The following is a 208,411-nucleotide window of genomic DNA, read 5'->3' on the forward strand; positions in this document are numbered from 1 at the left end:
GATATATCTGAAAGGTTGTGAGTTTTAGTAGCTCTGGGTTTAGCCCTAGATAGCTGTACTTTAATTGTCAGTGCTAAATCTGGCCTTCAGGCTTAAAATACACTTGTAAACAAGCTTACCACATATTACAAACACAAGTTACCTTTCTTAACTATAGCTTAAACATAACAAAATAATGTTTCTCAAAACAGAAGTCAATTAAGAAAATAATATATTATGTTGTGTGTAACAATGAAATAGAAATGTAATGATTTACATAACAATGATATTTGTCTTTGGTGAACAATTAAAACAGTTGCTCGTAGCTCCATGGTTTGCCTATGAGGCCTATTATTAAATGTTTTAATAATGGGATGCTTGCATTTTAAACAATAATTAAAATGATAATTGTGTAATATATACTCACCTGTGTCCTCCTGTCAGACAAAAATCCTTCAGTGAACACTGGTACCTCAACAGGATTTTGCAGCAGATATCACATCCGAAACTATAATCCCCAAAAAACAAATCTGTTAAATTCACCTCTTTACGCTGTGTCTGTGCATGTACTGTGTATATGTGTGTGTGGAATGTTGTATACAGTACATGCACTGTAATGCTGTCTGACAGCTCGAGTCATTAGACTGACTAATGCCTTTGGGATCAGAAAGGACCATACGTTGGTACTTGTAAGTAAAATCCCCTTTCACAGATACACTCACAAGCTCACATTTTCTAACATACAACAATCATAGTCAAGCAACACATTTGCTTATTAATATATATAAATATTAATATCTCATATAATAAACAATGGCCATGTTACAGGACACACATTCGATTTTTGTATTAAACGTGAACAATAAGTTATGAGGGGATATGCATTACTGTGAATAAATCACGCCTGAAGAGCATTGTTAGTGGCCGTTTATGTTTCACTGAATGATATATATATTTTTTTTCATTGCTGGATGAAAAATGTCACGCAGTAAATGAGTTCCCATGTGGCAAACGTTTTGCCTAGTACTTTAGTATTTACTGTAGTAAACAGTGGTAAAATCCTGGACGTAAAGTACACAACACTATTTACATCAGTTTATCTGTTCACTAGTTATTCCTACAAAAAACTTAAGTGCAGTGTTGTTATCGCAGAAATAAGCCCCGACAGTGTGATCAGGACCTGATGCGCAGCACAAGGGTCTTGTATCTCACCGAAGAGGCTTATTTCGCGATAACAGCCGGCTGCTGGTACATTATCGCGCTTATTATACGGCTACTTGCCACATGAGAAAAAAACTGGACATGAAATGTCATTTTGAAATATTTTATTCGCTGCTTTTTACCAAATGACGACCTTCCATGAGGAAAAGCTGTTTAAGAAATGACATACAAATGTCACAAACAGGCAATTAGGTTGAATCATTTGTAAATATTGTATCAGATATGTTATTAAAATACATATTTATATTTTGTTTTGTGTAATATTAAATTGTACCTGTCAAAAGAATTTGCAGCATCCGGGTTACTGTGTGTTATTTGATTTGAGCAGTTGTTATCTGGGAAAACCAACTTGCAAATGTCGTGAGTGGCCAATCAGAATCAAGCATTCAAATGAGCCATGTTATAAATAAGTGTAGTAATACTGTAAGTATAGCAGAGTAGTAGTAGTAGAAGAACAATGTACTACAATGTACTACAGTTCTAGTATTACAGTAGTTTACTATAGTAAATACAAAAATGTATTCTACAGTAAAGTATTTTTTCACGTGGCGTATTTCATGCCAGTTGTATGATTGGTCCAGAGTTGTATTTATTCTCTTTAACGAAGTATAAAAATTTGGACGGTTTTCATCTAGATCTGTGAATTTAGGAAATTTTGGTTTATTTTGTAGAAATGAATTATGAATCCCCAAAACATTGCACAGTATTGTGATCATAAGCCTGTAAAACACTAGGCTTGATTTCGTTTTTGCTTTTACCAAAAATTACAAATATTGAAGTAAAATCAATGCAACTTTCATGATCACAATCACTTAAGCCTTCCTTCCACTAAAAAGAATGGTCCCTAATCAAATGTGGAAAGTTGTTTACGTTGCTAAGGGTGCTGTACAGTGATATACATAATCGTTACACTGTCATATATTCGCAATAAACCAATCGGATTTAAGGATTGGAACTAAGCGTTTTCTGAAAGATGTGGTTTCAGCGGACGCACGCACCTGGCCCGAATTTAACTTCCTGTCTGTGTTTATTTTAATACAATTTATTCTATATGTAATTTGTATTAAAATTCATTTATAGGATTATTCAGAGGATGAAACTGTATGTAATGGAATGTGCACAGAGGTTAATTACAAGCTGTTTTTGATGAGATTTCAAGTGTGACGTGTGTTGCTGACAAAAATGTCCCCAAATGCCTTGAAATCTCATCCAGACATTGATTGTGTAATGTGCTACAGATTATCTGTAGGTGTAAAATGCATGTAAATGTCATTGGACATATGTCAAGTTCCCATGTTCATGTCCTCATAAGTAACAAGTGTTATGAACATATTTCATGCCCCCATGTTCTTAATAAGTCTAATAAATAAGACAAACTTGCAAACCATCACATAAAAGGCAGGTTTTTTTAAATCAAGAGATCACTAGGCTTTAAACTTTACAGCTCTAAATTTAGATGATATTACTTTATTGACATTCACTTCTTTATACAGTAGGTCCTTCTGTATACCTTTTACTTATATAAGGCAGTGACTGAATATTACTACAGAAGGAAGAAATGATTTGTAGTCTTTTAAATTATATGTGTGGAGCCCTTTCCTCTTGTTTCCTCATGTTGCTCTCTCTTCCTCATGAACTCTTTGGCTCAGGGGGGGGGGGGCGACATGGAGCAAGAGGGTGTTGGAGAACAGGGTGGGAACGGGGGAGGTGGATAGCCGAAATGAGAAAAGATAAGAATGTGTGTCAATGAATAAGTGAAAGCTAAGAGGGGATGAACTCTTTACTTGTAAGCTGGACAGCACTGACCGGTCAAGAAGATACAACAAAACAAACATTTTGTTCATCCACCTAGCAAAAAAAAAACAATTTGAAAATGAAGAGTTTGGGCAAACTTCACAGCAACACAGACCAGCTGCTAACATCTTTATCAAACACTCTTCCATCCCTCACTCTGAGTAAGCAACAATGGGTAAGTAGTCACACACAGACACTTCCACACACACATATTTTTGTTTAATCTGGAAAGATTGTTGACAATTTACTATGTTTTCCATTTCCATCTGTGTAATACAGTATACTGGTGGAAATTGATATTATTTTTATATATAAAAGTATTTATTTCATGTATATATACTCACATATATGGCATAAATCCCATGCAAAATAAAGTGCAGCGAATAAGTCAAAATAGGTGTCATTTGTAGATTTTTTGAAAATTTAGTTGTTCTTTTACTGTATTATTCAGTTCATAACACTTCTTAGTGTTCACAAATTAGTGGATCTGTTATGCTGTGCAAGTAGCTTGAATGCTTTGGCAACATTGTAATAGTTTACAATTATGCCAACAATTATTTTTGTTTACTTGAAAAGACAGACAGACACCCACAAACAACTTTGAATGTCTGTCAAAACTGGGGTGATTGAAAGCAGATCTGTCTTAACTCATGCCTTAGGGATGCTTATTCTCTAGCTCTGTTGTCAAAACACCAAAACGCCTTAAAAAACGACAAGGACATGAAAGAAACAAAAATGTCTACTAATGTTTTAAAGCAACTCATTTCAGTTACTGAAGGCTGACATGACATATGGTCTTCTTTTTGTTTATTCTAAACAGAAGATTAGAGCAGTATTAGACATTTGCTAGACTTGTCACAACAAGGAGTTACTATCTAGGGATGCCTCCAACTACACCGACTTGACAAATGTTGTAAATAAAGTAAGAATTTTTATGTCATACCACAATTAAAACAAGACAGTAAATAATGGTGAAAAAACTTGGTGGTCAGGCAAAAAGCATCTTTTAAAGCAACTCATTTCAGTTGGTGACTTTTCAAAAGGCTGACATGACACCTGGCCTTCTTTTTCCTTATTCTAAACAAAAGACTAAAGCAGTAGACATTTGCTAGACTTGTCACAACAAGTAGTTAGTATCTTGGGATGCCTCCAACTGCACCGACTTGACAATTGTTGTAAATATGTCTTTTTAAGTCATTTTAAGGTTTTTGTCCGTATTTCAAAAACATCTGTAAAACAAATAACAGAAAAACTTTGTAAAATTACAGTGTTCAATGTGATGCAAATAAAATCTTTCGGTTACACTTTACATTAAGGATCCCTTTATAAAGCATTCCTTAATGTGTTCATTGACGAATAATACGTTGTTTACAAATGCATTATGCAGTTATAGCTGCATTAATAAAAAGGGGGGTTCAGCGAAATACCTGCCAAATGGTGAGCCATTTTTAACTCACATGTTATTAATGCTTTATAAATGTATTTATTCATTATTTGTTTGACTCGAAGGCAGATTAATTATTATCTTGATGTTGTTTTCAAAATAAGCTGTCAGAAATGAGACTGTAGGGTGTCATGATGTTTTTTTTGTTTATTGTATATTTCATATCTTATGTCACTTTTCAAACCATGTTGCTTACCTCATCCGATTTCGAATGTCTTTTAGTGCCCTCCAGAATGCCTTCAGATCATGATTTTTATCCAAAGCATAGTGACATAAGATATGAAATATACAATAATAAGAAAAACCATCATAACAGCCTACAGTTTCTAGTCTGACAGCCTATTTTGCAAATAAATAGTGAATAAATAAATGTATTAAACATCTATAACGTGTGAGTTGAAAATGGCTCACTTTTTGTCAGATATTTCTTTAGAATCTTTATTTACGCAGTTATAATGGCTTTATAATGCATTTTTTATTGACTTATTAATCATTAATGAACAGATTTACAAATAAAGGGAACCTTAATGTAAAGTGTTACCAATCTTTCTGTAGGCCTGTGCCCTTTCCTTGTGTCAAATACCTTAATTTATAATGTCCACAGAATTTTATGTATGACCTGTGTATTTCCAATAATTTTCTGACAAAACTTCATATAACGTTCTCAATGATTGAAATGACCCATTCCTTTGTGCATCGTTGCTGCTGCACACACCATGAACAAACCGATTTAAATGCTTGAATTTGATCAAAATGACATCATTTGGAAGTCAAACCTTTAATCACTTACAGCTCATTATGACATGAAACGTTAAAATAACTGCGCACCAGAAGAGAAGCGACTGGGCGCTGTAGAATGGAAACACAAGCGTGCGCAGACACGCGGTGCGTTCCAAACAAAATATATCTCCCTCTCAAGGGCCCTTCGGGAAGAGGATACCATACAAAATGTCCCTACAAATAAAGAGAAAATAATGTTGTTTTTATTGCTCCTTTTGCCAAGTGAATACGAAAAATTACTTTTTTCCCTATAGAGCTTACACATCAATAGCTTTACTCTTCGAAGCGTGTAGGGCATAAGGATCACTTCAGAATGGAACGCAAGGGATGATTTCTGCATGCGGGCGGTTAATGTGCGACTGCGAGTTGGGTTAATTTGCAAAAAGATCCGTTTTCAGCTATTTTCAATGTAAGTGTATACACTGACAAAAAAGGTCAATTGTTACTTAAACTTGAGATTTAAACTGGGTGAAATATCCCTTTAATGTGCATCTTATGTAAACAAAGCACTTAAGCAAGGTTTGAGAGGCTCTGCTATAGGCCATTGTGAAAATCATTTATTCACAGAACTTCTGAATAAACAGAGTAACGGATTCTCACAAGTGCTTTGTTTGGTGTAGTTTGAGGTGAACTTGATTTTAGGCAATGGTGTTACTTTGTTTTGAAAAGTGGTGGGGACTCGTTTGGAAAATTGATCATATTTAGTAGGCGGTCAATTGACTACTCAGCTTTTTCAACCCCAGCTCTCACAGTATGTGGTTCACTGTCATTTGGGCAAAGTCACTTGGCTGTTGCGGTGCACTACACTTAAAAACAGTTTATTATGAATAAAAATGTCACTTGTTCATTGGTTTATGTTAATGGCCCCTACACAATATACACCTTACGCAAGCATTTCTTAATCTCTTCCAAAAAGTGGTGGGGACGTGTCTCATCATAGAAATTGCTCCAGGTATGGATTTGTATTTCATTGCAGGTGTGATAGTAAAGTTAGTTACAGCTTCCTGCTCTAACCCCGGGGAAACTAACTTTTATGGCCTGTTTCAGATTGAAGAGAGCAGTGAAGGGCATCGTTTACTGGAAGAAAAACAGACTTGTTCAAAGAAGGGTGAAGAACGGGAGAATGGAGAACAAAGGAGAAGCCCAAGAGCCAAATACATACCTGAGGGCAAAGGTGAGGGCTCAAACAACATTCTCTCTCATAATGTTCAGGCACCTCTGTGTGTTTACACTGAACACAGGAATTATGTGACACAAGCATTTAAGAGCTCTCTGCGGACAGTGTTCGTTGACAACAGATCAGAAATATTTTTTAAAAGTGTACTGGATTTGAATTGCTGACAAGTTACTCTTTAGCACATCAGGACACTTATGTTCTCATTTTTGTACATCTGTGTATAAACGTTATTTATAAAATGAGTGTCAGTTCCCTAACCCACACAATTTGGTCTTGGAATATTTTGATAAAACATGTTCATATTGAGTTTTGTGACTCTTTCTTGCAGTGTGTGTAACTCCTATTGGCAGCATGTAGTTGAACTACTGTATATCAGACCATCTTTAGATGAGTCCTTATAAGTGTAGGCCTTTTAAAAAAAAGGAGGAAATTATTTCAATAAAATTAATTAAATATTAATTAATTAATGTGTTCGTTGTTATGTCATTGAATTATTTTAATGTCTTATATAGCCATTGTAGTTTGAGACACATGCTTTCTGTTTTATTACAGAGAGGGAAAACACAAAAACCCAAAGACATTATAACCACACCCCATTTCTCACTGCTTGCCCCACACATGCTTTGACAGTCCAGACAGAACGACTTGAAATTAATAAAAGTAGGATCACATTTTTTTACTTTATATACCCTTTCCTTTTTTTTTCACTCCCTCAGCAGTTCCTCCTGTAGGAGAAGAGACTGTTGAAAGATGATCACTATGAATTCTGGGTATTGGTGATGTGTGCAATATGTGTATAACATCTAGAGGATTATACAGATGTGCTTGAATTCAGAGCTCAGGGATTACATCCAAACTCAGAGCTTTAGCGTATTTGTCTGCCGGTAAATGTGATCGAAGTGCCATGCTGCAGGTTGGTATGGCAGTGTTTCAGCTGGTATGATGGGGGCCGCAGGGGGGTATGGCTGTGCACACCTCTGTCAGAAGGTTTTGACCAGGTGTGAGTGTTGTGTAATCAGAGAGCAAGGTAAGAGATTGATCTACACTAAATTCTCAATGTCAGATTAGTGTTTCTGTATGTTTGCATGTGTTGTATGTCACTAGATGTTGGGATGACATTTTTGAACGTCAGCAAAGGTGATAAAAAATGAATCAAATCAAAATAATTTAAAATGGGAGTTTATAAGGTCTTAGTCCAGATATTATATTTAAAATATTTAAATTCACATTAGTATAAGCAAATATGTGTTGCATGGGTGTTTTTTACCATTTTGCTCAAAAGTTTTTATACTACATTAAATTTTCATACAAATATGAATTTTATATGGGAAATCAAAAACAAGGGCTAGTGTTTCAAGCCACCATGCTCTTCCAGGATGCCGACATATACGGCAAATATATATTTTTTTACCATTCTGTAAGAAAGATGCAAAATGTAATCTTTGTCAATATCATATTATTGTCATTTCTTATTTTTTATATAGGTGATTATAAATATAAATGTTTGGTTGCTGGTACAGTGTGTGCATGTGTGAGAGAATAATTGTTTTGTAGGTTACTACTGGATTATGGTTGCATGTTCTTTAGAAACAGCTAATCCATATCCTGTGCAGAAAATGTGTCCCTCAATTTTTAGTCTGTATCATCTGCTTGTAAGGCAGAATCTCTTCTATGTGCTTCCTTTTCCTCCACCTTTCATGGCTGCGTGGACAATTTGGTAATAAATAACTCCAAGATGAATAATTGTGGTACAAATGGAATGTTTTTTAAATTCTCTTGAGAAGTTTCTGCCTTTTTACTTCCAACCTCTGGTACTGGTAGGCAACATATGAATGTGCAATATATGCAATATGAAATCATTTGAAACATATAAATAATAATACACATCATATTTATATATACTTTTTAGCTATACTTTTAGCTATACTTTAGCAATGCCAAATAGAAATATATTTAAATGAAATTAAATAGTAAAATCAATTTGAACAATTTTTGCATTTAAGCGTACAGGGTCACTTGAGTATGGTTACCTCACAGTAACAAAAATTCTACAGTTAATCTCATTAACAACATTCGACTGCATTATTGCTAAAAGCAGTAACTGATTTATTTTTTATTGATTGAATGTTGAATAAATGTTAAATTCATTATTCTTAACATTGAATTGGTTTTACTTTGTAAAACTTAAATGTGACTTAGCTACACTGTAAAAAGTAATGTATTTTTAAAATTCTGTAAAAACCAATATTCAAGTTTAGTGTAATTAAAAAAAAACATGTAACTTTACTTTGAATAAAAAGTATTTTACGATTTTCTTCTGCCACCCAGCTCCCAGAATATTACAGTTTTTACATTGTATAGTAGCTGAGAGAGGGCGATTCTAATGAACAAAACATGACAGCATTACTGCTGTTGTTTACAATTCGTCGTCTTGGAATAATAAGGTTCTATCTGCATTCTGAGTATACTAGTTTTGAGTCATTGAGCTTCAAAGTTTTGCATTTCATATAGCAAAAATGATATGAGGAACAAATCTCTTTCATACATGAAAAGACATAGACCCTAAACTTATTTTTACGTATGTTTGCTTTCAACTGTTCCTATCTTTTCTCTTATAGCCTATTTAGAATAAATTTATGTACAAAAGTTTTTGTGAATCATGATTTATTCGTGAAAGCGTTCGTAAGCAGATTTCACGCACAAATTTGTGCGTACGTATGCTTAGTGAATTAGACCCACTGTTTTACAAGCCATAAAAAAGAATAAAATAACAAATCAGTAACAAATGAAAAATACAACACCAGACCAAGGCTTATATACAGTTGAAAGAAAAAGTATGTGAACCCTTTGGGCTTACTTGGATTTCTTCATAAATTGGTCATAAAATGTGTTCTGATCTTCATCTAAGTCACAACAATAGAGAAACACAATCTGCTTAAACTAATACCGCACAAACATTATACGTTTTCATGTTTTTATTGAACACAACATGTAAACATTCATAGTGCAGGGTGGGAAAAGTATGTGAACCTTTGGGTTTAATAACTGGTTGACCCTCCTTTGGCAGCAATAACCTCAAACAAACGTTTCCTATAGTTGCAGAATCAATATTCTTGGGATGTCTGGTGTGAATCACTCTCTTGAGGTCATGCCACAGCATCTCAATCGGGTTGAGGTCAGGACTCTGACTGGGCCACTCCAGAAGGCGTATTTTCTTCTGTTGAAGCCATTCTGTTGTTGATTTACTTCTATGCTTTGGGTCGTTGTCCTGTTGCATCGTCCATCCTCTGTTAAGCTTCAGTTGGCGGACAGATGGTCTTAAATTTTCCTGCAAAATGTCTTGATAAACTTTGTTGAAAAATTCATTTTCCATTGATGACAGTAATCCATCCAGGGCCTGAGGCAGCAAAGCAGCCCCAAACCATGATGCCCCCTCCACCATATTTCACAGTTGGGATGAGGTTTTCATGTTGGTGTGCTGTGCCTTTTGTTCTCCACACATAGCGTTGCGTGTTCTTTCCAAACAACTCAATTTTGGTTTCATCTGTCCACAGAATGTTTTGCCAGTAGTGCTGTGGAACATCCAGGTGCTCTTTTGCAAACTTCAAACGTGCTGCAATGTTTTTTTTTGGACAGCAGTGGCTTCCTCCGTGGGGTCCTCCCATGAAGTCCATTCTTGTTTAATGTTTTCCTTATTGTAGATTTGTCAACAAAAATGTTAGCATGTGCCAGAGATTTCTGTAAGTGTTTAGCTGACACTCTAGGATTCTTCTTCACCTCATTGAGCATTCTGTGCTGTGCTCTTGCAGTCATCTTTACAGGACGACCACACCTAGGGAGTGTAGCAACAGTGCTGAACTTTCTCCATTTGTAGACAATCTGTCTTACCGTGGACACATGGACATCAAGGCTTTTAGATATAATTTTGTAGCCCTTGGCCACACGGAGCGCCAGGTCAGTGGCAGTGAGTAACTCGCTCCTGCGAGTTGGGTCGGGCTTCCCATCATCAACGTCCTTCAGGGCTTTAGCCTGAAAGACCTGGAGGATTACCATAGCGTGGAGGGAGGAAACGGCCTGTCCAGCTGCATTGTAAGCCTTCGACACGAGTGTCGAAGAGAGCTTACAAGACCTGGACGGGAGTCTAAGTCGACCCCTCCAGGTGGCCACTGTCTGCGGGCACAGCTGCACCGCAACAGCACGCTCCACCTGGGGGATGTCGACATAGCCTCGGGTCACCCCGCCATCCAGAGAAGTCACGGCTACAGAGCCTGCTAGCCTGGATAGTACCGAGAAGGGTGCATTCCACGACTTTCCACGTGAGCTCCACATGCACCTCTGGGAAAAATGGCACTGGGGTGGTGCGGGGCTTTTGACCACACTCCAAACCCAGAAACCTCGAGTCCAGCTGGAGCCTTTTGGGGAGGCTGCCTGGGTGAGCATGGACGACATCTCAGCATCAGTCTATCTTGAGCTCGACCGCCCGTAGGCAGGAGCTCAGAGAGATCTTCAGCATCTGATGCCAGAAGGTAGCTGTCTGATGTGATGAAAGAGATTTCGTCCTCATCCCTCTTATGAGTCTAGCCGCTATGGGAACTCAACCACTTGATCGCCATGTTCTCGCAGAAGAGATTTGCTCTTTTGAAAAGGTCCTTAGCTCTCTGCCAAGACACCCAGGGGAAGTCCGCTGTCGGCTGGGAGAAGTCCGCTCTCCAAAGGGAAGTCCGCCGTCCGAAGGGAGAAGTCTACTGCTCCACGTCGTAGATCCAGCAGAAGTATTTATTGAAGAGATAAAGCTTGACAATCATATGCCACGCAGGTTCCGAAGCAGAAAAGGATGATTGAATGACCGTCGCCATCTTCCTGTTATACCTGAATGCACGGGGCGGAAACTGGCGTGCGTGTGCCATTTGGAGATGGTGGTCAAGTGGGCTTAACCACTGAACTGGTAAATCAAAGGTTGCTGGTTCGATCCCAGCAGCCACCACCAGTGTGTCCTTGAGCAAGACACTTTACTCCATGTTGCTCCAGGGGGATTGTCCCTGTAATAAGTGAACTGTAAGTCGCTTTGGAGAAAAGCGTCTGCCAAATGACTAAATGTAAATTTGCCAAGCCCATTGGCGTTTCAAATTCCTCTCTGAGATTATAGGTTCTCAAGATCAAACCCCAGTCTGTCGAGAATGGGAATTGAATTGCATTATGAGGGTTCATGTAAACATAGGTATTAGGAAGCTAGCCCTGCTGGCTAGCGTTGAACTTGTGAATAACTCAATTTTGACCATCATTTTAGAGTTGGAATCTTATAACTCTAAGGCGACGAATTGTTGAAATAATTTCTCTCTGCTTCTTGCTCTTTTTAGAGTCATACACATTAACTGAGCTCAGTGATGTCTCCTTACCACCTGATACACCTTCAACGGCCATTTCCATTGATGACCTCTCTCCAAACTCGCCCAGAAACCACCAGCCCCTCTCCTCAGAACGGCCCTCCAAGGCTTCCCAGCGCTCTATTAAAGCCCTCAAGAGATGGCTGAGCAGCCCAGTTCGACGGCTGAGTCTAGGAGGAAAAGGCAAAGGTAACACCTCAAAGTCGATTCAGAGCCCAGAAGGATCAGCCTACATGTTCGTCCCTCTCTCGCCTACCCAAAGTCCAGTGACTCCAGGAGAGAGGTCTGAAAAATTACCCCACACCTACAGATCTCTGGTATGGATACAATACACTGCATATGGAACTATTGCTGACATATCAGTTAATAGCGTTACTTGCTTTGTTATATGTAATATCCATGTGAAATCATTGACCATACACAGTGTCTTTCACTGTAAACAGGACTGTGATGAGCTTTCAGTACTAGTCTCTCCAGACAGCCCCTATTACCCCAGAAACCTAAATAATCTACTGCAGGTAGTACAAGATGCATATCATACATCATCTCATGTGTCTTTCAACAGTGTCCACTATGTAGAAACATTTGTTTTCACAGGGACTATAAAATATGAGTGTTTGTTACCATTATTGTGGCTCTTAGAGCAAACTGTTAAACAGGTGTAGGCAGTACTTCAACCTACTTTGTTTAGTGTCAACCAATCACTGCATGGCACTGAATTAGTTAAAACATGATCATGTGTAATATAAACACAATATCAATAATCATGGTTATTCATATTTCATAAATTAAAAAAAGTGCATAAAAATATTTTTTATATTTATTGTAAATCCTGTATTCCATGTTTGTTTGAATACTCGATTCTGATTGGCTGGAAGGGTTGCATTAAAATGTCATTTTCACCTGTTTGATTTAAAATTACACTGTTAACCTCAATGCTCTAACTTGGCAAATTACCATGGTATAAACGGGATAATCCACAGCTAGCCTTGTGTTAAATCATTTTAATATGCTTTGCGGTGGCCTCCAGGTTGTGCATAAAAACCTTTTAAAGCACGGCTAGCTGTGGATTATCCCTTATGTAACACATAGCCTATGTAATTACCATGCTATTATTGCTGATTTCTGGTTTCTCATCATGCTTTTTATTTTTTATACAATATTTGGGTATTTAAACCTGATATGTGTGCAGTTTCAGAGTCATCACAACTTGCTCCATGGGGACAATGCTCCGTTCAGGACTGCTGAGGAACATTCACGATCACAGGGTTCAGAGAGTGATGAAGAAGCTAGAAACACTGCCTTGGAGAAAAACATGTAGGTATATTAAGTGAATTTTCAACTTTACCATGGAAGTTTAAATATTAAACATTTACCTCCCACCACCATAAATGAATGCTATCTGGCATAAAATATTGGAAATCCACTCAAAATCTGAAATACAGTATCGCATTATGATGTATCTCTCAACTAGATATGTTTTGAATGAGCTGATTGAGACAGAGAAGCTGTATGTGGAAGATCTGGGACTTGTAGTGGAGGTGACGTATGAATAAATTACAGAAATCCTTACAAAAATGAATGTATTTCAATTTTTTTACTTTTAAGTGTTGGGAGAATATATTTTATGTAGTTACAATACTAATATAAAAAAGTGAAAAAAAATATGTCAAGTACAGTTAAGTGTACATAAAAAGTAGACTGAAAGTCTACTTTCTTATTTATAGTTTGAAAGAAGTATACTAATATACTATAGTAATAGCATAGTATACTAGTATACATACTTTTTTTGTAAGCGTAATGGGCATGACTAAATAGTTTTTTTAATCAATTTACACAGTATATACATAAATTAAGTAAATACATAAAATTGTAAATAATAAAAACATACATAAATTGCTGCGCCTACATAAATTGTCTATAAACTGCATACCTTTAAGTATACCTTTAATGTATTGAAAGTCACTTAAAAGCATTGGTCAAATTAAAAAATGTAATTGTTAATCTATTAGTTTTTCTCTGACTCCTCCAGGGTTATATGGCCACAATGAACACTGTTGGGGTACCTGAGTATCTAGAGGGAAAGGATAAAATTGTATTCGGGAATATTCATCAGATCTATGAATGGCACAAGGAGTAGGTCTCTTAAACGATCAGTCATTTGACATTGGTCTGTGTTTGTTTTCAATTTAATACATTGTATTTCTGAGCCTTTGCTGTTTTTGTGGCATTGAGCAGCTATTTCCTTGGTGAGTTGGAGAAATGTGTTTGTCAACCTGATTTGCTGGCTCAACTTTTTATCAAACATGTAAGTACAGTTAAGAGTATTTGTTTTCATCAGGAAGAACTGCTGTAAAATTACAGCAAATTTCTAGTTTGCCAAATTAGCAAATAGCATAAAACAAGCAATGTGTGTTTCACAGGAGCGGAGGCTTAACATGTATGTGATCTACTGTCAAAACAAGCCAAAGTCTGAGCACATTGTTTCAGAGTACATTGAGACCTATTTTGAGGTAATTTTTGCTACAGATTACTAACTAGTATATGAGTTAAGGGTGTATGACTGTCCTGTTCTAATTTTTTGCAGGAAATGAGACAACAGCTGGGTCATAGGCTGCAGTTAAATGACCTGCTTATCAAACCAGTTCAGAGAATCATGAAATATCAGCTTTTGCTTAAGGTGTGCTTATTAACGATCTATATATATATGTCGAAAGTTACAATTTTCAATTTATCTTCAAAGAGAAATTATTCAAAAGTAATTCAACTTTTGAACAAAATACCACCTGGTATTGCTAGACCACGCTTGTGAGTTATGGAGCACAGCAAAAGCACATCTCTTTCTGAGAAATTATCTTTCAAAATTAAAATTTTCAGAAAAATTGTACTTTCGTCCCAACTCTCCCCTACTGTAAATCCAGAGATATAGTTTTAAATCTAATTGTATCAATGGGATATTTGTGTATGTGTGTGTTTGTTTGCAGGACTTTTTGAAGTATTACACTAAAGCAGGCAGGAGGACAGAGGAACTTGAGGTAATTGCAGTTCTTTTTACAGTAGCTTTCGAATTCATACTTGTATTCAATGTGTCTCATGTACAGCTGCTTTGTAACAATGAAAATTGTAAAAAGCGCTATATAAATAAAGATGAGTTGAGTTGAGTTGAGTAGCTACAGGTTTACTACAGGTAACTACAAGAAAAGTAAGTAGGGGATAGAAACACAAATTATCAGGTGATATATCTAATTATTTTTTTCTAATCACAGAGGGCAGTGGAGGTGATGTGTTTTGTTCCAAAGAGATGTAACGACATGATGAATGTTGGAAGACTTCAAGGCTTTGAGGTACAATAGCAAGATCACATAGACTGTTTCACAATGGGATCTCTTCTGTCTTTACGATCAAAACATCTTTAATGACTGTATGTTTATTAATATACTAACAAAGTTTCTTTGTTTAACATTTAGTTACATTATGCCTCTATTATGTATTATCTCTGTCTAAACATTCCTCTGTTGTCTGGTATTGGTCACAAAATCAGACTCAACAAAATCATAACAAAACAGTTTTGAAGAAATGTAAATTCAATAAATCACCACTAATAGTCTGTCCCTGTTAATCATAAACATTTACTCAGAAACTATTAGGCCTCAAAAGTCACTGACTGCACCTGTAATGGGACTTCTGATTATGGGCCCTCTTATCACGATCCAAACGTATGGATTAAAGAGCAGGGCATAAGTGCACTCAGGGCGTGTCTGAATCCACATTTTCAAATAAACGACGGGAAAACGGTTTGCGCGGCTGGCCGCATGGTCTAAACGGGTGATCCTGATTCTGACATGAGTAATTGCTGTTTTATTGTCGTAACATGCAATAAACCAATCAGTGTCTCATCTCTCATTCCCTTTAACCATTAAGAATATTTACCATGGTTTTACTCCACTTAAAACCAAAAAAACATGCTTACTGTAGTAAAACCATGGTTTCTGTAGTAAAACGTCTTGGTTACGTATGTAACCTCAGTTCCCTGATGGAGGGAACGAGACGTTGTGTCGAGAACGACAGATGGGGTTCGCCCTTGAGAACCAATCAACTCTGACTACTATAGAAAAGGCCAATGAAATTTGGCGAATGAAATTTGCATGCCGGGCTCCGCCCCCGGATATCCGGTATAAAAGGAAGCCGGCGTGCAGCATTCATTTACCTCTTGTTCTGAAGAGCCTGAGATCCTCTCACGACTGCAGCAGAATACGATACGTGTTTGTGGCATAAGGGACACAACGTCTCGTTCCCTCCATCAGGGAACTGAGGTTACATACGTAACCAAGACGTTCCCTTTCTGTCGGTCTCTCGACGTTGTGTCGAGAACGACAGATGGGGTTATCTATGGAAAACGCCACAAACGCTGTATCGCGTCACAATCTCAGCGAAGCGACGGTAACAAGCCTGGGCGTGTCAGCTCGAAGCTTTCGTGAAACTTGTAACCTTCCAGTGTGGTGGTCGGGGGGTTCCAGAGCTTTCTAGGAGAAAGATGGGTACAGCCCTGACCGGTAACCTTTCACGGACGGGGCCTTAGCTCTCTACAGGCGAGAGGCCGTCCGGCTCGGGTTTACACCGGGAAAAGCGCAACTCTTACTCAGAGAAGCGCTGCAGAGGCCACCTCCTACCCGTGGGGAGGAATATGGTGGAGATATGATATGGTCTCGTCCTTGGAGGAGAACGCATGGAACGGGCGGACTGGGTAGTGCCGCGAGGTGGAGGTCCACCTGGGGAAGCTCATGGGTTACCATGTGTGGGAACCATTGTCATGAGGGTATAACAGACGGAACAGCCCACGGTGGGGGTGTTACTGTGTCCGATAGCACAGGTCCGGTTAGAACTATCTGTGATAGGTCATAAGGTTTCCCGGCCTTAGGGGGAAGGCTGCTCTGCCCAGCCAACCCCCAGGAGGTGCTTGCTTAGTGATGGATGGAGTGCCTGTTCTTAACCAGAGTCTGGGTAAGAAGGAAGGTTGGTGAGGTACCAATTTTCTTAGCCATGTGTTTGGGTAAGAAGAAAAGGGTAAATAGCACACTGACCCAACCTCTTGGAGGGTGGGAAGGTGCTTTCGCAGGCATACGCCCCCCCGGATGCCAGTCCTACATGTCGCCACGCAGGACGTGGGCTGACACCGGGTTTACGCGAAGGTTGTTAACCCTTGCGAAGGTGTTTGGGCGTAGCCCAACCCGTAGCTCTACAGATGTCTGCTAGAGAGGTGCTTCTGCCAGTGCCCAGGAGGTGGCTAAACTCCGGTGGAGTGAGCCCACACTGCCAATGGGCATGGGAGATTCTGAGATCGAAATGCCGTCGTAACGGCATTCACGACCCAGTGCGCCAGACTCTGCTTGGAGACAGCCTTCCCCTTCTGCTGTCCTCCAACACAAACAAGGAGCTGGTCAGAGCTACTGAAGCTCTGCGTGCGGTCCAGGACACAACACGGATGGGGTTGGGTCTTCCTCCCCAGTGGGGAGCGCCTGCAAGTCCACCACTTGGTCCCCGAAGGGAGAAGTGGGAACTTTGGGCACGTATCCGGGCCTGGGTCTCAAGATAACGTGAGAGTTACCAGGGCCGAATTTAAGGCAATCCGGGGACACAGAGAATGCTTGGAGGTCCCCTACCCTCTTGACGGAAGCGAGCACCAACAGGAGGGCCGTCTTACTCAGGTGAGGAAGATCGGAACCTCTGAGGGGCTCTCAAGAGGGTATGGAGCGGAGATGAGGCGGATTCCGCCCTCTCGCGCCCATTAGGAACCTGGTGACCAGGTCGAGTTGCCCTAGAAACTTTCCATCAACTGAGTCGTGATGAGTAGCGATAGCGACTACATACACTTTCAGTTTGGAGGGGAGATCTTAGTCTCCAGTCTCGTGAGAAGGGGAACACAATCCTGATCAAGCACCTCAGTGGGTCTTTTCTCGTTGAGAGAGAGAGACACCAGGACGAGAAGAGGCGCCGTCTAGAGGCGTGTGACCGCCTAGTAGATGGGGCCCTAGCCTGGGTGATGGTCTCAGCCATAGAGGGGGAGTAGCCATCTCAGGATTTTCTCGTCCCGTCTAGAGACCAGACATGGGTGTTCCAGAGGTCTGATCTGGGATGCCAGAACGTGTCCTTCCCCTGAGAGAGCAGGTCCTCTGTCAGGGGAATGGTTCAGGGGGAGTCGCTGTTCAGAGCATCAACTCTGAAGCCAAGTGCGGTTAGACCAGTGTGGTGTAACCAATACACTTGGTGCTCCTCTTCCCTGACCTTGCACAGTGTTTGTGCAAGGAGGCTCCTGGGGGGGAAGGTGTGCTTCCGCCCTTCCCGTGGTCAGCTGTGCGCCAGGGCATCCGTGCCGAGGGGGGCCTCGGACAGGGAGTACCAAAGCAGACAATGGGTGGTGTCATGGGAGGCAAAGAGGTCTATCTGTGCCTGACCGAACAACACCCAAAATGAGCTGGACCGGGGGTGGAGTCGCCACTCTCCGCAAGGCGTATACTGACGAGAGAGCGTGTCGGCTGTCTGGTTCAGTTTGCCTGGGATGTGTGTGGCCCGCAGGGAGCGGATCACCTGCTAACTCCACAGGAGGAGGCGTCGGGCAAGTTGTGTTAGTTACCGTGAGCGTACACCACTCTAGGCAATTGCACAGCGCAGACGGGGGCCCGTCCAGCGCCCCGCTTCTGCGTGCCCGTTGCACACTGCACCCCACCCCTGCAGCGAGGTGTCCGTCGTCACCACGACGTGCCTCGTAACCTGCCCGAGGGGAACCCCCGCCCGGAGGAAGGTCATGGAAGACCAAGGGGTTAGGGTGCGTCGGCAGCAGGGCGTCATCACCATGCGCCTGCTGCCGGTGTGCCACGCTGTCCTCGGAACTTGACTCTGTGGCCAGTGTTGAAGTGATCTCATGTGCATCAGCCCGAGGGGTATTACCCCCGCGGAGGATGCCATGTGTCCCAGGAGCCTCCAGTTCCAACACTGACTGGGCGCGCGCTGCGGACAGCTGCGCCGACATGGTGACAGAGTTTGGTTCCATACCGAGAAAGAGGATGCTCTGCACTGGGGAGAGTTTGCTCTTTTCTCGGTTGACCTGAAATCCCAATCGATCTAGATGCCGGAGCACCAGGTCCCTCTGTGTACAGAACAGATCTCACGAGTGCTTGCCAGTCGTCGAGATAGTTCAGGGACAGACCGAAAGGGAGGACTCTGTACTGATATGCCCACCCCTCGAACTCGAACCATGGGAACGGGGCAGTGTCGAGGGGATCGAGACATTACAGTAAGCGTCCTTCAGGTCGATTGCCACAAACCAATCCTGACACCTGATAGATGTCAGGATGCGCCTCTGCGTGAGCATCTGAACGGCAACTCGTGAAGGTGCTTGTTCAGGGTACGCAGACCTATGGCAACCCGCCGTCTTTCTAGGGAATGATGAAGTGCAGGTTGTGACCCACTGAACGTCTTGATTTTGGACGAACTCGATGCCTGTTTTGCCAGAAGTCTCTGGGAAACTGGATCGAGTAACCAAGACGGACCACCCGCATTAGCCAGCGAGACAGTGTGGGCAGCTCTTGAGCTCCCAGGGACTGTACAGGGTGACCAAGGGGGCAGTCTGCTTCATCATTTCCACGGGGGGTGGTTCGTCGGCTGGCGGAGCTAACCATCTGTCGCGGGGGGTCCCCGGAGGGAAGGATGGCTCCGCCTTTTTACCTGCCTGGCGGGACAATGGCACGCACTGTCGGTTTGAGAGTGGTGACAACTGTCGTATGTGTACGACCTCACGCCTCGCCAGGGCGTGAGGTCGGTTCGCCGAGCACAGTCCAGTGGAGTGTGGGATCGGCTGCAAGTACACCCGGGGAGACCGAAAAACTCTGTGAGTAAGTGGGCGCCAGGCCCTGAAAAGGGCCCGGCTTTGGTGACGAGGCAGGAGTCGTCACGTGCCGACCGATCAGAGCCGTGGCTGTGATGGTTCGGGCCCGATGTTGTTCTCCCTGGAGTCTTCCCGTCAGTGTCCCTTCTCGTGAGAAGTTTGCTGACGGGGTGGAGGTTTCCCCCTCGACCTCTGCTTCCGGGGTGCCGCCTGTGGGGGCACAGGAACCGGAATCGATGTCGAAGGGGTCCTGGGTTGCAGGGAAGCAGACGTCACGCGGGATCTCGGAGGCCTTCAGGCGGCCGAGTCGCGGTGAGAAAAATGTGGTTAATTGCCACTGTCTGCTTCACCGTCAAAAACTGCTGAGCGCAGTACTCGACGGTCTTTACCAACAACCCACCTTGCGAGATGAGTGTATCAAGAAAGCGGACTTCCTTGGTATCACTCTTCTGCACAAGGTATAGCCGGGGGTGTCTCTCCTGGACCACTACCGTGGACATCGTCCGACCCAGGGCCCGTGCCGCCGCCTTAGTCACCCGTAGAGCGCTGTCAGCGGCGGCACGGAGATCCTGCATTATACCCAGGTCGGTCTTACCCTCGTGGGGCTCTCTCAACGCCTTGGCCTGGCGGACCTGCAGGATGGCCATGGCGAAGAGAGAGGAGGCAGCCTTGTCCGCGGCATCGCAAGCCCTCGACACCAGTGATGCCGAAGTCTTACGTGCTTTGGACCGTAGGCGTGGCCGATTCCCCCCAGGTGGTAGCCGTCCGCGGCACAGGTGCACCGCGGGCGGACGTTCCACTCGGGGGATCTCGACGCAGTCCTTGGCTGCCCCTCCATCGAGGGAAGTAAGGGAGGTGGAGCTGGTTTTCACTGGAGCGGTACGAGAGTGGAGCGCTCCAAGTTTTACACAGCTCCTCATGCACCTCCGGAACCCCGGGTTAGCATGAATGACATTTCTGCTTCCTCCTAACTCGACCGCTGGGGGTGGAGCTCGGATTCGTCAGAGTCGGATGTCAGTCTCCCTCCGATGCTGCGAGCGACATCTCATCTACGTCACACATCGTTCCCGATGTGTGTGCGTGAGAATCCGGACGGTATGCCACCGCCGTTTGGGGAACGTTCAGAAGAGCGTATCGGGGTGCGATCGGCCCGTGAGCACTTAGCTGGCGGGTTTACGTTCGCAGAGTTCCCCATATCACTAACGCTGCTAACGTGGGTGGTCATCGGGGCCGTAGCCACAGATGTCACCGCTCGGGTAGCAGACGAAATGGTGGCTGGTTCCCGTAGGAAGACAGCCACCCGTGACCGCAACTTCTGAATGACAATCTGCCCGCAGTGCGCGCAGATGTGTCAACGAACGCTGCTTCAGTGTGCTGGACGCCCACACACCTAATGCAGCGATCGTGTCAGTCCCCTGCCGCACCCAAGAGAACAGCGGGACATGTCGTTCTCGATGTGTGTGCGTGAGAATCCGGACGGTATGCCACCGCCGGTTGGGGAACGTTCAGAAAAGCGAATCGGGGTGCGATCGGCCCGTGAGCACTTAGCTGGCGGGTTTACGTTCGCAGAGTTCCCCATATCACTAACGCTGCTAACATGGGTGGTCATCAGGGCCGTAGCCACAGATGTCACAGCCCTGGTAGCAAACGAAATGGTGGCTGGTTCCCGTAGGAAGACAGCCACCCGTGACCGCAACTTCTGAATGACAATCTACCCGCAGTGCGGGCAGATGTGTCAACGAACGCTGCTTCAGTGTGCTGGACGCCCACACACCTAATGCAGCGATCGTATCCATTCCTTTCCGCACCAAAGAGAACAGCCGCGCTGGAGAATGCTCAGTCAGTCCTGAAAAGGACTTTTAGATAAATCTCACACCCTCGGAACTGCCGAGACGCCCAGGGGAAGGTCGCTGCAGGTAGGGACGATCCGCTGCTACACGTCGTAGATCCGGCAGTAGAAGAAGACGAAGAATTCATTGAATTCGTTCAGTTCGTAGTCATGAGCGAAGGCTCTGAAGAACAAAAGGTAAATGAATGCTGCACGCCGGCTTCCTTTTATACCGGATATCCGGGGGCGGAGCCCGGCATGCAAATTTCATTCGCCAAATTTCATTGGCCTTTTCTATAGTAGTCAGAGTTGATTGGTTCTCAAGGGCGAACCCCATCTGTCGTTCTCGACACAACGTCGAGAGACCGACAGAAAGGGAACAATGGTTATCACAAAATAACCATGGTTTTTAAAACCACACTGTAAAATGTTTGACTGTAACTTCACAGTAAATTTCTAGCTTCTGGTTGCATGTCTTTCACAGTATGCTGCAGTATGTAACTTCACAGTAAATTACCGGCTTCTGGTTACTTTAACAGTAAGTCACTGTGTCATGTCTGCAGTAAAGAGTTGTAAACTAACTGTTGTGTACTGTGCCCTCACAGTATGTATGCCATCGTATTACTGTGATTTCATAGAATGCTCCAGTGAAACTAGTTTAATTAACTGTGAAGATAAAGTTCCCGTCTGTCACACTACTGTTACTAGCAGTACACTAGCAGTTCAGTGTTGTACGATTATTATATTAAACTGTGAGTAAATGTCTGTCAGTTTATTGTGATGTTGCAGTTGGCTGCTGTGAAAGTTCATTTTTTAAATGAACAGTAAGATAAGCTTCAGATTACTCTGATTTACCAGTTGACTGTGGTAAAATTACTTGCACTTAACTGTGAAGCTACAGCTTAAATCTTAAAATTAAATATATGTGATTCACCAGCTGGCCAGCTGCAGAATTACAATGTTAAGTGAACTAATTACACACTCATGACTATAGACGTATTGGCTATACCTGAGCGGCCAATAATCTGCTGTTAATTTACTCTTAAAAATATGATTTTTATCTGATAGCCCATCAATACAGAATTACACTGAGAAGAACCTGAATCAAAGTAAACAAGCAGAGTAGTTTGACATATTATTTATTTTAATAGAGTTTCTCTAAATAAACTATGACACTCAGATCGTGACTCTTTATGAAACCAAGACAGGCTGAACCAAGAATATGTTCAGCTTTGATCTAACTGAAAAACCAAACAACATAACTTAACAAAAGCTTGACCATGCCGGTATTAGGTTGGTTTAGACTGCTTACTCGGTCATTCATTCAAATCAATGAGTTTTCTTAGTTACAAACGTACAAACTTGCTGGTTTATTTGTCCTATATGCCTCTTTGACTTTGTGCCAGCCTCTGGACATATGCCCAGAAAGCACCTATAAACAAAAAAGCAGAGAGAAAAGCCGTTAGTTTCATCCAAATGGGATGAATAAGGTTGCAGTCCTCAGTCACCACCTTCAGTGGTATAATGACTGTGCAAAATTAGACACACAATAATTAGTTACTTTTCTTTCAATATAATTGTAAAAATATTTTGGGATACTGAGCTGTAAATTGTAACCATCAGAAATAAAACAAAAAACTCTTGAAATATTTCACTATTTGTGTAATAAATTTTAAATAAAATTGCCTTTTTTTGGAATAAAAATACAAAATATAAAGAACTTGTCCATGGCAACATAATTTGTGAGATGCACCTGTATGTTTGTGATTGTTTGTTGAACACTGTGTACAGTGTTTAGTGTAGTAAATAGAGTTGATAATATCACACATGATGATATTTGTAGTCCATGCTTATAATTCAGAGTCTCTTATTCTGTTGAGAGCAAAACTGAAGTTATCTCAGTTTTAGCAAGGTGACATTACTGTGGTTATGTTAAACTGCAACCTTTTAACTGCATCATTGTAACTGTTTGGCTGCTGTCGTTCTGCACAACACATCCAAACTTTCCTGGTTTAACCCACCAAATAAAAACAAGCACTCAATAACAATATTATTGTAGACACTACCTTTGGATAAATTCCAGAGTGCAATCAGCATCTTCATCATACTCTACATTGAAATTGTAGTAGCTGGCAAAAATAGCACACAGACCAGTTGTGAAGTCTGGGAGGAGGTCCCATAACTACTTCACCATCCAAAGACAACATCCATGCCCTTGGCCTTGTTGTGTTACCTGAAAGAAAACCATAGTCATCATGTCTGACAAATCTTGAATATCAGGATATTTCACACAGTACTGTATAAAAAGGTTAATGTATAAATAGGTTAATGTTTATAACAAACTGTTTCAAAATTTCCCAGCATTTGTTCTGTCCAATATTTACCCAGTGCTCGTTTGCCAAATAAATCAGAAATAGTTTCTTTTTAAGTTTAGGAACTCTTAGAAGAGAACAACAGTTTCTAAAAGAAACTACTCATTTAGACATCAACATTACCTTGGACAATCAAGCGAGGAGTACTTGTTAGGGTGATAGTACTTTTAATGTCAGTGACACAAGTCTGCAAAATAATAAATCAATAGATTAGGTATAGAATTGAATAAGTTAATAATACTTACAACATATGGTACCAAAGAGTCAAAATATGTGCACATTTTAATTTTTTAAATAGACTTCATACACTTACCAACTTTATGAACATTTTCATTGAAAAACAATACGTAATAGAATCTGCAGACTGGCGCAGACTCTCTGTAACAACTCGGGACTGAAAATCGGGGCAAAAATCTGAGCAAATGTCAGAGAGTAAGAGAGTGATAACAGAATTCCTGACCTGAAGATATATATTATAATCAACGTTTTGTGCAGTTACAGACATTGTATATTGTGATGTCAGTCAATTAAAAAGTTTATATTTTGTTGTGGCATTAATGTGTGTAAGTTGTTAAGCACTTTAGTGTGATATTTAAACAGTGTTATGGCTGATGTCATATTAATACCACGTGCAAAAGTGATATTGATTCAATGCAATAAACATTGACAGATCAACCATTTTTAACATTGAATCTATGGTTTGGACCCGTTAGCCTGCTGTCTGGGTATCTTTGTACCTATCACACTTACTGTCATCTTTATGTACAGTACCACGTTGCCAAACAAAGCTATGTTTTCCTGCTTATTAAAATAGAAAATTGTGTAACATCATAATCCTTTACTTGATACACAGTTAAAAGAAAAAGTATGTGAACCCTTTGGGCTTACTTGGATTTCTTCATAAATTGGTCATAAAATGTGTTCTGATCTTCATCTAAGTCACTACAATAGAGAAACACAGTCTGCTTAAACTAATACCGCACAAACATTATACGTTTTTATTGAACACAACATGTAAACATTCATGGTGCAGGGTGGAAAAAGTATGTGAAACCCTAGGCTAATGACTTCTCCAAGAGCTAATTGGAGCCAGGAGTCAGCCAACCTGGGGTCCAATCAATGTGATGAGATTAGATGTGTTGATTAAAGCTGGCCTGTCCAATAAAAAACACACACCAGTTTTGAGTTTGCTGTTCTGAAGAAGCGTTGTCTGATGTGAACCATGCCTCGCACAAAAGAGCTCTCAGAAGACCTACGATCAAGAATTGTTGACTTACATAAAGCTGGAAAGGGCTACAAAAGTATATCTAAAAGCCTTGATGTCCATGTGTCCACGGTAAAACAGATTGTCTACAAATGGAGAAAGTTCAGCACTGTTGCTACACTCCCTAGGCGTGGTCGTCCTGTAAAGATGACTGCAAGAGCACAGCGCAGAATGCTCAATGAGGTGAAGAAGAATCCGAGAGTGTCAGCTAAACACTTACAGAAATCTCTGGCACATGCTAACATTTTTGTTGACAAATCTACACTAAGGAAAACATTAAACAAGAATGGACTTCATGGGAGGACACCACGGAGGAAGCCACTGCTGTCCAAAAAAAACATTGAAGCAAGTTTGAAGTTTGCAAAAGAGCACCTGGATGTTCCACAGCACTACTGGCAAAACATGCTGTGGACAGATGAAACCAAAATTGAGTTGTTTGGAAAGAACACGCAACGCTGTGTGTGGAGAACAAAAGGCACAGCACACCAACATGAAAACCTCATCCCAACTGTGAAATATGGTGGAGGGGGCATCATGGTTTGGGGCTGCTTTGCTGCCTCAGGCCCTGGACGGATTACTGTCATCGATGGAAAAATTAATTCCAAAGTTTATCAAGACATTTTGCAGGAAAACTTAAGACCATCTGTCCGCCAACTGAAGCTTAACAGAGGATGGACGATTCAACAGGACAACGACCCAAAGCATAGAAGTAAATCAACAACAGAATGGCTTCAACAGAAGAAAATACGCCTTCTGGAGTGGCCCAGTCAGAGTCCTGACCTCAACCCGATTGAGATGCTGTGGCATGACCTCAAGAGAGCGATTCACACCAGACATCCCAAGAATATTGCTGAGCTGAAACACTTTTGTAAAGAGGAATGGTCCAAAATTTCTCCTGACCGTTGTGCAGGTCTGATCTGCAACTATAGGAAACGTTTGGTTGAGGTTATTGCTGCCTAAGGAGGGTCAACCAGTTATTAAACCCAAAGGTTCACATACTTTTTCCACCCTGCACTATGAATGTTTACATGTTGTGTTGAATAAAAACATGAAAACGTATAATGTTTGTGCGGTATTAGTTTAAGCAGACTGTGTTTCTCTATTGTTGTGACTTAGATGAAGATCAGAACACATTTTATGACCAATTTATGAAGAAATCCAAGTAAGCCCAAAGAGTTCACATACTTTTTCTTTCAACTGTATAACGTTTCGGTTACCTCTGTAACCTCAGTTCCCTGAAGGAGGAAACGGACGTTGTGTCGAGCCGGCAGATGGGCTCGACACAAACAGTAAAGCTGTTTTGAAAAAAAAAGCGCTATAACCTACATATAACCTTGAATTGAATTTACCTAAATACTGTATGTGGTATATTTGATTATATACTTTAACATATCGAAGTTGGTAATAGGGTAAAAGTTTGAAATTTCTGAATCTTCATCACCACCTTTAATTTACCCATTCTTAACAATATAATACATTTTTATTTTATGAAGAATACATTTTTTATGCATTTTCACACTTGAATATCCAATGTTTCATTGCGTCACCAGGGCCAACTGAATGGACAAGGAAAGCTGTTGCAGCAGGACACCTTCAGCTTAATTGAAAATGAGAACAGCCTACTCTCCCGTCCCAAAGAGAGACGAGTCTTCCTCTTCGAGCAGCTTGTCATCCTTAGTGAACCAATCGACCGCAAGAAAGGCTTTTCCTTGCCAGGATACATCTATAAAAATAGCATCAAAGTGAGACACGGCGTGAAGTGACATACCTAAGTAAACTAGACTACATGTTTGATACATACAAACTGTAAATTTTCCAATTATATCTCTTATAGGTCAGTTGTTTAGGCATTGAGGACCGTTGCACTGACGACCCATCTCGGTTGGTGTTGACATCTCGTAGTGTTGATGGAAGCACGCACCAATTTATCCTGTATGCATTGTCCCCAGAAATCAGATTATGTTGGGAAAATGACATCAAACAGATTTTGGAATCACAACGCAATTTCTTAAATGGTATGTCATTATCATCATACCTCTCCTGACACTTTACTGACCTTGGTATTGAACATTCTACCTTCACTCCACTCTGAATTACCTTTTTTTCAGCCCTGCAGTCTCCTATTGAATATCAGAGGCAAACAATTAAATCTCTTAGTTTGGGAGAGAACATGACAGAAGCACAGTCGCTGGATTACGGCCTACAACCCTACAGCTCTGCCTCCATTGACCGCCAGTGTCTGCCCTGTCTGCACTCCTGGAATTCTTCACATCCCTCACTGCCTCATTAAATGGTTAATGTTTTTATGATTGTAATAACCACATGATGAATGACATGATGTGAACCTTGTAACATTGGAAGAAGATTTGATTTGATTGCTTTCAGATTTGTGTTTACCTTCTCATCTTCCTCTGCTGACATGAACAATATCCTGTCACATGTCACATTCCTTTCCTGCTGACAAAAGCAGATAGAATTTTTTGAATTATTAATTATGGTTAAATTATTCTTGAGCCTGTTTAATTTTCATATGAAGATTCAATATTTTAGTATGAAAGTACACCACCATTATCAAGTATCAAAACCTTTAGTTTCATTTAATTTCTCGTTCACATTTTTGACATGACGTTGTTATAAAACATAGAAACTTAGACGACTTTGCAAAATGTAAACACTGATCCAGAGGCACTTTCATTTTTATTTATTTTATATGAAATTCTTACATGCATAACTAAACTATTTTATTTGTATTTTGTTCAAACATTTGTGTAATGTTAAAAACTGAAACATGAAGTTCCTCTGGATTAATGTTAGATCAGCGCCTTTTACGTCATCTGAAGTGGTCTATTGAGTATTTTGAACCTTTAAGACTTTACACTTTTCCTTTTTTAATTTGGATATATTGGGTTTTAGTGGCTTTATTTCAGTGTAATTGTTTTATCATGTGAAAAAAAGGGAGTTATGGGTATTTGACATGTAAGGAAATGTAACGTTGAGGTGTATTGTATTCTCTTTTAAAATAAAATGTTTTAATGTGTAACTTGAACCTTTTAGTATGGTTATTTTCAAAGGTATATTGAATCATTTGGTATTATGATCAATGCAAAATCTGTAAATGAAAATAATCTCAAACTATGACTAATGTGTGATGTATTAAATATATATTTTTTAACAACTAATCATAGCAAATAATTTTTTAGTCATGAGGAGCACAGAAGGTATGCCAGAAGAAGTTATGATCAGCGCTTAAATCTAATTCCATACCACAACAAATGTTTAAACAAATCCGTACTACATTAGGTTTATAAAATGATCAATAGACAGGCATACTTGTAGTTTCTCTCATTTTTGGGACAGAGTATTAGCGACCTATTGACAGAGAAACAAAACAGAAACTCTGATTTTCTTTTCTTTTCATGCACATTGAGAAACCCAGAGATGAGATAGAAAAGTACAATGGACTGAGAGGAAGAGAGTACAATATGTCAATCTTGTTGTTTTAATATATACACAACAAGATTTAACCTCTCTTTTTATCCCCGTAAGCAAAATTTAAACATAATGATTTATTAAGTATCTTTGCTTCAGTGATTACTCTATATACATCCCTGGATATGCAGGTAATGTAAGCATGCTAATAACAGAAAGGGAGGGAGCCACAAGGCATTCAAGACACCTTGTTTGGGTGGATATTTTCTTGTAAAACATGTTAATACCTTAAAAACATGTCTTTAACACCTTTTGGTGGTTTGGTACTTGAGTTGTTTCTTAGTTTAGTTATTTTCCACTTTATAAGTGTAAAATCAGTCCTCTTAGAATGCACTTTCACTGACTGGTGTGTTCGGCTGGTAGCTCATGGCATAGCTCATAGCATAACTTTTCTTAATAGGTGCGTTTCTTTTATACTAAACGGATGCTTTTCTATGGCATGTCTGTATTTTGGGAGAAGCATGGGCAATCTTGGGATCGGTACGCCGTCGTGAAGGCGTACCCTACTCTCTGTTTGGAGACAGCCCTCCCCTTCTGCTGACCTCCAAAACAGACAAAGAGCTGATCAGAGCTCCTGAAGCTCTGTGTGCCCTCCAAGTAGAGGTACAGTGTGCGTACTGGTCACAACACTGTTGGGGTTGGGTCTTCCTCCCCGGTGGGGAGCACCTGCGAGTTCACCACCTGGTCCCGAAAGGTAGTGGTGGGAACTTTGGGCACGTAGCCAGGCCGGGGTCTCAGGATAACTTGAGAATCATAGTGCCCGAATTCTAGGCAATCTGGGGACACGGAGAATGTTTGTAGGTCCCCTACCCTCTTGTTGGAACCGAGCGCCATCAGGAGAATGGTCTTCATCGTCATGACGCAATGTCGGGTTGCCGAACATCGTCGTGAAGTGGAGATGGTGGTCCAGTGGGTTAAACCACTGAACTGGTAAATCAAAGGTTGCTGGTTCGATCCCAGCATCCACCACCAGTGTGTCCTTGAGCAAGACACTTTACTCCATGTTGCTCCAGGGGGATTGTCCCTGTAATTAGTGAACTGTAAGTCGCTTTGGATAAGACCGGAGCCGGAGGGCGTCGAAGAGTCCAGGGTTGGTGGGAAGCAGACGGTGCACAGGGTCTCAACGGCCGGAGTGCAATTTGGAGATATTTGCTCTTTTAGAGAAAAATCTTGAACACTTCTGGAACTTCCGAGACGCCCAGGGGAAGTCACCACAGGAACGGACAGTCCCTGCATCACGTCATAAGAATCCAGCATTAATTCGGCGTAGAGTTTGAAGTCTTGAAGTCGATCCTGTGAGAATGCTCCGAAGAACAAAAGGTGAATGAATGCAGCTCGCCGTCTACCTTTTATACCAGGATATCCCGGGGCGGAGTACGGCATGTGAATTTCATTCGCCAATTTCATTGGCCTTTTCTAAGCTAGTCGAAGTTGATGGGCGAATCAGTCCTGTCACATGACAAAGAAAGCTGATCCTGATTGGTCCTCTTGTGTGCATTCAAAGTGCTGATTGGCTCTTGCAGATAGAACCCTTATACGCCAAATTATAATTCGATTTTGTAGATAGAATCTTTATGGTTTTTACATTGGTAGTGGATGTCACAGAACACTGCTAGCATTCTTACAAATATAATTATTTGTGTTTAACAGAACAAAGAAATTTAAACAGGTTTGAAACAACCTGAATGATCACAGAATGCCTTTAAAAATGTTTCGTAACTCTTTCACTATACATTTTATCATCCGTCTTTGGCAGTTGCCATTTTAAGCTTGGTTATATGTCATTATTTTTCTTGCATGCCCAAAGCTCTGAGGTGTCTCAAGGTAGGGGAAAACTCACGCTTTCCTTTTTTTATGTTAAGGATTCAGATGTAGATGAAGACTTCATTGGAATGATGTTGACCTGCTAACAACGGCTGCCTGAACGCCACATGTTCTCAATGTTAATGCATCAAGAGCAATCATTCGAGAGGGAAGAATTGTCGTGGATGATGTCCTAAACTTGCCACATGCTCTATGTCTCCTCTGCTTTAATCTATGCTCTAAATTTAGACTACACAAAGACAATGAGTAAAACATTTTTTTCCAGAGGGTACTTTTGTTGTTGGGAGGTAAGAAACTTAAACCTAAACTTCAAACCCTAGCTTAAAATCAGCCATTAAACTACACTTTGTCTTGAAAGCCTCCGGCTGTAAATTTATTGGCATATTGTGTAATTTCTCTTATTTCAAGTGTGGACAGATTTTATACTTGTGATAATGTATAAATTAGTTAATGTCTGTATTTTAGGCTTATTTTGTTATATTGCACTAATTTCAAGTGAGCACTAGCTTAGCTTCTGGTCACAGATGGCTCAGTTATGTTTTCATAGTTAAAACTGATGCTTTCTAAAGGTAAATGTCTACAATGTCTACATGTCAAAAGCCTATATTTTTCTGTACAGTGCTGTAAATTGTAATTTTTTACAGTGCTTCTTAAAGAGGCATAAGATATCTGTTTAGACAGAAGTAAACTGAACTAATATGAATTTACAGTGAAGTGCACAGGTTATAGTAATTTTTACACAAGTACAGCATTTTGTTATTATTCACCTGACTGCATACTCATTAAAGAATTTTTTTCCACTCTTGTTTTATTTTCTTCACTTTTAAGGCTTCTTGGACAGCCATGCAATTATCTACTTCTGTATGGCACCATTTTAGACCAGATATAACTGAAAAGGTGAAGAGGATGACCATGCACAAACAGACAGGGAAAATCTTTAACAATAATTGCCAATAATGTTCAACACTATTCAAAGAATATGCATGTCCTATCCGTAATGCAGCAAACAGTCATTTGGGCCTTCTGCAATTTGAGAGACAATGTGAAGCCCACTTTGTATACTGTAGGCTAGCTGAAAAACATCTGCTCATCTCTCTTTCTCTTTTACATGCACGCACACACACGCACACACACACACACAAACACACACACACACACACACACACACAAAAGCAAAAGCAATATGCAAATAAAACATGATACAAATAAAAGCATGCAAAAAATACAGTACATTGGAAAAGACAGTGATCAACCTGCACGGGACATGCTTTTACTGTTTAAATGGCAGCCGCTTTTGGTCTATCCAGATCTTTTTTATCATTCTTCTCTAAAAATCTCCATCACAGCTATCATATGCGGTACCAGTTGAATTTTGATCGTTTTGATCGACCATTTAAAGACTGATGCTTAAATTGCTTAGTTGTGTAAACAAATATATATTGAACATATGTTTACATTTCTTTACAAAATAATTATTGTAAGTATTGCTTCAATGAGCTTGACCAGCAAGTGAAAAATCAATCAAACAAGTGCCCGGTATTAAGATGTTGACTGAACATTACATGACTTTACTATTACTTTTAAAAGAGTACAACAGAAAGAATGTATAACAAAATTACTTAAGTGTCTAAACATTTGACTGGTAGTGTTGAATCATGAACATTACAGTTTATTTTTTGATTTGGCTGTAGTTTCTTTAATGTTTGCACAGCTGTTAGTGCCAGAGAGTAATAATGTTGATTTTGCTTTAAGTAAGGCCATTCTGCAACAAGATCCACTAACCGGAACTTTTTCCTTTTAAAAAACTAGCTTTAAACAAAAAACATAATATCCTTTAAGTTAAAGTAGAGAAACATCTGCTGACAACTGTACTGCAATTAAAATGAGGCTTCATGCTTTTGTGCTGTGGGTTGTAGGGACACCAGAAATTAGGAAAGAAAAACATACATACAAAACATTAAATAAGTCAAACTAGAACAGTAATTATAAGCCTTTGGCACAGTCACTCTTGAAATAAATAATTAATTTGTTTAACAACACACAATGACCCCACCATCTCTTGTTGAGAATTTTTTTGGAGTGTGTATGTGAAAGCTGAAGGATGAGAGACATAAAGTGGGGGAGAGATGTTGGATTTTCTGTGGTTTAAACTTGTTTGTGATATTCTGTAAATTCCTTCTTTTAGTGATGCTATGGGTCTGGTCTCTCCAATGTGAAATCCATTTGTTTTAGTGCAAACGTACAGAGAGATGACCCTCATTACAACTCGCACAGACACGCATAGATAGGTAAACACATAATTAATGCCAGGCAGGGAGCTGAAGTGACATTTCAGCCAAATGTCCAATGGGAAGGAGTGTCCCTTTACCGGATTTAAAAATTGCACTTCAACAGCCTTCTTGATTCTTCTGTACCAAAGGAAAAGTTCTTCATTCAGTTAAATGTGACACTAAAATATGATTGGCTGAGGAGAAAACTGATATGCATAATTTACGTAATGGTTTGATTTGTATGCAAAGAGTCTTCTCAACAAAAATCAATCTAAAGAAAGAAGACAAAACATGACATCACATCCTCAGTTATCAAAAAAATATGAATCAGCCAATCATTGCGCAAGTCATCATTTCAGTCAAGATGATCACGTGAGGATCCCTTCCGAAAGAAAAGGTCAATTTGAACTCTCCCACACATACATGGGACCATGTGTGGTATGTACTGTACCACAGTCTGTGAGTCTTCACGCGCCCCTTTAGCTACTCCGGAAGAGAAAGTCTGTTTGACGGAGAATAAGAGAAAAAGAAAATGGAGATGTCAAGGTGTGTTCAGTTGTGTGTTAAACACTGGAAGCGGTTTTTGAAGTACAAGAGGCCATTTTTGGTGTGTGTCGCATCAGATGAAGCAGGAGGATAACGGAACTTCGCATACTTTTTATCGCTCTCCGACTGGCCCCACGGAAGTTTGATCTTGGTGGCGTGGTTCACGATGACATCATCGCATGACCCAACATGCAGGGAGCCAAGACCATCTATAAAAAACTCTAAAAATACAAAAGAAAACAAAGACATAAGTTGTAATTGCAACACAAAAAAAATCAAGATACAATTTACTAAAATTATATTTATAAATTTCCAAAACATTTACAATTTTCAATAAACGATTTGCTGTATATACAAACATATTTTGACTGCATCTCGTTACTTGTGCTATTAGATCTTGGCACTGCTTTTGACACCATTAACCACAGCATACTTTTACATAGACTTAAAAATGATGTTGGCGTTAGTGGAATCGTGTTAAAATGGTTTCGTTCATACCTATCTAACCGATTTTAGTTTGAAGCAATATAGAATAAGGTGTCAAGCAAATCAATAGTCCAGAACGGCGTGCCACAGGGCTCAGTCTTAGGGATTCTGCTCTTCGTACTGTACATTCTACCTCTAGGAGGTATAATTAAGATACACAGATTTAGTTTTCACCGCTATGCTGATGATACTCAACTCTACATTTCCTCAAGGCCTCATGAAACACAGCAGTTTTGGAATGCATAGTTGATATAAAAAACTGGATGAGTAGAATCTTTTTATTGTTGGGGAAAACAGAAGTGTTAGTTATTGGACCGAAAAGTGCAATACGTAACTACTAAGAATGATTCTATTGACGGATGCTCAATAAAAACCCCTCATTGTCAGCAAGGAATCGTCTTGGTTACGTATGTAACCTCAGTTCCCTGATGGAGGGAACGAGACGTTGTGTCGAGAACGACAGATGGGGTTCGCCCTTGAGAACCAATCAACTCTGACTACTATAGAAAAGGCCAATGAAATTTGGCGAATGCAATTTGCATGCCGGGCTCCGCCCCCGGAAATCCGGTATAAAAGGAGGCCGGCGTGCAGCATTCACTTACCTTTGTTCTGAAGAGCCTGAGACCTCTCAAACTGCAGCAGAATACGATACGTGTTCGTGGCATAAGGGACACAACGTCTCGTTCCCTCCATCAGGGAACTGAGGTTACATACGTAACCAAGACGTTCCCTTTCTGTCGGTCTCTCGACGTTGTGTCGAGAACGACAGATGGGGTTGCCTATGGAAAACGCCACAACGCTGTATCGCGTCACAATCTCTAGCGAAGCGACGGTAACAAGCCTGGGCGTGTCATCTCGAAGCTTTCGTGAGACTGTAACCTTCCAGTGTGGTGGTCGGGGGGTTCCAGAGCTTTCTTGGAGAAAGATGGGTACAGCCCTGACCGGTAACTTTCACGGACGGGGCCTTAGCTCTCTATAGGCTAGAGGCCGTCCAGATCAGTTTACACCGGGTAAGCGCGACTCTTAATCAGAGAAGCGCTACAGAGGCCACCTCCTACCCGTGGGGAGGAATATGGTGGATATAGGTATGGTCTCGTCCTTGGAGGAGAACGCATGGAACGTGCGGACTGAGTAGTTAACCGCGAGGTGGAGGCCCACCTGGGGAAGCTCATGGGTTACCAGGAGTGGGAACCATTCTCATGAGGATACATCAGACGGAACAGCCCACGGAGGGGGTGTTACAGACGTCCGGTAGCACTAGGTCCGGTTAGAGCTATCTGTGATAGCTCACATGGTATCCCGGCCTAAGGGGGAAGGCTGCTCTGCCCAGCCAGCCCCCAGGGGGTGCTTGTTTGGTGATGGATGGAATGCCTATTCTTAACCAGTGTCTGGGTAAGAAGGGAGGCTGGTGAGGTACCAGTTTCTTAGCGATGTGTTCGGGTAAGAAGAAAAGGTAAATAGCACACTGACCCAACCTGTTAGAGGGTGGAAAGGTGCTTTCGCAGGCATACGCCCCCCCGGATGCAAGTCCTACATGTCGCCACGCAGGACGTGGGCTGACACCGGGTTTACGCGAAGGTTGTTAACCCTTGCGAAGGTGTTTGGGCATAGCCCAACCCGCAGCTCTACAGATGTCTGCTAGAGAGGCGCTTCTGCCAGTGTCCAGGAGGTGGCTAAACTCCGTGTGGAGTGAGTAACGGCGTCCACGACCCAGTGCGCCAGCCTCTGTTTGGAGACAGCCTTCCCCTTCTGCTGTCCTCCAACAGACACGGAGCTGGTCAGAGCTTCAGAGCTCTGCGTGCGGTCCAGTACGTACTGGACACAACACTAATCGGGTTGGGTCTTCCTCCCCTATGGGGAGCGCCTGCAAGTTCAACACTTGGCCCCGGAGGGAGTAGTGGGAACTTCTTGGGCACGCATCCGGGCCTGGGTCTCAAGATAACGTGAGAGTTTCCAGGGCCGAGTTTAAGGCAATCCAGGGACACGGAGGATGCTCGGTGGTCCCCTACCCTCTTGAAGGAAGTGAGCGCCGTCAGGAGGGCCGTCTTACTCTATGAGGAAGATCGGAACCTCCGAGGGGCTCTTTGGGGGGCCCTGAGGCTCCCCAGGACCACTTAGGGTCCCAAGAGGGTATGGAGCGGAGATGAGGCGGATTCCGCCCTCTCGCTGCTTAGGAACCTGGTGACCAGGTCGTGTTGCCCTAGAAACTTTCCACCGACTGAGTCGTGATGAGTGGCAATAGCGACTACATACACTTTCAGTGTGGAAGGGAGATGTTAGTCTCCAGTCTCGTGAGGAGGGGAACACAATCCTGATCAAGCACCTCAGTGGGTCTTTCTCGTTGAGAAAGACACCAGGACGAGAAGAGGCACCGTCTAGAGGCGTGTAACCGCCTAGTAGATGGGGCCCTAGCCTGGGTGATGGTCTCAGCCGTATAGGGGGAGTAGCCATCTTAGGATCTTCTCGTCCCGTCTAGAGACCAGACATGGGTGTTCCAGAGGTCTGATCTGGGATGCCAGAACGTGTCCTTCCCCTGAGAGAGCAGGTCCTCTGTCAGGGGAATGGTTCAGGGGGAGTCGCTGTCCAGAGCATCGGCTCTGAGGCCAAGTGCGGTTAGACCGGTGTGGTGTAACCAATAACACTTGGTGCTCCTGCTCCCTGACCTTGCACAGAGTCTGTACAAGAAGGCTCCTGGGGGGGGGAAGGTGTGCTTCCGCCCATCCCGCGGCCAGCTGTGCGCAAGGATATCCGTGCCGAGGGCAGGGACTATCAAGCGGGCAAATGGTGGTGTTACGGGAGGTGAACAGGTTTTACCTGGGCCTACCCGAACAGCCTCCAAATGAGCTGGACTGCACGGGGGTGGAGTCGCCACTCTCCACGAGGCATAAACTGGCGAGAAAGCACGTCGGCTGTCTAGTTCAGTTTGCCCGGGGTGTGTGGCCTGCAGGGAACGAGTCACCTGTTGACTCCACCGGAGGAGGCGTCGAGCAAGTTGTGTTTAGCTGCTGTGTGCGAACGCCACCCTGACGATCTGTATTCGCTACAGCTATAGTGCTGTCCTCGGAACAGCACGTGCATGTCTCGCACGAGAGGCCGTAGCCTGCTCAGTGCAAGTAGCATAGCCCACAACTCTTGGCAATTGATATGCCAGCGCAGGCGGGGGTTCGTCCAAGACCCCACCTGCGTGCCCGTTGCACACTACACCGCACCCCTGCAGGGAGACTTCAGTCGTCACCACGACCTGCCTCATAACCTGCTCAAAGGGACCTGAGTCCGTCGAAAAAGTCATAAAGACTAGGGGTTATGGTGCGTCGGCAGCAGGGCGGCATCACCATGCGCCTGCTGCCGGTGTGCCACGCTCTCCTCGGAACTCGACTCTGAAACCAGTGTTGGAGCGGTGTCATGTGCATCAACTCGAGGGGTATTAACCCGCGAGGACGCCATGTGTCCCAGGAGCCTCTGAATTGTTTCAGGGGGACCGCTGTCTGCCTAAAATGTTCATTTCAGACAGTTCAACACTGGTTGGGCACAACTGCGGACAGGTGTGCCGACATGGTGACAGAGCTGAGTTCCATACCGAGAAAGAGGATGCTCTGCACTGGGGAGAGCTTGCCCCTCTCTTGGTTGACCTGGAGTCCCAATCGACCTAGGTGCCGGAGCACCAGGTCCCTTTGTGTACATAACAGATCTCGCGAGTGTGCCAAGATAGGCCAGTCGCTGAGATAGTTTAGTACCCGCTCGCCTTCCTCCTCTCAGGGAGAAAGGGCGGTCAGGGACAGACCGAAAGGGAGGACTCTGTACTGATATGCCCGCCTCTCGCACGCGAACCGTGGGAACGGCCGGTGTCGAGGAGGATCGAGACATGAAAGTAAGCGTCCTTCAGGTCGATTGCCACGAACCAATCCTGACACCTCATAGATGTCAGGACGCGCCTCTGTGTGAGCACCCTGAATGGCAGCTTGTGAAGGTGCTCTGTTCAGGGTACGCAGCCTTTGGGGGCAACCCGCCGTCTTTCTTGGGAACGATGAAGTGCGGGTGGTGACCCACTGAACATCTTGGTTTTGAGGGACGAACTCGATGCCTGTTTTGCCAGAAGGGTGGTGACCTCTACCCGAAGTACGGAGGCGTCCCTGCCTCTGACAGAGGGAGAGATGATGCCCCGAAACTTGGGTGAGTCTCTGGCGAACTGGATCGAGTAACCAAGACGGACCGCCCTCATTAGCCAGCGAGACAGTGTGGGCAGCTCTCGAGCTCCCAGGGACTGTGACAGGGTGACCAAGGGGACGGTCTGCTTCATCATTCCCACGGGGGGTGGTTCGTCGGCTGGCGGAGCTAACCATGTCGCGGGGAGTCCCCGGAGGGAAGGTTTTTGCTCCGCCTGCTTACCTGCCTGGCGGGACAACGGCACGCACTGTCGGTTTGAGAGTGGTGACGGCTGTCGTATGTGTACGACCTCACGCCTCGACAGGGTGTGAGGTCGGTTCGCCGAGCACAGTCCAGTGGAGTGTGCGATCGGCTGCAAGTAAACCCGGGGAGAACAGAAAACTCAGTGAGTAAGTGGGCGCCAAGCCCTAACAAGGGCCCGGCTTTGGTGACGAGGCAGGAGTCGTCCCGTACCGACCGATCAGAGCCGTGGCTGTGAAGGTTCGGGCCCGATGTTGTTCTCCCTGGGGTCTTCCCGTCAGTGTCCCTTCTCGCGAGGAGGTTGCTGACGGGGTGGAGGTTTCCCCCTCGACCTCTGCTTCCGGGGTGCCGCCTGTGGGGGCACAGGAACCGGAGCCGATGTCGAAAGGGTCCTGGGTTGCAGGGAAGCAGACGTCACGTGAGATCTCGGAGGCCTGTAGGCGGCCGAGTCGCGGCGTGAAAAAAATGTGGTTAATTGCCACTGTCTGCTTCACCGTCAAAAAACTGCTGAGCGCAGTCCTCGACGGTGTTACCAACAACCCACCCTGCGAGATGAGTGCATCAAGAAAGCGGACTTCCTTGCTGTCACTCTTCTGCACAAGGTATAGCCGGGGGTGTCTCTCCTGGACCACTACCGTGGACATCGTCCGACCCAGGGCCCGTGCCGCCGCCTTAGTCGCCCGTAGAGCGCTGTCAGCGGTGGCACGGAGATCCTGCATTATACCCGGGTCGGCCTTACCCTCGTGGAGCCCTCTCAACGCCCTGGCCTGGCGGACCTGCAGGATGGCCAAGGCATAGAGAGAGGAGGCAGCCTGGCCCGCAACATCGCAAGCTTTCGACACCAGTGATGCCGAAGTCTTACGTGCTTTGGACGGTAGGAGTGGTCGATCCCCCCCCAGGTGGTAGCCGTCCGCGGCACAGGTGCACCGCAGGCGGACGTTCCACCCGGGGGATCTCGACGCAGTCCTTGGCTGCCTCACCATCGAGGGAAGTAAGGGAGCCGGAGCTGGTTTCACTGGAACGGTCCGTGAGTGGAGCGTTCCAAGTTTTACACAGCTCCTCATGCACCTCCGGGAAAAACATGGCACCCGGGGTGGGCGCGGTTTGCACCGCGCACCGACCTCGGGAACCACGCATCCCCGGGTTAGCACGGATGACATCACTTCTGCTTCCTCCTGAACTCGACCGCTGGGGGTGGAGTTTGGATTCGGCAGAGTCGGATGCCAGTCTCCCTCCGATGCTGCGAGCGACATCTCATCTACGTCACACATCGTTTCCGAGTGTGTGCGTGAGGATCCGGACGGTATGCCACCGCCGGTTGGGGAACGTTCAGAAGAGCGAATCGGGGTGCGATCGGCCCGTGAGCACTTGGCTGGCGGGTTTACGTTCGCAGAGTTCCCCGTATCACTAACGCTGCTAACGTGGGTGGTCATCGGGGCCGTAGCCACAGATGTCACAGCCCGTGTAGCAGACGAAATGGTGGCTGGTTCCCGTAGGAAGACAGCCACCCGTGACCGCAACTTCTGAATGACAATCTGCCCGCAGTGCAGGCAGATGTGTCAACGAACGCTGCTTCAGTGTGCTGGACGCCCAGACACCTAATGCAGCGATCGTGTCCATCCCCCTCCTCGATGAGGGTGCCGCACCCAAGAGAACAGCGGGACATGCCGCGCTGGAGAATGCTCAGTCAGTCCTGAAAAGGACTTTTAGAAAAAATCTCTAACACCTCCGGAACCGCCGAGACGCCCAGGGGAAGGTCGCTGCAGGAAGGGACGATCCGCTGTAACACGTCGTAGCACCAGCGTGTAGTTGTAGAGGATTGAATCCTGAGTTGTACTCATGAGCGATGGCTCTGAAGAACAAAAGGTAAGTGAATGCTGCACGCCGGCCTCCTTTTATACCGGATTTCCGGGGGCGGAGCCGGCATGCAATTTGCATTCGCCAAATTTCATTGGCCTTTTCTATAGTAGTCAGAGTTGATTGGTTCTCAAGGGCGAACCCCATCTGTCGTTCTCGACACAACGTCGAGAGACCGACAGAAAGGGAACTGGGCATTTAATTTGATAGTAATCTTGCAATGCTGTCACTATCAAATACAGAAAAGTGAATTCAAGCATTATTGATGTTGTGGCGAGGCGCCGACCGAGGATCAGCGTCGCCCTGGAAACGGCCCGGCAGCTAACGCTAATTGCGTCCAGCTGACGCTGATTAGCTGCCGGGCATAAAAGAAGCGTGCTCACACCACTAAGGGTCCTTGGTTAGTCGCACCCACCGCTGTCCTCGTTTGACCCCCAGCGCGAGAGAGTGAGAGGACAGCGAGGGAGACACGAGCGTGAACGACCTAACTGCACGAGCGCGGACTTTATGTTACGAGCACCCTGGGTGAAACCTTTTATTTTGTTTATTGTGGATTTGTGCAATAAATGCCCCAGTGGGGTTGTTGTTATCACCCCTCCTGTCTGTGTCGTGTCTCTCACCCCGTTACACTGGTGGAGAATGCGGGCGAAGAGAGACCGACTCGGCAGGCGTTCGTGTGGTACGTGTTTCCTGGGTCCATCGAGGGACGGACACGCTCTCCTCATCAGCGTCCAACCCGGAGGAAACCGAGGACGACGAAGAGAGAGTGACAAAGGTATCGATGGCGCCAAGCGGAGGGACAATCCCAGCCAGCAGAAGATGCTGTGGAGCCGACCGAGAGCGCGGTCCAGGTACCAGATAGTGCCGCCCAGCTGCCCGACAGAGCTACCCAGCCGCCAGAGACCGCTACTCAGCCGCCCGACCGAGCTACTCAGCCGACAGGAGATGCGGCCCAGCCGTCATGGAGCGCTGCACAGGTGGGAGTCCCGTTCGGATGCCAGCCGGCAAAGTGTACCAGGAGTGTGCCAGCCGGCGATCCAGTTCCGTCCTCCAGCCGGCCTTTCCAGTCCGTCTTCCAGTCGGTATGGGTCGGACTATAAGGCGATATTTTCCCTCCCACCCCTACTATCGTCCCGAGGTTCCTGTAGGAGCTGCCCGGTTACCAGGTCGACGCTTGGGGGGGGAAATGTGGCGAGGCGCCGACCGAGGATCAGCGTCGCCCTGGAAACGGCCCGGCAGCTAACGCTAATTGCGTCCAGCTGACGCTGATTAGCTGCCGGGCATAAAAGAAGCGTGCTCACACCACTAAGGGTCCTTGGTTAGTCGCACCCACCGCTGTCCTCGTTTGACCCCCAGCGCGAGAGAGTGAGAGGACAGCGAGGGAGACACGAGCGTGAACGACCTAACTGCACGAGCGCGGACTTTATGTTACGAGCACCCTGGGTGAAACCTTTTATTTTGTTTATTGTGGATTTGTGCAATAAATGCCCCAGTGGGGTTGTTGTTATCACCCCTCCTGTCTGTGTCGTGTCTCTCACCCCGTTACAGATGTCAAGACAAGATTATTGTTATGCACTGTTAGGCAGTTGCCCTGTAGGTATGCCCTGTGTGTGTGTGCGCACGAGATCCGCCTCCGAAATAGAAGACAGCACGAACGGCTTATGTTAATCACATTCGTTTTAATGTAAACAAACACGCATGTGTAAACGACAGTATGTATTTTAAAATATTACAATGGATACGTCATTCTGCTAGTTTGGTGCCAAGAATGTTTAAAATTATTAGTTTTAGAAATTACCTATTTATCATTTGTCTAAATCATACACTGGAGTTTAATATTTATTAATGTAGTTAATATGTATGTGCTTTATTTAAAAGTACAATACAGTTTAGGGGTTCAAGCAATGTGTTTATAAATGTTATACACTTATTTCTAATTTACTTTGTGTGTTTTTTCTAACTATCGGTAATTAATCCTGTAGGTACTGACCACCTTAGTTATAGTTATCGGTAAAATCCATATTGGTCGACCTCTAACTACTATACAGACCCTCACATTCACTGCGGTCTTTGGCCTCTGGACAGTTGATAATACCTTATAGTTTCAAATTCAAGTACATTTATAGATATAAATGCAGGTTGGAGATCCTTTTCCAACCTTTTCCAGAGCCCAAACTCTGGAAAAGTATTCCGAATAGTGTCTTCCGAATTATAAGACTGCATTATTTAGATCAACCGAAACCAGGAACAATTCCTATAAAACTGATGCACTTGTAAAATGGTATACTGCTCTCAGTTTTCTTTTCTCATTGTTCTGAGGTCTGGAACCAGTCAAGATGGGGGAGCTGAAAGAGTGAGGTGGCCTCCTGACATGTTCACACTACGCGTTACTCTAATCTGACCACATTTTCCAGTAACGAGTAATCTAACGCGTTACGTTTTCCAAACCATTAATCAGATTAAAGTTATTTATCAAAGTCACTGTGCGTTACTATTTTTATCATTTTCCTTAGTAAAAATATATATTTTTGCTTTCTTCTTGCGTCTCAGGGAGTGAAGTCACGTAGCATTATGCGACAAGTCACATTTTCAGCATGAGGAAAATTCACGTGTAATAGCCCCTACCACACAGCAAGACAAACGTAAACAGCAATGGAGGGAGGAGAGAGATACGCGTTTCTAGCTGGAAATACAGTCAAGAGTTTGTTTCCGCTAGATGACAATATTAAGGTTCGTTGTACTATCTGTGCTGGCGACAAAGTGCTATCTAGCTACAAAAACACTACGTCAAATTTGAAGAATCGATTGGAGTCGCAGCACTGCACAGTCCAATTTACAGAAACAACAAATGCTGGACTTTAATGCAAAACCAGTAAGTGGGGGAGAGTTGATGTAGGTGGTCGAGCAGTAGTGATGCGCGATGGCGGTCAAATTCGTGTAAAAAAAAAATACATTCAGATTAATTGCGGCTGGGTCGCGGGTGGATGATATCATATACAATATTAACAACATTTCTTTAAAAATATGAATGTGTTTTAAATGCATTTTTCATCAGGGGCTAATTTGCAGTAATTTTAAAGAAATCTGCGCGTGGCGGTGGAGGACGGTCTATTTCTTAAAGCAGAAATGAAGGCAAAACAGATCCGAGAGAAATGTAAAAAGGGAAAAAAAAGGTTGAAAAGAAAAGTACCATGTGGGAGCGTTTTAGCGTAGGATGAATCAAGTAATGGGTATGTAATATGCAACGACTGTGAGGCACTTTATGTATATGAAAGCCATCTAATATGGTACATCATGTGTGTGCTAAATCAAAATATTAGATTTAAATATTTATATAAGACAGTGCAGGAAAATTTACTGAGTAATTTAAATGACGATTGAGTCCGGGTCGGGTGCGGATATCTATATCAGAGAAAATGATACGTGCGGGTGGATAATTGATTTGAAACAAAACCCCTCCTTGCTGCTCAAATGCTGTGAACAACAGGTTCAATGTTCATAAAACATGTTAAAAAGAAATTAATAGTTACATTTATAAATAATGTAGATTATAAATAGTATGTTTTGCCATTATTAAAGTGTTAACAGTTAAATATGTTAGCTCTAGAAAGACTGATTTGACCATTAAGTGAAATCAAGAAAATCAGTCTTTATTTTATTTTTAATAAAAACCTGTTCTTTTTCAGGAAATAGTCTTTAATTCAACTAAAAATGTCAGGAGATACATTGACATTACTGTTAAAAATACACTTCCAATTAAGTGAGTGTTGGCAAAACCCACTGTCATTTTTATGTTGAGGCAGCAGGGGGTGTTGGCAGCAGCTGCTGAATGTAACGGATAAAGTAACGTAATCTAATTTGGTTACTTTTAAAAAACAGAAATCTGTACAGTAACTAAGTTACTTTTTAGAGGTATAATCAGTAATCGGATTACTTTTTCAAAGTAACTGTGGCAACACTGGTCGTGTGTTATCAAAAATTGTGTGCCCTCACAATTTTTTGTTAAAATCTGAAAATGCACTTCCTTCCTGTGATAACGATCAATGTCAAGTAAGATGCACCCGTTGAAGGAAAAGTTAATCTCAAAATTGTCTTTATATCAATTAGATTTTTTGAGACCTCCTGTTGTTTTCTGAACACAAAGATATTTTAGGTGAAGTCGATGAGATTTCCAGGCCTCCTCATGGACAGCATGGTTATAGTTGTTTTCAAGGTCCAGAAAAGTACTTGTCACGAACCGCTCCGAGACTTCAAGATCTAAATGCAGCTTTATTAAGATAAACAGGCAAAGGGTCAGGGCAGGCAGCAAACAAACATAAAAAAGGTCACAGGCAATGGTCGAGGCAGGCAGCACAGTTTCCCAAGATTAAAAGCAAGTCAAAAAATCAAATACAAGTTATTCAAAAGAAGAATGCTCAGAAAACCAATATTAACACTAAACAAGACTTTGCCATGACTGAAAGTAAAACCAGGGTTTAAATAGGCAGAAAGACAACACTTAAACTAGACACAGGTGATAGTGGTTAACATAATAAATCTGGCAATGGATTATGGGAAGTGTAATGTGTATATGAAATGGCAGTCCAGGTGATGAGATGAGTGCCCTCTGGTGGAGCACGAGTGCACTGCAGCTAACAGATGTTACAGTACTAAAGACATGGTCAAATTGGCCCATTCGCTCATTGTGGCTCAACTTAATTTTTTTGAAGCGACGACAAAACTTTATATGCGAAGGATAAACCAAAATAACAACTTTAATCAATATATCCTCCTCTGTCTTGTCAGTCTATGGTGCGTGTTGACGAGAGCACTTTGACTCATTATTTCATGTGTTAACGTAAAATCAACTGAAAAATGCAAAGAGCGCGAGCAGCACAGTCAGCCTTAGTCTAGCAAATCTGCATTTAACAGCGTGATTGCCACTGTGACAGTGGTGCATGTCCATTGAAAGGATAGGGAGATCAGTAACAGGAACGGATTAACGGACGGGGACAGGCCTACTGGGCATGTGCCGAGGGCACTAGACCAGCATAAGTGTGCATTTTTCATTTATTTAATTTTCTCAATAAAGAAGAGCTGAATGCTGTGGAATTAAGGGATAATTTTGCAATTGAAAAGTATAAACCGTCGCGAATAAATCAAATAAATAATCCTAATGCATTGCCACGCTGTTGAGAGGGACATTTAGGGCGAGTAAAAAAACACTGTGTAATATAAGTTTACAGAAGTCACTTGTAGAAGAAAGAAGAAAGCAAAAGACAAAATGCGTTTAAAACCACAGAAATGTGTCAAAGACATCTCAGTTCACTGTCTTTAATGGCCATTGAATGCAGTTTTGAGACAGCTGGATTTGGATTACATTGTGGAAGAGTTTTCTCTCTGGAAATCACGAAAGATACTTTTTTATTAAGATAACATTAAATCCTTTGGTGATTGATGCTTCATTTGTAATGCATTGACTGTTAAATGCTCGTATTCTTTATTCAGAAATGTAAATTATACAAGGCATAGGCTTAACCTATTCCAACGTAATATGAGTTGGAAAGGTCAGAAGCTTTTTTAGGTGTTAAGTACTGCGAAATATAAATTATTATTTTTTTTTGTGCTTTTTACAAAGAGAGAGGTTTTTCTATTCTGCAGAACTACTTTTATAAAGTTTTTCTATGTTTACACTCTCTAGAGTCTAGATGGACGTGTTTAACTGCTATGCCTGCATCTTGCGCCGTTTGTAGAATTTCTCACATAAGCGCCATGGTTTTAACAGCTGTGTCAATTTGAAATAAATAACAATTTTACCCACGCAGCTCAATGTCAGTTCCACATCAGTTGACCAATCAAAAGACCCCGAAGGTGGGACAAGTGTCATAAGCTTTTGTTTACAATAGCTGCAACTTGGCATTCGTCGATTTATGTTATCAAAAGAGTGCTTCGCTTTTTCAAACCATTCCTGAGCGCTGTGTCATGCGCTTTTAGATGCAAAGATGCGTTCTGTGCGAACCACTCTTAAGTCATGTGTATTTGGGCAATGGTGCAAAAATGTTCTCATGAAAAATTTGATGCCAGAGGGCCTTGGAAACGTCCAAGCCCAAGGAACATCAAAGTCATAATGCCGAAATGGTTCTGTGGTCCTGCTCCAGTAGGACAGTCCTTATAGTTGAGTTGACTGTACCTTGGGAAGAGGCCATTAACGAAGCATTTGAAACAAAAAATCTCCGGTATGCCAACTTTGCAGCAAAGGTTGAAGATCGGGGATGGACAGGGAAAGTGTTACCGGTGGAAGTGGGCTTAGAGAGTAAGACTCGTGACCAGGGGGTTGTCGGTTCGATTCCTTGGCTGAGGGTGTCTTGTGACTGAGGGTCTCTTGTGATTTGTAAGTCGCTTTGGATAAAAGCGTCTGCTAGATGTCTAAATGTAAATGTAAATGTCATGTGCAAATGCTCGCGTTACACTAACGCAAAATTGAGACGTTAATGTTTGCACTGATCACCCATCTAGTGAACTATTCATCATTCATTCCCTAGATTAGTTTGAGCGCACGTGCCAGACTGTTAGATTTGAATGGTTATATACTCTAAATGGGAATTTTGTCAGCGCATAGGAGCATATCAGCTTATTGACATCACTTAGGGTAGCTGTCAAAGTAACCAGCTGCAGTGCCCTCTCAAATCCACTAGAGGGCACTCCCCTCATCACCCGGTCTGCCAACACACACTACATTTCCCATTACCCTTTGCCCGGACTCATCAGAAATGATTGTATTTACCTGTGTCTTCATGTCTATTTATACCTGGTTCATTTTGTCATTTAGTGCAAAGTCTGCATTTCTGAGCAAGGCTTTATTGGATTACGTGTATTTCGATTTTTGGAGTTGCTTATTGTTTTGTGAACCTCTGCTGCCTTCCCGACCATCGCCTGGGAGCTCGTTCATGATTGATTGCTGCCTGCCCTGACCTACTGCCTGTTTCTTAAAAAAGCTGCATTTAGATCCTCAACCCCTTCATATCTCTGAGCACTTCGTAACACCAATTTATTTTTAATAAAAGGAAACACTTTCATTTTGATTTCACTGGGGCTTTAATTTTATAGCATATAAGGCAAAAAATCTGATTGCGTAAATTATATGATGGATTAAATTAGAAGAAGAAGATTATTTTTAGAATATTATTTAACATTATTAAATAAATTGTGAGTGAAATGGTTCCTTTAGTGAATGTCCAAATACTGTTTTTTCGTTCTAAAAATTTAAAATGTGGTAATAATTTCCATATTGTAACATGCACAAGAGAGTACCAGAACCTTTTTTCTCACTTCAAGCACTGATTGTGCCAAAATAAATAGTTGCACCTAGAAAATATTAAAATCACCACTCATTTCACACTCACCTAGATGTGCAACACGTGCCAGCCGAGGGTCAAAGCCAACCTGCTGCACCTTGTCTGTTCTAGCTAAAAAGAAATTAATGACTCCATCTGTGACAACACAACGAGGAAAACCCTGAATGATGTGGTGAAAGCCACGTCGCATGTGCAGACAGTCCCCGTCTTCCTCTCCGGCTTCAATTGATATCGTCTGTCTGTAGGTGGCAGTGTAGCCTGTAGCTTCACGTACTGCTCCTCCGACCTAAAGGCACACAAATCAGTAAAACACTAAAAACAAGCAAGGAGGGTAAATGGAAATGAAGAAAATTGTTTCGTGAATATTATTTCCTTCTTTGTGAGAATGACATAACAAACGTCTTCCATCTACAGTTTGTCTCTATCTATCAATATAATATCTCCATTTATTCAGGGTATGAATCAAACTCTGTTGGTTGTGCACAAAGAAGCCTCTTTAAATGGAAAGGTCACATAACTGACACACTATACAGCCATGATCTGTCCCAGAGCTGCTGGCAAAAAGAATGAACACAATCAGTTACCAGAGGAGACATTCTTTTGTTTGTTTCCGCCTGTCCTGACAACAACATATGCTCAGTTCATTTCTGTGGGATGAGAACAAGTGTATTAAGATGGCATCCACTCCTACAGTACATTCCCAGTTGCGACCATGTAAATATTAAAGGAGCCAGTCTTTTGCTGTTTTTGAGGCTTTGATTATGTTTTTAGGGTGTTTAACAATGGATGTCCATGTTTCTAATTTCAAAAAAAGTTAGTCTATTGTTCAACGCTGTTCCTCTTCTAACAAAACGACTGGATTGGTAAAACTGACCAGGTCTGTCGTGATTGGTTCCCCATTTATAGTGTGTGTGAAGATGGACTAGTGCGCTTCTCAGGCTGTTGTGATTGGTCGGTGCCCCTCGCAGTGCCCGTGTATTCATAAACTTTGTCTTTTAGCCCAAAAAAGTAACAATGGCGTCTACTTCACTTTATCAGTTCAAAACATTCAGATCGATTGAAGTGTAACGGAGGTCTGTTAGTGTATATGCAAATGTCAATCTTTGTTAGAGATCGCACATTTTTTTCCTACTATGGCAAGGGGAAATGACACAGGATCGAATGGAGACATTTGCAAGGAGGACTTCAAAGGACGTTTCATAGAACTGTTTAAGAGATAGGCTATGTGCACACACACACACACACACACACACACAATATCAGTGTAATACACAGAACAGCTTTCAAGGCGGATGTTAAAGTCATTGAAGCTGTTATTTGGCCTTTGGTTATTGGTTAATGTGTGTAGCTGAATTCTTATGACCAGCTGTAGGACTGTGATGAAAGTGAAAGTAGTTAAGCGGGTAGCTCAGTTAAATGTTTACAATCTCTGATAACCAAACACTACTCCAGAGGCTCTTCCTCCTCTATAAGGAAGGTCTTACCCATTTTTTGGTTTATTCCTTTGGGCGGAGGTTTTTAAAAGCACTCGGAATAGTGACATCATGTACCCGGGAAGTTGTGGGCTGTAGTCCGATTCCAAAAATCTTGTTTTAATGAATGAGTCCGTGAGCGAGCAGCGCGCCTTTACTACACTATTTTGCACAGTTTTTCGCTACCACCTGCAGCATGAATTGGGCTGTTTGAGATGGAGGGAGACAGGTTTATTTCTGAAGCGGGAGCTTTGGAAGATGGAACTTTCAGTCATTACTAACGGTCAACAGGTTAAATTAGCCTATTGCAACCAAATAATCATAGCTGTTTGTTAACAACATAAAATAAGACTGCAAAAACTCCTGTAATAAACGAATCAGACTTTACTGCACAATTACTTTTACATGCTGCTTATAATAAACTCAAAGCAAGTGTGCAGTGCGCCAAAAATTCCTTTGCACAGTATTTTGCTTCCATCATAGCATTTAGCATGCTTCTGAACATTCCTGTAGCTCAGTGGTAAGAGCATTGCGTTAACAACATAAGTTTGTGGGTTCGATCCCAGGGGATTGCACATACCTATTGCACATAGGATAATGCAATGTAAGTCGCTTTGGATAAAAGCGTCTGCAAAATGCATAAATGTAAATGTTCTCTGCTACAAACTAAAGCTGCTATGTGAGTGACGTTGCTTCCAGCCAATAGAAAAATACTGCAATGTGTGGAGGCCCTGATATCTGTTAATCTAAAACAAACACAATAATTTGGGTTATACCCTATTTTTAACCATGGCACACGCTGAGGCTGTTTTATATTAACCATCGTTAAAGAATAACAACATGTCAAGGGACATGATAGTTTTAATTAGCAGGACTGTTGCTGTGGATATTGTGAAGTGGTGCGATAGGCAGTCTCTGGATAAAAGTTTAATTGGGGACTGTGGTGAGTTGCAAAGGTTTAGGTTCCTCACCACAGGAGAGACTAAGAAAATATCCTTGTGGTTATTCCGACAATTTCTGTATACATGATTTACACACAGATACTTTTGAAAGTAAAATGCAACAGTACTGACGTTTATACACGGGGTGAAAATCACAAACATTTCTTATTTCATGACAGTGCCCCTGACCCTTTTTCTCTACAATTCACCCCAAAATGTATTCTTACTCAAACTATAATTGCTCTCGTTCTAACAAACATTAACAAACAGTTTGCTTAAGGCAGCACAGCATGATTTTAGAAGTGAAGAAAACTTTTGACTGGTAGTGTGTTTTTCAGTTATATGTTTTCCATGGAATTTCCCGGCAATGAGTTAAATGTGCAGGTAACATACAGTATCTGTAACACTATTACACTATTATTATCACTCACCAGATCAAGCGTGGTTTTTTCCAGCACGTTCACCAGCTTCTCCAGCTTTGTGTTGGCAGTGAATATAAAGTCATCATCCACCCACAGTACATACTTTGTCGTCACTTGTGACACGGCCAGGTTACGACCAGCAAACCAGCCCTGAGACATGAACATTCATAGACAGATCCCATCACAATGGTCATGAACACATGAGAAGCACTTTAGAAACAGGTGATAGAAACACCAAGACTTACCTTTCCAAAGGGCATAATGTAATGTTCAATATACGGACCAGACACCGTTTTGGGATGCTCACTGTCATCTGCTATGACTATTGTAACTGTTGGGTAGTGCCGTCGAATGCTGTCAATTAATTCCTGGAGCTTGTCATACCGCAGGAATGTTTTGGTTGCTATGGTCACAAGAGCACTGATGTTGTACTCTAAGAATAAACATATGGAATGATAAATGTGAGAGAAAACATATGGCAATAATTTACTCACTTGAAGCCCTAGATTGATACGGTTTGACAGAACTATGTGAAAACATCGGCGTATTTCTGTATAAGTGGAACACGTGTCATTCATATACTCATCCTTCACCCTTTGGTTCAAGAAATCTTTTTTTCAATACTCTCAGCTCTATTTTTCACTTTTTCCTAAGTTGAAAATCATTTCACTTGCATGTTTAACCAGAAAATCAGTGTGCAAAAATTACGAAAACAATTCTGTAGAATCCATATGAGCTTACTCATTTGTGTTAGTTATTTGCATGTATTCATGCAAATTACATGCATAAAACATTACATTTTTCTTTTAAACAATTTTAAATCAACTGATGCATAATGTAACAGCATTATTTCTGTATTGTACATGAGTGTTGGATATTGTTTACCTTGATCTGTATCAGAGCCTGTATTGTAGAGTTTGGGTGTCACTCCATGCCGGATCTTGATGGTGAAAAGGGCCTGATGTCCTTCTGTTTCTAACTGCACTGAATCACATGCACATAAAAACAACATATGAAATACAGGTTATGTAGTCCTGCAGTGTTTTTATGTTTATGTGGATTCAATAATGCTCTGTTCCTAAACCAAATTATTTTTTAAAGCAATTTTTCGGGTCTTGATTTTTCTGTAGAAATTACCCAGATGCTGCATACCTGTGTCAGCAGTGCTGGGGTGGAACAGAGTGTTGGTGTAGGTGATAAACTGAAGCTGTCGGTTTAGACTTAGCAAAAAGCTGCTGCTCAGGGTCATGTGCATCTCACCATCACCCCTGACTTTTACCCCCTCCACCTCTGCTGCCACATTAAATGTGCCCAAAGATGCTGAGAAGTTCACCTACAGTAAAACAGAAAGAGACACAATCAAATAATATGCAATTTAATTATAATCATTCATATTAAATATCTCTGTTTTTAGTGATTTGTAATGTCATTAATGTATGCCTGGTCTTAAAAATACAGTACAGTACAGTAAAATGCTCAAGACAAATGAAAAATAAATAAAAAAGACTTATTTGTCATTTCACTTACATTGAAGACATCTCTGGGCAGATCTTTTAAGGCCAAACCTACAACACATTACAGTCATGTACTGTTAATGTCCATTGCCTGTAACTAAATCAAACCATCCTCTATTACCACAATGGTCCATTACATAATCTAATAAAGAGCCCTTTCCAGATCTCACTTATGAACATCACATCATTGTGCTGTACAGTGAAACACATGCTGTCAGACTACATGATTTCATTTTCAAATTTTGATTCCTGAAGAGATGCGTGAAAGGAATCATTAAACAACACATTTTAAACTCATGCTGGTATTGGGACTGCATTGTCATTCTTGAATCACTGAACTATTATTGTAATTGAATAATGGTAAGTTAGTAAAAGTGTGAATAAGCAGGTTAGTTAAAAAGACTTAAAAAAATTGTTTGTTCACACACTGACATGGTGTTTAAGGGTATGATCAAACAGAATGCGGTTTTCATGTTCGAAAACGAGCCGCACTGCTCTTTTGGTGACTTTTTGAAAAGAGCAGCGCGCTGGGTTTTTTGTATGTTGCTAGGTAACCTGAAACTGTCACAACAAGTTTCTCCTGGTGTCTCCAGGTGTTCCGAGCATCTGTAAACTTCTGTTGCCACAAGGGAAGCCCCCGCCTCTCCACTCACTCGATTAATTTTTTTCAACTTCGGGCACTCAAAGCGCTCCCCCTAAAACATGAGGCGTGCCAGGCGGCAGAAACACGAGGCGCCCGGCGTGCATAAGCAGCAAAACGCTTCGTGCCAACTGAAAACAATTCAAAAGAGGCACGTCTCACAGCAAACGACGTGTTCTGTCTGATCAGTCTCTTATGGTGACTTTCCATTAACATAATGATTTTTATACTTAACAAACTGTACGTTCTAACCCCTAACTCTAAACCAACGCACACAATTAGTATTTTTTCATTAAAAACAATTTAGTACTGTATGATTTATAGTAGCAAATTACTGGAAAGAATTTCAAACGGATATTAAGAGCAATACCTGGTATAAGGATGGTCTTAAGTGGCCGAACCTCCACACCCTGTGTTGGGTACTGCAGGGGGCTGTTAGCTTCAGCTACAATCAGCAGATCAGTCGGGGACTGTGACCTTTACATAAAAATAAATATGCATATCTTACATGCTGTTTTCATATTTCATATGTCTATCCAGAAAAATGTAAGCATAGTCTAAAAATAACGAAATAAATGACTAAAATGCCTTGTGTGCATACATTAGCAAAATTATGCTTCGGAATAAAATGCCTAAACATATAATTTGAAAGTAATCTCCCGTCTATTAACTATGTGAAACATAAACCTCATTTTACTGGCATAACATGATGCAAAGCACCTCATTTGGAAGCTCTGGTACTCTTTGGCACGCCGTCTCTTCATCTCATGGAGCTGGGAGGGTTGGAAGGCAGTGTGCAGGGGGTGGGCAGACACTCTAGGGAACAATAGTTGTGCAAAGGGCAAGTTGACCCCCTTGCTCTCTCCTTCACACACACACCCGTTACGAGCCAGGAGCCTTGCAGAAGATGAGAGGGGTTATCACACAGGCAATCTGTCATAAAATTTTGACCTGAAGACAAAGTTGCTTATGTCTTTTCCTATTCTGCGCTAAGGAATAGTTTGTCCAACTCAATTAAAACTAACCAAATAAACTTTAGTCGTGGTTTTAATCACTCAATTATTATTTTTTCTGCACTTCACAAATGGAGCTGTAACGTTTTCGGAGGGTTGTTGTGTTGTACAAATCTTTTGTCATCTGGTAAAGACTAACTGACCTGGCAACACCCTCTCTCACATGGTACGGGATGGTGCTAGCGCTGGGATCCGGATCAGGAAGTCTCTCCTCCAGCAGCCGTTCAGCTCCAGGGCCTGGCCTGTACCGGACATCCACAGTGCTGTAGACCCGAGTGGGCCATGAATGTAGCACTGCCAATACCAGCACCACTGACGCAACCAGAGCTAACAGCACAGTTTTACGTAGGGAACGCATGCTACAAGCTAAAACACAGACACATTAAACGTAAATGTGTTAAAACCTAATTTAATGTAACTATCCAACAACATTAGACTTTGTATTTTGTTGTACACCATAATGAAGCATTTATAACTTTTTATTCTCCATGTTATTACTTTTAATTAAAAAACAATACATTTATTGTAAGACTTACTCTATCCAATCAGAGCGAGGGGTACTGTAAATTGCCATTACTGCTCCTAAAGGTCCATGGCACTGAATGGCTCAATCTTGATGTGGCTGATAGTAGTTAAAGAGGATGATTGAGAGCATTCTCCATATGCTAGTAAAAAAAACACATTATAAAAAAAATTGTAGTCGATTTAGAACACAATTGATTACTTATTTACTGTATTTCTACACTTTCTTACAGTAGCAAAAAAGTTTTTTGGGGTGCTTTTTGAACTAAAGATATATATTTTTAATATTTTTAAATAACTCAATGGATAATCAAAAAATCGCAATGTAAAAGTATGTAATAAGATGTAAATAATAAAAGCATGTGGATATCCAATCATCACACCCGTATGTGATTTGTGATTATTTCTATATAAAAAAAACATTATTAGGTAGTGGGTCCTTCCAATAACTGCTTGTCCATTAAAGCTTTCACTGTTCTGGGAAGGTTTACCACAAGATGCTAAAGCATGGATGCAGTCTCCAGGGATTTGTTCACATTCAGACACAAGCATATCAGTAATGGCATGCACTGATGCAGTGATGTTGGGCAATGGGTCTACCGAGAAAGCGGCTCTCCAATTTTTTGCAGACCAGTCAAGTTGTTCCATGCCAGAATTGGTAAGTCAAATTCCTTAGAAATAACACTGTTAAAAATCACAAAACTCCAGAAGAGTAGGTAAGGGTTTTTCTTACTGTACATGTACATGGCACCTAAACTTCCTAGAACTATTCAGGTCTCAGACACACTCTCCCAGCTTATATCTAAATTAGAGGGATAGTTCATCCAAGAATGAAAATTCTGTTATGAATTACTCACTCTCTGGTTGGTCCAAACCTGTATAACTTTCTATGTCTGGTTGAACGCAGAGAAAGATATTTGGACGAATGCTGCACTGTAAATTTTCTGGCAGCTGGGGCGCCAAAAATAAACTGTAAAAAATCTGTAAAAACTGTTAAAAAATCGTTTTTCATTAAACATGGAAAAACTGAACAATAATAACAGATACATTCTATAAAATGACAATAGTCAAAAGTGCCCCAGAATTGTTTGGTGTCCTACATTCCTCATAATATCTTCTTTTGTGTTTAACAGAACAAAAAAAAATGTTCCTACTTGTCAATGGGGTCTGTGGTGGCATTTTATTTTAGAGGTTAAGAGTTTAAAAAAATCATACAATAATCATACAATCACCTACAAATTGCATTGATTATTTATTTCAACAATTGTTTCAACAATTAAAGCATTTTCAAAGGCATCTTCTGGAGTCTGTCTGTAATTTGCTGTGCAGAAGTTTAATGTAGGCACTTAAGATCTTATTGTTTTTTTATATTTAAGTTATAGTGTTCTTGAAAAAGGGGAAAGAAGTTGTCTGACTCAGCAGAAGAGTATATTAGATTCTAGGAGGTCATCCGGTGTAGTGTTGAGTGGTAACCTCAGGTGAGGTCAATCCGCTAGGTAAGGTAACCTCAAAAATGTAACTAACAGGTCCAATTAGAGATGTAACGATATGAAAACTTCACATCATGGTTATAGTGACAAAATTACCACGGTTATCAATATCATCATGGTTTTGTTCAAATGAGCTAAAATTGTTAAAAAAGAACTGATAGACAAACTGAAAACATTTCAACAAGTTTTATATTAGAAAATCAACTAACAACAATTACATATGCAATGTTTTTCGAATCAAAATTAAAGAATTAAAGGAAGAGCTTTATTTCCTGAATTAAGGAATTTGTCTTTTTAATAAGACGCTTAAAATTTTAAGCATAAATATTAAATAAACATTAGTATAAAGCGCTGAGAGGATAAAGATTTTCTAGTACAGGTTTAAATGTACAGTACCTTGAATGGGAACACCAAATCCACACATAAAACAACACAAGCAATGTACACAAATGAACAGCAAATTAAATGTAAACAAATCAAATGAACAGCAATGATTGTATGTCTGTTACTGCATATGATGTATGACGTTCATGAAATGCGTTAATTAAAAGTGAGATAATGAAATATTTCATGTATAATCAATGTTTTTTGTCCAGTTAGTTTTGGTATTGAGTTAAAGGGTAAGGAAAACACAAACGTGTTACAACAAGTTCTTAAACGTGAAAAACATGTTGTTGAGACGATAGGTTACTCGCACTGCCGACCGGGCACCATAGGTACGTGTTAACAACATGTAAGCACACAGAGGAACGTGTTATATGATTTTCGTAAAAATATTTAACAATTTTGTTTTCGCCCATTGTTTGTATGGGGCTGAAATGCTGGGTATGAAATAAATAACTGTTAATCACACATTATTGCTCATTTGTCTGAGTTACCCACTTTTGTAGGGAAATAATAATCAGATTCAACTGTCTATAGGTTTAAATTTAAAATCAGTGACGGTTTCATAACATCCTTACCACTTTTGTTACTGATTTTTATCTTAACACCAATACACCATGTAATTTAGCAATTGTATTAAGCTTTATTCTATGTTGCTATTTCTCTTTAGTTCTTAATATCAAAGATCATAGTAAGATTTTACTTTGTATTTTTAAGCCATGTTTTTACTATAGTAAACATTTAGTAATATTTTTCATTGGTGGATTTATTACTTTTTAATAATTGACGCGATCTCTGCAGCTGAGTGGCGCTCGAGCTTTTGAACTATCCCGCCCTCTCTTAGTGCTAGCTTACTTTGAAAACTACTCACACTCCTTTACGTAAGTAACCTTCAAATGTCTATTGAGGTTGGTGGTGTAACATTTTTTGGGGTGCTTCCCGCCTCGTGGAATTCGTATAGTAAACACGTTTCAGGTTGCTAATGCATCGTCTTGTTCACACACCCTGTAGGATTACCAGACCGGTGAAGCCATTTTCATACCGTGTAAAAAAAATATCTCGCCAATTTTGTGTCATCTGATCGGGTTTTCTGGATCGGCCTTTATAGAGACCGCCGATCATATAACCCAAAGTGATAATCGGCCGATTACGATTGCCGACCAATGAATCGGAGCAACACTACTGTATACAGTTAAAAATCCAGTTAACCTTTAAGGCAGGGATAGGCAAAGTCAGTCCTGGAGTGCTGCTGCACAAAAGATTTAAGATCCGACCCCAATCAAACACACCCGAAAAAGATAATCTGTGTCTTCAGGATAACCAAAACCACAGGCAGGAGACTTCTTTCCCGGGTTGGAGCTAGAACTGTTGCTGTCTACCCTGCTATAAGGCTTTAACTTGAATAGCACCTCATTCAGAAACACTCAATCATTTTAAGTCTAGAATGCAATATCTCTTAATCCAAGCATATACCTATTTCACTGCCCAAACAATTTTATGCTGGGTTTTCACAACCAGGGTCACATTTTATAATGAACAACGTTTTAATTGGGACACTATTTAAGGATAGAAGTAGTTCTTGTATGAAAGTGAAAAGGTGAAAATGGCGTGGAAAAGCTAATTTATGAAGTAACATTGTTTTCTGTTTATGATTGTAATTGTTATATAGCATTTCAATTCTTAAATTACATTTGCTGTTTGCATGTTGTCAGTAGTTTTCTTATTTACAAATATTAATGATCAGACTTCTATTAGGACTGTATTCCCCTAATACATGCATATATCTAAATATAAAACAAATGGCCTGATAAAAGATCATATCTTTTATACACTCTATCCAACTGGGCTAAATTGATTAAAAATGAACATAATGTCCGGACCTCCGTTTGGAAGAAAATATAAAGGCCGGACCTCTTTAATTGAATACCCCTGGTATAGTCTATATAGCAGGCCAATGTGCGGTGATTCCTAGAGCAATGTAAAGTATATATACTCAGACAGGCCGCACAGCTTGCAAGGTGCACCGTCGGCTGTTCGAGGCTTTCAAAATCAAAACCACGGTAAATAATCGATAGCCATTAAAGGGTAAAGGAACTGGCGTACTCATCATTTCCACTGTTTCAAATCCAGTCTGTCGTATCTACCGAAAGCCATGGCCTGTTGTCACCATATGTCCCACCATCCACATCAAATACCATTAGGCTATGCAGAACCACAGTTTATCAGAAATGCTCCTCGTGTTTGAAAACCATTGCTTTAAGGGCAAACGGCAGGATCCGTTTGCTTATCAATTTATTTGGCACCGCTTGTATTAACCTAAATGTGCACTAAAAACAACCAATGCGCCGCAAATTAGAAGGTAAATCATATCAGCGCTAATCACACTAGAGTGGATAAGCGGCCATATCTGTTCAAATAAATCTTACCTGTAATGTCGGCACTGATAGGGATCTGCCGCCTCTAAAATAGTCCCGCCGCGTTTGTCACATGGAAGCAAACAGCTGATGAATGAAGAAATTAATTTTGCATGACATGCACCTCAGAATGGAGAACAGCAGAGATGAGTAGGGCTACCCTCTGTCGTAATGTGGGGGGATGCAGCGCAGTCAGCTGCGATCCTCTGAGTGGTGGAGAATAAAAGATGCAGCTTCACAACATGCGCTCAGGTCTGTCGCATGGCAAACGATGTTTCTTCTTTGCCGATAGCATATGTCTGTAAAATAATTCTGCTGGACTTAAAATAAGACAAACCTCTTGATTAAAAAAATCAGACGAAGTCTATTCTTTTTCGTCCACCACTTAAACTGTCTACTTTTATCAATTTTCTAAGATTTTTGCTCTACACCGTTAACCCAATTAACAACAAAAGTGTGAACAGACCTTTAATCTTATAACATTTCTTCATCATTCTCATGAAACACCACGTTTGCCATATTTAACAAATTGACACGGTAGTATCTATTTGTTGCATACTAGCTTTATGCCTATCATTTTCTCTACTTGTTAATTATCCGACTTTTGATTTGACTAATTCTCATAGAAATTGTTTAAAAGGGTTTGGGAGAAAAACAGCAATAATGATCGATGATTATTAGTCTGAATAAATATCTGTGAATTACTGTAATGTAGTCTAAAAAACATTTATCTGAGATAAACCGAGTTAGCTTGCACTGCAGTATGTAGGCTACTACACTCCTAATTGAATATTCCGTTTTAAATGTGCTTTTTATAAAATGTCTTAAATAAACTAGGCTTATTCACAATTACCATCACATGCGTTCCAAGGATGTAACTACCGTTGCATGGGTTGCTCTTAGAACGCAGTTCTTACTCAACAGTGCCTCCAAGAGGCAAAAGCACAACATTACTTTAACTCAAGCACAGCAGGTCCAATGAACGTCAATTTCGTGGCTGATGAGCGTCTGTTACGGCAAAATAGCCAATGAAAACACGCTCTCAACTTGAATGATGTTTCCGCTATCCAATCATATCTCAACTTTTCAAAACGTTGTCCAATCCACGTTGCATGGGGCACGTCTACATGCACCAAAATAAGTCATTTGACAAGGCTAGTTTGCGATATGAGAGAACTATGGCTCCCTCCTTGACTAAATGTTTAAGAGGACTGTATGTTTATTTCTTAACATTTCTTTTGTCCGTGTCTGCTTTTTTGAATTTGGAAGAACTAAATGAAATGAAATATGGAATACAGATTCTGCCCTATCCTGTTATTATGGGACAGGTAAGTTAGCACGAGATGTTTGTTTGCTAAAACAGCTGTTAGCTTTAATCACATTTTGACAGAATGTAGGCAGAATCAAACAGTAAACTACATATATATATGAGACCATGGTGACGTTTCCCATTAAATCCACGGTCTAAGTTACCGGTCTTACATGCTAGTAAAGCTGGTTAAGTAACATGTGGTGGAATTAACCTGCTAATATGACAGCAGGTTATTATCTGTCTAAACGGTTCTATTTATCTCTGCATGTTTATAACAGTCCTCTGCTGGCGATACTATATCGCATTACAGTGAACTAAATGTAACGTGTTATCTTTCTGCCTGGTTCTCATTTCCTTTTCTCTGTTTCTGTCATCTTCTTTCTGTTCCTGTTTTAGATGGAAGATGTGATGTTGGTTTCCAACAAATACAAGCAGCTGTATGAGTGTCGTCTACCAGCGCAGGCAGTTCGCTTCCATCAGGACCCGGTGTCAGAGCATGACGTGCAGGGTTACAATGGTCCTGGAGTCCCGGAGCTCCTCAAGCCCATGCAGACCGCAGACTGCCTGATTAAGGTTGAAATCTCGACCAAAACAATATAGCACAGTGACAGTTAAAGGGGTACTTCACACAGGATGAAAATTGTTTCATCATTTACTCAACGTCATGTCATTCCATACCTGTATGACTTTCTTCTGCAGAACACAATACAATATTTTCAATTACTGTGGTAACCAATCAAAGCAGTCCACCAGTGACTTTCACACTAAACTACTAGACATTTCTCAAAATATCTTTGTGCTTGACAGAAGAAAAGTCATACATGTTTTGAATGACATAAGGGTAAATAAATGATGACTTTGTACCCATGGTATAAATGAGCAAAGAAGGCTGTAAAAATAAATCTGCATTGTTTCTCAATTTGATTTTTTTTTTTTTAATTCAAAAATTTCATTGAAAGACAAGTGCAGGGATTATAGGGAATATCACATTATTTATTTTTTTGTTCCCATACTTGTTGGCCGCAAAAAGCCCCCCAATCCGGAAAATGCACTTTAACATGTTATTATAACATAAATTTGAATCACCAGTTTGTGTGCAGAACCACCCTGTTATTATACAAATCCAAACATGTGTCTCCGAAACAGTTAAGGTGTGCAGTTGTCGGATGTAAAAAATGAACATAGTCTTCATATACTCCCGACATCTGAGCCTCTGAAGACACTGTGAATTAGTTTTATTTCTCAACGGAATGCGCTGAAGACATAAGGTGAATTCACTTTACACCGGGATGCTTCACAAACGAATCTTAGTAAAATGCTTGATTCATGATGGGTAATGTTTTCGTTTTTAAAGATGCGTTTGTCCTGTGTATTGTCATGTAAAAAACAATTGGCAGGTTGTCAAGAAATGATGCATTTGTGAATTCACTCATAGAGAGCCTGTTTTCGTTTTTTATAGATATGATGCGTTTATGATGCAACCTCAATTTGTAAGAAAAGCAGCTTGCCATGATGTTCGAAAAGGGAATTTTTATTGTTTCAACCATTTCCTTTTAAATCCACCTTCTTTTTTGTGTTGCTCAACAATCTTTTGCTGCACACCAGGGGCCGGTTGCACCAGCTGTGCGTAAATTACAACTTATGCACTACTAAATATTTTTGAGTTGCACCGTTCAACTTTGTTGTAGCGTAACGTTACGTATAAACTATATATTTACGGAAGCCTCCCGTCAGGAGTAACTGTAGGAATAAAAAAGCAGACTCGCCAAACTAAATGTAAGCTCTAAACAACTTAGCTCTTGTTTCATTCAACAATCTTCAATGATTTACAGACATGACAAAGCTGACATTTACAGTCACTTACCTTTTAAAATAGAGAACATTATGTGATGACATTTAATAACAAGAACCGTTCTAGCACCTTTTATGGTAAAATAAATTTAAATCAAGAATGTTTTGAAATTCATAACATTTCAACCCATTTTTTTCTAACAAATTTAAAGGCTGCTATTGGACTATTTAAGGTAAACTTCATATAATGCGACTACGCATTACTTTACGGAGAGCTTACTAGGTTTTGCCTTAAGACCAAATGGTGCAACCAAATTACATATACAGATTTAGTTACAAACAACTAGCTAGTAGTTAGTAAGCCTCTAGTGTGGACATTAGGTTCACATTTTTTGGGGGTAACCTTGTGAATCACTTTTTTTCGTTGTTGTTTTTCATTTTACTTTAATTTTACTAAATCCATGTCTGCGTTTCCTTTCTGCATCACCCAGCCAAGCATTGCCTACGTTTAGTAGCCACAAAGTAAAAATATAGTGAAATCTGACCCATCAGGAGTAGTCTTTGAAGTTGAGCTTGCGCAAGCATAATGTATGCGTCTGGCGCGCGGTACTACATGGACATTAAGAAGTTTAAACCAAAGTCGCTAACTTGGATGCCAAGAAATCAGAAGCTTCATTTTTTAATCCATATTTATTTATTTTTGTCCGCTGCCCGGGTCCTTTGTATCGTTACTTCTTCGTTATGCAGATTTTCAATTGCAAGTCTCTTCACTTACACAGCTATTGCTATGTTAACTAATAAACCCATTCGCTTTACATGCACTGAATGATGGGTTAAGAAAGATAAAGTGACCTATTTGTCAGAGACCCGAAATGTGACCTCTACATTTAACCCATCCAGTGAGTAGTAAACATACGCACTGCAAGTCGTGAACTCACACCCACCTGGAGCAGTCTGCAGCTCCCGGGGAGCAAACGGGGGGAATTGTTTTAGATGTTTTTTAAAAAAGATCAAAACGAGAAACTATGCAGATTTATTTTTACAGCCTTATTTGCTCATATTTACCAAGGGTGCCAATATTAGTTGGAGGTCACTGTATCTTTTCTGTAAATACTGTATTTTCAATAGAAATTGTGAGGGGGGTCTTGTTTGTTTGTTTTGTGTCAGGTTTTGCTTGGGACCATGGTGGTTGAGATGCATTTGCTGAAAATACTTAATACAAACAATAAAATGCATGTCACAGTGACCTTCCATCTGTTTTTTTTGTCCTGTTTCTAGACCAAAGACTGGTGGACTTATGAGTTCTGCTACGGTCAGCATGTCAAGCAATACCATCTAGAAGGTATGTTAAATTGTTCATGTTATGATGGATAAATTCAGGTTGATTTAAACACTTTTTGTCATTCAGATGAACAACGGATTGGCCGATTCAGATATCCCTTGCTTACTGAACTTTTGTTGTTAAAATAGATGCGCATGCACATTGAATCTGGTTTGAATCTATTTAACATTTAACAGTCCAAAGTTATTTTACCCAAAGAAAAATGTATGATTACACAGATGTTATACAACTCAATGCCTTAATGAAGGTAATAAAAAAATGTTGATTAGTTAACCTTTTTCACGGACTTATTGGTCCATGGGCATTACGTAATAGTTGGATGTGTTATGTATCGCAACACAGTCTATGGGAAATAACGCATCATTTTATTTAACTGAGGTGATGTCAGATAAGGTATACATAAAAAAAAACTATAACATTTGAGCAGCATGAATTCTTTTGAATGTCCTGTTACAGAGATGGTACAGATGTACCCACACCTCTGCGATCAATCTCGCCACGTGCGTAGAGGCTATTTGCATAGGTCATGTAAACCCCGCCTCCAGAAACAAAGGGGTGTTGGATTGTTCGAAAACATTATACCATCTCTCAATGTTTTCGAGCTTCGTTTTACCTCACAACGAAAGTGCAATTCTCCTGGACTAGCCCAGCCCTTTATAGTTCAAACTAGTTTCTGAGGTAACACATTTGCAGACACCCAGAACACAAAGCATGGATGTAAATGTGTTAAGTTACCAACGCAAATAATTTTTTGTAGTTATATTTTCGGAAACACACTCGCGACCAGTCGTTGTGCTTTGTTTAATGGGTGCAATCAATAACTTGCACTCAACTCGCTATGGGAATAGTGCCTTTAGATACCGATAACATTAGTCTATGTGCATGAACTAAGGAATCAGCAACTTTTGATCGTAAAACATTAGTTTGGTTTGGTAGTCAATATTTACAAGCATAACACTAAATTCATGATGAGGCACGATCATGCTGCGTAAGCTTTTGAGAACTGCCTACGTTACATTATCTCTAGTCTACCTTATGGTTTAGGGATGAGTCACGAGTTTCGAATATTCGAATAGTATATTTAATTATCGAATTTCGAATAGTGTGTGCGATCTTAAGAAACTCGCCGTGTTTTCACGTGTAACGCGTTCATGTAACCAAAGGGTGGCGCTGCCAATAACGACGCACCTAAAGGCTGTCAATCAAGAGACAGTAAAGGAAAACATTTTCACACAAGAATTGGTAACGAAGTTACGCACACTGTATACCCGCGTGGCATAACGGAAACGGTAAATTGATATAAAAAATGTGTTCTTTGTGGGGGTCCTCTAATAAAATGAATGAGAATAAAGTGCAGTGCAAACTCTGCAATGCAAAGCTGACTTATCATGGATCAACAACTACGATGCACAGTCATCTGAGGGCGAAGCACCCAGCAGGTCCATCCACAGGTCAGCAGTCAGTTGCTAGATTTATGGTCAGCCCAACCAATTTGGATCCCAAACGGGCGGAGCAAATAACGGCTTTAATTACTAAGATGATCGCTATGGATATGCTTCCGATCGGCTTTGTCAAAGGAGAGGTTTTTAAAAATCTATGGAGTTTGTACAGACCGAGTTTACTGTTCGTCTAGAAAAACGATCACTGCCAGACTGGAGAAACTTTTTCATGATAATAGAAATAGAAGCCTTTTGAGCTGTTAATTCATGAAATCGTCCAGGACTGTTAATAAATGCCGTCATTCGGTTAATATGTTTTACGCGTGTTAAGTCTGGTCTAAAATCTTTATGGCTTTAATATATTTTCCTGATTAATCACCCTGCTGTTGGTATAAATGTGCATGCTCATATTTTACAAGGAAATGTTCTAGCATTATGAGGGGTCGATGCTGATCGACGTACTGTTAATAAGTGCAGTCATTCGGTTGTTAATATATTAATGTTTCAGCGCGTTATCTTAATGTATTGCTTAATGTTAGATTGCATATTCTATAATACATAAAGCAGTGTGCCGTCATACTGATTTTAAGCGTAAATGTTCTCTCTCTCTCTCCGTTTGTGTGTGTAATAGTGTAAATGCGTCCATGTGGGGGTGGGGTGCGAATTTCGAATAATTTTCGAATAGTTCTCATCGATCTTCGAATATTATTTTTGCTTTAAATGCCCATCCCTATTATGGTTATAAATTGTGAACAAGTAACTTTAGAGCGCCAAAAAACAACCTGAGCACAGCCAAATTACAAATAAGCTCAAAAGAACAGGACAGTAAAAAGAATGTACATATAAGACTTTCAAATCCAGTAGCAGGAAGGCTAATGTTAGGTCTCCATCCATTTTGCAACCCGTTGCCTCTTGCAGATTGTGTTGTTGATTGTAAATCCGTCAGATATTGATTTGTTTCCGATCACTCACTCTCTTTTCCCTTTTGTTTTTATTTGCTTGCTCTGCCATGGTGATGGTTTGGAGACGTGCGTTGAACTAGATCGTTTCGTCTTATTGTTAGCTGTCGGCTAACTTCTCCCAGGCTTCGAGTAAAACATGACGTATGCCGGAAAGCAGGGGATAGGCGCAGGGCTTGTACCGTCCCGAACACCAAAGTTACAAGTGCAATTTCAGCCCGATAGGAGGCTGCTTAGGTGGCAACGGCAGTGCAATTCGTCCAGTTAAAAGTTTTTTTTTACCACTAAAATAATTTTAGAGAAATAGATTTATGGACAATAAGTTGCTTGTTATCGCTTTAACATGCATTTACTGACATATAATTTGATATATGTAAGTCTTAAGTGATAAGTAAATGTTATTTGGAATTCTACTTGTACACAATGCACATCTCTTACTTGTACACACAGGGTCAATAACGCACGCGTTAATCACTGGCGATAAGCAGCTTTATGGCCTTTTCTCAATATGCGTTCTTCAGCAGTTTTGTGTCCAAAAGCGCAATCTCATTGGTCTGCTAAAAAAAGCAGAGCCCGAGGCGTTTTTAAACAATGACGCTTTAACACCTGGTGTTTTGCATGTTGGTGTGCACAATCACATTGGCGCCCTTTGTTTAGTCACGAGGCGTTAAACGTTGACCATAAACATGCACGATTATCGTCCCGGTGTGGAGAAGCCTTTAAAGCCTAAAGTGTGTTTTATTGTCACTTTTGATATGGATTGTATGATTTTTTTTTTAAATAATATCAGTCTTTTAATGCAAGATATTTAAAGTGTACCCGAAGTATACTTGCAGTAGTTCCACTTTAGCACAATCAAATACTATTAATGTACTAAGTATATCTTTAATTGTGCCTTAGCACAACTTATGCACAATTAAAATCCATTAAGTACAAAATTAGTTGTTCCAATGTAGCCTGCTTTAAGTATACCAATTTAGTGTACGAAAAAGAACAATCGCATTGTAGTTAATTAAATGCATAAAGCGTAAATGGATTTGCAAAATACTTTTAATAATTATAAAAAAAAAATGTTAATGTTGTATAATTTGTTTTAATATATGACTTTATGGAATTAATATTATGAGATGTAATATTATTTTTCTTGGTCTGGCTTTTAGCTAACAAGACAACTCTGTAAATGTGATATTAAATGTTATTTTGTTTATATTATGCACAATTCTTTTAAAAGCCATTTCATGTCTGTGGTTATAGATTCAGAGATCAAGGGAGATGTGCTCTTTTTGGGATATTATGATTCAGAGTTTGACTGGACTAATGAAACTGCCAAGGTAAAGCTTAAGATAAATGTGCTAAATTTCTTTATACAAATTCTCTTTTCTCTCAATTGTTCTTTAATTGACTTTTTCCTTGTTAAAAACGAAACTTAAGTCAAAAAGTACACATCTGTTTTGAAAAAAGCTTCTTGTGTTTAGGCATCCAAGCAGCACAAACTGAAAAGGTACCACAGTCAGTCTTATGTCAACGGCTCCAAATGTGACCTGAATGGGAATTCCAGAGAAACTGAAGTTAGGGTAAGAGAGTCCCCCCACATACACATCTACCCTTAGTCCCATCTGGCTTTTCCAGGCCATGTAGATTTTGTTACCAAAATGTTTCTATTCAGATCAACCTGCCATCATTAATGAAAATAGCAGGAAGATTTTAGAAGTGAGCTGTTGAGGGATAACATCCTATAAATGTAACTGCTTTTTCTCTTTAACAGTTTCTTTGCGAGGAGGGCACAAGTGAGTATATTGCACGGGTGGATGAACCTCAGTCCTGTCGCTACGTACTGACAGTGCACACAACTCGTACGTGCCAGCACCCCCTCCTGCGCCCTCCCTCAAATGCCAGGCCGCAAGGCATTGTGTGCCAACCTGCACTCAGTGCCCAGCAGTATATGGACTATGTCAAAGCTCAAGTCTGTAAGTTGGATCAGTTTTACTACATTTTAATGCTATAGAGAAGCTTTGTGCGGAATAGCTTTTATTCCCGTTTAAAGTAGACCTGCAAAGCTTTAATTAGACTTAAGAATGGTCTGATTTGGATGATAAATACATTGTTCTAGCCTTTGTCTACTTATTCTATTCATGGAAAATGTCTTTTCCACGGATGTGTTGCCCTCAGAGATGAGGTGTCCAGAGAAGCAATCTGCACACAATTAATCATACACTGTCCTCTAATTGAAGCATTATTTTTAGCACTTGGACATCTGTCTTTGCAGCTATCTCTCTCACTTACTCACTTTCTGTTCTCAGCCGACACCAAACGTAAAGTGGAGCAAATCTCAGAGGAGCTCAGGAACCTGGATGAAATTTTGTCAAAGGATGAAAAGAATGAGGTAGTTCAGGAAGACAAAACGGAGTCAGCGGCAGACCTTTCCAATGAGCCTTCAGTTTCAGATTCAGAGACCAAAGGTTAGCATCCAGACAGCGATAAAATGATTGCTAATGCTGTGTTCAGACCAAACGCAAATGGCTCAAATGAATCGCGCTATTGAATCGAGCTATTCGCGCAGTAAGAAAGCCTTTAACATTTTGAGTTTACTCGATTCATTCTCGCGTCAAATTCCCTTCATTCGCGCGTCAAGTTCACTTCATTGCAGACGTGAATTCGTTTCATGGGAGAGCTCCTGCCAGCCGGCTCCAGTCCCGTTTATATTGCTTCGATTGTGTAAAGATAGTTTTTGACCACTTGCCAGATTGTCCGACCTCCTCACTCACTTTCTTCCAAGCAAGATCCTTTTTATTTCTGTTTCGATAAAAGTAAGATGTATCGTACAGCTCCAGGTATCCACATACAGCAACAACGTTTTTTTCCTCCATTGTTGTTTGGGATCTATGCCTCCGCTCGCAACATCATAATCATCTCACTGCTAGCTCCTGATTGGTTAATGCGACGCAAATTTTCATCAAAGTTCAATTTGCACTCGCACAAATCACGCAAACGCTCAATTCGCTCCGCAAGTAGGTCTATCGCGTCTTTGCATTGACTTAACATGTAAATCACTCGCGCTTTACTCGTCATTTGCGTTTGGTCTGAAAACAACATAAGACAAGCAGCACTGTTGTTGATGATCATACTTGCAGTATTAAACGTCAACATGTCACACATTTTGTTTGTGTTATAGACACACATTTTTATTTTTTTTGAAGAAGTGTTTACTGTTACTGTAAAATGAAAACTCAGTATTTACAAAAAATCTTATGTTCTGTTAACCACTTGGAAGACAAGGGTGTTGACATTTTTTTATGTACATAGTGTGTTTTAATCTCTGCCTCATCAAACAACATTACATCTATTTTTGTGTTTTGTAGAAACTGAAGTAGCTGAGGGGGACTCGGCGAGTGAAGCGCCAGAAGACAAGGACTTCTGGGAGGGAGTTACTAATCCAGCCAGCACAGAGTCAGATACATTAAACTCAGAGGTACAGCCTCATACAACACTTCCTGTTGCCTTTACTCCTGTGTAGTAGTTTAATCTCTGTAAAACTGTAAATTCTCATGTTTATTTTTACAACGATCTTACAGACCCCTCAGGAGCCTCAGAAAAGCTCTTCGCATGATGACAGTAAGAAAACCTTTAGTGCATAAAATAATTAAATAATCTACCGAATAATAACAATAAAATAAATGTATCTATTCAATTTCAATAATTACAATTCAGGGCTCTAGACTGCGATCAAAATGCTCGCAAATGCAATCGTTTTTATAAGGCGGGAGGTAAAATTTCAAAGGGTAGCATTGGTGCTAGTGCGTAAAACGAATTTTTGCCCCTCCAAATATTTATTTGAACATTTAATGTGATTCATGAGTTGTGAATGATATGCTTGTGATAATTGCAGGAAAGAGTGAGCAGAGAGCTTGTCACTCCCTCTCTCCAAACTAAAGTGTGTGTTTGACTTCTTTCGGTTTTGTGCAGACCGAACAGCACAAAAGCACTACGGGGCAGACTGCTCTATATAAGCTTTAAAAACGCTCTCACATTGATGTCATATTCCGATCGTATTGCACAGCACTTAATGAAGTTGAACATGTCGGTTTCTGAACTGTCTCACAAATTGTAAGTTTGAACAATACTGAGAAAGTTGGTCGCACCAGTGCTTCCAATGGGGAAAATGAGTCTAGAGCCCTGACAATTCAATAAAAATAAAGAAGTGATTGTTAAATACAAATTATGCAGCTTCCCCTTTCTTATGTATTATTTCTCTTTTTGTTCAGTATTTGGGGAGGAAAAGTTTAATTTTAAAATCATCACAGACCCAGCAGACCTGATGAAGTTTGTGCAGCACCTCAGAGAGAGCAACCAAAAGGTGAATATTGCAGTTCTTGGAGTCACAGGGAGTATATGCTTCTGTCCACTAGAGGGAAGTGTGCACTGTGTAGTGTTTTGGATGTTTGGGTAGGCATCTGTTTTTAATCAGCATCAGAATTCACATTAATGGCCAAGTGTGTGCAAACACACAAGGAATTTGAGCATTTGGTACATGCATACATACGTGACATGAAAACTGGAAGAACAATTAGTAAGCATAAATAAGTTAAACTAGAGGTAATACTAGTAGTAATAATAATGTTGTATAAAATTTGGAACAGAGATTAAAACACATAAAGATTTTTGGACATTTAAAGTATTTAAAGTTGTTTAAATAAAATATGAAAAGCTAATGTATTTACATAATACTTAAAGAGTAGGTAGCATGAGATCATGGAAATGACATTTCATGCAGTCTGATATTTTGCTGTGTTTGAAAGTAAGCTTTCTGCCAAGTCAAGCCAAGTCCGAAGGTGAATAAATAACAAAGTTATTTGCTTGTAAAAATGGGAGTCGACTCTGAATCACACGAACGAGACGTGTAATAGTTCACCCGCATATCTACGTCACTATACATAGTCCCCGCCTACGTTATGCTGAGACTGACGCAAAAACTTATTTCTCTTCCCCCAAACACTGTCGCTCGTTCGTGATGCGTGTGCATCATGTCTAGAGCCTGTGTTCTACAGTGTGACACTAAGTCCGTCTTATTTCAACTACCAAAGGAAGAACGTCTGAGGGAAAAATGGTTACAATTCATTTTTCAAACGATACCAGAGGAGTATAACCCCAGGGTTGTACTGTGCGCGCGTCATTTCAACGAACATTGGTTTAATAATCTTGGCGCTATCACTGCAGGGTATGTGAAACGACTATCCTTAAAAGAGGGGCAATTCCAACTCTATTTGGACCTATTACCTCCACCACCGAATACAACCTGTAAGTGTGACTATTCATTCTTGTCTTAACTTCAAGAAATATTTTCGTACCTTATGTCTGTGTTTAGCTAATGCATATAACGCTAACATTAGCATGTACCGTTATTTCTGGGGTGTTACAGTTTATAGATATATTGGGGTGATACTACAATCATTTTCATAACGTCGATTTCTAAAATGCTCTATATACCATGACAACACACAGTTAAGACAAAATAATAGTATTACTAACGTATTAACAGTATTTTTAGAAAAAATATATTTCATTTCACTGATGAGCAAAAGCACAACATGCATGTTTTTATGACAAGAGTTGTCACCTGCCACTGACAAACATCCTGCTCCAGTCGTGGTGGAGTTTGTTGTAGATTAGCGTCGTCTTACTCGTCAGACTCGGGCTTAAATTGGTACGGTAAAAACGCCGCCATCTCTAGATACACATATAATATACATGACATCCAACCAAATGTAAACCGTAATACTGTAATGATGGTAGGGGGGTTCCATTTGCGACAAATGATTAACGCGTTTGACCAATAACAACAGACTACACCATCTGACCAATCACACGACACAAGGTTAGCGGGTAGGCGGGGCCTAGACTGATGAATCGCGGAACGAATCATTTGAGAGTCAGTCAAGAAGTAAGGTATGAATAACTGCCTATTATAACGACATTATAGTGTTTAAACACAATATGTACATAAACTTGGTGTTGGACACTACATAAACCAAAGCAGGGCCTAAAAAAACATATGCTAGGTACTCTTTAAGAGAGAGAGAGGTGGTAATTAGGAGAGGAGTAATAAATTACAGGAAAAATAAATGGGTAATAATTTCTGTGATGGTTGTTTAAGCTGGAGATGACATTGGGCGGGGAAAATGTATGCCTAGATGTTCTGATGGACAGAGATCTGTAATGTCTGCCCTAGGGGAGAATTGCAAACAGGTTGTGCCTGGGGTGAGAGGGGTCTGTGATGATGTTTCCTGCCCGTTAAGTTATACAAGTTACATATATTAGTGCTGGTTGGAAAACGCATGTCTTTGCAGACACTGATGTAGGATGTCACCGTTTAGTGACATCATCCAGATCAGTGGCTGCGGCCTCAAAAACACCCAAATCAGTGCAGTCGAAGCAGGCTTGTAAATCCCACGCTGCTTCATTAGTCCATCTCTTTATAGATCTTACTACAGGCTTAGCAGATTTAAGTTTCTGCTTGTAGGCGATGAACCTAACAGTGATCAGATAGTCCCAGGGCTGCATGCGTCCTTTAAAGCCGTTTAACAATGGTCCAATATGTTGCTGTCCCTGGTGGGGCATGTGATGTGTGCTGTCTGTATTTAGGCATTTTGCGAGGAACCATGGATGATCTTCATTAAATGAATGAGTAACCAACTAATATAGCTGTGTGTTTTTTTTCTTGGTTAATTGACTTCAAACACCTTTACAACCTTGTGATGGATTATGTTATGCATTCATACAATCTTATTCTGCAAACCTCATCTTTAATTCTCTTGTTTCCGCCACATACCTGTCATTTCAGTTTGTCTCTTCAGATGTTTCCTAGGTACATTATTTCTGTCATTGTCTACATGACTCGTGATATAGGCATGAGTCCACTAATGTTGATTTAATGTTTAGAACAGGAAAGCGGAGCTGGAGAAGGAGAGCCTGCAGTCATCCCAAAAGGGAGAGGAGAAGGAAAAAAGAAAGATGACAGAAAGTTATGTGGAGGTAGAGGAAGGAAATGAAGATGAAAGACTGCTGAAGGAGTTTGAAGAGGAGATGGCTGATGTGACCGTCCCCTCCTCTAAAATAGAAGAAATAAAAGAGGAGATGCAGAAAGAGTTTGACAACATAATAGAGGAAGTATGTGCTCTACAGCTCGCATACAGATAAGCCAATACACTTAGCCATGAATTTGCATTTAGTGAGTGTTTGTTTTCCAGGCCGAGCAGGAGTTGGAGAGTGAAGGTCTTAAAGGGGAGTTTGATCGGTCTCAGGCTACACAAACTCTGGAGAACACACTGGGGAAACTTTTGGACCGTCTTGACGACAAAAGCGAACATGAGAGTGAACGAGAAACAGAAAAAAACACAGACGTACTTGAAAACCTACATCCTCCACATACAAAAGAGGGAGGCAATTCAGCCGGCAGCCCAAACCTGGTTCCTAAAACACCAGGTACAGTAAATATAGAGCATGGATGCTGAGTGAACAGGTGCGGATGTGAGTACATGGATGGATGCTTCATTAAATTGCTTGTAACTTTCATCTTGGCAACCCAGGTATTTAGAGAGTTGCATGTGAGCAAACTACGCAATATTTGCATCATATAATGTCTATAAATGTGCACGTATGTTTTATACAGTGGGCCAAAAAAAATCAAACCAGCTGGCATCTGCAAACAAATGAGGCTAGATCTTTTTCAGTCTGTGTTAAGTAAACTTATAAAGTTGGTTCCCTTCATATTTACACTGGCGACAATATTTGACAACAACCATATTTGTTCCTATTCCTCAAACTTACCTAAACTTGTTTTTGTTTGAACATAATATTTTAAAGCAAAAGTCCCTTATTTTTGTTATTTGGCTATCCAATGGCTATATCTGTTATTTGGGGGCCACTATATTCTTTGTATGAAAAAGTATCATTATCACCTCTAACACTACACCCTGTCATACTGTAGTTCAATGCTGATTGGGCCATTACATTGATTGAGAGACTATAATATGTAAAATGGGGAGTGAGAATTTCCGCTGTATCCGCGGTAACCTCCCCTTCCCTCTGTCTCTCACCCAAGCCGAAGCAGGCAGCAGTGGTGAGGTTAAAGTCAGGGTGACTAAGTATAAGGTGGGCGGAGGTGTGGCTGCAGGAGCAGTTGCCGGGGGCAACGGTGATGATGAGGGTGGTGTGGAGGTGAAGGAACTGGGCGAGGGCGACCCCCAGTGGCAGCAGATTCAGGAAGTGGTCAAAGAACAGCTAGAAAGAGCCGGCATCAAGGCCGAAGGTAGGCCGGAAAACACACACCAGCACACACACTAAGTGTTCCTGTTTTTTCTTTGTGAGTGGGTCGAAGACCTAATTTTTCCTTCCGAGTCTTCTGAAAACTTTCTTCTACTTGAGCTTTGCTCCAAGTGTTCATTAGTCTTTTTTTAAATAAACATAACTTTAATTCTTTCTTTTTTTTTTCTCTTTGAATCTATTTCACACGTGTGGTCTTCGTAGGGCACTTTTAAACGTGGGTGCCTTAAAACTATATTGGAAAACTTTAATCGACAATTGTTTGGGTGTTTTCCCCTTGATGCTGGCTTTAACATGGCTATAGAAAACAGATCCTTGTCTGCCTTACCTAGGTTATTTAAAGAAGAAATAATGTTATTAAGGTGTTCACCCTTATTTGTCACAACAGGGTGTTACTCCAGTTTTTCTGGTTCTGAATTTGACGTAATGTTATGCCGATATAACATGGAGGTTATGAGCACGTCTTTATCACTTCCCGCAGCCTTCTTTAGCATCTCTGCATGCATCAGTCCTGTCTCTACATCTTTCGGCTGTGTGTATGTGTGTGTGGGAGAGAAAAATGTATCATCTGTGGTCTTCTGTTGGGAAACCATTGTGGCTACAGTTGTTTAAATGAATTTGTGTCAATGTTTAAGGATTTTGGGCATGTTTTTCAGGGAAGATTGAAGTGAAGATTTTAACCCGTAAAACAGTGGAGGAAGCAGGAGACCAGTGGCTTACAGAGGAGGATACGAAATCGTTTAGAGAACTTCTGATCAATCTTTTGGTATATTGATTAACATTAAAAGCAGTTTTACGTTTTAAGTCAAACCAATATACATTAATAAATACATTTATTGATTAGGTAAACAACTCCATGTGTTTATTGACAAATTTTTATATTTAAACTTGGCCTGTCTGGTATGTTTTCCTTTAAACAGGTCTACTATGCTGACTTCAGTTTACATGATGTTTTAACATACCCGTTTGTCTACTTTATGTTTGTTTACACAACCACCTTATATTGATAAAAAAAGACAACCTACTGGTTCGTAACGTGTTTCTTGTGTTTGCTCTATTTTCTTACAGACTGGAGGTACAGAGGAAGTAAATAAGGAACAGAAGAGGCAACAAGAGTTAGAAAATAACTACAGATTTGTGTGGGGGGAGAAACAGGATGAGAGCCAGTCGACAGGAAACAGTGATTCTGATGAAGCAGACTTCTAAGACATCTATTCTCAAACTCCGTGGACTAAAGGGACACACAGACAGACATTGTTCTTTGACCTGAAAATACAGCCGATCTGGTTTCACTTTCCAACAGTGTGCAATTGATTGTCCTTTAGTTATTATAATTGTGGTTCTTCTGGAACGTTTTGGTCATATGAACCCTGATGAGTTCAGCCCACTGCCATGAACTCTGATGATCTTCTATGAGCATTGCTGATCTGTTCATGTTGCTGCCTATTTTCTCTTAATTTATGTACAAATATACAAATCATTCATTCTGTGTACATTAACCTTCACATTTGATTTTAGATTGGAAAAACTTTTTTTGACGGTTACCAATGTTCTTTAAGTGTGTGATAGAATGTCGTCCTATCATACAAATACTTGCAATTTATCTGGTGTTTTGAAAATGTAGTGATTGCTTCAAGGCAATATAGACCACTCCGTTCTCATGACCAGACAAATACAGTCACAATAATATTGCTTTTGAGGGTCAAGAAAATCTTCATAAATCAGACATGCCATTATTTCCTGGTTGATTTAAGTTGTAAGAGTGTTGTATGGTGGTATAAATTATGATTTCTTGCACTTTATTGAGTGAAATTTAGTTCCTTTTTCTTACATGCATACATATTTCATACATAGTTTGCCCTTTGGACTGAAAATATTTTGGTAGATTTGTAAGCTTATGTCAGCAGCTAGTTTTTCAAACCAATATGAAGCCTAGCCCTGGGCTTTAAGCAGTTTTATTTCAGTGTAATGTATACGCTTGTTTTTCTTTTAAAGTGATAGTTCACCCAAAAGATAAAATTCTGTCATCATTTACTCACAGTTGGTCCAAACCTGTACACATTTCTCTGTGTCCAGCATAAAGAAAGAAATGTATACAGGATTGGAACAACTTGATGGTGAGTAATGTTAAATGATGACATAATTTTCATTTGTGGGTGCACTATCCCTTTAAGGTTCTCTGTGAAAAACGCTGTCAAACATTTAGAAATCTACTTTTAGGCACCATTTCTGCGTTCTTGGCACTTAAGGGCTGTTTTTTGTTGTACATTTTAATGGTTAATTTGGTATAATAAAAGTAATCAATGTTTCATTATTACGTGAATTGTTTAATAATTTCAGCATACCCTAATTTTCAAATCTAAGCACATTTGATCTATGAGGGAATGGAAGTTGTTAAAGCTGCTGTTTATCTACCCGTAAAATGTCACTGAAATAAGTGTCATCGGAAATCATACTTGTCTGTTACAATTCTTGTCAATATGAAAAGCAAAAACAAAATAAATAGAATAGAATAAATCAGAGACTTTCGCACCTGTTTACATGCACGAAAACGTTCTATTGTTTTCTGTCGAACAACGGCAGAGGTTTGTCAAGTTGGGAAAACATGTTTGGAAAGAAATCATTAAAGTCCCATTGAAATAAATAAAAAAATAAATATTGTAGCGTTTACATTAAATAGCAAATCAATGTTGGTCATTTTCTTTAACATGAAAAATTTCATGTTCCCTCATAATCTTCAAATAATATGTGAAGATGTTTTTGCACATTCTATCAATTCGCTGTGATAAACTCAAACCTTTTCATTCGGATATGTGTCAGAATACGGAAGTAAAAACGATCGTAGCTTCCGGTTCGCGGGAACTTTAACCAAAGCCCTTTAAAAATGAAAGCCTACAAAAAGTGTAATGGCTACTGCTAACGCCCTGGCTTCATCGGAATATTGAATATTAAGATGCGACACTGCCTTCACAATAAAAGGCAACGCTAAATATATCCGCCTTGCAGCAAAACGAGTCAATCTTCAATCAGTTAAGATTGACGTTACTGTGGGGCGTGGCTCTCGTTGAGGCGCTTGCCATCCTGAGAGGAGGCGCAGTTTTGTTGAGGCGCAGATGAGGCGACCTCGAAAAGGTGATTTTTCCGTAATTTAAGCTTAGATAACCAAAGGTATGGTACAGTTCATGTCATGTTTAATTATTGATAGGAAATATGCGGTTTAATTGTGATTTGTGCCAGCAATTTTTTAATGTAGGCCCCATTCAAGTGGGAGGACTGTGGACTTGCTATGACATAAATAGCTGCCCAGAGGCGTTGCAAACACGACCGCCGAGTGGCACGACTTCCGTAAACGGACTTTGGTTCTACTACAGCAGTGGTTCTCAACCAGGGGGGGTGCAGATGTACTGCAGGTGGGGCGTGACCGTACCCCGAAACCCCAACCTTTGGAACTCGATGCACGGAGGAACGCGATTGCAAATTGACGCACGGCAATGTTCCGTCTCGCGTGAGCATCATTGTAGGTCCGCACAGTGCAATTTTAGGCTGCGCACAAAAGCTTAATTTCTACGAAGTAGGCACACGTCCACTCAGGAAGCAGCAGTAATTACCTCTACATCATCTTAAGAAACAGTTAGATCATAAGTATGTTTGTCTTTCAGACTGTTATTTTTGAAAAAGCGCAAGTCTCCCCCGATGAGTTCTGAGTGCGAGTGAAGGGAGTGTAAATAAAGTGCCTTTTTCATTCATTTTTGAACTTGGACGGCTGTTTAAAGCTTTTGACAGTAATTACAGATATAAAACGCGATTTTTGACAGGCAAATGACACCACACCGCGTCTGTATTATAAACTGCGAATATGAATCGCGCACCGCTCTCGTGATCTGTCAGATTAATCCTTTTGGAATAATGCATAAAACACTTCAATTATGAAATGGTATTAATTCAAAAAGCTAATGGTTCACAATGGTAATGGAAACCATTCATTTCTGTGATGGTTTCTTTTGTTTTTATCGGCAGGGTTGTTGCATTTATAATCTGATCTCTTGAGATCAATCTGTCACATACAGGTATTTTTTGCTTATTTATATATAGTTTATATATAACATATTTTATACGTTATATTATCTATACTCAATGTAAAGTATGGGGGAGGCGCCCGTTCTTAAATTGGGTTTACGGGGGGCGCGCACATGAAAAGGTTGAGACCCACTGTACTAAAGGGTTATCCACTGAAAGGCATTCACCAGAAATGCAGTCTTAACAGTTCCCAAAACTGTCTTTTAATAAGTCTCTTGACTCGACATAAAATTGATCTAAAACCAAATTCACTGGGGTATGATCCTTCAGGCTAACTATCACCAGTATCGTGGATTTTGCAGGAATCTGATCTAGGCTACAATTGTGGTCCAATCACAGACCGCGTTTTATTAACGTGTCTCTGAAGTACAAGAGCGACATGCGCGTCATCCAATAAAAATCGCTTCGTGTGAGCGCAACTCGAAATGTGAAAACGTTGTGGGCGTGGCCTTAATTCGTTGTGAGTGACGTCAGCAGGTTCAGAGTTGACCGACCCTTGTCTCAAGTTCCGGAAACGATCGGAATTGTTTTAATAAAGCGACAGGACTTAGTGGGGCGTGTGTTTTTCAGTACCTGTTAAACATCAACCGACATACAGTACATCCTGAAGGGTTGGCTTTTAAATATGTTTTATATACGGAACTGAACCTCCCACGTCAACCACGCTTTACTTCGAGAACATCCAGTTAGCTGGTGGTTAGCTCGAAAACGATCCCGATTAACCTAATTTTCATGCGTTTAAAATAATGATTTTGCTGCTGCCATATCTTGTTTGGCAGTCGGAATCTTTTAATCTAGTGGGTTTGCTGTTATGTTTACTCTGACTTGAATTGAAGTGGGTTCGGAACAGAATCCTGCCATTCTTTTTCACACTTCTGTTATGGAGGAACCCGAGTAAGATCTGGTAAGATTGTGTCGTAAGCGTGTATAAAAAGAGCCTACATGTGTACTTAAGTCAACATCGCGTATACATGTCATACATTTCTAGGTCAATCATTTGTGCATTATATTGACTAAGCAAATATCTGGCTAGATCTGTCAGATGAAAGCTAACCAGGAAGTTAAATAGATTTGCCTTGTAGTTAAACTTTCAGTAGTTTTAGATGTTCTGGTGTGACGGTGTTACAACTTCAAGGGTTGTTTGTCGTTTAAATCTGTCATAATGATTACAGTGCTCACACAGATCTGATTCGAGTACATGAAACACTAGCTGCTATTATTTATTCTGACTGTCTGTGCTCTGTGAAGTTTCTCTGAGGTGGGAGTCTGGCTTTACGGCTCGTCATGAAAGCTCTAGGCGCGCGGTCCGCGTTCTACGTGGGCTTTGTGGTAGGCACGTGCAGTCTGTACCTGTTCCTGCGTCAGGTCGGGTTCACTCGGAACCTTGGGACTCATGGAACGGAGCCACACGGGAAAACCGTGGAGGAGATGATCGAAGAGGAAAGCAAGAACTGGAAGAAGGAGAGGTCAGCTCTCTTCAACCTCAACCACCCGCACCATACAGGTAATATAGTTGTAATAGTAGTAGTTTTTTGTACATGACATGTTATGTTGGTTTTCTCCGTTTCAGTTACGCACCATTAAACTGGTCTTGCATACAGCATAAAATCTTTTAGACTGCACTAACCCATTTTTTGAAGAAATACATTCGGACTATAATAAAAGTGGTTAATTCTAATGTTCGCTGTTAAGCACACATCTACTTGCCATGAACATTGTGACCGATCCCTTCATAGTTGTGACGGGCGTGAAAGTTCAGCAAACAAAAAAAAAACAAGTAAATCTGGAACCTGAAGAGGTGTGTTAGAAAGGCAGGGTCAAAAACAAAATACACAGTGGCTCGATGTATTACGGCTTCCTATTCTAAGGAATTGTGGAATTTGTACCTGATACCATCTGACAAAGAATGAACCTGTTGCTTCAGTTCTCTTATTTGCTTGCACAGCACTCTACATATGTTAAGACGACATTGTTTTTTTATATTACTTTATTTGACCATATGTTGTGTGACTTTATTGTTCTTTCCCTTTTTGCAAACGATTTTGTTGACCGAGTGTTCTAGAGATGGACTGTGGACTCTAGCCTTGCGTCGCAGGATGACCTTGCTTGGCTTAGATAGTTTATATGTCAGCTGTTTATCAATAAACTATCCCAAAGATGATCAATTCTATTAATGGACTTGTGCTGTAACTTGTGATTTCTGACATAAGGGGTAAATTAATGTATTTTTTGTCTGTCGTAATATTTCTCGGTTCTCTTTTAATTTATTTTAGGAGAGGATGGTTTATTAGCTGATGATCTCTACAAACGTGTGCGTGTTCTGTGTTGGGTTATGACCAGTCCCAGTAACCTTGAAAAGAAAGCTCGGCACGTGAAAGCCACATGGAGTCGCCATTGCAACATCGTAGTGTTCATAAGCTCAGTGGATGATCCAGATTTTCCCACAGTTGGCCTTAACACCAAGGAGGGTCGGGATCAGCTATACTGGAAAACCATACGCGCTTTCCACTACGTCATGGAGAAACACGGGGATGAGGCGGACTGGTTTCTGAAAGCAGACGATGATACTTATGTTATTGTAGACAACCTGCGCTGGATCCTGGCCAATCATTCACCCGAAGACCCTATATATTTTGGTCGTCGGTTCAAGCCGTATGTTAAACAGGGCTACATGAGCGGTGGGGCTGGATACGTCCTCAGTAGAGAGGCTCTGAGGAGGTTTGTGGAAGGATTTAGCAACAAAGTTTGCACACATACCTCCTCGGTGGAGGACTTGGCTATGGGACAGTGCATGGAGAAGGTTGGCGTTTTAGCGGGAGACTCCAGAGACACCATTCAGAGAGAGACTTTCCACCCATTTGTACCAGATTCCCATCTCACTGGCACATTTCCCAAGACCTTCTGGTATTGGAACTACTGTTATTACCCCATTGTGCAGGTGAGGGAAAATTCAGTATATACAATGTATAGACAATGTTGTCATAGCTCAAATCCAAGTGTGTTACATTAGTTATTTAATACCATACTGATATTACAGTGGGATTGAATGGATTTCAATTGACAGTAATTTTGAATAAGTTCTGGGTTCTCTTTTGACATTTTAAATGTAACGTATATGTTAAACACATATGAAAAGTCTATTAAAATGTGCCAATTCCCGTGTCTGTGACCCAAGGATGTGTGAGTGTTTCTCTGTGCTTCTCTCAGTAGTCGCGTGAACAATACTTGCATGCATATTTAACTAAATTGACTACATGGTTTGAACAGTGCCGTATATCACATGAATTATGGTTATTTAATGGTGGGTCCATTCAAATCTTGACAGCCCCTTGTTGTCATTTAATTTCATAGTGTTAAAAAAAGAGGAATGTGAAAATTCTGTGTAACTTCTGTGGTATACAAAAGATAGAAAGTCACATACATAACGGAATTTATTTGTAGGTGTACTGGGACACACACTTGGCTTCATGCTTTTTTTTTTATTTCTCTCTCTTAGGGACCCCAGTGTTGTTCAGATCTGGCTGTTTCTTTCCACTATGTGGATGCATCTAAAATGTACATGCTGGAATACTACACCTACCACTTGCGTGCCTTTGGCTACAAATACCGCTATCAACCCCCTGAACCCCATATACCAGAAGACACAGCTCCAGTCCCGGACAATGTGGAGGTCGTGGACGTGGTGCAAAATCAGGAGGTAGAAACAGAGGAAGAAAATAAATCCCCCGAAAAAAATGAAAAGCTATAGCAGCTTTATGGTTAAATTTTTTAAGAAATGACATTTAAAATCACTAAATAACTTTTTGGGATGGCTTTGGTTGTGATCTTTCTCCTTTGGTCTATTTGTTTTGAATGATGGCTTAAAAGTCCTCTTTTTACAGCACAGAGATGCGTGCATTTATTTGTGGTTTAATGAACCGGTACCGTTTGGAAGGGTGTTTCTCTAAATAATGCATTTCATGTGAATGTTTAGATTTATATATACACGTTTGACAGTACAGAATTGTATTAAATGAAGGTTTAAACATGTAGACCCAGAGTGTGCTGTCCATGGGATGTGATTTTGTTTCTGAGCCCGCCTTAACAGCATACAAGCAAGATTTGCACTCTGTGAATGCGTCTACATCCCGTGGCATTTATTTCTTATTATGGGCATTTTTTTACGCACAAAATCCGGCCGCCTATGATGTAACAGCAATGCCATGTTCTGTCTCCAAAAGAAAAGAAATTCTATCTTTTTTCTTTTGGTTTATTCCTATGAATCAGTGCCTCTGCTCTGATCCGGAGAAACAAAGCATTTCTAATGTGCATTCTGTCTCACGTATCATGTTTTTTATATCTTGCAGTCAAACGCACTCAAGATCCGGCAGTGTTTCACAATACCTGTATAATAGATTTGCCAAAGGTGTGGTGAAGTTTATTTTGATTGTTTTACTGATGTAATCCAAGGTAAACATCCTTTAGCCCACATGAAGATGCTAAATTTCCTTAATCTTAAAGTAAAAAGAACTGCTAGAATATGACTTAGCTGAACTTAAGGATTCGTTTGGGTGAGCTGGCAGTGAGCTTTTTTTTGTTTCGGATGCCTGATTGTGAAGTTTTGGGTGACCTTCAGTGTGGCAACTTGTGTTCCTGGTACAATAATTGTTTACTGATGTTAATATCATTGCTTTAATTTCTCAAATATCTGCATATCAATTAAACATGGACCGGTGTTGGTAACTTTCAAACAGAAGCATCATCATAATAATGCACTGTAGAAGTCTATTATTACTCTATCTGTCCATTTTACATCTAAATCACAATGTGAATGACACTTTTTTTTCCATTAAACCTCAAGCAGCAAGACAAGTATTGCTGTTGCCTTGTCATGAAAACTGTAATGAAGAACGTTGTTCTGTTTTCCCCCAGATACATTTATCTTTACCTGCCCTTGCTTTTTGGTCTGAGCCCTATTTAGTTTCGACACTTGGCAAAATTGTGAAGGGATTGAAATGAAGTGTATTTTAATAGTTGAACTATACAATGATCTTGAAATAAAGGAGTTTGAATAAATACCATTTAGACATTTTCATTTACATTTAGCTAAATAAATAAAGCGACTTACAGTGCACTTATTACAGGGATAATCCCCCTGGAGCAACGTGGAGTAAAGTGTCTTGCTCAAGGACACACTGGTGGTGGGTGCTGGGATCGAACCAGCAACCTTTGATTTACCAGTTCAGTGGTTTAGCCCACTAGACCACCATCTCCACCATCTACCCCTGTTGCCCTTTGACCACTTTCAGCACAATGTCACTTTTGCAGCAGTTATCAAGAAGAACCATGTTAAAGATCAAAAAAGCAATGGAACTGGGTTTGACACAAGTGTGAATGGGTTGAATTCCCTGCATATTATCTGATTAACCTCAGCAGGGTTTATTTACAGTAAAAAGTGTCAAGTAATGAAAATGTTAAGTTGTTGTTAGTTTTTGTTCTGCAATATACTGCTAAATAATGAACTGTCAGCTTAATAGGGCATGATCAAGTCGTTTAGACTTGTTTGCTATTTTTACTTTTCCAGAATACTCATGTTTGAGTGTGTTTTGTAGCCTGTGGAAATGCCATGTGTACACATTCCATAATTTTTCAAATTTGTTCAAATCAAAAATACAGTACAAAATACAAACACATGGGACACTTGCTTTCTTGTCAATTGTTGTGTTGTTTGAAAAGCAAGAACGTAGATTTTTATTAGTTTAGGACTTTAACTATCGGTAGTAATCTGGTTTAGATTGATTCGCTACCAGTAATTAAACGTATATGATTCATTAATTGACAATCAATTGAGTATGTTGAGATCATTTTAATCGTGGCAAAAAGATCTTTCTGAAAGACTTTTTATTTGATTTCATTTACCATTTCATCATTGTAAAATTTTTACAATATAACTATTGTCTTTTTTTTCTCTTGTCCATAGTGCGTTGTCTTAAGGAAATGTTTTATAAATCGTCCTTCGTCGAGTTTCATGTCCTTGTCTTTAATCCAAATGTATACTTGCTTATATATATTGTTCAGTAGTATCTTTTATGTAAAAAGGCAATCATGTACAGTACTTCCATAGCAATATTTTATTTATAAAAGGCTGAGACAAATGTTTGACTATAAGGAACTCTATCAATGAGGAACAATAACCAGCATATTAAATAAGTATTTCACATGAAATCATTTTTTTTCTGGTCTCTGTGGATGTTAGAAAATGTAATTTGTGTTCCTATACTAAAATAATATATTTCTTCAAATATTATTCATTCAGGTTGGGTATTTTTTATATATAATATGTTAAATTATATATATATATGGATGATGTATAAATAGCATATTTGCAATGCTTCAGAAGGTCTTGCTACAGCAATTCAAATTATTAAATTGGATCGTATCTCACAATACGATATCTCAATTGGATCCTTTTGGTATTTCTCAGAACTAAGTAAATCTATCCAAACCTCTTTTATCAATACAGGTGCATTCTGTACTAGGAAACATTATTGAGATGTAAGGACTCATATTCCACATAAAATACACTAAAATAAATGGCATCATATCAAAATGAAAATCGCACAATTCAATCATGGCACTGTGACAAAAAAAACTTTTCTTTCTTCTGAATGGTATAACTCCATGGTGGATGAGTTTTACACCAATGAGATAGGCTTCATACAGCACATCAAAACCTTCATGAGAAAAAGCACAGCAAGAAATTACACCGATACCACTAAAAATGAAACAGACAAACCGGTTTTGCCGATGTTATAATTATGGTCATTTACTTACTCTACAGGAACTTTCAACAATTTCATCCACATTAGAAATATTTCACAATGCTAAGAAACATTTATTATACATTAATGCATTTGTTAGACACTTTTATCCAAGGCAATGTTCGTCGCACAGCATTCCTTTTTTATATTCATAAAGCTCATGATACATTTTTATAATCATTTATATTTTGAATACTTGGTAAGAGCTATATGTATTTGCCACTATGAAAATGTTAAGTGCTCTAACAAATCACATTACAGCACTGATCCTATTGCTTGTAAAATCGTTCTATGATGATTATTTGGATTCCAAAAAAACTCACCTCAGCCTTCTGTCTTTTGAGAAGAAGTTACCTTTCCGTTCCCCTCTCCAAGCAGGAACAGCTGTTTGTTAAGACAGCAAACGATGCAAAATTATTATTTTAGCATTATATAGGCTACTAGAAGCAAGATTACTAAAACTCTCGATACGGACCACTAGATGTCAGTATACAAGTCTCTGTTTCAGAGTATGCACGTCAAAGCTGTTATAGTGCAGACTACTACTGGTGATTTATCTCCTACTACAAATGACATTAAACACCATCACACAGACTTACCGGACATAGTGTTTCTGCGTCCTAACAGTCCAACAAAAATATCATTCATATTATCTAAATGGGACACAGTGAAAAAGCTGTCATCTGGTTCATCTTAATTCACAGGCTAAATACATTCAAGCAAAATAACAATAGGCACTTACGTCTAAATGGTGAATTTGTGGAATGATTTGGACCTATGAAGAAAATAAGAATAAACCTGATGTACAAAATCCTTAAAATTCATATTTATTACCTTAGATAATAGGGTTACTTGTTTCATGTGACTTTTTATTTAGTAGAACGTCTAAATATATTTCTTGTCCTAGCATTTTATCTTAATATTATTGCAAGAAACAAAAACAAGAAATGTATTATAGCACACAGATATATAATGCGAAAAGCCTTACCTACAGTACACTCTTGAAAAAATAAAGGTGCTTAAAAGGTTCTTCACAGGGATGCTATAGAATAACCATTTTTCGTTCACAAAGAACAATTTAGTAAAACCATCTCTTTCTCAACTTTTCATCAATTCAGATGTTAACGGTTCTCTAACCAAAAGGTTCCTATGGCATTGAAGAACCTTTTGAAGCATCTTTTTTGAGAGTGGAGATCATTTGATGTTTAAAGAATTTAATGTGGAACGTTTACATTCCTTTTGATAACAGACGTTGGCCAACAACTTTCTTTTATAGAATTTTATATATTTTTCTTTGATATTTTCTCATTCTGTCTCACCTGTACTCCTCCTGCCCATCAGGCCGATAAAACTGTCATAATCAACATCATCGTAACGTTTCTCAAAGTGTTTATACTGAGCCTTGCTCCCATCCTGTACATAACACAAAAACAAGCTGTTTCAAGAACTCATGTCTGACTCATTAAGGTGAATGATTCAATACCACCAACACTGTGAAGATCATTAAACTCATATGGTAAAAGATCATTAAAACTGCCCACAAAGTTCCATTAAGAACTAATGTGAATAACCAAGTTGTGTGTGTATATGTACTGTATGTTATTTGTGTGTGATCTTGCAATAAAGAAGTTTCTTAGTAATGTGACACAAAGGCCAGAAGATACTGAGTAAACACATGACTGAACATCAGTGTGAGCCCATTTAACAGTCAGACACCACATTAATGGAATCATTAAGGATTTAAAGGAATCATCCTTCCCGCTTACCCACATAGAAACCTCAGAGAATAATGCTAAAATAATCTACATAGGCCTAATAAATATAAAAACAAGCAGATGTCTCTTTTTAATATATCCCATACATGCAATTAAATAAACAAAACATAGTCTAACTGGATTCTTTTGAAAAATGATACCAAGTTTTTTTTGCAGCTTGATTATCATTTGTATAACCACACGTGTATCTAGCCTACATAACTCCAAAGTTATGGTTAAACAATGATTAATGTAGCAAAACCGGTTAATTTATATAAATTCGCTAAAAAAACGCACTTTTTATCGCACACTTCTCAAACCCAGTGAAACAGGGATACTCACAGGCGGATAATCGAGTGCACAGCGCGAGTTTCCAGGACACAGGAGCAGCAAAAATACCTGGAAGACGAGCAGCAAAATCCAACCGCAAAACATCCTCGAACCCGCAGCTCTGCACACGCCTGTTGAATAAAACCTCCTTCAGGAACTTTAATTGCAGACCATACCATCAGAACGACGTCTAAATGTATATAAAATGCATATTTAAATATAACAAACACATATGAAGATACCTTATAAATAAATAGAATGAGATGGTATTCAGTTTGTCTTAGGAGAGAATGATGCGTTGCACTGCTTCTCTATTAACTTGCAGTACAGAGACTTTCAGGTGCGCGCGTTCCCTTATGTGCAGCGTTTGCGCGCTCCACCTCCACTGCTCGGGAAAGATGACTCTCCAATCGGACCAAATAATGATGATAACATATTCTAGTGACGCAAAGTCATTAACACTAGAGACTTGACGTATTTGTGCGGTTAACTACGCAAACTCACACCTCGACCTTGTCTCTTCAGCATCACATCACGGCTAAATCTGATTCAATCGGATCCTAATTAATTCTTGGCAAAAGTGTAATAAAGCAGAAGTCATGAAGCCAGAATGTAAAGAACCATTTACAATTTTCATTTAGATTTCACCTCTGGCGACATGGTCAAGGTTTTTTGGATTATTGTGGAAAGTCTATTAAGGGGTCTGTAAGGCTTAGCACCTTTCAGTTCAGTTGAACGTGTGGCTGCTGGGGTCAATGCTCATTACCCTGTGGGATTATGAGTCATATTGGTCCTTCTATTTACTTTATCTCATTATTGATATGTCTTTCATCAGGATGGAGCTGTCAGTAAGCTATAGAAATGGCAACACTATGAATTAAATCCAAGGAACCTGATTATGGTTTAGATTGAACATTTACAAGGTCTGAAATAAAAAAAATCACAAGATAAACTAATTTCTGTCTTTCCTTTCTTGTATGCTCTCCCATAATCTCTTTATCTCCTTCACACACAAACACGTTCTCATACCTTATTACCGAATTACACTTGATTTGATTGTCCTCCAGGTTTTTCCACTCTATGAAAGTCAACTAAACCAATTAACATAGCTTAGCCCCGAACATGTTAGAATTTAATTAGTTTTTTAAATGACTATAGTTTCTCTCTTTTGTTTCCACAGCATGCAGGAAAGCTTTAAGTGGTACATCAAAGCACCATTGGCCATACAAAAACCAAGTGAACTCCCCCTTCCTTTTGATGGATTTGCTGTAAACAAGAAGCATTGAGCTGAACAGAACAGAACAGAACAATATATGAAATGTGTGTCATAAATATAAATTGAAATTTGAGCGATTAAACCTGAATTGTATACAAAGTCCTAGTTATAAATACATAATTACGCCATCATCAGAAGAACTCACAAGCAGCATGACAGATATGTTAATGGCCATAAGAAGTCCTGAATAATGTGCTCTGACTTATTTGTTTTTGTTATTGTGGGAAACCCAGAAGAAAAATGTTTTGCTCATCGGATGGTTTTTCTAAGTTCATGAGACATGGTTGTGATTCTCCTATGTTTCTTGATTAAGTGTTAGCAGTTAATCAGATAAAGTACCTTAGTAGAAACAAAAATAGACGCAAATGAGAGATTGAGATTCAAAACTGAGATTGTGGTGATAGAAAGTTGGGAAATCGCTTTATTGTGTAATTTAGGTATCAGCTTTGTCTTCCCATGTTTCTCCCAAATTCCATTTGGAGAAATTAGAGTAGCCACAACTGAGACATGAGAAATATGTTAGACTTAGATTCTTATTTATATTTCATGGTAGAATCAACAGTGTTTTAGATGTTTCTCCTAAAACTGATGAAGATAAATAAAAGTAGACGTAATTGAGACATGTGAAAGTCATGAAAAGAAGAAAAACTGGAGAAGTTTTTACTGTATTTTTTTTAGGATGATGATGTTGATGATATAGTTTTTCACATTCATTGGACATGACTGTAGGATGAGGAAGGGAATTTACTGACATGACTTACTAATATAAAATCATAATTAAATGTTATTTGGATAACTATTTATACACAATGCACATTTCTTTATAAGCCATGTGTTTAAATTATTATGTGTTCTAATGTCAATTTTGTTTAATACAATCAATCTTTCGATGCAAGATATTTAAATTGTACATGAAGCATACTAGTAATAGTTGCACTTTATCACAATCAAATACACTTAAATGTATCTTTAGTTTGACTTCAGCACTATTTCTGCACAATTAAAGTATATTAAGTAAAAATGAGTTGTTCCAAGTTAGCAGGCTTTAAGTATACCATTTTAGGGTACCACAAATACAATCGCATTGTATTTTCATTAAGAAGATGTAAAGGGATTTGGAGTATACTTAGCATGAAATAAATGTATTTCAAATACTTTTTTGTATTTTTATTTTTCACTAGGGTAACCAAAGGGCAATCAGTATGCAGGCTTCAAAAAATAATGACTAATGATGACTTTTAAGACTAGTCTTAGAGGTTTTTGCAACCAGCCCCAGATATCTTAAATGTAATTTTAGGAGAAATGTGTTATTTTTTTTATTTTACTTATATTTTTAATATAAAAAACTATCACTTAAATAGCACTATCCATTTCTGAATATCAAGGCTGACTCATTAAAATGTATCTTCCATGCCCAGCAAAGAATTCAATCTGATTGAGTCAAACTGAATATTTACTGTCCAAGCTGCAAAAATGACCAAATACAAAAGATGCAAAGTGATATGAAGTTGTTCCCGTATCCCCTGTAGTAGGCTGATGCTCTTTTTGAGAAGCAGATACTGAAGCGTGAAATTCAAGGATAACACAACAAACATTCATGAAAAGTAGCCTAATGTAAAAAATATGAAGTATAACAAACAAACTAAATATAGTAAAGAACAATAAAAAATAAGATTCATAAGGATAAGGATACGAGATTAAATAGAAAACAAATTGCATCATCTTTAGAAAACACGCGCACAAGCACAAACATTGAGCTTTCTTTACCGATTGGCCGACCCTGTATGGTTGGAATGGCACAATAAATGGCTCATGACTCAATCCCCAACTAATTTGATTTTCACTACATACTCTCTTTAGAAACTTTAGAGGTGATACATCTGAGAAAGTTAGAGTTTGTAGCTAAGGAGAAAAATCTGAGCACAGTGTGAAATGTTACGGACATCTCTTATGAAACTTTGAGGAGATAATTGTGAGAATATTAGAGTCTTTAACAAAGTAGAAAAGTCTGAGCAATGTGTGAGATGTTATGGAGATCTCTTATGAAACTTTAGAGGAGACAAATGTGAGAATGTAAGTCTCTAGATAAGGGGAATAATCTAAGCACAGTGTGAGATGCTATGGAGATCTCTAATGGTACTTTAGAGGAGATAAATGTAAGAACGTTAGAGTCACTAGATAAGAGGAAAAGTCTGAACACAGTGTGAGATGTTATGGAGACATTTTATGAAACTTTAGAGGTGATAAATCTGAGAAAGTATGAGTTTTAATTGAAGTAGAATAATCTGAACACAGTGTGAGATGTTATGGAGAAGTCTTCTAATTTTCTTTGTCTCAGGAGAAAAATGTGAGAAGCAGGAAACTTACCTCATGTCTCTATTTGATGTTCATTTGATCTAATTTCTGTTTAGGAGAAAGATGTGAGATGATAAGGAGATCTCTTGTTTGATTTTCCTTACAATTACATTTAGTCATTTAGCAGACGCTTTTATCCAAACCGATTTACATAGAGTTTAGGGAGTAATAAGCGATATGTCATACAGGAGCAGTAACACAATAGGTGCCAATACAAAGTTACTGGTTTCAACAAAAGCTAGACCTCTACCTGTTGAGAGAAAGAGAGAGGGTTAGTGCTAGAAAGATTTTTTTTTATTCATTTGTCCGTCAAGTATTCACAGAAGAAACACTTTCCTCTGGGAAGTGTGCATGTGCCTGCTGAAGCGGATGTGAAATATTAGAACAGTACAGAATTACTCCCACGCTCAGTTCTGTCAGTGTTTCTCAATGGTGAATGGCACCTTGGATTTAACACTTACGTGAACAAACTTTCACAAACTCTCCACCCTCTCTCTCTCTCTCTCATTTTCTCTTTGTACATCGTTATGAATGATGTATTTGTTTTTAATGTAATTCATTTGAATTCAAATGGACATTGATCCCCACATATAGTATGTGTGTGTGAGTGTGTGTGTGTGCGTGAGTGCCTGTGTGTGTCAGTTACAGTATTTAGTGGTCAACTACATTCTTATAGAAGTTGCTACATTTCACCTACAGTACTGCCCCCCTCCATACAGAGACACAAATTTGAGTCTTTAGCCCTATAAAAAAATAAAATGTTAAATGCTTTTTGAAAAAAGGTTGATTATTCATGTGTCATGGGCAGCAGTTATTAAAAGTACTGTGGACTTCTAGCATCTGCAGCACATTTTTTATCCGAGGTCACTTTAGTGTCTGAAAACAGAATGTGTCACTTGAATGGTACATGGCATAAGTGACCAAATCTTTTTCATTTTTTTTAAAAGTTTAATTGATTTAGGAAAGCATTCAAAATGATTCAGTTTTGTGAGTCATACCTTTCTATCTACAAGGTCCCTCAAAGTCAATTATTTATTCAAATATTTTAAATGTTTTTATTTATTGTTTCATTCTTAACACCATTCTAGCATCTAAGTCTATCTGGACTCCATTCTCGATTTCATTGGCCAAGGACCAACTAAGAGGCCAACTCATTGAAATGATAGGCAACCAGTATCAGTTCAGCTTTATTTCGAGGTGGTCAGATAAAGAATGTGACACGCATGTTTCCCAGAAGTCTGTTCTGACTTCCGAAATCCTCCAGTGTTTTTTCTCCAGTTTTGTGTGCCTTTGCAGTAAGCATTCACCATTCAGCCAATGTTCATTATAGGCTTAGCATCTGAAAATCGACCTTCTTAAAAATAAATGATGTGCTTCACAATGTCATATTGAAGCTTTTTTGTTCAAAATGGATACATAAAGAATTTTTTAAATCCGAAGAACTTTTCTGTTTAGCAAAAAGTTCTTTTTGTCAAAAAAAGTTCTTCAAAAGGTAAGAAATAGATTGTTCTTTAAGGAACCTATAACTGAATGGTTCTTTCTGGAACCAAAAATGGTTCTCCTATGGCACTGGTGTGAACTTTTTAAGCACGTTTATTTTTGAGAGTGTACATGCATATTCCCCCTATCTTTCACATTGCTGTAGACAGGCATCTGACACTTTCAAATGGAGACAGTTTCACTATCCGTCCCTCAATTCAAAACATCTACTGAAAAAGTGTGAAAGAACACACACTGTTCTAAGGTCGCACTGACACAGATCAATCCAACTAAAAACCCACAAGAACACATGAAAGCTACTCTTGGCTGTTAAGTAAATTACAGTGTTCTGGAACAAAATTCAAATACTGAATCCAAGACACTGGTGACATAAAAGACACAACATTTCACAAATTAAATTTGTGAAATATGTGCGATAAATTTGCTCATCATTGTCTTGTGGATGCCCTATTAAGGCTATGGTGATTACAGCATGTATATTACTATCCAATTACAACTAAATCAAATTCCTTTCACTCTTCTATAATAAATGTTACGATTCTTGGGGGTCCATAATGCCATATGACATAATTTCCCATACACAAAATAACCTAAAGCTTCTTTTAATTAACACTTGACACGGTACTGTGTGTATGGTCATAGCATGTCTCACGTGTGACTCGAATGTGCACAAATCCCATTTGTGTTTTGGGCCAGTTATAATGTGAAAATGAGAATCACACTTGTCCATATTTCTGCTTGTATCTCACTCCTCCCACATGCTCCTCTCTCTCTCACTTAAATCAGAACTGATGGCATTGACGCTGGGGCTGTCAGTGGGATTTAGTAAGCACCATTTACCCAAACAAGACGGCATACTGTTGGTCAGTGGGATTGTGTTATGTTTTTGTTCATTTATTCAGCTCACTTTTAGACTCTCCTCTCGTGACTGTCCATTTGTCAAAAAATCCCAATAGATTACATTCAATGTCCTTCGGTCTCATAGGAATTGCTGTAGCACTAGATTTTCCAAATTCATTCAAACGTAAATGCTTTTTTGGGAAAAATTAACTTTTTAAATTGTAACCTTTTAAGAAATCAGGTGTAAGCTTAGACAAGTGTTGTGCAAAAGAGGGTTTTTGGATTCACAATATACGATTTTTATACCTCAATATGTGACCCTGATCACGAAACCAGTGAAAGCCAAAAATACATTGAGTCAAAATCATCGTTCTTTCTTTTATGCCAAAAAGCATTGGGATATTAAGTAAAAACATGTTCAATGCAGATATTTTGTAAATTTCATACCCTTTATATAAAAACTTTATATACTTTATAACTTTATAAAACTTTATATAAAAACTGTGCTTTTGATTAACTACTTCAAATGTAATATTTGCGCCTTCAGACTCCATAGTTTTAACGGTTGTATCTCAGCCAGACATTGTCCTGTCCTTTCAAACCATACATCAATATTGTTATTATTCAGCTTCAGGTGATGTAAAAATCTCAATTTCGAAAAATTGACCCATAAGAAGGGTTTTGTTGGACAGGGTCGCACAGGCTTTCAAATGAAATTGTTGGAGCTGTTCCTACATTCCAGGTTGTCAGGTCCCATTGATTTATGTCAGTTTCAATAGCCCATTTAATCAGGTTGATTTGGTTCTCAAACAACTGATGGCACATGTGCTTGGTCGTAATACATTATTACCTTGTGTTGTGTGTGTGTTATATTCGTTGCCTCCAGTTATTTATTGGCAGTAACATTAAGGGCACCCATGGTCACGAGTGAGTGATGAATAAAGGAGATAGTCTACGGTTTCTTTTTTTTGCAGAATATAGTTTCTTAAAAGCATCCAAGGTCATCCCAAAGATGAAACCCGATGGTTGAGCCTTTTATAATGAAGATCACAGATGATTTGTTATTTTTCTTGTTCTGACATCAATCTACTCGAGTCATTTGATTGAAAAGGGTTTGTCTGGCTAAACTTGCTGTGACACTTGCGTAATTTAAATCACTTTTTATGTTACCGACTGGTGATGACTCTACATTGAGTCATCAAAAAGCTTAAAGATTTTTTCCTTTTTGTTAAGACACTATTTTACCTTCTTTTTTTATTACTTCCAACCTTGTTACAGCGCCTGGTGGAAACATCAGAGAGAAATGTATGAAAAGCTACAATGCCCTCTAATGGCCAGTAGTGCACACTGAACAAAAACAACCCAGCAGAAACATTTATTGTTAAAATAACTTAAAAGCCATTAAATAATTGTTTTTTTCTTTATTGATGTCATTGTCAAAGTGATGATGGTGATTCTTAATGGAGAAAAAGGGCTAGATCTTTAAACAAGCAGAAATGACAAAAACTGTGTTGCTACTGTCCTTGAGTTTGCTCTTTAAAAATGTAAGACGTTTACTTGTGAATGATTACTTCTCAAATCATACTAAAATAATTCTACTTTGTGTGCAGACAAAACATATTATATAATAATTATAATATTCACACAAAATGATACGAGCCCACTTTTTTTATTAAAAAGATCCCTAAATTATAAAGTTTGTCAATTAAAGTACCTTAAAACTGATGAAAGTTTTATGATTTAAAAAAGGTCCTTCTTTTTGTCAACTGTGAATAGATGTGAGCTTCGAGCAGTGTGGTAATGTTTAACATGACTGATCTGACTGGGTCATTGTATGAAGTTATGTTGACCTGTAAACAAATGATTAAATACAAAAATTTTGTATCAATGAATACACATGCACGAAATGCACAATCCTGCCTCCCTTTCCTTCTTTCTCTCTCTCTCTCTGTCTGTCTGTCTTCCCAGGCATAAAACAAGTGTGCTGCAATGTATCTGGGTCAAACACAAAGCAGCCCCTACGGTCTTCAAGAGGGAAAGCGGAGATAGAATGAGGAAATCAGGGGGCTTGAGGATAAACAAACAAACCACCCATAGAACAAATCGACCCACTCCACGTGATGTCACATTTATCACTGCAGTCAGAAATGAGCTACTGATGAAAAGACAGTGAGAGAGAGAGAGAGTGTAAGGGGATGTATACATATTAGTGAACATTGGATTGTACCACTGGGGTATTATCTGGATTGTTAGAATTTAAGAGCATTATTTTTATCTTACAAATCTAAATACCGATATAAGGTAAGAGCATTATTATTATCTTACTAATCTAAATACAGATATTATAAAAGAAAATATGTTATTTAAATGAGCTGGTAAAGCATTCCTCCTGTAAACATTAACCACATCAGAGAAATTGCATGTTTGCTTATTTTATTGTGGGTTAAAATCTTGTTAGATCAAAACATTAAACTCAATTTAAAATTGTCACCTGTTAATAAACAATAATACAACTGACATTGAATATGTTACAGATATTTAAAGTACAATAAGAAAAACAGTGTATGCCGAAAAGCAATTGAGTGCATTATTCTTAAAGGAGCAGAAAAAGGATCTGTGCTAAATTAAAGCATTTGTAATCTCATTCTTGCATACTCTTACACACAAGCAAACGATAACACACTTTTAGGAGTCTCATGTACTTACCCCCTGTGGTATGGCTACAGCTGCAGATATTTATGTAGTTACTTGCATAAAACAGATCTGCAAGCACTACACACACACACACATTACTAATTTTTCTCCCTTCCTCCCTTCTTTGTTCAGAGCCTGTGCTCACGTGTGGGTATCCACAACTCAACATGGCTAAATGGAACTCAAAGCTCAAGTGGTTCCTTCTGGTCAACATATTAATGTCTGATGTGGTATTTTCTAGAGGTCCACTTCCACAGAGACCCCAAAGCAACCTGGGGCCAATCACTTCTTCCCAATCAAGTTTTCCAGAGTCTCAAATCCATTTAGAAGGTGGTGATGGCCATCCTGCTTATCAGCTGGTCTTAAACCTCTCTGCCTCTTTAAAAGGTCAACTGCATCTCCACAGCAATGTAAGCTGTGTGGAGCTCGCTAATGGAAGCTGGAGAGGAAACGGTTTCTCTCAGGAGCTTCTGGGGTTGGCAATGGTGCCTGTGTTGGTATCAGCGAGATGTTTGGTTGAAGCCCAAGAATTGGTAAGGAAGCTCTACACCGTGCTGGGCCAAGAGGATACGCATGAGCTTGTGCAGGACGTGGTGATTTTGATCAAAAGAGGCAAAGAGAGAGAATCGACAAATGCCGCTCATTATACCTTTAGTAACACCAGCCAAAGCACCGCCTCTTCCACAACAATACTAAGCCAAGTGTCTCAGAACCATCTGCAAGCTTTGATTTTTAACATTAACCAGCTGGCGGAACTGGGAAAAGGCGTAGATATTTATGAAGGTGAAGATGGAGCCAGGGGACAATGCAAGGGGTGTGTTAGGGTGAAGGGCACACAGTTATTGGGGGTGGCTGCAGAACAGATTGAACCATTGCGCCTTGACGGGGCGCAGAAAGCCTGTCGACGCTTGGGACTCCGCTGTGCAGGTGTGACCCAAGACGGTAGTTACAATCCTGAATATTATCGTGTTATCTTAAGGACTGGTAGTCGAGTAGTGCCTTCATCTTCCTCTGAGAGCTGGATTCAGAACTGCAAGATGGCGCCTGTACGCTGGCGTAGAAATACAGTTCCTCAGAATAACTGCATGAACAAAAAAGAGAAGCAAGTGTATACCGTGGTGGAGTGGATCCCTGCGGTCTCTACTCTTTATAATCTGGGAACAGCGGTTTACTATGCGTCTGTTAACTGCTATGACACCGCAAAAGAAAGAGCAATCCTCAGTACTGTGGATCTGGGCACAGACGCCCTCATGGTTGTGACTGGAGGAACCGCAGGGGTTGCCGGTTACACGTTTGGAGCAGGTCTGAAAACTGGGGTGAAGGCAGGGGTTAAATACCTGCTAAACAGCATGAAAGAAGAAGATGACCTGTTGATGAATCCGAATAGCTGGGAGGATGGAACCCTGAACGTCCAGTAAGAAGTGTACAGGGGAATGATGGCCATTGACAGAAAGATGAGACCAGAGGATGGCAGAACTGCTCCAGTAAACACCTGCAGTAAATCATGTTTAGGAAACTCTATTTGAAGACTTTGGTTCCAAAATGAGATAACGTTCAAAAATCCGAGATTTTGTCTTTTTTTATCGTGCATTCCAATTAATATCAATGAAACTGCATTTGTTCTGTTTTGATTTAAGACATAATAACTCAAAGAATACAGCTAACTTGCACAATAAAAACCGTGATAACATGACCTCTGAAAAATGATCTCATTTTGGAATCCAACTCTTCATTTGTTTATGGACATATTGTATAATATGCACAGTGACAATTTACAATGTCAGACATGTTATGTACAGTAAAAGCAATAATTGTATTATTTGCATACTGGTGACTAGTTTTTAGGTCATTGATATGATTGAACGTATTCTTAATCTCATGTTACATCATACATCAAAATGATCAATTTCTAATCAAATGGTAGAATGATAAACGGAAAACAAACAGTTAACGACCATATCATTTTAGTCATTAAAAATAAATTTGAGTTATTTGACCAAATATAATAGTAAATAGTATAACATTAACAGCGAGAATTTATTTGTCACTAATTCCCTTTTATATTTTACTCTCTTTCAAATCGTCATTTTAAATGCAAAGATAGAAATAAAGAATAAAGATTCCAAGGCAATATTACCTACTACATCTTGCTCCTGTTGATTTGAAATCGGAGTCCTCCACCATTTAAATTGGCGCTTTCCACAACACTCCCATCTTTCGCTTCGTCATTTCTTGGAAGGTTAACACAGACCAGCCATAAGTTTCGTTTCTACCGCTGTTCCATCAACACCCCTCTGCTGTGTGAGATATGACGGACGGCTGCTTTAACCAATTCAGTAGAGCAACTTCTCCGCTTGCACCAATGAACAAACGCGAACGCAATCCCTCGACAAATAGTTAGCCACTTCCTTAATTTACGTATATAAATGGGGTGGGACCAAGAGTTTAGTGGGCGTGCACGAGATCCTCGGTCAGAAGAGACAGCGGAGGGAGGTAGACTAAAAAGCGAAGGGTTTCCTGAGAAGTGTGTTTATATATTCGTTTGAAGGTTCTCGCACCGTGATAAGAGGAAGCGTGCGGTGTTTTTGTCAAGCCTGTATGCTTGCAGAAGTGCGTTGCGGCAGCTACGATTTGACGATCACTTCTGTAAACGTCTAGTCGATTGTAACAGGTAAGTCAGTAATGGATAGAATGTTTTGTGTTAGATGACAACAGCCATAAGTTTTAAGTGTTTACGTTTTGTGTGTTACGTTGTAAGAGATGAATAACACAGTACTTCTAATGTATATGACTGTCATGAGCAGTGTTTTATCTTTGTATGTAAATTAGTAGAGCAACGACGTATTTAAGATTGGGATTTTTCAACTGTTTTTGGGGGTGTGCTGTACGATGCGCATGAGGTTGTTAGCAAGGAGCGCATGGTGGTGCATGTTGTGGGTGTTTTGTCATTTTATTTAGTCTTGTGTGTTTTACAAAATAAACAGCAATGCTTTAAAAATATTCATCCAGTCATACATTGTTAATAATCGCCAAACTCCGTGAAATCCCCATAAAAGTTGTCAATCCAAACTCGTGCTCTATTATGAAGTCATATGATAACATACAAAATGTAATGTTGCTTTCCAGCAACACAGTGTCATTTGAACCTGTAAGACCAGTTGTCAATGGATGCATATGATGTCAATGGCTTCTCTAATTTTCGTCATTCTACATATTATACATGCATGTATTATTATGTTTTTAGTATGTCACAGTGGCAAAACTTGCGGGAGCTGGATACAGTGTATCAGCAGAGAGTGTCTGATCTGTACAACAGGGATGAATTCCCTATGGATGTGAGGCATTACCTGGCACACTGGATTGAAGGCCAGGACTGGTAAGCAGTTAACCTCCATGAGAAACTAGTAGAACCTGCAGAACTGCATTTAGAGTGCTTGTTTGTGCTAAGAATGTTACATCATCAGAATTGTCTATATTTAAACACACTCTATACCAATCATCGTGTGTTTGTGTTATAGGGAACGTGCGTCCCGGGAGCCCTCCCTCGCAGTGCTTTTGTTTCAGGTGCTTTTGGAGAATCTGGATAACCAGTTCAGCCGTTTCGCTCAAGACAGAGAGAGTTTCCTACTGCAGCGCAATTTCAGACGCTACAAACAAAATTTTCAGGTCTATTCACCTCGTAAATATTGTCTTTGTTAATGCTGATCGAGTTTAAGCAATCACAGATGTATGACAATGTTTGTGGGCCTCCAGATGTATCAAGAGGAGCCTTATAATCTTGCTGTTATTATTCACTGGTTCCTGACAAAGGAGAAGGAGATCTTGAATGATGCAGATCTTGCACAGAAAGTGAGTTATTAAAGCCTCTTTATCATCATCATCATTGTAATTGTCAACATCATTATCATCTGTTCTGTCATCTCAGGTGCAGACGTTGCAGGTTCAGCCAGCTCCGATGGAGATGGAGAGCCAGAGAAAAATAGAAAAAAAAGTAAAAGAGCTTAAACAAAAAGCAGAGGTGGGTGTCTGATTATATTCTTTGTGCATGTTTGTGTGTGTTTGTAACTGGTGATGATGATCATTTTTGGTAACAGGTGATGGAGCATTACATAAGATGTTTGGAGGAGCAGCAGGACGAGTTTGATTTTAAATATCAGACAAACAAAATGGACTGTGAGATCACACACTGTTTATTATTACACTTTCCCTTTTGTCAATCTTATTGCACTGTATATGGTTCTCCATATAAAAAGAGGGATTTGTGTGCTCATGTCTTTTTTTTTTCTAGCTGGCCCAGCAGAGGAAAAGAACGTGCAAGATCAAGTACTCCAAAAGATGCTCAACGCACTTGATAAATCCAGAAGGGTAACCGCATGTATTGTACATGTTCATGTATTATATACGGTGTATTTTATTTTATACACTGCCCGTCCTAAAAAAAGTCACACACACTCAAATATTTTGTTGGACTGCCTATAGCTTTGATCATTTGAGCTTTACATTGGTCATTCAGGTAGTCAGCTGACCTCATTATTGGGCACATAACGTTGATGAACCTAGACCTCCAATCCAAGGGGAGGCTCTTACCTATTTGCTTAGTTAAATCCAGTTGGTGATTTTGTTTTTTTTTGGACGGGTAGTGTATATTATATAGCTATATATATAGTGTGTAAGGGAATATAATAATAATAATAATAATTTATTTATGGGCGCCTTACGTGACACTCAAGGACACCTTACAAGCAATAAAACACATAAAACAATTTACATGCTGCAATTAAAAAAAACAATAAACACATAAAATGTCACCTGTATGCCTGCCTATAAAGATGTGTTTTCAAACGAGATTTGAAAGTAGAGCGAGAATCAATGTTGCGAATGTCCTGTGGAAGCAAGTTCCAGAGATAAGGAGCCGCATAACTAAAAGCTTGAGATCCCATAGAAGCCAAACGCATACGAGGAAGAATTTAGGAGAATATAGATGAGGATCTAAGAGTTCGACAGGGAGTATAAATTGAAAGTAGGTCCGCTAGGTATGATGGAGCCAAGTTATGTAGTTCTTTGTTAACAAGAAGCAAAATTTTGAATTCAATACGCAGAGTAACAGGAAGCCAGTGAAGTTGTTGAAGAACAGGAGATATGTGATCCATTTTAGGAGTTTTAGGGATTACTGGTGCAGCAGAGTTCTTCAACTTGTGTAAGAGTTTGAAGGGAAGATCGTAGAAAAGAGCATGATCCAAAGTGTTAGAGAAACTGAAACTGCTAGACAAATTTATTTTTTTACCTACAAGAAGTATCTTTGTTTTACTACTGTTAAGATAAACAATTTATTTTGAAAACCAAAATTTAACTTCAGACAAACAGTTAGCAAGAGAGGATGGAGGAAGTTCAGAAGTGGGTTTTGAGGATAAATAAGGCTGGGTGTCGTCTACGTAACAGTGAAAATGGATACCATATTAAATAAAAATGGTTCCAAGTGGCAATAAATAAATAATAAAGGACCCAGAACTGATCCCTGTGGGACACCTGTAGTAATATTTGATGATTTTAGATTTGAACTAGCCTAATTGAACAAATTGAGGATGGCTGGAGAGATATGATGCGAACCAAGCCAGAGGAGTAACAACAGTTCCAATGGACTGCTTTCTGTCTAAAAGGATTTCATGAGATAGTGTCAAATGCTGAAGTTAAACCTAGAAGAATTAATATAGATAAGAGTCCTGACTCGGCTGCTACTAACAAGTCATTAAAAATCTTGACAAGGGCAGTCTCAGTACTATGATAGGAACGAAAACCTGATTGAAATTGTTCGTAAAGGTTGTTCACTGAAAGATGCTAATTTACCTGAGCCGCAACAATCTTTTCCAATTTTTTTTATAGAAATGTCAAATTAGAGATTAGACGAAAATTCTCATAATTATTTGGGTATGTACTTGGCTTCTTGAGGACAGGAGATAGTATTGCAGTTTAAAAAAAAATAGAAACAGTTCCAGAAATGAGAGAAGAATGGATGATCTCAGTAATAAAAGGCAAAAGAACTGACTGATAGATTTTAACTTACTGAGTTGGAAGAGGTAGTTGGTTTAGATTTCCGAATAACTAAAGTTATCTCATCTACTGTTGGAAGTTGAAAAGTAGAGAGATATAATGCAAACAGTAAACTTGACATGTTTTACGAACTGTTTCCCAACATTTTAATTGTACATAGTACCACATTCCTGAAGTAATATATAATAAAACGTGTTTACATACTGTATATATATCTGAATGAAATAAATAGACTGTTTCATCGGACACGCGCCTGGCTCAGAGTTAACTTCCGGTCTGTGTTTGGTTATAATATAACAGTTTATTTTATATTTAATTTATGTGATTATTTCAGTGAATATTATAATATAGATTATTTGCCGAGACCTACCGGAAGTTAGGTTTGGGCCACATAACCTTTGTTTATGTTGTACCCACAGAAACCCACTATTGAATCTCTTTTGCATAACATTCTGTTCTAGTTTCCCTGATAATTGTCTGCACTGTTAACATCCTTGTCTTTTATTCTTGTCTCAGAAATTCCTGGCTGATGTTTCGACTATGATGAGCTCTGCAAATTGTCTGTGCTCGCTGCTTGTAGACGAGGAACTGGTGGACTGGAAGCGGAGGCAACAGATATCTTGCATTGGTGCTCCAGATGATACAAGTCTGGAACAATTAGAGAGATGGTAATCCAGAAATTCCATAGCAAAACAGCTATTTTTTACAGTTGTATGGGCAGTTTGAATCCGTTTCTAAACTCTTTGTGGTCTGTTTTTTTAAGGTTCACCCAGACAATAGAGTGTATGTTTCAGCTTCTGAAGTTCTTACAGAAGCTTGATGAGCTGGGGGGGAAGATGACCTACATAAATGACCCCATCTCTGCCCAAAAAACACCCTTAAAGGAAGAATCAGAAGGTCTCCTTACTCGTTTGCTAAAGAGGTACACTCCAACACATACAGGGCATATTCAGCTTTGATGCTTGTATGTTGCTTTATATATGTGTCATTTTTCAGCGCATTTGTGGTGGAGTCTCAGCCAACCATATCTCAAGGTCGAGGGCCACTGATGCTACGCACAAATTCCCAATTCTCAGTAAAAGTCAGGTAATTTTAACATTACACAACGCACTACACATTAAGTGTAAAAGAATACACATCAGTTTTGCCCATAACTACATATTAAAACACTTATGGTTAATTGTTGTCATAGGTTCAACAGCTTTTGTTAATATTAGCATGTTGTCCTGCATATGCCCCCTACTTATTTTAAAGTTTTTTTTTGGCAAATATCTAATCTTTGTTCATGTCAATCAGTCCTTGTTCTTGTTTAATTCCTGTCAATGTGCCCACTGCCTAGGGCAGGGGTCTTCAACTACTTTTCTTTGAGGGCCAGATACCAAAAGTATAAATCGTTTTTTTATATAGTTTTTTAACATCTCATTTCTTCTGTTATTTTGTATTTCTATTATTTACTGCTTTTTTCTTCCTTTTATAGTGTTTTTGTTGCTGTTACTTATAGGCCATATAAATTGCTAATAATTAACTCACCCACAGTCCTCCAGTACATCCAAGGTGTGGGTGGAATTGTTTTTTCAAGAAGATATTTATGAAGATATTTGGTTAAATGAATTAAAGTTAAATCAATAAAAGTCAAAAACACAAAAGTAATCTCTGCCCCTTGTGACGTTAAATTAGAGTCATATAAAGTGAGTCAATTGATCTGTGAAAGAAACTGACGGCATTTGAGCAGCCTGGTCACTAAAGATTTTCCCTTTTTTTCTGATAATTTTTTTTTCTAAACCAGACTAAAATATGGATCAATAATTAGGAATAATATTCCTAATCCTTACAATACAACTGCGAAAATGAAGACCCCCACCCCATGTATAAAATCCTGGACACGCCCCTTTATAAGACGTCAATCATTATGAGCTCCGGGAATTACATTCGTATTGAATATAGCAGCATTTTGAACTTTTAAAGATGTGGCGTCTCAGGAGGACGTGCATTTAAAGCACACCGTTCTAAAAGTGTTTCCATTTATTTATTTAGTTAAAGGTGATTGACGGGCCGCATTTGTGTGGACTGACTCAGTACTTAAGAATTCTGAGTGTGGCCATTGTTGATTTATATAACATTGTAAAAAAATGTTTGACCTTTTATATTCTGTGCAGATTCTTGTATAAAGTTCCAGAGCTCAACCATTTTATGAAAGTGAACGTCTTCATTGAGAAGTAAGATATCTGCTTGTTTTCCTTCTCATTTTGTTTATTCAAATGTGTCTTTTTCAGACCCTAGAGTCTAATACTCTGAGATTTAAATGTATGGGGTTTGCTTGTTAGATTTGAAGTTTCATGAGGAAGAAAGAATCTATGTTTACAATGACAACAAGTGGTATTTCATTACCTTGTTTAAACAGATTTGTGACTAACTAACAAGTAAGCTACTATAATCAAGCTTGTGCACTTAAGTTGTGCATCTTTTCAATACATTTCCCTTTAAATTCTAATACTTCCATTGTCTCTCGTGTTCTCTTCACCCTGTACTTTGATTTAGGGCGGCTGCAAAATTAAAAGGGTAAGTGTCTCCTTACTGAACACATACTTGTTCTTTGTCAACTTGCACCGTAACTAAAAACAGCAAGATTCATAGTCATATTCATTATCATCTTTAAATGGAAATCAACTGCGTAATGAGTCTATAATGGAAAATATTACAGCATGCATATAACCATAAAAATAGCTGCCTGGTGCAGTTGTGCAAACCATAAAATGTGAAGCTTGTTCTGGCACACCCTTGCAATCACAAACATTGAACATGCCACTTTGTCGTATGATCTCTCATTCCAGTAGCATGCCATGGTATTTGACAGCATATGATAAGCAAGCCAAAGAAAAAAGAAAAGACCGAAAAATACATTTTCTAATCACTTTGCCCTAATTTGTTTTATGAAATGACAACGATATAAGTAATAATGTAGAGTTTCAGAGCATGAAGAGATTTAGGACTGTAATAGTGATATCAGGCCTGACTATGTCTCCCTTCCATGTGTGTTTCTCATAGGTTTCGAAGGTTTAACGTTCTGGGAACTATAAGTAAAGCCCTTAACATGACTGAAAGTTTGAATGGGGGTATGGTGGCTGATTTCAGACATTTGGTAAGTGATTATAGTGAAATAAATAGATCCTTTTGCTGCATGATAGCCGTTGTAAAACCCGTAATATGGCTGTAAAGTGATGAAATCCTGTATCACCTTGAGTTACTCCTGCGGGTTTTGGATTTATTTAAATAACAAACACCAGTCCTGTTCAGCTCTGTAAACTGCTAATATTGTAGTCATACAATACTTTTGTAGTGTGCTTTTGTAAGTGTATAATACATTTAACATAGAATTAATATATGTTTGTGTTTGTTCTCAGACTTTGAAAGATCAGAAAGTTGGTAGTGGGGGAAAAGGAATCAGTGATGTAAGTTTACGGATGTCATTAAAAATATACCCCAAATAAAACACGTTACATAACAATTCTGAAAATAAAATCAAATAGGAATGTTTAGCTTTTAGTACAATTTATAGTTAGTTTGAATGCTAATATACAAAATATTGCTTTTAAGGGCTAATTGAAGTTAACTTAATGTAAAAATAACATAAATTAGATAAAAATCTATACAAGCTGTATAAGTTTAAAAATGAATGGAAAGGAAATAGCTGTTGTTCTGTATATATTTTGTATAATTTCTCTTTTTGTCTTTTCTAACAGCTCCTATTGAGTGTAACCGAGGAACTGCACAAAATACATTTTGAGACACAGTTTGACTACCAAGGCCTGTCCGTGTCCTTGGAGGTAAAACATCCTCATTCAAAGCATTCCTGTTTCAGAGACCTTGCACAAAAATGTTCTAATCGTATCTCCTTTCTGTCTCTTAGACCTCTTCTCTTCCTTTTGTGGTCATTTCTAACTCCAGTCAGCAGCAAAGCGCCTGGGCATCTGTTTTGTGGTTTAACATGCTGTGCTCGGATCCCAAGGTTAGAAGCAATAGTTATACACGGTTTATTGTTTGTTTGCATTATTTGCAAATGATCATAGTAATAATAAAGTAAAACATGTATTTCATATCCTAACTGGTCACTTTGTGTATGCGTCTAGAACTTAAATTTTTTTGAGAGCTCTCCTGTAGCCACGTGGGCACAGTTTGGGGAGATGTTGAGTTGGCAGTTTGTCTCATGTGGAAACCGTGGTCTGGACAGCGATCAGTTGGAGACCCTCGCCATCAAACTCTTCGGTAAGCTTGCAAAACATCTTTGATCAACAAAATGTAAAACTTTGCATATGGAGACCAGTATTCTTCTCTTTGATAATAATGTAATTTATGTATACATCAGATAAACAAAGCAGTTATGACAACTGTACGATATCCTGGGCAAGGTTCAGTAAGGTAAGAACAGATAAGCACAAGGTTTTTTTAATGTCTATTACCATGTATGTGTTTGTTTTACTCCTGTGTTTATTTTAGGAGAACATACCTGGTACAAACTTTAGCCTGTGGGTGTGGCTGGATGGTGTTCTCAACCTGGTTAAAACCTACCTATCTGATCTTTGGAGTGATGGGTACGGATACATTAGAATGACCCCAACTGGAGTTAGGATTCATAGGATTGTGTTTTTAATACCCGTATGCTTGTGCCCATAGGTCGATAATGGGTTTCGTGAGTAAGGGGAAGGAAAAAGTTTTGTTGAAGAAGAAACAGCATGGCACTTTCCTGCTGCGTTTTAGTGAGAGTATCAGAGATGGTGGAATCACATTCAGCTGGGTGGAGTATTCAAACAACGGTAAACCTTTAAACGTACTGTTTAACATTGAAATTCTTTCAAAGACAAATCTTTGTCAACAATACTTTTAAATGTTATTTTCTTTATCATTCAGGCACACCAAATGTGCGTGCAGTGCAGCCGTTCACAGGCACAGACCTGAAGCAGATTGCTTTACCCAACATCATTCGCAACTTTCAGATCATGCAAGCAGAAAACATTCCAGTTAACCCGCTCTGTTACCTATACCCCAATACTCATAAAGACCAGGCCTTCGGCAAGTATTACAGCGAAGAGACTGGAGGTGAGTGTTGTTCAACTACACACCGAAAGTCAAAGGTCTTTAGCTGAGTTCAGACCACCAGCGACTGTGTCGCCAGTCTCTCGCTACAAGGTTGTTAGAAGGCGTTTCTAGCTTTGGTTGTCCTTGAAAAATATATAAAACAAAAACTTCAGTAACAGACGAGAGACGGATGATGTGAGCTCCGCTGTGGTACTCCTATTGTTAGTCGCTCATCATATGCATAATGTTGAGCAAATCCCAACTTTGTCGAGTCACTAGACATGCCCACTTCCTGTCGCCAATGGTCACTGTCGCTGGATGTCACTTTGCTACCATTGAAATGAATGACATCGCCTCGCTTTTTCGCTGGTTGTCGTTGGCGGTCATAACGGGGCTTGACTCTGGTCTTCTGTCATATAAAGGCAGAGTATAAAGGGATAAATCACCCAAAAATGAAAAATCTGTCATTACTTGCCCTCTCCTCATGTCAAACCTGTAAGACATGGATTGGTTCTCTGTCCATGCGAGAGAAGTGAATGGGTACCCCAGTTATTTGGAAGAATGTTAGCCATTTTCAGTTCTGGGACATCATTCAATAAACAAAACAATTCCTTAATTCTTCAAAACCTCTAATTGTGTGTTCAATATATATTTTTTTCTACTTTGCTAGTCAATGATTTCTCAGAACTGAAACTTGCTAAAATTCTTCCAAATATATTTTATTGAGTTCAACAGACCAAAGAAATTTATACATGTTTAAAACAACCTGGGAGCGTCAAAATGATCAATGATGGGTAAATGATGACAGAAATTAAATTTTTGGGGTGAACTATCCCTTTATCCTTGACGGGCTTTCATAACATCTGATGAGAATATGATATGAGACCCCAACTAAAGTGGCAAAATAAGATATACATGACCTATATAATAAATACAACAAGACCTATTTGTCTTTGTTTACCTTCAATGTGGAGTCAATGAAAAGAGTTTTTGGTTTTATTTGAGTGTGAACAAATCGTGCAGCCTTAATGCAAAACAATGCAAATGTTTTGCCAGTCAATTTGTTAAGGGGGTAGCATCATCAATGTTTTTGGTGAACTGCTGTCAGTGTGATGTTTAGCAAGGATTACCAATAAATCTGTTTCACTACGTGCCCAATACTTAATTGATCAAATCTAACCTTAATCTTGATCCTGTTTCAGATGAGATTCCTTACCTGAAGTACCTCAGAACCAAACTGGTATTTGTCTCTGAAGAGTAAGTTTGTTTTATTTATTGTCTTTTTTTTGCTGTGGTATGTGCATTTCAGGAGCATGTGCTGTTTTGTTTCATGCGATGCATGGAAAGTGTTTGCATATTCACCCAGAATCTATTAGTAGTTGCATAATTAGATAAAAACAAAGATAACACAAACCTTGTGTACACAATTAACACACTTCTGGTACATGCATGTTAATATGTACTGTATTAGTGGCAGAGACGTGCGTTTTCCAAAGTTGGATATCACTTTTGGCCACTCGGTGTTGAAACAAGCACACACACACATTAAAATTTGTATTTATATACAAAAAAATACAGGTGTATAAATTAAGGCACTGCACAATACAAAAACTATTGATTTACATTGAAGCACATTGGAAATTACAATGGAACATCACAAGAAACATCAGAAAACAGAGCAGACAGTTCCCCCTAGAGGTTTTAAAGGTTCTGTGAAAGACAGTAGAGGACAGAGACTTGGGGAAGAAAACACACGCTTACAGTATAACATCACTATAATAATATTGCAATATTTTTTTGTTTACTGCTTAGATAAGGTTCAATGTGACATTGTTCAAAGTAAAGTGCAAATGAAAGGGTGTAAATGCAAATGTTCTATGTATAGAAACATGTGCACAGTAGAGTTGCAGTTGACAGGCAATGTAAATAGGAAAAGTGTGATGCACAATGATAATACAGTATAAATAACAGGTCTGCAATGACTGTATAAATGGAGAGGAAGATTGAGTTGAGAAATAGTTGTAGTTTATTGGTTTACTGATCTCCATAGTAAACTTAGTGCTCTTTGCTTGGTTGCTGCAGGAAAGGATGTACAAACTCCAGAGAGGAGCCAGTTTCTGACCCACAGCTAAGCGGTGAGTCCCACCTCCACAGCCCCTCAGCACATCCCTATCATGATTCTTACTCACTTTGCATGATCAATTGCTGGATTCTTCTCTGCAGTCTGTACCTTTCAAATGAATATAGAAATAAAGAGACCAAACTAAATTTCTTCAGATAGTCCTCTTGCATTTAACAACTTGTTTACAGTCCCCCTGATCTCATCCTACCCACCCAAGTGCATCTTATGTAGAGTGCATGAGGGAACCTTCAGATTGTTTAATGGGCTTTGACTGTTTTGTGTCCGTGGGCATTTATCCTTCTCTGCTTGGATACAACACACAAAATTATTCCATAACAAATTTAAGAGATTTTTGAGTGTGGATGCATGACTTAAGTTAACCCTTCAGGTTGAATGCCTTTTACATACACTGATTTTCTGATTAAAGCCCATTGGATGACGGCAGTTACTAATATCTACCAAAAAGGACATTGCCAGTCAAAATTTCGGACAGACCCTTTTGTAAGGGTCATTTAGTAGTCGCTATAGTTATTTTACTGGACTTATTTAAAACAACTCTTTCCCTCTTGTCTCTTTTTTTTTTCAGACTCTCCTTGTTCTGAGGTGGACAGTGATGACATGCCACCACCGTCCGAAAACTCACCAATGTTCTCCAGCTTCTCCAATAATGCCGATTTAGTCAACAGCATATTGGAAGACAACCTTAGCAGCGTTGCAGAGACAGTTAGCCACTTTTCATCCTCATTCCTCCAAGACCCTCCTCCACAAATAAATGTGGAAGACCTTTTTCCGGAAGCACTGTCACCAGACACAGATGATAATGATGCATTGCGAAATTTTCTAAATGGTCCAAACATGCTGAATGAAGTTAACAGTCGCTTTTTGCAGGATGAACAAGGATTTTTTTTAGATCATTTTGTGGAGGAAATTGGCTATTCTCTTAGCAATCCACTAACCCCCTGAATTTTTGCTTTTAATTCATAACCCATGACCAGCTTATTTTGATGTTCACATATAATTACACAAATATCTGACTCACTGAAACTATACACTTTATTGAAGCACTAGTCATGTGTTAACACCTGCTATGTTAATCGGGCACTGCGAATTGCGAGAATCTCATGAACTGCACAGATGTTTTTATCTGTCAGATCATTATTTGTTAATCACTTAACGTTGGGTCCTGATCACCCCGTCGTGGTATATTCTGTTATACGTCGCCAGCTTTACATGATTCCACATATTAATCGTGCATGTTTATTTTGAATTAATATGTAGTATTCAACTGACTCGCAGTCCCCGGATGACCCTTTGTTATTAGTTTTAAACACTTGTTATGTAAGGGATAGGAAATAAGCAGTCGGCCGTTAAAGCGAAATAAGTCCCGACAGTGTGATCAGGACCTGACCTGGACCTGGTTTTGTATCACACTGAAGGGCCTTATTTCATGATAACAGCCAGCTGCTTGAACATTATCCTGCTTATTTCATGGCTACTTACCACATGAGAAAAAACGGTGGATAAAATGGGAATTTTAAATATTTTGCCCGAATGCAGACCTTCCGCTATGAAAGCCGTTTAGTTGTGGTTTTAAAGTAAGAAACGACATTCAAACGTCACAAACAGGCAAATTGGTTTAATCATTTGTAAATATAATGTAATATATGATACTTAAAGATATATCTATAATTATTTTTTGTGAAATATTGAACTGCACCTCTCAAAATGATTTGCAGCATCCGGGTTTACAGGGTGTTATTAGTTTTTAAAAGTCACAACTGGCCAATCAGAATCAAGCATTCAAATGAGCCTTGTAATAACAAGGAATAACAGACCTTGGAATGTCACGACTAATCCGTCAGAATCAAGTATTCAAGAGCGCTGTAATAATATAGAATTAACTCACAAGTAGAATGATTTAATTGAAGAAATGAATGGTAAAAGACATTTGTCTCCATTTTTAACACTTAATTATTTGTGGGAATATGGTAATATCCTAAAACAGATGCTTGATTCTTTATTTCACAATGTTACTTTTGTAACATTATTAATATGTTTATGATGCTACTTTTGTAATCTTCTAATAGTAAGATGAGGCTTTATATATCTGCAAGTCATGATATTTTTCAATGAAAAACTATAGCAGTGATTTTTATTCTAGATTTACCTAAAATTACCTGTGATGTAAATTAATTGTAAATGTCTAGTGGCAAGCAAAGTTTTCTCTTGCGTTGTGTTAGAACATTAACCTCTACTTGTCCTTTTTTTGCATCACCATAGGCCCCCTTTCAGTTAGTTGTTAACATTGTGACAAGTTTTTGTGGGCGGAGCATAGGTGCAGAAAGATTCCGTAGCCGCATTACTAGCGGTTACAAGCATGTTTTGATAGCTTTTTTTTTTAATAACTGGAGAAAATACAATTTAATTCGAAACATGTACGGTCAGTAACTGCCTGGGACTGTTACTGTTGTTTAAAATGTGAACTTTAACAGAAGGAACCAGATTGGCCAACCTGTATACACTGACTCAATAGATGGATGAACTGTAAGGATTACCTTCCATACCAGTTAAGAGGTCTGACATCTACACATAACAGTTAAAGAAACCAAGAATGTTTAGTAAAGAAGAACTGAGAACGTATAACGTTGCATGTTAAGATGCTTATATACTCCATGGCAAACGGCAAAAAGTGCTACTTCTTTACACACTTGAGACATAAAATGAAATTACTCACTGTTTTCTCTCCCCACATCTACTAAAGCAAAAACAGTTTCCCATGTTTAGTTTCCCGTCGTTGGCTAACTGCTAAGAAAGTTAGCATATATATGCGCTAAAATGGGAGAATAACTTATCATGTTTGCACACCTAATCACAACAACGGGGGAACAAGTTACGTCTTTAGGCACATACCCAAATCATAATCCGTACCTATAAAAGATATGACTTTATTTAACTTCAAGCGATTTAAAGTGTATAGTGAAAACGGCAGCATGTTTGATGATCAAATTGTTTCTGTTGCCAGTCTTTTTGTTTGGCAATGTCAGCAGGTAACTTTATGTGTCAAAATATCAAATTGGAGACTATTCAGTCGATTGTGGTACCAAACTACAAAACAAGATGATATTTCAAACTCCTTTTGTAGCCGAATCTTTGGTGGTTTGTATTGACTGCCTCTAGTTTTGCCTCCAGCTAGCACCGTGGACATAATCTTGATGTCGGCCGTAAATGGGTCTATTGGGGCATATTGTTGGGAAGTATCTTAATGTGTTACTTGTAATATTGCACTTTTATTGCAACTCAACTGGATTCTTTTTATAATTTAAAAAAACATTCGATGGCTTTTACTAAATTGCACAAGCCCAAGAAAATAGAAAAGTACAATTTTCCTGTTTCCAGGACTGATGGCTGATTCAGCATTTACAAATCATGATTAGTCAAAAAAACTATTTATAGCTTTGGTAAAACAGGAAGTTGCGCTTTGCGATTTGGGACTTCATTTATTTGCACTTTTTAAAAAATTAAAAACTTAGTCAATGGTAAGTTTTTTTTTTCTTAGTTTTGTTAATCTGTTTATTTGTTTCCCATAATGAAAGACTTGATTTGGTCAAGGAATTTCTGAATGTATGACCTGGTATTGTACCTTTATCCCCTTATTGACTCATGCTGAAATTGTCAAGGTTAGTAATCCTTTACTATGGGAATTTTGAGTCAGAATGTATGCTTGATAAAACTGCCATTGGCAGAGAATGGCAAAGAAATGCACTTCAGTGGAATCCAGACGCATAGAATGCTTCTGATTTCTTGTTAAACTTAATGATTTTTACTCTCTTTTTTTCTTCATGGCTTTGTAGACATGTATTCATTTATATTGGTAGAGCATGTTTTTGTGTGTTTTTTGTTTGTTTATGTGATTACTGGATTAAATTCTATGCCATGTATATAGTCAGGTATATCTCTTTGTGTTGTCTCTCAACAGTTTGCTAGAATGTCATAATCATGATTTGTCATGATTGAACCAGTCAGTATCCATTCTAATACTTTTAGCCAAAATTCACATTCATTTTTTTGTTTGATTTGTCACATTTTCCACTATGATTTATGTTCAGTTTATATATTAATAATTTGCAAACTAATTATGCATTTGTAATCTGGAAACTCTTGTCTTTTTTTGAATTAATAAAATTTATGGAAATAAAGGTATCTTCAGTAATGGTGTTTTTCTGTTGACATCACAGTTGCTAATTTTCATCAAACCCTGTCTTTGCCTTCACTCATGTGCCTGTTCCTTTGTTGCAATGTGAGGAATTTTTGTATCGGTTACGCAGTCATATACATGTTTATACTTGTGAAATGCTTGGTTTACTGGCAGTACTGCACATTATCAGTTGTGTGTCTGTATGCGTCAAGCACAATATGGAAAGCAGATGAAACTGCTATTTCATATCTTATAGAACAGCTTTCAAACACAAGCCAAGCATTATAGCTAATGCCATATTGTGTTTAAGTTCACTTATTATAAGTTAAACCATTAACCGTTAATCATGCTACACAAATTATTGCTAGTAAAATGAGATTTTGCTGAAGAAAATGTTGGCAATTTGGGAAACATTTATTCGTACAATACACAAAGTACAGATTGACATTCACTAACATTTGTGCAAATATTATTTGAGACAAAAAAGGGCTTCATGGGCCCAGTACAAAACCTTATGCAAATGCTGTAATCAGAAAAGCTAAAGCAGGTAAAAAACTGTATTGGTGGTTTTGTGTGTGAGGTAATGAAGCTGTTATGCACATCAGTTTGTTCTTGATGTCTATATTGCAACACTTAACACTTCCGTGTTCATTTGTGGGTTGCAAATATCTTTGTCATAATGTTATTATGATTCATTGAGTTCCTCTGCCTTTTAATCAATGCAAAGAGGAACTGATTCGAAGAGGAACTCGTTGTAAAAGAAAGTTTTTGTGTGTGTGCAGTATAAAGCCCTTCACATATTTGGTAAAGCTGGAAATCCCACAGCTTGAAAAAGAAATGCTTACACTAAAAACATGGGATTGTTGAAACCCATGGTAGTTTAAATCTGTACAAATCCTTTCTAGAGACGTTATACAAAGGATATTCTTTACATTCATTTTACAGAACATTTTTAAAGAGTACCTAGCATATGTTTTTTTTAGGCCCTACATTGGTTTATGAAGTGTCCAACAACAAGTTTATGTACATACAATGTGTTTAAACACTATAATGTTGTTATATTAGGCAGTTATTCGTACCTTACTTCTTGACTGACTCTCAAATGATTCGTTCCGCGATTCATCCGTCTAGGCCCCGCCTACCCGCTAACCTTGTGTTGTGTGATTGGTCAGATGGTGTAATCTATTGTTATTGGTCAAACACGCTTTAACTATTAGTCGCAAATGGAACCCCCCTACCATCATTACAGGATTTAGGTTTACATGTGGTTGGATGTCATGTATATTATATGTGTATCTAGATGGCGGCGATTTTACCGTACCAATTTGAGCCCGAATCTGACGAGGAAGAAGAGGTAATAGGTCCAAATAGAGTTGGTATTGCCCCCTCTTTTAAGGATAGTCCATTCACATACCCTACAGTGAACACGCCAAGATTATTAAACCAATGTTCGTTGAAATGATGCGCGCACAGTATAACCCTGGGGTTGTACTCCTCTGGTATCGTTTGAAAAATGAATTGTAACCATTTTTCCCTCAGACGTAGTTTTTTTTTTACAAGCAAATAACTTTGCTATTTATTCACCTTCGGACTTACAACTTGGCAGAAAGCTTACTTTCAAACACGGCAACATAACAGACTGCATGAAATGTCATTTTCATGATCTCATGCTACCTACTCTTTAAGAGTCTTGATACTGTACTCTCTGTCAAATTAAAAATGTTTCCTTCTGAAACCTTGTATCACCATATTTCGTGATGTTTTTTGTTGTTGCAATAAATCATTATAATGAATCACCTTTCATGTTTGTCACTGGTGTTTGCAAATGTCTAACCAATAAAAAGTATTTCATAGTGTTTGTCAACTTTGACAACACAGTATGTAATCATTTAATAACCCAAGGATTCAGAAGGACGTTATACAAGTATTTTTACGAAAGCAAACCTATACTATTTGTCAATGTTAATAGAGACAATATCCTAGAGAATATACAATACATGTGTATATGACAAATAATAAGCTTGTAAATATGATTTAAGTTACTTCTAGATACTTTGGCTGTGCTTATATAAAACCTGCATATGTCAGATATTAACGGAAATTAGCTGTGATCTTGAACACAATGAATGAAAAATCACCATCTTCATACATCTTATATGATATATATATATTCATTTAGTAAAATACTGAAAGAAATGGCTTAATTGAAAGCCTTAAAAAATTGTTTGCCGTGGTTCCATTGTTCAGTAGTTTGAAATTACTTTTAGCCAATTTTTCACCCATCATCTGACTCCTGTTGTGTATCGTTGAGATCTCCAAATATTGGTCAGGGGTTGAATGGCTTTCTGTAGTAGGTCTTTATAAGCCTGATTGAACTGCCGGTTCATGGCTGCGTACAGCAAGGGGTTAATGCAACTGTTCAACCAGGTAAGGTTTGCGCAGAACATGTGAATTACCTGTGGAGCACGGTTTGCCTTATCAGCCACATTCAATAACAGAAATGGCGCAAAACAGCCAACAAAACACAAGAAGACTGTGAAACACATGCGTGTCACACGTTTGAATTCATTGTCCTCTCCTGTGGTAGACGCAGGGGTTGTTGTCTGAATTTGTACCGGAGATGGCTTCGAAGACACCTTAACCACATTTGAGACAATTGCCGACTCTTGTGTGGTTTTACTGATCTCAGGAACCTCAGAATTAGCTTCAAGTGCTTTGGTCTTGTGCTGTTCTGTTCCAACCGCATCATTGCTGATCTCACAGCTTTGAGTTTGTGAGGCGCTCACGCTGATCCCACTATCATCTGTGGTACCCTCAGCTTCTGCAGTCTTACGTTTTGATGATTGTCGACTTGGCCTGTACTTAAGAAACGCCTTGGAAGCTACTCGCACCTTGCGGTAGATCAGAAAGTAGAAAAGCCCCACGAAGCCCAAGCCCAAAAAGAAATATAGAAAAAGCAGCACGGTGGTGTAAGGTCGTCCCTTAGTGCGGTGGAAACTGCAAGTGCAGACCTGCGGTGCAAACACGTAGACTGGCCAAAGTGGACTGAAACTGGCCAAACCCAGTAACCAGGATGAGACAACGAGCGCAGCCACACCACGCTGAGACAGTAACAGACGGGCACAGCGTGATGTGCGATGAGCAACAACCAGGTAGCGACTCATAGCGATGAGACATAATGTTATAATTGACACGCTGTTTGAAAGGAACAGAAGGAGTCCAAACATCCGGCACCATGTAGCTCCGCCCCTCCATTGCAGGTGCAGGTATGAGTCGACGCTGACTGGCTGGAGCATAGTGCAGTAGAGGATGTCGGCAATGGCTAGGTTTACAATAAGAACGTTGAAACGCGTCCTCAGGTTGGTGTCAAAAGCAAAGGCTAGCACTGTCAGAATATTTCCAATCGTTCCGACTATGGTGACTGCTGATCCCAACAGGACACCAAAATAACGGTAGCCGTCCACAGATGGGGAGGCACAAGAGAACGAATCATTTCTCAGAAGATCCGTGTCGTTCCACATTCTGCAAATAAATTGAAAAAAATATGTTATAAGGCATTTTGAAAACTGGCCTACGTTTGTGGACCAGATCAACAAGTTGCAGGTTATTAGTGTGCCTATATTGAGGTCAGTGACCATTACATTATTGGGCAACATGAGGTTTTACCACCTCCTGTTTTTGAAATAACCTACTTCCTTTGGCCATTTCACAAATCGGATGAATTTAAATTAAAGTATAACATACTACATTTAAAATAAGAGCTTCTGTGCCTCTGTACTTAAAACAACACAGAGAGACGAATAACACCAGGATTTTTTTTACATTTATATCACAATATATGGTCTATAATACACTGTACATTTTGTAGTATAAGTCAACACTGCCAACATTTTAACTTATATATTCTTTCAGATGTCTGTTGGACAAACTGTTTAGGAACCGCAAACACTTGTGATGTTGTGAATACCTTTTTTTAATTAAAGGTGTCATATACAATTTTAAAATATAATACATTTTAATTAAGTGCTTCTGTGCCTCTGTACTAAAAACACAACAGAGAGATGAATAACAACAGGGTTTTTTATCATTTATATCACAATATATGACAAAAGGACAAAATAGTACAATCATTAGGTAAAAGGTTTTAGGTAAATGTCCTGTAACTGCAGGAAAACCTGAACATCTCACAATTTAAAATTCTTTAATTTTACCTTGCAGCCAAAAATCTCTGGTGTCCTCTCGCAGTGTTTCTTCTGCTATTCTGAGTTTTGGTTTGGTGTGTTTTTATATCATTCTTCTCTTCCCCTTTTCTCCTTTACCTGTGATCCTGCCCGTGTATGTTTCTTTTCTGTGCTTTAAGGAAGGGACTTTCTTGCCACGCCCCATTTCCCTCCTTCAGCCTCATTGGTTCTGATATTTTGTAAGTTTGCTCAGATGTGAAGTCACTGAGAGAGTTTCACAATCCAGGAAGAAATTTACACAGTGTGGGTATTTTGCCAATAGATATGAAAGCAAACAGGAAAAGTCAGTGAAGAAAGAAAGGCAACTTTTCTGATAGTTGATATTTAATGTTTGCTCTCAAAGATTTTTATAAATTTAAGATATGCTGGGAATCAGTCAGTAATTGTTCTGTATCATGTTTGTCTTTTGTCCAGCAGATTGTAAATGATAAGACTGTTCAAACTCTTTTTAACAGCTTTGTTGGTACATGACAGTCACTGTGGTTTTTTTAATTAAAGTTTACAGCATTTATGGCACCAGAACAATATCCGTGAACACAGAAAGTTAGATCACTGAACTATACTGTCAGATACAGAAAAAAGGTTCAGATTGAACAGCAGCTATTCAGTCTGTTACTTAAAATAAATTAGCGGCTGTTACAAATTGTATGCAACAGTTGCAATATGTTTCAGTTGCAATTTACTTAAAGTTCCAGTGTATGAAATTCAGAAGCATATAGCGGTGTTGTTGCGAATTTTAAGTAACGCTCACTTTTATAATTTTCGGAGCACTACGGTGGCTGACATAGGACTGTGAAGTGGTCCTGTTTTCGTTACTTTTCCGAAGGAGATAACGTATTTACGAAATTCGCTCTGTAGAGCACTTAGTCCATTAAAGACTATAGACACAATATGGTAAATTCCATGTAAGTGGACCCGCTGTGTATGTAGACAGAAATAGGTCATTCAAATACTTCATTGTGAGGTCTTTATACATCTCTGAAAACATAGTTATGTACAGTATATTATATTGCATTAGATCCTCCAAACCTTTAAAGAGTTTTCAGAAATTCTATATGACACCTTTAATTAAAAAAAGGTATTCACAACATCACAAGTGTTTGCAGTTCCTAAACAGTTTGTCCTACAGACATCTGATAGAATATATGTTATAGATGTTGACAGTGTTGACTTATACTACAAAATATACAGTGTATTATAGACCACTTCACAAGGTATAAACATGGGTCCAGATGCACTTCCGGTTTTAAATCTTACATATATAGTCAAATTCTATAAATATTAGTTTAACATTCTGATTCGGGTATAAATGTTCAGTTCGTTGTATTTTGTTTAAATGCTCATGTAACGTAAAAAATAAAAAAAGGAAGTTTGGAAGTGTTTGACCAGCTTTGTTTCCGTCTTCCAAAGTGATCTATATATATTTCAGATCAACCCAGAAAATACCACAAATTTAACAAAGTTAATTATTTTGAGGTTGATATAACAAAAGGTTAGGTTTCAGTAATCTTTTTTCTCTATCATGGAACATTGCTCAGTGGTCAACAGCTAATATATTTTTTTGCAGATCTCTTCTATGTCTTTAATGTATCTACAATATAATGTTTATCTAAATAACATTTTTCAGTAAATGTAAAACTCACTCTAGCTTAGCTTCAGTGCAAATGGCTGCATTCATGATACCGGAAGGGTCACACTTCAGTATCAGGGGCAATTCTCGCTATTAACAAACCATTAACCATGCCTTTTTCCTCAATAAACTCTTCATTTGTTGCTTAATAATAGTTAGTAAGGTAGTTGTTAGGTTTAGGTATTGAATAGGATTAGCGATGTAGAGTATCTCCATGCAAAATATGTGCCAATAAACAGCCAAAATGGCAATAACAGGCATGCTAATAGTGAGAATTGCCCCTGAAGTGTTACCGAAAGATTTTGTTGTTATAATTTACATTCATGAATACCTGCATACTATTGGCAGATTGATAATGTAACACTCAATTCAACTATTTAAAAACTCTTTTTGATTTTTTTCTGTATTACAAAGCAGCAGTAAATGAAACATATTGACTCTAAGAAAAGCATTCAAGTTACACACACCCGCACACAGTGGTTATCACAGAGAAGCACACATTTAGAGAAAGAAATAGAGGTTGAATATTATATGGACTACAAATTCCTATATCTACTACTAATTAATTATAAATAATGAGACGTTACATTTAAATTGATATTAATAAATACAAAAACTGAAAGCTTATGTCAGAGTCTGCCTTCCGGACAGTACAATGAAGACTGTTAGAAGTTTAGGGACTATAGGAAAAGGATCTACCACCTGCACATGATTTTTTCAACTCTTACCAACTGAGGAGCTAAACCATATAGGGCTTTATAAGTAATCAATACGATTTTAAAGTCAATGCGTCGCATCATAGGTAACCAGTGCAATGTTGATAGAAAACTTATAATAGTTAATGGGAATGAAAAGAGTATTATGGGCTTGATAAACTGACACCATAGTGTCAATAGAACTGTCTTTCCATGAATGTCAACAAAACCAAGGAGCTGAATGTTGACCTCAGAAAGAGGCAGCAGTGACTGTACCACACAGAGGAGATTCTGGATCTCCCCAGTGATCCTAAAACCTTCTATATCAGGATAGAGTATTTTGACTCAATGTTCCACAACGTGATTACGGAACTGCTCAACAGATATGTGTGACACAAAAACCTCAAACCTTATATTTACTTAGTGTGCCAATAGGCGCTTATCCAAAAGGAAAGTTGCTAGGGTGAAGCTGATATCCTGTGGCTTACTATGATTCAAAACTGGTTACTGTTGTGCTTTGGCAGTAACTGATGACTGATTTTAACAGTTTTCTATAAAGAATTATGCAAATATTCTATTCTATTCAGTAGAGGCTAACTTTTCTTGTCTATACAGTGTAAATGTGCATTTAGTTATAATAGATGAAGAATAATGTAGGGGTTACCTAACTTTTCCCCTATATATCAAATAGCTTAATTTAAAGGATTCAATGAAAATATTTTGATATGAAAGCAGAATTGTTGAGATGCTGCCGAAATGATGTATTCTGTGCATTACAAAACCCATTTCCCCAATTCATTTTATATTTGTACATACAAAAGAAAGAAGTCGTGAACAATGTGCTTGCAGTAATCATGCTAATCTTGAAGATCAGCTTGAATTCAGTGCAGCAGTTTTATAGAAGACTATTAATGTTACTGCTTACTTCCGTTTCCAACACCTGCAAGTTCCTTAGACTGTCGTGAAAGTTATCACATACCCCAAACTGCAGAGAAAGAAGAACAAAGCAATCCATAGCTTTGACAAGTTCAATATGATTTTAAAATGTGGCAATATACAGTATAGATTAAAAACTGTGTATGTGCTTGCGTTTATACTGACGTATTTTGTACCACCATATTCTGTCTTAAATCGTTGCAGCAGTTTGTCCGCCAATTGCATCAATTTTGCAATATCTCCCACAACAAGAGGTTGAGGCTACACCGAAAACACATTTCACAAGTTTTGCAGCAGCTAATGAACTGCGACGGATAGTATGCATGTTTGTGTCACAAAACGAGTGGAAGTAGAACCCAGATGCAGGAAGCAGTACTTTTATTACACACGAAAAACAAAAACCCACGAGGGGGTAAAACAAGCCAATAGAAATAATAAGAACAGGATATAACGAGACTAGACTGATTTGCAATGGCCTGTAGTGATATATGACACCGAAGACCCGATGCGCGTATCGAGCACGCAGCGCAATTTTCAAAGAAGCGCCGTTTCGAGGCGTGTTTTGTTTTCACTGAATCACGTGGTCCATGATAAGCGAAGCCTCACTTTCTGTCCATTCACGTGCGCGTTTCGGTTTGCGTGTCAAATACCTGCCTCACTTTAATAGTCGGATCTGGGACAGTCTGGTTTGTTGAACTGTAAGGAGAGTAGTGTAGTTTGAAAAGTAGACATAGATTATATTAAATAACTCAATATTCTATTTTTAGTTACTTTTTGGTTTTGATTGCTAGCTATAAGTGAAACATTTTTTTTACTTAAGTTGCATTGCTTTCTCTCTTTTTTTGTTTTGGTGGTGGTGGTAAGTTATGAGAAATGGAATCTGAAAGAAAAAAGAAAAATCCCCGGTCGGAAACATTTTGAAATTATATCTTCTAGTAAAGCATGGTTTGGTATATAATACAACTCACTAATATTTTCCTTGACATCTACATCTTTTTTTAATTGATGTAACAAGATATTTGGTGTGTGATAAGGAGCTTCCGTATTCAAATAATACTTCCTCTACGCTCAGACACTTTAGAGCTCCATCATCAACATGCAACAAGTCAACAGGCTGCAACCACTTCAAGTATACAGTTGTGTTCAAAATTAGACAACCCCCACTGAAATTGATTTTTTTGGTCGGTTTGACATTGATTATGATCATTCAGTCATTCTGCTTACAATTAAATCAAAGAGGCACGTGTAGGTCAGACAAATATAACATAACATTTATAATGAAATAACCACAAATGTCTTTTCTGAGCTCACATCATTATCAGTTTTATTTAACCCCCAAGTGACATTCAATCTTAGTACTTAGTACAACATCCTTTTACAGTTATAACAGCTTTTAAACGTGAAGCATAGCTTGACACAAGTGTCTTGCAGCGATCTACGGGTATCTTCGCCCATTCATCATGGGCAATAGCCTCCAGTTCAGTCACATTCTTAGGCTTGCACACTGCAACTGCTTTCTTTAAGTCCCACCAGAGGTTCTCAATCGGATTTAAGTCTGGTGACTGCGATGGCCACTTCAAAATGTTCCAGCCTTTAATCTGCAACCATGCTCTAGTGGACTTGGAGGTATGCTTGGGATCATTGTCCTGTTGAAAGGTCCAACGTCTTCCAAGCCTCAGGTTTGTGACGGACTGCATCACATTGTCATCCAATATCTCCTGGTACTGAAGAGAATTCATGGTACCTTGCACACGCTGAAGCTTCCCAGTACCTGCAGAAGCAAAACAGCCCCAAAGCATGATTGACCCCACGCTTCAGAGTAGGCAAGGTGTTCTTTCCTTGTTCTTCCTCCTCCAAACATAGCGTTGATCCATGGGCCCAAACAGTTCTAATTTTGTTTCATCAGTCCACAGAACACTATCCCAAAACTTCTGTGGTTTGTCCACATGACTTTTGGCATACTGCAGTCGACTCTTCTTATTCTTTGGGGACAGCAAGGGGGTGCGCCTGGGAGTTCTGGCATGGAGGCCTTCATTACGCAGGGTGCGCCGTATTGTCTGAGTAGAAACTTCAGTTCCCACATCTGACAAATCTTTTCTCAGTTCCTCAGCAGTCACACGGGGACTTTTCTCCACTCTACGCTTCAGGTAGCGCACAGCAGTCGAAGTCAGCATCTTCTTTCTGCCACGACCAGGTAGCGTTTCAACAGTGCCCTTTGCCTTGAATTCGCGAATGATGCTTCCTATGGTGTCTCTTGGTATGTTTAACATCTTTGCATCTTCTTATAGCCATCGCCCTTCCTGTTAAGAGTAATCACCTGTTCTCTTGTCTTCCTGGACCATTCTCTTTACCTCACCATGTTTGTAACCACACCAGTAAATGTCTGGAAGGAGCTGAGTATCACAGTCATTTTAAAGCTGCCTAATTGGTGCTTATTAGGCTTTATTGCTGCTCCCTGATATCCACAGGTGTTTTCAATACCTGATTGAAAGCACTTCATTGAACCTCTGTTCTTTAGAGTGGTAGTCTTTAAGGGGTTGAATAATTATGTCAATGAAGAATTCACAAAAGAAACATTTACTACTGTATTACAAAACTAATTGATGTCATTTTAGTTGCATATGGTTCTTTAAGAAGTCTTTGTAGGATTTCATTCAGAATACAATTACAAATGTACACTAAATTCCCTAAAACCATTTACAACATTGGGGGTTGAATAATTTTGAACACAACTGTATATCTTTATTATTTTGGAAAAAACTTTGAATAATTCATGACATAAATGTAATGATGAATTTACATTTCCTGTCATATTTACATTTTGTCCTTCAAATTACTTAGGTGGAAACCTATGCCACCCGCATGATGGTGCTGTGGACCAAAGTAAAAAAACCTGCAATGCCACAGGTGATGCAGTAATAGATGTTTATAGATACCTAAAGGAAACTAACATACCCAGAACCCATGATCCACATACTGGAAAGAACAAAAACATGCGTTTCCCCATATATATCTGATGGCACTGCAGTTCCTGTGTAGACCAGCCTCCTCTGTACCTTGTGAGAGAGTGTTTTCAAAGGCAGGAACAGGGTATTGTGCAAGAGGAGAAATAGGCTCGGTCCCTAACACTGTCAAAAAAATATTATTTCTCAATAAAAATCAGTAAAATAGTCTTTTATGGGCCCACATTCTTCACCCAGCTACACAAGCACATTTAATAACCACATAATCCATGAAAAAGGCTATCTGACATTAAGTTTATAAAGTCCCCTATACAAGATACAGGCAATGTTATTACACATTACAGATAGTAGTCAATTACATGTCATATACAAGTTTTTTAGTTAAAATAATTCAACATTTTCTCATTTACTCTGGGGACTCACAACACGCTAAACAATGTAACACACTGACTTTTATATTATCAGGAATCGCCATATGGTACATGAATATTATCAGCATACGATTTCAATTTGTACACTACAGAGTACAAATACATCAATGAGGTGGGTGTTCCATCCACTGAGGCTTCATCCCAGAATGTTCCCGGACAACTGTTGTACATTTTATGATCCACTAGATAGCACTGTAATCGATACTCTAACTGGATTGAGAAAAGATTTGAAGTGTTGGAGAAAAGCCTCATAGCTTCACGAGGATCATTTAGCCATCCCTAATGGACGGACATAACACTTAAAATAAGCTAGACTGAACACTTCCTAAACTGGATAACATCATGGACGACAGGAACCGCCATACGAGCTCGAGTAAGTGGCCCATTGAATACAATGACTGGAAAAATATACAATGACCGAACACAGGACAAAGAAACATGAGGACTCTTAAAGGGGTCAAAATCAACAGGGACAGGTGCAGGGTATGAATTAATGAACAATCAGTAACGAGACGAAAGGGCGGGAAACACACACGAGACTCAGACAGAGATTATGGTGACCAACGAGGCCCAAAAACCTTTCTCTCTACAGCAGTGGTTTCCAGCCTGGGGTCCGTGACCCCTTTAGGGAGGCGCCAGAGTTCACATGAGGGGCGCGGGAACTGACAAACATTAAGGTTAAATAAAGTTGCATAAATGTTCCACTAATCATATTATATAAAAAAACATTTGCTTACAATGCCAAAATAATGCAGTCAAAAATAGTTATATTTTATATAAAACAATTATTTAAATTTCCGGCTCCATCGGCAGACATTCACACAGGGCTTTGCGGTAGTTGGAAGCACTGACATTGGCTGTTCTCGCTATGAGACTCAAGTGAGAATTGTTCTCTGTCAGGCGTCAACGTTTGTGTGAACATAAAAATCTAAAGGAAAAATAGCAGAGGAACGTTGTAACACAGTTCCAAGGAAGAAAGGAAGGAGGCAACTTTTATTTACATTTACATTTAGGCATTTGGCAGAAGCTTTTATCAAAAGGGACTTACATTGCTTTTATCCTATACATTTTACATAGGTATTTGCAATCCCCTGGGATCGAACCCACAACCTTGCCCTGTTAACGCAATGCTCTTAACACTGAGCTACAGGAAAGCAATTTATTTAATTAAACAAACCGCAAAACGAAAGAATGCCCGGCAGCTCCCTCACGGTTGACTGCCGGCCACACAAACATAATAAAACATAACAAGAATTCCAGGCATGGTCCTCTCTCGTCGTACACTCCTGTTGCTCGTCCTTTTATGCTTCTGATCTCCTCCATGAGAGATGCAAGACCGGTGCAACGCGCAGCTGACACTAATCCCTCGCGTTCCCTCACGGCTCTAACCTGAACATGTGTTTGAGTATTCAAGTAAAAATGTCATTAAAATCTTTTAAATTACTCATCTTAACCATTTAATTTATGATTAAATTATTTCATTTGATTTATTTATGTTTACTATCTATATATGTGTGAGTGAGTAGCAATTATGTCTGTATACACACACACACACACACACACACACAGACATATATGAGGGTTGGGGGGGCTCGGGGGGGCTCTGATTGTCATATATGTACGTGGGGAACGCACGGAAAAACGGTTGGGAACCACTGCACCGGGATCCCGTCCTGGTCTGCCATGAGACCAAGAAATATATGACAAAATGAGGCTGAACAACGACAGTTTGGCGTGCTGTCCCGGGGCGAGGGTCCGAGCTCGGTGATCCTCCTCGAGATCGGAGCACCTACCCCTTGACCGGGGAGAGGGCCACTGGTTTGGAATCCGGGCACACTCTTAGGGTGCACCTGCTGAAGTAAAAATGTGCTTGTCGGGTGGAGGAGGGATGCTGCGAAACGTCAGAGAGAAAGGAGGTGAGGTGGCAGGCTGTTAGGATTATTGGTGTGATTGTTTATCAAAAACCATCAGAGAAAATTATCTGCATGTGATCCTCCCGAACCTTGTTAATAAAAACATCATAAAAACCATCAAAGAAATAAGTTTAGGATATATAGTAGGTCAATTAAAAGAGAGATTTTTACTCAGGCTGGCAGAAGAGAAAGAGTTTGGGCGGCTGAAGTTGACAAATCCCAGCAAATTCTGTTTGATATAATTAGTGATCCAGCGCTGATATTGTGACACGTAGGTTTACTGTCTGCCTCTATGTATGAGGACATGAACACATGAACTCCATATCTAGAGCTGATCTGAGAGTTTATTTCATAAGCTTTTCACTGTTAGAGAAAAGTTACAGTACCGTTAACCACACACTCTGCGTGTGTATCTGCAAAAGGAGGAAATTTAGTGCAGTTTACCATTGTAAATAATATAAAAGTATACAGTATGTATACAAATATATCATTATTGTATAGTAAAAGAATGTGAAACAGAGAAATCAGAAAAATGTTAACTGAAAATTGTTTTGAAAAACTAAATTGTGATAAACAAAAGTTTTTTGTGTATATTTTTATAATATAAAATGTGTTTTATACTTGTGCTACAACTGTTTGGTCTGTGCTACAAAACTTTAAACCTCCAGTGCTACATGCGAAAAAAGTTGACGTACAGCCCTGCACAATATGGGTGCTCATAGGGGCACGACCACAAACTGTGGAATTAATACAGGTATTAATACAGATTACAGAATTTTCCTTCTTTGGTGGAGTATCCCTTTTAATATTTTCAGTTAAAATAGTAAACATTCTCAATTTTTCAATTGTAAGTGTTTGCTTTTGCAAGAGATGTGTTAGACATTTTACATGTTGTATGCATGTTTTGTATTTAGAATTCAGAGAAGCTTAAAAAATTCCAAAACTGTATTCCCTAAACATTTAAACACGCATCCTTTTCTCTGACCAGGGGATTGATGTACAAACCTTGTGCACACACATAATGATTCTACAATTTTCCTGCACATAACGATTTAAATAAAATATAAACCTATAAATCATGAAACACCCTATGGGTACCTCTGTAGTTGCATAGGGATGAAATCACTCAAAGTTTTAAAAATTCGGACTCTGGAGGCTATATTCCACAGTATTTGCCCAGCAGCCCAGTATGTTGTAAACACTGCAAAGAACAAAATATTTGAGATTATTTAATCTACACGTTACAAGACTATGGCGATACGACTAATGATGATAAGACTTTACGGTTTCTGTCTTAAATAAGGATTTTGTATATACCACTTAATTTCTGCAATATTTGATTTGCACATTTACTGCAATTTTCCTTGAATACTTATTTATCACTCTTTATTCTTTTTATTGATAATTTATTACAACATTTCTAATATTTTCATTGTTTCTTTGCTTATACCGTTTAATGAAAGAAAATATAAGAACTTAGTTTATTTTTAAAACTAAATTGTTAATTAAATTTAAAGTAAGTAACTGGTAACCTGCTGCAAAACGATTTACAGTGTAGGTTAATATTTTATGGTAATAAAGAAAATATAGAAGTTTCTGGTCTTTTGTTTCTTACTTTGATGAAAGGGAAACAATCTCTGAAAATGTGTGTTATGTTTATTTTGCCTTTGTGTGTTTGCAATGTCTGAACGATAAAGAGCTATACTAACATTCACCATGTGCAACCTAATAATGTAATTACATCTCCTACGACAAGAGCTTGAGGCAACACCGTAAACACACATCAAAATCATCAACCATTCATTTTATTCTTTCAAACTCTGATGCTCACCACAATGAAACAAAGACACTAATGTAATTTGAAAAAAACATGTCGGTTATAAATATATTATCCATTAAATACTGGTTCAGGTACAAAACATATCATTATATAGATTATTGATAAATCACTTAATATTTATGCAATGACTTACATTGGAGTTATGGTGTAAGAATAACCAGCTACAACTCTTGCATTATACTAAAGGAGAGCTAACATCAGTAATTTAAACAAGAAAATTAGGTTTTCTTCTTGATGTTGTGAAAAGCAAAACTATCGTCAATGACAGTTTCAGCAGACAGTTTAAATAGTAGCCTAGTTACAATCACTGCAGTTTTTCTTGGATGCTAACAGATGACAACTGATACAGTTGGCACAATTTTCCAAACCATTCAGTTCTCAAAAAAGGACACATCTCTAAAGACACTTAACACAGTTCACTTGTTTTCAATTCCATATCAATTTTCTGCAAAACTCCACACAAAAATAATCCTCATTTTGCCATGTTCAGAAAACACAAACACACAATATATTGAAGTTACTGAAGTATCAAAATGTAAACTTTTGAATAACACACATTTAAGTGCTTTAGAAATTGCATCCAAGAATCATCATACAGTATAATTACAGTACACCGTAACATAACTTTATATAAAAACATTTCACAATTCTGTATCACATGCTGTTACTTTCATCCACTCTGTTAAAACTCATGTTGTAGTTATCTATGGTTCCCCTGGTCAGGTTGGACATTTCTTGGAGGAATTGGACACGCTTCTGTCATTCTTCCCCGAGGATGGATCTACAGGTCACCCCGCTGCACATGTCTGATCATTTCCTCATCACTCTTGATCTCGACTTAACTTCTCCAGACACTACACACGCTTCCCCACTGGTCACATTCTGGCACAACCTACGAACACTCTCACCCTCTGAACAGCACTCTTTGACACAAACAGCGCCACCGACACAATTTGCTCACACTAACCTCCTGCTTAGACTGTCTCTATCCGTCTCTCCACTCTTCTTTCTCTGCTGATGTCTCCTCTGCGAAAACTCAGTACTTCCACGCTAAAATCCACAACTTTCCTGACTCTTGTACTCTCTTTAAAACCTTCTCTGCTCTTCTTTGCCCGCCTGCTCCCTTACCTGCCATCTCTCCATCGGTTGTTCCTACACTGACCCACATTATCAACTCATCTCTCACCACTGGTACATTTCCCACAGTCTTCAAAGAGGCCTGTATTACCCAACCACTGAAGAAAAACACTCTTAATATTGCACTGTTAGATAACTACAGACCCGTATCTCTCATCCCCTTCATTTCTAAAACTCTTGAACGTCTTGTATGTAACCAGCTCTCATCCTTTTTTCATGCAGATTAACTACCTGGACAGTAACCAGTCTGGTTTCAAAAGCGGTCATTCCACGGAGACTGCACTGCTCTCTGTCATTGAAGCCCTGAGACTAGCAAGAGTCGGTTCTAACTCATCTGTACATATCCTACTGGATCTATCTGCTGCCTTTGACACAGTTAACCACCACATCCTCATGTTGACCCTCAAGGCTATGGGTGTCTCTGGAATGGTGCTACAATAGTTCAGGTCTTACCGCTCAGGTATCATTTTGAGTATCAGGTGAGGTCTACGAGTGCCAACATCTCGATACAGGGGTGCCTCAGGGCTCAGTGCTTAGACTGTTGCTCTTTTCTATACATGATATCCCTAGGCTCTGTCATGCGGATGATACTCATCTCCACCTGTCATTTCAGCCTGACGATCCAACTGTTTTTGCACGCATTCAACTGGGCTCATGAACCATCAGAGAACCTGAGAACCTGAGATCCAGAACCTGAGAGTGGTGATTGATGATCAGCTAAACTTCACAGATCAGGTTGCCAGCACCACCTGTCCTTTAGATTCAACCTCTACAATATTAGGAAAATTAGACCTTTCCTATTCGAGCATGCTATGCAAGTCCTAGTCCAGGCTCTTGTTCTGTCCAGACTGGACTACTGCAATGCGCTGCTGGCTGGATTTCCAGCTTGACCAACCAATACTCTACAGATGATCCATAATGCAGTGACAAGTGGTCTTCAAGGAACGAAGAGAGCACACGTCACTCCTCTCTTCATTAAGTTAGATTGGCTCCCTATAGTCGCTTGCATCAAATTCAAGACTCTGCTACTGGCCTACAAGACCACCACTGATTTTGCACCCCCTTATCTTCTCTTGTTTATATAAACTTAAATACCCGCCAGATCCCTACGCTCTGAAAGTGAACAACGTGTTGTGGTGCCATCCAAAAAAGGTAAAAAATCTCTCTCACGTACCTTCTCTGGATTGGTTCCACATTTGTGGAATGATCTGCCCGCTGCTACAAGATCAGCAGATTCTGCCATCTTTAAGACTCGGCTGATAACACCTCTTCTCCGTCTGCACCTGACCGATCAGTTCTGAATTATCTCTCTTTTCAAAAAAAGAACTTAGCTTTGCATACTGTGGTAGGCTATATGAGACCAGTATTATTCCACTTATGCTTTCTGTTGTCCTTATGTTGTTCCAATTGCATCCGTTGTTTGATTCATTTGTGAGTCGCTTTGGATAATCCTGCAAACAGTAGCACATGTCTGGACTTTCAAATCTGAGATTGTCAAATTTACAAATTTGTATTTGTGGTCTTTTTCATATGTTCTGTATTTTTGCAGAACCACTACTTACAGTAAAGAAAATCTTTTGTCAAGACAAAACTGGGTAAATGGTGCAGATGATGGTGTATTTATTTATGTACAGAAATTTAGAGTATATTGTGAATAATTTGTTGCATACCCAGTTAATATTGTTCTTTGTTTTCTTTTCATGTACGTCAGTAGTGTAGCCTAAAGAAGATTTTTTTCCTAAAGGTTGCTGAACATGGATCTATCTGCACTCTTTTATGTTGTATATTGTAATAGACACTGAGCTGTCAATATTTTCTTGAATCCCAATAAGAGGTTTTTGTCACAGTGTTTGAATTGATCTCACTATAGTGTTTACTAGACAGAAAAGTAATCTGTGTATTTGAAAAGAGTATATGTTTTTCACTAGAGTGTTTGATTTTCGACCTGGAAGTTTGTACAAGTTGTTGTATAGTTCTGAGAATGTGTTTATAGTTGTGAGAAAACTGTGAGTTGTTTCATGAACTGTGATTGAGTTAAACTGTAAATTACCTTGTTTGTAAACCGTCGCCATCTAGTGACCACATATATGAAACGCAAGGGATGTTAATTTTTGCTTCACAATATGTGAATTATTATTCAATACTTATGCAACTCAAAGTGTACACTAACGGTCAAAAGTTTTTGAACACTCTCTCACTTATTCATATTTTAGAAAAATAGTAAGATCATCAAAACTGTAAACAAACAAAACAAAACAAAAGTATAATTATAATTTAGCATCTTCAATGTAAAGTCATCTTATGCCTACAATTTGAAGAAATGTTCTTATTTTCTCAAGCATATACTTGGGGTTCTACCCAAGATACTTAGTAAACAGTATTAAAGCAGTTCCTATCTATTCTGTGGTCTTAATGGCTGCTCTTTTTTCATTATTTATTCAAGTCATTGAATAAGTCATTTTGCAATCAATTAAATTTGATTGGTTTATAATGAAAAAAAGTTTAAATTTGCACTAATTGCAATTTAACAATACACCTTAAGATAAAAACGAGTGTTCAAAAACTTTTTACCTGTAGTGTATGTTTGTCAGCCATGACACGTCATGATTAACCTTTCACGTTTCCAGATTAGATCAACACATTTACAGACCTTTAAATAAAGGTCATCAAAAAAAAAATTCCCTAACCCTAATCTTTTTGTTGTCGTTTAATGAATTTGATAGATTGTTACAATTTTAGATTGTAGGCTGATGCTGTGAGGCCTGGGGGCAATAATAAGGCAACAGAAACTAAGCGTTGAAATTGATTGGTCACAAATGGTAATGAATTTTTTTTATTGTATTTGAAGCCTCGCCATGTTCTTCACCTGTCATGACAAATATGTTTTACTTGAAAGAAATGAACGAATTTTAAATGATGAAGTAGGTAATACTTTTGTGTTAAACACATTCCTGAATGAAACTGTCCTTAAAAACTGGCACAGTATAAAGAGTAGGCCAACTATGAAATTACATTCCGTAATATAAGTATTAATTTTGATATTATTACTTTGAGGTATTCTCTTAACTGAAATTGAAAGGGTTTATATAATTTTTATGTAATATAACTGCTCCATTACATAAACCATTGTAAAAAATGTATTGTATTAAATTCAATATTATGATACAGTCGTTCTCATCAGGATGTCTTAATGGTATGGTTACTTTTGGACCTATTTCTTAAAGGGTCAGGCATATTTCGATATTGTCATAAAAGAAAATTCCTCTCCTAAATTTCAGGAAAACCAACATCGTTCATTATTATATTCTTTTATTGATTTGTAAAACATTTGACCAATATTACATGAAATCACGAAAATGAATTTACAATACCTTATTATGAAAAAGAAAAACTAAAGAAAAAAATGGAGGCAATTTCAACCATTGACTGATGAATGGTAAGATTCAAGAGGTTTTGTCCTGGTGAGCAGGCATACTAACGTTTGCCTGTAAACAGCTAGCATTTGTATTACAGTTTTCTTACAGTTCCTTTTCACTGAGAGACAGAAGTGCTACCAGCACTTATGAGCCATTGAGTGCCACAAACTTTCTACTGGTCTCCAGTCTTTCGGTGCTAAGACAGAAGAGAGGAGGTAAAGAGCATGTCTCACGTTCTTTCTCTTTCTTACTGGTACATCTGTCATCCATCGACTTGATTTTAGGATTGACCTGGCTTGAGGTATTGACGGTAGAGGAACTAGGTTTTTGCATGAGGTACGGTTTGAGTATGTGTGTTTTGCAGAGCACAAAAGATGACAAAATACTACCTCCCAAAAAAGAGAAAGAGCTAGGTCATGCTCTGTCTTGGTTATGTTCATTTGTGTAAATATTTTTGTGGAGCAGCAAAATCCAACCGAGCAGTCAGAACGAAAGGGGAAGGGGCCTGTGGAGGGGCCAACCAATCCCAGCAGCAACTGAACACTGTCAATCATGAAAGTGACTTAAACAGCTCAGCTTTGTTTGTGAATGAGTATGTATACAAGTTTGCCTGTAAATCTGTTGAAGAAAATGTTGAAGAAAGCTAAGGATACAAATACTGTACACAAAGATAATAACAGTTAAAAAAAACTGTTAAGGCGTCTGTTGTTGTTAAGTGAGATTCATACATGAGGTACTGTGTTGTCCATGTGAGCCACTGCACAGCAATAAATACAAACATGAATCATAAAAAAATACAAATCAAATGTGTCTGTTCCCCAGAGAGGTAGTTTGTTATGGTTACATTTTGGACTCAGAAAAGAGACCAACATCATTTTCATCACTGTCTTTCTAATGTCTCGCCCTATTCGTTATTTAAAATGCAATTCGTGCATTCGTTTACACGTTACATGCCGTCTTGGTTCGTATGATCTGTGTTTAATCCGAGTGTTGCAGGGATATCATCTTTAATAAGTAAATCAGTACAAAACAAGTCGTGTATGATTACTACATTACTGAAGACTGGAAGATTTCATTGTTTTCCAGTTTAAAATTCAATCAACGCACTCATTCCACAAAGAACTGAGCAGCTTAGTATAGAGAAAAGGCATGAAGACAACAAAATAGACAGTTAAAGAGCGAAAAAAGGTGAAAGTTAGGATATATATCCTACACTGGGCAGGAAGTTAGCATTCAACTTGCTTTCCTACAGTTTGCATATCCACGCATACATATTTAACCTCTGCCCTGTGCCACCACCTGTACACAAATACCATAATATCAAAACTAGTCTACAAGAAAATATCTTAATCTTTTACATTTTCAAAGTAATACTCATATATATATATCACAAACCTTCCATATCATTAAATTTTAAGTGCCATGACTAAGTTATTTATTAGTAATAACAAGTGTGTACTGAGGAAATAACTTTCTTCACACCTCACTCCTTCACAAACACACACCCACCCACCCACACAATCCATGTCAGACTGGGCCAAATATACAATGCCCAGTCATATATGAATATACTTGATGTAAAGATAAATGCTATACATATCGCTCGATTTATAAACGCTCACAACCACAGACACGCGTACCGGCCTCGCCCTACTGAGCGAGAGCGGTATCCAGGTAGTTAAATTCAGCCTATGTGATCAATAAATCATCAACCCGGTTCGAAGACGAATCTCAAAGCTAAAGACAATCTTAATTTCCTATGATTAACTCCCATACCACAGAAAAGTTTTCCTAATGACCCTGAGCCCTGACAGAGAAGTAGATCAGATTCACACAAATCCGAAATTTCAGCACTCTAATATCGAGAGGCCTTGACGTTAGTCCCACAAATATCACATACAGCTATCATACACAATGAAGTAGAGGACATTGCTCCCTAGAAACATCCCAGACCAAAAAACTTAGCGCACTTTCAATGCATAAGGTAAATAACAATTACCAATGAACAGCCACCAATAACACAAAATCCTGTTAAGTAAACTGACATTTTCTGGCAGCTGCGGCTCCAGAAATAAATAATAAAACAAAAAAAAATTGTTGCAAATTTGCAGTCTTTTTCTGAATCTTTAACGTTTTTGATAGTATGTTCAAAAATTTAAATACAAATAGGGGTGCTAGTCTTCTTTAAATGTGTGGTCTTTTTCTGTAATTTTAAGTTTTTTTTACATTATACGTGGAAAAACTGTAAAAAAAGAAAAGAAAAATTCTGTAAAATTACTGGGGTTTTTTGACAATCAAGGCAGATGTGTTTCAACACGTGCAGTGGCTATTGTGAGATTAATACCGTTGCCGAAATGGCTTCATGCGAGTCTAAATATTGTGTTTAGGCCAGTGGTTCTCAAACTGGGGGGGCCCCTAGATGGACCCAGGGGAGCCACAGATTTGGCATTTATGTACAATAGATTTTTATTATGCAATCAATCCAACAAATAAGACCATGCACCATAAGTATTGATGTTCCAGTATTGTATATGAATATGTTTTTGGTTTTATCAAATTTCTACGTTAAAGAATATAAGTTTTTATTTGGGGGGGGGCATGACGCGTTGCATTCTACACAAAGGGGGCCTTATAAAAAAAGTTTGAGAACCAATTGTTAAGGTTATAACAGCCAGCCTAAGAAATTAATGTGCTGACCTGTGTTATGCAGTACTTAAGTGATGCTTTGAAGAACCAGCCTGTGGCAACAGGTACCATGTAACACTGTAGCTACAAATGATAATAAATTCACTGCTATTAAAGAAACCTTAAAAACGAAGAGAAAGAGAATCTGAAAGAGTTACTTATTTTCTCAGTCAGTTGAGCTTCCTCGATTGTGTGGCACACACAACCAGTATTGTTTAGCTGAACAGATATCTCACAAAACCCGTCAACAGGTCTGGATCACATTTCACCCCTAATATCAAAAAAGTCGATTTTACCATTCAGAAAATAGCATTCTTGCATTGTATATAATTTTTTTCATATTGAAGTGAAATGTGTCCCAGACATTTTATGCGTTTATTCTTTTGTATCTTTATCAATCTGTTAACCAAAGTGAAGCAGCAGAAAAAATAAAAAAACAAATCAATATAAATGATAAATAGCATTCAGTCTTTCTCAGAAAGGTCATGATTGAGAAAATTCCGTCCAGGAGAAAATGAAGAATGGAATGCATGAGAGAGAACGCGCTAGAAAAACTATAGAACGGAAAAGGTGAACTGCACCTGTAGGACTATATATGATTTACAACAATGTAAAATTTGGAGGTAGAGCTCTCAGTTTCATTATAAACAATGAATGAATCCAATTCCTATATGTTTGATGTAACACACAGTAACTGTAGTACTTGATGTTCATCATAACATATTCATTATAACTAGCCAGGGCTGCAGGGTATCCCTCTGTAAGCTTATATCAAACTGTATTTACACAAGAGAGTAAGAATATAGTTACTAATATTTACAGGTTAGCTGTGTGATGAGTGCTAATGCAGCACTGGCCACTTGCGCAGGGGTAATTGACCAATCACAGCACAGGCGAATAACAGTAGAGAAGACAGCCATTGGTTCAGCAGCAGTGGTTCCCAACCTGGGGTCCTCCTCAGCCCCCATATGCTTTGAGGTCAGACATAGATGTCTAATAGGTTTATATAGGTCTATGTTATCATATGCGATCAATGTCATGTTAATGCAGTCAAGACACTTGTTTCATTGAATTATTTTTATAATTAAAAATATACATTAGCAACATTTCAGATTTGTTGTAAATTTACTGGGGGGCTCAAAGGAAAATGTTGGGAACCACTGTATTACAGCTCTGGATGCTCTGGATAATTGGTTAAGTGGCTAGGAAAGGAGTGAGTTAGAACTATGTGCTTGCATTAGTACTTTCAACACTGTGCATTTAAAGGCAAGGAGGTGAAGAAACAGGAGAGATCAGCAGTGCTGGACAGCGCTATTGGGGAAGCGTGCAGACATTTAGACCAGGAACACACGTACACACTCATCCTGTAAAGGGCTACACATGCAGTGTAATACTGTTGGCTATTGAAAATACAGTAAGATATACTATATTTACTTGCCAGAGTGAAAAAACACCATGACCATATAACATTCAGAAAACTGAATATCTGCGGCGCTCCCTAGCCAAACTCACAAGTAGGGCCACATTAAACCTGTGACCTCAACAGAAAAATTGGTCATCCTCTATTTACAAAGCTCTGCACTTTTCTACAGGGATTATTATCTTCAAAATAATATGGCTAATTTGAGTAATAAGCGCTTAGAGCTGTATTTAACACAATTAGAATGTTTAAAGTCATCGCAGACTTTCCCCCAAAAGTGTGAAATGAACCGGCAAGTTCCATCTAGGCCTAATATGAGGAAAACGCTCACACGCGCACACACACCCTCAAGCACTCACAAATGTCGTCCTGAAAACTTTGTATGTATGTTTTAAGGTGATTGTCCGTACATTCACTCCACCCTCACCGCGCCTCTCTGGGTCACGCGGTCTGACCCGTTCATCTTGACCCGACTCGGGCGCGGCTGCTAGGTGACCTGTCCGCCGAAGACTTCCAGCACGAGGGGCGTCAGCTGCATGCTGTGTTCGGGCTGGAATGAGAGGGAGCGGTACTGTTTTGAGTGTTCTTCGTTGAGGCTGCGGAGGTCTGCCAGCTTTTGTATCATCTTAGCGTAGACCAGATGGCCCCCCGAATGATGTGCACGGATATATGCCTGCAGAACTTCAGACAGTTTGTCCTGCAGCGCTTCCACTCGCTCGTGGTCCTGCACTCCGGGTCGGTCTATGATCACACAAACAAAGGTGAAATTAGATTACCAGCCACCACATGAGTCTGTGACATGTACTGCGGGCGGAGCACGTGAGCAGAGCAGGATGGAAGTTGATATTAATATCCGCTCGAACACATTTACTGACTAATGTTAGTATTTCAGTAAGCATGCTTAAACATTTTTCAAAAACCTGTTTATTTTTCCCAGATGTGCTGTATTGAAGGAACGTAACAGTGGATTATTTGCTATAGACTAAATGTGGAGGGGAAAATCGAAGATGGAGCTGAATTGGAGCGATTTAAAATAAATCAAATTGCACATCCTATTGGACTAAATCGGATTGAGCTAACAAAATAACTACAGACTAAATTCCGTAGGAGAAAAATAAGAAACGAGTGAAAGATATTGAAATGGATAACAGTTAAAATCATACGACACAAAACATAAAGAATCACACTAACTGTATAGTAACTAAGCTTCAGATTTAATATTTTAATTCCTTGCTGTACAGAGAGTAGATGGTGACCTGGAGACAGCAGGCAGATAGCCATCAGCAGCACATGTTCCTCCTCTTGTAGGTTGAGCTTTTTCAATCCCACCTGAAATTTCACTAGAGGCTCCAGCAGGTCCAGAGTGTGTCCAGCTGTAAAGGCCAGACATACAGAAAAACAAGATGTTTTCATTACTCATTATTGACAGAGAAGCCATTCATTTTTGTAAAAAAAAACTACAAACCATCTCTGTGTGTATGTGTGAGAGTGAAATAACTTTTGTTAAGGACTTTCTTATGGTGCCGTGTATAATTGCACTGTACTAATTGCAAAAACAATAATAATGAAAGTTGCCAAACAGGTTTCCCAAACTCACCCCTTGAGTTCAGAAATGCATAAGACCCCACTTTATTACCATATGGTATATTAGCAAATATTATCAGCTAAACTGCAGGCATGAAACAAATCACAGTATATTGTGCAGTAAAACATGTTTATGCTAGAGTTTGTGCACACCTTTTGTGACATCATTGACGCAGTATTTGAAATCAGGTCCTCCGCAGCTCCAGCTCATATCCTCTAGACTGAAGGACTGGTTGGACCTCAGCATGATCACTTCTATAGCACTAGACTTCAACAGAGCGATCTGATCTTCAGCTGTAAGATCCCTAAGACATTAAAACATGAACCGAAGAAAGACATCAACTCATGCTGGATTCTGTGAATGGCAGATGTAGAGTTCAGACAACATGACATTCCTATGGGTTACTATAGCAACATGCAGTCCATGTGTTTACTAGCATTATGAAAACTGCTGAAAACATTTATAGGAACACAAAGGAAGGCAAGAAACATGTTCTTGAAAAAATGACATTTATGATTTTCAAGTCAACATATGAGGATTGAGAAAAAGGTGGAACTCTACACAAACAGGCATGTTTTTCAATTAGTGGATACAATAAATGGACAGAACAACCTTAGCTGAAAGGTATTTTAAGGGCGTAGTTGTGAACAACTGTGGAGCTTTTCATCCATTAAACTATAGTAATTGCGCTACCCTGCCTCACATTCACATTGCCATACCTGAATCCAGGAATCATCTTGGCAAAGCCGATGACTTTCTGAATGCTGTAGGAAACCAGATCAGCCAGGTGAGGAAGCATAGAGAGACCAGAACCCTCATCCTCTTTTGAATCAGGACTGGAGCTCAAACCCTGCTCCTGATACATCATGAACAGGTTGCTCAGATTCATCTTGCGACCTCCTGACTCTATAAAAGTGGAGAGAGAGAGAGAGAGAGAGAGAGAGAAAGAGAGAGAAAGAGAGAGAGAATTTAAATCAACATTTTGGCATAGTTTATCAAAAGTGCCCGAGAACTGTTTGGTTTCATACATTCTTCAAAATATCTTCTTTTGAGATCAATAGAACAATTTTTTTTATTTTGTGTTCAATAGAACAAAAAATAATAATAAAGCCATAAGCCCCGAGAAGCAGTGGGTAACTGTGCATTTTATAACAGCCAACCCCTTAGAACTCAGCTCAGAATCAGGCACCAGAACTAACCGTTATATAGAATACATTTTCCAACAATGGTAGTCAATTGTCCAAGGACTGTTGGGTTATAAGCATTCTTCCAAATATCTTTCTCTGTATTCACCAGAACAAAGACATTTATACAGATTTGAAACAACTCTAAGGTGATTAAACGATTAGATTTTTATTTTTGGGTGAATTATCCCTTTGACATGTGGAAGTTGAAGTACGTTAGGTAGAATGTTTCCAAGATGTTGCATCATTGTTGCAGAACTAAACCCGGATGACAAAAAGTAGCTTTGCAAGTCCATATATTTGTTTTTGTTTTTTAATATTTCAACATCAGCCATTTACTAACCTAGATTCCATCAATCCATTTTAAAATTAGATTCATCAATCCGTGTGAAGTAGATCAAAAACAGCCCATTTGCACATTAGAATGACATTTTAGGTCTTTTATGATCTTGCTGTTTTTATTATTGCACATTTTTAAACACGCTGTGTAGTTTAACTTAAAAAAAAGAGGAATTTATAGTATTGCCCTGAAATATGTTTCTGCTAATATTGCTCTCATAGCGGGTGAATCCCTTATTATGAAATTTACACAGAGTTCAGGAGGCAATATAAATGTATTAATTTCTGATCATGTTATGTATATAATATTTTTATGTATAATATAATCAAATGACAGATAACTGAGATTATATATAGCGATTGATATATAAACAACTTATATATATACAACAAACTGCTGCTTCCAGGATGAGTTATTTATATGCTCATGTGTGCATGTGAATAATCTATTTGTTATTAAAGAGGCTCTCCTGTGACGTCAGATGTGGCGAGATGGATGGAGCCTGCTGTGCAGATTAGAGACACAACACATACACCACTGAACTGAAAAAACACTTCTCAGAATAAACTTTAGGGTGATTCACACAGATGAGTTTAAGTGTGTGGGTGTGTATACATGTATTTAATATGTATGTGCATGTGTGTCACCTGGAGAGTGGCTAAAGGAGTCCGAGGAGGCATCTGATAGTGAGTGGAGAGACGCGGCACGGCTGGCACTACGTGTAACTGGACCCTCTCTAACAGGAGGCTGCAACACAACACGCAAAAACGCATTCACATGATGTATGGTGCAAAAATAGCCTATTCACACCAAGACTCATTTCCAACACGTACATTTTGCACTTTAGTCATTTAAAATCACAGCTGTCTGCGTAGACAAACATTGTTGTGGCACAATATATACAGGGCTACTGCAATTTCATTCAGGCCAGTTGCTGTTTATTCACATAGATCTGAACGACAAATCTCATGACGAACATTCGGCTTGGTGTGAACAAGCCTTAAAGTGAAAAAATCTGTCAGAAATCTGACAGACAAAAGAAAATGTTTTGAAGAATGTTCTTAACTGGCCCTCATTCACTTGCATTGCTGCCCACACAACAGAAAGGAACGGGGGCCAGAGCTGTTCGGTTACCAAATCTCTACAAAATGTTTTTTTTGTGTTCTACGGACAATAGAAAGTCATTAAGGTTTAAATTGACAAGAGGAAGAGGAAATAATGACGAAATTGTAATTTCTGGGTGAACTATCACTTTAAGTGTATTTAACTCATTCGCCGCCAGCCTCTTTAAAAAAGTTGCCAGCCTACACCAGCGTTTTTTAACATTTTAACCTAAATTCAATGGCTCACAGTAAATTTTCTAATGAAAGAACAGAGTCTCAGCTTTTAAACAAAAGAAACCGCATTCTTCTATTTTCATTTGTTCGTTTTTTATCACTCTGTAGATGTGGGTAGGTTTCTTCAAAAATGCATCACTTTGATTAAACAGCTGAGATAATTAAAGTTTTTTGTCAAAGATTCCGCCCAGAACAATCATTAAAAACCGTTCAAAAACATATTCTAGGTTCGACACGTTCTAGGTTCTGGGATTCTGTATTTTTCCAAGTGGTGTGTAATAGCGCCACCTGCTGTACAACAGTACAAACACTGATTGCCGTAATAACTCGTCTTTGGCGGGGAAGCGGTTTTTTTTTAATGACGAGATAACTCGTCAATGGCGGTGAAAGAGTTAAAAACTGGTGTGCAGAAGAGATGAATAGTACGAGAAAATCGGATTATTTACTCTGAAGCGCGAGAAGTCGGAGTAAGAATCGTCGTAAGTTTTGTGGTGCGCCTCCACCAGCGTGCTGATGATGTTGCGCTGCTCCTCCGTGAGGCGGGGCTTCTGCGCTTCTTTCTGTGCCTCCTCCTCCTTCCTCCTCTGGATCAGTTCCTTTTTTCGCTGAACCTCCTCATCTGTCAAAATAACTAAAAAGCAAAAACATTTACAAGCGCATCCTCTCTGTGACAAAGGAGCATTACATGTTCAATAGGTTGGCAAAAAAAGAAAATTGGTTCTGAATGTTTTTCTTTATTTGAAGTGTAAAGCAGCTTGAAATTCTAGGCAAGACCTAAAGCAATTTACAGTTTCAGAATGAATTGCAAGGAATCGTCTCTTAGGATCATCTGATCACAAACCGAAAAATTACTTGAATCATCCTCTGAATGCTTTGCCATCTGCCTTGTGTATAGGACTTTTGTGAACAGATCACATTACTTTCTTTTGTTCGAAGCAACCCTACAAATAGCATTCGCTTCCCGCAAGTGTCCACTTAGGACACAGGAAAGACGTTTACAATTATTTAGATATTATTCTAATCTCTCAAACTCTAATTATTTTAATCTCTCAAACTAGAATTATTTTAATCTCTCAAACTAGAATTATTTTAATCTAGAATTCAAAATTAAATAATAGATATCTTGGTTCACGCCGATCGGTGGTGCCACTTAGACACATGTAGGCTAGTAACTCACACTCTTTCATCATGCCAATATCCAGGCAACGCTTGAGTCTGCAGGCCTGGCAGTGTCGACGGTTGTCTTTAGTGATGGTGCAGCTTCCATTAAATGGACAGGTAAAACTGGCCTTCCGCTTCATGCTGCGTCTAATGAACACCCCCACACACATTTGCACAAGCACACACATTGAACTATAAATAACCTGGCAGTATCATACTGGTAACAGATAATATGTGTTAATGTGCTCCTTTAATGAACATCCGTGTAAATGTGTGATTGCAAAACTGGGTCTGTGTACCTGAAGAAGCCTTTGCAGCCCTCGCAGGTCATCGCATTAAAGTGAAAGCCAGTAGCTTTGTCCCCGCACACACCACATATCCGAGGAACATTCCGGTCAAACTCATCTGGCATTTGAGTGGATGTACTAACAGCCGACTCCATCACTACTGGATACGCCAAAGAAGCGCGAGAGAGAGAGAGAGAGAAAGACACACACAGATGTGGTTATATATACAAAGTAGTGCATTTGTGGGTACCATTACGGGAAAAAGAAAACAGAAGGTGCGTGTTAATCACATCCCTTGATCATGAAGCAGTCTGTCGCACACACAGACGGGGACTACGAGTCCCAATGTCTCTCAATAAACAGTAAAAAGTCACTGGTATATACTAACAACTGGCTATCTTTTTGTCATTTGATTTGTTTACCACTATTGGAAGTACTAATTATTTTAAATATCCAAACAACTGTTAAAAAAGTTTGCTTGGTTTAAGTTGCATGACTGTCTAGCGTGTACTTGTTGTAACGTCCTGATTTTTTAAATAAGGAACCGACTGACACGCACCCAGACATGTCTAAAGCAGAAAAATCTCAAGTGAATTACGCATTTCTTCGAACACTGACCGACAGCATAACAGAACCACAAATCATAACCGACATTCTTTTGCAAGCGTTGAATAATTAACAATCCTTTAATAGAACCGTAAATCATTCTGATTAAAACCATGAGGCCTGTATCACCAACAGAACGACGAAAAAAAGTTCTTTATATAAGCATCACTAATGTATGCGCATCGATAAAGAGTGCACGAGATAGATGAGAATATAAATTAGCTATCGGTGCTCCACCGTTAAAGAAAAGCTGTACCGTCAGAGCCAAGATGAGTGAAACTCAAAACATACAGCTGTGAACTAAAATAGCCCATTGAAGCCATCAGAATGTTTTTTATGCATTAAAAAAAAGAACAAAGTTGGCAAACACGTAGCCATATAAAATCATTCATTACAACCCATGCGAGTGATCTGACAACAAATGGTTGCCATGATGAAATGAGTCAGGATCACAGTGACATATAAGTAAAACATCTAAAAGCATCAGGTGATAAGAATATTGTGACAATAAATGTGTTTATGAAGAACCTGATGAGCTGGATTACAAGGTAATAGCACATGAATAACCCCTTCACTACCGTGCAAAGGGTGATCCGCAATAAAGTGGTAAAAAAAGATTGAGAACATTTCGTTCCATGTGAACGGGTTCGCTAAAGGAACATCAAAACATGTAGGTACAAACAGGAACAGCACGAACCAAATAAACACAACTCGGCATAGAAAGTGATGTCATAGTCTTCCTGTTTCCCAAGTTCTAAGGAAATTCCAACTATAGGGAAAATTGTCTTTTTTGTGGCCTCAACAAAATAAACAGGCACTCTTTAATTTGGAAAATATGCTGAACGTTTCGTGTAGTTTCCCTATAGAAATACCAGATCAGGAACACACACAAAATATGACCTTTTTTGAATTAAGGTTCTCAGATTACTGCACACACAAAAAAACTTGCCAATTAAAGTATTTCAAAAGACTTCACAGCATAATGATGCATTTATCTAAACGGGACCCTTAATTTATTTAACTATTCAAAATGTGAGACACATTTGCAGTCTGTTTTGTGAAGATTTGGTTGGCTGTAAGCCATAAACATGGCACTACTTATGTGTATCTACTGGATTGTAAAATGCAGATGGATGTTTTATTTCCCTTCAGAAATTACAATTATTTAATTAATTTATCATTTTTTCCCAATTTAAATTTACATTACTAAGCGAAGTTACCTTACAAAATTGTATATGAACTTGCATATCAAAGCAGAGAAATGCATCAAGTAAACACGATAAGAAAGTTTGATTATTTTGAAATGTGCCTGACTTCTCAGCCTCCAGAACAAATCTTTTAAATAATACAGTAGACTAAGTGAACTGAGCTGTAGCTATGACTGATTATATTCATTCATTTAAAAAGGGCTGCCAACTGCAAATCTCGGACCTTTGTAGGACCATTACAAGAAGTTTGCTTTCACAAGCCTCCAAAATCATTAACTGCGGATGCTGTGTTTTCTTAAGGCTTTTGGACTGTGCAGATGACAAGTCTACTTACCAGTTTAGTATATGGCTCCTCTTATCAACACACATAGAGTAAAGGAGATAAGAGATTTTCAGACATGTGAAAAGTGTCTTAATTGTTTGCTTAGGTTAATGTTTTATGCCATACCACATAGAGTCCAAGGAAATCTTTAAACCTTGAGGCCACGCTGGGATAATTTAGGTCTTAACATGAGAGGACAGCATGGGCAGCAATGGCTCCGTTTCCCTATATTTGTGTGATCATGATGCCCTTTAAGGTACTTCGGAGTTAATGATTAAACTGACCGAAGCATCACATAGCTCTGATGACTATGCAGGCCAAGGTGAATGAGAAAGCTCTTCCATCTTGAGCGTGATGACCTGGTTGTGATTGCAAATATCTGTTTTAACGCAAAAGAATGTATAGGGCAACTTATGACTAGAGCCAAGGAGGTGATTGACCTTAAAATAACATACTCATGTCATTTTTTCACTTTAAGTACGAAGTTTGGATTTGTTAGATAAACGCAGATTAACATTCAATAACATTCTGCCATGGTTATTGTGTAACATACATTCCTGCTATAGTAACTCTACAATACGTTCTAACTCTTTGTAGCTATGGAGATGCTTAACTTGTCATACGTAACTATGGTATCGCTGCAATAAATACTTAAAGTATCTGCATAACCGAGTTTATTTTGACTTAGTAACTAGTGTGGCATTTAGGCATAGTTAGGCATCATAAATTTGGGTAAACAGAGAAAAGCGCCCTGGTCTTTATAGCGAAAGGGTGAGGAACGTTTGCATGTGGAGATGGGATAGAAATGCTGTCAGGGTTTCATAAACCTTCATTAGCTATGACAACAGACAGAGACAGTCACGCTGCAGGAATGCCATGCTCGGCATAGAGACCATGTGGAAAACACAGAAACACTTAGAAAAGCACATATTAAGATCCAAAGAACAGTTCCCACACTTGAAGCAAACTGAATTTAATGGCCGTAACATGCAAACGATCAGCAGGATTACAAAACAATGAAAAATACAAAAACACACAAGTGAGTTTCCTCCGCACATGCCCACAAAACAAGGCAATGTGTATCCATGTGTAATATCCAGCATAGAGCCAGAAGGGTCAGTCCGGGTCCAGGACACACAGAAAATTCTGCTGTCCTCATATGAACCGTACTGGAAACACACGGCCGTGTTCAAACACACACAAGTCTCTCCGTCTCACTTTTTGTTTCATGTGCACACACAACACACAAAAATTCCACACTCACCATGCAAACCTAGTCGCGTGCCAGGCAACACTATGAAGACATGGTATAGTCATTGTTTTCTTACAACTCAGAAATTTCCATCAGCATAGGCTAAACTTGTACACACTTTACATCTTTAGAAGAAGAAAAAACTTTTACACACTTTACATCTAGAAGAAGATGACAAAATCTTTTTGGGGAAAATTGTGGAATTCCAAATTGTAAAACAAAACAAATATATATACAAACGCAGAGCTTGTGAATGACGGCATTCCAACTCTGTAGATATCTGCAGAACTTTCAGCGTAGTTCAGCGAGAGCAGATTCTGTGTGGTCCTGCTTATAAGTAATTATCTATTGCTTGATGTTCGCCACAAGAGGCCTTTACATTAACAGACCTCTCGGGAGGCAGGAACGACTGAGAAACTCGTAGCAATCAAACTGGTTTAGTTTTAAACTCAAGACATACGATACATTTGTAGAGCAGCGCAAATTTGATCCATGTAGGCCAACATCACTCTTTAACATAAACACAGCTTACAGAGTAGAGAAGGGGTTACGTCCGAGCTTGTATCCTACTTAAACATAGGAATATTATAGAAGAATGCAAACCATATAAAAAGATTTATGCTTCAAATGGGCATTTCTTGAAAAGTCCAAGTTGTTTCTCATTTGAGAGTGTATCCTTAGAACACTCTAATCTCATCTAAAATCCTTTCTTTACATGAAGCATATACAAACTAAACCACACAGAGAACATTGATACTATATCAGCATAATAAATATTATGTATTTTATTTATTTATTTAGAGTTAATTAAATAAAAAATGCTTAATAAAATATTATTGACTATTGTCACCTGTGATTCCCATATCTATCTTTATTATTCACATTTGATTGCGCAATCTTTTTCTTTTCAAGTAATAAAAAACTAAATAATTCTTATCAATAATGTATTTGGAAGATATAAGTAGGATAATAAACCAGCAAGCAACCAGTCGTTATCTCACAAAATAGACCTAAAACCCAACTGTTCGATCAGGACGCCAACGTTAAGACCCTCACACAGTGTAGTACAATAAAGAATGTCAACAGCATCTAAACATAAGTACTTTGCGTGCTATGTTATGTCTGTATTAACAAGTCTCAGAGAAGCTTTGAAGTAGATATATAGAGCAATTTAAAGCATTGAGTAAAAAGTAGCAATGCACATCAGTGGCCGAAGATATGCTATGGAAAGACACATTAATCATTCATCATTCCATCCTGCTGAAAACCCTCCTCACAAACATCAATTATTTCTGAACTGTTAAACTAATCATAAGCAAATAAACATTACTTTAAAAGATAAAGATAGCATTGCAAAGATTTGCCACACTATATAACCAAACATCAGGCCAACAATGCATATGATGCAAAACAGCCTGAAGTCAAAATCAGGTTGTTTACAAACCAGAAAGCTGTGAATAGTTTCTTTACATGATCATCTTTGGTTACCCTTTCCGTAACGCGACCACTCAGCTCTCTTCACACACACATGACCAGAAGTGTAATTGACTCCTCCTTCCTCTTTCCTCCCTTTTCCCTCCTTCCGTACAGGGGGTCTTTCTACCCTGTGTCCAATCCCAGTGGCCTGCATATACGCACACACACATACAGCCAACTTCCCTTCAACGGGCCTCTCTACAGAGCTACAGTCAAAGCCTCACAGCTTCTGCCTAGGGTAACAGAAACTACACATAGGCACACACATTCCAGCCTGTAAAAAAGGACACCGCCACAATAACAACCAAAACATCACAAACCAGTTCCTTTAAACAAAAAACACATAACATCAATGCAACCTCTACAAAATGAGACGTGTTCATACGCAGGCGGCACTACAAAAACTAAACAAAGGTTGAGATTATGAGTTAAATGTACAGGTGCGTGGGATTCTCAAGATGTCATATAGAACATATACAGTGTAGACTTTGCTGTGCATGCTTTGAAAGTCAAACTAGAACTAGCATAGTGTAATACAGAACTCACTTTGCTTAACTTACTATATAATACTAATAAACACTTCTTTTTGCAGGTTTATTTACATTTGCATTGGAATTAAACAGCATGTCAGTACTGCTATTACCATCTTATGAGACCATTTACAATTTATTGCAATACAACACCTCAAGGGGTTTCACTGTGCGCGTTGCCTTAACCTCCGTTGTTGTTTACACTTTAAATCACCTTCAATTTACGTTTTAATATTCAATTTTATTACTTGTACAGTATATACACACTATTTGTAAAGTACCATGTGTTTGACATATTCTGTTTTTTTTCACACATCGTCTGTGGTGACATCGTCATTGTCAACGACACGCACATGGGCCTTGTTCTAAATATAACTTGAAAAGTGACTTTGATAGTTGATCAGGTTAGCAAGATGAGAAAGAACAACATAACTTAAAAAATTAAACATACATGTTAAATCATATATGTACTATATGTACAGTACCTCTGAAAGCTGGTGATCCCCCCCAAAAAACAGAGAAAGGCTTTAGAAATCTGTCAAGGGTTTCACATCTAATATTGTTACATTGGTAACCATCTCAGACTATTTCCTCTCAAATTAGCAAATCTAAGTGTTGAATTTGCACAATGAAGCAGAGTTCACAAAACATCTCCTGCTATTTGATTCAAACCACACAGTAGTATAGTTCTAGGCATGACAATTTTATCAACATCAAACCGAATAGTGTTCATTAAACAATTAGAAACTATGGGGTTTATTGTGGAAAGTCATATTATTGACAATGTTTGTCTGACGTGTCCATACTGGTTGTGCTTACCACTAGTAACGCCAAAGCCCAGTTCAACAGACATGTTAAACAAACAATGCACACACACACACACACACACACACACACTACTACAGATTCTCAACATACCAAAAGCTCAATGTGCTTCCATGTCAAAGAGCCACACGCTTTTTCTTCCATAGAGTCCACAAGGGCATTATGTTAAACAATACTGTCATGACTGTTAGGACTATATGTTACAAGGTTTTATTTTTACAGCACATTATGATCCCATAGCAATCTTCTAAACCGGTGTTTCAGATAAAACACCATTTACATGCAATTATGACATGACTGCTTTTTATGGTAAATGGCAGAAGTTAATTATTGAAAACATAATAAATAAATAGAGTGCAAACAGTTAACAAAATTCTCAATTAACACAATAACTGCAACTTAGGTTGTAAAACACAAACCAAATACCAAACAGGCAAGTTGTTAACGTACTGAAACGCAAATAAATCAGAAAAATTGACATTATAACTATGACACTGTATATTCATGAATTATCTATAAGCGATTAAATAATGCAATCATGTGTTGTAATTAATAATAAAATGTTAAATAATTAAATTTGAACGAAAAACACCGATTTACCGAATGATTAACATGTATAATCCTCTGATGTCAATTAGTTAAAAATATTTCGTAAGCCACGGCACTTGAAGGGAAAACAACGTTTTTACACTGTTTTTTGTGAGTGTAAATTATATATGTAAAGAGCTTTTAAAGATTATACAGTGGTTATTTACGTTTAGACTGGATGATGTCGCAGTTGGAAATTACTGCAACAGATGAGCCGATGCATAGTTATACTACTAAACTAGCATTTTTTTATTTTCTCTAAATATAAAGACTGAACGATTCATTATAACGAATCGGCTGCTTTTGGGTATTTTTCAATACTAACGTTAGATGCATTCAGGGACATGCGCAAAGTTTTCCACGTTGAATAACTCGCCAAGGTCGGTCTTTAAATTGCTTTCAATCAGTGCGACAAGAAATACAAAAAATCAACGCTGAACCCCTTGTGTATAAGAAACATATGAGATAAATAAACGACAACATACAATTACAGACAAAAACTAACACGCTTGGTGTATCACGTGCCAAGTTGATGCTGACAAAAAACAGTCACTTGAGTAGGTTACCTAACATTAGCAGACTAGCAGCTTTGTTTTGAATTGCACTAGAGTGTGCACAATATTCCCCTCAATAACAGTGTGTGCAGGAGTCAACTGGTCGCTTCATACCTGCGTGTAACTTTTCCGATCACGCGTAACGTGACTTTTCCTGGTTTACTTCTGCCCGTAACTTGTAAATCTTGTTTCTTTTTTCACGCCTAGAACTTGCCGCCAGCTCACATGCTAGCACGCTGAGACACTGAGAGAAAACACGCCCACCGCCTCGACCGCGCAGCCCGCAGAGGGTCGCCTCGCTCCACGTCCAGCGTACCGCAGCTCCGTACACACGGACGAGCCTGTGGTGGAGCTAGTCCGTGCGATGCTAACGAATTATACTGGCTATAGGACTGCTTCGATATCCATCCCGTGCAGATTTATCACGAGCCTGCGTCTTAACTAAAGAACAATAAAAACTGATTCAAATCTGAAAGCAGATATATGACCGATTCGCCGTAATGGGTTTCCGGGTACAAAACAAACTTTGAACTCACGCTGGTTAGAACTGTAAAAATGTTGTACTTGACCCTAAATGGATGGGACTCCGTGTAATTACGCCCCGCCCCGACTCTACCCTACACGGCCGATTTTCCTCCAATAACGGATCATAAACTCTGCTGTAACCGTGCGTCCTCTGTTTTGGTTGGTGTGACATCCTCTGCCACGCGCGCACTGTTTGGACAGGTCGGTTGTTCGTAACGCGCGTGGGGACAACTCCCACATTCCACAAGCAAAACACACGCAGACGCACGGACCCCGCTGCATTCAGAGTCGAGCAATCGCGCGCGCACATACACATACTCACTCACGCGCACGAGGGGTGTGTCATGACGTCAGAGACACCAAAGATGTAAACAGTTTGTCCGCATGAGGTCGAGCATCACATTTGTCTTTAGATACGGTGAAATGTGTCAGGCACTTAATTCAGCATTGCTGGCTGGTACTCGCGGCAGCATCTGCACTGAGAAAAACGTTATAAATACAAAACAAACTATGACTGAGCCAACAACCTACTTAACTTAATAGCAGTTGTCGATTTCCGGTCGGCAGTAAGTAATGGAAATGTTTAGCCGCCTGTGACGGGCAGCTTTTTAAAATATAATATTTTGGGTTAGTGAGGAGATGAGTTCATGGTTTTCTTGGGTGTGTCTGCCTGAGTAGTATAATGTCTGCTTTTAGGTATTAAGTGTACAGTATGCATACCTAAAAAAGGAGATAAGGACCAAGTTTGATTGTGTGAGCCTCAATCACATGACGGTCGGCCCTGCAGAGGCCTTATTGTGGCACCTTTGAGAAGAATTGTGCTGTGTAGTGTGTTTGTATCTATGCTTGCGACCACATGTGGGGGGAAATTGCGGATTATGCGTCAAAAAAGGCAAACAAGCGATGCTGGAATAGATGTCTGCTTTTGGTTAGCCAGTCCCTGTTTCCGTAGATCTCGTGCTGAACTATTTGGGCTATTGTCTGAATTATGGAGGGGCATTGTGTATGTATCGTACATGCCCTATAGAAACAACAACGCAAAGTTAAATATATATTTACTTAAAACATTTTGATCTCGTAACTTTCGCTCTGTCGTCGTGTTTACCCCAAAAATTCATTTCACAATACGGTCACATTTTCCAAAAGCCTAAGCAAATGTACTGCTTACATTTTTGTAAAGGACCTTTTCATCTCTCTCTCGTTTCGTATGTATACGAAGTGTTCCGATGGTGACATTATGTAACAGGTCATAACTTAAGGACTACAAAGATCTTTATGGAATGTGTTAGTAGGTCAAAGTTAAAAAACAATCAGTATTCAAATATGCAATGTTTAGGAATATTTTAGTTGAATCTCGTCTAAAGAACATAACAGATTGTAGTACACCCTAATACCATGTACACAACGACCAATTGCACAATAATAATAATAATACAATTGAATTGCAATATTATGCAAAGTGAGGGATATTGTTTTGCTTTAGGACTCAGATAATACAAAAAAAAGTTATAAAGAAATGACCAGCTGTGTTAATAGATTGGTTATATTATTAGTGAAAGCTAAAAAGTGGAAAGCTAAAATAAGGACAAGTATGTTTTAACCCAGAATGTCTAAATAACTGTAGCCTATTGCTGCGGATGTTGCTGTTACAACTGAATGCATTTAATGATAAAATATTCTTTGTTAGAAGTCGGAGCTATTAGTGTATAAAAAGTGGACCTAATTCGTTCACAAGAAAAGTAGGCTAACCTTATACGTGAACTGGAGCCCTTGCAGTGCTTGTGTGGAGCGTTGCTGTCACCGCTAAACACAATTATAAAACAATAATTACAAATAATAAAAACATCAGCAATAGTTCAAATTAAACGAACAAATACAAAAATGAGGCAATGAGAAAACCAACGAAGAAAGGTTAACCTTACATGAAAACCATAAAACAATACAGAAGGCTAACGGAGTAATTACAAACATAATTACAGATTATTTAACTTTACTGCTGTTAGTTTGTCAGAGCCGCGATGAACCTGCGTGGATTTAGCTAAATAAGCTAGCTAGGTTTAGCACCATCCCTGACTGAAAGTATATATTTAACACGCATTGAAATTAGACTCCTAAAGTGTACGTACACAATATAGAACGTAGTTCCAGCGTTTCGGCAGCGCGGTCCCATGGTGTAATGGTTAGCACTCTGGACTTTGAATCCAGCGATCCGAGTTCAAATCTCGGTGGGACCTCGTCCTTTTGAGAATGTTAAAAAAAATCCCCACTGTAGTCGGAAATTTAATTGAAGTAAATTAAACTGTTGAGTTATTCAAAGCGTGTGATTCATCTGCGTTAACTCAGCAAACCCTCAGAATGCAATTAGCCTAATTCTTTCATATTAGAAAATTAATATTTATCGGTACACTGGGAGATGGATTTGATATGGTCAAGTCATTCAAATTTGTGACAGCTAAATAAATATTACACAACACATCTCATTAATATCCGTCATCAAGATCAGAGAGTTTTATGTGTTCACAATTACTGCCAACAATATATTGTGCAGAAAACAGTTTCTCCACAAAAATGCTGTCTCAATGGCCATTGAAACAGTAGTTCTTTTAAAATAGAAACATAAGTCCAGTTTTAACAATTTGTTCTTCTCTTTCAGACTTTTTCAGACCTTTAGCCTTGCAGCTTACAACCATCAGCAATTATTAGTAACAATAATTATTTTTGTATAATTATTTAGACTTGTGCAATAACCCAAATGAAAATTCACTTTTACAAGAGAAAAACAACATTGGTCCAGAAGCACGTCCTGTTTCAGATTTCTAACACTACATAAATGTTGCAACAAAATACAACCACTATTGTGAACACTAGTGTGATGGCAAACCACACCTAAGCAAAATATGCTTAACCGGCAACAAGCAAAGACTAGCACTGCTTTTCTTGTCGGTACCTTGCATGAGGTGATTAACAATTTAGAACCTTAATCTAGAGACCTACAATTTCAACATGTTCCTTCAAGTAACCAGGTTTATTACTTGATGGACAGAAGAAAAATCTGCAAAGGGCACCCTAGAGACAAAGGCTAGGGAAATATTGTTACAGATCAGTGTATTGTAATAACCTTTTCATATAATATATTGTTTTAATAATAGAGAAATGCACAAATTATTACTGCAAACCTTTAATACATAACTGTAAATCAGAATGTAAAAGTAGACTTTATTCATTTTTGATCAACATATTAAATAAATACCAAAAAAGCAAGTAAAAATGCAAAACAGCCAATAGTGAAATTAAAACAAACAACCAAAACAAACAAATGAATTCTGACCTTTTACACAAAGGCATAAGGGCAGCATAACATTTCAAAACAGAACAATGGAAAATTACAATGAAATAAATCCTGTTGTTTCACTAAAATAACTAATAATTAATCTTAGGAAATTCATTCATTTTTAATCATGTACATTTTCTTCACTATCTAGATTTTGTTCAAAGTTGTTTGTTTCATAAAATCACACCCATAAATCCTTAGCCAAATACTTTATACTTTATAATGCACTCGATTTCACTAATTAACATTACAAAAATATCAAAAAAGAACACAGACGAATTGGAAAAAGTTGTAATAAAAAAACATTTCTGTGTCCCTTATAAAAGCTTATCTTATGCTGTAAACCCACTGAAATGATCCACTGTACTGCTCTCTATAAATTTCCCTTTTCCTCTCTATTTTGCTCTTTACCTTCCCTATACCGCATTCATTTTCGCAGCTGTTGAGGTCCCAGCATGACTTTATTGATGAAGTTCACAATGGCTGTGGCTGGTTGCTCTGGGTCAAGTTCTGCAAACAAGTGACACACATTTCCCAAAGCACCACTGCGCCGTGCTATGAATCCAAACATCCTAAACAACACAAGAAGTAAAGGGTTAGAGCTTATGATACGTCATCAAATGTACTTTATTTAAAAGTCATGTTGGTATTTGCATTTTCTATATGCCATAGAATCAAATACACGTTTCTTTAAAATGTATTTGGAAATACCTGCCTGTGACGTAAGAGAATATGATTTTGTATACTTACTTGTGGGATGTGTTATCAGCATCAATCCACCTGGCGCACACAAATACAAACACACATACTGACTAAGCAATGTGTACAAGCAAAGCAAGCAAGATAGGAACATAAAAGAGGGCAGTAGAGCCCGTGCACAAAAACAACTTAAGGCAAAATTGACGGTCTAAGATCAGCATGAGAGGCAAATCCATTAGTCTAGAAACATTTATAAACTGACAATTCAATACAAAACAAATGCTTTTGGGCCATACAACAGGGTATGGTACAATGACAGAATCAGGATTTTGATTGTTTTCTTATTTTCTGCTTTTTCATGTTTGTATAAGCTTTACATTTACCTTTGATCCAGAGGATCCACACTGCTGAAAGTCACACTGTGAATAGGGTAATGTCGCCTGAAAAACAAGCTAAAGAGTGAGAGATAAAAGATAGAGGATATAGATTAGATGTGTGTATGTACATGTGCTTTTCTATAAAAGACATGGAAATATTCCAACATGTCTGTTTTTAATCACTTTTCAATGTCCAAATGTACAGTATCAGATTGTCTTAGACATGAGCCTTGAAGGCATGTAGTTTACTTGAAGGATTAAAAGAACTAACAGTAATTACATATTTGTAGAATCATGCTGATGATATGTTGGGAGAATGATAACAATTAGGCCATAAGTTAACAATACACGTTGATTAGCCATTTGTAAGTGTTATTGAGTGTATGTATGTGTGTTTTGTCTTTGTACCGGCGCTGATTATCAGTGAGGGTAATCCCTTGCGTGGACACTTTGAAGTGGACAACTGTTGGCAAAGAATGACGTTCCTGGGTCAAAGTGCACTTGGTTGCCTTGGAGATGGCTTGCGGGCCGGTCAAAGATTCCGTTTCCACTGAGTTTAGGTACAAAACATTACAAGCTGGCAATAAGGGACAATAAAGAAGGTAAAAAAAACATCAGATTTACATTTGGCAGATACTTTTATACAAACTAACTTTGTATTGATTGCTAACTAAGATTGTATTATTATGCATTTGTTTCTGACTATGTGCAATCCCATGGGATTGAACCCGTGACCTTGGCATTACTAGTGCCGTGCTCTAACCACTGAGTGACAGGACAGCTGGTCATGCACTCTGGCTAAGAGTATATACAAACTATCTTTTCCCCCACCACCTTTACAAAGTGTAAACAATGTAACATCTCAACGTAAAAGCATAGCATGTTTTTACCTGCACCCTGTTTTAACAGGTCCGCAGCTGTGCTGGTGTTCGTTCCACTTTGCATTTCCTGTAACTCTCCAATAAGATCTGAAACACGCACATCAGACAGTTATTACACACTCATTTAAAAAAATGTGCCTTTAATGAATTGTTATGTAGTTCAATGTGTGAATGACCTTTATCTGGGATATGCAGTACACATGGAAGAGACACAGGTGTGATGGAGTGCTGATACACCAAAGCAGACAGGGAGCCTGTGAGTAGAAAGTGAACAATCTGAATAAAACCAGAAGAGGGCGCTATTTTGGAAACTGAGTAGTGCAACATATACATTTACGCATTTGGCAGATGCTTTTATCCAAAGCGACTTACATTGCATTGTACTATACATTTGATTCTGAGAATGTGTAATCCCCTGGGATCTAACCCATGACCTTAGCATTGCTAACGTCACGCTCTAACCACTGAGCCACAGGAAAGAATGACATCTTTTTCTCACCAAAATATGTTTCATTTTGGCAGCCTTTGATCTTCACTCCTTTAGCTCCGCTCTCAATCAGGAAGTGCCTAACCAGCTGCTCCTGAGTGTTGCCCGTCTCGCCATGATTACTTGCATGGGCTGGATGTGTGGCAACTTTGAGGGCCAATCCATATGCGCCTTGGAAAGAATTACTATCCCTAATGAGGAAGCTGCCAGGCTCTTTATCCTTTAATACTGCAATAGCTAAAATAGGAGAGAGAAAAATTCTGTTAACTGTACCTCTGTAAACTGCAGCAATACGTGTGTGATTCAGTGTAGATCAGCTCTTAAGGAATGGTTAGAATTTAATATATTGAAATAGATGTCCGCTAGGTATGGTGTATTGTTATTCTGCTGGCTTGGAAATGTAAAAGCACACTTGTTTTCTTATCGAGAATTATCAGAATGTATGTCCATAGCCTGAATAGTAGTGGACTTTTTCGCAAATCGAGGGAATTACATTCCTAACCCTAAGAATGATTCCATAAGTAAGAAATAAAAAGAATGCAAACTCAGATGCTCTCACCCTGGTCTCTAGAGATGCCCGGTTTGTACCAGTACTTGGAGCTATCCTGCACAAACTTAGAGCTTAGGCGGCTTTCTGGTTCCTCCATTCCATTGGAGGGAGCTACCTTGAAATTAATTGAAGGAAGCAGTTCATTGATGACAGGTAACTGTCCAGAAAAAGTAAAAACTTTTGCATCAGATTTGAAAGAGACGACACCAGTGCAATCAGCTACATTTTGAAAGGCCAATGTGCGTTGTTTTTCCGGAAGAGGAGGTTGAGGCAAGGAGGCAGGAATGTTGATAGCGGTGTAGCCCGTATAAGGGACATGAGGCACAGTCAGAAGAGCGTAGTTGTATGACCCTATAGGAAATGAGGGTGTGATATAGCCATCAGGGTCAGGAGACGAAGCTCTGATGTCACTGTTGCTGCTTTCCTCAGTGGATGAATTACAGTCGGTCAAGGGTGTCAATCTTTCCCTTTCAACACTGGCAGAGCTTCTCTGTGAAGAGCAAATAGGAGGCTGAGAACTTGTTGAGGTTGAAGGGATGATCTGATACGAGTCTTTGATCTCTATTTTATCATTGTCAGTCTCCAGGAGACTGTTGCTGAGCGAGCTTGGGTTTTGAGTTTGTACCTGTACCTCTACCAGCTTGGATGTGAGGTCTGGTTTAGGGCATGATGGTGGGTCACTGATGAGAGCTGTGGTAGATTCTGTGGTAGACTCCCTGCTAGGTGTTTTCTTGACCTGAAAGCATTGTGATTCCATCTTCTCTTTTGCACCGTTGACAGCACAGACAACAGTGATTAGAGACCTTTCGAGAGTTGCACCTTCTGCGCCAGTACTTCTTACTGGATCTCCTACTTCTAATGGTCCACTGTTAAAATACACGGATGGATTTGAGTTAATAGGTGCAGACAAGCCATCAGTTCATGCCATGAAATTAATGCTTATGAAGAAAGAAAATGTACCTGTCCTGTGTAATGGCCTTAATGTGACTTATATCAGCTTCTGAAACCTTAATACCATCATCTATAAAACACACAAAAACGAGTTAAGGAGTGGCAAAAAACAAACAGATTCTAACTATGTCATTGTGTGATTACCTTTTAGAATATGCTTAATCTTTTCAGGATTGTTGTGATTGGCTCGTTGTGGGGATGGATTGAACGCAGAGGGGGCTGAGTCTGGAGAATGATTGATAGATGCGTAACTAGGACTTTCTCTGAGCACTTGTGGAGAGCAGGGACAGGGCAGATAAGGGCTGTGGTAGCCACTGCTTTGGGGGCTGGGAAATGGACTCAGTGGGGTAATATGTTCAGGTTGGATGTCTGCAGCATACAATGCGGGATCGTGTTTCGGGGCGGTCTGGCAGTGTCCATATGATGACATCACTGGAGACATTATTGTTTTGCGTCGCCAAAACTCAGCCTCTTGAACACCCTCCCAATGGTTCTCTGCCCTTCTATCCCTCCAGTACACAGGCGCCTCCCTCCTAAATCCACACTCTGCCTCTCGAGACCATGGAAGACCCTCAAATTCTCTTTCTCGTAAGGAGTGTAGAGCAACATCCTCCCGCAGGCGAGAGCAGTCCCTGCAGGAACACGATGTTGGTGGAGCTGAGCTAAAATGTAGCTCTCGGTAGGGACTAGGGAGAAGTGACTGGTTGGTGGGGAGCGACGGAAACATGTGGGTGTGGCCCTGAGAGGGGGCAGAGCAATGGATCAAAGGACATGCCTCCCCAGAGAAAAACGCGCATGTTTGTGGAGGAAGTGTCTGGGAATGGGAAGACAGTGGGTGGGAAAGTGGTGAGTGTAATAGGGAGTCTTCAAGAGGGTATGAGTACAGTTGTCTGATTGCTTCAGTGCAGGGATGGTGGTGCAAACAGCGCCCTCTCTCCCATAAAAGATCCGGTTGGGATACGCAAAGATCCCGGGCAGGCACTTGGGCGGTTCGATTGCAGGGAAGTGTGTGGTGTTTGGACTGATGCGTTTGTGCATGCGCATGCGGATTGGTCAGATCTGGGCCACAGAACGAATGAGTGTGGGAATACGGGCGCCCATTACAGGGTTGAGCTAAACGTTCTGGTCTGAGAGTAGAGCAGTCGCCATCATCCAGTATTGCTGTTTCTCTGTGTCTGTCCTTCTCGCTTTTATCCCTTTCAACACGGGAAGGAATGGGAGAGGAGTGAGTTATGTCTGTGCTGAGTGGAATAGGAGCAGAAGTGGAATGGCTGGGAGACTGTGTGAAGTTTGTGATGGAGGCAAGGCAACTGCTGGGACTGGACCCTAGCGCACGACGCTTTTTCACCTGAGCATATAGACTACCATCCAAAGGCCCTCGAGTGTGACAGATATCTGTGTGTTACAGGAAAAAATACACAGTGACAACCAGTTTACTTTTGTTTTAAATACATTAGCAGTTTTGAATGCACGTTAACCACATTGCCAAAAGGATGTGGACACCCTCTCATAAAGAATGGTTTTGACTAAGCTCAGACATTTTTGTGAAATATGTGCTTCTGATTTTGCAGCAACTTTAGTAGGATCGGAACACTGACTGGGAGCCTAACCTCAGATGGGTACATTTGGGTGTCCATGTACTTTGACCACTTCGAATGTACATACTTAAGTCACGTTTTCACAGTAGGGCCGAACAGTTTAAGAACATTAAGGAGAGGTAACATTTATATTTCTACTTGAGCCTGGTTCGGCATAACACAATAACAAACAGTTATAGGCCAGGAATTCTCAGCACTGTTGTCTAATGGCTGTCACTGTTTTTTTTTGGGGATACCAATTTCTCTCTCGCAGTGTGTTATTTGAGCAAAGTAAACATAAATCAAGTAAAAAGTTAGTCCTATAAAAATAAATATCTGATCGTCCTACATAACACAGTTGTGATAAACATCTCATTCTGTTGGTAAATGTATTACTTTTTTATATGACAAGTGTACATGAATAATAAATGCAATGTATTAACTTTAGTGAGAAGCATTGTAAATTATTGAATCTGGATATATGTGTGTTCCATACTAAGGTTGAGCAATAAGCATACATACTTTCAATACTATCCTGATGATGAAGGTTAAAGTTTTCATATGAGTCCCAACGCACAACAGGATCTGCAGCGCCGTAATCCACAGACACTGCCGTTTCATTCCCCTGCAACTCTGTAGCCCACAAGACACCCAGATGGAGTGTTAAGAAAGAGCTAATGGATGGAGTTATGGTGAAAAAAGTGTGACGGATGGATCTGTACCTCGCACTCTCTGCGTGCCAGAAGAGAACAGAAACTCCACCCTGGCATCAACCGGGAAACTGTCATCTACAAATATGCACAGAGACACACAGATCAACAACATAATAAAGAAAACATAATAGTTTTAAAGTTCTGATTAAGATGTACTGTGTATTTGTTGGGGATGTTTGAAAGGTAATAAATTGTCTCCTTCAATCAATTTGTTTTATTACTCAATGTATAAAATAACTTGCTATTAAATGTTAGTAAATTCAGTACTGGCCATGACTAAGAACTCAAATATCTACATTGCATCACAGCACATAAAACATCTATACTTTGTTTAGGCTACATTCAGAATGTCACATTGATCCATTACAAGCAAATTTGAATAATAATGTGATTACTATTTTGAGATATAGGCATATCTGAACCCAAAGTGTGTGTCCTTACAAAGTTAAATTTAAATTTACACCACTGACTGTATGGTTTGTGTTTACCTCTGCAAGCTTGGTCTAGTTCCCCTTTCCCAAAGGTAAGCTGAGATCCATGAACACTGCAGGTGTGAAACTGAACCCTAAACACGCATTCCCTCTTACACGCACCCGAGTGGTGTTGAAAACCCTTCACCTATTTCCAGACAGAAAGCGGAAATGTCAGTTTGGGGTAATACTGATGTCTGATGGTCAGTACTTAGCCAGAACATCATTGCAACTACCTATTAATGCCTTAGCAACCAACTAGATGAAACAGCCCCTATAGTTTAAAATGTTTCTTATTTAACAAAGACATTTGCAGGATGATGAAGAAATTCGCTTTGTAATCTTACCAGGATGTCTCCCTTCAGCAGTAGAGCTGGTTCAATTTTCACACCGAGCATCTTACCATTAGGAGCCTGAATATCACTGGAAAGCACACATACATCAACAGTCAACAAACAAAGATGCAAAAAAATTTGGCCCTGAAATGCATTTACGCATCAAGCATTTGCATGATGCTTTTATCCAAAGTACATTTGTGTGAGCTGAACCCAGCCAGCACCATGCTGTACCAGTTACAAATTATATTTACATTTAGCAGTCGCTATGTATCGATATGTAAGTCGATATGTATAAATGCTGTATACACACATATATATATATATATATATATATATATATATATATACTGTATATAGTGTAACAAAAATGAAAATGAAAAGAAGAGACGAAACTTAGCTCAATATGAGCTTACCAGCTCAATATGGCAGAGCATTTTTATTTTTTTATTTCGCTGAACCTTATTTCGTATCCAGAGCAACTAACAAATGTGCTGTCAGGCAAAGGCAACTCTGACAAAATCACAACCTAATATTATGACACTGATTTAAGAGACACTTACTATTTTCTGGAAGAATAGACCAACTGCAATGACTGATAGATCTTCAGAAAAGGAGAGTAACCTGCGAATTGCAATGGGATATATGATGATGCTATAGCCCAACAGAATTGCGCAATATATACAGATTTGATAGGCCCACACGAAATATGCAGAGCCTTTTCTATGTGAAATAATGGGTTAAAACATGGCTGTTGAGAGCATTGCCAAAATAAAGAACGAAAACTTAGACAAAGGGCGTGTGAATATTTTGAGTCAGAAGGACACATGCATATGCAGAGTGGATATACTGTAAGTCTGTCGATTTTGTGAGTGTTTGTATTCATGCGAAACTGATGTTGTACCTTGTTCTGACTGGTAGTTTAGCAATGCTGGAATATAAACCTGATGCAGGAACAGAGGTGAGCTGTTCATCTTTATTGTTCCCGAGAGAAGGCCAGCAAAATAATGTATGTACCTGTGACAGACAGACAAATAGAGTATCGTGACCAAGCTAGAACATGTTGTCCTAGAAAATGAATAAATAAAACTTGGTTGTACCTGTTTTGAGAGGGCTGGAGAGAGGGAGAGATTTTATCCTCACAGTATTTCCTCATAGCAACGGTGGAGAGAGCCTGTTCGGCCCTACACACAAACACAAGGATCCATTGTCAACTCTCATTTAAATCATGAACTACAATAAATGCTTCTTAAAGATGCTGAATTTGTGCATTTCATCTTTATCCAACTGACTTACAATATTGGCACATTACTATGTACAATATTATTATAGGCAAATCTAGGATCTTCGTGTTACTAGCACTATTAATGCATTCTAGCTTTATTTCTTTAGAGGAACAAAATCTGTCTTTGTATGATGATATCTGAGCTATATGGGTGTTGAACACATTTTGAATCGCCATGACAGGTAAATGTGCTTGCGTGTAAGTACCCAGCTGATATCTTGCTGTAGTGCATGTAAGCGGCTACAATTACTCCAGCTTTCCCTTTGTTTCCCTGAAGAAGTGATATGCAAAGGGAGAGAAATAAAAGAAATAAAATAATTATTCACTGGTGACAACACTAAGGTATTTTTTAAATAAAGGTGTGGTGGAGTTATGAGAATTTAATAGTAAAAAATGTACAAACAAAAATAAGGATAAAATATGTTGATATAAGGTTTCCGTCTAACAGCTGAGATATGAAACATCAAACAATTTCTGACTTCTAACCTTGGAGTGCAGTACAACCACGTTTTGGGGGTCAGAGGTAAGCCAGCTCTCCATGGTCTTGCACATAGCGCATATCTTATCGAGTGGCGGAGCATGCAGATCTGGCCAGGCAAACTCCTCAACCTGAGACAGTGGTTATATAAAAAAACGCATAAACTGCCATTCTGTCGCATGAAATGAAATATGTGATTTAATAAAATAATGTTTTGGTACCTTTGGATTTAGCCGGCAGATGTCATGTCGTTTCTCTGACAGATTTATAAGCTAAGAAAGAGGAATAAGAGTGATGATTAATATGGCATTAGAACTCAAAAATGTATTTACATAACAAACAGCTGTGCAACTGACCAAGAACTTATCTTGATGTTTAGATTTCAACATGGCCGCTACTTCCTTGAGGTTGGCGCTGTACCGTGGCTCTTCCAGGTCGGGCAGGTAGAGGACAGAGATAATGCGCTCAGTGATGTAGGTCAAGTCAAAGTCATACTGGCTGTCCATTACCCTCTCCATAACACTCTCTATGCTGTTTCTACTGCGATCCAAATAAAACATCAAGAAATGTGAACTTGAATACAAAACCATGCAAACTTTAACATAGTTCACGCAATATTTGTAATCAAATTCAACTCATACAGTTTAACTTGAGTGCAATGTTTCTCTTGACCTTTGTTTAAAAAGACCTGCTTAAATGTCTGAAATACGATTTGTAGACATATTAGTTTCATTAATGACAAAACGAAAGTTGTATTAAATAAAAGTGTTTTGGAAATGCATGACTTTGACTGTAAAATGAAGAAAAAGCAGACGATAAGAGAGTTCACCCAAAGTGTTATAGTTCTTTCATCATTTACTCACCCTGTTTGTAATGTTTGTGACCAAACAAATCTAGCCCCCATTGATTTTCATTGTGCAAACACAAACCAATGAGACGTATCAAAATATGTTCTATGGTGTTCCACATAGTGTCATGTACAAATGAAATTCAAGGAAATAAATGACGACAGAACTTTTGGTTTTGGGTGAGCAATTCAACCTTTTAGGACACTGACTGATAAAATGCCCAAAGAAGATTTCTCTTTTCTTACGTGGGAGGGATGTTCATCTGGTTTGGAAACGGGGGCTACAAAAGAAAAGGACAGGAAAACCTTTAAATGCTGCAAAAATAGTTGCTGAATTGTAAATTATACTTGCACAAACTGATCCTTTGTCAAAAGATGTTAATGTATATACAGTGCCAATGCTTACTGGATCTGCAATAGCTTCACAGGGGACAGACACCTGAAAGAGAGTAAGAAACAAAATTATCATAGGTAGAGACGGTAAATCGGACCTTTCTTGACTGCATAATTTAAAAGGTTTAGACAGCAGAGTCACACCAGCCTATAATGTCCACATATTTTGGGCCAACTGGGTGATTCTCCACTTAAATACATCCTCTCTGTCCTCATTAGGTTATTATCACACCAGGGGACAGCTGGTACTGTTTAACACAGTGTGTATTGCACATGCTTATTTTGCTTCCTTTGCAGTAATTAGCTCACATTTTAACATACAGTCTCATATAAACGACAAACATAGCATGGCATCCCTGAATAAGGAGCAGACATGTCTACACACTTGAGTTTGCAGATCCATTTCATGCATAGAGTGTGAAAACAAATATGAAGTATAAAGAGGAACTAAAGCAGTTGACCTTAAATCACAGGATAGGTGACACGCCTACTGGCTTTATGAACTATTTTCACTCCAACTCTATTTCAGATGAACAGCTGGCCCTGTGCCTCTTCTGATTCTGTTGTAGGTCTGGCTATATTTGTGATCATAATTTTTTTTAAACATTCTCACCAACAAAGTGAAATTGGATATTTTAATAGGGGCCTCCAAATAGGTAGCACCATGTTTATAAATCCAATAATGTCAACGACTGGTGTGAGAGCAATTTCACAGATACGATTCAAACATTCGCCACAAATTACTATGAAGTTTTACGATTTTTCTTGTAGAAAAACAAACCCTATCAAGGATAAGGAAACACATAGGGGTCCATTAACTACATCCTGTTCTGCCATGTAGCTACTGACTGCCAGACAAACAAACACATCAGTTAAACAAAACAAACATCTAGATAAACATCTTTAATAATCCTTTACGATCATAACAATGTGTCTTGCATTATTTAGTGCCTATTAAAGTAATGCTCCACTTTCATCCTGTAAAGAATTTTCTATGGTTTCTATTACCTTTCATGAAAAAACGGCATGAATGATTATCTTGCTACGATTAAAAATTGATTATTCCTGGCAAAATCAAATGCAGGCTACACAAAAACTTGCAAGAAAGCAAAATGAAACCAAATGTTCATGCTTTATTCAAAAACTAAAAGCATCAATACCTGTCTGAGATGAAAGTTCAGTTTTCTAGAGTTCCTGTAGCACGCATGTAACAAGCGTTCTCTCTTTCTGTCTGCATCACTCTCTCACATTTAAACCTCTGACTCTCTCTCCTGCTCATTGACTGTCTCTCTCTCTCTCACAAAGACATTCCACTATCTACCTCTGGTTTACAGTATGTAGTGACAAAACAGACAACCCTGACATAAAATAGAGAAACAGTGATAAAGATGGAGTGAGAAAGAGGAGAAGAGAGAGAGGAGAACAGCTGCGGTGTGTAGCCTGTGGATATGCTGGTTTATATCCTGTAATTTGTGCTACTGGCATCCGGTGGCTGACTGCAATTTCTATTAATACCAAAGATAACCAGAGTTCATTACTTCACGCGTAAAGCCAAAATCCAAGGAAAGACAAAAACATTTATTTATTTTTAGAAATTTGTCAGACACATTTATCCAATGTGACCTACTGTGCATTCAAGGTATGCATTTTAATAGTATGTGTCTTGCCTGAGATCGAATCCATGACCTAAGTGTTGTAGGCTACTAGTAGGCTACTAGAAACACACTAACACAGTCAATGAGGATATTGATCTTTCCACCACATGTCCAGTGTGGTTACAGTCAAAATTGAAGTTCAGCCAAAGTGTAAAGTGATCCACTTCGTAGTAGTTACATGAATAGTATGCATTTGAGACAGAGAGAGCGAGAGACAGAGAGAGAGATTATTAAGCAACAGCTTACCTTTTCCTCACATATCTTATGTACTGCAGTTTTACACTCTGCAAGGAAAAAGTATTGTTTTAAATACGTATTGTATCAATACATATTGCATTAAATTGATGCATATGAAAATGTATTACAAAGTATTGCATACATGCTACATGTTTCAATACCAATTTACTACATGTCTACATTGTGGGGACTAAAACAAGGATGTCATAGCCTGAAAATCATCTACATTGGTGGGACCAGGCAATGGCCATCGCAGGACAATAGCTTACTTAAGATGTGAAACAATTAATGTTATGAAAATCAAATTCACCTTTGCAGTACATGCCATGGCTGTCGAGGGTTTGTTTGCAGACAGCACAGTGGTGCTTCTTCTTGAAGTTCCTTTCTTTAAACGAGTGTGAACCCATTTTCCCCAGCTGCTCAGAATAGCCACAATACAGTTTTATAACTTATTAATCATACAGAGGCGCAATGAAATGACAGACATTTTTTAACGCCAAATGAGCAAAAATATTGCACATTAAAATGTTTACTTGACAAATCTTAAAATATATCATTACCTGGTAGGATTATGTATAGACGGGCACCTTGAAACTTTTGATACATTTGTTATTGATGGATACATATATTACTATATTTTGGCATGTATGGCTAAGTCATCGCATTTGTGTACTAAGCCATTTGTAATGTTTGTAAAACACATCTGCTCTTGTGTGTCTAGATATTAAAGAACAATAAGTACACATGTCCATACAGCCCGAGTCGCTGTGATATGACCATAAATCAACCATTCATACATTGGAGGATATGAATGAGAAGAGCATGTTTGTATAAGAGGATAACTCTATGATGACAGAACTCTTTTTAAAGCTACATCCAGATAGTACATAATTCATTAAAAAAATGACATACAAACACACTCACTGGGTTTCGGTGTTTTATGGGGACTTTCCGTAGGATTTTTACACTTTTTATACTGTATTCTATTCAGTAACCCTCACCCTACCCTAAACCTTATAATTATATTATATTTTAAAATATAGTAATTTTTTTATTTATATGCTAGCTGTTTTCTTCATGAGGATTAAAAAGCAAGGTAAAAAATACCGTATTACTATCTTTGTGGGGACATTTGGTCTGCAGGGTTAACCAATCCAAGACCACTCACAGACCCACGTGTGTTTCGGTATTTTTTGGGGGACTGGTCACACCCCTAAACCTAACCCTCACATAAACTTTTCCACATTTTTACATTTACCTCGTATGGGCTGGTCGACACAATGTAGGTGATCTCAGGTTTACAACAAGAACACACAATTACACATGAAATGTCTTACAAAAGTATTTCTTCCAAAATACTATGATATATTTTACAGTCAACCTGTTTAACAGTCCAGCAATGGCCTTTATAAGAGTTGGATTATTTAGTATTATGTGAAATTGCTGCCATCTACAGGCTTAATTTGAAGTAAATTATTGTTTTGATTTTGTATATGTAAATGTAATTGAAATGTAGTCAACAAAAAAGAGTGACGGTCCTTGATTCTGATTGGCTGAGCGGAGTTCTAAGCCGTTATAAAATACCCCGATAATTAATGGCTGACACAGCCTAAATATCATTTTATTAACATTATTTTATGAAACTTTGCCAAGCATATGGAGTAACCATTTTATAAAAGCAACAAGCCCCGCAAAGCAGTGGGTTACTGTGTTTTCTATAACAGCTACGGGGTTTTAGGCACTTCGCTTCGTGTCACAATGCCCCTAGCTGTTATAAAATGCACTGTAACCCACTGCTTCTTGGGGAATACTGCTTTAAAATAACCTTTACTCATTGACTGTTTTGCTATCTATAGACTCTGAATTAAATGTATGCTGTCTGTGAAATGTATGCACTTAAGCACAGAGATTGTTTCATCCTGTTCATTCATCAACCAGTACAAAGGTTCATTTGACTGAGGTTATATTTACATACTTTCATGCCATTGACATCAAAACATTAAATGCAAATCCGATTTGTTTCTTTGGGTACTAACAGTTCTTTACAAAACACTTTTCAATGATTCAGCCAACCAGACTTTCTGTCTCTCTCCCTGTGTGCAGCCAAAGTTTGGCTCATAGACCAAGCATTTCTCCACATATCCAACACACACAGCAGCCTTGTAATGCTTCTCACTTTGAAGAGTGCAGGATGTGATTACAGGAAATATCAATGTGCCACAAATATGCACTGTGACTGCAACACAGTGACAGAGGAACAACAAAACATTTTCTCATTTTTTTAAATAGAAGGGGTTTTGGCCGTCAATCTCTTGTACTCAATGTATTACGCGCACACGCACATTTACATTCCGGCCAGGAGCAGACAGGAGCAGGTGGGAAGGCCGAAGTATGCTTCCCCTGTCCAGGATTCCACTGTCTATTTTTATCCAGTCTTTCTGACCACTAGGAAACGTACGTGTTTGTGTGTATACTTGCATGTGTGTGATAATTTGGTAATTTGTCAATGACAACTGTTTTTTTGGTCACTAACACCACATGCATACTACATATAAGTGTTTGTTACAAAGAGTGGTTGTGTGGAGTGGAAATTGAAGGGATTCAATTTTCCATTCTACACAACATATTTAAGCTGTCCAATCCTGAAAGAGACAGCTTGCCACTGTATGAGTGACTGTATGGGCAATGCTACCATAGTGTCCCATGCTGTGTGTGTGTGTGGGGGGGGGTGGGTGTAAGAGAACATATTACTTATAAAAGCTTTCAATAGTGATCATTTAAGCTAATATTCTATCTCTATATACTGCCATGTTGACCAGAAATGCACACAAGCTTGCATCTACTGTTGCACTTGTGTTTATGGCTGAGTGACAATAAAAGGATTTGATTTGAAATTCATGATTGATGCAAATAATGAAAATTTTAGACTCACAATAAATAAATAAAAATTGCATATTATTTCACTAAATCTCAAACGGTATTTAGCAGACATGAAGTTTCAACAGGTGACAGCAGCTAAATTATTAAATGATTGAAAGTCACTTCGGTTACATCCCACATCACTTTTCCTATGTAAAGTTCGACATGTCTAAATAGCTTTAGTGTGTAAGCTTTTTTTAGATGTTTTGTTTATCTAAAGGTTGGGAAACAGAGACCACTGTATTTATTTGACCTCATGTAGACGTACACACGCATACCTCTGTTAAGCTGAGAATCTCTGCATCCTCTGTGCAGTCCCGTGTCTTTAGAGGTTCTAAGGATTGGGGATCCATCTCTTCAGCCCACTGTTGCTTACTGAATACACAACCCATGTTTTCTCTTTTCGTCCCTTATTTTTCTTGCTTCGAAATCCTGTCCCTCTCTATTACTTGCTAAGTCCTTGTGTCCTCCAGTTTCAACTTCAGGTTGCACCGATAAACTTTTTCCTTTTATGGTGTTCCCTAATAGTTTATTCCTCCAGGACCTCTCCTCTTCAGATGTGTTCCTCAATGTCTTGCTCTTCAGTTCCAGCAAAGAATCATACCTCCACTTTCCTTCACATACATTCTCTCCTTAGTCTCTCTTGGGGTGTCCTCCCTCTATCTGGCTCCTGCCCGCTCACATGCTATGTAACGCCTTCCTGTGTCTTTCCCACAGCTGTTTATGGCAGGTTTACGTCAGACCCTTCCTCTTCTCTGGCACTCAAACTCTGCTCACCCACTGAGAGAGACCATAGATACACACACAGACCAACAGTACCATTTATTCTGCGCATCTTGCAAACAAAATGTTGTGTTGGAATGTAAAGAATTGAAAAGAAACATTACAGCATACACCACAAAAGCCAACCTATATTTTCTCCATAGAAAAAATCACAAGATGCTCTATAGAACGTTCTCAGATTGTATTGATATAACTTATTGGAAGGCCAGTTGTAAAATTGTCTATTTTTTGTGCACAGTGCTTGAAACGTTGTGTCCTTTACCTTTGAAAAGGTTAAACTGAAATCATTCTCATAATAAATCACATTGCCTACAGCCCTGCCTAGAAATGTTAAGATTATGACATTTCAATCAAATAAATATGATGTAGAAATACTCTGCTCTTTCTTATATCAATTTCCTGTTAGCATTTGATTTGAAGTCTTTGATAAAGTATCTGGCCCACAAGGATAGACAAAAGTGTTCCATATGCACACACACATTTCTAAAGCTTGTACTCAAACATCTCTATACCACCCAATACCACAGTCACCATGAGCTCTCACCAGAACCCTGCATGCAAACAGAGAAAAGCATTAGGTCTTCTGTTCTTCCTAATTTCCATCTTTCATTGACAGAATGATACAACAAAGTGTTTGTTCTCCTACTCGACATCTGCTGGTTTCCAAGCAGTGCTTGTATTCCATCTGCATGAGTGGGTGTAATACATAATACAGAATAAAGAGCGGATGGATAAGACAAGCCCAGGGCTGACAATTCTTCCATGAATAAAACTCCATTCACAATAAAATTTCTGAAAACAGTGCATGTTATATAGCCGCTGTACTCAAAATATCTCTTCAGGAATGTCTGAGTGTGTAAATCCCTTCAATTCATTACAATTGGTCTTCATCATTTTTATCTTAGAACAGTTTATCACGGTATATATTGTATAATAGTCAGTTAAAATGCATTTTCAGAATCTACCATGCGTTAAAAATGCGGTTACATTCAACATTCTAGTAGTTTCTGTGTTCAGAGACCACCAGGTAACACCAACTGTCACTACAGACAACAGAAAAAACACACACATACACCTGACACAGCAGAAACAAACTCTAAACACACAGAGTTGCATCTGTCACTAAAGGCTGAAATCACAGTGAGCTGCAGTCATATGTTAAAAACATGCTGTGATGATCAAAGCTGTTGAAATCACATATCAATGAATCAGAAAATACTGTGCAGTTAATTTTTCAGCTTTTTGTGGTAACATGTTTTTGTAGACGCATACTATGGCATTCTTTGAAGTTCCTTTGGTTATCATTGAGAATTCCAGGACAGCATACATCTGATAAACTAAAACTTTACCATAGTAGCCTACTGTTTTTGCCATAGACTAATCAAATCTTAATAACTTTTATCTTAGCTTTTACAACGAAGACCTCTTAAGCTTTTTAACTTCATTAATGAACGTGCATTTTTGAAACCATTCTGTATTTTCTATAGTCTGTGCATCTAAAGCATACACAGGCAACAAAGCCATGGGCCTTGGCTTGTTTATTAAAGCCATCAGGATAACATTAAATCATTGTGGTCATGAAAATAAGATTCCTCACAGGACCATGGAATGTTCTTATTATACGCTATTCTTCAATATTTCCATGTGTGGAAACATTCGCAATTGATTAGTTAAAGCAATATCACTATCATAATGGATAATGTGTTATGTAGAACTCTAGAACTAACCAGTTGTGTGCACATTCACAGCAGGTTTAACTACAAGCCTGAAGGGTTCAGATAGGTCAACTGAAAAAACATGGGGCGACAGCACATTAAGCCCACTCTATAAAAGATTTTAATGTTATATCTTGAGAAATGGGCTGAGAGGATATCAGACTTTCAGTAGGCTACACAATTACTGATGTATTAGTCAAATTCATCTTTAATTTTATTTTGCATTCATTTTTTATTTTGACCAATGAATCAACAGTCCAATTTTGAGATTATGGAAGCGAAGAGAGTTTGCAACTATCGCAGCAAATAAAACTAAGTCGTTGCAAAACTAATTTTGTTGGGAGTTTGTACCTGATACTGACATTGAATTCTATTAACCATTGTCACAATGATCTACAAAATTTCCCTCAAAATGATCAAACACATCCTTGCAATAATATCTGTATTTTATGCTTATACATACTTAAACAATGGTAGAAATGTTTTTATGTTGTTTGTGGTACTCTTGAAACATACAGAAACTTTGCATATCTTAATAATGTCAATGTTTGCAAGTCTTTTTGGGACATATTTTAATAGCTGGGAAAACTGTCAATAACCCTAGTAATTAATATCATGGTTTGTAAATACCAGCATATATACCCACACACATAGCTTTGCTTTCAAGTTAGATGTGTGAAACCAAATATAATCAAACCATAGCCTTAATAAGCTGCGCAAGCAAACATTCCCGTCACACTGTATAAAAAATGAAAAAATGTATCTATTCCTCGTGAATGATTACAAAACCAAACATGCCTTCGGACAGCCAAGTTCAATGGTGAATCAGCAGGGGAGCGGGAGGGTCCACATAGCGACAGATGTCGGACCATGACAGCGATTTAAAAGCATTCGGAGCGATTTCCTAATCTTGGAACATAACACACAGTTCTGAATTTAAAGGATAAACAGAATATGTATTAGTATAATGCATTGAGGGATGCGAATAAAAGTACAGAACCTTTTCATCAGTGCCTATTCTGCTCCAACGTCTTGGAAAAACAGGATCATCTCTACAGACAAGATTGTCTGGTTCAACATCTTCAAATGGAGCAAGGTGTATCCAGCTTGGCAACAGAATACTGAGCATTTCCATTACGCAATTAAATAAATGCAGTTAAAAAAAAAAATTGGAATAAAACAGATTCTGAGACAAGTTACAGTATCTTACATACTTTTTATTTATAACAATGGCTTTCAAATTAATGATTTTCAAATGTCTACATGTGACATTGTTTATCTACTCACTGCACAGATTTTTACTTTTTAAAACAGCCCTGTTTTGGGAATATCATAAATTCATAAACATGACATACCAACATTGTGGATACCATAGCCATAACTCCTCCCCCTTAACCCATGACATTCTCTCACCACAAAACGGCTAATATTTTTCCCAATTGAAACCCTTGATCATGTTTTGTTTTTATGTATTTAGGCGATTCTTATCAGCTTCATTCTTCTTGGTTATCGTCATCTCCCTGGTCTCCATCTATCAGTAGGGCAGCATACTTACTGGCTGAACTGAATTGCTGTAGGGATAAAGCAAAGTTTTAAGTCTCAAAGTTTGCAAATCACAGTGAAAGTAACAGTGTTGTGAATTGTAGGGAATTTAATTTAACTTCTGATTGCATTAAAGGGACAATGAATTAAGATCTCAATTTTAACCCAAGCTTTTGTTAGAAAAGAGGGAATCGTATTTAAGCGAACATCCTGTAAGTGACAGAAAAGAAAACGCCCTTGTTACTGAAATTACAGCTGTTATTGACACCAGGTCCAGCAAACACAAGGTCCTGCAAAGCACTAATCTATTACAGGTTCAACACTGCCTCCACAGAAAAATATCTACGACTACTTCACTAGCCCCGCCCACTAGCAAGACAGTACTGAAGTAACAAGTTGCGCGGAACCAGATAGAGCGAGCAAGCAATAAACATGCCATTAAAGATCGCAAAATATTGTGGAGTCACTGCCTGGTTGTGGAAGAACACAGTGGCTGCATTACCTTCCTTCGGATTCCGACATCAGTAATGCGTGTTTGAAGTTTATTTTTAAAGAGGTTCCAGCTCACGTGGGTAAAACATTACCGCAGACTCCTTTGTGAACAAGGCAGAGGTCGATGCTGGATTTGCGAAGAGACTAAAATTAAAAAGCAGTCCTGTTCCGTCAATATTGGATCCGATAGGAATGGCGCAGCAATCTTTCGTATTTCAACATTTTTTGTACGGTCACTATTGCTTTGTTAGAGATAGCTTGATATGCACTTAGCTCTAGTCGCACGGGATTAGTGTTACCTGAAATAATGGAGGCTGTTTTAAAGTGTTTTGGTATTATTTCGGGAGCTGGGTCATATCCTTAAATTACCGGGAGCTCCCGTTTGTTTATTTATCATGGAAACTATCGTAACATTTGAGATTCGCAGTTGCTGTTATCTCATGTCCGGTTTGCAATCAGGGGGCTCGAAAGCTGACAGGTACAGATATCATTAAACACCGTACAGGCTATACAAAATATTCGCAAAGCCTTGCCATCACATCCGGGAAGTAAGTCAGTAAATTTGAGTAAAATCACAGGCGTCATTTATCCCATGCTTCACATGAAATACAGATGTGGGGAGGTAAATTATAAATTACAGGTCCCCAGATAATACTAATCCCGTTCGAATAGGGCGAATGCGTAACCTAACATTAAGGCCCTAATCAAATTCAAAGATGGCTCCAACTAAGTCTACTACGCAAACTGCTTTCCAATCATACCAGTGGGCGTTTACTTCCAAGTCTTCACGCCTTTTCAAAACGATCGTTTGTCGAGCCGGCCTCAACCCGGGTAGAAAATAGCCCATTACTTATTGATTTTGATATTTTTTTATGTAAAAAACATGCGAATGTCATAAGTAGACCTCAAACAACAGTATAAAACAATAAACAAGCCCAGTTCATCACACCTTTAACAACTTCATTAGGTAATTTACACATATGCCATACATTCTGCTCTTATAGGTGGTTTCAGCGGCAATAACATATAATATAGAATTATAATTTACCTTAATAATGTTTTTGTATATAAACAGCATTATGTAAATCAAGTATAAAATAAAATGTTATAATCAAACACAGACCAGAAGTTAACAGTCTTTTCAAAGCGTTTTACAATTTACAGTAAATATAGTGCACCAGGATGTATGTTTAATGGGAATCTGACCAAGGACTTCTGCTCAACTAATGAAAAAGTTAAATCAAATGATGAACAGAAATATCTCATTAACAAGCTATGGTGTAATAACCTGTTACAATACTCACAGCAGGAGCAGTCTCTTCATTTTCCTTTGGTTCTGACGCTATTCTGGGCTCTCCCCTAACATCTTTCCTGTAAATCCAAACAATTTTCAAATTAACATTAGAACAAGCCGTAGCTTTCTCACCATAGTTATTGTAGGTTAACCATGAAATATGTAATAATTTTGAAGCAAAGTCCTACATATTACATACCTAAATAAACTTTTTTTGTCAAAACCTCCAGTAAATTATGTATTACTTTTAGTCATCGTTCAGAACCGTAAAAGAATCGCAATCTCTATTTGACACAAAAGAATCTGGATCCTCAATTTATCCAGAATCGTGCAGCTCTAAATAGCAGACATATCTTGAGTCACATGTTGTGTGGTGATTGCACTAACTCACATAGTGCGTAACATGCCCTGATTACATTCGAGCGATGTCCCTCACCTATCTGCCGGTTCCTCACTATTTGGGGCGCCAATTCCTCGACCCCGCCGCTCCCCTCTCCCAACTCGCCCTCCACCTCTTCCCTGAGGTACCCTTTTCTCCCTTTGAACCCCATTAACCCGGTTTTCATCTACCAGAGATATAGTAGTGAATCAACAGTCTATAGTCTTAACCTGGTCTGTAATGTTTTGCTGTAAATGTGGAGGCTTTTACCTTTTCCTGATACCCTCTCTTCTGTTGATCATGTCACCATACTGTAGTATGTTTGCCTATATATGATTTATGAGGTCATCTTTCTCTGTAACTTAATGAGACAGAATCGCACCTGCTGTTTGTGGCATCACTTCTGCTGGTCGGAGACACTTGGGGTGGCACTTCGCCCTCATTAGCACCGCCCCCTGTACTGCGTTTAGCCCAGGCATTTTCTTTAGGGGGAGGGGCTGGCATTACTTTTACCGGGAGTACTCCCTGATTGGAAGAAGGTGATGGAGATGCAGGAGAGATGGGCTCATCCTCTTGACCACTTAAGATTTCATTCTCTGAATGATTACCATCTCTAGATCTCGATCCTAAACAACACAGATAATGATTTAGTTAAGTTTTAAGATGTCTTTTAAATGAAAATCTGTATTAACTGTCTACCTGAAATTATTCACTAGGGATAGTTCATCTAAACAAATCAGTCATCATTGACTCACCTTCTTGTCATTTCAAACCTGTTTGAACACAAAAGAAGATCATTTGAAGAAAGTTGGTAGACAAACGAGGAGGGTCTGGCTGCAGACCAGATGCACCCTCAGACCAGATGCACTGTCAGCGGCGCATGCGCACTCCGACACATGCAGTCTCAGCCGTGCATGCGCACTCAAACAAACGCACTGTCAGACACGTGTGTGAATTAAATGCACCTACAGGCCAATTATAAGTATATTTATTAAATACTCAATTTATTTATTCTCATACAAGATTAAGTCGAAGTAAAACTGTTATGAATTATTTGACAAATATAATCGAAAATGTTCTTTAACATTATCAGACGAATGTTGTAAGTATATTGATTTCATTCATACAGTATTAGATAGATGTAAAGTATCGTTTCAATATATAAGATAAAGTTTTCGAAACCTAACTTAATCCTTATAATCAATGGTAGATATATCGCATCTATGATACTTGATTAACGATACATGTTATTCATACAGTAATTTATTGAAGAACTAACGTTATCTAAATTAATTTTGTAGCGTTGCTTGAAAACTCACAGGAAAGTTTGTAGGTGACCTGCACTAAATATTTATTTTTAATGTGTTTCTCAAAATTATTTAATATGACGTTGAAATCTATCAAATATAGTGATGTAACGATTCACTCAGCCCACGATGCGATTTATTCAAGATTTATTTTTACAAAATGAACATCTTCCCTTGTATTATTTCTAAAATGCTTCACGTTTCTTTGTATAATAAATTATGTTTTATTTCAAACAACAAAACTAACCTGCAATTTTAAAACAAATGAATATTAGAACAATTATTTTTATATAAACAAAGGTTTTATTTAGTCATGTATTTTCATTATTAGTGTAGATGCTCATTAATGTCTTTCAGCTATAATTATAATAAATACCTGGCCTTGAACTGAACCACCAGTATTCACGGTACTCTTAAAAAGCAGTAACCTTAAAAAAAAATTAATAGAATCTTACAGTTCACTTCGTGAAATACGTTAGAGCGTGCATGTGACGAGTGCGCATGCGCGGCTGAGAGTGCATGTGACGAGTGCGCATGCGCGTCTGACAGTGCATGTGACGAGTACGCATGCGCGGCTGACAGTGCATGTGACGAGTACGCATGCGCGGCTGACAGTGCATGTGTCTGACAGTGCATCTCGTCTGCAGCCAGATGCTATTGAAACAAACAGCGATGGCACCCATTCACTTCCATGGTATGGACACCAAACCAAGGAAAGTCAATGGGAACCGCAGTTGTTTCGTTACCAACATTCTTCAAGGTATCTTCTTTTGTGTTCAAACAGGTTTGAAATGACAAGAAGGTGAGTAAATGATGACTGATTTGTTTAGATGAACTATCCCTTTAAGTTTAATACTCCATCCAAAATCCATCATCTGTAACAACTGAGAATGAATTATATTATTTATAAAGTTGAAGCAACATGCCATTAAGAGCGACACATCCACAATTGATTCACATTTACAATAATTACATGTCTGCTCTCAAGTATAGGTGATTTCATGTAAATAACACAAATGCATAATTTACCTTTAGCACGGGATGATTCACTTCCTGTGTGCTCACGCTCCTTAGACGGGCCCTCACTCCTCCAACTTGGGTCTCTGAACAAAGACAACAAAGCTCTAGTAAACATCATATGTCTTTTACGTCGCTATTTAAACTGTACTCTGTTCCGACACTCAAATGCCCAATAAACTGCCCGCCCCCATTACCGGTCCCTCGGTCTCCTCTCTGAGCCCTTGTTCTTATCTTCCTCCAACTGCTTCTGGAGTCGTTCCTGTTCTTTCTTCAGCCTCTCCTCCATTTCCCGCTCCTTGGCAGCCGTGTCCACAGGTTTGGCTGCCCCGAATATAGAGGTGGCCCTCCCGGAACTTGTTGTGCTGCTCTGGGGGGGCAAGCTTCCAATCTGTTCCTCCTCTTTTGGGATGCTACGCGGCTTCAGGTTTAGCCTGGGTCTCTGAATGGAGCCTGCGAACACAACGACAGCATACTACATTACTAAATTTCTAATACAATTTTAACATCATGTATTATAACATACAAGTAAAAAAATATGAAGCAAAATTTAATAAGGATTCTATTAGATATAACTTTTAACAAATTGACATTTCATAACGTTTTGCAATCGCTCCATGTGTACCTTTCTCTTCTTGATCTCCGTCCTTTCGCTCTTCATCTCGTTTGAAGCCACTGCTCCTCCACTGGCCTCCACCACGTGATTCATAACCTAAATCAACCACACGGTTACAGCATAATTTAAAAGAAAAATGGCAAGAAATTACAGGTATCACACCCAAAGTTTGCAGAATCAAAGAGAGATTAACTTGAAATATTAAAATTGTAAAAGAAACCAACCTCCACGATCATAGTCTCTGCTACCTCTGTCATCATAGCGATCTCTACGGTCCCTGTCGTCATAAGAATCTCTACCACCATAGCGATCTCGACCACTGTCATAGCGATCATCTCGCCTTGGAGCGTCTCTGAATCTATCCGACTCGAAGCGATTTTGAGACCCTGCATAAAATAAATTATAAAAAATGGACCACACCGTATATCTACACACACAAGATGACATCCACCAACATAAGCCAAGATAAGAAGAATTTTATGAAGAAAATGTTAAATCATGAAAACAAAAATGCCGTCATAATAAATGCAATCATATTATAGACTCAAATACACAACTTGAAACCTAATTCTGATGCTAAACGTACTCTCTCCATAACTATCATCTTTGCGAGGTCCATCATCCTGCTCAGAGCTCGGTCGTGCCCTCCAGTCAGAATCGGTCTTATCAGGACCACCGAGGTCCATCCCACGACCACGATCCCTGTCCCGACCCATCATTGAACCACTGTCTCTCTCTATAGTAAATGTAAAATAGAAACAGGATATTCAACACACTTTTCTGGTATGGACAGAGAGCATGAAAAGGAATTTGCATGACATCCATTTACCTTTGTCATTGGATTGATCTGCAATATCCACCCGGATCCGCCTGTTTCCAAGGTTCTAAAGACAAAGGTTATGTGACGTAAATCGTCTGAAGAATTATACAATGGATAAAAGCAATGCACCAAGCACACTACTGTGCCAAATCTATTCTTAGTGTTTTATCGTCAACTCACTTCTTCATTAAGACTGAGCGCACGCAGGATCGAATCCACATCATCAAATTCAGCGTAACCAAACCCCTTGAGCCTCTCTGGGTTACTAGCTTCCCTTGGCAAACGAACAGCACTGATCTGAAAACATGCACAAAAATGTACAGTTACACGTAATTCTTAGCGCTCTTAATTTGGCATTCTTTGCTGAATTTATAAATACTGCTACTGACCGCAAGCCCCCTGAAGAAGTCTTTAATAGATTCCTCACTGACATCATAGGGTAAATTACCCAGGAAGGCTGTGTAGGGTGGGCCACGTGGCAGCCGAGAGCGGTCGACGTTCGGTTCCCGTGCTGCACGAGGAGCCGTTGGCAAGATGGAGCGATCAATTGGAGGAGCGCGATATGAATCCTCCTCAGTATGCCAGGAGGTCGAGACTGAAGAGTGAGAAAGAAGACCAGATAACAGGTTAAACTCAAAGACATTAGATGGGACTGTATTTTTGAAGATAAAAAGCCCATTGAGAAATTAGGATGTAGATAATAATACATTTCGACCTCCTACTCACCATCTCCATCTAAGTCATCAGTCTCATCTGCCCAGCTGGTGGTCTTTATGCTGGGGTAACTGGGGGGTGCACTGCCACCCTTTTCAACCGCAAGGAAGTCATTAAGGGTGAGGGTCTTGCCCTTCTTCTTATTCTTCTTAGCTACACGACAAGGAGCAAACGCACGATAAAGCATTTGCCTCTTAAAATTACTTTACATTTTAACATAATGTAATGCCTCCCCCCGCCTTAAACGTCACTGTGCAATATGGTGACACGGGTAAGAAAGATAGGATGACTACGCAAAAATGAACATGATTGTTTAAATACTTGTTCCTCCTATTGTTAAGCTGCTAAACGTTTTCAAAACATTATAGAAATGCAATAAGCACTAAGATAAAGGGGCGTTGGTGAGTTTAAATTGATAAGTTTAATACAACGGGGGACTGTTGGGGTAGCACTCTAATGTGAAACTTCGATACTGGGTGTCGCTCAACTCGAAAATGTTATTAAACTTATCAACACAGCTTCCTGGCCGCTTGCATAATGAACTCGTCGTTTAAAATAAACTAGACGATCGAGCTCCATTTCTACACACGTGGTGACCCTCCCGTCCCTCCTCTGGACTCTACTGCGCAGGCGCAGTAAACACGGGTTATTAGCGCCGTCCACAACTTCATGCAGTAACATTTTCTTAAATATCACAAGTGGCCGTACGTTAACTTCATTAGCTATCAAATACGCCAAGTCATCAAAACCTCTTGTAAATGAAACCATGTCCAGTCGTAAATTGATGTAGAACAACAGTAAATGCGAGGCACATGATTTGGCCGCTAGCAAAGTGGCTAATTCGTCTGAGCATAACGCTCCCCGTACAACTAATCCTTCCTGTTTTCAAGGTATTTTCTCAATTAATTTATGGCAATAATGTTTGGAAACATCATACGGTGACAGCGACTATCTTTAAAACGCGACGGTTTTCTACAAACTTGGTGTTCGCAAAAAGTCTGGAAATATAAGCAGAGCGCGAGAGCGCATTATTCTTACCTGACGCCGCCATGTTGAAGAGTGATGTGCTGGAAGAGTCCCGGATGAGGGCGTCAGAGACTTGTCACGGAGAGCCACAACAGCCCATGAAATCAGTTTAGAAAATAACTGGCATAAAATATTTTATAAGAATTTGTGTTCTGAAGAAAATTTAAGTCAACAACTTGAAAATGCAGTGGTATCTTTTATCCAGAGAAACCGTCCAAATAACATTTAAAAAATATCTCTTATTGATTCCTTTCTTTTATTTATATTTTCTAAACGTCCCTGCTATGTATTTACATAATGTGTGTTGATATTTATTAAATTATTTAAATGAAATGATTGCAGAAGTAAATACTTTTCTGAAATTATCTGACTATTAGCTGGTTGTGTTTTGCTTAAATCCACTAGGAGCTTTTCCAAAATTGTAAAATAAAAAAAAACACTCAAAACAAATAAATACAACATATTAACCATAAGGGTAAATATACATAAACCTACGCAACAAAACATTTCATATCAAGGGATTCATTTTAGGCCGTCTTAAAATTGAAAATGGTATCAATTAAATCTATTAGTGTAGTGTTATCTTTTTCATAAAGTCAGTTTTCTAATTGTAACAGGACTTTTGAAACATAATTAAATGAAACTAAAACTAGTTACTTTGGAAATGAGTTTAATACAAGAAGCCTTCCTCAAACAGAGAGTGACTATTAAAAAAATTACAAAATAAAAACTAATCATTATATAACTTGCACACTCTAAAACAGGGATTCAGAAAGATTTTTAAGAAAGTCCTTAAGTCTTAAACTTTTAAGGCAGTGTTAAGTCTGACTTAACATTGATTAGATAACTTACTCGATAAGTTTCAACAAGTGAATATAAAAAGGGATTGTGAGCGGCAGAAAGTTACTGAATCAACTTCCATTTGGCTGTCAGAGAGGTAGCTGAGGTGTGGAGGTTAATGTGTGTCGCTTTGACCCTGCTCATTTATGTTAAATGTACGTTTTTGGTCGCATAATATTTATGGATACAAACTTTTTTACAGAACTAAAAAGCACAATATTTGTACTTTTCAGGATGTGCTGTTCTTGATATTCATCTAATATAAAACTACATCTGTTGTTCATTATTATAAATATTTCATTTTAATTTCTCCTCTGTTGGCAGTTAAATGGTAAGAGGTCTTCTAATTCAGCTGATGATATTAAGTCACATACGTTTAGAATAGAAATGCTTATGTTAAAAATCTCTTTCCTTATCACAGTTTGTGGACAACCCACACTGAACCCCAGAAAAATTGTGGGTGGTGTAAATGCATCTGAGGTCAGTCTGCACGGCCCAATCTACGGAGCCTCCCTGATTGACAGTGAATGGGTGCTGTCAGCAGCTCAATGCTTTTCTGAGTAAGATTTCATTAAACAGACAGCTCCTCCATCCAGTCAAATTCATCATTGTTTCATTCCTTTCTTCATTATCTTCTTCCATTACTGTCTTTAGGTTCACCCCAGACAACCTGCAAGTTTACTTGGGGAAGAGAACACAGCAGGGAGTTAAATCCCATGAAGTCATCAGAGATGTTTCATAGATCATCAATCACCCCTCCTACAACCACGACTCCGATGACAACAACATCGCTTTATTTCATCTGTCCTCCCTAGTCACTTTTAATGACAACATTAAACCAGTCTGTCTGGCAGCTCAGAACAGCATCTTCCCTTCTGGCACCAGCAGCTGGATCACAGGCTGGGGAGATATTGCATCTGGAGGTACAACCAACATATACAAATCACATAATCACATCTATCTTAAATTGATGATTGTATGTGTTAACTTGTAAAGTGAGTTTACCTGCTCCTGGGGTTCCGCATCAAGCTTTGGTTAAAGTAGTGGATAATTCTCAATGCAATAATCTTCTGGGTGCTGGATCTGTCCCCAACAACATGATGTGTGTTGATTTACTGGAGGGAGGCAAAGATACCTGCCAGGTACAACAATAATTGTTCATCTCATCTTTGATGTGAATACAGTCCTATATATGAAAACCCCTCTCCTCTCTTTTTATCCTTTCTGTAGGGGGACTCTGGAGGTCCAATAGAGAGCCAACAGGGTTCAGTGTGGGTACAGTCTGGTATCACAGCTGGGGTTATGGCTGTGCTAATCCCAATGCACCTGGTGTGTACACCCACATGTCATAGTATCAAAGTTGGAACACAAACACCGTTAGCTACATCCCAGGATTCGTCTCGTTTAGCCCCACAAACCCACGCCAATCTGCTCCTACTACCATACCATCTCCTGCTGCTTCTACTCGACCCCGGTGCTCACCCTTTCAAAGTAATGCAAAGTTACACATTTCATCAACAAACCTGAACGCATTTATAATTCTGTGAGTGCTTCTAGGCCTATATGTGTTTTTGGTGTAGGCTTAACCTCCTGTTATAAAACATGCGGTGAAAAACACCTTCTCTGCACACAGGCATTACTCATCAGATCATTTCTACAGATTTGCTTTTAGTCTATTTATTCAGCTTGCTGAACCGTTTTATGTATCAAGTACAAGAAAATATTTTATATCAGTGCAGAATCACTTCCTCAATAAGTTTCCAAATCCTACACAAATGTAATTATATTTAAAGTGGCAGTCCATAAGAATGGACTCTTTGTCGCCATCTCTGTTTGTAATTGCTACTGCAGGTGATGTGCGTAGGTATTTTCTTTACGGGAGTTAGCTTGTGATTCGGCACTGCTCAACTGCGCGGATGAGTCTGATGTTTCGAGTCCTATGTAACTGTGGCCTGTGACAGTGCACCTGTGAGAATCTTCACTGTACATCAGTAGCACATAATAAACATTTCAGTTAACATGGCAGATGATATAACATGAAACAAGAACATGAACAGACCCAAATAGCGCAAAACTGCCGGGAGTCTCCTGTTTTGTTATTTCTCATGGAAACCCCCTGTAATGCGAACCGGACAGAAGATCCTCGAACGCAATGGCGGATCTCAAATGCTGACAGTTACGGTCCTATTTCATTATACACCATACAACTATTACAAACTATTATTACAAGCTCTCCATGGTGCATCCAGCAAGAGTATTGAGTGACACAGTTTTATACACCGTTCTATCATGTACTTGCTCAATAATTGGTTTTAGTTCATTTTTTACTCAAATAACTTAAGGACTGCTACTTTAAGGTAACACACAAAGTTTCTGCCAATCTCATTTTGATCTTGAATACCTATACAGTAGTATTGCATACTTTGAATCTTCGAAGAGTATTTATTTTGATCAAATTTAGAAAACAGAGATACAGCTTTACGATTTTTCTTCGGAAAAAGACGAGCTGCTTGAGGCGTGCAAGGGGGGCACAACTACAGCACGAGCACACAAAACATCATTGCATTTTCCCTTCGTGTTGTTTACATTATGCACATAAGCGCTGATTGCCAAAAAAACACAGACTTATGACTTATTTGACCGCATGCAGTTCATGTCAGGCATCTTCAAGCGCTGGGACAGCGCCATCTATCAGTTTCAAATGATCTCCAAATACAGCGTTATACCCACCGTTCATATAAAATTATTTTGGATTGTAGTAAACTCATCGTGTTGTGTCTAAAAGCATACAGTTGTACTCTTCAATTCTTTTTAAACATTATTGAAGGAGTTTCTTTCTATTATGGGCTCTTATTGTCTGCATTTTTATGATTTGGTTCAAGTTATCTATTTTAAAAACTTTTTAAAATTAAAATCTACAAAAACAATTTAAACATTTAAACATACATCTTCATGTATTTGCATTCTTTAAAATGGAAACCAACAAATAATTTCACATTACTAGCACTATCTACCAAATGCCAAATGCAAACATTTTGCATCGATTATCAGAAAGTTTATGACATGTTCTTTTTCACTAAATTTCTCATTCTTGGCTTGTTTTCCGTGTCAGCCCATACACAGTGCATGTGAACTTGGGGAAAATAACACTACAGGGAGTTATTGCCAATGAAATCACCAGAAATGTCTCCCAGATCATCCTTCACCCCCCTTACAACACCATCACCAATGACAACGACATTGCTTTACTTCACCTGTCCTCCCAAATCACCTTTAACGACGACATTAAACCCGTCTGTCTGGCAGCTGGCGACTGTGTCTTTTATTCTGTCACCAGAAGCTGGATCCCAGGCTGGGGAAATATTGGATCTGGTGGTACAAATGCAAATACAATTGACATAAATACAGAATAACAAAAAACATTGATGGAGTGTCTGTTTGTGTACATGTTTAGTCAGTTTACCTGCTACTGGAGTTCTGCAGCAAGCAATGTTTCAGTGGTAAATAATTCTCAATGCAATAATCTTTTGCGTGCTGGATCTGTCACCAACAACATGATGTGTGCTGGTTTACTGGAGAGAGGCAAAGATGAATGCCAGGTACGAAAACCAACCAGATAATAATTAATTTCTAGTTTTAGATGCTATTTATCCAAGTGAAACAATGTCTTATTCTCTCTGTACTCTGGGTGTACTCCATTGGTGAGGTCCGATGTGAGCCGAATTCCAGGGCCGAATTTTCTTTCCGGTCCACCCCTGTTGAGCCAGCATTGTTCAGTGTTGGTTCAGTCTGGTATCACCAGCTGGGGTTACGGCTGTGCTGATTTCAATACACCTGGTGTGTACACCCAGGTGTCAGTACGAACACCGTTGGCCAGAACCTCCTAGTATTCGTCTCTTTAAAATCCAAGAGCTCGTGGCAACCACTTCTTCCTTTAAACTGTAACAATCTCTCTTACACAACTACATGTGTCTTTTTAACAACAATCACTTTTTTTGTGTAGATCCGTTCTTGTGTCTTCAAAGATGTGGAGAGAAGCCAGACAAGCGCAACATCTACCACTGCAATACTGGCCGAGGTATCAACTGCTGTAGAGATTATAAAAAACGATGCGCCTTTGAGTCTAAACAAACATAAATACAAACAGTAAACACACTTCAAAACTATGCATTTCCTATTATTGAACTAACTGTTTTTGTTTCTCACACCCTGAATGTTGATTATGAAGTTGATTAACCCAAATCTTGCTTACTCGGAGTATGTCTCTTTCAAAACATCTGAGAAGAGTTAGTTTAATAAACCTCCCAAAAGATTTAACGCTCGCTCACAGAAACAATTGAAGACAGTGTCAACGGATCACAGATTCCACAAGTCACCATGGAAACGGCCGGGAAGCTTAAAGTTTTGACTGTAAAACAACGCTATAAATCAGAGGTATTTTAACAAAACACATAAATCTGTATAAGAGTATAAACTGCGGGATAAAAATCTAAAAATTCAATTATTTAGGTTATATGTTCTTCAAACTATAAACCCCATGAATTCATTATTTAATTAAATATATGAATATTTAAAATATATGCACTATTTTTATACTATAATATTTAAAATATATTCTCATCATGGCTATCTTTGTTACATAACCTGTAGATTTGTTGAGATTTTTTTAATTGTTATTTTTAACGTGTTAACCATTTTACCAAAATAATGTTGTGTATATGTATTTGATCACATTGGTAATTTGGAAGGCAGTTAACCTCTTTTTTGTTCCTTCTCTGTATGTTCCTTTAAAGATCTACCTTTATTTGGTTTTCTGGAAATTGACTTTGCATTGCTGATGTAGTCATATAAATGGAGACTCTTTTTATATCATATATACATAATAATAATGAGGCCTTTATATATCCCTTTCAAATACACATACATTATGCTTTTTGTTTGTTTCTTTTGACTTTGGCTTTCCAAATGTTAAAGAGGTGGAAACGGCCAATCCTGAAAGACTATCTGTAATTTAGAGAAAGGCCTTTGCATACTAAACTATATGAGGAGGCTGAGGATCAGAAAGACATTTTTAGGTAATGCAGTCAGTATGAAAATTATGTATGAAAGTCATATTTTTAATGTATTTTTAATGTAAATGGATATAATATTATAGTAAGAATTTAAATATGTGACAAGTATGCCACGGGTGATCCCATTGGGGGTCACCTAATGAAGCCTTGGAAACCTGCCAGCCTGGGATTTGAACTTGCAACCTTTGCACTTGAAAGAGCTCTCTCTCTCTAACCATTAGGCCACAAATATCTTTGACCCAATGCATCAATATTGTATAATAAGTGGACAAGAGTATTGATATGCAATGGAGTTAAAATACTTCACTATTAACATCCATTAACTGTTGGAAATTGTGAGGTGTGTATATTTATCCAGTGATATTTGGAGATCTTTTAATAAACCTAATTCAAAGTATATACAGTATTTAATATGAATACATAAAGTTAAACAATAACAGCTTACATTATTTTATTTAAAGATGATTTCCTTTTAAAAGGTACTAACCCTGGAACATAACCTGGTCCGGTGCAGGTTGTCTTCAGAGAGTGAGTTGCTATGGTCACTTTGTCACTAAGTGATCTCCGTTTTTGGAACCGAAAGTTGAGGTTTTCAGCTATAAGTATAAGTACTTACCCGGGTATGTCACATAACCAGCGTTCTGGAACACACCGCAGGAACTCTGTTTGTTTTAGTCAACAACAACAGGGGGCGATGTTAGCATGTGCTTGTTAGGGTCAATAATTACCTGTTTAACATGCAGTACAGTAGTCTAATCAAAAAATTGAGTGTTCCATTCAATTATATCTCACTCCAGACAAAAGAAAATTGTAAATTATAGCGACTTCTAAATACTTTGCACAGTAAACCACAAAACCATTACAAAATTACTTATTAAGATGTAGCCTAAAATGTACATGTTCAAATGAAAACATTGGTTAAACTTTATTTTACTGTGCCCGTGTTACAGTGTAATTATACATTTAATTACTGAGTAATAATAATTAACTATACATGTAGGCCTACTTACTTTTGTCACATTCTGTCTTGGTTAATTTTTATTTATTATGTTTTAGGCGCCACATGCTCAATATCACACTTGTGTGTCATTTTTCCCATTACTTCACTCTCACCTGATTCCAGTTTTTACTTTAATGATTACGTCACTGATTGCCCCATTTATGCCTCCCTCTTCCGTACACTTAGTGCGACAATGTTTTTAGCATGAGGCTGTCTCATGGATTATTGTTCTTCTCATTGTGTCTTTTGTGATATACCCAGGGTTCACCATCCAACTCCTAAGCCCCGTATCTCATCACAGTGAGGCTGTCCCGATAGAGAGCTACTTGGACTTTTTGTTCGTACATCGATATTCCCTCTCTGCCCACCACGTTGCGGCTACAAACGCTTGCACGACCAGTTTCCTGAGTTGGATTACATTTTGCTTACTGCTGTCTGCCTGGAGTTCCCTGGCATTTTCCTGGCATTCCCTGGCAAAACTAGCTTGACAAGATCCGATCCGCCCCACCGAGCGCTTCAACCAATGCCGTAGCAGCCGCTACGCTGGCGAACCCACCTCATTCCGGTCTTTTTTGTTGCAATGCTCCCTAACCTTCTCACTTCAGCCCTCCACGCTTGCTACTTTCCAGTGGTTTAACATTAAAGACTTACCAGACGAGCTCTCGCTCGCACCCGCAACCAAGCATATGTCAACCGCCGCCCTTCCAAGGCCCCAATTTACTTGTGCAATCAGAGAGTCTGGTTGTCCACCTCTGATCTTCCCCTTAACCTCCCCGCATGTAAACTGGGTAAACCAAGTTTAAAGATACCTTTCCCATTGCCAAGATCATCAACCCAGTCACTGTTCATCTTAAAGGGCTGCAAATCTAGGTGTTTTCGAATAGTCACTGGTATCACCAGAATGTCTCTGTAAAGTTTCAGCTCAATAAACACCATATATCTTTCATTACAATATGTTGAACATGGCCATTTGTGGCTGCAATGGAAAACGCAACGTTTGTGTGTCTTTTTAAATGCAAATGAGCTTCTGGTCCCCTCCCCGTATGCAAAATATGATGTAGAGCGCTACGTCATACACATGTGCTTTGGATGACAGAAAAAGAAATATTGAGCAAGGCGCAATTACGTCTGTAATGTCCTATCCTACAAAAGCCATACAGTAACTGCAATAAAAATCACCTTAATGCCTTGTTCATAAATAAGAATTAAATGGAGAAGGCAAAAATATAAATAGAATATTAATCATTTGCATGCATATTACCAACAGACATAAACACGGATGTAGGCAAAAATATGCATTCAGAGTACTTCTATATGATATATATCTTAAGGTATTTTAAGATCAGCAACCAGGTTGTCTTACATATCCACACTCTGTTTCTCGTATGTCCTATAAGTATTGTCGCACTTATAGGACATACGAGAAAACACTGAACTCACAGAGAAAGACAATCCTATAACTTTCTTTTGTTGTAATGAATAAGCTTTACAGAAATCATGTCGGTCAAAAGTTTTCCGAACCGTTGGGCGAGAATGCGTTTTACTACTAACGTTATGACATAACACCAGTCTTTGAACCAGTGTTGAACATCTCGGCTAGAGGGATGGCCTCGATCGCTTTCTTCGCCAGCAGGAGTGCTACTGAGTATACTCGGCGCCTCCCTCGACTGTTCGATTCCCCACCAGAGAGACCCTACCACCACCCCCTTGGTGAGGATGGCTTGGGCCAAATTTCTCTCTATGGGCCTCGAACAGCCGTGAGAGTGTGTCGGGTTTGGTGTTCTAAGACCCAGGCCGGTACGCAAGGGTGAAGTTGAACCGGCAGAAGCAAAGTGCCTGAAGCTTTTTGGCTGAACGGACATACTCGAGATTCCTGTGGTCCTTCCAGAGCAAGGGGCTGCACTGACCCCTCCAACCAATGACATCACTCACCCAAGGCCAGTAGCACCACCAAAAGCTCTCGGTTGCTGATATCATAATTAAGTTCAGCAGGGCTAAGAAGACGAGAGTAGAAGGCACATGGGTGCACCTTGCAGGCTTCGGCCCTCGTGAATATCCGCGTGGCTCGTCAAGCTGTGCGAGGGAGCAGAAGTCCATTGTTCCTTCTATTTTCCAAGTGAGGGAAAAGGGCAGTCTCCAAAGAGATGCCATAAACCAGTTTCTGATGAGGGCAGGTATAGAGCGGAAAGCCAAGTCAAAATTTCTAGAAGAGAAGAACTACCCCACCTCTCCTGAAAGTTTTTTTTTAATCAACCAATCATAGTTGAGAAAGGAAGATGTTCTTTTGCCACTCAACAGCTAATTTGCATCTGTATGACCTCCTACCAACTTTACAAAATACCAGTCCAATTTATGACATAATGAGTGTATGGTGTTCTATGGTCACACAATTTATATAAACAATTAGAAATTGTAAAGACAAACATTTAGATATCAAAAATGGACAGGTTTGAATTGCATCAAGTCATGATTCATTCGGATGCACGAATACAAAAAAAGCATGAATTAAACTTGCCTGTCTAACAGTTACAGACTATTTAAAATGGCACGAGCGCCAACATTTAACCTAGATATTTTGATATATTTATAGAAAAGGACAGTTTAATCACATTAGTTCATACTTGTCAAAGAAGTTTCTCTGGTTAGCATCAGATGTTAAGTTGCAGGTGAGACAGAAATACTTCTCACCTCTGCTTTGAAGCTTAGGAGTCGTAAATATCCCAGGGAGAAACAAAGGGCTATCAAAACTCTCAGGAGACAAACCAACCTAAATCCAGGCACCCCTGGAGCTAGGTTTTGTTATGGTCCTTTGATAATTGTATCAAGAAACCTGGACTCTTTCAATGAGTCCGGCCATTTGGCTTATGCCAAATCCTTTACAAGCATGTCACCCAGCACAGCATTGACGAGGCCCTAGAAGATGGCTTGAGCATTTGTCAGAACAAAGGGAAGCACCAGATACTCTTAGTTTCCCGAGGGTGTGTTAAATGTCATCTTCCATTCATCCCCATCACGGATGCGCACCAGATGGCAGGAGTTGCAGAGTCTAGCCTGGTAAAGACCCGGGCTCCCTGCAATAATTCAAAGGCAAAAGACATTAAAGGCAAGGGGGACCTGTTTTTCACAGTAATGTCATTCAAACCTGGATAATCGATACAGGGACAGAGGGAGCCGTCCTTCTTCTGCACAAAGAAAAAATTCCACCAAGGTGCAATTGAGGAGGAGTGACGAATGAGGCTCAGTGATTCTCGATGTATGTGTCCATGGCCGCTCTTTCAGGAGCAGACAGGGAAAATAAATTACCCCAGGGCGGAGAAGCACCTGGAAGGAGCAACATCGACCTCAGATCGTGATGCTCAACCAGAACCCCGGCCTGATCGGCTGACTCCGCCTGCAAAACAAGAGAAACTGCGACAGGAGACGGGGCAGGGCCAAGACTTGACTTATGTCAAGATCGACTCCAAGCTAACACAGAATTACTAGACCAGTCCACCTGAGGATTGTCTGAGGATTGGACTTGAGGATGTACAATTCAATACACTCAGAGTGGTAACCAGATAGAAGGAGGCTGGGTGTGATGTGTGTGATGGTTGTGAGGGGGCCACGTGCCAACATCCAAGCCATGATGGATGTGAAATGGACACATCGAGGAAGTTGCCTTATGCCCCGGAATCCAGGACGGCATGGTTGACGTGAGATGACGCCTCGAAGGTCAGGGTGCATGGCATTACTAGGTGGGAGAGTTAGTGCAAGGAAGAAAGCCCTATCATTCTCACTACATAGAAACATTTTGTCTACTGTCTCTAGTTACGTGCGGTGCATCTGTGCCGCAGACGGCTGTCACCTGGGGGGAATCGGCCATGCCTACCGTCCAAGGTGTGTAGGACTTCGGCATCACTGGTGCCGAAGCCTTGCGCTGCCACAGGCCAGGCTGCCTCCTCTCTCTACGCCATGGCCATCCTGCAGGCTCGCCGGGCCAGGGCGTTGAGAGAGCTCCACGAGGGTAAGGCGGACCTGGGTATAATACATGATCTCCGTGCTACCCCTGATGGCGCTCTACGGGCGACCAAGGGGCCTGGGTCGGACGATGTCCACGGTAGTGGTCCAGGAGAGACACCCCCGGCTGAACCTTGCGTAGATGAATGACACCGAGAAATGGTGCATCCGTCTCGCAGGGTGGGTTGTTGGTAACACCGTCGAGGACTGCGCCCAGCAGTTTTTGACGGTGAAGAAACAGACAGTGGTGATTAGCCACATTCTACCGCGCTGCGACTCGGCTGCCCAGAGGCCTCCGAGATCTGGCGTGATGTCTGCTTCCCGGAAGCCCAGGACCCCTTCGACATCGGCTCCGGTTCCTGTGCCCCCACAGGCGGCACCCCGGAAGTGGAGGTCGAGGGGGAAACCTCCACCCCGTCTGAAATCTTCTCGAGAGAAGTGACACTGTCGGGAAGACCCCAGGGAGAACAACATCGGGCCCGACCTTAACAGCTATGGTTCTGATTGGTCGGTACGGGACGTCCTGACTCGTCACCAAAGCCGGGCCCTTTTCAGGGTTTCAGAGTTTTCCTGTTCCCCCTTGGTGTTCCTTCTAGCCGAACGCACACTCCACTGGACTGTGCCCGGCAAACCCGACCTCATGCCCTGGCGAGGCGTAGGGTTGTACACACATGACAGCTGCTACCACTCTCAAACCGACAGTGCATGCAGCTGTCCCGCCAGGCAGGTAAGTAAGCAGAGCCAACCTTCCCGCAGGGGCCCCAACGGGGTTCCCCCCGCAACATGGTTAGCTCTGCCAGTCATCGAACCACCCTCCGTGGGAATGGTGAAGGAGACCTGCCCCTTGGTCCCCCTGTCACTGTCCCTGGGAGCTCGAGAGCTGCCCACAGTGTCTCGGTGGCTAATGAGGACGGTCCGTCTTGGTTACTGGATCCAGTTCGCCAGAGACTCTCCCAAGTTTCGGGGCATCATCTCTCCCTCTGTCAGAGGCAGGGACGCCTACATACTTCAGGTAGATGTCACCACCCTTCTGACAAAACAGGCATCAAGTTCGTCCCTCAAAACCAAGATGTTCAGTGGGTAACAACCCGCACTTCATCGTTCCCAAGACGGTGGGTTGCGCCATAGGTCTGCGTACCTGCACTGGAGTCGACAGGGGACCCATTCCATGCGGGCCACACACCCCGGGCAATCTGAACTGTACAGCCGACGCGCTCTCTTGTCAGTTTACGCCTCGTGGAGAGTGGCGACTCTACCCCCGCGCAGTCCAGCTCATTTGGAGGCTGTTCAGGTAGGCCTGTTCGCCTCCCGCAACACCACCATTTGCCCGCTTTGGTATTCCGTGTCCGAGGCGGAGCCCTCGGCATGGATTTCCTTGTACACAGCTGACCGCGGGACGGGCGGAAGCACACCTTCCCCCCCAGGAGCATCCTTGCACAGGCACTGTGCAAGGTCAGGGAAGAGGAGCACCAAGTGTTATGGGTTACACCGCACTGGTCTAACCGCACTTGGCTTCAGAGTTGATGCTCTGGACAGCGACTCCCCCTAAACCATTTCCCTGAAAGAGGACCTGCACTCTCAGGGGAAGGACACGTTCTGGCATCCCAGATCAGACCTCAGGAACACCCATGTCTGGTCTCTAGACGGGACGAGACGAGAAGATCCTGAGTTGGCTAATCCCCTTGTATGGCGAGACCATCACCCAGGCTAGGGCCCCATCTACTAGGCGGTTACATGCCTCTAGACGGCGCCTCTTCTCGTCCTGGTGTCTCTCTCAACGAGAAAGACCCACTGAGGTGCTCGATCAGGAATGTGTTGTCAGGAATGTGAATGCGCTGTCTTCTTACGAGACTGGAGACTTACATCTCCCCTCCACACTGAATGTGTATGTAGTCGCTATCGCCACTCATCACGACTCAGTTGATGGAAAGTTTCTAGAATGACACGACCTGGTCACCAGGTTCCTAAGGGACACGAGAGGGCAGAATCTGCCTCATCTCCGCTCCCTACCCTCTTGGGACCCTAAAGTGGTCCTGGGGCGCCTCCTGGCCCCCCAAGAGCCCCTTGGAGGTTCCGATCTTCCTCACCCGAGTAAGACGGCCCTCATGATGGCGCTCACTTCCTTCAAGAGGGTGAGGGACCTCCGTGTCCATCCTCCGTGTCCCCGGATTGCCTTGAATTCGGCCCTGGAGACTCTCACGTTATCTTGAGACCCAGGCCCGGATGCATGCCCAAAAAGTTCCCACTACTCCCTTCCAGGGCAAAGTGGTGAACTTGCAGGCGCTCCCCATCAGGGAGGAAGACCCAACCCAATTCATGTTGTGTCCAGCGCATGCATTGCGCCTCTACCCGGACCGCACGCAGAGCTCAAAAGCTCTGACCAGCTCTGTGTCTGTATTGGATGACAGCAGAAGAGGAAGGCTGTCTCCAAGCAGAGGCTGGCGCACTGGGTCGTGGATGCCGTTAAGACGGCATTCAGATCTCAGAATCTCCCATGCCCATTGGCAGTGAGAGCTCACTCCGCATGGGGTATAGCCACCTCCTGGGCACTGGCCAGTAGCGCCTCCCTAGCAGACATGTGTTGAGCTGCGGGTTGGGCTACGCCCAAACACCTTCGCAAGGGTTAACAACCTGCGCGTAAACACGGTGTCAGCCCACGTCCTACGTGGCGACATGTGGGACTGGCATTCAGGGGGCGTATGCCTGTGAAAGCACCTATCCACCCTCCAGTAGGTTGGGTCAGTGTGCTATCTACCTCTCTTCTTACTCAAATACTGGTTAAGAACAGGTATTCCATCCATCACTAAACAAGCACACCCTGGGGGCTGGCTGGGCAGAGGTACCATATGAACTATCACCCATAGCTCTAGCCGTACCTCATGAGAATGGTTCCCACTCCTGGTAACCCATGAGCTTCCCAAGGTGGGCCTCCACCTCACGGTTAACTACTTAGTCCGCACGTTCCATGCGTTCTCCTCCAAGGACGAGACCATACCTATATCCACCATATTCCTCCCCACGGGTAGGAGGTGGGCGCTGCAGCGCATCCCTTATTAAGGAAATTGCGCTTGCCCGGTGTAAACCCGAGCCGGACGGCCTCTCGCCAGTAGAGAGCTAAGGCCTCCGTCCGTGAAAGGTTACCGGTCAGGGCTGTACCCATCTTTCTCCAAGAAAGCTCTGGAACCCCTCGACCACCACACTGGAAGGTTACAGTTTCGCGAAAGCGTCGAGCTGACACGCCCAGGCCTGTTACCATTGCTTCGCTAGAGATTGTGACGCGATACAGTGTTGTGGCGTTTTCCATAGGCAACCCCATCTGTCGTTCTCGACACAACGTTGAGAGTCCGACAGAAAGGGAACGTCTTGGTTACATATGTAACCTCAGTTCCCTGATGGAGGGAACGAGACGTTGTGTCCCTTATGCCACAAACATGTATCGTATTCTTCTGCAGTCGTGAGAGGCTCTCAGGCTCTTCAGAACAAGAGGTAAATGAATGCTGCACGCCGGCTTCGGTTTATACCGGACATCCGGGGGCGGAGCCCGGCATGCAAATTTCATTCGCCAAATTTCATTGGACTTTTCTATAGTAGTCAGAGTTGATTGGTTCTCAAGGGCGAACCCCATCTGTCGTTCTCGACACAACGTCTCGTTCCCTCCATCAGGAAACTGAGGTTACATACGTAACCAAGACGTTTTTTTCCAAATGCTGGTCAATTAAAACACAACCACTGGATTGTAAACGGCTGGGTGGTTTCATCAAAAATGCTTTGTTGTTTTAATCCATTGTGAAAAATGAAAAAAATACTAGGTTTATTTAACCCAACAGCTTGGTTTGTCCATTTTTGACCAAACACATCATTGAAAATAAAACTGCATTTGTGTGTGAATGGTATTTTACTTGTAAATTGATGGAACATGTCTTGTGTGAGCAGCTTATTGTGTATTTACAGGAAAAGTTATTCAGATTTTATGCAATTAAAAGGCAAAAAATATAAGGCTGAAAATATAGCCTTGGATCTCAATCTTATTGTCAACAATATCTGAAGGCCCCCTACTTGCCATTTGTACCCATACCCAATATAATATCTTAGAGCTTGGCATAACTAGAATAAATAGATTTTTTGGTAAAATAAAAAAACTTCTAATTTTTAGTAGCTTTTTTATTTGCTTAGCCTATTAAGGTAAATCGAACTTTAATGACTGACAGCATTGATGTTTCTCATGTTCAAGAGACTGATGAGAACTGTGTTGCTGTCGCTGAGCAAAAATCCAAAGTTTTGCTGACCAGATTCAATCTCCTTACAATTTGATCCGAGTCAAATGCAAATAACAACATAAAATGTATTTTCGAATAAAGTAATGAAATTAACCTTTAATTAACGTGATTATGTATCATTTACATATACGAATACACTAACTGTCTTGTGTTATGCATTTTTGTCTTTACACAATCTCGTTATTTTTATCTTTACTTCCTTGTATAGTCCATTGTCTTGTTGTTCCAGTAATACTTGTTTCTGCTGTTTTATTAACTGCACCAGACGAAGAAATTCTTCTATTTAACAATTCATTTGTTTCTGAGTATTTTGATTTGCTCAACTCATCATACGACTCTGCATATATGACTAACTAAAGTATTTCTAAAGGGATTACTCTGTGTGTATAGCTGGTGAAAGAAACCGCTTGTAGTGTTAAGAAAAGCAAGCAAATATTTGAACAAAAATTGCACAATAGTTTCAAGTTTCAAGTTGACTTTATTTATATAGCACATTTAACACAGAGACAAGACTGACCAAGGTGCTTCACAGAGTACACAGTATCATAAAAGGTACAAAACAGATTAAAACAATGATCCCGAAATAAAACACACAAAATCTAATAGACATGAATAAAAATCTAATAGGCCAATGAAAACAGATGGATTTTTAACCGAGCCTTAAAAATGGTTAGACTTGGGGCCATTCGGATCTCCACTGGCAAGTCATTCCAAAGACGAGGCTCAAAAAACAAACAATAAGATTTTAAAATGTATTCTAAATTCTACCGGCAACCAATGAAGGATCTTTAAAAGCGGAGTAGCATGATCCCTTATTTTATTCTTTAAAAGAAATCTATAGGCAGCATTTTGGACCAATTGAAGACGGGCAATTTGAGCTTTAGAAATGCCACAGTATAATGAGTGCCAATAATCGAGCTGTGATGTAAAAAAAGTATGCACCGCCATCTCCAAAGTCTTATCAGTAAGGAAATATTTAATTTTTGCTGGACACAATTACAGTAGAAATTTGTTTGTCAAATTTTAATTAGTCATCTAAAATAACACTCAGATTCCGTAGCTGCAAGGATCTAAAGGCAGATAGGGATCCGACGTCATTATTAAATGCTTTCGAATTTTCTGAAGGGCCAAAAATGATTACTTCAGTTTTTTCCTCATTTAAGGTTAGAAAATGTTGAGATAACCAGGATTTAACCTCATCTAAACAGGCTAAGAGAGCAGTCATGGCCAGTGGATCCTTTTTCCTAAAAGGTAAATAGCTTTGAGTGTCATCGACGTAACAGTGGAATGACACCCCGTGTTTTCTTAAAATAGATCCTAGAGGTAACATAAATAATGAAAAAAGGGAAGGGGACAAAATAGAACCTTGCAGGGGAGAGAATAAGTGGGGGCTAAAAATTCTCCTAGTCTAACCACATATTTCCTATCAGATAAAAATGAATGGAACTGCTTCAAAACTGTGCCAGAGAGACCGAGCCAAGATTTCAGTCAATTTATTAAACCCGAGTGGTTATTGTTGTCAAAAGCAGCTGATTAATCTAAGAGAACGAGATCCACAGTTACCTTTGTCGGTGGCTATAATGTTGTTTAGCACTCTCAGAAGGGCAGATTCTGTACTGTGGGCAGCCTTGAAACCAGTTTGAAAATGCTCAAACAGATTATATACAGCAATGAAAGATTGAAGTTAGAACAATACAATCTTTTCCAAAACCTTAGAGATAAATGGCAAAACAGAGATGTTTTTAATGTTTTAAAACTGATATATCTTGTGACGGCTTCTTCAGGACAGGTGTGAACGTAGCCACTTTCAGATAACCAGGAACCACCCCAGTTTAGAGACACTTATTTAAAAAGGAAGCTAGACCTGGTCCAACCGAATCAACAGTTTGCTTTAAAAACCTAGGGTGGATGACGTCATATGAAGAAAAGGAGGGTCTCAGCTTGGCAATAATGTCACCGAGTGATTAAAAGGAGACAGGTTAAAAAACATCCCAAGATGCAGACATTTGCGGGGGGAGAGGCAGCTCAATAGGAGGAGTATGAGTCACCATTTCAAGTTGAACTACTTTTTCCTTAAAAAACCTTGAGAAGCTTTCACAAAAGAGCAACAGAGGCAACAGATACAGTATTGACCGGGGGATTTACAACAGAATTACAACAGAAACCGAAAACGTCTTGGTTATGTCTGTAACCTCCGTTCCCAGATGGAGGGAACGAGACGTTGTGTCGAGAACGACAACTCTGACTCCTATAGAAAATGCCAATGAAATTTGGCGAATGAAATTTGCATGCCGGTCTCCGCCCCCGGATGTCCCGTATAAAAGGAAGCCGGCGTGCAGCATTAATTTACCTCTTGTTCTGAAGAGCCTGGGAGCCTATCACGACTGCAGCAGAATACGATACGTATTGTTGGCATAAGGGACACAACGTCTCGTTCCCTCCATCAGGGAACTGAGGTTACAGACTTAACCAAGACGTTCCCTTTCTGTCGTTCTCTCAACCTTGTGTCGAGAACGACAGATGGGGTTCCCATGGAAAACGCTATAACGCTGTATCGCCTCACAATTTCTAGCGAAGCGACGGTAACAGGCCTGGGCGTGTCAGCTCGAAGCTTTCGCGAAACTGTAACCTTCCAGTGTGTTGGTCAGGGGGTTCCAGAGCTTTCTTGGAGAAAGATGGGTAAAGCCCTGACCGGTAACCTTTCACTGACGGAGGCCTTAGCTCTCTACTGGCGAGAGGCCATCCGGCTCGGGTTTAGACCAGGTAAGCGCAACTTCCTTAATTAGGGATGCGCTGCAGAGGCCACCTCCTACCCATGGGAAGAATACGGTGGACATAGTTATGGTCTCGTCTTTGGAGGAGAACGCATGGAATGTGCGGGCTGAGTAGTTAACCGCGAGGTGGAGGTCCACCTGGGAAAGATCATGTGTGACCAGGAGTGGGAACCATCTCATGAGGATACCTCAGACGGAACAGCCCACAGAGGGGGTGTTACAGTCGTCTGGTAGCACTAGGTCCGGTTAGAGCTATCTGTGATAGTTCATGTGGTGTGCCGGCCTAAGGGGGAAGGCTGCTCTGCCCAGCCAACCCCCAGGGGGTACTTGCTTAGTGATGGATGGAATACCGGTTCTTAACCAGTGTTTGGGTATGAAGGAAGGTTGGTGAGATACCTGTTCTTCGCCATGTGTTTGGGTATGAAGAGAGGCAGATAGCACACTGACCCAACTTGCTCGAGGGTGGGAAGGTGCTTTCGCAGGCATATGCCCCGCCGGATGCCAGTCCTACATGTCGCCACGCAGGACGTGGGCTGACACCGGGTTTACACAAAGGTTGCTAAACCTTGCAAAGGTGTTGGCCGTAGCCCAACCCACAGCTCTACAGATGTCTGCTAGAGAGGCGCCTCTGGCCAGTGCCACGGAGGTGGCTATACCCCGTCTGGAGTGAGCCCTCACTGCCAATGGGCATGGGAGATTCTGAGATCGGAATGTCGTCGTAACGGCATCCACTCTTCCAGTGCGCCAGCCTCTGCTTGGAGACAGCCTTCCCCTTCCGGTGTCCTCCAAAACAGACCAAGAGCTGGTCAGAGCTCCTGAAGCTCTGTGTGCAGTCCAAGTAGAGGCGCAGTGCGCGTACTGGACACAACACGGATGGGGTTGGGTCTTCCTCCCCGATGGGGAGCGCCTGTAAGTCCACCGCTTGGTCCCGGAAGGGAGTAGTGGAAACTTTGGCCGACCCCTGGAGAAAACTTGCTGATAGTGCCCGAGCGTTTGAACACTTTTATCATCTCCTCCCTGAAGTCCTCAAAATTGAAACGCATCCCGGACTGTGATGCCCACCATGCTGCACCACAATCACGGGCACGACCGGACAACAGTGAGACGACGAACGCCACTCTAGCTCTCTGCGTATGTGATCAGTTAACGGGAAATAACAACTTTATATGGAAAAATTAAGGCTCGGCAGAGAGTGGGCTAACCATCATACGGAGGATTGTTGTTTATACGAGGTTCATGAGCTCGCTCTGAGCTGGCGGGAACGACATGGGACAACTTGAAACGCTCCAACCAGGTCGTGAGATCAACTACTTGGGCGGACAATGCTTGAGAGTCTGCGGGGTGCGATTAAGCCTTCTTGGTGAGGGCCCAACAAAATCCCTTGCCTCTCCAGCGCCGAACAAAGTGGAGATGAATCTGCGGAATCCATAATTGATTGTTGTGTTCTGTCAGGTACAGAAGGATATGATTCAAAAGCTGATTAGAAATAATCAGGCCTGTTTAATAAGACAGCAAATGAGGCTAGAACAAAACAATAAATGACTGAGCAAAATAAGAGAGTCGGAGGGCGAGGCAGAGGCGAGGTTAGGCAGGCGGAAGATCGGTTGAGGAGCGTATAGGGTCCGAGGGGGTGATCCAGAGAAGAAACACAACAGGCAAGTGTCGATCGACGGGTAAACAGTGTCCAGAGGGAAGAAGGCTGTAAGGAGGGTCCAAACCTGAGCGGCAGATCAGTCCGGGGTAATCTCCAAACAAAAGCAAACACACAAGAATTACAACTAGAAGAAAACTAAGTTAGACCAAAAAAACGAAGACTGAAAGAGGGCTAGAGTGAAATAGAACAAACAGCGCAACAGCAACGAAGGAAAGAAAATGAGAGGAATATAAAGGGAGAAAATAATGAGTGAGATAAGAAACAGGATTGCGCTGCTGAGCCACTCGGCTGATTGCCAAGCCGCGTCAGCTGCGCAACATGGAAAAAATAGCTATAAGGGAACAGTGAGACAATGTGAAGGAGGATCAAACCCGGGACCTGACAAATAGGTGCTAATACAAAGTTACTAATTTCAGGAAAAACCAGACCAATTCCTGTTGAGAGAAAGTGAGAGTTTTTTTCATTTGTCTGTCAAGTATTCACAGAAGAGATGGGTTCATAGTTTTTTTATGTTGTGAGAGATGTGTAATATAACATGTAAACTAACAGGATAGTAAAGCATAATCACACAATTGATGCATACAACATCTCGTAACAAAAAAACCCACAGGCTAAAGAAACAACAGACTGACATGATTCACAAAGAGGAACAGCCTACAAAACTAAAGAGCCTTTCATGCTTTTAATGCCTATAAATAACCTGTAACCTTCAGGCTGTGTTGAAAGGCAGCTTAGCAAGTTCAAATTTCAATTACAGCTTAATACTGTAAAAATGGTCAGTCTTTCTTTCAATGGAAGTATTTTAAATCAATGACTCAGTTTGCCCATAATATTTTCATTTTCACTGGGAGATAAAAGCAGTGTCTTCTCGGTGTACGTTCTTTCAGCATCCCACCTCCTCTGCTTCTCTTCTGGCAAGGGAAGTTGGTGTGGGGGGATTCGGAGCTTGCGGACAGCAGGCACACAAAGTCATGAAATTATTTTAGGATGAACGAAATCCAAAAAAGTACACAAAGTTTTTAAATGTGACATAATATGGTACTTACTAAATGATATATTAAAAGTATATAGCCTTAGTCACACATACAGTCTTTACTATAGTCAAATACTGGTAAATCACAATCATGTTTAAATCAGAACTGGCCCAGGCAATTCTCCAAGTTTCCAGGGAAACTGTAACATTACAAGTAAATTTGTTATGCTGGGATTGACAAGCCTGCCTAACAAACAAGTGAACAGGGGACTGTATTTTTTTCTGAATAAAATAGCATTCAGACTTCTCAGCTACTTTTAAGGGTTACGATCTTAATGTAACATAGAAACATTTAGTCTCCCCCAAGTTACTTCAGTTAATCAGTTATTCATAGATTGTCAAGAAATGATTTGGCTTAATTTTCTATTTGAATAATTTTGGAGATGTCCCCAATGTAATATATTATATTATTTAATATTATATATTTATATATATGGCAGACACTCCACCTACATCTTTTTAAACATCCACACTGTAAAAACAAATGAATTTCACAGAAGTTTAATGATTTTTTAAATACGGTCAAAAAACGTAAAATTACAGCAAATTGCTGTCTTTTACAGGGTTTTTTTTAATATCCATTTAGTGACATCACAAAGTTTTTCGTTATTATGATTCTAATGTGCACTCTAAAAAGGATAGTTTTTTGTCCATTTTTGACCAAACACTGCATTGAAAATAAAACTGCATTTGTGTGTGAATGATATTTTGTAAAAAGATGGGACATGTCTTGTGTGAACAGCACATTGTGTATTTACAGGAAAGGTTATTCATATTTTATGGAATTAAAAGGCTGCTGAAAATATAGCCTTGGATCTCAATCGTATTGTCAACAATATCTGAAGGCCCCTTACTTTCCATTTTTACCCAATATAATATTTTAGAGCTTGACATAACTAATAAATAGATTTGTTTGTGGAATTTATCTTCCTTATTTGCTTAGCTTTTAAAGGTAACAGGAACTTTAAAGACTGACAGCATTGATGTTTCTCCTGTTCAAGAGTCTGATGAGAACTGTGTTGCTGTCTCTGAGCAAAAATCCAAAGTTTTGCTGACCAGATTCAATCTCCTCAAATGCAAATAACTACATCATATGTATTTTCGTCTGCCAGGAATTAAATGAACCTTTCATAAACGTTATTATGCATCATTTACCTGCATGAATACATTAACTGTCTGATGCATTATTGTCTTTACACAGTCTCATTATTTTTATCTTTTCAACCTTGTATAGTCCATTGTCTTGTTGTTCCTGTAATACTTGTTTCCGCAGTTGACAACTTATTGCACCAGACGTACAAATTCTTTTACATTTAACAATAAATTCGTTTCTGAGTATTTTGATTCGCTAAACTCATCATACGACTCTGCATATATGAACTACTAAGGTATTTTTAATGGGATTAGTTTGTGTATTTAGGTGTTAAAATAAACCCCTTGTAGTTTTGAGAAAAGAAAGCAATTATTTGAACAAAAATTGCACAACATTAAAGTATTATGCAGTGGGGACGGGTTAAAGGTTATGCAGTCCTGCACTAGGCACTTAATTACGGCTTGATATGATTTACAAACATGAAAGCTATTCTTGGTCACATTTTGTTTGATTTCCATTATTTTATAATCTGCTTTGTTTTTTTTCCATCTTTGATAAATGAGAAAAAAAATCAAATTGATTTTAGGATGACATGAGACTTATTCCAAAGCTGACATTCAGGATTCTTTGTTCTTCATCATGCCGGATCTTGAGACATTGTAACGTCATCTTTAACAATGACCTTGGAAGATGAGAGAAGTGTAGCAGAGCCAGTCTGACCACATCTGAATCAGACAATCACCTAAAGCAACATAGACATTCTTGACAATGTAAAGTAAACATAAGCTAAATCAACACAACACCATTTTCACACATTCACATGTAAAACATTTATAATCATATTTGGGATAAAAAACTTTAATTATGTCTTAAAATAATTCAGTCAAAAATGTAATATAAATTTGTTTTCGTAAACAATTCTACCATACAGATGAATTATGCAATACAAACTCAGTTGAATGCAAAGTTTGGTATACGTTTGTGATTCATTCAGTGGAAATTCCAACATGTTGTTAAAGAACATGTGAATTATGTTCTCTTGCATGCATGCACCGTTCATGCCACTATTCAATACATAAGGATCCCTTTGTGCATACATGATTGGTTTTTTTCTAAACAGTCGAACTATAAACTTCAACCGTAATTGTTTACTTCATTCTTGTAAATGAGGGAAGTAGCACAAGAAAGTTTTGTTTACTGTTAATTTAGATTTGACTTTGAGAGTCACTAACAACAATTTCTCTTAATTTTCTTATTTTTCTTTCCTCTTATTTTTTCTTTAATTTGACTTTAAAGCAAGCTTCTCTAAATCTGCAAACATTTTTTTTAAAGATATCAAATAAAAGGTATTACTGTAACTTTGCTTGCTTTTTAAAAAGAAACCTCTGTGGCTTCCTAACAATAATCGTTCTAGATATAACAGCACAACAAAAAACAAAAGACGACAAAAAACCTAAATATGTGCTGGGTAAAAAGTGATTGATTTGTTTGTCACCTGAAGAGTTAAGAAGAATGTAGAGAATGATGTATGACAGACAACAGAGGAGGTGCATGGGAAACAATGCGACATTAGTGCTGTGACGCGATACGGAAAAGAACGAAAATATAAAGGCACTGTAAGAGTCAGTCAAGAGGACCAAGCTACCATTCCCACTCATTCGGCTAATGAAAAGAGAGTTTCAGTGAAGATGTGGAGGTTCACGTGTACGACTTTATTCCTGCTCATATGTGTCAAAGGTAACGAATTCAAAATTTTCACTGTTTGCTATAGACAGGCTATAGTTCCAATTTTAGCCGTCTTTTTATTGCTATGATCTTTATTGCTAAGATAATGTGAAGATTCAATCATTCCCAAAATAATGTTCTTTGGGGCATTTACAATACATTTAATGCTGCAGGGCATATATAGTGTAACAAAGGTTGTAAGGATTAAAGCTCCTTATTTGAATGATTGGAGGCTTTGTATGCTTTAAATGTAACCGGTTTCTCCTGAAATGTCTGGCTTGTTCTCTATCATAAGTGCAATGGTTTGCGGCAGGATCAATAAAAGAAACACAACTTGTTGTTAATATTCTTCTTTGTCACTTTTTTAATGTAAAAACAGCAAATAATATTTACTATTTGTCTTTTCCAATGCAGCTTCACACTCTCAGTCGAATGGTAAGATGCTCTCTCTATCATTAGATGTTATTAAGTCAAACAGAAATTTCAAACTGAAATGTTTCTATCATTTGTATCATTATGATCTCTCAAAATTGTTCAACAGTTTGTGGCCGTGCCCCTCTAAACACCCGTATTGTGGGTGGTGTGGATGCCACTGGAGGGTCGTGGCCGTGGCAAGTCAGTCTACACAGCTCCACTTACGGCGGTCATTTTTGTGGAGGCTCACTCATCAACACAGAATGGGTGTTGACAGCAGCTCACTGTTTATCTGCGTAAGAACCACATAATAACTGCAAAGTTTAAGCAATGTATTCAGTTAAATTCCTTTTTTATACTTCATGGTGACCTTGGTTACCCCTAATGCCCACAACATATATACATCAATTTAGATGTATGCAATTTGTATGTATCCAAAGATTTTTTTCATGTTTTTATAGAATGTTTGTTCCCTGCACTCTTAAAAGTAAAGGTGGTTATAAGGTTTCTTCGCAGCAATGCCATAGAATAACCATTTTTGGTTACACAAAGAACCATTCATCCATTCAAGGTTCTTTAAATAACCATCTCTTTCACCACAAAGAAACTTAAGGTTCTTTATGGATCCAAAAGGTTCTTCTTCCATCCAAGTTGAAGTTTATATCTAATGTTTTTTGCATTTTCTCTGCTTGTATCCAGTGTCACCACATCCAGTATGCGTGTGTACTTGGGAAGAAAAACACAGCAGGGAGTTAATATCCATGAAGTCTCTAGGACCGTCAAAAGCCGCATCATTCACTCTGCCTACGACAGCTCCACCGTTAACAATGACATCGCTCTCCTGCGTCTATCCTCTCCAGTCACCTTTACTGACTATATCAGACCTGTGTGCCTGGCATCACAGAACAGTGTCTTTGCTTCTGACACCAGCAGCTGGATCACAGGCTGGGGACAAATTTTAAACGGAGGTACAATCATTCACAAAATTATTTATCCATTGCCATGAAGACTTCTACTTGTAACAATACAAATTTAATGATTGTGTGTGTTTGTGCACATGTATAGTGAATTTACCAGCTCTTGGAGCTCTTCAAGAAACTGTGGTTCCTGTGGTGCCAAATATTCAATGCAATATTCTTCTGGGTGCTGGATCTGTCACCAACAATATGATGTGTGCTGGTTACGTGCTGGGTGGCAAAGATACCTGCCAGGTACATCAACTATGAGCTTGATTTTTTTATTTTCATGTGCCTTCATAAACTTTCTTCAAAATCTGAAAGAATATAATACTAGAAACTGAAGAAAACTGTACTTTTCATATTTGATACACGCTCTGAAAAAATTGTCTCATGTAGTACTTAAAGGGGTTCATGGCTCGTTATCATAGGGGATCCACTTTTAGTGTTATATTGAACCATATTTTGGTGCTTCAGTGGTTCTTCAGCTGTTCTTTGGGATGACTGAGGTCCTATATAGAATCGCTGAAGAATCATACAGGGGCATAACATGTTCTTTACACAGAAACGGTGCTTTATAGCACATCGGTCACCCCAAAGAACCTCTGAAGAACCTCTGAAGAACCACTGAAGCACCAAGATATGTTGCTATATTGCACTAAAAGTGGTTCCCCTATGATCACGAGCAAAGAACCACTTTAAGTGCAATATAGCACCAATTTTTTGAAAGTGAATATATAATAATTATTATACAATTATCTTTCATTTAAAATAATATATTTGTTTGGGAGGTTGTTGTCCTGATGAAAATGTCCCATAAAGTGTAACTGAAACATGTAATTCCTCTGTCTTTTTCATTTTGTCACCCTTTCTGTAGGGGGACTCTGGAGGTCCAATGGTAAGCCAGTTGTGTTCAAAGTGGGTTCAGTCTGGTATCACTAGCTGGGGTTATGGCTGTGCTGATCCCAACTCACCCGGAGTGTACACCCGTGTGTCACAATACCAGAGCTGGATCACTAACAATATCAAACAGAATTTGCCGGGATTCGTCTCCTTCAATCCCCCAAGCTATTGCTCTTCTTCCAGCCTAAGTAAAAATCTAAAAGAAACAGCCATACACATTTAACAATCCTTAACAAAACTTATTTGATTTATGGTCTTTATATGTGTTTTCGGTAAAGCCTCAACCTCTTGTTCTGGGAGATGCAATGAGAAGTTTGGTTTACTAAATCGCTGTAACTGCAACCCTGGATGCCTAATAAAATGCTGCAAAGATTTCACACAGCGATGCGGAAGTAAGCCAAACACACACGCACACCTCAGTGCATGCACTCACACAAAATCACACAAATGATCTCAACACACTGCAGTTCGAATTTTAGGTCATTCTTATATAGTGAATTCAAAGCTATATATGCAAACACAAATGTAACTAGTAACAATGGGAATTTGATTTGCAATGTAAGAAAAATGTATCTTGCAAAATTATAATAACCTCAACATAACTAATATTGTGTGTATATAATTGACATTATGTAACATAACTTTTTCTTTCTCTGCAGTTTGAGGTATGCAGTAACTCTCAGGATGGTATCAGGAACTCTCAGGAACTTGGTCAAACCAGTTCTCAGTCACATACTTTTAGTTTCATGTTGCACTACATGTAAAAATAGAAGATTTTTTAAAGTTCCGATGAAATCAAAAACGACAATATTTCATTTGTAAGTACACATTGCTATCTTTGTGGTGAACAATTAATCTGTACATTTCAGACAAATATAATCTTTAATCAAACATAAAAACATTTACTTTTCGGGATCAATTTACAGTGGAAAATTGCCATACTTTATATATGCTTTGCATCAGCACATGTTACATAAAGGATTTTCTCATTGTGAGTACATTAAAGAAAATTGTCACAAATTATCACAATTTCACTTTGTATGAAATTAATATATTTGTAGTTTTCAGTTTTACAAATAATTGATTGGTTTCGAATTAAGATGTATCCTATGAGATGGGAGTCTGCATGACTTGTAGAGAAAACACTGGAGACTAGGATGTTTTACTAGACTCTTATCTTTCTTTAAGTATGTGCACAAATGAAAATATACTGGGAGAATGTCAATGTATGCAAAAAATGCCACAACTTCTAATTTACTGCGCTTTTTTAGCTTTTAAACTGAGATATTTTATTTTGCCAGAAAATAACATGTTGGCATGTGGTATACAGGAACTCTCCAAAGGCATGTTTTTTATACTGAGCTAATAAAATTCTCTGTCCCCACCCCTAAACCTATCAGAAAACAAAAAGTGTCTTCATAAACCATGTTAATGTTCTAATAACCAAGTTAATACTACCCATGTAAATTTATGTCATCACAAACCACACATTCAACCCTTGCACACTCACCGCAGGTTGATATTATCACTTAAGTCATATAGTGTTATTTGAAGCAGCACTAAAGATGTAATTTTGACCTTCAATGCAATGGTTTGGGTTGAATTGCATTTTATGGAGAAAAAAATCTGGAATATCTTTCCCCAAAACCCTTTTTTGTTTGACCTAAGAAAGAACGACATAAACACCTTGCATGCCATGGGGGTGAACAGAATTTTTTTATTTTTTTAATTAACTAGGGCACTTCTTTTCTGTGGTGGCTAGATGGCGTTGTTTTACATTTAAATTAGAACTCATTTAAATGCAACTGGTCTGTAAGGCTTCTGTCTCATCAGCTGCTGTCTCCTTTCTCTATTTCTGTCATTGTGATATGTATTAACATTGCACATTTGAGCTGATACTGTTTTCTTTATGAATATCAACATATTCTGCCAACTAAGATTTTTAACATTACATGTTCAACTGGTTTTTTTTTTAAAACAATGTCTCCAAAATTGTCTCATTGGTAGAACAACTCTTAACTGGACGAATTCTACTTCCGCTGCTACCTGAGCTGCCTCATAGCGGCTACAACTACACTTCTAGTTCTGTGTACACACAGCCCTGCCCCTCCCATGACTGCAGAAGAGTTCTACATGGTTTCCAAACTATGTTTTTTAGTTAACAAATATATATGTATTGTCCTGCCCACGGGGAAGCTTATACAGCGATATTGTTTACGACATTGGCAAGCAACAGACAATTGCGGTTAACAACCACATGTGGGAACCGTGAGCAAAAGTTTTAAAGTGTCACTTTGAAAGCTTTCTGAATCTTTACAATATTCTTTAGTTTGCTAACCATTTTTGATTAAAACATGATTTGCTATTCTTCGTGCCATTTAGCTGTAAAATGCCATTCTGATACATGAAGCATCATCGTTACCTGATCATTACAATATAAAGGGGTGTTTTTGATTTGCAACATTAACTGTGTGCTGTCACTATTATTGTCATTTCAGTCTTCACAACATCATGAAGAAACCTATAGGTCTTGTTAGCAGTACTGATCCCAGCTCTCTTATCATAGAATAGGCCTATTATTTCTAAATAACTAAGCAGCCGCACCACTATGTGCTGAATATACACAAAAAAAAATGGTGATATAGAGCACTAAAAGTGGTTCTTGGCTCAAAATCGGGAACCACTTTAAGTGCTATATAGAACCATATCTTGGTGCTTCAGTGGTTCTTCAGAGGTTCTTGAGCGGTTCTTTAGGATGACTAGGTTCTACATAGCACCACTTTCATATAAAGAACCTATTAAGCCCCTGTGTGGTTCTTTAGAGGTTGAAATAGCATCTCAGGCACCCAAAGAACCATTGAAGAACCACTGAAGCGCCAAGATATGGTTCTATAACGCACTTAAAGTTGTTCCCCTATGATTACGAGCCAAGAATCCCCTTTGCATGTGCACATATCTACAAATCCTAGATATATGATTGACAACAAACATGTTTTCCAGTTGCATTTGTTCTTCTTCTCTATTGTGGTGAGTATCGGAGTGTTAAAAAAATAAAGAGAAAAAAGAGATTATCTGGTTGCACAGTCATAGGGTGAACGTTAGTAAAGTGTAAGTTCACTGTCATTGCCACAAACCGGCAAGAGGAGATAAGAGGTAGTGTGCCACAAAGAAGATGATCATCAGTTTCCCCAAACCCAGGTCACTGAAGCTATGATGACTGGCAGCTTTGAGGACTGGAAACATTTTCAAACCCTTTCTCTCCAAAATCTATATCTCCATAGTCCTGTCATGTGTTTTGCCCTAAAATTAACTGTTTTGGCCAGA

General features: G+C 39.4%; 13 protein-coding genes, 1 long non-coding RNA gene, 1 other non-coding gene and 1 pseudogene across 20 annotated transcripts; 9 read left to right on the forward strand and 7 right to left on the reverse strand.

The window, feature by feature from the left end:
* Window positions 1–3,029: 3,029 nt before the first annotated feature.
* On the forward strand, window positions 3,030–27,415 carry arhgef25b (Rho guanine nucleotide exchange factor (GEF) 25b). Its single transcript, XM_056751017.1, has 15 exons — window positions 3,030–3,169; window positions 6,266–6,392; window positions 11,753–12,096; window positions 12,223–12,297; window positions 12,972–13,096; window positions 13,254–13,320; window positions 13,812–13,915; window positions 14,018–14,087; window positions 14,203–14,292; window positions 14,367–14,459; window positions 14,764–14,814; window positions 15,046–15,123; window positions 26,676–26,867; window positions 26,960–27,140; window positions 27,234–27,415. Exons 1-15 carry the CDS (start codon window positions 3,074–3,076, stop codon window positions 27,413–27,415), a joined length of 1,875 nt encoding a protein of 624 aa, XP_056606995.1. The 5' UTR covers window positions 3,030–3,073.
* Window positions 27,416–31,858: 4,443 nt separating this feature from the next.
* Window positions 31,859–58,366, reverse strand: b4galnt1b (beta-1,4-N-acetyl-galactosaminyl transferase 1b). The gene is made up of 12 exons (XM_056751228.1): window positions 58,160–58,366; window positions 53,874–54,002; window positions 53,481–53,703; window positions 53,045–53,221; window positions 52,695–52,801; window positions 51,698–51,735; window positions 51,323–51,503; window positions 51,056–51,154; window positions 50,416–50,603; window positions 50,180–50,320; window positions 47,384–47,621; window positions 31,859–33,475 (listed from the first exon to the last, which is right to left on the reverse strand). The coding sequence occupies exons 3-12, from the start codon at window positions 53,693–53,695 to the stop codon at window positions 33,261–33,263; spliced, it is 1,599 nt and encodes a 532-aa protein (XP_056607206.1). The 5' UTR covers window positions 53,696–53,703; window positions 53,874–54,002; window positions 58,160–58,366; the 3' UTR covers window positions 31,859–33,260.
* A 931-nt stretch (window positions 58,367–59,297) lies between these two features.
* On the forward strand, window positions 59,298–75,623 carry os9 (OS9 endoplasmic reticulum lectin). 2 transcript variants are annotated; one of them, XM_056751130.1, is made up of 15 exons: window positions 59,298–59,475; window positions 59,856–60,032; window positions 62,529–62,592; window positions 66,245–66,321; window positions 66,466–66,564; window positions 66,756–66,957; window positions 67,291–67,449; window positions 68,350–68,459; window positions 68,563–68,602; window positions 69,253–69,344; window positions 71,927–72,154; window positions 72,235–72,469; window positions 73,089–73,295; window positions 73,966–74,075; window positions 74,378–75,623. In XM_056751130.1, exons 1-15 carry the CDS (start codon window positions 59,326–59,328, stop codon window positions 74,513–74,515), a joined length of 2,088 nt encoding a protein of 695 aa, XP_056607108.1. In that variant the 5' UTR covers window positions 59,298–59,325; the 3' UTR covers window positions 74,516–75,623. The 2 variants fall into 2 exon arrangements, with proteins under 2 accessions (XP_056607108.1, XP_056607109.1); XM_056751131.1 differs by lacking the exon at window positions 73,089–73,295.
* Window positions 75,624–77,861: 2,238 nt separating this feature from the next.
* On the forward strand, window positions 77,862–82,446 carry c1galt1lb (core 1 synthase, glycoprotein-N-acetylgalactosamine 3-beta-galactosyltransferase 1, like b). The gene is made up of 4 exons (XM_056750975.1): window positions 77,862–78,290; window positions 78,635–78,890; window positions 79,660–80,324; window positions 80,883–82,446. Exons 2-4 carry the CDS (start codon window positions 78,671–78,673, stop codon window positions 81,132–81,134), a joined length of 1,137 nt encoding a protein of 378 aa, XP_056606953.1. The 5' UTR covers window positions 77,862–78,290; window positions 78,635–78,670; the 3' UTR covers window positions 81,135–82,446.
* Window positions 82,447–83,206: 760 nt separating this feature from the next.
* tac3b (tachykinin precursor 3b) lies at window positions 83,207–86,803 on the reverse strand. Its single transcript, XM_056750976.1, has 7 exons — window positions 86,513–86,803; window positions 86,283–86,401; window positions 85,506–85,599; window positions 84,929–84,961; window positions 84,786–84,839; window positions 84,510–84,570; window positions 83,207–84,099 (listed from the first exon to the last, which is right to left on the reverse strand). The coding sequence occupies exons 2-7, from the start codon at window positions 86,373–86,375 to the stop codon at window positions 84,093–84,095; spliced, it is 342 nt and encodes a 113-aa protein (XP_056606954.1). The 5' UTR covers window positions 86,376–86,401; window positions 86,513–86,803; the 3' UTR covers window positions 83,207–84,092.
* Window positions 86,804–94,037: 7,234 nt separating this feature from the next.
* Window positions 94,038–97,078, forward strand: apof (apolipoprotein F). The gene is made up of 2 exons (XM_056750680.1): window positions 94,038–94,542; window positions 95,068–97,078. The coding sequence occupies exon 2, from the start codon at window positions 95,103–95,105 to the stop codon at window positions 96,351–96,353; it is 1,251 nt and encodes a 416-aa protein (XP_056606658.1). The 5' UTR covers window positions 94,038–94,542; window positions 95,068–95,102; the 3' UTR covers window positions 96,354–97,078.
* On the reverse strand, window positions 95,882–97,208 carry LOC130424767 (uncharacterized). Its single transcript, XR_008906972.1, has 3 exons — window positions 97,073–97,208; window positions 96,273–96,427; window positions 95,882–96,016 (listed from the first exon to the last, which is right to left on the reverse strand). It is a non-coding gene; the product is annotated as an uncharacterized LOC130424767 (long non-coding RNA).
* Window positions 97,209–97,422: 214 nt separating this feature from the next.
* Window positions 97,423–112,378, forward strand: stat2 (signal transducer and activator of transcription 2). Its single transcript, XM_056749773.1, has 24 exons — window positions 97,423–97,606; window positions 98,180–98,311; window positions 98,454–98,601; window positions 98,689–98,784; window positions 98,861–98,953; window positions 99,030–99,108; window positions 99,224–99,300; window positions 101,500–101,651; window positions 101,747–101,905; window positions 101,980–102,069; window positions 103,140–103,199; window positions 103,522–103,542; window positions 104,029–104,122; window positions 104,385–104,432; window positions 104,724–104,807; window positions 104,891–104,989; window positions 105,111–105,246; window positions 105,347–105,399; window positions 105,478–105,572; window positions 105,655–105,794; window positions 105,889–106,077; window positions 107,259–107,313; window positions 108,139–108,191; window positions 108,765–112,378. The coding sequence occupies exons 2-24, from the start codon at window positions 98,181–98,183 to the stop codon at window positions 109,139–109,141; spliced, it is 2,529 nt and encodes an 842-aa protein (XP_056605751.1). The 5' UTR covers window positions 97,423–97,606; window position 98,180; the 3' UTR covers window positions 109,142–112,378.
* Window positions 112,379–112,768: 390 nt separating this feature from the next.
* On the reverse strand, window positions 112,769–116,717 carry gpr84 (G protein-coupled receptor 84). Its single transcript, XM_056749774.1, has 2 exons — window positions 116,585–116,717; window positions 112,769–115,895 (listed from the first exon to the last, which is right to left on the reverse strand). The coding sequence occupies exon 2, from the start codon at window positions 115,892–115,894 to the stop codon at window positions 114,656–114,658; it is 1,239 nt and encodes a 412-aa protein (XP_056605752.1). The 5' UTR covers window position 115,895; window positions 116,585–116,717; the 3' UTR covers window positions 112,769–114,655.
* Window positions 116,718–131,451: 14,734 nt separating this feature from the next.
* Window positions 131,452–151,263, reverse strand: vdrb (vitamin D receptor b). Of its 4 annotated transcripts, none has more exons than XM_056750188.1 (9): window positions 151,210–151,263; window positions 141,587–141,731; window positions 141,304–141,434; window positions 140,573–140,757; window positions 139,437–139,536; window positions 137,985–138,171; window positions 137,418–137,569; window positions 136,937–137,053; window positions 131,452–136,421 (listed from the first exon to the last, which is right to left on the reverse strand). In XM_056750188.1, exons 2-9 carry the CDS (start codon window positions 141,727–141,729, stop codon window positions 136,168–136,170), a joined length of 1,269 nt encoding a protein of 422 aa, XP_056606166.1. In that variant the 5' UTR covers window positions 141,730–141,731; window positions 151,210–151,263; the 3' UTR covers window positions 131,452–136,167. The 4 variants fall into 4 exon arrangements, with proteins under 4 accessions (XP_056606166.1, XP_056606165.1, XP_056606164.1 ...); XM_056750187.1 differs by having other exon boundaries at window positions 141,587–141,734; window positions 151,210–151,229; XM_056750186.1 differs by lacking the exon at window positions 151,210–151,263 and adding an exon at window positions 149,050–149,730.
* A 359-nt stretch (window positions 151,264–151,622) lies between these two features.
* On the forward strand, window positions 151,623–151,694 carry trnaq-uug (transfer RNA glutamine (anticodon UUG)). Its single transcript has one exon. It is a non-coding gene; the product is annotated as a tRNA-Gln (tRNA).
* Window positions 151,695–152,751: 1,057 nt separating this feature from the next.
* tns2b (tensin 2b) lies at window positions 152,752–168,269 on the reverse strand. Of its 2 annotated transcripts, XM_056750472.1 has the most exons (26): window positions 167,924–168,269; window positions 165,037–165,142; window positions 164,736–164,773; window positions 162,848–162,880; window positions 162,688–162,722; window positions 161,951–162,134; window positions 161,816–161,866; window positions 161,603–161,725; window positions 161,323–161,387; window positions 160,932–161,015; window positions 160,736–160,848; window positions 160,395–160,455; window positions 159,844–159,919; window positions 159,515–159,644; window positions 159,036–159,101; window positions 158,836–158,946; window positions 156,881–158,131; window positions 156,746–156,806; window positions 155,795–156,651; window positions 155,248–155,472; window positions 154,925–155,002; window positions 154,758–154,835; window positions 154,276–154,444; window positions 153,874–153,942; window positions 153,542–153,571; window positions 152,752–153,363 (listed from the first exon to the last, which is right to left on the reverse strand). In XM_056750472.1, the coding sequence occupies exons 1-26, from the start codon at window positions 168,035–168,037 to the stop codon at window positions 153,219–153,221; spliced, it is 4,353 nt and encodes a 1,450-aa protein (XP_056606450.1). In that variant the 5' UTR covers window positions 168,038–168,269; the 3' UTR covers window positions 152,752–153,218. The 2 variants fall into 2 exon arrangements, with proteins under 2 accessions (XP_056606450.1, XP_056606449.1); XM_056750471.1 differs by lacking the exons at window positions 164,736–164,773; window positions 165,037–165,142; window positions 167,924–168,269 and having other exon boundaries at window positions 155,795–156,275; window positions 156,411–156,651; window positions 162,848–162,967.
* A 3,070-nt stretch (window positions 168,270–171,339) lies between these two features.
* On the reverse strand, window positions 171,340–179,409 carry eif4bb (eukaryotic translation initiation factor 4Bb). The gene is made up of 13 exons (XM_056750610.1): window positions 179,363–179,409; window positions 178,337–178,477; window positions 178,000–178,205; window positions 177,791–177,907; window positions 177,620–177,674; window positions 177,377–177,526; window positions 177,015–177,176; window positions 176,800–176,886; window positions 176,372–176,627; window positions 176,187–176,260; window positions 174,233–174,476; window positions 173,482–173,548; window positions 171,340–171,714 (listed from the first exon to the last, which is right to left on the reverse strand). The coding sequence occupies exons 1-13, from the start codon at window positions 179,373–179,375 to the stop codon at window positions 171,637–171,639; spliced, it is 1,650 nt and encodes a 549-aa protein (XP_056606588.1). The 5' UTR covers window positions 179,376–179,409; the 3' UTR covers window positions 171,340–171,636.
* Window positions 179,374–181,789, forward strand: LOC130424991 (anionic trypsin-2-like; annotated as a pseudogene).
* Window positions 181,790–183,270: 1,481 nt separating this feature from the next.
* On the forward strand, window positions 183,271–189,745 carry LOC130424992 (trypsin-1-like; the record flags this gene model as incomplete). Its single annotated transcript, XM_056751018.1, is given in 6 exon segments — window positions 183,271–183,565; window positions 183,645–183,683; window positions 183,686–183,794; window positions 183,933–184,047; window positions 184,194–184,268; window positions 189,542–189,745. Coding segments are annotated over 6 exon segments (837 nt in total), but the record flags the coding sequence as incomplete, so codon positions are not given.
* A 12,934-nt stretch (window positions 189,746–202,679) lies between these two features.
* Window positions 202,680–206,827, forward strand: LOC130424719 (tryptase-like). The gene is made up of 8 exons (XM_056750611.1): window positions 202,680–202,826; window positions 203,229–203,249; window positions 203,356–203,524; window positions 203,928–204,196; window positions 204,294–204,439; window positions 205,062–205,275; window positions 205,366–205,479; window positions 205,747–206,827. Exons 1-8 carry the CDS (start codon window positions 202,778–202,780, stop codon window positions 205,749–205,751), a joined length of 987 nt encoding a protein of 328 aa, XP_056606589.1. The 5' UTR covers window positions 202,680–202,777; the 3' UTR covers window positions 205,752–206,827.
* Window positions 206,828–208,411: the final 1,584 nt, after the last annotated feature.

The sequence above is a fragment of the Triplophysa dalaica genome, chromosome 6, assembly GCF_015846415.1.
Source record: "Triplophysa dalaica isolate WHDGS20190420 chromosome 6, ASM1584641v1, whole genome shotgun sequence".
Lineage (NCBI taxonomy): Eukaryota > Metazoa > Chordata > Actinopteri > Cypriniformes > Nemacheilidae > Triplophysa > Triplophysa dalaica.

Excerpts from the sequence above, each read along its gene's own strand:
- arhgef25b (XM_056751017.1), top strand. The coding sequence starts at position 3,074 with ATGAAGAGTTTGGGCAAACTTCACAGCAACACAGACCAGCTGCTAACA. Across the intron at positions 14,460-14,763 it reads AATATCAGCTTTTGCTTAAG|GACTTTTTGAAGTATTACAC; the intron begins GTGTGCTTATTA and ends GTTTGTTTGCAG. Across the intron at positions 26,868-26,959 it reads TCTATAAAAATAGCATCAAA|GTCAGTTGTTTAGGCATTGA; the intron begins GTGAGACACGGC and ends TATCTCTTATAG.
- b4galnt1b (XM_056751228.1), bottom strand. The coding sequence starts at position 53,695 with ATGCGTTCCCTACGTAAAACTGTGCTGTTAGCTCTGGTTGCGTCAGTG. Across the intron at positions 50,604-51,055 it reads AGGCTCTGATACAGATCAAG|AGTACAACATCAGTGCTCTT; the intron begins GTAAACAATATC and ends GTTTATTCTTAG. Across the intron at positions 33,476-47,383 it reads GGCACGTGTTGCACATCTAG|AGTTTTTTATAGATGGTCTT; the intron begins GTGAGTGTGAAA and ends TTGTATTTTTAG.
- os9 (XM_056751130.1), top strand. The coding sequence starts at position 59,326 with ATGGCTCCCTCCTTGACTAAATGTTTAAGAGGACTGTATGTTTATTTC. Across the intron at positions 59,476-59,855 it reads ATCCTGTTATTATGGGACAG|ATGGAAGATGTGATGTTGGT; the intron begins GTAAGTTAGCAC and ends TTCCTGTTTTAG. Across the intron at positions 60,033-62,528 it reads CCGCAGACTGCCTGATTAAG|ACCAAAGACTGGTGGACTTA; the intron begins GTTGAAATCTCG and ends TCCTGTTTCTAG.
- c1galt1lb (XM_056750975.1), top strand. The coding sequence starts at position 78,671 with ATGAAAGCTCTAGGCGCGCGGTCCGCGTTCTACGTGGGCTTTGTGGTA. Across the intron at positions 78,891-79,659 it reads CAACCACCCGCACCATACAG|GAGAGGATGGTTTATTAGCT; the intron begins GTAATATAGTTG and ends AATTTATTTTAG. Across the intron at positions 80,325-80,882 it reads GTTATTACCCCATTGTGCAG|GGACCCCAGTGTTGTTCAGA; the intron begins GTGAGGGAAAAT and ends TCTCTCTCTTAG.
- tac3b (XM_056750976.1), bottom strand. The coding sequence starts at position 86,375 with ATGTTTTGCGGTTGGATTTTGCTGCTCGTCTTCCAGGTATTTTTGCTG. Across the intron at positions 85,600-86,282 it reads GTGCACTCGATTATCCGCCT|GATGGGAGCAAGGCTCAGTA; the intron begins GTGAGTATCCCT and ends TGTTATGTACAG. Across the intron at positions 84,840-84,928 it reads CACAAATTCACCATTTAGAC|ATAATATGAATGATATTTTT; the intron begins GTAAGTGCCTAT and ends TGTCCCATTTAG.
- apof (XM_056750680.1), top strand. The coding sequence starts at position 95,103 with ATGGCTAAATGGAACTCAAAGCTCAAGTGGTTCCTTCTGGTCAACATA.
- stat2 (XM_056749773.1), top strand. The coding sequence starts at position 98,181 with ATGTCACAGTGGCAAAACTTGCGGGAGCTGGATACAGTGTATCAGCAG. Across the intron at positions 101,906-101,979 it reads CTTACTCGTTTGCTAAAGAG|CGCATTTGTGGTGGAGTCTC; the intron begins GTACACTCCAAC and ends GTCATTTTTCAG. Across the intron at positions 104,808-104,890 it reads GCCTGTCCGTGTCCTTGGAG|ACCTCTTCTCTTCCTTTTGT; the intron begins GTAAAACATCCT and ends TCTGTCTCTTAG.
- gpr84 (XM_056749774.1), bottom strand. The coding sequence starts at position 115,894 with ATGTGGAACGACACGGATCTTCTGAGAAATGATTCGTTCTCTTGTGCC.
- vdrb (XM_056750188.1), bottom strand. The coding sequence starts at position 141,729 with ATGGAGTCGGCTGTTAGTACATCCACTCAAATGCCAGATGAGTTTGAC. Across the intron at positions 137,570-137,984 it reads AAGATGATTCCTGGATTCAG|GGATCTTACAGCTGAAGATC; the intron begins GTATGGCAATGT and ends TTAATGTCTTAG. Across the intron at positions 137,054-137,417 it reads CGTCAATGATGTCACAAAAG|CTGGACACACTCTGGACCTG; the intron begins GTGTGCACAAAC and ends TGGCCTTTACAG.
- tns2b (XM_056750472.1), bottom strand. The coding sequence starts at position 168,037 with ATGGGTTGTGTATTCAGTAAGCAACAGTGGGCTGAAGAGATGGATCCC. Across the intron at positions 160,456-160,735 it reads AAACTACCAGTCAGAACAAG|GTTACTCTCCTTTTCTGAAG; the intron begins GTACAACATCAG and ends TGCAATTCGCAG. Across the intron at positions 159,645-159,843 it reads TGCTGAAGGGAGACATCCTG|GTGAAGGGTTTTCAACACCA; the intron begins GTAAGATTACAA and ends GTCTGGAAATAG.
- eif4bb (XM_056750610.1), bottom strand. Across the intron at positions 177,908-177,999 it reads ACTTCTTCAGGGGGCTTGCG|ATCAGTGCTGTTCGTTTGCC; the intron begins GTCAGTAGCAGT and ends GCATGTTTTCAG. Across the intron at positions 176,261-176,371 it reads GAGAGGAGACCGAGGGACCG|AGACCCAAGTTGGAGGAGTG; the intron begins GTAATGGGGGCG and ends GTCTTTGTTCAG.
- LOC130424719 (XM_056750611.1), top strand. The coding sequence starts at position 202,778 with ATGTGGAGGTTCACGTGTACGACTTTATTCCTGCTCATATGTGTCAAA. Across the intron at positions 204,440-205,061 it reads GTGGCAAAGATACCTGCCAG|GGGGACTCTGGAGGTCCAAT; the intron begins GTACATCAACTA and ends CCCTTTCTGTAG. Across the intron at positions 205,276-205,365 it reads TTGCTCTTCTTCCAGCCTAA|CCTCAACCTCTTGTTCTGGG; the intron begins GTAAAAATCTAA and ends TTTTCGGTAAAG.